The sequence below is a fragment of the Pleurodeles waltl genome, chromosome 2_2 (genome assembly GCF_031143425.1).
Source record: "Pleurodeles waltl isolate 20211129_DDA chromosome 2_2, aPleWal1.hap1.20221129, whole genome shotgun sequence".
In the NCBI taxonomy this organism is placed as follows: Eukaryota; Metazoa; Chordata; class Amphibia; order Caudata; family Salamandridae; genus Pleurodeles; species Pleurodeles waltl.
The window spans coordinates 156,828,826-157,117,183 of record NC_090439.1 but is presented as its reverse complement, the minus strand read 5'-3'; the positions used below and the strand labels follow the sequence as shown (position 1 = coordinate 157,117,183).

Genomic DNA, 288,358 nt, shown 5'->3' with positions numbered 1-288,358 from the left:
TACCAGGTACTGGTGCAACAAATCAGACACACAATTATTAAGTATATGCTCTCTCAGGATTGTGTTATACAGGCTTTCATAATCAGTAACTTTACTGCCATGTAACCACCCCTCCAAGGCCTTCACTGCCTGGTCAATGAAATCAACCCAGTCTTGTGAAGACTCCTTTTTGGTCTCTCTGAACTTTATCCTGTACTGTTCAGTGGTTAAGCCATAACCATCCAGGAGTGCATTCTTAAGAACTTGGAAATTATTAGCATCATTTTCTTTTACAGTAAGGAGCCTATCCCTACCTTTTCCAGTGAATGATAGCCATAGGATAGCAGCCCACTGCCTTTGAGGGACATCCTGTACAGCACAGGCCCTCTCAAGTGCAGCAAACCACTTGTTAATGTCATCCCCCTCCTTGTAAGGGGGAACTATCTTGTGCAGATTCCTGGAATCATGCTCTTTTGCAGGATGACTATGGGGAATACTGCTGCTGCCACCATGGGTATCTAAACCCAACTTCTGTCTTTCCTTCTCTAATTCTAAAGACTGTCTATCCAAATCCAGCTGTTGCTTCTTGAGCTTCAGTCTGGTTTGTTCCACTCTCAATCTATTGAGCTCCCTTTCTAACAATCTGTCATCAGGGTGGGTGGGAGGGACATTTCTAGATACAGAGGTATGATGGGAATGAACAGAAGGAGACCTGTCCCTTACAGAGGGCACCCTAACAGCTTGGCTACCAGTATAATGTGAGAGCACACCATTAGTATGGTGTGATTCAACCTCTGTACCAACTATGCTAGACTGTCTAGTAATGGGCAGGCTGAGAAGTTTCTTTCCTGAACCTTTTCCTGGGGGAGTCCCTGGATCAGATTGAGAACCATTAGCTACTTTTTCTACAGATTGGGCACTTATGGCCTTATCCTGTACTCTAAGCATATTAATTAACAGTTCTAAGGAAGGATTCTTCCCTACACTCAAACCTCTCTCTATGCAGAGACTCCTTGCTCCTTTCCAGCTAAGGTGATCATATGCAAGTTTGGACAGTTCAACATTTTGGCCTGTGCCAGACATTTTTTTGAGAGAGTTAAAGTGATAGAAAAAGAGAAAAAAGTTTTCAGAACTTTTTGGAAAGACAGAAAAAAAACTTTTTAAACTTTTAAGAACTTTTTGAAAGTTTAGAAGTACTTTTCAGCACTTAGAAAAGAGTGAAAAGAGGAAATGCAAAACTTTTTGGCTATGTGTATATACACTGACCTTGTTTTGTATATTTTTCTCTTATGAAAAGTACAATGACAAGAGTGGTAAGTAGTCTCAAGCACTTATCCCACCGCTGCACAATCAATGTAGGAGGCTGGACTGGCTTGTAGTGAGTACCAAGGGGTACTTGCACCTTGCACCAGGCCCAGTTATGCCTTATTAGTGTATAGGGTGTCTAGCAGCTTAGGCTGATAGATAATGGTAGCTTAGAAGAGCAGCTTAGGCTGAACTAGGAGACGTGTGAAGCTACTACAGTACCACCTAGTGTCATATGCACAATATCATAAGAAAACACAATACACAGTTATACTAAAAATAAAGGTACTTTATTTTTATGACAATATGCCAAAGTATCTTAGAGTGTACCCTCAGTGAGAGGATAGGAAATATACACAAGATATATATACACAATAGCAAAAATATGCAGTATAGTCTTAGAAAACAGTGCAAACAATGTATAGTTACAATAGGATGCAATGGGGAAACATAGGGATAGGGGCAACACAAACCATATACTCCAAAAGTGGAATGCGAACCACGAATGGACCCCAAACCTATGTGACCTTGTAGAGGGTCGCTGGGACTATTAGAAAATAGTGAGAGTTAGAAAAATAACCCTCCCCCAGACCCTGAAAAGTGAGTGCAAAGTGCACTAAAGTTCCCCTAAGGACAAAATAGTCGTGTTAGAGGGAAAATGCAAGGAAAACACAAATCAGCAATGCAACAACGATGGATTCCTGACTGACGGTACCTGTGGAACAAGGGGACCAAGTCCAAAAGTCACAAGCAACTCGGAGATGGGCAGATGCCCAAGAAATGCCAGCGGTTGGTGCAAAGAAGCTCTTACTAGACTGAAGAACTATGAATACTGCAGGAACGACAAGGGCTAGAGACTTCCCCTTTAGAGGATGGATCCCCCACGCCTTGGAGAGTCGTGCAGAAGTGTTTTCCCACCGGATGGACGCCAACAAGCCTTGCTACACGCAAATCGTGCGTTTGGCATTTTTGGACGCTGCTGGGGCCCAGGAGGGACCAGGAGGTTGCAAATTGGACCTGCAGAGAGAGGGGACGTCGAGCAAGACAAAGAGCTCTCACTGAAGCAGGTAGCACCCGGAGAAGTGCCAGAAACAGGCACTATGAGGATGCGTGAAACGGTGCTCGCCGAAGTTGCACAAAGGAGTCCCACGTCGCCGGAGACCAACTTAGAAAGTCGTGCAATGCAGGTTAGAGTGCCGTGGACCCAGGCTTGGCTGTGCACGAAGGATTTCCGCCGGAAGTGCACAGGGGCCGGAGTAGCTTGCAAAGTCGCGGTTCCCAGCAATGCAGCCCAGCGAGGTGAGGCAAGGACTTACCTCCACCAAACTTGGGCTGAAGAGTCACTGGACTGTGGGGGTCACTTGGACGGTGTCGCTGGATTCGAGGGACCTCGCTCGTCGTGCTGAGAGGAGACCCAAGGGACCGGTAATGCAGCTTTTTGGTGCCTGCGGTTGCAGGGGGAAGATTCCGTCGACCCACGGGAGATTTCTTCGGAGCTTCTGGTGCAGAGAGGAGGCAGACTACCCCCACAGCATGCACAAGCAGGAAAACAGTCGAGAAGGCGGCAGGATCAGCGTTACAGAGTTGCAGTAGTCATCTTTGCTACTATGTTGCAGGTTTGCAGGCTTCCAGCGCGGTCAGCGGTCGATTCTTTATCAGAAGGTGAAGAGGGAGATGCAGAGGAACTCGGCTGAGCTCATGCATTCGTTATCAAAAGTTTCCCCAGAGACAGAGACCCTAAATAGCCAGAAAAGAGGGTTTGGCTACCTAGGAGAGAGGAAAGGCTACTAACACCTGAAGGAGCCTATCAGCAGGAGTCTCTGACGTCACCTGGTGGCACTGGCCACTCAGAGCAGTCCAGTGTGCCAGCAGCACCTCTGTTTCCAAGATGGCAGAGGTCTGGAGCACACTGGCGGAGCTCTGGACACCTCCCAGGGGAGGTGCAGGTCAGGGGAGTGGTCACTCCCCTTTCCTTTGTCCAGTTTCGCGCCAGAGCAGGGGCTAAGGGGTCCCTGAACCGGTGTAGACTGGCTTATGCAGAATTGGGCACATCTGTGCCCAACAAAGCATTTCCAGAGGCTGGGGGAGGCTACTCCTCCCCTGCCTTCACACCATTTTCCAAAGGGAGAGGGTGTCACACCCTCTCTCAGAGGAAGTTCTTTGTTCTGCCATCCTGGGCCAGGCCTGGCTGGACCCCAGGAGGGCAGCTGCCTGTCTGAGGGGTTGGCAGCAGCAGCAGCTGCAGAGAAACCCCAGGAAGGGCAGTCTGGCAGTACCAGGGTCTGTGCTACAGACCACTGGGATCATGGAATTGTACCAACAATGCCAGGATGGCATAGAGGGGGCAATTCCATGATCATAGACATGTTACATGGCCATATTCGGAGTTACCATGGTGAAGCTACATATAGGTAGTGACCTATATGTAGTGCACGTGTGTAATGGTGTCCCCGCACTCACAAAGTTCAGTGAATTGGCTCTGAACAATGTGGGGGCACCTTGGCTAGTGCCAGGGTGCCCTCACACTAAGTAACTTTGCACCTAACCTTTACCAGGTAAAGGTTAGACATATAGGTGACTTATAAGTTACTTAAGTGCAGTGTAAAATGGCTGTGAAATAACGTGGACGTTATTTCACTCAGGCTGCAGTTGGATGCCTGTGTAAGAATTGTCAGAGCTCCCTATGGGTGGCAAAAGAAATGCTGCAGCCCATAGGGATCTCCTGGAACCCCAATACCCTGGGTACCTCAGTACCATATACTAGGGAATTATAAGGGTGTTCCAGTAAGCCAATGTAAATTGGTAAAATTGGTCACTAGCCTGTTAGTGACAATTTGAAAGTAATGAGAGAGCATAACCACTGAGGTTCTGGTTAGCAGAGCCTCAGTGAGACAGTTAGGCACCACACAGGGAACATATACATGCACACCTATGAGCACTGGGGCCCTGTGTGACAGGGTCCCAGTGACACATACATATAGGCCACAAACCTATGAGCACTGGGGTCCTGACCAGCAGGATCCCAGTGACACATAACAACCATACTGAAAACATAGTGTTTTCACTATGAGCACTGAGGCCTGGCTATCAGGATCCCAGTGAGACAGTGAAAACAGTGACAAACACCCTGACATACACTCACAAACAGGCCAAAAGTGGGGGTAACAAGGCTAGAAAGAGGCTACCTTCTCACACCTGGCCTGAGGGGGAAGGACTGGGGGGAGGAAGGGGTAGGGAACAGGTCAAAGTTTGCCAGAAAAAGTTGTTTAGACACACTGGGGCGGGAAGAGGGAGAGGGTTTTGGAGTTGAGGAAGAGGCAGTGGTTGTAGGAGGTGTCTGTCTGCTGAGTTTAGGTGAAGGTGCATGGGCTGGATGCTGTTGTGAGGTGGATGGCTGTTGGATGGGTGGGTGCTTGCGTTTATGTACTTTGGGAGGAGGGGTCACAGACACACTGGGAGAGGACACAGGGGACGTGTGTATGGTTGTGGGGTGGTGACTACTCGTGAGTGGTGTGTTGTGATGGGCGTCCTGGTGATGGAGGTAGTGGATGAGGATGTAGAGCATGCAGGTGTGAGAGGAGATGCTAATGGGAGGGAGGAGGAAGAGGAGGAGGAGGGGGACACAGTGGAGGCAGTGGATTTTGGTGTGTCTGCATGGGTATGGTGCTTGTGTGCCTGTGGGATGATGTGTGGTGCTTGTGTTTGCCTGAGCCACTTCTGTGTGTTTATTTGGGTGATTGTTGGTCTGAAGGTGTGCTTGGGATAGGATGGGGTACAGGGGATTGGGACTGGGTAGAGGAAGTTGGTGGGGGGAGGTTAGACACAGGGACAATGGCTGCCATCAGTGCTGAGGCCAGAGCCTGAAATGCTCTCTGTTGGGCTACCATGCCAGAGTGAATGCCCTCCAGGTATGCATTTGTTTGTTGCAAATGCCTCTCGACACCCTGGATGGCTTTCAGAATGGTTGACTGCCCAACAGAGAGGGATCTCAGGAGGTCAATAGCCTCCTCACTGAGGGCAGCAGGGCTGACTGGGGCAGGGCCTGAGGTGCCTGGGGTGAAGGAGATGCCCACCTTCCTGGGTGAGCGGGCACAGGAAACACGCTGAGGGGCTGCTGGGAGGGCGGTGCTGGTGAGGGGGTGGCGGCTGTACCTCTTGATGGGGTGGGCACAGAGGTTTAGGGAGCTTCCATCGGAGGAGTAGCCACTGTCTGTGGTCTCCCCTCCTGTCCCCATTGTGGTGCTCTCCTCGCCCTCCGTCCCACTGGTGCCCTCACCCTCGGTGGATTTAGCCTCCAGGTCATGTGGGATGCAGCTCCCTCCGTCACCGGTGCCTCTGCTCCTCTGCCAGATGATGCTAATGCACATAAGGACAGGGTGACAAAACAAAAAGGGGTGGAAGAGACAGAGGATACACTTGGGCAATGCCAGCAACACCACTACCACTGGTGTACACAACACACAGGGAGCAGCCCTATGCACTAGGGCATGCCCAACCAGTTACTAAGATAGTCACCAGCCCATGGGGTACAATGCCTAATGCCATCAGCTGCACCCCAGAAACCCTGCCCAGTAGTAGATGCCCACCAAAACTATTGGGGTAGGTGTGCTTCAGAGTCTGCTCAACAAGTGACCCACCCTGCAATCCTCGCCCAGGCCTAGGGGGACCATAGCCCCCACCCCCTACCAGGGTAACGCTTAACGTGCGAGTCAGATTCAGTACTCACCCCCTTGTCGCTGCTGTGATGCCTTCTAGCGCCCATCCAACTCAGGATAGGCCACCGCCAGGATGCAGAACATCAGGGGGTTCATGGTGCGACCGGCACCCCTTCCTCATTGGGAGGCCAGCCCCAGCTGGACCTCCGCCGTCTTCTTTGCCCAGCAGCACAGTCCTCCCACCTCTTGTGGCAGTGGGTGCTCCACTTGTCAAAGACCCCCAGGGTCTGCACCTCCTTGCCGATGGCACACCAAATACCATTTTTCTGGTGGGCACTGACCTGCAGGAAAAAGATAGCAGAAAAGGGAATTGGTCACCCGTCAGACCGTCACACATGGCCCACAAGATCCACCCCATCCCCTGACGAACATACATTGACCACCTTACATACAGCACTCTGGTCAGGACACCTCTGCCCCCCCTACATGTGGCTTACACACACAGCACAACAGACATTCATGGGCCATGAGTCATGCTCACAGTGTAGTCACCTTTTTGTCTGGAGGACCGTAGAGTAACGTGTACTGGGGTAGAACCCCATCCACCAGTTTCTCCAACTCCTCTGCAGCGAAGGCAGGGGCCATTTCCCCAGACACATGCGCCATTGTCACTTCCAGACACAGGTCACTGCAGCACTTGCAGTGTACGTCCTCTCCTTTTGATGGCCAGGTAGCATGTGAGTGGAAAGATAGAAAATGGTGGTGACGTCCGCAGCGGGGTATACCGTCACTGCCAGCGTACATCCCCATTGGTTCCTGAAACCCATAGGGCCCAATGATAACCAATGCGAAGTTGCACTGCGGTCATCGACTGCCTACCCCGACGGCACACAAAGCCAGCACAATTACCTTATTACCACTCGTCACTCCTCATAGGTCAGGCATCCACCATTTCAGGAGGCCACAGGGCCTGGCACCTACCTGTGTCACAGCAGACATTGGCAGAGCAACTGATTTTCGGATTCACATTTTGTTTCTGTAAAGTAAATAAATCAGAATTAGTGCAATAGATGTGGGAATAAGACCCTCTGTTCACCGTTCTCTTCCATAGGCTTTAACCGCTGAGGCTGAATATGAGATGGCGGCATCCTCCGGTTTACAGACCCCTGGTGGGCCTTGCAACAATGGAGGACAGACACATTATCATTACCAATCAATAATAGGGGGGTAGGGAGGAATAATGGTCCAGTGTATGACCTCCTTCAGCTAATACTATGCAACAATAATGAAGATACACTGTTCCAAAAAGAAAGTGACAGGAGAAAGAACACAAAGAAGTCCTAATTCTAGGAGCAAGAGTACTCACACACCCAAATGGGTGTCATGCTTCATCATCGGAATCGCTTCTCGTCAGACCGGCGCTGCAATGTCTGACGGACACCCTCCGTAGGGGGGCTCTTTGCTGGAGATCTTTTCTCAATGACGCCAAGACCCCAAGAGTGAGTTTGGAAGAAAAATAAGAAAAGGAGAGAGACACTAAAGGTTAAAATTGGCTCAAGACCCAAACCTAGGGCTAATCATTTTATTAATCACCGGTGGGTGCTGGCCAAGATTAAAAACGATGAGGAGAGTGAAATTGATATAATGATCAAACACTCTCGACCACACTTATTAGAAAAAGGGAGGTGAGGAACTACCAAAACATCCCTGGAAAAGGGTCAACATGTTTCGCGTCTCTATGGTCCACCGGATCCCGTGATGCTTCTTCAGGACCAAATGGATGTATACTTCTCCTATAACAAAACTGCAAAGATTCCTATGACCTGCAACTGTCAGTCATAATGTCTCCAGTCACTTACACTCGTCCGGTATCACTCGAACGTACTATTGATTCTGGAGCACGGCCAGGGGGAGGTGACCTTTCATGGTTCAGGAGCGAGACAAATTTTTTGTGACTGGCCATTGGCCTAAGCTGTCCCATGTAGCACGTTCCTCAATTAGGAGGGGCGACATTTAGGAATAGTACGTTCGAGTGATACCGGACAAGTGTAAGTGACTGGAGACATTATGACTGACAGTTGCAGGTCATAGGAGTCTTTGCAGTGTTCCCCCAGGTGGAGGATTTGGCCACAGTGAAAGCTGACTTTTATGCTCCAGGACATATCCCCAACATCATCGGTGTCATTGATGGTACACATGTGGCATTTGTCCCCCCCCCCCAGCAGAAATGAGCAAGTTTTCAGGAATAGGAAAAGCTACCACTCTATGAATGTGCAGATGGTGTGTTTGCGGACCAGTACATCTCCCATGTGAATGCCAAATACCCTGGCTCTGTGCATGACGCCTTTATCTTGAGGAATAGCAGCATCACATATGTGATGGGCCAACTCCAGAGGCACAGGGTGTGGCTAATAGGTGAGCCCAAGGTCCCCACGCAGTATATATATGTGTATGGGTATGAGGTTGTCCCTAAGGGAGAGTGTGTGTCTAACAGGTATCCCTCGATATTTGCAGGTGACACTGGTCACCCCAACCTCTCATGGCTACTGACCCCATTGAGGAATGCCAGGACAATGGCAGAGGAACGTTACAATGAGGCACATGGGCATACAAGGAGGATTATCAAAAGGACCTTTGGCTTCCTGAAGGCCAGATTCCGGTGCCTCCATCTGACAGGTGGATCCCTGTACTACTCATCCAAGAAGGTGTGCCAGATCATCATTGCATGTTGCACAACCTGGCCTTGAGACGCCAGGTGCCTTTTCTGCAGGAAGATGATCCTGGAAATGGTCTTGTGGCAACGGTGGAGCCTGTGGACAGTGAGGAAGAGGAGGCAGAGGAAGAAGATGTTGACAACAGGAGCAACATAATTCAGCAATACTTCCAGTGACACACAGGTAAGACATTGTACGGTCAATTTACATTTCAATTATCTGTTGGACCTTGTACGAGGCTGCTTCTTACCCTATGTCTCTTGCCACTGACTGTACCCTTTGCCATCTCTATTTTCAGATCCCTGTGCCCCACTCTGGCTCCTGCTATGTGTACTGATACCCATCCAAATGTCATTAAAAAGTATATTTCACTGTACATTTGAGTTGCAATGCTTTGATTATGTTTTACTAATACATTTGTGAATCATTTGACAGACTTCAGATTTGTATTTGTTCCAAGGGTGTTTATTTAAGTGCTCATAAGTAGAGGGGAATGTGCAATGGGCTGGGATGATGGTGGAGGAAGGTCCAGTTAGAGTCCAGTCTCTTGGTATCACAGGTGCATTGTCCAAGGGGGCATGGGAAGTGGAGCAATGGCAGTTCAAGGTGGACAGGGTGACAGAGTGGGACAGAAGGGGGACAATCAGGAGACTCTTATTTCCTGGCGGGGTCTTGGCAATGTTCTCTTGCTTCTACCTGGATCGCAGGGACCGTTTGTGGGGTGGTTCTCCTTCTGCAGGGCGTGGGGTTCTGGTGGCCTGTTGTTCCTGTGGCGCTGCCTCCTGTCCACTAGCGCCGGAGGAGGTGGAAGGCTGTTCATAGGTTTGGCTAGTGTCAGGGGTCCGTTGTTGTGCCACTGCCTCCCTCATGGTCTTGGCCATGTCAGCCAGCACCCCTGCAATGGTGACCAGGATGGTGTAGATGTTTGTTAAGTCATCCCTGATCCCCAGGTACTGTCCCTCCTGCAGCCGCTTAGTCTCCTGCAGCTTGGCCAGTATCTGGCCCATGGTCTCCTGGGAATGGTGGTATGCTCCCAGGATGTTGGAGAGTGCCTCATGGAGAGTAGGTTCCCTGGGCCTGTCCTCCCCCTGTCGCACACCAGTCCTCCCAGCTTCCCTGTTGTCCTGTGCCTCTGTCGCCTGAACCGTGTGCCCACTGCCACTGACCCCAGGTCCCGGTTCGTCCTCTGTTTGTGGGGTTGCCTGGGGTCCCTGTAGTGGTGGACACACTGCTGATTGACGTGTCCTGGGGACAGTGGCTTGTGCTGGTGTCTCCTGAGGGGGAGGCTCTGTGGTGGTTTGGGACTGTGGCAGGGGAACCGACTGTCCAGAGGTCTCTGATGGGCCAGGTTGGTCATCCTGATCCAGGCGTGCAAAGCTGCTGTCAACACTGTGGGCCTCTTTGGGGGGGGCTGGATGTAGCTGGCACCTCCTCTCTGGTGACGTGGAGTAGGGGTCCTGTGGGGATGCAAATGTAGTGTTAATGTATCTGCGTGTGCCATTTTGTGCATGGGTGTGTTTCCCTGTATGATTGTGATTTCCCTGTCAGCTTGGCCTTGTGTTCGTGGTGGTTTTGTGGGCTGGGTGACTGTCTGTGATGGGCATGCTGTGGTGATGGGTGTCCATGCAGGTCTGTGATGGGTGTCCATGCACTGGTGTAACATGCAGGGCTTGGTTTTGGGATGGGTGGGTTGTGATAGTGGGGTATATGTGAGCTGGTGGGGTGATGGGGGTGAGGGTAGGGGTAGGAGTTTGTGATGGCATGCAGGTAGGGTGGGGGGATAAAGTAGTTAAGATTTGACTTACCAGAGTCCAGTTCTCCTGCTACTCCTGCAAGGCCCTCAGGATGCATGATCGCCATGACTTGCTCCTCCCATGTTGTTAGTTGTGGGGGAGAAGGTGGGGGTCCACCGCCAGTCCTCTGTACAGCTACCTGGTGTCTAGCAACCACAGAATGCACCTTCCCCTGTAGGTCGTTCCACCTCTTCCTGATGTCATCCCTTGTTCTTGGGTGCTGTCCCACGGCGTTGACCCTGTCCACGATTCTCCGCCATAGCTCCATATTCCTCGCAATGGACATCCGCTGCACCTGTGATCCGAATATCTGTGGCTCTACCCGGATGATTTCCTCTACCATGACCCTTAGCTCCTCCTCTGAAAACCTGGGGTGCTTTGGGGTGCCATGGTTGTGGTGTGAGTATATGTTTGAGGGTGTGTGGGGGTGATGTGTTGGGATGTGTGGTGTGAGGTGCGTAGATGGTGTACGGGTGATGGTGTTCTGTGCCTCTGATTGAGTGGGTGCTCCTGCCTTGTGTCTCTGTCAGTTAGCAAAACCTTTTTTGTCGTGCAAGGGGTTGTGGGTAATGTGGGTATGTTTTTTATATTGGTGTGTGTGTGTGGGTGTGGTATGTGTGTCAGGTGTGTGTAGTTTGAATTGTCCAATGTGGTGGTGCTTTGTAACGGTGTGTGGATTTTGAGCGCCGCAGAGAGTACCACCAAGGGTTTACCGCGTGTGAAAGACCACTGCGGTGATTCGTGGGTCGTGATACTGTGGCTGTATTCCTGATGGTGTAACGGTGTGGCTTTGGATATCGCCAGTTTATCACTGACCTTTGGTGTGGCGGGCTTGTGTGGGTGTCTCTTTAGTGGCGGATTTCTCAGTGGGTCATAATGCGCGTGGCGGAATACCGCTGCAGGCACGGTATCTTGGTGGCCGTCAGCACGGTGGTAGGCGGCATTTACCGCCAGGGTTGTAATGAGGGCCTAAATGTTTCTTTTTATTATTGGGTCTGCTCGCAGACTTCGGTGGAATAACAATCCAGATATTTTTACTCTTTTTTAACTCTTTCAAGCCCACCAACATGTGTTTGAAGTGCTAATTACCTGAACATTACTGAACAACTTTAAACCAAGCCGGGGCACTTCTTTGACTAAAGTTCCACTTTCAAGCCAAGTTTTGTGTAAATCTGTTTAGCATTTTTTTCGATATCAAGTGCAAAGTATCCCTTGGGAATTACATTTTTTCACCTCATTTTTCTGGCCCCACCTTGATAGATCTTCATGAAACTTGCCATGCTGGTCCGAACATCAGATGCACTTCATTAATGGAAAAATGTGTGCAGATTCATTAAACGGCACTAAAGTTCTAAATTGAGAATATCTTTCAAATGAAACACTGACCCAACCTCGATATTATGTTAGTACAACAGAGCAAGATTTGCTCTTAGTTTATTCCAGAGAAGGCTTACATAGAAATAACTATAGTTTTTAGTTAGGTGTGTGTACTTTATGCTAATCTACGTGAACCTCTAGTTAATAAACTTGACTTTGATGTACTTGGTAGGATGCAGACAATGATCTTCACATCCTATGTTTAGCTGATAGTTGAATATCTCTACCAATTCTATCTGCTGCATTTGTCCACTCATTTATTCCCTCTTAAACCGGTGTGTGCCCCTTTGACTATAATGTTGTCGTCTTCCCAACCTCAATCTCCCATTTTTCTTTTTTTCCTACAAAATGTGCACCAAAGTACTAAACTTTGGTCTTATGATTTACTACCATTCTCCTATACTACTAAGTGAGTTCTGAAACATCATCCACACATTAGCCACCGAGAATCAGATTAGCTCCCAGATATAGTCCCCTGGGTTGAAAACAGGCGTGTGCACCCTCTTCTTACTTCGCTGGGGCACTATGATATTACAGAATGGGCCGCAGATACCTGTGCAACCTTTTCTGTAATATGGATTATCCTGGAGCAATCCTGACAGAGGCCCTAATTTGCAGAGGGATGTGTCTCTATGCAAATGAAGGAATCCTTTGCCTTTGCAAACATGCCATATTACAGAAGTGGGCACATAGCCAAAAAGGCCATCAAGAAATGCATTCAACGTGTGCCACTTAATGGCGACAGGCAGAAGTGGGCCCTCTGTGGGTGCTCCTTGGGAAGAGGATACGGGGCTTCCAGGGACTCACCAGGCATCCTCCTGCAGGCAAGTGCAGTCAATCACTGCTCCTTCTTCAGGGACTTCCCTGCCCCCATTTTATGTGGGACTGTGTTGCTGCCTTCAGTGAAACTCAGACAGGTAGCTTCAAACAGTGTGCCTGCCTTTCGTTGATATGCTCTTCTGAGAGCAGGCTCGAGTTCATATCTGAACTCTGAACAGTATATTTATTGTATTAGGGTGCACTGTCCCAATCTGCACCCAATGCACACACTTTAAGGTGTGCCCCACAGTAGAGTGAGACTACGCACATTATTAGTAATGCTTCCCAAATTGTGTTTGATGTCCTAATTAGAAGTCATTGCTGGTTAAGTGATTCTAGATGGTTTACTAAAGTGTTTTGATACGGACGTACAGAATGAGGTGTTCGCAATGAGTCTTCGTGGTGTTGGTAATTTAGTGCAGTTTACACGACGCAACTGTTATATTATGGTCTTTCGAATTGCTGAAAAGTTATTTTCCCAGTATAGTAAAAGATGATTAGTATCCAAGAGCTGAGTAGTGGTGAGCGAAAATGCTGGACCACATTCTTACATCTCTTAAATCTAGGAATTTTCAGTCGGAAAAGATTGTGCACACGAGGGTACCACTGGAGACCCAGCACATGACAAGTTTGAATAAATGAGACACTCCTGACCGAGGATGATTTTGTGGAACAGGCACAGAGCTCTGTGTTTTATTTGGTTCACACCTTGGAGCTCGTGTAAGCAGGCCAATGCTGGAACAATTGGGTTGCATATTTTTGTAGTTTCAGTATTGCTCTGGAATAGCATTCAGACCCAGCTGCAACTTGTATAATGAGGTGTGAGGCTGACATTGGCATACTCTATTACAATAGTAGAGCAGAAATGTAATTAAGGCATTGCCAGATGAAGCCTATTGGGAAGCGCAATCAAGTGCAGAAACGATCAGGTAGTAAAGACAACATGTAATAGAACTGATCTGGGCAGTCACGGATTGTGAGACCTACATTTATATGTTGAGGTTTTTAACAGTGTTAACTGGAGTTGGTGATGGAAACGACGAGCTGTACCAAAAATGGACGGACCATAAGTGTAGGAAAGTACCGTCTTGCCTGGCATGTTACCCCCATATTTCACTGTATATATGTTGTTTTGGTTTATGTGTCAGGGTCCCAGTGCTCATAAGTAGGTGCCCTGTATGTGTTCCCTGTGGGATGCCTAACTGTCTCACTGAGGCTCTGCTAACCAGAACCTCAGTGGTTATGCTCTCTCTGCTTTCCAAATTTGTCACTTAGAGGCTAGTGACTAAATTTACCAATTCACATTGGCATACTGCTACACCCATATAATTCCCTTGTATATGGTACTGAGGTACCCAGGGTATTGGGGTTCCAGGAGATCCCTTTGGCTGCAGCATTTCTTTTGCCACCCATAGGGAGCTCTGACAATTCTTACACAGGCCTGCCAGTGCAGCCTGAGTGAAATAACGTCCACGTTATTTCACAGCCATTTACCACTGCACTTAAGTAACTTAAAAGTCACCTATATGTCTAACCTTCACCTGGTGAAGGTTGGGTGCAAATTTACTTAGTGTGTGGGCACCCTGGCACTAGCCAAGGTGCCCCCACATCGTTCAGGGCAAAATCCCCAGACTTTGTGAGTGCGGGGACACCTTTACACCCGTGCACTGTACATAGGTCACTAACTATGTACAGCGTCACAATGGTAACTCCGAACATGGCCATGTAACATGTCTAAGATCATGGAATTGTCACCCCAATGCCATTCTGGCATTAGGGGGACAATTCCATGATCCCCTGGGTCTCTAGCACAGAACCCGGGTACTGCCAAACTGCCTTTCCGGGGTCTTCACTGCAGCTGCTGCTGCTGCCAACCCCTCAGACAGGTTTCTGCCCTCCTAGGGTCCAGGCAGCCCTGGCCCGGGAAGGCAGAACAAAGGACTTCCTCTGAGAGAGGGTGTAACACCCTCTCCCTTTGGAAATAGGTGTGAAGGCTGGGGAGGAGTAGCCTCCCCAGCCTCTGGAAATGCTTTGATGGGCACAGATGGTGCCCATCTCTGCATAAGCCAGTCTACACCGGTTCAGGGATCTACCAGCCCTGCTCTGGCGTGAAACTGGACAAAGGAAAGGGAAGTGACCACTCCCCTGACCTGCACCTCCCAGGGGAGATGCCTAGAGCTCCTCCAGTGTGTCCCAGACCTCTGCCATCTTGGAAACAGAGGTGTTTGTGGCACACTGGACTGCTCTGAGTGGCCAGTGCCAGCAGGTGACGTCAGAGGCTCCTTCTGATAGGCTCTTAACTCTCTTGGTAGCCAATCCTCCTTCCTAGGTAGCCAAACCTCCTTTTCTGGCTATTTAGGGTCTCTGCTTTGGGGATCTCATCAGATAACGAATGCAAGAGCTCACCAGAGTTCCTCTGCATCTCACTCTTCACCTTCTGCCAATGGATCGACCGCTGATTGCTCAGGACGCCTGCAAAACCGCAACAAAATAGCAAGATGACTACTAGCAACCTTGTATCGCTTCATCCTGTCGGCTTTCTCGACTGTTTCCAGGTGGTGCATGCTCTGGGGGTAGCCTGCCTCCTCTCTGCACCAGGAGCTCTGAAGAAATCTCCTGTGGGTCGACGGAATCTTCCCCCTGCAACCGCAGGCAACAAAAGACTGCATCACCGGTCCTCTGGGTTCCCTCTCAGTACGACGAGCGTGGTCCCTGGAACTCAGCAACTCTGTCCAAGTGACTCACACTGTCCAGTGACTCTTCAGTCCAAGTTTGGTGGAGGTAAGTCCTTGCCTCCCCACGCTAGACTGCATTGCTGTGTACCGCGTGATTTGCAGCTACTCCGGCTCCTGTGCACTCTTCCAGGATTTCCTTTGTGCACAGCCAAGCCTGGGTCCCCAACACCCTAACCTGCAGTGCACAACCTTCTGAGTTGTCCTCCGGCGTCGTGGGACTCCCTTTTGTGACTTCGGGTGGACTCCGGTTCACTTTTCTTCTAAGTCCCTGTTCAGGTACTTCTACGGGTGCTGCCTGCTTTTGTGAGGGCTCCCTACATTGCTGGGTGCCCCCTCTGTCTCCTCATCCAAGTGGCGACATCCTGGTCCCTCCTGGGCCACAGCAGCACCCAAAAACCCTAACCGTGACCCTTGCAGCTAGCAAGGCTTGTTTGCTGTCTTTCTGCGGGGGAACACCTCTGCAAGCTTCTTCACGACGTGGGACATCCATCCTTCAAAGGGGAAGTTCCTAGTCCTCTTCGTTCTTGCAGAACACTAAGCTTCTTCCAACAGGTGGCAGCTTCCTTGCACCCTCAGCTGGCATTTCTTGGGCTCCTGCCCACTCTCTACACTGTTGCGACTCTTGGACTTGGTCCCCTTGTCTTACAGGTACTCAGGTCTGGAAATCCACTGTTGTTGCATTGCTGGTGTTTGTTCTCCTTGCAGAATCCCCCTATCACAACTTCTGTGCTCTCTGGTGGTAGTAGGTGTACTTTACACCTACCTTTCAGGGTCTTGGGGTTGGCTATTTTTCTAACCCTCACTGTTTTCTTACAGTCCCAGCGACAAGTTCAAATAGGTTTGGGGTCCATTCATGGTTCGCATTCCACTTTTGGAGTATATGGTTTGTGTTGCCCCTATACCCATGTGCTCCTATTGCAATCTACTGTAATTTTACATTGCTTGCATTGCTTCCTTTTGCTATTATCTGCATAATTTTGGTTTGTGTACATATATCTTGTGTATATAACTTATCCTCATTCTGAGGGTACTCACTGAGATACTTTTGGCATATTGTCATAAAAATAAAGTACCTTTATTTTTAGTATATCTGTGTATTGTGTTTTCTTATGATATTGTGCATATGACACCAGTGGTGTAGTAGGAGCTTTACATGTCTCCTAGTTCAGCCTAAGCTGCTTTGCCATAGCTACCTTCTATCAGCCTAATCTACTAGAAACACCTCTTCTACTCTAATAAGGGATAACTGGACCTGGCACAAGGTGTAAGTACCTCTGATACCCACTACAAGCCTGGCCAGCCTCCTACAATAAGGAAGCAGAAAGTAGAGGAAGCAGACTTTCTGTTCTCTGAGGTTCAGTTTTAAGTGCTTATGAGACAGCTATGACCTGAGTGAAAGCACATGATTCCTGGGGGCTTATTTACAAACCCCATGGCACAGGGCAGCACAGCAAATGACCTTGCTGTCCTGCCCTGCGCCACAGGTAAAGGACAGAAATGGGTTGTATCTGCAAGATACTGTGCATTTCTGTCCTCTCCCCCTGCGCTGGTGCACAATGGGCTGCCTAGTGCTGATGCAGGCACTCTTGCATCATGGTGGATTGTATCTACCTGCACAAAAAGAATACATGGAGGCTTTTCTCTATTTTTATGTGTGCTGCAGAATGCAAAACAAATGGAAAAAGGAAAAAACAAGGAGAAATGAAGATATTTCTCCTCATTGCACCTCCCCTAGAGAGGTGTAAGATTTTGACTCATTTCCAGGTTTATATATTCTTGTAAATCTGTGAATGCGTCAAAACTCATGGGTGTTGCATGGTAACAACCTCCGCAACTTCCATAAAACACCTCCCTGACACAGTGTGTGGCAACGTAGTCGCTTGCTTTGCGTTGCCTTACACCATATATACAAGGCTATGAAAAGCCAGCCAGTGACTCGCAGTGGCCTTGTAGATATTGGCTTGGAACAATGCGCCGTCAGAGTGTCACAAAACATGTCGCACCAGTAGCGCAGGGTGCTAGTTAATAAGCCCCTAAGTCTGCATTGGTGGAGTACCAGTCCTTTCTTACTTTGAATAAAATGTATCTGTTGTTTGTACAGCTAAACAAGCATTGGTAAAGACAACAGGTCTGGGTTTAATGTGTTAATGCATGCACCATAAGATTAAAGCCACTCAAATTTGAGAAACGAACATCTCTCAAAATTGACGGGTGCCTTACCTTTAATATAGTCCTTTTTTGGTTTCTATGTCAAATAAGGGCCAAAGGACAAGAGAGACATCATTATGGTCCTTCTTTAGTTCCTGTGACACAGAAAGAATGGAAGTATAGGCATAGCTTTGCTCTCAGTTATCTGATGTTGCAATATTTCTCTGAAAAGAGTGATAGTTATGGTATGATGGGCCTGCACCTATAAGATATATGTGGTCTTAAGGGTAACTCTGCTGCCAGAATGTGAACCTGTAAAATGTCTGCAACTGAGGAAAACAAAAGGCAATTGGGGTATATTGGAATTGATCTCAGCAACTGGGAGTTACTCTTGGCCACATTCCAGTTCATTGCTTCGTGCTGTGCCACTACAGACAGGGGCCAGCCCTATGGAAGTGAACCCTATTGGTGCACCAACAGAAGCAAACTAGCTCAAACTTCTAGGTTATGATAACTCTGAATGGAAACACAAGTAACATCAGACTGTATTCAGCCTTTTGGAGACTCGTTAGTAAAGTGCTGCTTGACTCATATCACACAAAGAACTAAAGGCCCCACATTTCAACATACCTGTTGCACTTAAAATGTCTAACTGGGGTCAAAATGATGGACTGGCATGAGATCCAGAGTACCAGTGGTGGTGGTTAATTTAAGCATTCTGTCAATCAGTAGGTCTTATAATTCATTATTTTAATGCATTCTTTGCCTAAGGGTGGGGAGTGGGGGTGCATTCTCCCCCTGAGGTCAATTACATTCCTAGTTCTTAACTTTCGTTCCAATTACTACAGGGTCTCAAAGATACGGTCGCTGGGTGAATGTTCAATATGACCATATGGCCTTCAGGCCAATAAAGAACAATTTTCTCTAGGTTTCATTTAGTTTTAAGAAGCTGAGAGAGCGTAGTTTAAATATTACATATACTAGACGTGAAATGCTTATATTAATGATTAATAATGCTGCGTAGAAATGACAATAATTAGAGTAATGTTTGAACATGCATTTAAAATTCAACCATAATGTGTGAGGTCACAATTATATAAGTGAGCTAATAACGATAAGCAAAACTGTTCATGCTATGATTTATATTAACATTCACGATATTGCATTTGTATTAAAATCTCATAGGCCTTAAGTTAGCATGAGTTGTAGATTCGGCTGCCTAGCTCTCATATTAAAACATTTTTCTCTGTTTTTCAGTGCGCTGACTTGCAAAGGGCCATGACTCTGCATTTGTTCTTTTCCTTCGTTTTATGTAACAAACTCTATTCCATTTCTCATCCGCATGCTAGCTGCCTCCGTATGAATTTTATACAAAATTTTGAAACAAAAGTAGATAAAAGAATGTACAAGGACATTTGACAATGGATAAAGGAACTCATGACACGAGAAACATGCCAAGCGGTGACGAAAACCCCCCGGATGTGCCACCTCCGAAGACGTCAATTATGAAGACCAATCAAAGTGTTATAAATTATCGTGGGGTGACAATTGGGATTACCTAATGTATAATTTGATAGGTTAAAGATAGTGGGGTATAGTGGATGTCCAACAGAATTTTGAGGGTAGGTATTACGAAAAAGGGATAAAAACTCATGTCACAGAAGGGACGTTAGCACTAGGTAGGGAATGCTATTGACTTTATCCAGAAACTCTGTCACTCTGTTTGGTGACTTTGAGAATTATTGAACCATCCTCACCCATAGACTGCCCCTTTACATTTCTCCTCATGAGGGAAGTGTCCCCTGTCCTTTAGACGAGTTTAGACTGATGGCGATTTGACTGATGTCCTGAAGACGAAGACTGATCCTGTGTGCTGATCTAATCTTTGGAGGGTAATTATGACAATGTGATTTGTAATTTGTCTGTTTGCTTTTTCTTTCTAGGTACCAACTGCTCTTTTGTTAGAGACCGTAGCTAGATATTTTCTAAATTGATGTTCTAAATTGTTTTGCATGAAGCCCAACATGCCAATGCTAATTAGTGGATAGGAAAGGGAATTCACTCTGACTGACACAAATAGACAAATGACTGACGTTACACTATGCTGAACTGAGACCTACGTGATATTTGCTGTATTCTGATCTATGTTCACGCCATGCTTTGTTCTTATGTTTGTGATTCTTGCATTAATGAAATCTTATCACAGTTGCCATATTGTGACTATGCTCTTATGCTTCTTGGCTTTGAGATTACCACTTCTGCTGGTAGATTGTAAACAATAGGGAATAAAATCATAAAATTCTATCAAAAAGGTGTGGTTATTCATGACTGAAAGGTCATGGTTGCGTCGACAGTTTGATTAATGTCTTTATCCAAAGTAAAGTACATTGTGGTGATAAATATTGGTGACATTATTGATATATTGCTTGACATATTGATCAGTTATCTCGTCCTACGGTGTCTGACCACTGGGTCACAAGATTCATTGGCCTAAAACGAGTCCTAATGTGTGTAAAATTAACATAGAAGGACGCGTTAACAGTTCTGGTAGCAGAGCGACGGTTTGGCCCTTGTGGGCCCTAGGATGGAGAATCATTGTTTGATTTGTTTTTTCTGTGATAATGCAAATTGGAGGTATGATGGGTTTCTAAGTTCACCATGACTTTCCCGGGATCTCGGAGCCTGCCTAAGTGAGTTGGGGATGTTCTCAGCGCCATAATATGTGTGGTTTAGTGTTTTATTTTTGCGCTTGCTAGCTTATGCCTTTTTGCAGATGATTGTGAAATTTGCGTGTGTTTAGGCCAAAATTGTGTTGTTTAGTAGGAGTGGGCGTACTCCACAGTATGAAAGTAGGGAAGTCGGCGTACTTCACATGAGTGTGGCGCTTGATGCTCAAAATTATCCACGTGGTTGGTTGTTTATGTACGGACCTGTCGTGGTCTAAGACTCCGGAGTATGTTGACAAGTGTAGGAGACACTTGGATTTATGTTGTAATCTGTGCGGTTTAATAGGTCAATCGGGCGTGGTTGACAAGTCAAGTTTGAGTTGAAATGTATGTGTGAAACCTTCGATGGAGATTTGGCAAGTTCGAAAGTGCACTAGGATGAGCCATTGACAAGTCGAGAGTAGAATTTGCGGGTCGAATTCTGCTTGCGTATGCGGGAACCGATAAGGAGAAAGTAGCGGCCGAGGCTTCAAGTGAAACCTCTGTAAAGTTCTGAAGCGAATGTGTTACCCTTCCTGTAGTAAACCGGCAGATTTGTATTGTCATTTAAGGTGCTCTCTATAATTTGCATTAGTTTGTGTGGGTTTGTGTGGGTTCAGTGAGGAGCGGACGAGCCGCAAGACTTTGTCAGCTGCAGTGTGTGTGAGTATGACGTCAGTGGTGCCGCGCTGAGATAGGTCAAGTTGTCGAGAGGGGTCGCGCACGGATTGGCTGCCGTCCGTGAGAGGCAATAGGTTGAGAAAGGTGGGTGAAGAGTGTCCTGGGAACTAAATCACTTCTGATTAAATACAAAACAAGAGAAAATCGCAAAAATGAATTTCGTTAAAGCATTCAAGAGCGCTCTGAAGGGAGACAAATATATTATAGCAACTGATGGGGAGCCTACACCACCCGAGGGTACTCCAGCTTATATAGTCATGGAAGAAAAAGGTGTTGCTCCATGTTTATGGATGAAACAGTGGCGCAAACTAACAGAGACGGAGGGATGTTTAGCGTTTCCGGAATACGGAACGTTTAATACGAGGATTCTTGCAAGATTAAGGAGGATGCTAAGTGAACAAAAACCACCTCCGAGGCCAGCTCAGTATGAGGCGTTAGCAGTTTGGGATCTAATGGCCCTTAAACAGAGACAAGAAAAGTTTCAGAGAAGGCTGAGAAGGGCAGAAAAATCTTATGCAGAAGCTAGATGGGATGATGAGAGCAAAATGTGGAAAAGGGGAATTGTTGATGGATTAAAATTATTCCCAGCAATAACACAGGGAGAAGAAACACAAGGAAAGAAAGCCACCTGTAAAACGGATAAAGACTCAGACAAATCTAAAGAGAATAAAAGACCTTGGGAAGAGGAAGATGATTCAGACGATGAGGAATTTATGGACAGGTTGTTGCACGATCACCCACCACCTTATGCGGTGTGCGACAGTGTTCCGAAAACTAGCACAGATCCTGGGAACCAGACGCAGAATAAGGGAGTTGCTGATACGGTACAGACTAGTGATACGGCTTTGATACAGAGTGGTGTCAGTGTACCCACTGCTCCAGACATACCGATACAGTTGAAACCTCCACCGCAGATACAGAGAATCTACCCAGACGTTCCAGTACTTGAGACTACTACAAATTTGATAGTGCCGCCAGACCCGATATACACGAAACCAAAATTAATACAGATTGAGTCAACTCCGAAATTACTATCCCAACCACAGCCACAACTGAAACCAGGGTATAACCCAGTAACTGGTCCGCCATTTGTGTCTGGTACGGGTACTTTGGAACAGACCTATGGAGTTACTGCTTCACAGAGTCTGGGTCCAGGTCAGACACCTGCTGCCATATCATTGCTGATTACTGTCGGTCCACCAGTGCCATTGTATGCTCAGGGTAAGACTGGTGTATGTGATCTGGGGGTAATGACCCAAGATGTGATAAGAGGAGGGTCTATGGGGACTCCCCAGATAATGGCCCCCAGTGAGCAAGCAGTCGAACAGCCGAGGCCTTTAATAGACCTTAGCCCAGTAGGAGCACTCATATAAGCAATGCATCAAGCAGGGCTAGGAGTTTTGACTCCACAGACAATGAGTACAAACACCTCACAGTCACTCATGATACATGCAGCGAACATCTCATTGCAGGGTTTTACAGCACAGCAGCTGAGTGAATGGCTAGAGAGGACTTATACTTCACAAAGGGCTGCAGTGGTTACAGTCGAACCAGAAAAGGAAAAACAAGATGAATACCTGAACCTTGTAAGGTTAGGAGCAGAAGCTACTGAATTAATAGAAGGTACGATGGGGGTACATAGATTAGAATCATACACGGAAGCAGAATTAAGATACCTATGTCCTAAGATTACCAAAGAAGTGGGCAAGGTGCACCAGAGATTAGCAAACTTAGCAGACAAATACAATATCAACATCGGAAACACTAAACACCTGAAAAGAAGATACAGATTGGATTTTGATTCTAAAGATTTTGAGCACATGAGGTCTGCGGGAATGAAAGCACATTTGAAAGAATTATTGCAGAGTGCGCAAGTTTGGGGTGTGCTAGAGAAATGGGAAGGCAGATGGGCAAAGAAAAGGGATAAGGAGAATGGTGACAGTCCAGGGTCAAACCAAGCTAAAGCCTCACCCGATCTAGAATCAGTAAAAATATTACCTATGAGAGAAACAGCTGGTGGTGTCTTAGTTCATGTTCCGTGGTCCAGAGGAGACATCCTATCCTTTACCAATGATTATCCCAGATTGAGAGAGAAAGCAATCGAGTGGTACCAACAGACAGACAGGTTTGTGAAACTTGCGAAGTGTCTCTGGGAAGACTTGAATACCTTGTTTGAGATCATTGTTCCGCCTGACCTGTGGCTCGAGTGCAAGAGAGGGGTAGATTGGCCGACAAAGGAGCCCGCAAGAGATAAGGTGACCGGGGCACCCTCTGAAGAGGTGATGAAGTATTATCATAAGGTGATTGAGTTTTTGAAACAAAAGGTGTCGCCGAAAGTGACTGATTGGCAGAAAATCGACCGGACCTCTCAAGAGGTTAAAGAATCAATACGCGCTTACTATGAAAGACTGTTAAAGGCATTCAAACACTATAGCGGTACTGAGACCATCGAGCCGAAAGATATGAACTATCTCGTGTTTAGGTTTGTCGAAGGGCTGAGACCAGAAGTTATCCAGATGATTAAGAATCATTTGATTTGTTGGCAGGCAAAGCCGATTGATGAAGTGTTGCAGTATGCAAAATACTGTAGTGATGAGATTGAGCTGAAACAGAAAAAGCTGAAACAGAAAGTGATGGTGATGCAGATAAGGGCTGCACAGGCAGGAATACAGGGAAACGGGGTTCAACAAATGATACAGCAACAACCGCAAATGAATGGTGAGTTTCAGACCCAGCCGAGGGGTCGAGGTCGACGGTTTGTGAATCGCGGTCCAGACTTGAATATTGTTGTGGTCCAAAACGATGTACAAGGGGCGAAAAAGATGTCACCATGTCATGCGTGCGGGGGCGTGGGACATTGGAAACGGGAGTGCCCGAATATGGTGCAGGATGGTGTTGTTCAGCAAAGTGCAAATGTCGGTACATTACAAAATGTACGAGGACCGAGAATGAGACATCAAAACCCAAATTTACAGAAAAACTTAGTACAAATACAGGGGGCACAGCCCACGCAACAGATGCAAATGCCGCGTTTTCAGTCAGTGCAAATGCAACCAGTACAACAGCAGACTCATATGGTACCTAGACAGCAAATGCAATTACCGATGGCTCCGATGGGACAGCAACAGGTGATGCTTCCTCCACAGGTCACAAGTCAGGTAACGAATCAAAATAATACAGTGCAACAGTTCCCATTTCGACGAGAAAATGGAATGAATGAGGAATGGTCAGATGATAGCTCAGATAGTGAGGAATGCAGGCTTGCAGCATCCTTAGAGGTAGATCAGAGAGGCCCATATGTGGAAGGAAATGTGATGGGATACAAGGTCTCGTTCCTGGTTGACACAGGAGCCATACGCTCAACCGTTAAAAGTGCAGAGGTTCCAAGATTGCCTCTTTCAGGGCGTACATAAGAGTGGTTGGAGTAGCAAATCAGTATCTGACAAACCCGATTACAGATCCAGTGCAAGTTGAGATTGGCAAATTTCAGGGGATGCATAGGTTTGTAGTCTGTGATTCGAGTCCGGTATCCCTACTGGGAAGGGACTTACTGTTTAAGACAAAATGCTCAATTACCTGTTCCAATGATGGAATTGAAGTACAGACAAATAGTGATGATAAGGGAGATGAAGGACAGTTTTTAGAGGAAGACACAGGAACAACTAATGAAGATTATCCTTTGATTACTCTGTTCCCGATGCGTACTTTGATTGATTTACCTGTCGAATTACAGGGAACGGCAACAGAGAAGGTATGGGACCTGACCGGAAAGGAAGTAGGACTAATAAAAGGGGTAGAACCAGTTAAAGTCCAGATAAAGCCAAATGCAGTGTTCCCTCAGGTGCCACAATACCATATGACACAAGACGTTCTCATCGAAGTGTCACAAATAATTGCAGATTTTCTCAGACAGGGAGTCCTGAAAGAAGTTTTGAGCAGTCCGTGTAACTCTCCCATAATGGGTTTGAAGAAGCCTTGTGGGAAAGTTCGAATTGTGCAGGATTTGAGAAAAATAAATGAAATTGTGATAAAATGTTGTCCTGTGGTGCCCAATCCAGCAGTAATAATGTTTCAGGTTCCCTGCGATGCTGAATGGTTTACTGTGGTAGACCTATTGCAAGCTTTCTTTTCGATACCTCTTCATGAGGACAGCCAATTTTTGTTCAGTTTCAAATTCCTGGATAAGGTGTACAGTTGGTGCAGAATTCCACAAGGGTTTTCTGATTTGCCATCCATCTTCAATCAGATACTGAAAAAGGATTTGGAATCCCTGGTGCTGCCTTTTAATTCAACTCTTGTGCAGTACATTGACGACTTGCTAATTGCGTCCAAAACTAGAGACAGTTGTAAATACGATACCATTGCATTGCTGAATCATCTGGGAAAAAATGGGCATAAGGTATCACCCAGAAAGTTACAATACTGTCAGAAGGAAGTGAAATACTTAGGGCATTTGATCGAAAAGAGTTTCCAGGAGAATATCGAAGGAAAGGATAATCTGCCATTTTGCAAATGCACCCTCCAACGACAAAAAGAGATGTCAGAATGTTTTTAGGAATTGTGGGCTACTGCCGCCAATGGATACCCAACTTCTCGATCATTTCAAAACCATTGATAAAGCTGACAGGCAAAGAGATGAAGGATGAGCCATATACCATAGCTTTGTCTAAAGAAGAGCTTGAATCATTTATGGAATGAAGAGAATGCTTGTGCAGGGCACCAGCATTAGGGATGCCTGATTATACAAAATCTTTTCTGTTGTTTTGTCATGAACGTGATGCTTGTTCTTTGTCTGTCTTAACACAGGTCCATGGAGATGCAAATCGCCCTGTAGCATATTTTTCAGCTACCTTGGACCCTGTCGCAGCAGCCTTACCGGGTTGTTTGCGTGCAGTCACAGCAGTTGGTCAGAGCCTTACACAATGTGAAGGCATAGTCATGGGATACCCCCTAACAGTAATGGTTCCACATTCAGTTGAAATTTTGTTGACTCGAACTAAAACTCAGCACATGACAAATGCTCATCTCACTAGGTATGAGACGATCATACTGGGGTCACCAAATGTTTCTCTTAAACGTTGTAATGTATTGAACCCGGCAACTTTACTTCCTGTCAAAAACACTGAAATCAAAAATGAGGAAGAATTTGAACATGACTGTCTTGAGGTAACCGAGTTATGTACCAAACCTCGTCCAGACATTCAGGACACACAATTGAAGGAAAATGACTGTATCATGTTTGTCGAAGGGTCCTGTCTAAGAGACTCCGCTGGAACATTAAGAGCTGGTTATGCGGTATGCACTATAACTGGCATAGTTGAAGCCTCCTGGCTCGAGAGAGTGTTTTCTGCTCAAGAGGCAGAATTAATTGCCCTTACTAAGGCATGACACGCAGCTGTGAATCTGAGTGTCACTATCTATAATTGGGATTGTACACGATTTCGGCCAACTCTGGTCACAGAGAGGTTTCATGACCTCATCTGGTTCTCCTGTGAAAAATGGTGAGCAAATAAAGGATTTGTTACGTGCAATTCAGTTACCTCTTGAAATTGCCGTGGTGAAATGCAGTGCTCATATTAGATCACAAGACTCTGTGTCCATGGGAAACGGCTATGCAGATCAAGTCGCAAGGTTTTGCGCATTGAACTGTATATCGTTCAAGGAGCAATGGGAATTATTACCACAAACTGAAAATGATACATGTCTGAACCTTGCATTGCGGGTAGTTGACACATTAGATGAGTTAAAAACATTACAAAGTCGTGCAAGCAAAGAGGAGAAACGCTCTTGGCAAAGAATGCAATGTGTACAAAGGGCTGATGATTTGTGAGTATCAGAGGAAGGGAAACTAGTCTTGCCAAACAGTCTTTTATCTCAATTCGCCAGACTTAATCATGGACAGGCACACCTTGAAAGAGATGCAATGATTAGGTCATTTAAAATCGATTGGTTTAATCCAAAATTCAGACTTGCCGCAGAAGTTACCTGTCACAGGTGCATCATCTGTCAATAGATGAATGCCGGAAAAGGAACCGTGGTAACTTTGAGCCACATTTGGAGAGCTGGCAGTCCATTCAACAAGATGCAAATGGACTTCTTTGAAATGCCTGTCTGTGGAGGATTGAAGTACGTGTTGGTGATTGTGTGTGTTTTCAGTCACTGGATTGAGGCATATCCCACACGCAGGAATGACAGTCTGACAGTTGCAAAATTACTACTTAGGGAACTGAAACCAAGGTTCGGGCTTCAGGTCTCTATAGAGTCAGATAGGGGCAGACACTTCGACAATGAGGTGATTAAACTACTGTGTGCCGCACTTAACATCGAACAAAAGCTGTATTGTAGCTACCGCCCAGAAGCATCAGGACTAGTAGAACAAATGAACGGTACTTTGAAATCGAGAATGGCAAAAATGTGCGCAGCTACTAATATGAAATGGCCAGATGCCTTACTGTACCTCTAGTGCTGATGTCAATGAGAAACACCCCAGACAAGAAAACGGGATTATCCCCCCATGAAATCCTCATGGGTAGAGCCATGAGATTACCAGCAGTACCTGCAAATGCGCTAGTAAATATTACAGATGATATGGTGTTGGATTACTGCAAGGGTTTGGCTTATGTGATTCGCTCTTTCTCTCACCAGGTGGAAGCTATCACATTGCCACCGATTGGCGATCCAGGCCACTCTCTACAAGCTGGTGACTGGGTGGTTGTCAAGAAGCATGTGAGAAAATCGTGTCTAGAACCACGTTGGAAAGGGCCATATCAAGTAATTTTGAGAACTACTACTGCTGTAAAGTGTGCCGGGGTTCCCAATTGGATACATGCCAGTCACACAAAAAGGGTAACGTGTCCTGTTGAAGAGGAACTTGAAGTTTCCGGCACAACAGCTTCAGGAAGAGAAGTGTCAGGGTCAGAAAACAGTCAAGAAGAAACCGAGACTGTCGGAGAGCCCACTGAGAACAGCCTCATCCCTCAAGCAGTTAATGAATTCGAGAGAGGTGACAGAGTGCCTATCTCCGTAGAGGTGGCCGGAGAACTAAATCAAGAGAGGTTCTCCCAGAAGTAGACAAATACGGGTTAGAACTTGAACCCGGTACAGACCCAGAAGAAGAAGAAGAAGAAGAAGAAGAAGGAGAAATAGTAGAGAGAAATCAGAGCGAGCCAGAGCCTTCTGAACCAGTTGCAGGTCCATCAAGTGAGAACGCCATATCACAAGAGGAGGGTGCTGTCCAGCGTCCAGAAAAAACACATTGAAAGAAGACGCATAAAGGTGATAACTGGCCAGATAAACCACTCTTCAATATAAAAGACATACCTAGAGACACAATAATAGAAGAGAACGATACATCTCGAGTGGAAGACCTAAGTGAAGGAGAACAACAGAGTGAACGAAGGCTGAAAAGGAAAAGAGTCGCAAACAGAAGATATACAGGTCCTGAATGGGCATATGCTACAACATCTGAATGGCAGCAGGAATTCCTAGCATTCTGTTTTGATCGAGAAGTACCAGGCCAATACTACGGTATATGAACGAATCTGAGGAAAGTTTGGTTAAAGATTTGAAAATTTGAAAACTGAAAGAGAGACTTTATAACTTACAGAAAGTGACATTAGAACCGGATTGACTTTTAAGAAACATGATTACGACAAGCTGCTAACCTGATTTGACAAAAGGGGATCCTGGAGTGAGTGAAGACGCTGTAAATATACGCAGAGGGCAAGAGAATATTCTAGATCATCCTTAAGTTGATTGTCGATCTACTATCTGATTCTATACTGACACAGCTTATAATAGAAATAGTAGCAAGAAAAGTAAGGTGTGTGGTTGGTTCAGACTTATAATAGGTGTTGACTGTGCAATAATAATTGTGGGAGTGATTGTAGGAATGCCGTGGATAGAGAAAAAGACTATTAATGGTACTTCAAAGCCTGAAACTACCACACTAACACCGTGGGAGAAATTTGAGCAGGATGCAAGACACATGCATGAGGGAACTAACTCAAAAGGGGAACTTTTTACTAATGTCTTCTATCGCTTGCTAAATGAGTATGTGGAAACCATGGATGCGAAAGACTGTTATGTATGCACTAAGATTCCTTCATCTGTGCAGGAGGGAGTTACTTATCATAGCCTCCCTCTTACTTACGGGATTAGTTGCAGCTTGCTACTAACAAGATTTTATAATCAAGAGCATGTGCAATACTTTTATTCAAATCTGGATGTTGTGTTTTCTTTTGTGCCTGTGATTGAATTTTTAAATAAATTAGCTAAGGAACATGATATAAAAATAGTTAGAGGATTCTTCGAGCCGACGCTTACATTTTGAACCGCGTATGCACATCGCAATAATTTGACTTGCTTGCTGTCACCTGTAGAGAAAAGCTTCTTAGATCATACTGACGATAGAGGCAAAGCATTGAAAGAAAGATTAGAAAAAGGATTAGAGAAACGCACATATGCAGATGATTATGCTTATACTGCAATCAAGACACAAGGCAAGTTATCTATAGACGCATTACATGTAGGTAGGCTTTGTATATATAGGCCAAAATCTGAGCAGGATAATCTGTTTGTGGGAACGAGTGAGTGCAGGCATGTGTTTTTGTTTCAGAGTAAATGGACTTTTATGCTGAATGGACAAGATCCAGCGATCCCTGGAATCTATTACATCTGTGGGCTTAATGCTTATTACCGTCTCCCTTGGGGATGGTATGGGACATGCTATTTGGGAATAGTATTCCCAAAGATTTACCAGATTGATGACTTAAAACAATTACCTAAAACGTCTGAATTACAACATCCTAGACAAAAACGAGAATCAGTGGCGGCTGTCATTGGTGATACATTCGGAGCTATAATCCCTTCAGTGGGGGTTATCTTGAATTCTATGAAGATTCAAAAGTCATCTACTATCGTGGATAACATGCTGACAAATTTCACTGGGGCTATACTCCTGATGGATACTGAACTTGCTGCAGAAAGAGCTATGACTCTTCAAAATCGGCTTGCTTTAGACATTTTTTTAGCAAAGAGTGGAGGGGTCTGCAAGATGCTCAACGAGCGTCATTGTTGCTCGTTCATTCTGGATAACAGCAAAAAGATTAGAAGTATGTTTACTAACCTTACTAGAGATAGTACATATCTGAAGGATTTGAAAGAACTTGGAGTCTGAAAGAAATTTGGAAAAGGAATTGCCAGAGTTGGGAGCTGGTTTACCAACATTTGGAATGGGGTACTTGCAAAAATATTGATGGGTTTATTAATTGTTCTGGCCTGTCTATTAGGATTATGGGGGACATGCAAAAATAATGACAAAATAAAGAAAAATTGGACTAAAAGAACCAGGAGAAACGAAGAAAGTGAAAGAGAGAAAATGTTTAATGAAATTTGGGAAAGCTCACATAAAGGGCAAGATGTTGAAATGCGCATTATGCGCAAGGTGAAAAATTAAAAGTGAAAGGTCAAGGAAAAGGTTGGTGTGATGACGAGCGTCATCAGAGGAGGGACTGAGAGAGCGTAGTTTAAATATTACATATACTAGACGTGAAATGCTTATATTAATGATTAATAATGCTGCGTAGAAACGACAATAATTAGAGTAATGTTTGAACATGCATTTAAAATTCAACCATAATGTGTGTGGTCACAATTATATAAGTGAGCTAATAACGATAAGCAAAACTGTTCATGCTATGATTTATATTAACATTCACGATATTGCATTTGTATTAAAATCTCATAGGCCTTAAGTTAGCATGAGTTGTAGATTTGGCTGCCTAGCTCTCCTATTAAAGCATTTTTCTCTGTTTTTCAGTGCGCTGACTTGCAAAGGGCCATGACCCTCCCATTTGTTCTTTTCCTTCGTTTTATGTAACAAACTCTATTCCATTTCTCATCCGCATGCTAGCTGCCTCAGTATGAATTTTATACAAAATTTTGAAACAAAAGTAGATGAAAGAATGTACAAGGACATTTGACCATGGATAAAGGAACTCATGACCCAAATGTGCCAAGCGGTGACGAAAACCCCTGGATGTGCCACCTCCGAAGACGTCAATTATGAAGACCAATCAAAGTGTTATAAATTTTCGTGGGGTGACAATTGGGATTACCTAATGTATAATTTGATAGGTTAAAGATAGTGGGGTATAGTGGATGTCCAATAGAATTTTGAGGGAAGGTATTAAAAAAAAAAGGGATAAAAACTCATGTCACAGAAGGGACGTTAGCACTAGGTAGGGAATGCTATTGACTTTATCCAGAAACTCTGTCACTCTGTTTGGTGACTTTGAGAATTATTGAACCATCCTTACCCATAGACTGCCCCTTTACATTTCTCCTCCTTATGAGAGAAGTGTCCCCTGTCCTTTAGACGAGTTTAGACTGATGGCGATTCGACTGATGTCCTGAAGACGAAGACTGATCCTGTGTGCTGATCTAATCTTTGGAGGGTAATTATGACAATGTGATTTGTAATTTGTCTGTTTGCTTTTTCTTTCTAGGTACCAACTGCTCTTTTGTTAGAGACCATAGCTAGATATTTTCTAAATTGATGTTCTAAATTGTTTTGCATGAAGCCCAACATGCCAATGCTAATTAGTGGACAGGAAAGGGAATTCACTCTGACTGACACAAATAGACAAATGACTGACGTTACGCTATGCTGAACTGAGACCTACGTGATATTTGCTGTATTCTGATCTATGTTCACGCCGTGCTATGTTCTTATGTTTGTGATTCTTGCATTAATGAAATCTTATCACAATTGCCATATTGTGACTATGCTATTATGCTTCTTGGCTTTAAGATTAACACTTCTGCTGGTAGATTGTAAACAATAGGGAATAAAATCATAAAATTCTATCAAAAAGGTGTGGTTATTCATGACTGAAAGGTCATGGTTGCGTCGACAGTTTGATTAATGTCTTTATCCAAAGTAAAGTACATTGTGGTGATAAATATTGGTGACATTATTGATATACTGCTTGACATATTGATCAGTTATCTCGTCCTACGGTGTCTCACCACTGGGTCACAAGATTCATTGGCCTAAAACGAGTCCTAATGTGTATAAAATGAACATAGAAGGATGCGTTAACAAAGCTATTGGTTGTCCAATGTTGTGCCCTGTGTGTATGGGCTCCCGAGGGCTGGACGTCCTCTGTGTCAGAGGAACAGTTGCTTATTCAGCACAGCCTGATCAACATTAAATTGAGCTGGCTAAAATATTGAGCCCTGAAGAACACCACATCTGACCTCAAATGTGAGGAAGACAATGATCGAATTGGAGGCTTTGTGGTCACGATTAAGAAAGGAACGAAACCAGGAAAATGAAGGAGCTGGAAGTGTTTGAACTGGAGCTGATTTTTTCAAACAAATGCCAACAAAAGGCGAAGTTCGTGAATAAAAGAACACATGCTCCTTCATTGACCTTCTTCTAGTTTTTGTGCAACACCCCCAGTAGGTCTCTTTACAAAGTTTCAAATCCAATGAATTGTTGTGAGCAGTTTGAAATTGGTTAAGAGATTTTCTTTTTTGTGCCTCTTATAAGTAGACAAATTTAGGTGTGGATGCTGGGTGCCTGGAATACATAATATTTCAGCCAATATCATCCCAAATAAATATGCCTATTACAAGTTTTTCCCCACAAATGGGAATGACCATCTGTGCCGAACAGGTTAAATAAGAGTGGGTAATGGTGTGGGGCATGGGGTGAGATGATGGCAGAGGAAAGGGGAGGATGTGGGTCTGGAAGGGGGTAGACGAGTCCCCTGTGGCTTAGAAGGCAGTCAGGTGGGGGCTAGGGACCAGGGCTGGGCTTCATTTCCAACCCAATCGCAAAGAGATTATACTGACCAGATTTTACCCCTGTTAAAATGGGGTCCACTGTTCTAGTACTCTGGAAATATAGATCCATGAACCCTGGGCCAGTTACTCTTGGGCACAGCAGTATCCCATATTGTTGCACTGCTCTGCTCAAATTATAAGGTGGCCCATCGTGGGCGAATTCTCAACAATTCTGTGGGCTGAAAAATTGCACATATGACAATCTGAAATGCAACACATGGAATTGAAGGCTTCAAGTAAATCAATAAAGTGTAGTTTGATCTTTGGGTGCAGAAATTGTATCTTTCTCTATTCCATATGAATAGATGGAGACAAGCTACCATGGGGCAAAAGTAAACACTACACACAAAAAAATATTCATATGATATACAGTCTGACTTCTAGTCTAATGTTAATGGTATGTGAGGCGTACAAACAATGTTCACAGTGTGAATAGACATGTGAAAAGAAGAAGAAATTAAACCAATGGGAATCATATAAACTAAGGACATGGAGAACCGCTCAGTTATGGTGTCTGGCAAGACTTCTATACAAATGTTCAGCTTGCCTAGTGAAGTAAAGGATTGGCCATTAGCCGCAAATCAATCTATGAGATGAATGATGTAGTCAATATAACTCTCCTATATTTTTTATTGAAAATCACGTTGCAGGCAGCATTTGCGGGGTGGGGTGGGGGTGAATTTGCAAGGCATTTTCATCCCTTCATTGTAATATCAAAAGAGGGAACCATTGTCAATTAAAATGATAACTACATCCTGCCACGCCACTCCCACATGGTATGTCTTTTCAGAAAGCTCTAGCTCTGCTGGACACAAGTAGATAGCAGTGGAGCATCCTCTAGTCCCAGATTCAGATACATTTCTGCCACACCAAGAACATCTAGGTTTTCATTAGAGATCAGATAATGTAGCTTAAATTGGTTCTTAATGACCGATTTAGCATACGAGGGGTGCATTAAAATGGAGATTAGATACTTCTGCCACTGACTCGCCCAGTAAAATGAGCCTACCTCAGGGCCATTGGGAGGTGTGCAAGGTATAAAGAGAATAAAGTTGGTGCCAGACACACCCTTGTCCAAGGCCATTCTCTGTTGGCCTTAGGGGCATATTTACACTATGTTTGCACCGATTTAGCATCATTTTTTAAAACTTAAATTCGGTGCAGAACTAAGGGGGTGATTCTGAGACTGGCGGGCGGCGGAGGCCGCCCGCCAGTCTTCCCCTGACAAAATACCGCTCCGCGGTCGCAAGACCGCTGAGGGTATTTTGAGATTTGCCCTGGGCTGGCGGGCGGCCGCCAAAAAGCCGCCCGCCAGCCCAGGGCAAATCTACCTTCCCACGAGGATGCCGGCTCAGAATTGAGCCGGCGTAGTGGGAAGGTGCGACGGGTGCAGACACTGAAATACTTTGTGGGGCCCTCTTACGGGGGCCCCGCGGCACCCCCTACCGCCATCCTGTTCCTGGCGGGAGACCCGCCAGGAACAGGATGGCGGTAGGGGGTGTCAGAATCCCCATGGCGGCGCCGCCATGGAGGATTCTCCCGAGCAGCGGAAAGTCGGCGGGAGACCGCCGACTTTCCGTTTCTGACCGCGGCTGAACCGCCGCGGTCAGAATGCTCGAGGGAGCACCGCCAGCCTGTTGGCGGTGCTCCCGTGGTCGGTGACCCTGGCGGTCACCGACCGCCAGGGTCAGAATGACCCCCTAAGTCCATATTTATACTTTGGCGCTAGACCAGTCTAATGTCAAATTTATGGAGTAAAAGTCATTTTTTGGAGATGAAAACCTACCTTGCCTTAATGAGATGCACGGTAAGCGTTCCCATGCAAAAAATGATTCTATGGCCTTAACGCCATATTTATACTCCTGTGCAAAAATGGTGCACGGGGGAGCAGGGGGTCAAACAATGGTGCAAAGCTTGCTTTGCCCCATTTGTTAACACCTGGGTCAGGACAGGCTTTAGGGGACCTATGGGCCTATTTCCATGGTGGAACACCATGGAATAAGCCCACCGGTGCCATCCCCAGGCTTCAGGGACACATTCACACACACCAGAGAGACAGTGGAGGATGGGGACCCATCCCAGGTAAGAACAGGTAAGTACAGGTAAGTATTTTATTTTATTTTTTAAGGTGCCATGGGGGGCCCTGGAAGGGGGCCCCATACATGGCACAGGGTGCAATGGCCATGCCCAGGGGACCCTGGTCCCCTGTGCTGGCCATTGGAGTGGCGGGGCATGACTCCTGTCTTTTCTAAGACAGGAGTCATGTTGTATGGATGGTTTTGCGTCAGAAAATGACTCTAGGCAGATTAGAGTCATTTTTTTTACTCTAACCTGCCTAACGTCATTTTTTGGTGCAAAACGCCCTTCTTTCATACCCCCAGCCCCACCTGACTAACGTTATATTTTTGTTAACACTAGCCTACCCTTTGCACCGGCTTGCACCATTCCATAAATATGGTGTCCGGCTGGTGCACAGAAATGGCACAAGCCGGTGCTAAGCATTTTGGTGCAAAACTGCGTTTGTGCAGTTTTGCCCCAAAACGTAAATCAGGGCCTTAGTGTCACAGGCTAGTGAGCTAATTTCAATCTGTGAGCTTCCATAACTGGATAGCCTGCTTGTCAGCCTGCTACAAGCTTGCAGACTTAAAAAACATAGCAATAAAATATTTTTGGTTTAAATGTATGTTATTTTTTTAGTTAAGGCTTTGCTCTTTTGGAAAACCACTGCACAGCAGGGTTTAGGCACAGGACCTGGCCCAGGGTCATAACCTCCATAAATCCTCCTTGAGGTGGCCCATAACCCATCACCTGTGACCAATCCTCACTGCCTTTGTGCCTACAACTATGCTCTGCAGCCAACCTGCTATAGACAATCAACCTCCGCTGCATAGATGCACACACCAAAAGCCCTGTTGTCAACCTGACAGAGACAACCGACCAGCAGGCAGCAATGAACCGCCAGTGTATGCTACCAAAGGTTGTGTGCTTATCCCACCACATGTGACCAAAACTCTGCTGCACACAGACTTCCACAGTACACAGTAGGGACTCGTGTAAAGCCAGCGATCAACCTTCTGCGGGTGACCAACCCTCACTTTGCATGGCTAAAGCTTTATGCTCAGCCTGTGAGAGATGACCAACACCAATGCACACATTGCACTCCCTGCAGCGAAATAGTGAGAGGCCAATACTTCCTTCAATCTGCCTGATGGCCATGAGTGCAGGGTTGGTCACATAGTCTGACCTTCAGCCATGTCCTGGAACCAACCCACTACCCACCATCACCGAGACGTTTTGTGCAGTGCCGGACCACTGTTATATAGGTTTGTGTGTGTTGGCCCACATTTGTGAAGTCTACGAAGACCAAAGTGGACCCAGTATCTCAGCCTATCAATTGCCATTTTATTTTTTCACTTTTACATTTTTGGGTAGTCTATATGAGGACTTCCCCCAGGGGCCTGTGGGAGGGGGATGGTCCTCATGCCCCTTACATGCCAGTTAGTTATTTTTCAAAGATGAGGGCAGCAAGCCAATTGTCCTGTAATAGCAACCACAAAAAACCTTACTGTAGCAGCTAGTCAGTCAAGGATCTCGAGTTTGTGAGACTGTGTTTGAATACGCAAATGTGTATTGGATGACAGAAAAATGCTCCTTCTTCCAATGGGTTTTGTCTATTCATTTAATTTTCAAGCATGTCAGCGGCTTGTGACCTTGGATTTGTGAACTGTCCAGCAATTAATGGTCAAGATATATAAAATGCATTCTCAGCTAAACCTTCAAAGCTCATTCGGCATACATATTTTCATAACACTCATTTCTCCAAAATGATTGAATGGATTTATATCAAACTAATTAAAGAATCTCATGTGAGTAATGTCCTATGGGCCTATTTACAAGCACCTTGCACCACAGTGTAGGAGGCTGGCCTAGTTTGTAGTGATACCAAGGGGTACTTACACTCTGCACCAGGTCCAGTTATCCCTTATTAGTGTAGAAGAGGTGTCTAGCAGCTTAGGCTGATAAAGGTAGCTTAGCAGAGCAGCTTAGGCTGAACTAGGAGACATGTAAAGCTCCTACCATACCACTGGTGTCATATGCACAATATCATAAGAAAACACAATACACAGATATACTAAAAATAAAGGTACTTTATTTTTATGACAATATGCCAAAAGTATCTCGGTGAGTACCCTCAGTATGAGGATAGCAAATATACACAAGATATGTGTACACAATGCCAAAAATATTCAGAAATAGCAATAGAAAGCAATGCAAGCAATGTACAGTCACAATAGATTGCAATGAGAGCACATAGGTATAGGGGCAACACAAACTATATACTCCAAAAGTGGAATGCTAACTACGAATGGACCCCAAACCTATGTGAGCTTGTAGAGGGTCGCTGGGACTGTAAGAAAACAGTGAGGGTTAGAAAAATAGCCCACCCCAAGACCCTGAAAAATAGGTGTAAAGTGCACCTAAGTTCCCCAGAGAGCACAGAAGTCGTGTTAGGGGAATTCTGCAAGGAAGACCAACACCAGCAATGCAACAACAATGGATTTCCGGACGAGAGTACCTGTGGAACAAGGGGACCAAGTCCAAGAGTCGCGACAAAGTCGAGATTGGGCAGATGCCCAGGAAATGCCAGATGAGGGTGCAAAGAAGCTGCCACCGGGTGGTAGAAGCTGTGGATTCTGCAAGAACAAAGAGGACTAGGAACTTCCCCTTTGGAGGTTGGATGTCCCACGTCGTGAAGAAGCTTGCAGAGGTGTTCCCACGCAGAAAGACCGCAAACAAGCCTTGCTAGCTGCAAGGGTCGCAGTTAGGGTTTTTGGATGCTGCTGTGGCTCAGGAGGGACCAGGATGTCGCCAGTTGCGTGAGGAGACAGAGGGGGCGCCCAGCAAGACAAGGAGCCCTCTCAGAAGCAGGCAGCACCTGCAGAAGTGCTGGAACAGGCACTACAAAGAAGAGTGAACCGGAGCTCACCCGAAGTCACAAAAGAAGGTCCCAAAACGCCGGAGGACAACTCAGGAAGTCGTGCACTGCAGGTTAGAGTGTCGGGACCCAGGCTTGGCTGTGCACAAAGGAAATCCTGGTAGAGTGCACAGGAGCCGGAGCAGCTGCAAATCACGCGGTACCCAGCAATGCAGTCTAGCGTGGTGAGGCAAGGACTTACCTCCACCAAACCTGGACTGAAGAGTCACTGGACTGTGGGAGTCACTTGGACAGAGTTGCTGAGTTCCAGGGATCACGCTCGTCGTGCTGACAGGGGACCCATAGGACCGGTGATGCAGTCTTTTGGTGCCTGCGGTTGCAGGGGGAAGATTCCATCGACCCACGGGAGATTTCTTCGGAGCTTCTAGTGCAGAGAGGAGGCAGACTACCGCCACAGCATGCACCACAAGGAAAACAGTCGAGAAGGCGGCTGGATCAGTGTTACAAGGTTGCAGTAGTCGTCTTTGCTACTTTGTTGCGGTTTTGCAGGCGTCCAGAGCAGTCAGCGGTCGATTCCTTGGCAGAAGGTGAAGAGAGAGATGCAGAGGAACGCTGATGAGCTCTTGCATTCGTTATCTAAATAATTCCCCAAAGCAGAGACCCTAAATAGCCAGAAAAGGAGGTTTGGCTACTTAGGCAGGAGGATAGGCTAGCAACACAGGTAAGAGCCTATCAGAAGGAGTCTCTGATGTCACCTGCTGGCACTGGCCACTCAGAGCAGTCCAGTGTGCCAGCAGCACCTCTGTTTCCAAGATGGCAGAGGTCTGGAGCACACTGGAGGAGCTCTGGGCACCTCCCAGGAGAGGTGCAGGTCAGGGGAGTGGTCACTCCCCTTTCCTTTGTCCAGTTTCGCGCCAGAGCAGGGCTGGGGGATCCCTGAACCGGTGTAGACTGGCTTATGCAGAGATGGGCACCATCTGTGCCCATCAAAGCATTTCCAGAGGCTGGGGGAGGCTACTCCTCCCCAGCCCTGACACCTTTTTACAAAGGGAGAGGGTGTAACACCCTCTCTCTGAGGAAGTCTTTTGTTCTTCCTTCCTAGGCCAAGCCTGGCTGGACCCCAGGAGGGCAGAAACCTGTCTGAGGGGTTGGCAGCAGCCGCAGCTGCAGTGAAACCCCGGGAAAGGTAGTTTGGCAGTACCCGGGTCTGTGCTAGAGACTCGGGGATCATGGAATTGTCTCCCCAATGCCAGAATGGCATTGGGGAGACAATTCCATGATCTTAGACATGTTACATGGCCATGTTCGGAGTTACAATTGTGACGCTATACATAGGTAGTGACCTATGTATAGTGCACACGTGTAATGGTGTCCCCGCACTCACAAAGTCCTGGGAGGTGCAGGTCAGGGGAGTGGTCACTCCCCTTTCCTTTGTCCAGTTTCACGCCAGAGCAGGGCTGGTAGATCCCTGAACCGGTGTAGACTGGCTTATGCAGAGATGGGCACCATCTGTGCCCATCAAAGCATTTCCAGAGGTTGGGGAGGCTACTCCTCCCCAGCCTTCACACCTATTTCCAAAGGGAGAGGGTGTTACACCCTCTCTCAGAGGAAGTCCTTTGTTCTGCCTTCCCGGGCCAGGGCTGCCTGGACCCTAGGAGGGCAGAAACCTGTCTGAGGGGTTGGCAGCAGCAGCAGCTGCAGTGGAGACCCCGGAAAGGCAGTTTGGCAGTACCCGGGTTCTGTGCTACAGACCCAGGGGATCATGGAATTGTCCCCCTAATGCCAGAATGGCATTGGGGTGACAATTCCATGATCTTAGACATGTTACATGGCCATGTTCGGAGTTACCATTGTGACGCTGTACATAGTTAGTGACCTATGTACAGTGCACGGGTGTAATGGTGTCCCCGCACTCACAAAGTCTGGGGAATTTGCCCTGAACGATGTGGGGGCACCTTGGCTAGTGCCAGGGTGCCCACACACTAAGTAACTTAGCACCCAACCTTTACCAGGTAAAGGTTAGACATATAGGTGACTTATAAGTTACTTAAGTGCAGTGGTAAATGGCAGTGAAATAACGTGGACGTTATTTTACTCAGGTTGCAGTGGCAGGCCTGTGTAAGAATTGTCAGAGCTCCCTATGGGTGGCAAAAGAAATGCTGCAGCCCATAGGGATCTCCTGGAACCCCAATACCCTGGGTACCTCAGTACCATATACTAGGGAATTATAAGGGTGTTCCAGTATGCCAATGTGAATTGGTGAAATTGGTCACTAGCCTGTTAGTGACAATTTGGAAAGCAAAGAGAGAGCATAACCACTGAGGTTCTGGTTAGCAGAGCCTCAGTGAGACAGTTAGTCATCACACAGGGAACACATACAGGGCACACTTATGAGCACTGGGGCCCTGGCTGGCAGGGTCCCAGTGACACATGCAACTAAAACAACATATATACAGTGAAATATGGGGGTAACATGACAGGCAAGATGGTACTTTCCTACACAACCCCCCCCCAAACGAAGGACAATAAGACTAGCCATGACCTAATGAGTCTTCATTGTGTAAGTGGAAATATCTGGAGAGTCCATCTGCATTGGAGTGGGTACTCCCAGGTCTATGTTCCACTGTATAGTCCATTCCCTGTAGAGATATGGACCACATCAACAATTTAGGGTTTTCACCTTTCATTTGTTTTAGCCAAAGTAGAGGTTTGTGGTCTGTCTGAACAATGAAGTGAGTGCCAAACAGGTATGGCCTCAACTTCTTCAGTGCCCAGACCACAGCAAAGGCCTCCCTCTCTATGGCAGACCAACGCTTTTCTCTAGGGGTCAACCTCCTACTGATAAAAGCAACAGGTTGATCCTGGCCCTCAGAATTAAGTTGTGATAAGACTGCCCCTACCCCTAATTCAGATTCATCAGTTTGGACAATGAATTTTTTGGAGTACCAGGGGCTTTTTAGGACAGGTGCAGAGCACATGGCCTGTTTCAGCTCCTCAAAAGCTTTCTGACAGTTAGCTGTCCACAATACCTTTTTAGGCATTTTCTTTGAAGTCAGGTCATTAAGAGGGGCTGCTACGGAGCCATAGTTCTTTATGAACCTCCTGTAGTACCCAGTGAGGCCTAAGAAGGCTCTCACCTGAGTCTGAGTTGTAGGGGGAACCCAATCTATGATAGTTTGGATTTTCCCCTGAAGTGGTGCAATCTGTTCTCCACCTACAAGGTGTCCCAGATAAACCACTGTCCCCTGCCCTATCTGGCACTTTGAAGCCTTGATAGTGAGGCCTGTCTTTTGCAGGGCCTCCAAAACTTTCCATAGGTGGACCAGATGATCATCCCAGGTGGAGCTAAAGACAGCTATATCATCTAGATATGCTGCACTAAAAGCCTCCAACCCTTGCAGGACTGTATTCACCAACCTCTGAAAAGTGGCAAGTGCATTTTTCAAACCAAAAGGCATTACTGTGAATTGGTAGTGCCCTCCAATGGTTGAAAATGCAGTTTTTGCTTTAGCATCCTCTGATAACTTGATCTGCCAATACCCTGCAGTCAAATCAAAGGTGCTTAGATACTTGGCAGATGCCAGTGTATCTATTAGCTCATCTGCCCTGGGTATAGGGTGAGCATCAGTTTTAGTTACCTGGTTGAGACCTCTGTAATCCACACAAAATCTCATTTCCTTGTTCCCATCTTTGGAATGAGGTTTTGGTACAAGTACCACAGGAGAGGCCCATGGACTTTCAGAGTGCTCAACCACTCCCAGTTCAAGCATTTTCTGAACCTCTTGTTTTACGCAATCCCTGACATGGTCAGGCTGCCTATAGATCTTACTTTTGACAGGCATGCTGTCTCCAGTATCTATAGTGTGCTCACACCAAGAAGTGGTGCCTGGCACAGTAGAAAAGAGTTCAGAAAACTGACCCAGGAGATTTATGCAGTTGTCTTTCTGCTCAGCAGCAAGACAATCTGCTAAAACTACACCTTCCACTAGAGCATCTTGTTCTGTGGAAGAGAAGAGATCAGGGAGAGGGTCACTCTCTTCTTCCTGTCCTTCATCTGTTGCCATGAGCAGGGTGAGATCAGCCCTGTCATAGTAGGGTTTCAGGCGATTGACATGGAGCACCCTAAGGGGACTCCTGGCAGTGCCCAAGTCAACCACGTAGGTGACTTCTCCCTTTTTCTCAACAATAATGTGGGGACCACTCCATTTGTCTTGGAGTGCTCTTGGGGCCACAGGCTCCAAGACCCACACCTTCTGTCCTGGTTGGTACTGAATCAGAACAGCCTTCTGGTCATGCCATTGCTTTTGGAGCTCTTGGCTGGCCTGAAGGTTTTTGCTGGCCTTTTTCATATACTCAGCCATTCTGGATCTTAGGCCAAGTACATAGTCCACTATGTCTTGCTTAGGAGCTTTTAAAGGTTGTTCCCACCCCTCCTTTACAAGTGTTAGAGGACCTCTTACAGGGTGCCCAAATAGGAGTTCGAAGGGGCTGAAGCCCACTCCTTTCTGGGGTACCTCCCTGTAAGCAAATAGGAGGCAAGGTAACAGGACATCCCATCTCCTCCTTAGTTTTTCAGGGAGTTCCAATATCATTCCTTTGAGAGTTTTGTTAAATCTCTCAACCAGTCCATTTGTTTGTGGATGATCAGGTGTGGTGAATTTGTATGTTACACCACATTCCTTCCACATGGCCTTTAAGTAAGCAGACATAAAGTTGCTACCCCTGTCTGATACCACTTCTTTTGGGAAGCCCACCCTGGAAAATATTCCCAGGAGGGCCTTTGCCACTGCAGGAGCTGTAGTGGTCCTTAGAGGAATTGCTTCAGGTTATCTGGTGGCATGGTCCACTACCACCAAAATAAACCTATTGCCTGAACCTGTAGGAGGGTCAAGGGGGCCATCTATGTCAACCCCTACCCTTTCAAAGGGAACCCCAACCACAGGTAGTGGAATAAGGGGAGCCTTTGGGGTGCCACCTGTTTTGCCACTGGCTTGACAGGTGACACAGGACTTACAAAATTCCTTTGTGTCCTCTGACATTCTAGGCCAATGAAACAAGGGAACAAGCCTGTCCCATGTTTTCATCTGCCCCAAATGTCCAGCCAAGGGAATGTCGTGGGCTAGAGTTAGGAGGAACTCTCTGTATTGCAGGGGAATAACCAATCTCCTGGCTGCTCCAGGTTTTGGGTCCCTTGCCTCTGTATACAAGAGGTTGTCCTCCCAGTAAACTTTGTGAGAGTCACTGACATCCCCATTTTGCTGTTTGACAGCTTGCTGTCTTAGAACCTCTAGTGTGGGACAGGTCTGTTGTGCCACACTCAGCTCCTCCCTGGCAGGCCCCTCTCCACCCAAAAGCTCAGCATTGTCTGCTTCCAGCTCCTCTGGTGAAGGTTCTGCACAGGGGGGAAATTCTTCTTCCTCAGAAGTTGAATCCACTGTAGAGGGAGGGATAGTAGGTAGTGTTTTACCTTTACTAACCCTAGCTTTAGGGAGCACTTGGTCCATTGTTCCAGGATCCAAGTCACCCTGTCCTTTTTGCTTTTTGGCCTGACCCCTTGTCAAAGCAAAAATATGCCCAGGAATGCCCAGCATTGCTGCATGAGCCTCCAACTCCACTTCTGCCCAAGCTGATGTCTCTAAATCGTTCCCTAGTAGACAGTCTACAGGTAAATCTGAGGCAACCACAACTTTCTTTGGACCAATAACCCCCCCCCCAGTTGAGATTCACAACAGCCATGGGGTGGCTAAGAGTGTTGTTATGAGCATCAGTCACTTGGTACTGGTGACCAAGTAGGTGTTGTTCAGGATGGACCAGTTTCTCTATTACCATGGTAACACTGGCACCTGTGTCCCTGTAGGCCTGAACCTCAACACCATTTATTAGGGAAAGTTGCTTGTACTTATCCATATTAAGGGGACAAGCAACCAAGGTGGCCAGATCAATGGCACCTTCAGAGACTAACACAGCCTCTGTGGTCTCCCTAACAAGACCAACTCCAACTAAATTACCAAAAGTGAGCCCAGCTACTCCCTTGGTTTGGCTATTAGTATGTTTGCTCTCACCACCACTGATATTACTAGGGGCACTAGGTGTAGCAGCAGGGGTTGTAGTGGTGGGAGGCTTGGTGCTTTTCTTTGGACAACTGGCATCAGTTGTCCAATGGCCTTTTACTTTACATAAATAGCACCATGGTTTCTTTACTTGATTAGAAGAGGATTTGGGCCCACCACCCCCACCAGAGTGTTTTTGTGGGCCTGATGAAGACTCATTTTTAGATTTGTCCCCACCCTTGTCTGAAGACTTACCATCCTTCTTCTTGCCATCCTTGTCACCCCCTGTATGAACTTTTCTGTTCACTCTTGTTCTAACCCATTTGTCTGCCTTATTTCCCAATTCTTGGGGAGAGGTCAGATCTGAGTCCACTAGAGATTGGTGTAACAAATCAGACACACAGTTATTAAGAATATGCTCTCTCAGGATTAAGTTATACAGGCTTTCATAGTCAGAAACTTTACTGCCATGTAACCACCCCTCCAAGGCCTTCACTGAATGGTCAACAAAGTCTACCCAGTCTTGTGAAGACTCCTTTTGGGTTTCTCTGAACTTGATCCTGTACTGCTCAGTGGTTAAACCATAACCATCTAGGAGTGCATTCTTTAAAACTGTAAAATTATTGGAATCACTTTCCTTCACAGTAAGGAGCCTATCCCTACCCTTTCCACTGAAAGATAGCCATGGGATAGCAGCCCACTGCCTTTGAGGGACCCACTGTACAACACAGGCCCTCTCAAGTGCAGCAAACCACTTGTTAATGTCATCCCCCTCCTTATAAGGGGGAACTATCTTGTGCAGATTCCTAGAATCATGCTCTTTTACAGGATTACTATCTGTAATACTGCTGCTGCCACCATGGGGTCCAAACCCCAACCTCTGCCTTTCTTTTTCTAAGACAAAAGTTTCCCTGTCTAGAGCCAGCTGTTGCTGTTTAAGCTTCAGTCTGGACTCTTCCACTCTCAATCTATTGAGTTCCCTTTCTAACATTCTGTCATTAGGGTGGGTGGGTTGGGCATGCTTAGACACAGAAGAATGGTGTGAATGAACAGAGGGAGACCTGTCCCTAACAGATTGCACTCTAACAACCTGGCCTAAAGGAATGACATCCCTACTGTGATGAGAGCTCACATTAGTACCAGCCATGCTAGGTGGCCTGCTAAGGGGCAGGTTGGTAAGATTCTCATCTAACACTTTTGCTGGGGCTACCCCAGAATCAGCGTGTGAACCATCTGCTAATCTCTCACCTGATGTGCCAGCTAAGGCCTTATCATTTTCAATGAGCATATTAACCAACAATTCTCTAGAAGGATTCTTCCCTACCCCTAAACCTCTATCAATGCAGAGACTCCTTACACCTTTCCAGTTAAGGTGGTCATAAGCGGTGCTGGTCAGATCCAGAGTTTGACCTGTACCAGACATGATAGGAAAAAGGTTTAAGGGACAGAAAAAGAAAGAAAAAGTTTCAGAACTTTTTAAGGAAACAGAAAAAAAACTTTTTCAACTTTTAAGAAACTTTTTGAAAGTTTTAGAGGTACTTTTCAGCACTTAGCAATAGAGTAAGAGAAGAAAAGCAAAACTTTTTGGTTAGGTGTACATACACTGAACTTGTTTTGTATATTTTTCTCTTATGAAAAGTACAAAATGACAAAGTGGTAAGTAGTTGCAAGTACTTATCCCACCGCTGCACAACCAATGTATGAGGCTGGCCTGGTTTGTAGTGGTACCAAGGGGTACTTACACTCTGCACCAGGTCCAGTTATCCCTTATTAGTGTAGAAGAAGTGTCTAGCAGCTTAGGCTGATAGAAAAGGTAGCTTAGCAGAGCAGCTTAGGCTGAACTAGGAGACATGTAAAGCTCCTACCATACCACTGGTGTCACATGCACAATATCATAAGAAAACACAATACACAGATATACTAAAAATAAAGGTACTTTATTTTTATGACAATAGGCCAAAAGTATCTCAGTGAGTACCCTCAGTATGAGGATAGCAAATATACACATGATATATGTACACAATACCAAAAATATGCAGTAATAGCAATAGAAAGCAATGCAAGCAATGTACAGTCACAATAGATTGCAATGAGAGCACATAGGTATAGGGGCAACACAAACTATATACTCCAAAAGTGGAATGCGAACCACGAATGGACCCCAAACCTATGTGAGCTTGTAGAGGGTCGCTGGGACTGTAAGAAAACAGTGAGGGTTAGAAAAATAGCCCACCCCAAGACCCTGAAAAGTAGGTGTAAAGTGCACCTAAGGTCCCCAGAGAGCACAGAAGTCGTGAGAGGGGAATTCTGCAAGGAAGACCAACACCAGCAATGCAACAACAATGGATTTCCGGACAAGAGTACCTGTGGAACAATGGGACCAAGTCCAAGAGTCGCGACAAAGTCGAGATTGGGCAGATGCCCAGGAAATGCCAGCTGAGGGTGCAAAGAAGCTGCCACCGGATGGTAGAAGCTGTGGATTCTGCAAGAACGAAGAGGACTAGGAACTTCCCCTTTAGAGGATGGATGTCCCACGTCGTGAAGAAGCTTGCAAAGGTGTTCCCACGCAGAAAGACCGCAAACAAGCCTTGCTACCTGCAAGGGTCGCGGTTAGGGTTTTTGGATGCTGCTGTGGCCCAGGAGGGACCAGGATGTCGCCAGTTGTGTGAGGAGACAAAAGAGGCACCCAGCAAGACAAGGAGCCCTCTCAGACGCAGGCAGCACCCGCAGAAGTGCCGGAACAGGCACTACGAAGAAGAGTGAACCGGAGCTCACCCGAAGTCACAAAAGAAGGTCCCACGACGCCGGAGGACAACTCAGGAGGTCGTGCACTGCAGATTAGAGTGTCGGGGACCCAGGCTTGGCTGTGTACAAAGGAAATCCTGGAAGAGTGCACAGGAGCCGGAGCAGCTGCAAATCACGCAGTACCCAGCAATGCAGTCTAGCATGGTGAGGCAAGGACTTACCTCCACCAAACTTGGACTGAAGAGTCACTGGACAGAGTTGCTGAGTTCCAGGGACCACGCTTGTTGTGCTGAGAGGGGACCCAGAGGACCGGTGATGCAGTCTTTTGGTGCCTGTGGTTGCAGGGGGAAGATTCCGTCGATCCACTGGAGATTTCTTCGGAGCTTCTATTGCAGAGAGGAGGCAGACTACCCTCACAGCATGCACCACCAGGAAAACAGTTGAGAAGACGGCTGGATCAGCGTTACAAGGTTGCAGTAGTCGTCTTTGCTACTTTGTTGCGGTTTTGCAGGCGCCCAGAGCAGTCAGCGGTCGATTCCTTGGCAGAAGGTGAAGAGAGAGATGCAGAGGAACTCTGATGAGCACTTGCATTCGTTATCTAAAGAATTCCCCAAAGCAGAGACCCTAAATAGCCAGAAAAGGAGGTTTGGCTACTTAGGCAGGAGGATAGGCTAGCAACACAGGTAAGAGCCTATCAGAAGGAGTCTCTGACGTCACCTGCTGGCACTGGCCACTCAGAGCAGTCCAGTGTGCCAGCAGCACCTCTGTTTCCAAGATGGCAGATGTCTGGAGCACACTGGAGGAGCTATGGGCACCTCCCAGGGGAGGTGCAGGTCAGGGGAGTGGTCACTCCCCTTTCCTTTGTCCAGTTTCGTGCCAGAGCAGGGCTGGGGGATCCCTGAACTGGTGTAGACTGGCTTATGCAGAGATGGGCAGCATCTGTGCCCATCAAATCATTTCCAGAGGCTGGGGGAGGTTACTCCTCCCCAGCCCTGACACCTTTTTCCAAAGGGAGAGGGTGTAACACCCTCTCTCTGAGGAAGTCTTTTGTTCTGCCTTCCTGGGCCAAGCCTGGCTGGACCCCAGGAGGGCATAAACCTGTCTGAGGGGTTGGCAGCAGCAGCAGCTGCAGTGAAACCCCGGGAAAGGTAGTTTGGCAGTTCCCGGGTCTGTGCTAGAGACTCGGGGGATCATGGAATTGTCTCCCCAATGCCAGAATGGCATTGGGGTAACAATTCCATGATCTTAGACATGTTACATGGCCATGTTCGGAGTTACCATTGTGACGCTATACATAGGTAGTGACCTATGTATAGTGCACACGTGTAATGGTGTCCCCGCACTCACAAAGTCCGGGGAATTTGCCCTGAACAATGTGGAGGCACCTTGGCTAGTGCCAGGGTGCCAACACACTAAGTAACTTAGCACCCAACCTTTACCAGGTAAAGGTTAGACATTTAGGTGACTTATAAGTTACTTAAGTGCAGTGGTAAATGGCTGTGAAATAAGGTGGACGTTATTTCACTCAGGCTGCAGTGGCAGGCATGTGTAAGAATTGTCAGAGCTCCCTATGGGTGGCAAAAGAAATGCTGCAGCCCATAGGGATCTCCTGGAACCCCAATACCCTGGGTACCTCAGTACCATATACTAGGGAATTATAAGGGTGTTCCAGTATGCCAATGTGAATTGGTGAAATTGGTCACTGGCTGTTAGTGACAATTTGGAAAGCAAAGAGAGAGCATTACCACTGAGGTTCTGGTTAGCAGAGCCTCAGTGAGACAGTTAGTCATCACACAGGGAACACATACAGAGCACACTTATGAGCACTGGGGCCCTGGTTGGCAGGGTCCCAGTGACACATACAACTAAAACAACATATATACAGTGAAATATGGGGGTAACATGCCAGGCAAGATGGTACTTTCCTACACACAGGTACATCACTTTTTGTGTTGCACCAGCGGCGCATATTGCAGACCCATATTTACAAGGCCACGCAAAGTCACTTTGCGTGGCTTTTCATGGCCTTGTAGAAAAGGTGTAAGGCAATGCAGCGCAAGTCGCTGCTTTACCTTACACTGCATCGGGGAGGCGTACCTTGGGCATTGAAGTAGGTGTTCCCACGCAACACCCATGGATTTTGATGCATTCCCAGATTTACAAGAATCTGTAAACCTGGGAATGTGTCCAAACTATACATTTCCCCAGTGTAGGTGCAACAAGGAGAAATATCCTCATTTCACCCTGTTGTTTCCTCTTTCCAGGTGTGCTGCATTCTGCAGCACACATAGAAAGAGGAAAATGCCTCTCTTCATTATTTTTGTGCAGGAAGATGTCCCTTCCTGCACAAAAAAAATCCTGCTGACAATGCAGACACCATTGCACCATGGTGCAAGGGTGCCTGTTTTGGCACTAGGCAGCAATTTGCGCACCAACCTAGGAGGAAAGGACAGAAATGCATGGAATCTTATGAATATGGTGCATTTCTGCCCATTCCTTATGGTGCAGGACAGTGCAGCAAGCTCACTTGCTGCGTGCCGTCCTGCACCACGGGGCTTGTAAATATGCCCCTTAATTTACAATAAATTTGGTGCAAAACCATTCAGTGTTTTTTTCTGTTGCCTAGAGCGATGTATCCTAGTGAAACTGCATGTTTTTTGGCTCCAGCTAGATGGACCTATATTAAATTTGTTATGCCGAAACGTTGTGATCTGTACTTTTTTGGATTGGAAAGATTTGTTCAGATTCATCAGTTCTAAGCAAACCAAAAAATGGCTTTTCGATAGAACTGAATCTTAACCTCAAGTAGACTGTGGTTAGTACCACTATGTAATATAAATATATATTACACAGAGGCAGTAGCCACTGTATGGTTACAGTTAGGACAGTCTTTCCATAGGGAAGGTGCTTTTTATGTCACTATGAACTTTAGCAGTGTTTGACGAATCTTCATGAATCTTTCCAAAAAACATAAGTTCATACATTGTGGCTCCTCCATGGAAAGTTCTGTGCCGATCCATCAAGCGGTCAAGCGGGGGACAAGAAAAATAGAGGCTACCCAAAGCATTGATATCCTATGTTAATTCTGTAGGAAAAGTTGCTCTTGGAGATAAAAAAAAACAGCTAAATTAAATACACAAAATTTAGCAGATGGTTAGAATTTACTCAGGAAGTGTGTTTTTTATGATTTGGCGTACATTCTTTTAGTAGTTTTCAAAACAATGAGCTTCTAAAGAGGTGTTCAAGGTAGACATGAAGGGGTTCAAAAGTTAGACATATCTGGACGGTTCTTCCCATGGGAGTCCTGTGTTACTGAAAATTAAGAATAGTAGGGCCTTCTGATTGGCCAAGGAAGCTTTTTCACCTGTCAGCCACTTTAGTACTTCAGACTGGTCCCAGTCCTGCCATGCAGAGATCCGATTGTCCAGCCGCAATTCAGAAGAACAAGTTGCAGCTGCCATTACACGATTCAGGGACTCTGTCCCCATGTGCTGAAAAGGTTTTAAGAAAATTATATAAAGGGGCAGAGTGGGGACAGCTTGGACCCCAGGCTCTTAGAGGAACCCCATCCCAGAGCTGAAAATTAAACAAAAACATTTAAAAAAGTGTGTTTGGGGTACTGCCGTATTCTCACAGAGCCCAGCGTAACCCACCTTGTGAGGTATTGCAGTGCTCACCTGGCAGCAATTGTATAAGTGTCAACCCCATAAACTGGCAGTACTGTACAAGCATCCCCGACAAAGCTTGCCTGTTATCGTGCTACCATTTGGTGGAAGCTTCCGTGGCAGGCACCATGTTGCCCAAAGGATAATATTTAAAAAACAAAAAAAGAAAGGAGAATGCAGGTTGGGCGCCAGTGGAGGTTGGGCACCCTTGGGGCACTGGGTCAGAGCCTGGCCAGAGGCGAGGCCTGCACCCAGACCCACACTGAGCACACCCAAAGGCCATGCGCAGCAGAGGACTTGGCTGCCTGCTTATACAGTAGGTTGGGTACCTTAGCCGGACCCTGCATACTTGGGGTTTGGTTGGCAGCACAAAGGCTGGGGCCTGAACCAATCCCCCCTTGAAGCATGTCTGTGTGTGGGGAGGGGGTATGGCCAGACACAGCAAGGGTGGTCACAGGGCCGTGCAACCTACCTCCAATGAGCAAGGCCGAAGGGGGCATTGGCTAAATATGATAAAAAACCCTCACAAATTCACTGAAAAAAATAAAGGTTAAAATTAAGTTATAGTTAAGTGTTGGATTGAGATAAAATCTAATGTTTAAAACCAAAAAAATACTGAATTTCACATAATATAGTTTAATGAGCTAACTATAACTTGTGCCTCCACCAGGCACTGCTTATGACCTCACATATTACATTGCTCTTGACATGTTAACTGACATCATTGATGACATTACTGAAGACATCTCAAATGAAATCATTAAAAACATAATTGATAACATTATAGTCATATACAGCATAGTGTTACTTTGTGCAGATGTGTGGGTCCATAGAATGGAAATGGCGGCCTCCTTAGGCAGGATGTAATTCATTCTTTTATTTATTGAAACTTTTTTCAGGCTTCTAAATTTGCTGGCTAAGTTCTGTGCTTGTCTGAAGGTGTAAAAATACTTTATATTACCTCTTCCTTTTTCCATCTATGTGCAACCCTTTTATAGTTGACACATTTCTCTTCTCCATATATAAATATCAGAATAGCAACTCACTTTCAGCTTGTTAATAATGTCCTATGCATTATAACGGAAGTTATTTTGCACATGGTCTTTGCCATGTGCACACTCCCTTATGGAGAGCCCGCTTCCCCCCAAACACTCAAGTGTCTTTAGGTGGACAAACGCCTACTATGCATGATTTTTACTCTTTTCCAAACCCTTTGCAGACAACCCACCCCTTGTGGGCAACCAAATGCACAAAGGTGATCAAGTCCCTGCTGTGCACAATCTTCGCTCACAACTACTCAAGGACCATTCACTTCCTCCAGACACTTAAGCCTCCTAAGGAGGTCAATCCCCTACTATGCATGGCTTCCACCTTGTTCCAAATCCTTAGTAGACAGCCAACTCCCAGTGCTCAACCAACTGTACATGGTTGGGTGAGCTCCTGCTGTGCACAATCTTCGCAATGTGCACAGTCCTTATGGACAGCCGAATCCCTCCAGCCACCCAATACCCGTTTGGTGGCCAAGTTGCTACTACGCATAGCCTTCACCCTCTACCAAACCCTTAGTTGTGGATAGCTGATCACTTGTGGGCAACCAACCAGACATGGGTGGAAAGCCCCTGCTAGGCAATGTATTTGCCCTGTGCACAAGCTGCTATGGAGAGCCACTTCCTTCAGGCATCCATATCCCCTTAGGTGGTCAAGCTCCTACTATGCCTTCACCTTGTGCTGAACCATATGCGGATAGATGACCTCTTGTAGGCAACCAACTAGACACAGGTGGGCAAACCCATACTGCACAGGATTTTTACCCTGTGCATAACCCCTCACAGAGACCCCACTACCTTCTGACACTCCAGCCCCCTTAGGAGGACAAACCCTGTGAACAATTGATGTATTGGTTGACTGGGGTGTGGCAGTAACCACAAATCCTTGTCAGGGTAAGGCACTCAGGCTTAATTTAGAGGAATTTGTGTAAAGTATATGTGTATACACAGTGCATAAATACTTTACACATTGCCTCTATGCGTGTATGTTATAAATTGTGTTCCTGGTTGATAGTCATGCACCCTGTCAAAGCAGAAACCACAATCCTAGTCAGGGTATTTCAAGTCTCAAACACACCCTAGGATTATCTGTGCTCACCCCAAGGCAGCTTCGCACCGAGCAGCAAGGCTTCACTGAAGAGGCAATGCGTAAATTATTTGTGCAAAACATCAAACAATAAAACAGTGTAAACACCACACAAATAGACACCACACCTGGTTAGAAAACTAGAGATTAATTGTATGAACAAAACAAGATAAAAGGAATACAAATCCAATAAGTAGAAGTCAATATATGAATTTTTAAAGATTAAAATGCAAATCCTGACTTCTAGTTATTGGATATTTGTCTTTTTTGTGGTGTTTCCATGTTTTACTGTGTAAATTGATGCACAAATACTTTACACATTGCCTCTTAGGCTCCTGACTGCTTTGTGCCAAACTACCAAACGGTGAGCACAGGCTAACCTAGGATGTGTTTTTGACTTACCCTGTCTGGGATGGTGGTTCCTGCGTGAAAAAGGTACGTACCCCTGCCAACCAGAATCCCAATTTCTAACACTGGCGATCAGAGGTGAGGATAGGAATTGTGTTTGTGCAGTGCCAGACAGTAGCTTGGTGTACACTACCTATCCACATCTAAGTCCATTTTGCATTGTAAATTCTCCCTGATTGGCACTTTTGAATTTTTCCTCAAAATCATGTCTCTTGCTGCTGGTTCTATAAATGGAATCATGGAATTTGAGCTTGCCAACTTGAAAACCTGCACAGTGGCTCAGCCTAAAGACTTTTGCAAGGAGAGGAAAGTTCCTGCCAAGGGTGCTACCAAGAAGGTGGAATTTCAAAGAAATGAGCAGAATCCCACTTCAAGGAACATGATGGTTTGGGGGAGCCTGAGAATGGCTCTTTTGAGGAAACACCTACAGCAGCTGAGAGTGAAATCCTTGAATTTGAGCTCCCTGTGGGAGCAGGAAACAGTGTTTCATTCCATGGCCTGTCCCCAGAGGAGCAGAGGGAGAGGAGGGAGGAGAGAGAATTCAAGGTGCAGATGGCCAAATTAAAATTGGAGGTTGAGAAGAAAACAGCTGAAAGGGCTTTAGCAGAGAAGAAACTTCTACTGAGTCATGAACTGAGTCGGAAAGAGTTGGATATCAAGAGCAGGCAGGCAGATTCTAGCAGTAATGGTGGCAGCATACATGGAGTACCTGACGGAGACAAGAGGATTTGTATACCCAAGGATTTGATGAAAAGTTATGTGGTGGGAGATGACATTGATACATGGTTTTCTACTTATGAAGTTCCACTGAAGGTTACAAGGTTCCTGAGGAGCACTGGGGGGGAGTGGAGGTGATCTGTGGATACACATGCCTACTTTGGGGTGGGATTCACTTCTGACATCAAAAGTTGGGTTCCAAACAAACTATGCCCCCATGAAAACCATCTTACTTGCCAAATTTGGGTGCGCCTCTAAGAAGTATCGCCAAAGATTGAGGGACAGCCAGAAGCTCACCAACCAATTCTGGGTAGATTTTGCTAGTAGGGTAAGGTGCAGCAAAGTTAATTATTATGTTGGCCTGTACAGTTTAATCATGAGAGAGCACATGCTCAGTATCTGTTTTACAGAATTGAACCAGCGCCTACTTGACAGTAAGTTGACTGACCCCAGAAGCTTGCTGAGTAGGTGCACCTCTGGGCTGTCACCAGAGTGTCAAAAAAGGTATCTGGAGGGCGGGGGACAACCAAAAATGTAATTAGGGTTCCCAACAGAAGAAGGGGTGAGGTAAAAACTTAAAAACAAGGAGTTCTCAAATGGCCCCCAAAATAATTCCCAAGGGAGTAATGATAACCAGTACCAGTCTGATCCTAAGAAGAAGGGGATCTTTAATCATAAGAGAGTGCGCTTTGTACCCCAATGTACTAAGTGCTACAAGTATGGGCACCCCAAGGGTGACTCCAAATGTCCCAAGAGGGCACAGCCCCCCACTGATGGGCAGACACCAGGTTTGGCAAGTCTAGCTCTTTGGGAGGAGGTAGTCCCAGTTAGCTTGGGCAGACAGACAGATGTGACACTAGTTTCCCTGGGGTATAGGGAAAAGGTGCCAAAAAACACATGCCCTCCAATACTTCAACATATAGACAGTGGGTCATCATTAAAGGGTAATGCATGGAGGCTCTGCAAGACACAGGAGCCAGGAAGACAACAGTCAAGTGTCAGCTGGTGTCTGCAGAGCAGGTTCAACCGAACACATTCCACCAAGTCGTAGTCGCAGACAATTGCAAGAGACATCTACCTGTGACTCTGGTTCCCTTTGAGTGACAGGGGGTCTCAGGTTCTCTAAAAGTTGCTGTGAACCTTGGCATGCCTGTTGTTTCTTTGTTAGGCAACAACCTGGAGCACACTGCCTGGAAGGAGGTAGAGCTCGTGTCTCACTTGGAGAGGATGGGATTGCCTTAGTGGGTCGGTATGATGACACAGACCTTGGCTGCCAGGGAAGGTAGTCAAGGGCGTCTGAAGCCTGAAAGAATGGCCCAAAAAGCTGCGAAGGGAAGAGAGGCAAGAGGTGTGGGAAACCGGTCCCTGAAGTTACCAAGGTGGAGGTTCACGGGGCACCTGAGGAAGAGGTCCCTGAGACAACCAGGAAGGACATTGCCGCCCTAGGTGACCTACCTGAGCTTGCTAGCTGGTAGGTTGAGGATGGGCCCACCAGGTTGAAATTCTGCCAAGCACAGAGTGTCCCACTCTTGAGGACTTGAGGTGCCAGACCTCAGCCCATGCAGCAGGTGAAGCCTCTGGGGATCACCTAATCTACTGGGAGAATAATCTCATTTATAGTGAGCCTAAAGCTCCTGGTACTGGGGCAGCCCATGTGCTGGTGGTCCCCCAGTGTTACATGGCCTTCATACTGGGTTTTGCTCATTACATACCCCTCGCAGGACATTGGGGTCAAGGCAAGACCTTTGCTGGGCTTGTCTCCCACTTTTATTGGCCCAGATTGAAGACAGCTTCAGAGGCATTCTGTAGGTCCTGTCTTATCTTCCAGGCCAATTGGAGGAAAGGAGAAAAGGAACACAGCTCCCCTGATCCCAGTACCAGTTGTTGGCACCCAATTTGAAAGGGTGGGCATCGACATCAGTGGACCCTGTACCCAAAGACAGCCTCAGGAAACAGGTTTGTCCTGGTCTTGGTGAGCCACGCCATCCACTACCATGAGGCAATTCCTCTGAGGTCAGTGACTGCACTCGTGGTGGCTAGAACTCTGATGGAGATCCTAACCCTTGTGGGGTTCCCAGAGAAGGTAGTGTCTGAAACAGGGAATAACTTCATGTCTGTATACATGAAGGTCATGTGGGATGAGTGTGGTGTAACCTACAAGTTTACCACACCCTATCACCCTCAAACTCAACAACAAGACCTTGAAAGGCATGATTATGGGGCTACCTGAACACATGATGCATAAGTGGGGCATTCTCTTGCCATGCCTTCTCTTTGCCTACAATGAGGTGTCATAAAGGAGAAGGATCCGTCCCTTTGAACTCCTTTATGGACATCCTGTAAGGGGACCTTTGAGCCTTGTTAAGGAGGAGTGGGAGAAAGTTCCCACAAAACACCAACAGGATGTGGTCAGCTACATGCTGGCCCTCTGCAACCAGATGCATTGCATCTGGAAAAAGATGAAAAGCAATCTTGAGGCCAGCCAAAAAGTAATGAAGCTCTGGTATGACCAGAAGGCCACTCTCGGTGGAGTTTCAAACTGGACAAGATGTATGGGTCATAGAACCAATAGAGCCACGGGCTCTCTAGGACTGCTGGACTGGCCCATATGAGATCAAGGAGTGCAAGGGGAGACCATCTACTTGGTGGATGTCCAGACCCCTAGAAGCCCCCTAAGGATGCACCATGTAAAAAGACTTAAGTCTCACTTTGAGGAGTCCAAAGTAGTGGTAGAGGATAGTGAATCTCTCCCTGACCTCCTCTCTGCACAGGAACTGAAGGGTCAGTGAAGCATGTCAACCTCTCTACCACCCTGGCCCCAGAACAGCAGGATGACTGTTACCAGTTGCTGGGAACGCTTGCCTCCCTTTTCTCACACACCCATACACTCACACATTTGTGCATCCCTGATATTGACACAGGAGACAGTTGCCTTGTAAGGAACAAAATTCGTAAGTTGTCAGACAAGGCGACAGCGAGACTCAAGGAGGAAATCTCCAAAATTGTGTGGGTTCAAAGTGCATCGACAATAAAGAGCATAATCCAGAGCGCGCAAGTGCTAATTGGGTAAACCGTGAGAAATAAAAGTAAAGCTCCAGAAATATATTACCCCTGTGATGTTCCATTTGTATGACTCAGAATTTTTAGCCAACGGTCCAGGCTCTATAGTCAGGAGCTGTTAATGAACTGAGAATTATTCAAGCCCTGTTTTCCATATAGACCTTTTTCAGAACCTAGGTACCATTTTTATTAATGTAAATAAAGTGTGTTATTGTATATATGTGACTATTGTGTACCAAAAATGTTTTTTGTAGTGCCAATTAATCTAATTTGGGTTTCATAAAAACATTGCATATTGTTTGTCTGTCTTCTTGTGTATGGCATTTTGATGTACATATGTGATTTATTCTAATGACTTTTCATAATTAAACTGTGATAGTGTTAATTCATTTGTACATCCACATATACTTAAAGTAAATTGTTGTTTAAGTGATGTCAGCATTTGCACATATTTTTCTTGTTTGATTTTAAGAAAGTTGGCATTTTCTTACTTTAGCCATTTGGTGCCTACTGTCTGTCTCCAATACACATCTGGGATGGAATGACAACTGGCCTTGTGCATTCCCACTAGACAGTCACACATAAAGGGAGCTTAGGTGTGACTGATGGGCCCTCCACATCCTGATGGGCCATCGCCGGCAGGAAGGGAGGGAAGGGCGGACACTTACACCAGAATGGATGTCCTACCCCACACAAAGGGCTGCATACCCATGCCCCCCAAAAGTGAACATTCAACAGGCTGGTCTTCCAAGAGACTCAAACAGGATCCTCCTTTACTTGACAAATCATCCTTGTCTGTATCTATGAAACTTTTGCTATGAAATAATGGGATCTTCATCCTTTTGTGGAAGAAACACATGATGGATTCAGAATCTTGATACCATGTAGTCTTGTGCAGAATCCTGCTTTACATATGTTGAGCAACGAGAGAATGATATCTAAGACGAAGCATTTAACATACCAGCCATACAAAAGAAACTTCAGTTTCTAAAAAAAAAAGCAAACGGAAAACCTAAAAGATAGGAATGGGTGCAATAACCTTAATAGTACGACCTGTGTGAGGAACATTTAAATATTTCAGTAGTTTCTCAAGAAATTGTATGAAAGAAGATGGATTGTAAACAAGCTTCTTGCTAACAATGTTCCTATGACTGTTTTAAATGTTTATTGCCCTACCCAAAATGAGTTTATGTTTTAGTCAAACACTGAGAAAAAAATGTATTCATTTTGGTGATTTGTTTTTGTTTTTGGAGGGGACTGCAAACAAATTATGATGGACAATCTACTGTAAAGTTCCTTCCTCATGAAATACACACACAATTTTTATTCTTTCGTCCTGCACAGATCCCTAATAGACCCCTAGGGATTAAATAATTCTATTGCAAGAGAACAAAAATGTTTCTCTCCAGCTCATGGTTCCTTCACTAGAATAGATCTATATTTTTTAGCCAGGGCTTCGCTCAACAGCTTCTTGAGGTTGATATTGAACCAGTCTTGATTTCAGACCATGCCCCTGTCGTGGCCGACTTTGAATTATTTCCTGTTCATAAAGTACCTAATAAATGGAAATGTAATAATGCATTGCTAGCTAATACACAACCTACGTGCTCTTTCACTGACTTCACCTCTGATTTTTTTTGTTATTCAAAATGACCTAACTATCTCCTCCTACTTACTCTGGAACAATTTTAAAGCTACTGCACAGGGTTTTAATACTGATTATGCTTCCAAGAAAAAAAGAGCTCCCTCACACAACATAATACACTGTGTTCTTCTATTAAAAAATTGGAACATCAATACTACTCTTCTAAATCAAATGATGTGCTTCAGAACTTGATTGTGTCCAAATTGCATTTCAATCAGATTCCCAGAGATAATGCTTCTACTTTCCTGCTGAAAGGTAGTACCAGTTATTGTGGAAGATGTAACAAAACAGGTAAACTCTTAGCCAATTATCTTAAACTGAGAAAAGATTGTTCCAAAATAGAATATTTGCAGAGCAGTCTAGGTACCTCACTCTTTAAGGATGATGATGATAATGAATTTGTGAATTTTCCTAAGGCACTTTGGCCCATATTTATACTTTTTTAGCGCTGCGTTTGCGCCACTTTTTGTCGCAAAAACGGTGCAAACTTACAAAATACAATTGTATTCTGTAAGTTTGAGCCATTTTTTCGTTAAAAAGCAGCGCAAATGCGGCGCTAAAAAGGTATAAATATGGCCCTTTATATCCCATAAGCTGTCCCTTCGCAGTACAATATTGATTCTTTTTTCAAACTTATTTGCAAGCAGGCTAACTCCGGCATGGATTTCTCTAGATTAGAGCAGTAAATCTCCCTTCATGAATTGGTTTCTTCGCTCCAGTTAATAATAAGAGATAAAACACCTGGACCCAATGGTTTTTCTGTTGAATTTTATTCTCATTTCTCTTCTATATTACTACCGCACATGCTCACTTTGTTTTCATAATTTTCCTCTCCTAATTCAGGTAAAGGTACCTTAATAGAAGTGACCATTTGTCTTATTCATAAAGAGAGGAAATGCCCTACCATATGTAAAAATTACAGACCCATATCATTAGTTAATGTCAAACATAAAACTTTTGCTGAAATTCTTGCTTTACATTTAGAACCCTTTTTACCTTGGATTACTGGTCTGAAACAAGCTGGATTTATAAAGGGAAGACTTGGTTCTGATAATACAAGGCTATTTTTCTATATATTCGGCAAAGCTTGTACACTTGTATCTTTTGCGGCTATCACCATTGATGCAGAAAAGACATTTGATAGACTTGATTGGAACCTTATGCTTTAATCTTTGCACTGGCACAGTCATGAAATAATTTCCTTAATTTTATGACTGACCAAAGCTTCCATATTAGTGAATGGGAATATGGCTCTCAATTTCACGCTTTACGGAGGTGTTTGACAAGGCTGCCCTTTGTCTCCATTATTATTTATATTAGAATTGTAACCATATTTTCTAAGATCAGACAAAACCCGCTGTATTCAGGTTTTCAATATCACACATGCCATTTGAAACATGCGTCATACGCATATGTAGTGAAATATGTGTTTTTGACCACTGACTTTGTGTTGCACTACTTTGCACCTGGATTAGTTGTTCATTGTTCACCAATTGCAGATTACATTTTGTATTCAGTTTAGCTGCCTATTGACTTTATCGTAGCATCAGACACTGCCATGTTAAATGAGTTAGGAATATTTCACATTGTAAACTGTGCTTTTTTTCGTATTCTTTCTCACCAAAGAGCTGGGACATATTATGGAGGAGGTAGGCATCAGCACGATAAGAATGCACCAGACTAATGTTTTTTAGTGCAGGGAACGGTTTGGCCTGGAGAGAGACAATTTGAGAAACTGGCCAGTTCCAACCTGTTTCTTTCAACTCTGACCTATATTAACCAGCCTGTTTGAATATTTCTTTCTTATGGGAGGGTTTTTTCCAGAAATCCCTTCTCAGGTTCTTTAAGATATAGAAATGTGGCCCTGCTCAGTAGCAGTGAAATTTCTGAGACCTCAGTCAGGATTAGATGTCAAATGCCTGACATGTGTCACGTGAGGGTGGATATCTCTTTCTCGCAGTTGAACGGGGTCATCTTCTTGCTGGCATGAGAAAGATGAAAAGCTTGGCAGGCCCTATGGTGATGAATGTTTACTTCATTCTTTGCTTTGCATAATCATAACTACATATATTTGCAGTGTACATTGAAGTTGAGAATTATTTTGGTATATTTTTCTTTCATTGCTGTGACTATTTTTAAACGTGTGCTTTCAATCTACCAACCTCCTTTTTTAGGAACCTCATGGTGAAAAAATAATAAATGTCTTCTTTGAACTGAGAAGTGCATTCCAGAGATTTTTGTCAGTTCAGTCATAAGTGAAAGCAAAACAGCAGATGACATGGTTCTATTCATTTCCAATCCTGAAGTTTCCCTGCCGGCCCTCCCTCAGGACATTTTTACTTTTTCAAATGTTTCTGGCTATAAAATTAACTTAGATAAAACTGAAATTTTACCTTTCAATAAATATTGCAATAAACATATATTTGCTTCATCTGGCTTCACTTCAAACACTATGAAGATTAAATATCTAGAACTTGACTTACTAGTTCAATCAACATTACTGTTTCAATTAACCTTAAGGATCTTCTTCTTAAATCAGACTCTTTACTTTTGAAAGGGAATCTTCTTTTTTATATTGGTTGGGATGTTTAGATGAAAATAAGGTGAACATTTCTCCCATTATTGTCTATTTCTTACCTGTAAAACTGGTTTGTATTTCATAAACTAACTTTCAGAAAATTGATTCACTTTTTCTGAATTTTTATGGAATAACAACAAATCTCCTATCTCACTCTAACCTCAGAAAGGTTACGAGTGGGGTATTGTAATTTTCTTCGATTTTCAGCAATACCATAAGGGTTTCTGTCTCTGACATGCATCTTTTTGGGTAATGAACAGTTCGTCTTTTTATTGCTTTGGCTCATTATAGAGAGAGCTCTTATTGCTCCCTTTTCCTTTCAGGACTATCCTTCCCAATCTTCACATCCTCCTCCTTTTTATCCCCTATTTTTGAACAACTATGCAAATTCTTACCATCACTTGTCTCTCATAATCTTTGTGCCTACTACTTTTCTTCAAATGACCACTCGGTACAATAACTTTATCAAACTTAATAATAGTCCAATATTTGGAAACCATAGAGAAACAATGGTATAATTGAGACTGGTGACTTATTTGTTGATGGAGCTCCTATCTCCTTTCCAAATTTTCAACATAAATGTATTTGTCCTAATTACTTTCAATTTAAAGGGCCTCATTGTGAGTTTGTTTTGGCAGAGGGGATTACTCCCTCACAAATGTGCTGGATATCCGTCCCCCGTATTATAAGTTCCATCAGATACAGTGGAACTTGTATTATGGTGGACAGGATATCTGTCACGTTTGTGATGGAGTAATCCCCTCCGCCAAACTCGTAATGAGTCCCAAAGTTTCTATTTTAATTAATTTATTTCTGGATATCTTGCTTACCTTACATGACATTTCACATAACTCCCATACTCCCATTTACATTACCCTTTACTTCAAATATTATCTTATGATTCTAAGGCTTCTCTTATATGTACATTTTTAAATTTGTTTGGACACCCAAGAACAAAGACTTTGCTTGAATGTATGTGGGAAGTTGACTTAGGATGCTCCAGTTCAATTTTGCTTTGAGATAAATTATGGATTAAAATCCATAAAACCTCAAGAACAGCCTCTCTTACTCAGACTTTTTTTGTCATTTATAATTGAATACATTTAACACCTCTCTCCCTATCTAAACCTTCCACATTTGCCGACCCTCACTATTGGCTCTGCATTAACACAAATAGTGATAGGAAACACATGTTTTCTTCTGTCCAATTATTTTAATACTTTGAACAAAAAAAAATTATGGTGATGCCAAATTTTATTCCAAACAGGTATTCCATTCATTATTGCTTCCTTTTTGTTGAGTAGTTTGGCTGAAAATTGGCATTCAAATGTTTCAACTAATAAATTAGTAAATCTCTTCATTGCCATAAACTTCTAACAGAGTACTACCAATTGGAAATGTATTTCCAATATTTCCTTTAAGGCCTGGTTGTATGTAGTATGTCATCATTAGTGGCTTCATAGTGCAAACCTTGACTATTATGTGTATTAATAGAGATTTATTAGGGCTGTCCCTTGCAACATTTCTACTTTGCACTAGTAAACCCTCTATGACTAAACAGATTTTCAGAGCTGACACTTTCAAACCTCCCTGAATGTTTGAATTCTCTAGTAGGCTTATTCATATGTATTCATTATTATACTTTTTATGTTTATACCACTTTTCACATGCTCATATATAAGCTGTGTTGTAAGTTTTTGTTGATCACCTCTGGTTAATGTACATAACATTGTACCCATAACTCTCTCCTTTTTTGTCCTTCTCCCTTTCTACCCCTCCTTTTCCAAAAAAACTCTCAACAAATAAGTTTATATTTAGTCTTTCATATGAAATGTATTGTATTGTTCAACCCATTATTACCACGTTTTGAATATTCACCATATACGTTATTATTTAACATTTTGCGTTCTCAGTTCCAGTTCTAATGTTAAGATATTCTTGACTATGATTAACAGATTGTATGGTGATTCCTAATTTGTCGTAATATAGCTTTTAAACTTAAAAAAGTATAAGTTCTATGTGTGTCCCAAATATTTTGACTTCTAATTTCCATGTACAACGCCCTGGGAAAAAAGTTATTGAATCAGTGCAGAAATATTGATTACTCATATTATTCTGAAACAGCCCGTTTTTTTTGCGCCTCAGAATTACTAGGACCCTCTATAATGGTAATTCCAGAGTGGGAAAAAACTGGGCTTTTAACTTTTGCTTTAGTATATAAAGCAGTGCTGCAATACAAGCCAAAAACTAAAATGACCCTGAAATACAAACAACTGTACCAGTATTGGTCTTCCTACCACATTTGTGTTGATGCATTCACTCTAATTGTCGTTCTCATAGCTGTTACAAACCACATGCCACCAATTAGTGGTGTATACTTTGCATCCCTCCAGATTCAGTTAGGGAAGTGACACAGGACATTTTCAGACTGCCGTTATTTAGGTCGCAGCCTACCGGACAGCTCAGCTGTCTGGTTTGCTAAAGACATTTTGAGGACTTTCAGAAAGTTGATCTAGGAATGCTTTCTGCTTGTTGATTACCATTGGCTTTGTGGTTTGTAAAACACACTTCCTAGCTTTCCACTTGCTGGCTTTCCACTTGCTGGCTTTATTTTCTTTAGGCTCTCAAGATTCAGTTAGTTCCTCCTGTTGCCTAAATCATGTTTATGGTATTCTTCCATGAGCTCACTTTCTTTTAACAGGCCTCTAAATCTTGTTCTTTTCGCGTCACATTTGCTGTGCATTCAAAGACTTAGGTCAAATGCCAAGTGCTGTCTTCCAAGGGCGCTTGTTAACTTTTCTTTTTCTGACCTTAAAGAAAGAGGATTTATGAGACAATCTTGCTGGATAATGGGGGCAGGAAAGAGTTTTTTTTCTATCACATGACAACATTTAAACGAACTGTGTAAGTATTTCAAAATATAGTAGGATTATGAACGCAAAAATGAAGCACATTTTTGTTATTTCTTAAGTGTGTTGGAGAGGTGAGAGGGGTCACTACTTTCCATCAAATGAAGGCTGGGGGGACCCAGCTTAAACACTGATGGGCATATTTATACTCTGTTTGTGCCGAATGTGCGTGAAACATTTTGACACACATTCGGCGCAAACCGTGCACCATATTTAAACTTTGACACCCGAGCCCGCGGATGTAAAAATTCCTCTGTGTGCGTAATTTTTTGGATGCGGGAAACTGCCTTGCGTTAATGACATGCAAGGTAGGCGTTCCCGCCCAAAAAATGACTCTAAGGCCTGTGTGCCTTATTGATACTCCTGCGTCATTTTGATGCACAGGAGGGGGCGGGCCTTAAAAAACGGCGCACAGCCTGATGTGTGCCGTTTTTTAACACCTGGGTGAGGGCAGGCGTTGAGGGACCTTTGGGCCCACTTCCATGGTCTCTGACCATGGAAGGAGTCCAGAGGTGCCCTTCCCTGTCCCCAGGGACACCCTCTGCCACCCTCGCCCACCCCTGGAGGACACCCATGCATGGGGGGACCCATCCCAGGTAAGTACAGGTACGTTTTTTTAAAGTGGCATAGGGGGTCTAATTTGGGCCCCCCTACATGCCATTCTGCCCAATGACCATGCCCAGGGGACAAAAGTCCCCTGGGCATAGCCACTGGGCATGGGGGCATGACTCCTGTCTTTGCTAAGATGGGAGTCATTTCAATGGGGGTTGTGCGTCCAAAAATGGCACAAGTCCGGTTTGAGTCATGATTTTTGCCTCAAACCTGACTTGCACCATTTTTTGACGCACAACCCCCATTTTCTGGCTAACGTCATTCCTTAAATAAGGCGCCCGCATGGTGCTTAGGAATGGCGTTAGCCGGCGGTAAAATGTTTGACGCAAACCAGCGCCGGCACTAGTTTGCGTCAAAAAGTATAAATATGGACCTGAGTGTTTAAGACTGTTCACAGTTTCAGAATCTGCACATGGCTACACAGTGACCTGTGAGAGGGTCTTAATGTCCACATGAGGTTGAGTGTAGTATGTATGTTCCTCACTCAGTAGGGCTTTCTAGGCCACCTCACAGAAACATAGAGTTCAAATGAACCACTCCAATGTGTTTCTATAGTGATCTGTCTCCAGATCAAGCACTGATTTGATTTAGCACCTGTGCTAAAGATGGTTCCTTTATACTCGTAAAAGTGAGCATGGTCTTAGTTTGATTTGGCGCACAAAAATGTGGTTGCACACAGGCACCAACTGGGGCTGTGCAATTCCATCTGTAATCCTTTTACCTCAGAATGTTTATTAATTTCGGAGTGCAGTAATAACTAAGATTTTTATGACACCTACAACATACTTCAACAGATCCATTACTCCATTGACAAACTCACTAACAATTAAATTGCGTGCATGTATGTACCGGTAGTGTAGCAAGGATGCCATAGGCTTTAAAGCAAGCAAGGTAAATGGTCCCTTGGCCGCCTTTAGGGGTAGTAAAATACTGCATTGTCAGGGGTTGAACAGCCCCTCAGGGCTCTGAACCCCAGTGTCACTGCACATGCTGTACCAATGGTACTTACGGCCCGGTATGTACTGATGAAATATGTAAATATATTTAATGTTGTGATAACTTAGGTGGATACAAGTTTATGTGGAGCAGAGTTTACATCTTTTCTGTTTACTGCACAAATCACCCAAAAATGCACATCATAACTACAATAAGTCGTTATCCAACTGAGCTGTATGTAATGCAGTAACATAGAAAAGAAAGACTTTTGAAGAGTTTGACAAATGATTATACCTTCCTGTTCCCCTTAAACGTAAGCAGAATCTGGTCTATTTTTTGGGGGATGGCGGGAGTGTAAAAAGAAATACGTTTGGCAGCCAGCAAAATGGCATTGTACTTTTTTAATGCTTTGTGTTTGAAAAACAAATACAGCAACTTTCATAGAACCCTCATTGCCCACTTCTCTAGGTGAATGGATAAGTCCCTTTCCACTAGTCATATGTTTTGGCTTTTAGGAGTAGCCCGGCCTGTAGTGTGTGGAATAAAAAGACACACTCAGACCACGTAAGTCGGGTAATCACCCCTTGGCGCCCAAACGCCGGTCACTTTATTGCCTCCGCTCCTTACGTCACGAGCAAACCATAACCGCCCGAACGCAAGGGGGTTTAAATCATTATTTATGCAGTACAAAAAGACACCCCTGCGAAATGAAACAAATGGTCAAACATAACATTCCTCCTCAACCTTAAAGAAAAATTAAATTAAATTCAGACGCACCTAACTTGTATATGAAAACAGCATCATCACCCTATGAGGAATGCAAAACATTGCTAAAATAACTCCTCAAACATTTATCTACTTTCACACATAGGGGGTCATTCTGACCCTGGCGGTAAATACCGCCAGGGCGGGGGTTGGCGGTAGCACCGCCAACAGGCTGGCGGTGCTCCGCCGGGCATTCTGACCGCGGCGGTACAGCCGTGGCCAGAAGCGGAAAGGCGGCGGTGTACCGCCGACTTTCCGCTGCCCATGGGAATCCGCCATGGCGGCACAGCTTGCTGCGCCGCCATGGGGATTCTGACACCCCATACCGCCATCCTGTTCCTGGTGGGTCGCCCACCAGGAACAGGATGGCGTATGGGGTGTCGTGGGGCCCCTGGGGGCCCCTGCAGTGCCCATGCCAATGGCATGGGCACTGCAGGGGCCCCCGTAAGAGGGCCCCACAAAGAATTTCAGTGTCTGCTTTGCAGACACTGAAATTCGCGACGGGTGCAACTGCACCCGTCGCACCTTCCCACTCCGCCGGCTCCATTCGGAGCCGGCTTCCTCGTGGGAAGGGTGTTTCCCACTGGGCTGGCGGGCGGACTTTTGGCGGTCGCCCGCCAGCCCAGTGGGAAACCCAGAATGACCGCCGCGGTCTTTTGACCGCGGAACGGTCTTCTGGCGGTTCCCGCTTGGCGGGCGGTTCCCGCCGCCCGCCAAGCTTAGAATCAGGCCCATAGTCTTTCAGCTTCAGAATGGCAGAGGGTCGAGGACACAGATTGTATCGGTCCAAACCTCTCCTCATCACAGTGTCAGTTACGGGGCTACCTGAGGGGAGATTATGAGTCACCAGTTCTTCATCGCCCACCCCATCTATTCTGAAAGGTGTTCCCGATGGCACCTGTGAATCACCTGGGTACCATACTGGCTAAGAGAGCATATCTCCATTTACGGAGGGTACCCTCTCAGACTCCTCCTCCTCAGTTAACTGCAGGCATGTTGTAATGCTTAAAGAAGGACATATTCCTAGTCAATATCTCAGCACCTTTTTTGGCAGTCACCAACGTGCCCTTTACCTTGACAATTGTCCACGGAGTAGACTCAAAAGGGAGAATGAATTTTCCCCCAGAATGCTGGTTCTTCACCAACACCATTTCTCCCTCTCGTAGGTCTCAGATGTGGGCTCACCTCTTCTGGGACATTCAGTCATTCTGCCTGTGGCGGTGATGTAGTCGGTAGCTACTTGGTCATGGACCCAAGTGGATGCATTCACTTGGGGAATTATGTCTCCCACACCACGTAGCACACACACTCCACTGGGAGCAACACCTGTAGTGACATGAGGAGTTAAACGATATTCCCTAAAAAATTCAAACAGGGCACAGACCAGGTTCTTGCCCTGAGATACCGCAATTCACAGCGCTTTATTTAAAGTCCTCATAAAAAGGTTTGGCTTCCCCGTTGGCTTGAAGCCAACGAGGGGTGATTTTTCGATGAAGGATGGCATGGGAAGCCAGATAGGAGGCAAACTCGTGACTCGAAAAAGGGGGACCATTGTCTGTTCTCAGTTCCTGAATTATCCCATGAGTAGCCATCATTTTCTCCATGCAAGGTACGATCCGCTTAGTGGTGGTGGAATCCAGAACCTCCACCTCAGGGTATTTTGAAAAATCATCTATGATAACCAGCATATGTCGACCTTCAGGTAAACTGCCTAAATCTGCACTAGCTCGATGCCAAGGATTAAAAGGAATGGGCTCCATGATGATGGGCGCAGGAGGATCGGCAGGACGTAGTGTTTGACAAATATGACTGTGTTGTATTGTCTGTTCAACACGGACATCCAGACCTAGGAACCATACCTTGCTTCACAATCTTGCCTTAGTTTTCACTACACCCTGATGAGCGGCATGAGCCAAGTCAATTGTCCTCTGTTGCAGTGCCTCAGTTAGGACCAAACGATTGTCCCGCAACAGACATTCCTCTGAGGATACAGCCAGCTCCTGTCGAGCACAGTACAACGAGGACAAAGTTGCACTCGCCTCCGCAGTTCTGCGAGATAGATTTTGTTTGAACAAATGCCACTTCCCATTATGGACACACGATATCACCAGCTGTAGATAGCTTGGGTAGCTTCTTGAATTTCTTTAATGGATATAGGAAGTGGTCTCGATCTCTCCACCACTAGCCTCACGTACTTCTCAACACCATCCACCTCATCTTCTTCCTGGGCCGTGACTGGTCTAGCATGCCTTGAGAGGTAGTCTGCTGGATTTTGTGCGCCAGGTCTGTACACCACGATAACTGGTATTCCTGCAATTGGAGAATCCACTTCTCTATCCAGGGTGGTGGTTGAGAAGCAGATTTGTTAAAGAGTGGTATAAGTGGCTTATGGTCCGTGTGTACGACAAATGGATGACCATATATGTACAGGTGAAAATGACGACAGCCCAAGTGTATGGCTATCGCCACTTTTCTATGTGTGAATAGTACAGCTCCATTGCTGTTAAATCCCTGCTGGCATAAGCCACCAGGGCCCACTCTCCATCATCTCCTTTTTGAGATAGAATGGCTCCAAGTCCTACTGGGCTGGCGCCTACAGATATCTCAGTGTCTTTGGATGAGTTGAAGTATACTAGTGTGGTATCAGCTGACAATGCTTGTTTTGGTGCATGGAAGGCAGCATCATGAGTGGAATTCCACTCCCACATGTTGTGGGCCTTCATGAGTTCCCTCAAAGGAGCCGTGAGGGATGTCAGATTGGGAATGAACCTTCTGCAGTAGGTAACCATCCCCAAAAAGTGGCAGACACCTGTAACTGATGTAGGAGCTGCTGCTGATCGAATGTCTGCCACCTTTTCAGGATCAGGCCGAACCCCTTTCTCCGAAAAATTATATCCAAAAAACGCAATGTCCTGTTTAAGAAATTCACATTTCTCCCGGTGTAGTGTCAGCCTATTTTGGTGAAGTGTGTGGAAAGTGGCGCGGAGTCTCTTGAGTTGCCCCTCAACCGTGGGAGCATGCATCAGTATGTCGTCGCTCACGTTGATGACACCTTCAAGTCCAGCCAATACCCCCCATATAGTGTACTGGAATACCCCAGCAGCGCTAGCAATACCAAAACTAAGACGCTAATATTGTCTCAGCCCCACATGTGTGGAATAAATTGTTATCGCTCTGGATTCTGGCACCAGCATCAGTTGTTGATATCCTGCACGAAGATCCATCTTGGAAAACCACCTCGATCCGCTGACTTCCGCTACAATATCGTCCACAGTGGGGGGTGAGATGACGCTCCCTCCGAATGTCCACATTTAGTAACCGCATGTCATCACAAATGCGCACCTCCTCCGGTTGCTTTGGCTTGCAAGTGACGACAATAGGTGAAACCCAGGGGGTTGGCCCTTCGACCCGCTCAATAATGTCTGCCTCTTCCAACTTTTTTAGTTCAACTTCCACTTGAGGGCGGAGGTAAAATGCTATGCGTCTGTGTTTCAGTGTCACTGGTTCAATGGACTTGTCAATGTGTAACTTCACCTGGCTTTCCTTTATGCAGCCAATGCCCTTGAAGAGATCTGAGTATTCCTCTTCAGAGTTCTCCAGAGCCCCCAGGTCCACCAGTTTAAGTTCTTCTGCTGTGCGACAAATTAGTAGCATTCCGGTGCCTACTTTTGTGACATATATCTTGGCGCGGGTGGTTACATCTTCATTTGCTATGTCTGTTGTGAACACCCCTACTAATGGAATCGGGGTCGCCGACCTGAATGCAAATACTTGTACTGTGGTTGGGCGAAGAGGGGGGCGAGTCGGTAGCTGCCTGAACACCGACTGAGCTAAAATGTTTATTGATGCTCCAGTATCAACGAGGGCTGGTACCTGGTGACCTGCGACCTTTACTCACCAGTTTGGAATTCTCTTTCTGAATAGACTGCCTGGTTGGGTGGTATGAATGACCTACACCGTCCCCTCTGGTTTGTCATCATCATCCATATCTTGTGAATCTTCCTGGTAATGGATTGCTTGCGCGGCATGTGCTGTCATTGGTCCATTGGACTTTGGTCTAGGAATCAAACGGCAAACTTTGGCAAAATGGTTGAGTCGTTGACAGTTGGTGCATTGTTTTCCTACCGCTGGACATTTGCCTTGGTGTGGGTACACCCCTCCACACATATAACTGGTACGACTAGTGCTTGCTGACTTAGGCCCTCATTCTGACCCTGGCGGTTCTCTACCGCCAGGGCCAACGGGGGCGGGAGCACCGCCGACAGGCCGGCGGTGCTCCCTTGGTCATTCTGACCGCGGCGCTTTGGCCGCGGTCAGAACGGGAAAAACGGCGGTCTCCCGCCGGTTTTCCACTGCCCCTTAGAATCCTCCAAGGATTCTGACCCCCCCTACCGCCATCCTGTTCATGGCGGGAAAGCCGCCATGAACAGGATGGCGGTAGGGGGGGTCGCGGGGCCCCTGGGGGCCCCTGGGGGCCCCTGCCGTGCCCATGCCCATGGCATGGGCACGGCAGGGGCCCCCTAACAGGGCCCAACTAGGCTTTTCAGTGTCTGCGATGCAGACACTGAAAAGCGCGACGGGTGCTGCTGCACCCGTCGCACGCCTTCCACTCCGCCGGCTCGATTCCGAGCCGGCTTCCTTGTGGAAGGCGCTTTCCCCGCTGGGCCGGCGGGCGATCTGAATCAGATCGCCCGCCGGCCCAGCGGGAAAGTCAGAATACCCCTCGCGGTCTATTGACCGCGGGGCGGTATTCAGGCGGCTTCCGACGGGCGGGCGGCAACCGCCGCCCGCCTAGGTCGGAATGACCACCTTAGTTTTGTCTCTCCGTTTTGCTGTTGCCCCTGCCGAGATAGCATTGACAGGTTCTGCCTTTATTGGTTTTGTGAGCGCCGATTCCATGTGTGCCACCTGCACACGGGACAGTTCCTTGGATCGGCCCATGTCCTGTTTAAGAAATTCACATTTCTCCCGGTGTAGTGTCAGTTCCTTGGATCGGGCCATTGTTAACATGTCTGCCATTGACATGCCAGGGATTTCCAAATGTGTTTCCGCAGTTTTGTGGAGTGACACCCTTCAATGAACTGTGCACATATTTCATCCCCTGGGTCTGGCAGTGTGTGCGAACTGGACAGGTCCCTAAGTCTAGCATAAAAAGCATCCACTGACTCCTCAGGGAATTGCCTGGCTTGCCTGAGAAGGAAACGTTCATAGTCCGGATTTGCCAATGGTTCAAAGTAGGCTGTGATTGTGCGTTTCAGAGTTTAGTATGAAAAAGGAGGGCCCTCTTCGACCACCTACTTGCTGATTTTATGGATTGCAGCCCCACCCAAGTGTAAAAGCATGGGTTGTTTCCTGTCTGGGTCTAGCACCATTGCTGCAAAATAATTTTTAAGACGCTCCACCCACATTTTCCATTTGCCCGCTTGGGCTGACGGGGGCCCATCCACCAGGAAAGGTTCCAGCGCAGGGAAAGAGGCCATACTGCAGCAGTGAGAGTGTATGCCAGTGAAAGATGCGCCAATTCAGATGGAGCTCCACACTTCAATGCCTGATGCAACTGTAAGTTACGGGTCTTTATTCGTTGTGTTCCTTTTGTGTTGTATTTATTATTATTTTTTTATTTCACCTCAAGTTAGTGTCAGTGTGTTGTTCCTGCAGACCTCCAGTGATTTTGCCTCCCACTGCACTGTTGGAACGTTCAGGACTCCTATGCAGTGTCTTGATAAATTTTCTTTTCTTCCGCCGCTGACCTCCGACTCACTGTGTGTCAGAAGTTTGTGTTGCCTGGCAGCAGTTGTCTGCGCTCCACGCGCTGTTGAGAACGATGGGGGCATAGCTACCGCCAAGAAAAGCTGACTCTGCGCGCTGAGTGCTTGGAGAGCGATGCGTCTCCAGATACCGGGCAGCCGTGTGTGTTGTGCACATCAGTCTCCAGCCGCACGAGAGGGGGAGGGGCCGCAGTGGGAGATTCCCCTCAGTGCCGCCATCACAGCGCACCACCGGTCAGAGTTCCATCCACTCCGAAAGCCGACACAGCTGCTCATTGGACTCAGCAGCGTCACGCTGGTTCCCGCGGCAGCCTGCACCGACATCACAGCATCACCGTCTCCCCGTCTTCGTGACCAGTTTTGTTGTGGCTTTTAGAAGTAGCCCGGCTTGTAGTGTGCGGAACGAAAAGACACACTCAGACCACGTAAATCGGGTAATCAGCCTTTGGCGCCCAAACGCAGGTCACTTTATTGCCTCCGCTCCTTAAGTCAGGAGCAAACCAAAACCCCCTGAACACATGGGAGTTTAAATCATTATTTAAGCAGTACAAAAAGACACCCCTGCCAAAATGAAACAAATGTTCAAACATAACAGTCATATAGCATATGTTTTTTCCTAAATTTGGAACATTTCAAAGAGCGCGTCTGGCATACCTTCACAAACTGCTCACAGTATTCCGAAACTGCAGTCAGAGCTCTGAGCTGGTCCAATGATGCATCTTTGTAAGTGATGTTCCTAGTATAACAGCCGGCATTTTCACATGGAGAAACACGCTCTTGTGCTTCTGCATTATGGCCAACTATAGTTATACCTACCGATGGGGAAAACAAAAAAATACACAAAGCTGTTAGTTCCAAAGACACAGGCAGAGCAAAATGCAGAATCCCAGTATATTTTACAGACTAGTGAAAAGCACAAAACATAATACAAGGTGCCTCAAGCAAGTGGCCAGTTCAACAAAGCTTTTAGCAAACTGACCAATCAGGGAATATTTGACTTCCGTCACCTCACAACATTGCAAGTTTCTAATCTAATTCTTCAAATTGAAAGTTACAAAAATAAAAGAAGTCACCATAGATAATATTGTGCTCTCCTCATAACTCTTGAACCCTCCTTGCCCTGCTGAATCCGTCCTCATGTCTTTCAGAGAGGATTTACTTCATCCAACAGGGGAGTAAGCCTCTGATTTGTAGTGCTATATTTGTTACAGGCCCCTTCTTATGAGCATCTGTAATAAGAATCAATAAAATGTCTTTCTTCCCCATCTGCAAGGAATTATTCATTAATTAATATGTGCTTAAACTGATTGGAACAACCTTGAATAACATCACACTTGCCGCAATCCATCATCTTGCCTAATTCGCAATTGTGTCCAGATACAAGTTGTGCTCCCAACTAGTTCTCCTCAGACGAAGACCTTGAAAAATATTACCAGGGTCGAAATGTCATTGACAAGAAAAAACACAGACTGTGGCCCTCTTTATGCGTTCTGCGGTCTATAACGTACACCGCCGAACTCACACCCGCCAATACTGGGCGCCGTATTATGAATGCTGGCTGCTCTCCGCCACAATTTGGGTGGAAAGCCACCAGCAGCCATACTGGTGATCGGCGGTCTAGTGAAGGTTGTTCTACCGCCACCGCCACATCACCACAAAACCACGCGCGTATTACAAAACTGTAAAAGGTGTGGAGGTGTTGTGTTTGCGGGGTGCTGGCAGTGGAGCAAGCGGCATGGACCCCGTTCCCTCCCGGACAACCAACACAACCACCAGGTAAGGTGATCATCCAACAGGGGAGGGGGGTGTTGAGTGTTGTGTGTGTGAATGGAGGGAGTGTGGGGGGTGTTGTGTATGTTTGTGTGTGTGTGTGTGCAAGTGTCTGTGTGCTTGTGTGAATGCGTGTATGCGGGGGTGGGGGGTATCATGGCTGTGTGTGTGTATGTGTATGAATGAGTGAGCATGGATGTGTGGATGTGCGTGGATGTATGTAAGTGTGGTGTGTTCATGCGTGGTTCGGGGAGGGGGTTGCAGTGGATCAGTACGGGGACCGGGGGAGGGTGCTTCGCTGCTTCAGGGGGTGGGGGGCTGTGATGGGGTTGGGGGGAGTCCTGTTGTGGCGACAGGAATTTGAATTCCTGTCACCAGTATCCTTTCCTCCAGGGATTTCATGGCAGTGCTGCTGCCACAGAATCCCTGGTGGAAAGGATACTTGTAATACAGCGGGCAGTGTTAGGCAGACCGCCGGATCGAAGGTGTTCAACTTTCGAGCAGGTAGTTCCACCGCCTTGGCGGTACAGGTGGTGAACTGGCTGTGATGCAGCCAGTTCAGTACCGCAATCATAATTTGGCGGTCCTGCCCTGCCGCGCTGTCGGCGGTCTGACCGCCACTGCTGGCGTGGCAGTACTGCCAAACTCATAATGAGGGCCTATGTGTCTGGACTCATTGTCTGAGGATTGTAGCAATGTGATTGATAATGACATATGCTGCTCGAATCTTAAGATGATAGTCTTTTGTTCTTCTATATACGCACTCCCGCTTTTTGTTTACTTGTATAATGTGGGACCACTATGGACACTGAGCTCCTTTTGGGGCATATTTATGATACCTCTAGTGCCACCTTGCACCACATTAGTGTATTTTTTTTTTTACGCAAATGTGGCTTTAGGGTGGCAATTTCCACGCACCATATTTCAAAGTGGCACATTGCAAGCACTGCGCCACTTTGTAAATCCTTGCACCACATTATGCCTGCGCCAGGCATAATGTATGCAAGGGGAGGGTTCCCACATAGGGAGGCCCCGCAAAATGGCACAGTGAAATTTACTAGATTTCACTGCGCCATTTTTTGCGTCATCATTAATGCCTGTCTAAGGCAGGAGTTAAGATGACGCTCCCATTGAAAACAATGGGCCTCCCTGTGCTTTGCTGCATTAGCACCATAATTTATGGCGCTAATCCAGCAAAGCATCACATTAGCCCCACAAATTATGACGCTAATGTGGACACAGGCACCATGGTGCGCCATATGGTAAATACGGCGCAGACATGGTGTTGTTTGGTGGACGCAATGGGATGCTAGAAAAGTGGCACATCATGAATGATGAGCCACTTTTCCATAGATATGTCTTTTGCCTTATTACCTTGTAGATTACATATTGGAGCTGTAGGTTGGCGCTTTGTATTACTAAAAACATATTGATTGTATTAATTGTACATATTTTAAGCCACATTGATTGTAATGAATCAGATTTCCCTTGCTTAAACGCTAAGAGGCATATTTATACTCTGTTTGCGCCGGAATTGCGTCGTTTTTTTTTACGCAAATCCGACGCAAAGCTAACTCCATATTTATACTTTGGCGTTAGACCCGTCTAGCGCCAAAGATCTTGGAGTTAGCGTCATTTTTTAGCGTGGACACCTACCTTGCGTCAATGATATGCAAGGTAGGCGTTCCCGTCTAAAAAATGACTCCAAGGCATGTGCGCCTTATTTAAACTCCCGTGCAAAAATGGCGCTCGGGAGTGGGCGGGCCCAAAAAAATGACGTCCAGCCGCTTTTGCGTCATTTTTTAGCGCCTGGTCAGGGCAGGCGTTAAGGGACCTGTGGGCTCGGAAGGAGCCCAGAGGTACCCTCCCAGACCCCCAGGGACACCCCCTGCCACCCTTGCCCACCCCAGGAGGACACCCAAGGATGGAGGGACCCATCCCAGGGAACTTAAGGTAAGTTCAGGTAAGTAATTGTTTTTAAAAAAAATTGTGGCATAGGGGGGCCTGATTTGTGCCCCCCTACATGCCACTATGCCCAATGACCATTGCCCAGGGGACATAAGTCCCCTGGGCATGGCCATTGGGCAAGGGGGCATGACTCCTGTCTGTGCTAAGACAGGAGTCATTTCAATGGGGGTTGGGAGTCCAAAAAAATGGCGCAAATCGGGTTGAGGCCAATATTTTGCCTCAGCCCTGACTTTCCCCATTTTTTGACGCCCAAGCTCCATTTTCCCCTACGCCGGCGCTGCCTGGTGTGGGTCATTTTTTTTGACGCACACCAGTCAGCTGCGCCGGCTAACGTCATTCCATAAATAAGGCGCCAGCATGGCGCTTTGGAATGGCGTTAGCCGGCGTTAACTTTTTTGACGCACAACTGCGTTGGCGCAGTTGTGCGTCAAAAAGTATAAATATGGCCCTAACTGCATATATGTTAAATTAGACCATAGTCAACCACTACTGCATATATGTAGAAGATGTTATTGATGACAGTCACCTTGGTCAGGAGGATGAAAGGCTTGGGTACTCTTGTGCAGAAATCTTCTTATTTATTTAAGGGTACCTCCAAAGAGGCTGGTATTCCTTCTCAAACCAATTCTTCCATAAGTGGATTTTCGTTTCCAACGGGTGCAAGGGTTCAAGATTCAAAGAATAAACTGATGCCCCCACTTTCACACTGAGTTGATATCTGAAACCTTTGACTGCCAGGTTGCCTGGCCATTCCATTACTACACACTGTCAAGTCAAACGTTTGCACAGGACTTGTACAATCATTGCATAAACAATTCTACTTAACATCTATGAGAATCGGAGTGGGTCCTGCCGATGTTGGTCACAGTAGGACAAAAAGGATTGGCAAAACCAATAGGTCTCGCCTTTACAAGATCTATTAGCTTTGGCAATGGGTTTTGCCGTGTTGTACACCACTGTGGCTCCTGTTCAGCATGGCTAAAGTTTAGTGGTGTGGAGTGTCATAGAGTGGAGTGGGGAAGTAGAGTGTCGTAGATGGGATTTGTTTGAATGCCGTAGAGTGGAGTAGAAGGAGTAGAGTGTCGTAGAGTTGAGTAGAGGGGAGTAGAGTTCAGTGGTTCAGTGGCAGAGAGTGTCATTAAGTGCAGTGGAGTGGGATGGAATAGGGTGGACTGGTTTGGAGTGGATTGAGGTAGTGGGATGGATTGTATTGGAGGAGGAATGGGTGGACTGGAATGGGGTAGAGTGGGGTGGATTGAGGGGAGTGGTTTGAATTAGAGTGGGGTGGATTGAAATGTGGTGAGGTGGATAGGATGGGGTAGATTAGATTGGATTGGGTTGGGTGGTTTGGATTGGAGTGATAGTGGTGAGGTGGGGTGAATTGGATTGGGGTGGGGTGGGGTGAATTGGAATGGGGTGGGTGTATTAGCTTGGACTGGAGTTGGGTTGATTTGATTGGTCTGCAGTGGGGTGGATTGGTTTGGAGTTGGGTGGACTTAATTAGAGTGGGTGGATTGGAGTGGGGTGGACTAGTTTGGATGGATTAGAGTGGGTGGACTGAACTGGGATGGTTCATGTGGATTGGATTGGGATAGAGTGGATAAACTGGAGTAGAGTGTGGTAGATTGGAATGAGTGGGGTGGGCTGCAGTGGGATGGTTTGGATTGGAGTGGGGTGGGGTAGATTGGATGGGGTGGGGTATGTTGGATTGGGGTGGACTGTAGCGGGGTGCATTGCATGGAGGTGGGGTGGATTGGAGGATAGTGGGGTCAATGGATTGTACTGGAGTGGGCTGGGTAGACTGAACAGAGAGAGGGTCGGATTGGATTTGGCTGGGGTGGAATGTAGTGAGGTAGATTGGAGTGGATTGAATTGGAGTGGGTGGATTGGGGTGGATCAATCAATCAATCAATGAGGGATTTCTAAAATGCGGCTACTCACCCTTGAGTAGGCTGGATGATTTGGATTGGAGTGTAGTGAACTGAACTGGGTTAGGGTGGGGTGGATTGGGGTACAGTGAGGTGGACTGGAGTGAAGTGGAGTGGGGTGGATTAGAGTGAGGTGTGGTTGATTGAAATGGGGTGGGGTGAACTGTAGGGGGTGCATTGGATTGGGGTGGGGTGGATAGGATTGTGTGGGGTGGATTGATTAGAGAGGGGTGTACTGGATTGAAGTGGGATAGATTAAGGTGGTTTGGGGTGGGGTGAGTGGATTTTACTGGAGTAGGGTGGATTAATGTGGACTGGATTGGACTTGAGTGGGTGGATTAACGTGTATTGTATTGGAGTGAGGTAGATTGGATTGGCGTGAGGTGGATTTGATAGGGGTAGACTTTATTGGACAGGGATGGATTGGATTGAAGTGGGGTGGGTTGGATTGAAGTAGGGTGGGTGACATTGGAGTGGGATAGGTTGGGTTGGTTATATTGGAATGGTGGGGTGGTGATTAGATTGGAGTGAGGTGGATCAGACTGGAGTAGGGTGGATTGGACTGGAGTGGGTTGAGTTGGACTGGAGTGGATTTGGGTTAGGTGGATTGGATTGGGTTGAGTGGTATTGTATTGGACTGGAGTAGATTGGACTGGACTGTATTGGGGTAGATTGGTTTGCTGTGGGGTGGATTGGTGTGGGGTGGACTGGAGTGTAGTGGGGTGGATTGTGGTGGATTGGAGTGGGGTAAATTCGAATGGAGTGGGTTGGATTGGGGTGAGGTGAGGGGGATTGAATTGTAGTGGGGAAGATTGTTTTGGATTAGAATTGTTGGTTGTTTTGGATTGTAGTGGGGTAGGTTGGAGTGGGGCAGGTTGTTTTGGCCTAAAGTGGGGGCAGATTGGAGTGGGACAGATTGTTATGATTTGGAGTGGGGCAGATTTTATTGGAGTGAGGCAGATTGGAGTGGGGCAGATTGTATTAGGGTGGACTGGAGTGGGGTGATTTGGATGGGAGTGGGGTGGATTGGAGTGGAATGAACTGGGATGGAGAGGGGTGGATTGGATTGGGGTGAGGTGGATTGGATTGGAGTGGTGCAGATTGGAATGTGGCGGATTGCAGTGCGGCAGGCTGTTTTGGATTGGAGTGGGCAGATTCGAGTGGGCGGATTCGATTGGGACAGATTGTTTTGGATTGAAGTGGGGCAGATGGGAGTGGTGTGGATTGGAGTGGGGCAGATTGATTAGATTAAAGTGGGGCAGATTGTTTAGATTAAAGTAGGGCCGATTGGAGTCAGGTGGACTGCAGTGGGGCAGACTGTTTTGGTTTGGAGTGGGGCAGATTTTTTTGGATTGCAGTGGGGCAGATTGTTTTGGATTGGAGTGGGGCATATTGTTTTGGACTGGAGTGGGGCAGATTAGAGAGGGACATATTGTTCTGGATTAGTGTGAGACAGATTGTTTTGGAGTGGTGCAGATTGTTTTTTATTAGAGTGGGATGAATTGGAGTGTGGCAGATTAGATTGGGGTGGGTCGGAGTGGATTGGATTGTTGTGGGATGAACTGGTGTTACGTAATGTGAAGTGAATTGGAGTGGATTGTAGTGGGGGGAATTGAAGTGAGGTGGATTAGGTTGTACTGCACAATTATATGTTAAAGCATAATTTCAGAAATTACATATAATAAACAAACAATGTCACTTTGCAATATTTCAAACAGGTTAATAGTCATCTTTTGCGAAGAGCTCCAACAAGCAAAAACAAAATAAAACATAAGTGGAAGACAACTTGGCAAAATAAAAGAAAGTTAGCTCTAAAATATTAAACTTTGCAATTTTGTTTGTCCTGCTGGGCATGTTTTTGCCAGTCACAAGCCTTCTGTTTGCAGGGCGCTAGAAGTTAAAAAGAACAAAATAGTACTTCGGGGGCAGCGGTCGGGCACTAATTAAGTTAAATCAATCAGTGCTTGGTCTCTGCTCCACACAGAGGAATTGAAATGATGCCGGGGGGGTGCCTTGAAGAGTTAGGAACCTGTAACGAAAAGTGCCATGCAGACCAACAAATTGTAAGCGACAGGCGGGCTCCAAGCTCTTTACTGTACATAACAGAGTCTTGCAAGAGAGATGCATGCGTAGCGCATGCACTTGCAGGCGTGACCCTACTAGGAAGTATTTCGACTTATTGAGCAGAGGATGAAGGTTCATCTCTTGCCACATCTACAAAATTTCACCTGAGTAGCCTCACAACATTTGTCATCTCACAAATGGAGGTTGAGATGGATGAGAAGGATGTCTTGGAGTTTGGAACCAGGATATTCCCTTCAGGATTTGTTGTTTCCATCTAGTGTAGTGTGCTGTAGAGTAGATGTGTTACCCTTCAGCTGAATTTGGGGGGTGTTCTTGTGGTGTTGATTCGTAGGATCAAGATGAGGACATGCCACCACAGCACATCCTCTTTAAAATGAGGACTGAGACAAAGAAGGGGAGGAATAGATAATGCTGTGAATGTTCTCTTTCTTTATTACTCTGGTTCCTCCATCCTCTGCTATTAAACCTAGACCTGGTTTGGTAGGGTTAAATATAGATTTTGCTTCCTCTTGTGGCAAAAATGGTTTGAAGTAATTTAATGGGTTGCGCAAGTTTAATGCACAGTTTATTCCTGATTATGCATCATGGTTGACACTTTTGATTGTTTTGCTAAAGAAGAAAGTCCCATTTGTGTGGGACTAAGGGGGTCATTCTGACCCTGGCGGTCATGGACCGCCAGGGCCAATGACCGCGGAAGCACCGCCAACAGGCTGGCGGTGCTTCTGGGGCCATTCTGACCGCGGCGGTACAGCCGCGGTCAGAAAAGGGAAACCAACGGTTTCCCGCGGCCCCAGGGAATCCTCCACGGCGGCGCTGCAAGCAGCGCCGCCATGGGGATTCTGACCCCCTTCCCGCCATCCTGTTTCTGGCGGTTTTTGCCGCCAGAAACAGGATGGCGGGAACGGGTGTCGTGGGGCCCCTGGGGGCCCCTGCAGTGCCATGCCGCTGGCATGGGCACTGCAGGGGCCCCCTTACAGGGCCCCACATTGATTTTCAGTGTCTACTTGGCAGACACTGAAAATCGCGACGGGTGCAACTGCACCCGTCGCACACCAGCAACTCCGCCGGCTCCATTCGGAGCCGGCATCCTCGTTGCTGGTGCTTTCCCGCTGGGCGGGCGGGCGGCCTTTTGGCGGTCGCCCGCCAGCCCAGCGGGAAAGCCAGAATGACCGCTGCGGTCTTTTGACCGCGGTGCGGTCTTCTGGCGGCAGAACTTTGGCGGGCGGCCTCCGGGGGTTGGAATGACCCCCTAAATGTCTCAGGAGGCCTTTGAGTGGCTCAAGAGTCAGCTTGTTAGTTCAAGGGCTCTCAATATTATGATCCCAGTTTGCAATGCTGCATCACAGTGGATGCTAGTAATTTAGGTTTGGGGTGGTTTGGGGAAGCTGAGTACACAATTAGTGAGACTTCACTCATTTTGATCGACACAGAGCTGTATTTTTCTGTAAAAGTGAACAAGTGCTGGCTTGCTGGTGGGCTATATATATATTTCATCCCTACATTTCAGTAGGAAAGTTCTTGTAGAAACTGATCATAAACCTTTGGTTTCTATACATTGCAAAGAAAGGGTTAATGATCATACCCTGTTATTATCAATGTTGCTGACCAGATTCTTGCAGTACAAATCTGATATGATTCACATTCTAGGAGGTAAGAATATCAGAGCAGATTACCTTTCTTGGTTTCTGTCAGACAGTGGGATAGGAAAGTGGTGGAAGATGAGGATACTTAGAGGGGAAGCGGCCTTAACCACGACTCCGTAACAATGAAGTCGTGGACAACGAAAGCGGAACAACGATTTTGTTAACCACAACTTTGTTGTTTGGTGCCTCAACCATGCATGTGCTGAACCACACACATACGTGGTTAAGGCACAGAAGAAGGGAGTCCGCTGAGGAAGACGACGTGATCAGTCAGGTAAGTGGGGCTGTTTTAGGGGTGGAGAGTTGGAGTATTTTTTGTTTTAGGGGCGGGGTGGTGGGTCGGGTATTTTAAATTTTGGGTTCGGGTGGTTTAGGGGAGGGGTTCTGGTTATTTTTAGTTTTAGGGGCGTTTTAGGGGCAGGGAAGAGGTGTCGGGGTATTTTTAATTTTAGGGGCGGGGTGAGGGGGGTCGAGGTCTTTTTAGTTTTAGGGGTGGGGGTCGGGCGGTTTAGGTTTAGAGGCGGGGAGGGAGGGGTATTTTTAGTTTTAGGGGCGGGGTGGTTGAGGTATTTTTAGTTTTAGGTGTGGGGGTCAGGCGATTTAGATTTGGGGGAGGGGTATTTTTAGTTTTATGGCCGGGGGTGGGGTCAAGGTATTTTTAGTTTTAGAGGTGGGGGTCGGGGTGGTTTAGGTTTAGGGGCGGGGAGGGGGGTCGGGTTATTTTTAGTTTTTGGGCAGGGGTGTGGGTTTGGGGTATTTTTAGTTTTTGGGGCGGGGTGAGGGGTCGGGTATTTCTAATATTTGGGGGTGGGTGGTGAGGGTGGTGTAGGTTTTAGGGGTGGGGGTTGGGGTGGTTTTAGGGGTGGGGTGAGGGGTTGCGGTAATTTTAAGGATGGGGCTGGGGTGGTTTTAGGTTTTATGGGCGGGTGGGGGGGTCGGGGACGTTTTAGATGGTGGGGGTGTTGGGGTGGTTTTAGGCTTTTGAGGTGGGGGCTCGTAGTAATTTTAGGGGAGGGGGTGGGGGTTGGGGTAGTTTAGGTTTTAGGGATGGGGTGAGGGGTTGGTGTTGTTTTAGGGGTGGGGGGTTGGGGTGGTTTTAGGGTCAGGGTGGTGGTCGTAGTAATTTTAGGGGCGAGGTGGGGGTTGGGGTAGTTTTAGGGGCAGAGGTGGGGGGTTTGCGTGGTTTTAGAGGTGGGGGGTTGCCGTAATTTTTAGGGGTGGGGGGCCAGGGGGAACTGCATCCTGGAACCATGCATGCCGTTCACTAATGCCTTTACCAGGGATGCCTTTACACTGAAAAATCGTTGTTAAGGCATTTGTGGTAAAAGCATTAGTGGTAACAACGCGGTCGTTGTTCTGACCTCGTTGTTCATGCATGCGTTGTTCCAACATGTGTTGTTCCGACATACATTCACTTAGAGTTGTCTGATTGCTTAGGGAGATTTAGAATCCACAAGCAATTTCTGAATCAAAGTGGAAGATGGGGGTGGTAGAGTATTCTGCATTGGTTCAGGGTGTGTCCTTTATGAAGAATAGATGACCTAAAGAAAGAATTGTTGTATGTGAGTATCAGCCTTTTGTGCAAGTGGCAATGGAACTGATGGTGGAGGAAGGGGTTTTCACAGCTGATGAAAGGTTTGTGCCTATGGTGTGCCTAAGGGCAAGGTTGACTGATTATGACCACAAGCATTTGGATAACATTCACCCATCCCGTAATTCCTGCCCTTGAGAGTTAAAAATACTACAAATAAAATTACAAGCATATTGCTTCAAAGTAGCAGGGATAAAATACCTCCAACACGTTCACTTTTCTCAAAGTTTTTAAAACAATAATTCTATTTCTGTCTCACTATTTTACTTTTTACATTACTTTTTTAAGATGCATTCTTACAGGGGCTAGTTTTGGATAGATGCTGGCAGCCTGGGAGATATATCTCCCACAAAAAGCGATGGCATGTGCAAGCTCTAAGCTATGAAGTTGATTGTGTATCTGCACCGTTTCCTGACGAAGGGCTTTGTTGTGCTGAATAGTGAAGCTGAAAGTAGTCATATGCATGACCGCTTTCATGGCATTCCATACTATAGATAAAAAGGTCGAACCAGTGTTTTCTTTAAAAAGGTTATGGAACGTTTAGGACATATATTCCTCATATTGAGATTTATTTAAAGGGGGCTGATCAAATGCCCAATGCCTACCTACCGGCTCTATCCATGAATGTTCCTGTTAAACATGCCATGCAATTAGATTGTAACCAGAAAAAAACATGCGAGGGAATACCTAAATAGAAATATATGGGATAAGATGATAATTTGATCAGCCCAAATCATATCCAGCCGAGAGCAGTATCTATGAGCAAATTCATAAAATCTATATATGGGGGAAAGTTGTTGTTAATGGGGCTAAACATCTACCATGCCATGAGAATTCATCAGATGTAAGGTTGTTGCATGTGTTTGCCTCACACATCGTCCACTACTGAAATTAAAGTAGTCAATAAGGAGATATGATGTAACATTCATATCTCTACATATAATAATTGGACCCTCTTAACTAGATAATTACATAAGTAATTTATGAAACATTAAAGGGTCATCCTGATTAGGGTAAAAAACTGAACATAAAGTGAATGCACCGCCATCTTTGCCTACTAATGCAATGAGCCAGTAACCCTGGTTATCAGAGCAGCTTTTAAGTTGGATTCAGCTATTATTTTTGGCCACTATCATAGACCCTAGAGAAGGGTTGAAACATATTGTAGTTTTATTCCCAAGTGCATTTAGTTGTTTCATTTGGACTCTAACCAGATAAGTGCCTTCATATAGAAGAGTTTTGACTTAACCCCTTCCCTGCTAGGTCCTTTCCCCATGCTAAGCCTTTTTTTGGCTATTTGGGGTAGGTCACTCTTAGGCCTCCATCACTTTTTGTCCATAATAGCTATCCACGCCAAATTTGTGTTCTTTTTTTCAATCATTGTACGGATTCTAAATGCACCCAGTGTTTGTGAATTCCCCTGAAGAGGACCAAGAAATGTGCCAAACTATAGCTCACTTTTGCTTTTTTTAGAGGGATGTGAAAAAAGTGCTGTTGGATAAAGTGTCTGTTTTTTTCCTGTAAACTGCATACAATAGGATTGCGGCAAAAAAAATCACCATCTTCCCAGCTTTCAGGGATAGGTAGACTTGATTCAACAAACCAAATTTTTTAGCACAGTTTTGGCATTTTACTGGGAGATAGCCCATTTTTCCTATTTCTTGTGCTATCAACCTCCTTTCCCGTTTGGGGTGGAAACAGATGTGAAACCCATGGTGGATCCTGGAAAGCTATAAATTTCTGAAAATTCGACAACATTCTAAATTCTGCAAGGGGCATTTGTGTAGATCCTTCATTCTCCATTTCCAAACTGGCCATCCACCTAGTGGCTGTCCAGGGAGATGCATCTGGGAGATCTGACCAGACCATTTCCTGAGCCATCAAGGTGTGTTTAAGTTGTATGTGTGAGCTAACATTGTGTGCTAGTTAGCTCATTGTCCCCCTGCTAGTTCTCAAAGCGCTTCACCGCCCCCCTCCAATCACAACCCCAAAGGTGGAGATGCTAATCAGTTCTCTTCAGGCAAAGCCCTGTAGTTTTGCATAGCATCCCACCTTTCTGATGAGTTGTGGCCTTGGTCATCCTTCCTTTCCAACACACATGCACCATAGCCCTGTTCCAAGCCACCAATACTGCCTGTGCTAGGGCCCATAGACCAGAAATGCCTGTTCCATTATTTAAAATGTGCCTACAAGAAGGGTCCTTCATGGAGCATCTCTCAAAGCATACTGTGGGGTCACCTGTTGGGGCGTGAGCCCAGTTGTTGACTACTTGAAGGCCCAATAGTACACCCAAATATTGGGGAAGGCAATCCTACCATTATACACCAAGAGGCAGAGCATTCCTAACACAATCCTAGAGGGCCTCTCCATTCCATAGTAGCCACCGGAGTTCCGTATCTAACCAGACAAAAAAAGGATTCTAAAATCGGAAAAGGAGTGTTTTGCATAGCATATAGCAGGTTTGGGAGACATATCTTTTTGAGGATGGCTCCCCTTCCTAGGATTGTCAAAGGTAGTTTCCTCCATCTGGCCACGTCCCCCTGCAAATTCACCATTTGAAGTTCCAAGTTCCACTCCCAGACGTATTCAGGGTCCAGCATAACGTATATGCCTAGGTAAATAAAGCTCTCTGTTGTCATCTTTACTGAGACAGGGACAGTGATTCTTTTGTCCCATCTACCTATTTTGCAAAGTATTGATTTTTCCTAATTTAACCTGTGGCCAGAGTAGTCCTCACAAGCCTCCACCATCTCAAGTAGTGGTCACACAGTTGCGCCTGGATCATGACATAAAGGAGGACATCTTCCACATATAAGGAAATCTTGCCCTTCTGCCACTGCGTCCCTCATAGCCCTAATCCTGCTTGCCAAGGGCTCTATGCAAAGGGCAGGGGGAAAGTGGGCATCTCTGTTTGGTCCAGTGTCCCAGTGGGGGCAAGGCTGATTTTGCCATGTTCATGTGCACCACCGATGTGGGTTCAGCATAGAGATGGGTCATCAAATTACACAAATGAAGACAAAGCCAAAACTCTTCAAGACTGTGAAAAAATAGGGCCAGTCGATTGAATCAAATGCCTTCTCTGCACTGAGGGTAACAATTGCCAGTGGGCAGAGGGTATCCCTCACTGCGTGTAACCAATTATGAAGTCTACAGAGACATTCTTGTTTTGATCAGCCCCGCATTAAGACCATCTGAACCCTGTGAATCAGTGAGGTTATCACCCCGTTGGGCTCTCTCGACTTCTGGGGGAGTCACCTCCATCCACAAGACTTATCAAGGAGTCCAAACAACTTATCATATCCTCCTTGTTTTTCTGTGGTGTAGGGGTGTAAAAAAGCAATAAAAGAGGGTAAATTCCTTTGCAATTTCAGTCACCTTGGTGATCTCCCCATTGGTGGTGGCGATTCCCCCCACCCATGTTACCTTGCAATCTCTTCAACTGAACCACTTCAGTAGGCATCTAACCTTGTCCCCTACATCATACAGTTTTCGCTGCACCAAGAGGTATTGTTGACATGCAGCCCCCTCTGCAGCATTCTGGCATTCAGCCCTCACCAGTTCCAGGAGGCGAAAAGTATCCTCCCCATATGGGGAACCATCTGGCACTCTAGGCATAAGACATGAAGTTGAATTAGAATCTGAGTCTGCCCTCATTCGAGTCACTGTGTCAGGGTCTTGCAGTTCCCAGGCACTAAGGTGCCGTTAGTGGGGAGTAGCAGGAAATGGTGAGACATTCCCCTTGCCAAGCATCCTGTCCCTTCTTTCATTAGGGCTGTCTAGTGGGTGAGATTGAATAGTCCAGTCTGGAGAAAGATTTGTGGGCACCTGAGTGAAAAGAGTACACCACTTCAGTAGGGTGTTTCACTCTTTATATGTTCACGAGCTGCAGTGCTCTGGTAAATTGTGCTAGCAGTGTGAGATGGGGCAACTAGTTTTTCCGCAACCTGGATTTATCCAGTGCTGGTGTGAGGATGTCAACCGAGCCTCCCATCCCACCAGTGGTGGGACAGTATTCCCATCTTCTGGTAGCGTTGGGCCCACCTTTTCCAGCACCTCCTTCTGCAGTCATGGGGGCATAGACATTAATGAACATGAAGGCTTAGGTTTTCTTAGTCCCCTGTGTCTCAAGCACCATGCCATCTGGATGGTGCTCCATTCATTTATGTGTGCCCTAAAAGGGGGATTGTTCTTAACTAGTATCACCACCCCTCTGCAACTCCTGGAGAACCCAGTGTGGCCCAGCAATTAATATCTGCTCCTGCCCAGAAATCTGTAGTCAGTGGCTAAGAGATGAGTCTCCTGTAGGAAGATGAGATCCAGGGCTATGTGTTGAATGTACCCTGTTTAATCTTATTACGTAAGCCATTTACTTTGCAGGATAAGAGTCTGACGTGGTATGTCCTACAGTTCTACACCACCATAGTGTATCCTCGACCTCCGACCCAACCTTCACCCGATCCCCATACCCCAGCCCTGTCGAGTCATTGAAGTCTCCATTTTAGTGTTCATGTGTCTGCTCAAAAACCAAATACTATTCAGATTTTCTTTCGGTCCCTCAGCCCCTTTTTTCTAAACCTAAGACAAAACATTCTTGTCCCCAACTTGGCCCACCCCAAAAAACAAGAAAATCAACAACTGATGAGTATGGTGTTCTGAACCACAGCAGGCGGCCGAGCAGACATTTCACTCCTCACCTTTGTTCAGGCAGGGAGGGCGGACTTGAGCAGGTATACCTACCAATGAGGTTACGTCTGGCCCCATGTCCATTCCAGTCCACTCATGGTAGAGCTGGCTCAATGTTCCCCCTATTCAACGTCCAGGTATACTTGCCTATCAGGCCGCCTGCGAGCCCCCCCATTCCAGTGGCAAGAACAGATTGTTCATATCAGCCCTTCTGCAATTATTGGGGGGTCACCTCCATGCCTAAGGGGCCCATTGCAGAGTTCACCTCAAACTTAGAGGTAGCACAGGAAGCCCCCGGGCTGGGCAACACCATTGAGTCCTAGGTATCATGGAAAGTCATCATTGCCACCACCACCTTGGTGCTATCTGACCTCGTCTGTGATGATGAGGGTCAGATGTTCACCAGTGAGGCCACTCATCAATACTGACTACATATCTTCCTGCCAGCCATCTCTTCTAATGTCATCTCCCTACTGCCCTCCAGCCAGTGCCAAGCCTATTCTAGCGTCATGTTCTCTTTGATTACCTGTAGCTTAGTAAGGTAGAGGAGTGCGTTCTGCAGGTCCTTTTACCTACAGGAAGGAGCTCCTCTGTCTTTGCACCTGTAGTCTAAAGTCTGGGAGGAGGTGGACAACGTTACCTTCCACAGTCTGTAGAATCTGGTCTTGATCCCGAAAGTTCAACAGTTTGGCTACCATCAGGGCCCCAGGGCAATAGGGCCCGATCACCTGGTGTGTCTCTCCACAGAAAACAGAGGAGAGGTGTTACCATTGTGAATGTTGATGATGAGCTATTGCATCAGGAAGAGCTTTGCCGGTTGACCCTCAATTATGTTGGGGAGGCACATTATTGAGATATTGTTGCAGTGTGAACAACCATCCACATCCTCCACCCTCTCTTGGAGCCTTTCCACCAAAGTGGCCAGGCCCCAGAGTCTGTGCTTCATTTGCCCCAGGTCTGGTGTCAGATGACCCATGGTGTCCTCCACCTCGACAACCTTTGCCGTCAGTTTCCTATGGTCCACCCTAAGGAGCCCCAGGTCAAGTGCCACACCAGCAATCTTTGTCTCCTGAAGTTGTTTAGGTCCGCAATTATGCCCAGGAGGTTTCCTAGTTGGTCACTTGGTTCAGGAGGGTGTACTCAATAGATATAGCAAGGGTTCCTCTCTATCATATTCCCTCGCAAACAGGTAGTGCTGGGGTCTTTGACCACCAACGCCTTATCCTGTTCGGGCTTAATCATTGCCCAGTCCTGACCACTGGGGCCAAGCCTCCTCTAGTCATTCTCAAATAGGTGCCAGGCCCAGCATCACCTGATCCACAGGTGAGGTGCACACAGCCCCTCTCTAACTTTTTAGGGGTGGCAGGTCTCCTCTGGGGTCAACAACCACCACCAATACAGCTCAAGTCCTCCAATGGCCCATGACTCAAAGGCTCCTGGTGGTTGGGTCTCCTGCCACAAATCTGGCAAGTTCCCCCATCCTCCTCCTGTCTCCCTTGTTGTTCCCTGTCTCACACCTTCTCTCCCAAGCCTGCTCCCCTCAGGGTAAATAAGAAGAAGGGGAGGGCTAATGTCACCAGTCTTCCAGGGCTTCCAGCTGTCACCAGCAGTCATCCCCTGGCTTACAAGGGCTCTGCTGTTTTGGGTGGGGCCGTGCTGTTCTCCGCAAGCTATGGTGGCTATTCCTCTGCTCCTGTCCAGCTGCTGTCTCTCCATGCCAGTTGAAGAAGGCCTTCCTATTTGTGTCAGTTCCCCATGGGAGACTGAGTACCCACTCGCTCACCACCTTGAGTGGCGCGACTGGCCCACTGTGCCTTCATTTTCCCAGAGGGGACGCTCCCACTTGCCCCTTCCCATACCCGATCTGCTTCTGTGCTTGTATCCTTGACACATTCCAGGGGTGGGAGGTGATAAAGGGGGAGAGGGTCTTCTCCAGTGACTTGGGGGGGGCATGGCAGGATTATTGCTGGAGGGGCACGGCTGGCAGAGCTCCAGAGTGAGTGGCTTCCGCCATCTTGAGCTTGGCCACACTCCCCACAATGGTGACTTTTAAGAATGTATGGTGAGTATTTTCAGTAGACATGTTCCCAGCCACGCTACTGGCTAAGAAGGAATTAGATGGTATATTGTATTGGCCAAGTCACTTGTTGAAGTTTTACTTGGAAGATCAGGTTCCTGTATTATGGATTGAAAGTGGAGGTGGAGTAAAATAATCGTCATTTGGAAGCAGTTCTGCACTGACTTTTGCAAAGTATTTGAAGTATCAGGTCTATCTTTAGAAGCAGAAACAACAGTTTCCATAGACTTTAAATGAGTTTACCTGTCACTTTTCAGTTTCTTTGCCACACTCCCTTTTGTTGCACTTCCATCCTTCAGTGTGGCTAAGAGATTCCCTGAAGTGCAATTTTTGCTTACAGCAACACTACCACAACCTGAGGGTTCTCCTGTTTGCTTGCTCATTTCAAGACCACAGAATAGGCTTTTGTCAAACATAACTAGTTCCACCTTGTGAGTGTGCCAATGATAGCATCATGGGATTCCAAGTAGCAAAGGGGCATAAACAGCCAACAGCTTTTTGGCCTACCCCACTCCCTGTGTCGACACTAAAAGCTTTACTAGAAAGGGGCTTGGTGACCCTGAACCTTAGTAAGGTTAGGGAGTCAGTGGTTGATTTTAAGGCAGCCATCCTAACCTGAGGTGCAGTCCACACAGCAGGCTGAAGAAGCTCAGAATCAAGCTGCCAGAAACACCCCACTGATCAGTAGTACAGGAGAAATGGTGGCTTACTAGGTAGGCTACGAGGAGGGACCTGATGCAGCAAATAGCAATACAATACGACCATCTCTCCTGGTGAGTAGAAACCTAAATCAAGGATTAGCTGAGGAAAGGGAGGGCAATTCATTCCGTGTTACCTTTAGTTAATATCAGCATGCATTTGTGGAGGACCGTGGAGAGCACTTTCAGCCTAAACCTGAACTTGAAATGACTGCGTCTTGCCTACACAGCTCCCAAGTTATTTTTTTTAGTAGAGATTTTTCCCAACGGAAGAATATTTGAGGACCTTTTCCTGCCTTTAATGTGCTGGTAAATTTTTCAAGAGTTCCAAAGAAAGAGGGAGGGACATGAATACCTGGGCTGAAGTTATGTCCATAGCACATGTAGGCTTTGGGATTGATGAGTGATGGGGCTTGCAAGAGACTGGTTGTTTGAGAGACCACAGAGGATTGGCTACAGGTTTAAAAGTGAGAATAGTCGGTTAGGTTTGTCAGTTTGCAGTTTATTATTCTTATTTTCAAATCAATGTGAGGGACCACCAAGCAGAAGCGTCCCACTGTGTGAGGTTCTAGAGATGGGATCCACTAGATGTTGGACTGCACCCAAGGGTTGGAAAGGTCATCCGATGGCTGACTGGAGCCACCAAAGTGCAGCTTCCTCTGGGCATTCCATCACTGTAGCCACATGCAAGACTCAAGATAGCAGGGAGACTCCAAACGAAACACCAACTGGACAACAGATGATTTGTCACCACTGTAGAGCTATTCATCTGGTGGGTGAGGGCGGGGTAAGTGTGCCTCCTCCCACATTGATAGGTGTTGTCACAGCCTCGGCTCTGGTGCCGACCTAGAACAAATCAACAACTCCTCAAAGAGTACAGATTAGACTGGGCATTGGGGAAGCTTTTAAGGCACATTGGGGGTGATTCTAACCCTGGCGGTTGGTGATAAAGCGGCGGCCAAACCGCCAACAGGCCGGCGGTCCAAAAAATGGAATTCTGACCCTGGCGGGAACCGCCAACACAGCCCGCCACATTAACACTCCGACCGCCACGGCGGGACCGACAAACAGCGCAGCGGTCACCGCCAACAGCCAGGCGGCAGACAATGTACCGCCCACACTATCATGACCCACCAATCCGCCACCTTTTCCGGGGCGGGAGCCCCGCCGATAAAAACACGGCGGAAACAGACTACGAATGTTAAAACGCTCACCTCTACGCACTCCACGAGTACGGAGGACAGCATGGAACCCGAATTGAACATCATACCTGCTCTCGTCTACCTGCTCATCTACCACGAGTACGAACTCCGGCGCAGACGTCAAATGTGAGTACAGCACCTACGACACACGGGAGGGGGGAGGACGAAAGGTTACGGGCACACACATATGCAACCCCCCCCCAATATGTACACACCAATGCAGAGCAACAAGTCACAGTGACACCAACCAAACCCCCGTAAAAAATGCAATGACATTTCAAAATTGTCAATAAATATTTATGTCCAAAATAGCCTCCGATAAGTATTGGTCAACTCGCCAGAATATTTACATTTATAAAGTCAATATACACAGCAGTGGACAACTGCAGAAATCAGTCCTGCACATTTTACGTAGTAACGATTTGTCCGTGGGCCAAAGTGTAGGAACACAAGGGCAAAGCCCACACACGAGACCTGAGTCCTTTGGAGAGAACACTGCAGGGGCATCTGATGACAAAACTACAGGCACCTCAGGGGGAAGGGAAGGGGGGGCACCTCAGCCACATGAGTCCACGACGCCAGACCCACGAAGGGGCCACCATGCCCACTGCCATATCCTGGGGAGTGCTTGACAGGAAGGGCCCAGTGGAGCGGTGCTTGAGAAGGCAGGGCCCAGCGGAGCGGTGCTTGACAGGAAGGGCCCAGCGGAGCGGTGCTTGAGACGGCGGGGCCCAGCGGAGCGGTGCTTGACAGGAAGGGCCCAGCGGAGCGGTGCTTGAGACGGCGGGGCCCAGCGGAGCGGTGCTTGACAGGAGGGGCCCAGCGGAGCGGTGCTTGAGACGGCGGGGCCCAGCGGAGCGGTGCTTGACAGGAAGGGCCCAGCGGAGCAGTGCTTGAGACGGCGGGGCCCAGCGGAGCGGTGCTTGACAGGAGGGGCCCAGCGGAGCGGTGCTTGAGATGGCGGTGCCCAGCGGAGCGGTGCTTGACAGGAAGGGCCCAGCGGAGCGGTGCTTGAGACGGCGGGGCCCAGCGGAGCGGTGCTTGACAGGAAGGGCCCAGCGGAGCGGTGCTTGAGACGGCGGGGCCCAGCGGAGCGGTGCTTGACAGGAGGGGCCCAGCGGAGCGGTGCTTGAGACGGCAGGGCCCAGCGGAGCGGTGCTTGACAGGAAGGGCCCAGCGGAGCGGTGCTTGAGACGGCGGGGCCAGCGGAGCGGTGCTTGACAGGAAGGGCCCAGCGGAGCGGTGCTTGAGACGGCGGGGCCCAGCGGAGCGGTGCTTGACAGGAAGGGCCCAGCGGAGCGGTGCTTGACAGGAAGGGCCCAGCGGAGCGGTGCTTGAGACGGCGGGGCCCAGCGGAGCGGTGCTTGACAGGAGGGGCCCAGCGGAGCGGTGCTTGAGACGGCGGGGCCCAGCGGAGCGGTGCTTGACAGGAAGGGCCCAGCGGAGCAGTGCTTGAGACGGCGGGGCCCAGCGGAGCGGTGCTTGACAGGAAGGGCCCAGCGGAGCGGTGCTTGAGACGGCAGGGCCCAGCGGAGCGGTGCTTGACAGGAAGGGCCCAGCGGAGCGGTGCTTGAGACGGCGGGGCCCAGCGGAGCGGTGCTTGACAGGAAGGGCCCAGCGGAGCGGTGCTTGACAGGAAGGGCCCAGCGGAGCGGTGCTTGTGACGGCGGGGCCCAGCGGAGCGGTTCTTGACAGGAAGGGCCCAGCGGAGCGGTGCTTGAGACGGCGGGGCCCAGCGGAGCGGTGCTTGACAGGAGGGGCCCAGCGGAGCGGTGCTTGAGACGGCGGGGCCCAGCGGAGCGGTGCTTGACAGGAAGGGCCCAGCGGAGCGGTGCTTGAGACGGCGGGGCCCAGCGGAGCGGTGCTTGACAGGAGGGGCCCAGCGGAGCGGTGCTTGAGACGGCGGGCCCCAGCGGAGCGGTGCTTGACAGGAAGGGCCCAGCGGAGCGGTGCTTGAGACGGCGGGGCCCAGCGGAGCGGTGCTTGACAGGAGGGGCCCAGCGGAGCGGTGCTTGACAGGAAGGGCCCAGCAGAGCGGTGCTTGACAGGAGGGGCCCAGCGGAGCGGTGCTTGACAGGAAGGGCCCTGTTCAGGGGTGCTCTTCTGCACGGCGGGGCCCTGTTCAGCGGTGCCTGTCTTCACGGCGGGGCCCTGTTCAGCGGTGCCTGTCTTCACGGCGGGGCCCTGTTCAGCGGTGCCTGTCTTCACGACGGGGCCCTGTTCAGCGGTGCTCTTCTGCACGGCGGGGCCCTGTTCAGCAGTGCCTGTCTTCACGGCGGCGCCCTGTTCAGCGGTGCCTGTCTTCACGGCGGGGCCCTCTTCAGCGGTGTCTGTCTTCACGGCGGGGCCCTGTTCAGAGGTGCTCTTCTGCACGGCGGGGCCCTGTTCAGCTGTGCTCTTCTGCACGGCGGGGCCCTCTTCAGCGGTGCCTGTCTTCACGGCGGGGCCCTGTTCAGCGGTGCCTGTCTTCACGGCGGGGCCCTGTTCAGCGGTGCTCTTCTGCACGGCAGGGCCCTGTTCAGCGGTGCCTGTCTTCACGGCGGGGCCCTGTTCAGTGGTGCCTGTCTTCACGGCGGGGCCCTGTTCAGCGGTGCCTGTCTTCACGGCGGGCCCTGTTCAGCGGTGCCTGTCTTCACGGCGGGCCCTGTTCAGCGGTGCTCTTCTGGACGGCGGGGCCCTGTTCAGCGGTGCCTGTCTTCACGGCGGGGCCCTGTTCAGCGGTGCTCTTCTGCACGGCGGGGCCCTGTTCAGCGGTGCCTGTCTTCACGGCGGGGCCCTGTTCAGCGGTGCCTGTCTTCACGGCGGGCCCTGTTCAGCGGTGCTCTTCTGCGCGGCGGGGCCCTCTTCAGCGGTGCCTGTCTTCACGGCGGGGCCCTGTTCAGCGGTGCTCTTCTGCACGGCGGGGCCCTGTTCAGAGGTGCCTGTCTTCACGGCGGGGCCCTGTTCAGCGGTGCTCTTCTGCACGGCGGGGCCCTGTTCAGCGGTGCCTGTCTTCACGGTGGGGCCCTGTTCAGCGGTGCCTGTCTTCACGGCGGGGCCCTGTTCAGCGGGGCCTGTCTTCACGGCGGGGCCCTGTTCAGCGGTGCTCTTCTGCACGGCGGGGCCCTCTTCAGCGGTGCCTGTCTTCACGGCGGGGCCCTGTTCAGCGGTGCTCTTCTGCGCGGCGGTGCCCTCTTCAGCGGTCCTCTTCCAGGAAGTCTAGGGAGCCAGACCTGGGCTGGACACCCTGATCACTCGCCCTCCGAATGTGCAGTGGCAGGCCCCTTTGGGGACGGAGTCCTGGGCCCTTTGCTGTCGTCCCTTGCAGGCGGGATGGGGCTTGCGGGGCCCTCCAGCTCCGCGCTCCTGATGGATGACCTCTCCACCCTGCTGCCCTTTCGCTCCTTAGATGGGGCTCTCGGGCCCTTGCCTCCCCTGGCTGTTGTGGCAGGTGAAGTGGCCATTGTTGGCTCCTTGGGGGCAGCCGTCTCAGTCCTCTCACGGCAGCCCTTCACTTTACGTGTCCTCTTGCCTGGGGGTGGGCTGGATGTCCCCTTGCTGCTCAGTGAAGTGTCACTGCCGCCAAAGGGTGGACTCCAGAAGCCATGCACCACTTGGATCCTCGAAGCTGGGCTGGTGGTGGCTGAGGTGCTCTTGGGACTGTTAACCGCTGGAGCGCTGGGTGGCGGCTGTACCTGTGGAGGCGGGGGGCCCGGATGTTGCCGCCCCCGCTAGGGAGCTCCCAAACGAGGACGTGTCCGTGTCGCTGGTGTCTTCACCGGTCCCCGTTGTGGTGCTCCCCTCGCCCTCCGGATCACTGGTGCCCTCGGTGTCTGTTCCAGTGCCCACCGGGGCATTGTGACTTGCAGCTCCCTCGTGCTCCGACGCCAATTCTCCGCCGCCTGATGATGCTGATGCACAAGAAGACAAAGAATAAGGGTGGGGGGAGAAATAATACAAAGTTGAGTGTATGCCTTGTCAATACCGTTGGCGGAGAGGACAGACACAGGTGCCTCATGCACTAAGCCGCGAAATTGGGGTACACTACTCAGTACTTCTGACTAGGCCAACAGGTCTAGGGACAACAGACACGCACATGGGTGATGCAGGACCATGGATAGCTGTACTTGGCACCCTACAGAGGTGGGGGGCAGGGCACAGGGCCATGTCTAAGGGAGGGGACTACACTACAGAAAGCGCCCTGGCCTAGTGTCACCCACGGCCCTCCTCCCCCACCCAGACGCCTCAACTGCGCTTAAGGATAGCAGAATGTGCAGGTACTCACCCCCTTGTGTCTGCTGTGATGTCCTCAAGCGCCCATCCAAATCAGGGTAGGCCACCGCCAGGATCCTGGACATCAGGGGGGTCAGGGTACGACTGGCACCCCTCATAGGTCGGGAGGCCATCCCCAGCAGTGACTCGGCGGTCTTTTGGGTTCCGCGGCGGATGTCCTCCCACCTCTTGCGGCAGTGGGTGCCCCGTCTGGTGTAGACCCCCAGGGCCCGGACTTCCTTGGCGATGGCACGCCAAATGTCAATTTTCTGATGGGCGCTCACCTGTTAGACATGTACAGGGTGGGAAAGAGAAAACGTGAATTTTCGGCATGTTTGGAGTACATGCCCCCCTCTCCCCAACCTTGCCATGTGGCCCATTCTCTCATCTGTCGTGCGTTGCAGTCCTCATTTTCTCCCCACCCCAACAACTTACATCCACCCCACTCCACACAGCCATAACCCATTCAATGTGCACTCAGTGTACTCACCTGTTGGTCTGGAGGACCGTAGAGTAGCGCATACTGGGGGAGGACCCCATCCACTAGTTTCTCCAACTCTTCAGACGTGAAGGCAGGGGCCCTTTCCCCAGTCGCAGCAGCCATTGTCACTTCCAGACCGAGGTCACAGAAGCACTTGCAGTATAGGTCCTCTCCTGTGGATGATCAGGTATCGAGTGATTAGGCAGATAGAAAATGGCGGTCACGGCCGCGGCGGTGCGTACCGCTGCAGTGCGTACCGCGACCGCCGGCGCACATCGTCATTGGCTCCTGAATCCCATAGGGTTCAATGTTAACCAATGCGGGTTCGTATAGCGGTCTTCGACCGCCTACCGCCACGGTGTGCCACGCCAGCGCATTGACCTCACATCCCATTGTCCCACTTCACCGGTCAGGCAGCCGCCATTTCAAGGGCCCACATGGCTTCATTTCAACTTGCATTGCCACACATCCAAACATAGCCATCCATACCTTATCGTGTACTGTGCATGCAGTGGTGAACGTACCTGTGACTTGCTTGACTCTGTGCTCCATGTTGTCCTTCCTAGGCACCATCCGCTGGGACTTGCGAGGAGAAGGATGAATCCTCGCGTGTACCGCCCGCTGGTGGACCTGTCGACAATGGAAGAACGCCACATCATACTACGATACCGGCTTGACCGAGCCACTATACATGAACTGTGTGCCCAGCTGGAGCCAGACCTGATGTCCCCCATCCGCCAACCCACAGGAATTCCCCCTCTAGTGCAGGTTCTGTCAGTCCTCCATTTTTTGGCAAGTGGCTCATTCCAGACAACAGTGGCCATGTCATCTGGAATGTCTCAGCCTATGTTTTCAAAAATCTTGTCTAGAGTGTTGTCTGCCTTGACGAAACACATGCGGCGCTACATTGTATTCCCTGAGGAGGTTGATTTGGCCACTGTGAAGGGTGATTTTTATGCCCTTGGACATATCCCCAACATAATTGGTGCCATTGATGGGACCCATGTGGCTTTAGTACCCCCAAAAGACGATGAGCAGGTGTACAGAAACAGGAAAAGTTACCATTCTATGAACGTCCAGGTGGTCTGTTTGGCTGACCAGTACATCTCCCATGTGAATGCCAAGTTCCCTGGGTCAGTGCATGACGCGTATGTGATGCGAAATAGCAGCATCCCTTATGTGATGGAACAGCTACAGAGACAACGTGCGTGGCTAATTGGTGACTCTGGTTACCCCAACCTGCCTTGGCTATTGACCCCAGTGAGGAATCCCCGGACCAGGGCAGAGGAACGGTACAATGAGGCCCATGGGTGAACTAGGAGGGTCATTAAAAGAACCTTTGGCCTCCTGAAGGCCAGGTTTAGGTGCCTACATATGACAGGGGGATCCCTAATGTACTCACCAAAGAAGGTGTGCCAGATCATCGTGGCCTGCTGTATGCTTCACAATCTGGCATTGCGACGTCAGGTGCCCTTCCTGCAGGAGGATGGTCCAGATGGTGGTGTTGAAGCAGCTGTGGAGCCTGCGGAGAGTGAAGAGGAGGAAGACGAAGAGGACGACCCAGACAACAGGGACAGAGTTATCCTACAGTATTTTCAGTAGCACACAGGTAGGAATCTCCCACGCCATTTACCATTTAGTGAATGCCCCCTGCATCTTTACTTTGTGTATTGCCCCCCAGTTCTTTTAAGCTGAAGTTTACTTTTCCCTTCCCTTTTCAGTGCTGTATGACCCACTGCGTGACTTCTGCCTGGTTAGCCCATGGACTAATGCTTATTGACATCGGTATGTTGTCCACACATAGATGACAGAACATTATTGATAAGTAATGTGTTATACATTTGTAAATAATACAGGCTGACTCCAGAATGATTTATGTGCAATGAGTGATTTATTTTTAGTGCTATATTTTGGTACATGATATTAAACGGTGAAGGGTGAGGGTGGAGTTATGTCCATGGCAGAGTCCAGTTCTCGGTCGCACAGGTGCATTGTTCATATGGCAGTGGAAGGATGGAGCAGGGGCAGTTCAAGGTTGGACAGGGTGACACTGTGGGACAGTGGAATGACATCCGGGGGGATATTAGACTGGCGGGGGTCCTGGCATCCTACTCTGTCTTCCTTTGAGATCTCAGGTTCCTCTTGCGGGGTGGTTGTTCTTCAGCAGGAGGTGGGGTTCTTGTGGCCCGTCGTTCTGTGGGGGCCTCCTGACCACTAGCGCCGGCGGAGGTGGTAGGCTGTTCCTGGCTAGTGGCAGGGGCCCTTTGCGGTGCCACATGGTCCCGCAATGTGGTTTCAATGCGGTTTAGGGCCTGGACTATGGTCCCCATTGCGGTAGCGATGGCCCGGAGTTCATTGCTGAACCCCATGTACCGTTCCTCCTGCTGTGCCTGGATCTCGGTGAACCTGGCCAGTACCGTCGCCATCGTATCCTGGGAGTGATGATACACTCCCATTATGGTGGTGAGGGCCTCTTGGAGAGACGGTTCCCTGGGCCTGTCCTCCCCCCCCTGTTGCACAGCAGCCCTCCCAGTTGCCCTGTTTCCCCGGGCCTCTGTCCCCTGGACGGTGTGCCCACTACCACTGCCCCCAGGTCCCTGTTGTTGTTGGGGTGTTGGGTCAGCCTGGGTGCCCTGTAGTGGCGGACACACCGCTGATTGACGCGTCCATGGGACAGAGGCATGGGCCCGCTGGGTGGGAGCTGTGCTGGTGTTCCCAGGGGGGTTTGGGTCTGCTGTGGCCTGTGTGTGGGGAACCGACTGTCCAGAGGTCCCCGATGGTCTGGGCTGGTCGTCAGGTTCTAGGTCGACAGAGCTGCTGTCCTCGCTGGGGGCCTGTTCTGGGGGTGGGATGGACATCTCTGGACCCTCCGTGGCGGTGTGTTGTCGTTCGGGCCCTGCAGGGGTAAAGGAGTATGGTTATTGTTTCTGTGTGTGCCATGGTGTGTATTTTGGGTGCCCTTGTCCCCCAGTGCTGGGATTCCCTTGTGGGAGGTGTTGTGAGGGTTTGGGGGGGGTGTATGGGTATGTGCAATGGTCATGCTTTGGTGGTGGCTGTCTATGGTTTGTGTTGGCATTCAGGGGTTGGTGTTGTTTAGGGTGGGTTGTGCTGGTGAGACATTGGCAGGGAGGTTATGTGCTGGGGGTGAGATTGGGGATGGGGGGGGGTTGGCATGCTGGTGTTTGGGGGGGGGTGAAGTAGTTGAGATTCTACTTACCAGAGTCCATTCCTCCGCCTACTCCAGCGAGGCCATCAGGATGCAGGATGTTTACCACCTCTTGCTCCCATGCTGTGAATTGCGGTGGGGTGGGTGGGGGTCCGCCGCCAGTCTTCTGCACAGCGATGTTGTGCCTGGAGATCATTGAGCGCACCTTCCCCAGTAGGTCGTTCCATCGCTTTCTTATATCTTCCCGATTTCTGGGATGCTGTCCCACAGCGTTGACCCTGTCTACGATCCTTTGCCATAGTTCAGCCTTCCTTGCTATGGTGGTGTGCTGCACCTGTGTGCCGAAGAGCTGGGGCTCAACCCTCATGATTTCCTCAACCATGACCCGGAGTTCTTGGTCGGAAAACCTTGGGTGTCTTTGGGGTGCCATGGGGTGGTGTGGATGAGGTGTGGGGTGGTGTTTGTGGTGATGTGCGTGGTGATATGTGGTGATGTGTGCGTAGATGTGGTGTGGGTGATGAAGTTGTGTTCCTGTGTGTGTTGGGATTTTCTAATGCTGTGCTTGCTATCGCTATCTCTCGCTCTCGCCTTCGCTCTGATTTCCAACTAGTGGGGGTTTGTGGGTGATGTGGGTGTGTGTTTTATAGTTGATTGGATGTGTGGGAGCGTTGTTTGTATGTGTGTCAGGTGTGCGTATTTCAAAATGTCCAATGTGGCAGTGTTTTGGAGCTGTGTGTGTATTTTGAGCGCGGCGGTGGGTACTGCCAATGGAATACCGCGGTTGAAAGACCGCCGCGTGGATTCGTGGGTCAGAATGGCATGGGCGTGTTTGTGTTGGCGTGACGGTGGAGGTTTGGTCATCTCCAGTTTTCCGCGGCCCGCTGATGTGGCGGCCTTCCTTGGATGTCGGATTTTCGGCGGTTTCACAGTTGGTGGTCAGAATGACCGTGGCGGTCGACCGCGTCCGCGGCGGTAGTATGGCGGACTTCTGACCGGCGGTAAGGGCCTTTTACCGCTGAGGTCAGAATGACCCCCATAGTCCCCACAATGACTCACAAGACCTTACTTTTTTACTTAACAACCATCCTGCTGCTCACCTGCCAGTGTGGTAGGTGGTCGAGTTCCCTACTATCTACCAGGACAGTATGACTGAACATCCATGTGTGTGTTTTACTGAATGGCTCCATCTGGAGCCAAATTCCTGAGTGTCAGTTAGGTTAGGCTGAAAATGGTCACCGTGGTTTCTCCTGTGTGAGTGCTGTATGTTTTCTTGACTAAGTTATGCAGAAGGAAGTGGCATTCCTGTCGAATATGTTGTGAAATCCCAGTAGCCAGTGTTTACTTTGTAAAATGTGCCGGTGTCAATGCTCTGCTCAGAAACCCGCGGCCAGTGCAAGTCCAGCTCATGCCTCCTTAATCCACTACCAGACACTCCCTGCCCCTTCATCTCAATCTTGCAGGTTCCTGGTCTCACATTTTGTGACGGTTTGCAGTCTTTCTCTTCTTCTGTCTTTACGGTTTATATATTTATAAGTAAAGATGTAATTGTGTGCTGTGCGGGAATTTGTAAAATCCACACTGACCAACCTGGGCTTTAAACCACATCATTTTAGGAATTTGCTGTAAAGGTCGAGCAAGTAGTCCCAGGCAATCCAAGAGGGTGTGAGTGTATTTAAAGACAGTGAAAGAAAGGTTTATATTATCAATTACCTGTTGCCTGTTCAGATTGCATGTCACACTCAACTGGAAAAGGTTCTTCACCATGGTCCAATCCATCAGGGTCTATGGTGTAGACGCCAGATTCCAAAACTCCTGCGCTCTTGAGGGCGGCACATGAATTCAATACTACAGAAAAAGAAAATAGACATTGACTGCTAAACGTATATTTTATGTACGTGCTTTTGTTTAGCAGAAACCTAGCGGACCTCGGTATGTTTCCTCCAAGGGACTTAGACAAGTGATTAGGTTTTGCGCTTGAACCAAAATGCACATTATTCATGAAAGAAAAAGGAAAATGCCATTTCTAGGGGTCTCTAACAGAGAGACACTATGACGGGTGTGATTTAAATCAACCTCGGACCCTGTTCTTGGTACCACTTAATGCTCTCACTTCCCTGGAGTAACACAGCCTGTCTTTAACAGATCAGCGAGCTTTTCTGTTTGAAGAAAGCACAGTGAGCAGCTTGTTTAGATTTTGTCAGTCTTTTAGAGTATGACTGGAAGATAGGGCGGCCATGCTGATTATGGGAGCAATTATACGTCCTATGTAAGAACTCCTTCCAATACAAAGCAAATTAGGACAAATACATAAAGGATATACCATACCTAGACTTCTCTCATTGCACAGTTTACTGATTCGCTCTTTATGCAAAATCACCATTCTGGGAATATTTTATAATAATATTAAAACTGCCCTGTGCTTTGCTGTGTTCAGTTCACTACATAGTGCACTGCACAAAGAGCCTGGTTCAGAAGTCAAATGTCAGAACCAGGATCTAAATATAGCATGAAATGTTCTCTAGAAACCTCCAACCAATCCAAGGTCTAATATAAGTCATTTTGCAGAAAATAAACGATTACTTGTGTGGAAAACTCTCTACTTATGTTTAATACTTCAGAAGGTTTTCTTGCACTTTTTCTGACTTTTCAAGCGTATAATAAAGAATGCTTTTTATTCCTCACAAAAGTGCAGGTGGAACCTTAGCTAGATAAATGTGTTTCAAGGGAGGCATTTTTATCTTTCGGGTATTATAAAAAAAAACGTTATTTATCCCACCTGCAAGCAAGACAGCCTTGATTAATTGGTTATTAACATGGAAGTTACAACTTAATTCTTGAAAGACAATCATCACAAAATGTACATATTTTTTATTCTCTTTAAAGCTGGTTCTCCTGTCTCCTTGCAGACATGGGCCAGCACCCTATGTGTACTTCCAAAAGCCCTTATTTTACTCTCAGACTCATCTACATTCAAGAAGTGTTTTCTTGAGTAATGATCAACCCCACTGAACTCCACTGGTACCCCACAGGTATTATTAAGTCCAAGAAAATTACCCCGCATGCATACAAGAGTACAGAAAAGTTTAATTTCCCACTCAATATGTGTGGGGGTGGTGCGGAAGATCAGCATGATATACATTAGGGGTGCAAGGCAAGTACGCACCCCGTTAAAGCACACTCTTAATTGGCAGCTACCTAGGTAAACCTATCTGCCCACATTAAAATCTATTTCAATGTTTCCTAGTGGAGGGACACTAGGAGGGAAAGAACCCCAATCAGCTGTTGAATAATTAATAAAAGCTGTGTTGACCAGCTGTCCTTTTATTATAACATATCTATCTAAGATTGTATGACACATAAGTACATTATCTTAACCTGCCCTTTTGCATACGTACCTGTCTCCTCAATAGGTAACATGACAGATTCTTCTTCTCTTCTCATAGTTGAAAGTAGATCAATACATGTTTGCCAAAGATTTCACATGCAAAACGTAAGAGTAAAATTGAAAGGAACTGTTAAGGTACTTTTTTAAAAATTTAACATGACTAAAATGCGCCCCTTCAATAGCCATAGAATTCGGCCTATTTTAATGTATTATGAATACAAAGAAGCAAATACTTCATTCCATACTTCTACATCATTCTTGCTAATTGTAGTTGGCATGCTGTCTTAAATTTAAGACATCCTTTGACAGAGCAACTTCCCTATATCAGTGACCAGGCTCTGTATTTTTCTGAATATTTACAGAATGCACCTCTCGAAAATTTTCTAAGTCTGAAATAGAAATGGAGGTTCATCTGACCCTAGATGAAACTTATTTGGCAATAATATTCCAATATTTTTGGACTGCTTTTCATTTGTTGTAAATGATTAAAGTCATACTTCCCTTTGAGGCTTTAGTTCATTTCTAATTTGTTATATTTTTTCCGAAATCGCATAACCTACATTCCTCAGCAAGAAAAGGAGACCTCAGGAGATAGGGTTATTTGGCATGTATCATGTATGTTACCATTTGGTCAGTTGGGAAGCTAAGAATGTTCATGAGCAGTGAATGAATTATAGCAAACGTGAAGCTTTACAGAAGTGTTTTGGACAAATTGGTGGCCATGTTTCCTTTCATTGTTTTTGCTTAGCACTGCCATCTTTATTTACAGCAAGTAGCACTGTTTGTTGACACAAAGAACAGGAAGTAAACAAATCAGGCCCTCGCTGAGGCAGCACATAGATGGTGAATATACTTCTCAACAAAGATCATTGCAGATCACTCCTAATTGCTTTTTAAGGACTTTTGTGTATATAGCAGGGATCCTACTGTAGTGTGCAGTTGACCCAACAATGTATAAGAAGGAGCATGGAAATCTAAAGGATAACACTTGAAATCTAGAGTACTATGAAGCAACAAAACTCAGATTGCAAGGGTTATATAAAGTAGATGATTAATAGGGGTTCCGTTACAAGATGTAGAGGTTCTGAAGTCTGGCAAGGTGTTAATCAATTAGACACTGAGGCCCATATTTATACTTTTTTTGCGCTGCAATTGCACCACTTTTTGATGCAAAAGTGGCGCAAACTTACAAAACACAATTGTATTTTGTAAGTTTGCTCCGGTTATGTGTCAAAAAATTACGCCATTGCGGCGCTAAAAAAAGTATAAATATGGGCCTGAGTATCCTAAAAGAGGAAGTTGAGGCCGCCAAGTTCAAGGTTGAGCAAGTGTGTGGTAGGACAATGAAAGCAGATAAAAAATTGTGCATGTGGTGTGTTAGTCATAATATACATTCAACAACTAGAAGAGAAGCTTATCCAGTGATACTTGTGAGTGGCAATTTAGATAGAAAGGGCTAGGAGGAATACGATTCGATTAATAGGCCTTTCAGAGAGGATCAACAAGGATTTTAGGCTTTTTAGTGGACTCCAAGATTGTATTTATAAAATCACTTCCATCACAGTTTTTAATTGAAGGAGCAGACCAGTTATTAGGGATTAACGAGCTCGCTCAGGCCCATTTTTTATACTTTTTGACGCAAATCAGCGCCAGGGCAGATTTGCGTCAAAAGGTTTACTGCTGGCTAACGCCATTCCAACGCACCAGCTGGGAGCCTTATTTATGGAATGACGTTAGCCAGCACTGCGGCCTGGTTTGCGTCAAAATAAATGACTCAAACTGGGCAGTGAAGGCAAAGGGAAGACTGGGGGTTGTGCGTCAAAGAATGGTGCAAGTCAGGTTAGAGTCAAAAATATTAGCTCCCACCTGACCTGCACCATTTTTTGATGCACAGCCCCCATAGAAATGACTCCTGTCTTAGCAAAGACAGGAGTCATGCCCCCCTGCCCAATGGCCATGCCCAGGGGACTTCTGTCCCCTGGGCATGGCCATTGGGCCCAGTGGCATGTAGGGGGGCCCAAGTTTGCCCCCCCCCCCCCCCATGCCACTCTAAAAAAAAAAATTATACTTACCTGCACTCACCATGGATGGGTCCCCCCATCCATGGGTGTCTTCCAGGGGTGGGCTAGGGTGGCAGGGGGTGTCCCTGGGTGCAGGGAAGGGCACCTGTGGACTGCCTCTATGTTCTCCCACAATGGAAAAGAGACCACAGGTCCCTTAATGCATGCCCTGACCCAGGCGTTAATTTTTGACGCAAATCAGGGTTTTATGTCATTTTCCAGCTCTGGCTCCGCCTCCAAGCCGTGCGCCATTTTTGCCCTGTTGAATAATTATGGCGCACGGGTGTTTAAGTCATTTTTTGGACAGGAACGCCTACCTTGCATGTCAATAAAGCAAGGCGGTTTCACACATCCAGAAAATGATGCACTCTGAGAAGTTTTGACATTAGCGGGGTCTAACGTCAAAGTATAAATATGGTCTAAGTTTCGTGCCGAATTTGCATTAAAAAAAAATGATGCAAATCCGGCGCACAGTATAAATATGCCCCTTTGAGTGTGATTACTCACCAAAGCCATAGTTCCCTCTAAAGGAACTGCAAGGTTTATGATGGCACGGCTAAAGCTGGCTAGAAATCCTTGACCTCAGTCCTATCCCACCAATGGGCGGCCAGTATCCAGTGATGGTCATCTCATCCTGTGTAGGGTGCGGTGACCATCTCTCATTTTCCATGTCTGAGGCACCATGTGAGTCATTGTGACCTGGGCAGGGAAAACGTACAATAGCCCCCAGAGGCAGGGAGAAAACTCACTGTGCAGAAGGGCCATTACTTTTTTATTTTAATGAAACAAATTCCATTTTTTTTAAGTTTAACTGAAACAAAATGTACACCAAGTGGGCCAAGAAAACATGGCACCAATGCAGCATACTGCACAAAGACCAGGACCTCTGCTGACCTGATGGGGGGATAGACAACCTGCTATGGTTTAAATGATGCCCCAAGTCTATTGCTTTTCGATCTCTCACTTCCATCATTTTCAGGCTCCTTAATTTCAGGGACAGAGACGTGGTATTACGTGAAGCAAGATTTTTCAGGGTAACTTTAGGAGTTTTTCACTGGGTGACAGGGGGGCAATGGGTTTCATAATCTCACAAACAGAACTGCAAAAATATTCCCGGTGGAGGGGCCCACAGCTTGATGTATGAAAGGATTTTGTGGCCACAAACCCTGCAATTCGCAAAATGACAGGCTTTGCATCCATAAAAAACTACTCGCAGTGCGCTAAAGGTACATTACCAGTCACAGATGCCTTCGCACTGTGTCCTGTCCATATTGCTACTATGTATAAATGAATACAAAAACATTTGCTGCAAATACAAGTGCTGGAATGGATCCGTACTTTCCCTTGCAGGACTTCATCACTATATGTGCAGCCATTTAGTGGGAGCTGTTCACAGGCATTACCTCCCGTCCCTCCCTCGCCTTCCTTTTAACCAATGAGGCCTCCTGCCTCCCCCCTAGACCCTCCCTTCCCCTTTCAAAACCCCCCCCACCCTTATCCCCTCCTGTTCTTTTGTCTAGCCCACGCTAGACGGTTTTCTTTCCCTTTCTTACCTGCACGGCGGGGCCTGGAGGTCGTCGATGGAGGCACTCCTCGGGACGCGGTGCTCCGCGAGGAGTGCTACGGCTGGGTCACGTCTTGAGCGAATGGCATGGCTGCTCGAGAGGCGTGTACTGGGGGCCGGCTGACGGGGTCATCCGGCCCTCTGTGGCTGGGGCGTTAGTTTCCGGGTTTCCGCGCCGCGGAGCCGCGAGGACCGAGGAACTTCAATTTTTGGATGCTGGTCAGGTAGGACGGGCGTTCTGCCCGTGGTTTTTTGGATTTTTACAAGGATTGTGACCTTTTTAGGGTTTGGTGGAGCCCTGTTAGGGAGGACCAGGGTCCTATATGTAGGGTAGTGTTTTGGAATGAAAGGCAGTGTTATTTTGGTTACCATGCCTAAAGCTCCAGCAAAGAGACGTGGTTGTCTCTTCTTCCTCCTCGGAGGTGGGAGGGGAGGGTAGCATTGCTCTTCCTGAGAACCCACAGGTACCTGGCAGGGGTACTCCCCTCATGTCTAGTGAGGAAGTGCAGGATATGGGTGAAATGGCTGTCACCAGGGCACTGCAAGCTGGCGTGGCCAGGACTGATCAGTCTAAGCGTGCGCACTCATCGGTAGCAGCTAGGAAATCCTCATCGGAGAGTGAGGATGAGGCCCCATCAACGTCATCTGGGGGGAAATAGGTTTCCAGAAGAGGTAATGTGGGAAGTGATGACACATGTTCGGGACAGTTTAGGTTTCCCTGTGTTTCAACCTACAAACTCAGAGTCTCATTTATTTCCTCAAATATCTGACGCCTTTTATGTTTGCCATGCCTTTCCAGGGACCTGTGAAGGATATGGTGTTTCGTGAGTGGAAGGATGTGGAGAAGGCTCAGGTTCCACGATTCCTTCAGAAACTTTACTTACTTGAGGGTGAGGGGGTTTTTCCTCCTTCAATACGCCTGGACTCTATTCTGGCTACTCTAATTGGCAAAACGGCAGTCAATCCGGAGGATTGTGTGCCTACGTATGCCACAGACCGTAAAGTGGATTCAGGTCTTAAGAGGGCTTTTGCGGCGGAGAATCTGGCGCTGAAGGCAGGGATTTATTCTGCTTATGCGTCACAATCATTGGTTCAAGGCTTTGATAAACTGGCGGTGGCTGTACAGGAAGGGGCGGAGTGTTCGGAGCTCCTGGCTGGTATGGAACAGCTGGCCAGATTATTGGCGGATGTGTCTTCAGATATAGTCCGTACTTCGGCTCTGGCATCTAGGTCTTTGATTGGGGCTCGTAGGTCCCTCTGGTGGCGTTCATGGAAGGCTGATCCAGGGGAAACGGCGGCCTTGTTGAGACTGCCGTTTGAGGGTTGTAACTTGTTTGGAGAACTATTACCATCCATACTTTCCAAGGCGTTTAAGGAGCGGAAGCATGCCTTACCTTATAAAGGGGTTTCTTCTTCGGGTAAAGGGTGGAAGAAGCATTCCAGATCTTCTCCTACTAGGGTTGCTAAATCCTTTTCGTTTAGGAGGCGGCGTTTTCATCCGCGTTTTTTACCTAAGAAGTCTACTCCTGCGACCCGGGGTGGTTTCAAGAAGGGGTCCTGGCATTCGCTGTGGGCCTGGCAGAGGGCCGGTTGGGGGATGACTGTGTCACTTTCTTTCAGCTTGGGAGGACAGTGTAACCGATCATTGGGTACTAGACATGGTGACCAATGGTTATGTCATAGATTTTGTGGCGGTTCCTCCAGATTCCGGGGTGCATCCCACACCTCTGCCTTCAGAGGGGTCTTGGAGTGGAGCATTATTGGACGGAGTGCGGGACTTACTGGTCATGGGGGCCATTTCCCATGTTCCGCTAGACGACCGAGGTCAGGGCACTTATGCGGTCTTGTTTCTTGTGCGGAAAGTTTCAGGGGGATTTTCAACCGGTGCTCAATCTGAAGGAGGTGAATACCTGGATCAGGACAGTGCATTTCCGCATGCTGTCCATTCGGACTATTTTTCCATTGGTCAGGCAAGGGGATTTTCTGGTGTCACTGGATCTGCCGGATGCTTACCCACACGTACCGGGGGCATGGTCCTCTCAAAAGTTCCTGAGGTTTGCTGTGGGGCAGGATCATTTCCAGTTTTGCGTTCTGCCTTTCGGTCTGAAATCTTCTCCCCGAATTTTCACGAATATGCTGGCTCCTCTAGTGGCTTTGCTTCATTCAGAAGGGGTGTTTCTGCACCCTTATCTAGTCGACATTTTGATTCATGCCCATTCACGAGACCTTTTGCAGAGGCAGGTGGCCCAAGTTCTGGGGGTCCTGCAATAACACGGGTTTTTGATCAATTGGGTGTAATCAGACTTTGTGCCGTCCCAGGATCTGGTTTTTCTAGGGGCTCGGTTTCAGCCTATTCCAGGGTTGGTGACTGTGTCCGAAATAAGGTTGGATGCTCTCCAGGCTTTGGTAAAGAAGGTATGGTTACTGTCTGCTCCCCGAGCTCTTCTATGGTTGCGACTGCACATTTGGCGTCAGTGATATTTTGGGTTCTTGGGCACGTTTCCATCCCCTGTGCTTGATGACGTGGTTCTTGAGTAGGTGGGATCCAGGGTCCGGTTCTCTGAAGGACGGGGTTCCAGGGTCCGGATTGATTCACAGAGAGTTGCAATGGTGGTTGGATGCAGACCACCTGAGGGTAGGGGTGTCTTTGTCACCTCTGAGACCCGTGGTGGTGACGACGGATGCCAGCCTCTCCAGTTGGGGGGCATGGATGGGGTCAGCTCAGATTCGGGGGTTTTGGTCCCCTCGGGATGCGTGTCGGTCATCTAATTGGCGAGAATTGCGGGCTATATTCCTGGCTCTGGTCCATTTCCAGGATTCCCTGAGGGGGTTGGCGGTTCTGGTTCGCACAGACGACTTAGTGGCCGAGGCTTATGTCATTCGGCGAGAGTGGTAAATGTTCGGGCGGATCTACTGAGCAGAGTGATTCCTTCCTCTCAACTTTTCTCTCTCCGGAGGTCTCTGTTTCGGCATCTGGTTCGGCTTTGGGGTCTTCCAGTGCTGGATGTGTTTGCGTCAGTAGAGAATGCGATAGTGGAGTGCTTCTGCTCCCGGTTTCGGTGTCCCCAAGCATGGGAGGTGGACGGGATGTCATGTCCTTGGCCGCAGGGCCTTTTATATGCGTTCCCTCCGTTTCAACTATTCAGGGCGTTTCTGTTAGGTGCCAGTGGCTTTGAGTTCTACCTTGCTGGCTTCATGGAGACGTTCAACTTTGCTTTCTTATGGTAGACAGTGGAAGGTGTTTTCGTCTTGGTGCTTAAGTCGTGAGTTGGATCCTTCCTGCGCTTCTCTCTTTGAGGTGATGCAGTTCCTGCAGGACGGTGCTCGTTTAGGGTTGTCAGTGGCTTCTCTTCGGGTACAGTGGGCGGCTATTCAGGCATTTAGGGACCATGGCGTAATCTTCAAGTTGAAGGGCGATTGATGCCTGGATTTTTTTCAGGGGCTTATTAATTTATTTCCTCGCCCGGTACGTTCTTTTCCCTCATGGGATCTGTCCTTGGTTTTGGATGTGTTGACGGGGGCCCCTTTTGACCCATTGGGGGACTATGATTTGCGACGTCTATCTTTGAAGACGTTCTTTTTGGTCGCCATTACTTCGGCTCGTCGGTTGGGGGAATTGGGGGCATTGGCATGTTCCTTTCCTTTTTTGTAAGATTTTTCCCGATAGGGTGGTTCTGGTTCCGGTGCCTTCCTTTATTCCAAAAGTCAATTCTTCGTTCCATTCCAGGCAGGCGGTCATCCTTCCTTCATTTTGTCCGGATCCCTCATCAGGGGAGGAGGTCCGTTTGCATTTGTTGGATGTACGTAGGGTTTTGTTGGAGTATCTGCGGGTGGTGGCTCCTTTTCGTACAGGGGATTCACTGTTTGTTACTTTTGGTCCGGCGCGCTAAGGTGAGAAACCTTCCACGGCTTCCTTGAGTCGGTGGGTTCGATCTTTGATTCTGTTGGCCTATTCCTTGAAAGAGGTGGTTCCTCCTCTAGGGATTCAGGGGAGGTCTTCCAGAGGCATGGCGGCGACGGTGGCAGAGCTTCAGGGGACTTCAGTGGTGGAGATTTGCAGGGCCGCCACTTGGGCTTCTCCTTCGGCGTTTGTGCGTCATTATAGGCTGTCGGACTTGGGTGGTTTGGAGTCGGTGTTTGGTCACCGGGTCTTATCCTCTATGAGATAATGTTTGGGATGTTCTTGGTGCAGGATATTAACTAAGGGTCTTGCAACTCGATGTCCGTCTCCTGTGTGTTTTTCTTGCTATGTCTCATTGGTTAAAAGGAAGGCGAGGGAGGGACGGGAGGTAATGCTTCCATTTTCTTACGATAATGGCATTACTCCTAGTCCTACTCCCTCGCCTTCCTTTTCCGTTCCCTCCCACCCTCCCGGTACGGACTGTCCGAGTTGCGGCTTGGGCTTGGTTTTTGTACAGGAGGGGATAAGGGTGGGGGGGGTTTTTGAAAGGGGAAGGGAGGGTCTAGGGGGGAGGCAGGAGGCCTCATTGGTTAAAAGGAAGGCGAGGGAGTAGGACTAGGAGTAATGCCATTATGGTAAGAAAATGGAAGCATGAGGTGGGATTTATTTAATCCATGTCAATGTGACAGATTAGTACTTTCTTCGTAGCAGGAAATAATTCTACGTCGAATCCCACTCGCTATGTAAATCAGTAACTGTTTTGCAACCGAAAATAATAATTAGTTCACCCACTTATGCGCAGTTTTTGTCATAAAGTGTTGTTGGTGACTGAAGATTTGTTAACTTAAAATAAATAATTTATATAAGTGCATGTTGTTTTAGGAAAACTTTGAAAGTTTGACTCTGCGGCTACACACACAACTTTTCTCTTCACCATGTGTATACCCTTATTCTGTGTGCCATTAATTCATAGTTGTAGACACTGAATCAACTGAACGGGACCATCAGCTTGCATTGCGAGTAGACTCACCTTGGCAGATGAGGCCCGCTCTCTCCTGTGTTCCACATCGCCCAGAATGCGTGAGATTGCAGTGCTCAAGGGTAGACTCATGTCCTGTGCACTTCACATAGGAGACTGAAACGCGATCATCGCTATTCCTAGATATTCTCCTTTTAAAGCAAAAATATATGTCAATGCCAAAAACCGCTGCAGTCCTTACACCCACTTTTCGATATCCCACCAGGTACCAAAGTAAGTACTAGTAAACTGAAATAGGCTAAGGTGGGAAATATGATTTATTTCACTGGAGTGGGAATCAAATGTGGAGCGTAGAATACCGTGTCCAAAATTCTTAACTTTTTCACTGTTGCTGGGAGAATAACAGGATAAAATCTGCATTCGTTTACCACCTGCTTCGAGCAGGCGACAAATGGGCAAATGCGTCCAAAGGGTGTTTTATGGGCAGAGGGCAGGATGGGCAGAGGCGTATCTTAGCTAGTGAGGTTCGTGGAGACTGGTGAGCGAGATTCTAGGAAATATGTCATGTTGGCGTGATGCCTCAATTTCACTGTGTGAATACGGAAGTGTTGGGAAGTTACCATGTTAGTGAATGTCAGTCTTGAAAAACAGTGAGTAAGAAGCAAACGAAATAAACCAAAAGTGGGTACTTTATCAATCATTAATACCGGTAATTATATGGCTCAAATAATAAAAATGCTTCTAAACATTGGCACGATTCAAAAAGGTTTTTCTGTGACTTACACCTGTAGAATTTCTAACTTGCTGCTGAATTGCAGGAGTAAACCAGAGGTGCCCCAGGTTAATCCTAGAATTCAAGTATGCGCGCCGGGAGTAATACAAGAGTAGGTTTCACTTGCTCATAGCTATGTCTTTCTGAAGGTGGCACAGGGCACTGTGTTGTGTTTTATATCTGATGTGGTCACCTAAATAAGAAAAGTACCTGGTTGCAATTGCTGATCCCGCGTAGCCCAATTGACGGCACACCACTTGCGCTTCCTCTTGCTCCCAATGTTTGAGACATATTCCACCCCATATGCCTCGATGTTTAATTTCCACCAATCCCTCTAGCAAGTTCCTTCCCCCAACAAGACGAATGCTTTCTGCAGAAAAAAATAGTTTATGTAGACTTAAGTTTACTTTTCTTCAGGCAATTCTGCTGAAAGAGTCTTCTAATAATTATTTTGGGCCTCGATGGACCCATCCATTGATAGGGACATCGCTGTAACACTTATAAGCCCCTTTGCGATAAACCATGAACATGTTTCGGCAAGTTATGACGAAATATTATTTACCTTCCTCTAAAGCATACTGACTTCCAGTTGTACTGTATTCTCGCATTCTTTATATTTTAGTTATCAATTATGTAAGAGTGAAAAGGTATTTACACACAGAACTTTTGACAAAGAGCAATGATACAAAAGTAGTATTTTCTAAGATCGCTGCATAAATATGCATCTGCCAGATCCCGGTTAAAATTGTTCTTGCATTTACAAACGCGGACCTGTGTTCAAGCTTGGAGTACATTCACTTCATCTATTTTATATTAATTTAAAAGTAGAGTTATTTTAAGGGTGCTATTTCAGTTCATGCATTTCTGAGAAGGTGACAGGTGGAGCTGACGGCAGAAAGAAAATCTCTTTTGAAATATATTAGCTTCCCAGAATTTTGTAGTCTTTCCTAATTTGAATCAATTACTCATTTACAACCATATGATATAATTGTAAGAAGTGTTCTATTTTATCTTATTTTTTTGAGGTGGCTAGGACTGGTTTTCAGCAGCAAAAATCATTGTCCAAATTGTGGACAAAGGGGCATATTTATCAAAAAAATGACGCAGCGCAGCTCAGCCAGCCATCTTGCTGCGCTGCCCTTTGTGATATGGACAGGGCAGTAATACACCGTACTTAACATTGTACAGCGCATTCTTGTATTTTTCCTACACTGGTGCACGTCTTCCTAGTGCCACAGCAGGCACCCTTGCACTATGGTGCAAGGGTGCCTTTGTTGTAAGCAGAATAGTTTTTGGCAGGAAGGGGCACCGTTCCTGCACAAAAACAATCCTGAGAGGCCTTTTCCTCCATGTGAGCTGCAGAATGCAGCACACATCGAAAGAGGAAGTAACAAGAAGAAATAAAAGTATTTCCCACTATGCCTCACCTGGGGATGCATTCCCAGGTCTACCAGTAATGGTAAATCTGTGAATGAGCCAAAATCCATGGATGGATGCGTGGGGACACCCATGCATCACCAATGGATTGCCATCCTAGGGCAGAGTAACACAACAGTTATTTGTGCTGCTTTACGCTTACTCTAGATGTATCAAGCCAGGCAAGACCATGCAAGGTAGTCTTTCGTGGCTTGATAAATCTAACTTAAGAGTTGCGTTGCTCTTGTGCACCGTTGTGCAGCACCAGAGCAACACAACTCCTTGTTAAATATGCTCCAGACTGCCCATTTAAGCTCAGGCCCTCTTTAGTTTTTTCAGTCAGTCTAGCTTGTAATGGGAATTCCCAACAGCACTAGTCGCGTTCAAGGGTGCTGAATAGAACAAAACATTTAGCTCAGCAAACTCTGAGCTGCAGTGAAGATATCATCTCATGACATCAATGGTGATGTAATATTTAATATCATATAGCCTGTCATCCCTGACATCATGTGCAAGAGTGGCACATTCCAGTACTTTCCAGGATTTGGATCATGACCATTACATCTCTGCAAACTCAGATTTTCTATGGATACTTCCATGGTTTTTCAAAACACATTTTTTAGTGATTTGTTATTATTTTGTTTCTGGTAGATTTTACAGTAGCTGTGAACAAATAATCCCAATAGAGTTTAACTTTGAAATTGCTAATTTTAGGTTACTCCACTTAACTCCATCTCCTCTTTAAGCAATGTGCACGAAATTTAAGCTGAGCTGGATGAGTGAAGCAGATGCCTCCTTTTGTGCAGATTTGTCACATGATGCCAAAGTAATTAGCAAAAACATGAACTCCAAGTTTTTGCTGATTCTGATTTTATTTAACTGTATGCATGCTTGTAATGAGAACGCAAAGCACATAGACACATACAACTTAAAGTGAAAGCTTATTGAAATCCGGACGCAGACCGTTTCAGCCAGGTATTTTTGCAGAGTGGTTATAGCTTTGCTTAAAAATCTGAAGCTCACATGTCAGAGAGGTCTATACAACATACCCATTAGTATTATTTACATCTTTGTAGGGCTGAGTGCACAAATGCACAACAATATTCTGTTGATAGCAGGCACATTTATGCATGCTCAACTATTTTGATTGTAGGCAACTGGGTCACTTTTTAAACTGCAAGCCATCAATGTGCAGAGTATGCGTCACAGATAAGCAGCAGGCACTGCATTAAAATCTTGTTTCTTGGAAACCAGATCAGAAGCTTAAATGGTTGAGTGAAAGGAGAAGCTAGGCGGTAGAACGCAGAAAATGGGTGAAAAAGGCAAGGTCTTGAGATGCATTCAAAGAGCCACTCTGGCTAAATAATGGGATTTAGATTTTGGTGGACGGGATATCCATCACCGTTGTTATGGAGTAACTCGTTCACCAATATCTAATTCAGGCCCCTAGTTGATTATAATTATCCGAGTGCCACCTGATTCGTAGAGATATAAAAAATGCCAATGAGGGATGGGCCCAGAACCTGCAATGCTGTTGAGCTGCTGCAACTTGCCACTACTGTTCTCCAGTCTGAAGGCTGTAAGCAGACTAGCTCATTAAATTGTTGCCTAGGGGTACCACAAGCAGTGCTGCCACCTATCAACATCCTGTATTTACTACTCATCACTGCATCTGTCTAATACTTGAATTTTGTGGTGAAATTTGATAACATGTTGGTGAGACGAACTTTTACGGTTGAAACAAATGAGCACAAGCTATTTACCTTCCTGTTTTATTGCTTTGCCTGTCACCTGTCACATGTGTGACACTTGTTCTACAATTCTGGGTCAGACAGTGTGCAATCAGAATCTGCTGTCACATCTCAATGCATAAAAGTCACACATTGGTGATCAAGAATCACTGACTTACTGAAGCCTGTTTATACTCTTGCCTGTGTCTCGCAAGGCTACAAAGTCTTGGGCGCCATCTTGAAGTCAGACAGGTTTATGTCTTGTTTATGGCAGCCTGTGCAGGTGTGCCCATTTTTAAGTTAACTAGAGACAAACTGCAATGCAATATGAATATCCCAAAGCAGACTGAAGTACATCATTAAAAAAGTCTGCATGAAAATTGAGTTTAGCGAACATCCAATTGCATAAGCACTATCAATTCAGGAATGCAACATCATGCATAACTGAGCTTGAGGTACAGTGTGCACATTGCTTTTGTGTGTTTAAGTTCACCTCAAGAAATAACTGTAACGGTGAACAGCTTGCAATGTGGCTTCTGGTCAAAGGGGTAGACATGTCCTGGCTAACTGTCACTCTCTCGAGGAAACCTCTTACTAATTAGTTGAAAAAGACACAGTTCTGACTTTCAGGGTGAATAGTAATGAGACCACACCTGCTGACCCAGTTCTGTCATTTAGCCAGGGTACCACAATTCACATGTACAAAGACCACAATACAGATGTAGCAACCAATTCAGCGCCTCTCAGATCTCCTTCTGCAAAAATGTCCAAAGATAAGGACTAGTTTCATCTTCCGTTTACCTCCACCATTTGGCATGTATGAACAGCAGAAGTTAGGGCCCAGGTGGGAGACATGCATAAACATTTTGAACACTGACTATGTGCCATGTGTAAGAAGCATTCTGATGACGAGGTGTATGATCTTTTGTGCAATCTCATGGAGGAAGATGTGGAGGGCTTGATTATGACTTTTCCTTGAGGGAAGACTAAAATGTAAAAAGGCTTACTTAAGTGGTTGAAGGAAATATTTAACCCCCACAATGTAACACAGAATTTGAAAGATATACTTTGAATACATTATGTCAGGGTGTAGCCCATTCACTGGACATTTTTGCTACTTATCTTTGAAAATTAGTCACACAAAGCGAGTTTCATGATTTTGACAATGAATACAAATGTGAGTTTGCATGCTTCCATACTACTGCATGTCCAGCTATGTACCAGATATGTTGCTCATGTAATTGTGAGAATGATTTTGCAGATGTGTGGAAGATGGAAGTAACCCCACTCAAGTGAGTAGAACCAATGGAGATTTTTCACAAGGAGAGAAGATCCTCAAGTCGGTACACAGTCATGAAGACAACAGGTCTGTAGACATATGCTGGCTTTGAAGCATGAAAGAAAGACTACATATAATGGAAGGAGTGTCATTGGAGGTTGTCAAATTTTAATTAAAAAAAAGTTCAAGAAGGCAGACTCTTTTCGAGTTGAAAGTGTAAGTGTAATGTTTGTCCCTGATAATAGAGTGACTTGTAATATAAAGCATGCCTTTGAGACAAAACCTGTTCTTTCACTAACACATGTTGATATTTTTCAGTGGGGGCTAGCAAACGTATCACCTGTTTGGGAAAGCCTCCAGAAACACCTGTGTAGGGCACCACAAACTTGCAAGAATAGATGCATGTGCTGCCGGGAGAGGTTCACGCTCCATGTTTGCTCAGCAATGCCAATGTCCAGTTAAAGGGAACAGTAGCTGTGACATTCCCCTTGATGATGCAACAACTGATTCCGAAGATATTTCCATCACTCTTCAGAGGACCCAGGAAATTAAGAGACTCAAGTGACCTTACATATACGTGAAGTAGTACACCCTTCATCACATAATCATGGAATACCAGTGCATCTTCAGAAACAAGTGCAGGAAGAGCTACACAGTTTGTTGAGTCAAGAAATCACCAGTGTCAGGTTACACTCTCTGGGTATCCCTAATTGTAGCTGTAACTAAGAAAGGCAGCATGGAAATTCACATTTGTCTAAACATTCGTCTGCCCAACATGGCAATAGAAAGTAAGAGACAGTCAGGGCTGTATCTCAATGAGATAATTAGTTGTCTCAATGGAGTCACTCTTTTCTGAAAACTCCCTATATACAGGGGTTACATCAACTAGATATAGAGAATCCATCAGTTTTACATAACATAAATAATAATTGAGAATGCTCTCACAAACTAATGCACACAGCAAAGTCACATATCTATAGCCGAATAGGCTTAAGTCCAGATTCAATCAGTATGATGAACCCCAATATTCAAAGTCCACTCTGATATGTATTCACTTGACTTGATGATTCTTTATTTACATGTATCCTTACAAAAAAACTCACAACACAATCTCTGCCAACATTTTTCATTCCATTAAATCAGGAACTTATTCTCCAATGGGGGCCTGGAAACACATCAAGAGAAAATAGCTACACTTTACGTGTCCCACAGACTTGTTGCAGTATACCTTGTACCATTTTTTATGTTTCTGTATGCCCACTAGCATAAATTCTTGCATAGTTCTCTTATTTACAAATATAGATAAACTAAGACTATTAGGAACTGAAAGCAAGTGAGATCCAGCAGGCTCAATTATTATGCAACATTTCTGCATGATGCAACACCATATACTGTATGTAATCCCCAGGTCTGTCTTTGCTCGCATGCCATGATTACATTTTAGCTTTTATATAAATACCAATTACTATGTATTGAAGATAACCAAGAACCACCTACTGCAAACAGTTTGCCCATTTTCCTTCTACTGTCATAACATATATAATAATTGCAGCCTCATTACGAATTCCACTGCATCGTTAACATCTGAAGCAAATGATGAAGGTCGGGTGGCACGTCCTGCCCAGCTTGACCTCAGCACCATGTACGTTTTAGTTAAATCCCTGTAGAAATAATTTTTCCTTCTGGGGACTCTCTGAGCCCATAGTTACAAGTGGGCCTGCTGACCAACTGCAGACAGGCCAAGCCAACACCAGTCTCTCCCTACACAGTGTGATTTATTGCTCCATTATCCTTTTTAATAGCAGGACCATACCCAAGCGGTGAAAGTTAATCTTGTAAATATTGCTTACTGTCGCTGACACCATGGGCAAAAAAGTCAGACGTTTACAATCAGGACCTGCCACCCTCAGGTGAATTCACACAGTGCAATACCTGGTCTATGTAACTAAGGGACTGCTGTGTGACCCATCCCTTCCAGCATTTTAAATGCACTGCATGCTATACTGATTGGTTTAGTGATACTATGTGAGGGCCAGATGTGTTGTCTTGCCAGAATCCATGCTAAACCATTCAGATTCCCACTTACCACTGCTTCACAAGGTCCACCTTGTTCAAGATATGAGGCACATTCACTCGACACTGTCACATCCTTTACTGGGGATGCCTGTTTGTAGCGGCACCATGATTCTTTGCATGGCTATCTCTGAAGAATAGTTTAGGTCACTTAACCCTTTCTGGGTCCATCAGGCCCAGAAAGGACAAGCAGAGTTGTTTATACCTATGTCACCAACATGAGGCTCTATAATAGATTAGGGAGCTTTGATGACAATTTTCAATATGATAAGTGTTATAGTATATAATAATAAAAGACACCCATTATATGTTTCATTATTTGTATCACAGCAGACCATCTTTGTGTTCTTTAATTGCATGTTCAATATCTCTCTTTGTATATGGCTGTAACCTCGGTTGAAATGTTTTTGCATATGGAAGAAACAGTCTTATTCTCTGTGTTCATCAGTGAACATCTGGTGCAAATTACTAACAGTTTGTGTGGCTAATATGGAAACTGTAGCCATACAGGTACCACATTCTGATGATGCAGTGGCTGACAAATACCTACAATGCCCACCCAATATTATGTATCGGGAGTTGGGTTCTCATACTGTTCAGGGTGGACATTTTCAAGGAGAAAAATAATACAATGAATGAAACTCTGCAAGAATGTTAGGAGAAGCTGCCTCATACATACCGGAAGTGGATTTCAGTGAACTGAAATTAGCAAAAAATCCATCCAGTTCCAATGAGGAGTCAGTTCTCATCACTAGTGTCATCACATTGGACGTTGACCGTAACTGTGGTGTCAACTGAGACCCACAAAACCTAAAAGAAATAAAGAACATTTACAGATATCTTATTTAAAAAAAAACTAAAATGTTTTATTGGCTGTTTCCACACACGGACAAACAATAGTTGACAGTGGTTTAACAGTCTGACCTTGCATGTTACCGTGGCGTCTATCCCTCTCGGCATATTGCTCAGTTCCCCCCAGACCCCATTTTCTCTTGCCTAACCATTGTCTCAGAATTAAGCACCACATGTTTCTTCCTGTAAAGGGCAAAATATGTGTCTAAGCTGTTAATACATTTTCTTTTTAGATTTTTTTGGCAAAACGGCTAGCAGTCAGATTGCAAGTGAAAGACTGTGTAAGCATCTGTTACTCTCTGCTATGGACCCCAGTGCACCCTTACAGTGAACATTTAATTTATAGATGTAAAGGATCACCACATGTGGGAAGAGATGGCAGGACTGCCCCACAGTTAAGATACAGATTGCCAAACTTTAAGATTATCTGATGCGGAAACTGGCAAATTATTAGGTGTGTTGACAATTCTGTAATCATGAATCTGAACCATGAATTATGCAAGGTTCTTTTAGCTGTGGAGCAAGATCTGTGCCCCTCAAAGTCCCTCAGTGGATTACTCAGATCATTCTCCCAAGTGGAAGCCAAACCTTACATAATTAATCTGCTGGCACCATCCATTACTGCTTACAGTATCCGATTAATCACAGGGACTTCAGAACTTTGGTAAACTGTAGTAATGGAGCCCGAACCCTGGTGACTATTCCAGCCGTATTCATGAGAAATGCTTCTTTTGAATCCCTGCTGCTTTCAAACCACATCAAAGCCTCAACGGTGATCTTCTTATAGCTGAGCAAGAGTGACTTTGCCCAGTGCACTGTGATGGTGGTTGTAAAGAAGAATAGGCCTAACATTCTTTCCTAGCTTGTAACATGTTTGCTTGCTTTATAGATAGTTTGGTCATGTGTTGCAGTTGTGGTGATGGTAATATATTTTAGGTCAGACCCTCTGATCCTTTCCATCCCCAAGTTTATACAGCATCTTCAATGTGACCATGTCTATCTTCGTTTGGCAACTGTGAAAAATATGACAAGGAAGCCTATCCCAACCTGCCCTGTTTGACATTTTTCAGCCTACTCCTTGTATTTAACCCCAGTGATCTTGTCAATATGCTAATCGACTGGAAATGTTTGATGTTTTGTGGACATCCCCCTGCATAGCAATAGACTTAGGGCCATATTTATACTTTTTGACGCAAAACTGCGCTAACGCAGTTTTGCGCCAAAAAAATTAGCGCCGGCTAACGCCATTCTGAAGCGCCATGCGGGCGCCGTATTTATTCAATGACGTTAGCCGGCGTTAGCCGCCGGCGCTGTCTGGTGTGCGTTAAAAAAAACGACGTACACCAGGCAGCGCCGGCGTAGGGGGAAAATGGTGTATGGGCGTCCACAAATGGTGCAAGTCAGGCTGAGGCAAAAAAATCGCCACAACCCGATTTGCGCCATTTTTTTACGACGCCCATCCCCCATTGAAATGACTCCTCTCTTAGCAAAGACAGGAGTCATGCCCCCTTGCCCAATGGCCATGCCCAGGGGACTTTTGTCCCCTGGGCATGGTCATTGGGCATAGTGGCATGTAGGGGGGCACAAATCAGGCCCCCCTATGCCACAAAAAAAAAAAAAATAATACTTACCTGGACTTACCTTAATGTCCCTGGGGTGGGTCCCTCCATCCTTGGGTGTCCTCCTGGGATGGGCAAGGGTGGCAGGGGGTGTCCCTGGGGGCAGGGGAGGGCACCTCTGGGCTCATTCTGAGCCCACAGGTCCCTTAACGCCTGCCCTGACCCAGGCGCTAAAATCCGGCGCTAATGCGGGTTTTTTAGACCCGCCCACTCCCGGGCATCATTTTTACCCAGGGGTATAAATACGACGCATATGCATCGGAGTCATTTTTTAAGACGGGAACGCCTACCTTGCATATCATTAACGCAAGGAAGGTGTTCACGCAAAAAAATGACGCTAACTCCATGAACTTTGGTGCTAGACGCGTCTAACGCCAAAGTATAAATATGGAGTTAGTTTTGCGTCAAATTTGCGTTGAAAAAAACAACGCAAATTCGGCGCAAACGGAGTATAAATATGCCCCTAAGCATGCTGTGAATTGCGTAGGTCATGTTGCACAACATGGTGGCTCTACCCATTCTTGTCAATGGAGTCTACGGAATGTATATCCTTTCCTTGTCAAGACCTATACCTCATTCCACAGTAATACTTAAGTTCATGTTTCCCCTGTGTTGGTAGTCAGCTTATAAGAAAGTGTCTGGTAAGATTCTTCATGGTATGCAAAGACTAACCAATTGAGGCGCACCCAGCAAACACCTGAGAAGAAAGCTCATGCAGGCAAGAGTTTAACATTTAAAGTTACTTTGGACTTTGGCTGATACTTCTCTTCTCTTCATTATCCCCATAGCTCAGACGTCTTCAATCTTTGGGGCATGACCCCCAGGGGCGGTGTGGAGTCCTGGGCAGGGGGTCACGCATTTCCCCCTCACTTCGTCCGATTGTGAAAACAAAGCTGCACCGACAGCTAAAGACTTCTTTGTGCCAGGTGCCTGCTTCCTGAATGAAATGCAAATGTGCAATGCAAGTTAATCTGCAGGATGCTTGGGAGCCGGTTCCTGCCACAATTGACCTAATCTCTCGAAGCTTTGTTATGATAACCATTTATTCTTTTTGAGTGGTAGTGCAAAGAGTTAACAACCGCGCCTTGAATTGTGTGCTTTTAATTGTAATCCTTTACATAGAGCTTACTTCACCTGGAGGTGTTGAATAGACAGCTATTTAAAAAATGGCCTTGCACATGCTCTGGCATTATTTAAATCTACATTTCGAAAGCACCATTTTATGTTAAACCATTTTGTAGTGGCCTGTCTTATACTATATCAAATGCAAGTATAAAATGATGCCTTACATATTCACAGTGCTTTCTGTCACAGGTTGTGACCTTGTGGCACTAAAAATAAACAAGTCACTATTCTCCACTGCACCAACCAAGATTTAGTTCTGTTGCTCTTCGGTTACATACAGACCTCTGTGGTGCATTAATTGATAGAGGTTTCATAATGCACTAAAGTTAATTTCCCAGTGAGTAACAACTTTCTTTTATTTATTTTTCATTTAAGATGACTGCTATTTTATATGTAGCTAGCTGATGGTGAAAAACCTAAAAAAAACAGACAGAATATTTTGGGGCTTATTTAGGAGGTGCTTGCGCTGGCAGAGCATCAGTTTTTGATGCTTCAGTGGCAAAAGCCTCTCAATCATACCTATGAGGTGACACAACACCACCCTGTGTGGCTTAGCATGGCCTCATAGATATGGAGTAAGGACTAAACAGCGCAAGCTGCTGTGTTGCCTTACTCTACATCAAGGAGGTGTTCCATGGGCATTGTGGTGGGTGTTCCCCGCATCCCATGGATTTGGATGCTCCACCAGATTTACAAACTCATGTAATCTGGAGCACTGCCAAAAACGTACGCCTCCCCAGAGCAGGCGTCATGAGGAAAAATGTCTTAATTTATCCTCATTTTTTCCTCTTTCCATGTGTGTTGCATTCTACAGAACGTATAGAAAGAGGAAAATGCCTCTCAGTATTGTTTTGTGCAAAGAGTTGCCCCTTCCTACACAAAAAACAATCTGTCCTATGTTGGCACTAGGCAGCAACTTGTGAGCCAGGGCAGGGGGAAAGGACAGGAATGCACTGTATTTCATAAATACAGTCCATTCCTGCCCTTTTATATTGACGTCGGGCACTGTAGCATTGTCCTACGCCAGTTCCTCATAAATTATGACCTTTGTTTTAGCTATACCTTTTACCAGGCCCCCACACTCACTGACCTTGGTTTGCTAAATGCTGGTTAATATTATTTCCTCACTGTAAAAATGATTTGCTGTGGGAATTCGAGATGTTTATGATTGTCGATGAGGAGGACTACCACTTTCTAGAAATGTTTGTCAGGAGGGGGTTCTTATACCTACACATTTTTCAGAGGCGTTCCTGGCATCAAAAAGCTTGAAGACCTCTGCCACAGCTGGATACATGGTGCTGCTTTGAGACTTGCATATATAAAATCCAAAGCTGTGTTGCACAAGCACAAAGGTATGTTTGCCAGGAACAAATCTCTGTGCTATTGTTTCCACTTGAGAAAATTATCAGGAGAAGCCATGCTTCTGAAACCTGTTGTGGAAGAAGTGTCAGCTGAACTGCCCAGTGCACAGAAGAGAGTGGGCGCCAGTCATCAAGGCAAATGGAAAATCTGCACCTCGCAAGGAGGTTATGTCAGAAGTCAACCATGTTGACTTCAAAGCCTCTGCAACATCAAGAGTTTGGAGGATCTAAGGAAGCTATTCGAGGATTGTACTATGGTTATCTAGTTCACCACAGACTCATCCTCTACCATACCTGATTTTTTTAGTGCTATTGTGTCCCGAGTGCTAACCTGCGTTGAACGTGTTAGGATTACATTTGCTGGAAGTAGTTGCTCTGACTCTGGGGCCATTTGGACCAACTCTGTAGCCATTATGGGTAAACAGATGATATGGTTTAAAGTCATAGTTGGGCCCCAACTCTAAATTCCAATACTTACCACTGTTACAACTGGTAACCCAGTTGACCCTGTGGGAGCTCCAGGATCAAAAAATGTCCCTGCCTATTGAAAATCCGGACCAACTATTTTTGAGATACTTTCCATGGTATTTAGGTACCCTTTGATTTGCCCCTGAAGTGTTTCCTGTGAACCCCAACTCATGCAGGCAGAGCACTGATAATTGCACAAAAATGACATGGGTAACAAGAGTGACATCAATAACTTCATATAAAGTGATATTATATGACCTTTGACCTTAAGTCCAAGGAAGAGATGGCACAGGTCCTTGATCCTGATGAAATCATGATAATCGACATAACTGATGCCTAGTATATACCTCAAAAAGAAAATATATTGATATATCACACAGACACGCACAAAAAGAGATTTTATTTTAGCAAAATCACAGTAGTGGTCTTGCCTGTAGTATTAATTTGTCTGACTTTATATTGGTTCAGCTCTTTCTTACTGGTGTGATTTCCACCTATGAATGTTAATAAGGATTGAATTAAGATCACTTCTGTCAGAACCCCTTTGAGAGGGCCATGGGGCATGCAGTGGCTTCTGGGCCCAATAGTGGTGGTTAGGCCTTTTACTCCTGATGTCCCTGGGCCCACTCTACAATGGATCCTGAGCAGTAGGGCAAATACCCCTTCTGCACCTTACTTTGGATGAGCAGTCAGGGGTGAGGGGGATTGTAGACCTTGAGGTTGGGGGTCTAGTGATTATCAGGCAAATTCCTGTTCCACCCTCTTCCTTGTAATGTGGCCGGGGTTACTCCCCATTCACTGGTGGCCAGCATCCAGACAATACTCTCTAGTAGGCCGTGCTCAAGAGTTCCCCTATGACTCTTAGTAATTAGTAAAAAATGTCCATGGTACAGCAGCACCTTCAGCACTGAGTCCACCGGAGCCCAACAGGTCTGATTCAAGTCCTACTTGCTCCTGCAGCATGGAAGCTTTCAGCGTGTTCATGGAGGCCCATGAACGTGGACTCTCGCAAGCTCTGATCCTATTAGGTGAAGTTGGGTACATGCAGCAACAGCCCCCAGGTGCAGGTTCTCTCCTGAGCGGTGCTGCCAACTTTCCCCCATAAATGGAGATACTCCTAGTCTGTCTGGATGTAAAGGATCTGTCTTTCCCACATGTGGGGGATTAGTCTTCCATGTCCCAGCCAGAGCCCACCAAGGGTGCAACACCTTACTTGGCATCCTCCAAGGTCCTCAGGTGTTGATCAACGGCAGATCTCAATGCGCAGGGGTCAATCTGCCGGTGGCAGCCTCACTCCTATATCAAGTAATGACCTGTACTCTCTGGCAACTTCGTACTGGGTGCCCCTCTTGGCTAAGGGGGTTGCTGTGGTACCCCCGGACACAATGCAGACTCCTCTGGTGCAATAACCCACATCACCGCAGTACTTCCTGGCATACACAGTTACCGCTAAGGTGTTCATGAGTCCTGGCATGCTAGTCACACAATTACTTCAAAGGGGGTCCCATCAGGCATACAGGGGTCACTGTAACAAGGAAGTATGGGCTTGGTGCCCTTAGTCCATGGCAGCTCTCTCCTGGCATACAGGGGTCACCAAATCAATCCTGCACACGGGCAATGGCCCGATCAGTGCACATCTGTATCCTCACTACTCGCACAGGGAGCACTCTTGCTAGGGCTCCCAACTGATCCTTGTTCCTTCTAATGCTTTTCTCTTCTTCAAAGGGCACACTGGTCTTGGCAAGCTGGCAGGTGTTAGTGTTCCAGGCTCCAGGGCAGGTGGTGTTGATTTCCCTGAATAAGAAACTGCAAAAAAGACTCCAGAGAATACAGAATGCTGTGGCAAGACTCATTCTGACATCCTGCGCCACAGCCACATCTCCGCACACCTGAGAGACCTACACTGGCTCCCCGTCAACAAACACATCACTTTCAAACTCCTGACTCGCGCTTACAAGGCCTTTCACAATATTGGACCTGCCTACCTCAACCACCGTCTCTCCTTCTATGCGCCCCAAGGTAACTCCACTCTGCTCAAGTAGCCCGTGCCACCATCCCTAGGATCTGGAAAAACACGGCTGGAGGAAGATCCTTCTCCTACCTCACCACACAGACCTGGAACATGCTACTGCTTCACCTCAGGCTATCCCCCTCGTTAGCACAGTTCAGGAAGGATCTCAAGGCCTGGCTCATCGACTGACCTGCCTCCCACAAGCAGCGCCTTGAGACCACCCGGGTTATAAGTTGCGTTATACAAATATCTGAATGATTAATTGATTGATTGATGCTCCCTCACCCAGCAGGGAGACTATCAGGCCTTGGCCCCCAGTTCTGGTCGCAGGCAGTCGTCTTTCAGAGCTTCCCCTTCTCGTACTGGCTGGCTGGCAGATGACTAATGTTATGGGTCTCATCCTTCCCTTCCTATAGTCATTTTCAGACACCAAATGTGATGTAGGGCTGGGGACTTTGAAGTTTTTTTTATGGCGGTTCCTTATTTTGGAGTGTACACTATTCTCTCTTTTCTTTCTTCTTGAAAGATTATCTGCCACAACAGAAGAGACTCAAAAGCTGATAGACCCACAAAGCAGGTCATTGGAGTGACTAGAGTTCATACCTGGATGTCAGCCCCAGTGATATGTGCACAAATGGTTAATCCTGGGCTCCCGCCCCCCTCTTTATGATTCCTTTATCAGTCCCATCTTCTTCCCATCTTCTTCTGTCTAGGCCTCTTCCTAGTGATGCATCACTGAATCAAAGAGCACCATTTGAAGTATGGCTCACAGGAATGCAGCAATACACACATTTGTCTGAGGGGATTACTCTACTCCTCATGACTTCCCAAAATGGAACTGAGGGTCCTCCATGTAATGTACCTTGCAGGTCCACTTGCACTCAATGTACACAGATAGTGCACACACTGTTCAGCACTATTACCTTTATGTATTGTGATACCACAAGTACACCTACATTCAGCACACACATCCAAAATGTGCACACTATTGAGCACTGTAACTTCTCTGTATTGTACTGTGGTATGCTATTTGCAAATACACACACTACCAGCGCACAAACTCAGTGTGTACACACTACACAACACTTCACCATTCATGTTTTGCACTTCTCGCAGAAGATATACACCCAGTACATGCTTTCATTGTGCATACGCTGCACAGCACTACACCTCCCATGCAATATATTCCTTGCATGCACAGATATAATCAGGACATGCACTAACCATACATGAATTGCAAAGCCCGGCTCTATCCCTTTAATACTTTAATATACCCTTCCCAAGCCCACATACACCTAGCACAAAGTCACTAATTATGCGCTGCATAGCTCCCTATATCTACCTGATGTAGACCAAGAGTGAGTTAAGCACACAACAGCAGAACTTTAAAAAGGTGAGTAAGCCTGCAGGCCTCTTTGTAGTGACACAGGGTAAAAAGGACCTATGCACTCCTATTGGTCACTACATGGTATGCTGCCACCACCACACTCATGCTACTTAACTCTTTCATGAAGGCACCTTCCACCACTATGATGTAGTGCTTTGGACACCCCTCCCGGTCCAACAAGACTGCAATCCGTGAGGAAGGCCTATGTCATGACACACATAACCAATCCGTGTTTGCCTTTGACAACAAAAATCAGTGTTAGGGATCAAGATAACTGTACAGTTGGGCACTCAGGGCAGGGGTACACATCTTTTACCAGACAGAGGACTTTTTTGTTCTGACAACCTGTAAAGCACTATCACCCATGCAATGTACAGAGGAGAAGGCTATGTCTAACCACATCATTTGTTATGTACTCACAATAAAGAAAAGAAGCAACAAGTAGTTTATAAAGTGTATTTTGTAAATTTATTTTATGTTATGATGTGTTCTAAAACGTACACATTACACTGCTAAAGCATTTATTTTACAGAACTAGAAGCTGCAGAAGGTAATCAGTGGTCATAACAGCCCCTTTGCTTTCTGTTTTTGGTACAGATTTTGCAACTTCTGAGGCCAGGGGTCTAAATGGCAATGCTCGTGTTTGAAAGGGGAATGCCACTGGTAGTGGCTACTACCTTTGATGCCTCCTAAATAATGTCCTTGCACCTTAGGAAGGATCAGGGTTTAGGCAGGGAAAATGTAAGAGAGGGAATAGGGGAGGGAGTTGGGAAAGCAATCAAGAGAATCCAGACTAACAGGAGAAAGAAAGCATGAAAGAAGCCCTAAAAGACATTCACCATCATCTCCCTATCATTAGATTGTGATATTGAATGAATTCAGCTATTAAGATGACCAACCTCATTCTCCTAGGACAGATATAGCATCTTCCACATTGGAAAAAATATAAATCTTCTCTTTGTCAGTCACCTGGAGTCTACACCATGTTGCAGCCTGGCATCTCAATTTCAGTCACTCCTTCTGCGCTACCAGGAGCTACCTTACTATCTGAGTCACCAAATTAACATCAGGGAAGAGCTGAATTATCCTATGTTCCTGCATCAGATCTTGTTTTAGTGGAGCTACATACTTCCGTATAAGATGGCACCAATCTTTGTCCTGCAAGACTACAGTGAATGTTCCACTTAATGCACCAACCAGTGACTTAGAGGATAGGTTCTAGGCCATTGTAGATATTGAACAGTGAGAGTAACTCAGATGGGTCCAGTAGTTGGCAAAGAAAGTTGGCAGCACCTCAGCCCGAAGAAATTAATGTTATGTTCCCATCTCACAATTTCCAGACCCCTTGCACCAACCATGCCTGCCTGCCACTGACCAAAAATGGGGGAAACTGCCCTCATGAGTCAGTGCGAGTCTACATGCCAGCCTTCCATAGTCCCAGATATGCTCTTCACACTATCCACACTCACACCTCACTCGTGTTGCACCAGCCATGTTGTTTTCTTCATCTCTGATGAGGCATTCACTCATCTCCAAAAGTACTTTCGAAATAGCATGAATTTATCTACTCAGCTTTTGTGGCATGCCATTGGTTCTCAAGCTGATCAAGCCCTTCCTGGGAAGCTACAAGCCAATTGTGCAGCCTCAGTAGACAGAGAATCAGGGACGATCTTCCATTTGCCCAGCAATAAGACTTTTGGAAAACAGTTTATTGGCACCCCAAATACATCTTTTAACCTGTTTATTTTGAGCACTGATCGGTTCGGTTCAAAAGCAATTCTTAAAATTCTGTGACATTTTAGCATATTCTAAGCTACCCAGGCTAAAAAAATGTCATTTCCTTGCATCCAGGACAAATAAGCAACTTGAAACTTTGGAGCATTTTGGGGGTTATTACAACTTTGGAGGAGGTGTTAATCCGTCCCAAATGTGACGGATATACCACCAGCCGTATTACGAGTTCCATAGGATATAATGGACTCGTAATACGGCTGGTGGTATATCCGTCACTTTACTGTCACTTTTGGGACGGATTAACACCTCCTCCAAAGTTGTAATAACCCCCTTTGTCTCGTACAATTGCCCCTTCTTTTAAACCTTGTGCGCACTGCTGCTGTAACAGCCTTGTGTTGCAGGCACAGACAAGCATGCCTGAACGTTTCTCCGTTATACCATGGGCGTTGGGGCCCTATGCTATTTTTACTTAGCACCTTACTACGTAAATGCTATCTAATGAGCACAGTGCTGTACGGAAGAGCAAGAAGATTGCAGGACTTTGTTTTTGTGGTGTTTTGTATTTTAAGTGCCATACTTTTCTGTGTGTACCCTGTGTATATGTTTTTAATTAAAGGTGGTAATTTAGCAATGGGTGGTAATGGGGCCTCCTCAGAAAAAATAGATGCTCTGATCTTATCATGTCGCCACTCACCTTAGAGTCGTAACCTGCAGGAGTTAAGATTGCTCCCCCAATACCTTCAAGGAACGATCCCCAACACCCAAAATACTTCAATAGGTGTCAGTGGATTATGACCGAGGGCACCACGGGGATGGAAGGGGACTGGAGAAGACAAAACTTCTGGCCTTGGCACCTCCGTGTACACGGATCTCAGGCTGAAGACCCCAATATCCTTGTGACTGTGATTCCTATGCAAACACAGAAACATAATCATAAGTTTGATAGAATGCATGTATTGATCGTTTGTGGACACGAATCCCCCCCTTTAGAATCACTCACGCAGTAATTAAAAGGAGTACGACCAATAGTTGTTTTCTTTATTCTTTGAATGGGGACCACTAGCCACAGGCAGGAGTCCTGATGGTTTTTAATTCACTTTGCAGCTTTGATAAAAGACAGTTGCAAACAGAAAAAAGCAACAATGTCCCCGATAGACTAGAAGAACTCTCCCATATTGTCGGGGACATTGGTTTTTCTTTTTCAGAAACAAAACCCCTACTTTAGCCATTTCTTTCTGAAAAACAAAAAAATCCCGTCAGTCCACATAAGGTTGCATTTTCAACAAAATAGCATCTGCTTTGTTCCAAGGAGCACCTTAGGTGAAACGTTCCCATCAGGAATATGGCAGAAACATTATTAGAATCAGATATTTTCTCTTCTTGGTATCCCATCTCGAATTATTTATGCTGTTTATTTAGGTGTAAGCATTTATTTTTTCTGTTATTCATTGCAACATTATAATCAAGTCTGCATGAATAGAATCATATTTTTCTGTGTGGATTGAATTTTCTTTTCTAGTAATTGTTTTTAAATAATGAACAAGATTTCATAGAAACTGATAATTGTCAAAAACTTTTCAGATACAAGATATAAAATAAGAACAGAGTGTAATAGGATAGAGAGGAACTTGATACCAGGAGCTAGAGACAGAAGGGCAGAACTCGGGACAGAAGGGCAATACGGAGCTCTAATAGTCTTCCTTTGCTGAGGGCTACAGGGAGGCACACCGAACATTTTCTCAGCGGGCCTATCTGTCTGCCTATTAATTCAGCTGAGAATAGCAAATGTTGCTACTTTTCTGAATATTGGTTTGATTGTTCAAAAGAGGTATGTTGGTGTGAACTATTTCTGAAACTCTAATTAGGCTGCCTTGGGTGCTCAGTTTAGCTTAGTTAGATGAAACTAAGGTGAGGTCTGAAATACACATTTAAATGAGCTTAGTGATATAATCACAACGTTACATTATTTTTTATTATTCACCCTCCTGATCATTGACGCTATTCTGCTTGTTTTTATAATAGTTACCATTCACATTGTATGCACTACGGTAGGATTTAGATTTTAAATAAACCTTGAAAATGTATGCCTTGTTTTCTCGTGTCATTGAGTGCGCCCTTCTGTGAAATAAGGGTGGTATCTCACAGGATTGATTGTAACCTAGAACACATCTCACTCAATAGATGCTCCCTGGGTTGAGGGGTGGTTGCAGTCCATCTCAGGTTGGCACATTGACAAATTCCTTAAAATCAGAGGGTCCAAAAAGCCCAGAACCAGGCCATGTTCTGAAAAGAAATCCAGAAAGCTTTTCAGTGGCTTCCCTTGGCTACATGATGACCATAATCTTTACTGGACAAGTTAGTGTAATTCAATATCTAGGTTTTGAGCACTCTATCACCTCCTGGAGCTGTGACTGCTCAACCTCTCTACCCACTAAACTCAAGTGTACAGGAGAGTAACTTAGTTACCCAATAGTGGTGCAATAGTACCTGAAGACAGAGACACCAATGTTTTGACAAATTAACCACCACTGACACTGCTCAGTAACTACTAACTGCCCTAGGATAAAGAGAAAAGGTCTCATAACTATGGCTCTAAATAAAGTATAACAACAAGTTCAGTCACTGGTACATGCTAACATACATATGCATTGTACACTTGAAACACACGTTATTTGGGAAAACAATCATATTTGTGTGGGGAACTCCTACAAATAAAGAATTTGAAAAAACGTCACTGCCCTTTGCATCTCATAGGCAATACCTCCGTGATGGAAGATGTTGTCATATTCATAGTGGAGCGATGCGAGCCCGGGAGCTTCTTGGTGGTCTGCACTTGCACACACCCCCCAGCACAAGGTGCTGTTACTATCCAGCTAGATACATTATGTTTTTATGTTTATGCATTAAGCTATCTTGTTTCTCTTCTCAGGTTTGGGTGGCCCAGATACTTATCAAATCATGGCCAGGTAAGGCAGTTAAATTGGACCAATTGACTGTGGGAACAGTGGGGCTACGTATTTGTGATGGCTGCCAAAGAAAGAGGACGATTTGGAGAGTTTATTCATGTGCCCCAGGTATTGATGGTAGAGCCGCACCCTCCATTGTGGGGATGTCAGACTCCAGCACTCACCAACAGGTTATCTGGTCTACTACACTAATGGAAGTTGTTATATGTTTCGAGGGGATATCACCCGGATAGTAAGGAGTTTTCATTTTACTCTCCCATGCATTCTGTTGACACCCAACTGGATCTATTTTTGGGGGATAGGGAAACACCTTGTTAATTGATGAAGCAGAGTATTTGGAGCAGGGGGTGTCACACCATATTGTGTGTTCATTGGTGCAGACTCAATCTTGTCTCTAGATTCCCACATGGCGGCTCTCTATAGAGGCGCAACGTGATATACCTTTCCACACATTGATAGGGGTCCATACATATTTGTATTCTAATGAAAACAACAGCTCTATATAACCATGAGGGATGAATGAGATGTTTTGAAGGGGATTGTCTGGGAACATTGTAATCAGATTTTGTACAGGGCCAAAAAGGTACTGCGGGATGAGATCAGGTCCCTGGAACTGGGAATGCATGACTGTGAAAAATGAGTCATTGATCATTTCACTCTCCTGTCAGATTTGGGAAATATGATGAAACTAGATGATGAGAACTTTGCCCGACTGTGCCTTGTCAATTTTCAGGAATATATTGCAAAGCAACACAAGACATGAGACAGGGTGGGTAGCTTTTGGCCTTGTTGTTGAAATTGGAGATCACCATGACCCCAATCTGCATGATTCAAGATCACACGGGTGTGCTTCGACACACCCAAGTGGATATTAATTAAGCTTTTGCCCATTATTACTGGCCCCCTCTATGCCCGCAGATAGCTATTGATTTTACAGTAGTACATTGATGAGATCCCACTCATTAACAACTCACTCTGGACCTGGTAACAACATTGGTTGGAGACTCCCACTAGCCTCGAGGAAATTGTGTCTGTAAATGAACAGCTACCAACGAGTAAGACATCTGGGTCAGATGGCCTACCCTCAGAGTTTTACGTGACATACAAAACACACCTGAGTCATGCTGCTCACCATGTATTCCGAAGTGTTTGACGGGGTGCCGCACAAACAGGGTTTGATCCCACCAATGTGAGGTTATTAATTAACAGAAAAGGGAAGATAGTTAAGCAAGTATTAGCAACGAGAATACAACAACTAATGCTGATTTTGATGTACACAGATCAATGTGGATTTATTCAAGGATGAAACATCTCCCTCGGTTTTCAGAGATTGGCTCACATGATGGATCAGGTACAGCGGGATCAGTGGTTAATTTGGAAAAGAATAAATGCCAGGACCCAAAGTATGCTCAGAAGCCTGTGGCTGGTGCTATCGAAAGTTGGGGTACCAAATACCAAGGTTGCATAGTCTTGATTCCACCTCATTCCTCTTTTATCCACGACCAGACACTCCCTGTTTCTTTATCTCATTCTTCCAATTACTTTTTCATCCCTGCTTTCTTTCTTTGTCATTCTTCTTCTGTCTTTATCTTCCCCCTACCTTCCAACCTTTGTGTTTTTCTCTTCACTGCTATGGATCAAAGTATGTTGAGAAAAAATAAGTGTCAGTTCCCACAAATGAGTGCTGATGGGCCCACCTGCAACTATTGGCTCGAGTTAAGCACTGTGTGGGATATAGTGAATACTGTCCTTCTTTCTACAGGTAGCAAAAAAAATGTTGACACCAGCTTGTGGCCCTACCCTGCAGATCCTGGAATCCACTCTCCCGGTGGTAATGCTGACAACCTTTGGCCAGTTATCCAGGATAAGGGCCAATTGGAATAAGTCTTGCTTGTACCCACTGAACTCCATGCTTAGAACTGGCTGAATGGAGACGTGACATCCCTGGCTTCATGGTATGATGACATATTTAAAAACTTAGAGGTACAGATATCTAGAGATAAAGTGCTCTTATATTGTGGCAATATTGGATGGGTCCTAGCACTCCCTTAATTGCTGTAGTTATCTGCTGTTATTGCACATAGCACTGGTAGCAATAGTTGGGATGTTGCTGCTCCCACTGGTCGTCTATTATTTCACAGCCCTGATGAAATGGTTGCCTATTTGATTTTTTGGAGACATCAATACTCTTCTCGGACAATTGATGAGGCAAAGAGTAGCTATTTGCCAGCTTCAACGACCTCTTGATAGGGGTGGCCTTGATGCTCCAAATTTTGAGGCTAATTACCTAGTAGCTCAGCTTCAGTGGCCAATGCAATGGCTAGCTTTAGGGCAGGACTCCATTACATGCACAGCTTCCCTGGGCCACAGATCCCATCTCACACTCTGAGGCAGTTCTTGGTACTGTACCTTTGCGAGGAGGATGCCCACAAGCGGTGCATGCTGCTAGACAGTGTTGGTAGTGCTTAAGAATGCGTCTGGGGCCCCAGAGACCCTTCTTTGGCTCTTCCTGGGTTTTAAGCCACTGATGAGTCATCATAAACACCAGATGTGGACTGAGGCAGGGATACTAATGGTGGAAGATTTATCTTCTAATGGAACCTGGCATTCAAATGAAACTCTCAAACTCTTAGGGATGTCTGGGAGTTGGGCACTGGCCATTTCCTCACATACAATGCCTTCATGGGAGTAATTAGAGACATGTGGGGGGAAGGGGGATTGCGCTTCCTATTAATGACAATCTAGTCACAATACTTACTGATGGAGTGGAGGTACATAACATAACTAGATTGTATGTTAGTCTCAGCAGCACTGCACTATTACCTCAGAGCCATTAAAACCAAATAAGACGGTTCTCTGGAGAGGAATTATGTGGACTGAGAGCAGGAAAAGATTTTACAGTACACTAAGACAGTGACTAGTGATGTAGTCTAAATTTTAGAAAAGTCCCCTTGTTGTCGCAACAGTTGTTGTTATGAAAGAAGTGAACTTCTTTGTTATACCTATTGAAATGCATTGACAGAGCTTTCCCCGTTTAAAATGAAATGTATTACAAGTATTAATGAAGTATTACTAATATTGAATTAATTAGTTTGCATATTAAATTGTGTTTATTAAATGGTACTAATTAAATGTATTGCTATAATTCTTTTGTGTTAGCATGAGTGAGGCTCTTAAAGTTCTATTTCGTGACTGTGCAGGAAATGTTAATTCATTTCCTAATGTGAGTTTTCTTTCAAACTACATTCAAATGAAAAGACTAGAATACAATAATAGACCATATTGTTTAGACATAGATAGAATTAATTTTATCACCCTTGAGTGCTGAACATTGTGGAACATGGACTGACTTCGTATACAATTGTTTCAAACTTGCGTGGAGTCAAACAGATGGAAGATGTTCTCATGGAAGACTTGGGAAAGACTGTGTATATTTCAATTTGGAGTTGTGTGATTGATTTCTATTGGATGATACGCCTTCATCGTAAATTGGAACGATACCTGAGGCATATCAGAATGTTTCATGAACTTTGATATGTCAATGCTTAGTTGAACTTTGGTCAGAAGATGAAGATGATCCCCAGATGCTAACACATGCTTTGCAGATTCCTGATGCTTTGCTAAGTAAGAACCCTTCTGCTGTGTCCCTTGGAGAAGTATCTTACTCTCTGCCTTGCCTTTTGAGATGTCCCTTTGACTTAGAAATCTTTTCCAGTTCCCTTTCAGAAGACTATGATCAAGCTTCAGACATGCTGACGCTTTCCCTTTTTACCCATCTTTTGCTCACCTTAGCTAACAACCTGTAGTCGGAGATTATTTGTTTCCAGATTATTTTTTCCTTTTTTGTATTTTTTTGTCTTTTGCCCGCATGTGTCAACTTAATGTGAAAGTGCATGTCTTTTGTTAATCAAATTACTAATGGTTAAAAATAGAAACTACACTGACACCAATTGAAATGTGCATTTGTTTGCATTGCAGAGTTCGACTAAGGTGGTATTAGGATTAAATCATATGTTAGAAGGATTAAATTGATGTTATAATGTATTTTAGACTCTAGACCAACAGAATATGTTGAAATGATATGGAATTTCTAATGATTAATGAGCTAAAAATGTGTGCAAAAATGAAAGAAGGTAACTTCTTTGTTATACCTATTGAAATGCATTGACAAAGCTTTCCCTGTTTAAAATTAAATGTATTACTCGAAATAATGAAGTATTACTAATATTGAATTAATTAGTTTGCATATTAAAGGGTGTTTATTAAATGGTACTAATTAAATGTATTGCTATAATTCTTTTGTGTTAGCATGAGTGAGGCTCTTAAAGTTGTATTTTGTGATTGTGCAGACAATGTTGATTCATTCCCTAACGTGAGTTTTCTTTCAGACTACATTTCAATGAAAAGACTAGAACATGATAATAGACCCTCGTGTTTAGACATAGATAGAATTAATTTTATCACCCTTGAGAGCGGAACATTGTGGAACATGGGCTGACATCGTATACAGTTGTTTCAAACTTGCGTGGAGTCAAACAGATGGAAGATGTTCTCATGGAAGACTTGGGGAAAGACTGTGTATGTTTCAATTTGAAGTTGTGTGATTGATTTCTATTGGATGATACCCCTTCATCGTACATTTCATTAGTTGTAGGGTTTCTCATTGCCCAGCCAAATTATGATTCTTCTAAATTGAATTGAATGATGATTGCTAACCCTGAGTAATATTTAATTTCTGTGTCTCAGATGTTCTTGCTGATATTATGTTTTATTCTTCCTGAATGTTTAATTTTTTTAATGTTAATTTGTTAGAATTTATTTTGCCACCTTGGGACACCTTTAGTTATTATGCATTTCTATAACGTGGTTCTGCCAATAGTCTACATGGCTTTGAGCTTGTGTGTGTTATAAATCCCTACATTTTATTTCCAACTGGAGCTTTTGTTCTGTAGCCACATTGGTCATGGTGTTTAAATTAATTGAGTTTGTATTGAAATTGTATTAGTGGTTCTACGACACCACTTACTGGGTCCAAAGATTCATCCATCTCAAAGAACATTGATTCCTGCAAAGGATGCAAATGGTACAACTTTATGAACCCATGACTTAAAACGTACCTGACTACAGATGTATTCGGGGTCTGCGAACAGCTGTCCTTGTTGGCGAGCATCTTGTGCAGATTTTTTACATATGATCTTGACATGCATCATAATTACATCAAATTGAGCCCAAATTATATTGACCCTCACAGAACTATCTAGCAGATCAGTAACTTGAGATATATTGACATGCATATTGGGTCAGAAGCTACATATAAGTTCCTTGACTTGAGACTAATATTGACTAAGTGAGCGACAGCAATGTCATGGAAAGCTAGGCAATCACCAGACATTAAAGTACAGCTCATGGATGTACAGAATGGACTACGACGGAGATAACTATCCTGAAGGAGATATATGGCAGATGAAGCAGGGATACTGGCCTAGTGCAATAAGAGTCCATGTTGTTAGTGTTTCAGTCCAAAAGTTACTACAGGTCCCCTTAGACACTATGGATAAATGATCTGATTTGCGTCTAATTGAAATTAGTACTGAATAACATGGTCTTAGTGGGCAATGTCTATATATGTGATGGTATTACATGGGTCATCCCACACATTACCCAACCAATTACATTTGAAATGTTGCCCCCCAAATGACCCTGTTTACAAGCCAAAGATACCCCTACCTATCCCACTGGCAGATCAGTCGACTGACCCACATTGATAGTGTTACTCCTTAATTTACTGCTCTCTTGGGTCCGGAAAATTGTTGTTTACATATATTTTTAGAAACGTATTGACAACTCTTGCATACTGATCTAAATATGAAGGCGATTAAACACCTTGCTACTGACCTATTGAAAACATAACAAACCATTTGTTGATGCCACAATACTTCGGTACTATATTGCATTGGTAATTTATTGTATTCGTTATACTTAGGAAAAAGACATGTAAAGAAACATTTTTCTTTAAAAAACTGCTATCTGTTTTATCTGCAGATTGGCTGCCCAGGTAGACAGTGATTTAATGTCTAAGTATTTTTTAAATTTGCTTTTATAAAATGTATAAAGCCGTTGCAGTAGCTTGCGAAGGGAGACATTTTGACTTTGCCAGTGCTTATTTAATTTGTCCAAACATTTTCCAATTAATCTTGCTCTTTAGGACGATTTAGATTTTAAGCTGACGTGGTAATTTGCTTGGATTCGAGCACTGTTTTCATCAAGTTTCATCCAGGCTGAATCACATAGGATCCCACTTCGGATTAGCTCTTGTCACCAACAGTGAGACTGTTTGGGGTCAAATAAAATTGTTTCTTTCCAGGAGGATCACGTGTTCAAAAGCACATCGAACCATGAATTATCAGGTGATTACTCCACCAAGAATTGGAGGATTCCATATTATTTATTTCGTATTGCAGAGAAGCTGCCTTGTGTGTAGCAAAATATGAATAATCTCTTGGAAGCTTGAAACTTCTAAAGTAATGGTTAGATTGCAAACGAAGAAAGGATAGGTAAAATTGGCCCGCACTGATTAGTTCCAGCTTAACTGTGCTGGGCAGGCTGATTCTTTCAGGGTTCATGGCAAGGAGCTATGCCACTGGAGTAGCTGCAGTACAAATCGTTTTGGAATGTTTACCGTCCTATATCAGTTAAATGAACTTTGTTGGACTTCCGGGTTCAGTTCCATACTGGATAGATCGTAAATTTGTTTAGCTGGGGTTATTTCTGGTGATAGTTAGGGTTGTCTCAGTATGGACTGGCCGAGCTTCTAACTCCATCCTTTCTCAGAAGACCAAACGTCATCAGGGCCATCCCGGTTTCTCTTGGTGACACTGGGGCCCATAATAATACTTTTTGACGCAAACCAGCGCAAATCAGCACCAAAACTTTTCCGCCGGCTAATGCCATTCCAACGCACCAGGCGGGTGCCTTATTTATGGATTGACGTCAGCCGGCGCTGCGGGCTGGTTTGAGTAAAAAAATGGCTCTAACCGGGCAGCGCAGGCGTAGGAAAGAATGGGGATTGTGTGTCAAAAAATGGTGCAAGTCAGGTTAGAGTAAAAAATCATGGGTCTAACCGGAATTGCGCCATTTTCTTACACACAACCCCCATTGCAAAGACAGGGTTCATGCCCCCCCTGCCCAATGGACTATTGTCCCCTGGGCATGGTCATTGGGCACAGTGGCATGTAGGGGGGCCTAAGTTAGGCCCCCCTATGCCACTTAAAAAAATAATTTTAAATGACTTACCTCTACTTACCTGGGATGGGTCTCCCCATCCATGGGTGTCCTGCAGTCGTGGGCGAGGGTGGCAGGGGGTGTCCCTGGGGGCAGGGAAGGGCACCTGTGGACTCCTTCCATGGTCAGAGGCCATGGAAATGAGCCCACAGGTCCCTTAACGCCTGCCCTCACCCAGGTGTTAAAATATGGTGCAAATCAGGCTGTGCGCCATGTTTTAAGGCCCGCCCCCTCCTGTGCATGAAAATGACGCAGGAGTATAAATAAGGTGCACAGGCCTTAAAGCCATTTTTTGGATGGGAACGCTTACCTTGCATGTCATTAACGCAAGGCGGTTTCCTACATCCAGAAAATGACTCACACTGAGAAATTTTGACGTTCGCGAGGTCGGGCGTCAAAGTATAACTATGGTGTTGGCTTTGCGCCGAATGTGCGTAAAAACTTTTTGACGCAAATTCGGCGCATTCAGAGTATAAATATGCCCCTGGGTTCTCATTATCGCAGTTTAGCTCTTTCTCTAAATAAAGCCTCCTTCTACTCATGCTCAAGCCTTTGATCAACGCAATGGAGCTTGTGAGTGGTGTTATTGCAGGCCATTTATTGGTTTCTGCGGTCATTGTCATAGCTGCTCCTGCTATCAAGGATGGGTGAAAAGAGGATTCTCTTGGGGTGTTTTTGAAATTGATGCCTGTACTGGTTTCTCAAACTCCAGCAGGATCCTTTGCTTTGCTTGGTGGATCAGCACAATATAAACCATGTCCGGCCTTACCACAGTGGCTACTGTCTGGCCTATTCCTGGGTCTGCCATCTTTAGTTATTTAAAAGAAACATGTCCCTTAGCCCTCCTGGTGCGTGCTTTTCCAGTCACTGCTACTTGCTTTTTCCACTCTGTACAGGTTAAGTGGATTTCCTAGGTCGAATAATTTGATTAGGTCTGAAGAAAGTGACCAACTTGCAGCTTTGTTCTAAATAGTCCTTGTTCTTCCTGTGTCCTAATATTGATACTGAGGCCACTTTTTTTATACAGTCATGATGAAAAAGATGGGGACAAAAGAGGGGTGGGAGTGGGAAGTGGTAACTGATGGCACAGAAGTAGGTCGAGACTGCGTGGTTCAGTAGACCCGGGGAGATTTAATCATTGGGTGATATGGGGAAAAGTTATGGGATAGGCTAGGGCGACAAATAAAGAAGTGAGTTGCATGTGAGTGAACATCAAAACTGATTGTTAGAGGAGCAACCAGGTAAGAAGCCCATCTGAGTTTGATGTATCAAGACAGGTTTGCCTTACTCAGCCTGGAGGCAAGAATCTTGGCCAGGATCTTTATATTTACATTAATCAAGTATATCGGACAGTAACTGCCACACTTGGGAAGGCCTTTACTTTCTTTGGGAATGAGTGCTATGAAGCCTTATTGAAGATGAGTCAAGCAGGACCTTGGATTCAGCCTATTTGTAGGCAGCATACAGCATTGGCACCAAAAGTATAACAGTTGTTTTATAAAATTGTCTGGGTAAAGCGTCCTCCAAGAGATTTACAGGTGGGAAGTTTGCTGATGTTCTCCGTTATTTCTTGCAGCCTAGTTTCCCCTTTCAGGAGTAATCTCCCACTCCTGCAATAAGGATGATATATTGGATAGTCTTCAAAAGACTTCTTCAGCAGCCAATGTGTTAAGGCAATCAGACTTGTGTACAAACTCACCAGTAGAGGCAAGGGTTTGCCTGTGTCATCAGGGTATGTAAGGAAACGTTTGCCATTGTCACAAATTGCAGGATTGGCCATTTGGGAAATTCTCTGATGTAACTGAAAAGCTAACAATCTTTCTCACCCCACCTGTGGTGATGTCTATTTAACTTTCAGAAGCACCTATTGCGCCTTAGTTGAGAAAAAGGAATTAAGGGTAAACTGTAAACTTTTCAGATTCTAGCTATTTCCTCAGGGTGGGTTTTAGGCAGTCTGTATGCAGCGCTGCTAGGGATTTGATCAATACTTCCAATCTACTCTGTTTAGAATGAGGGACAATGATGGCTGTTGGAGTGCACAGTGGTGGAATCCCACATCATTGCCCAATCTGCATAGGTTTCCCTGATGCCTACAATATTTGGGCTGATATGAACAGTGTCAGACCCCATTCAAGGGAAGAGAGGACAGACAGGGACTACTGAGCCCCAACCATTATGGTTAAGATAATTTGTCACTTTTTATACAACCACTCTCAAGTGTGCCATTCAGAACATGGACCGCAAGAACCATATACAAGGCCAGTTTGAGAAAAGGTCTATTTTTGACATGGTTTGCCCCACTTTTTGCCTGATGTTTGATGTAGCATAGACATTTTATTACCCAGGGCCACTGCTAACCAGGTTCCCTGGGACAGAGTTATTTCTCTAAAACTGTTGTGATGCATTGGCACAATTGGAGACACCTTTAGCTGCCAACATAAGTCCCTAATAAATAGCATTTAGGTGCCCAGGGCAGGAGGTACTATGGGTAGGCACCTGAAGGCAGCAGCACTGATTGTGGCACCCTCTAGGGCCATGCATTCAAGAGCACCCAGCACTGCCATTGCAGGCTGGGTACAATGATGCGAACCTAAATTGCAAACTCGACATGGCACACTGCCTGCGTGCCCTGCCCACTACATACAGCATACAATATGGGTAAGTCACCCCTCTGGCAGGCCTTCCAGCCCTACGTTAGGGTGCACCATACAGTATGTGATGGCATAGATGCTTGAGCGCTATTACCCCACTGTGTCCTTGCCAAACCTTCGGCATACTGAGTAGACAGAGCAGCCTTTTTAATACATGTGCTGGACACTGGTCAACACGGGTTTCACAGCTACATGATGGCCACTCTGAGCCCTGGGTTGTTTGGTATCAAACAACTTAGAATTATAAATCCAAACTGGTGCCAGTTTTGGATTTATTACTAAATGTATTGAGGGGTCATCTTAGAGGTGCCCCCTGCAAAAGCTAATTACCCTGGCATGGTTGCTGACTGTTTCTATCCAGCCTGCCACTGCCAGACATCCAATCTACAACCTTGGGGTGAGAGGAACTTCTCTCTGGGTTGCAAAATAAAGCCCTTCCTGGTTGGAGGTGCTAACACCCTCTCCCTCAGGAAAGTGCATTACTCTGGTGGTGAGCTACAAACGGCTTGCAGATATTGAAACTCAACTCCTAGGCCTGCTGCTAGCAGCAGGTGGATGCTCCCATTGCAAACCCCCACTTTTGGTGGGAGCAAAGGCTTGAAAATACACAAAGGGTGGGAGGAGGGGCCCCACCTGGCATGCACCACCCCTAAGGTTTTTACTGCGAGGTGGGCACTCCATTTTATTTTCCTCCATCTTGGATGGAAGGAAAATAGCCAATCAGGTATAGGGAAGTGACCCCTCCCCACAGGAAGTGGTGACCAAGTGAGTGTAGCCACCCTAAGGTGGATGACTCATTGGTCACTACTAGGTTCCCCCTAAAACACCCACTAAATTCAGTATTTAGTGGGCATGCCTAGACCAGGAAATCAGATTTGAAGGACAAAAGAAGACCAGTACCAAGAAGATCCAAAGCACAAGAACTGTGGACCTCCTGCACCAAAGAAAAGGTGCCAAACCCTGCCTGCTGCACCCAGGACCCAACAATTGCTGCTGAGGGGCTGCTGGACAACTGGACAACTCTCCAAAACCCTAGAGGACCCCCAGGCTTCACAAATTGCCAAAGAACTCCCTCCAGAGCGGAGGTACTACTATAAAACTACAAGAAATCAACAAGCCACTGAGGGTCTCTTCACTGACCAGCCATTAGTTCCCAAACTGGATGCCACAGCTAGACCAAACTGCAACTTGATGACTTTGAGGACAAACCCTGTCAGTGTGACAAGTTTGGTGGCACTGTAGCCTCCAGTGACCAAACCGTGCCAATACCAGAGGTATTGGTCAGCCCACTTCGGACATCAAGAACAACAGCCCACTCAGGGCTGCAAAAGGACCAGGAGGAAGCACCAGTCAGGGGACTTCAGGAACACCCTGGACCTCCTGACAGAGTGCCTCTGAAAATGATTGTTGAACCAACTTACCTCCTTCTCCTGAGGGCATACTTGAGCACAGCTCCTGGCTCACTGATTCGCCCTGCACCCAGCCGCCCTGTGCCCTGCACCAAAGAACCTGCTGTGCCCTAAGGGTCCCTCACCCCTTGAGACCTCGACACTCCAAGAGGACCCATAGGATCATCTTTAACCTTATCTGTTCACTGCTTTTCCAAGTGGTCCCCCGCAGTGGCTCTACACGAGCTCCAGAGACCTTCTCTAGCTGCGCCAGCCGGAACCGGGAATGGCCTGAACTTCTGCAGCTGGCACAGCTGCACCAACCTGCAAACGAAGAACTTGGTAAACCAACTTTGCAATTTTATATGTATTTTTAACGGTGATCCTCCATTGATTCCTGTGGTGCGTATGTACGGATAAAAAGACTATTTTCATTACATTTCAAAAATTCATATCTCAAAAAGTACTTACCCAATTCTGATGATCTTGGTCTTACAATTTATATAAAAATGTGAAGTATTTTATAAATTTCTCTAAGGTATTCCTTTGAGTGTGTGAGTTTCAAGCTTGATGCTGTGAGGACAACAAATGCTTTGCACTTCTCTAAGATTGGATCAACTGCTTGTCCAAGCTACTATAAAAATTAGAACATTAGGTGATCTAGTTTTATCCCTGTAAACCAATGTGAGGTTGCCTGGACACCCTGCATAGTGTGTCTAGCTTTGCATGCTACACAGAGGGCCAGCCTCCTACAACTGTCAAGACAGCCCAAGTGGCAGCGGAGATAAAAAAAAATACAACCTTCCGCTGCTTGGCATCATCAAGACCAGACGGACACAGTCTGGACAGAAAAGACAGGCTTGAGGAGGAATGCTGGTGTATTCTGGACATGAGGAAGAAAACACCGTACATACTCAGGGAGTAGCGCTGGTGGTAACGCCAACAGCCAATAGAGCTCTGATTGAATGGGAAGTCCACGGTCCCAGAATCATTGCTGCAAACTTCAACACAAAGAAAAAGAGGATCAAAATAAATATGAGCCAGAGCTCTACACCTACAATGATAGCAAAGAAGAGGAAAAAGGACATTTTTACAACAGATTCCAGTCCATCCGAAAGAAATGCCGAGAGAGAGACATCACCATACTGATTGGGGACCTCAATGCCAAAATTGGAACCAACAAAATTGGATACTATGGGCAATTATGTTCTTGGCGACATAAATGAGAGTGGTGAAAGGCTTGCAGATTTCTGTGCCCTGAACAGTCTGGTGATAGGCGGTAGTGTATGCCGACATAAGTAAATACGCAAGGCACCGTGGGCGTCACCAAACCATTCAGCAGATAATCAAATCAGCCATGTCTGCATTGCCAAGAAAGAGTGAGGGTACCCTTCCAGATCTCTATTAATATAACAGAGCAGAAGCCACAGCGGGTGTAAATCTCAGAAAAAACAGGTTCCGATGAAATTTTTCATTTAGAGGTGATGAAAAAAATCAATATATTGGGATATCTCCTAACGCTTGATAGCTAGAGGCACTTAAGAAACTATGCATCAAGGTTCTTATTGAAATTCTTAAAACACAATGCTGTATTTTAGGATTCCAACGCTAAACAGCTCACCTATGTCTTATACTGCTAGAACAGGGCCCACTGCAGGATTGTGATCATGTTCCCGACTAAGCTGCTTCATTGTGTGGAATGATGATTGTCATAAATATTGTTGGCCTGTCTTATATCTTACAATGGGTGGAGGTTGGGTTCTGACTCTGGGGGACTGGCACGATAGAGTTAAACTCTGAATAAATAAATACATACATCAATCAATCAATAAATAAATAAACCAATCATTCAATCCCAGGCCCATGGTAAAATCTGCCATTTGCTTCATTTTTTTAGATTGAAAGGCAGGGGTGAATGTGGCAGAATATTTCGATTAAACTTTGATCTGTAATCCTACAAGAACAGACATCAAAATGTGCCCCAAATGTGATGATGTGGAAATGCAGATTAAATCACATTCTTTATATAGAATTGATGGACTCTGATAAATAAGAAGAAACTAAAGGGTATTACTTTATAGACTATAAATATGTGTATCCTGATTGGGCTATTTAGATAAAGTAACTATGGATGTATGATGAAAATGGAGAGGACTATAATATGATAATGTTGTTGTTTATTTTAAATAAGTAAAAATGTCATTGTGAAAGCAAAATAAAGAACTAGGGGCCAGAGGCACATACCTTATGGTTGCAAATACTGGTTGCATTTTGCTATCAGTACAAATTTTATGTGAACTGACAAGTTCGAAGAGGTCAGTTCTCAACAAAAGGATTTAGATTGGATCACAATCTGATATTCACAAAGGAAGTCACACATTGATGCTCACTCCAATTGAAGCCCATCACTGGATCGCCATATCTGTGATTGCCTCTCAATAAATTTAAGATAATTGAAGATTTTTGAAGGGGATTCCTTCAGGTTTACAAATGTATCAATGCAACAACTGGGAGTAGTAATTGAAGGGGATTCCTTCAGGTTTATAAATGTATCAACGCAACAACTGGGAGTGGTAATTTTCAATATTGTGCAACTGGATTTCAGTCACAAAACACTGATTCCTCACATACCAATTCTCAGTTTGGAAAGGATGCCTACAACATGCCTTTTCCAAATCGTGAATCGGTATACATTCACAAAGCCATTCTAGGAGTCTTTTTTTTTTTCATTCATATAAATTCTTTATTTGGCTTAAAACCTTAAAAGTATAAAATATGGGTATCTATACAATAATTCATAGAGTTAGGACCTCATTACAACCCTGGCGGTCGGTGATAAAGCAGCGGTAACACCTCCAACAGGCCGGCAGAAAAAAATTGGAATCATGACCACGGCGGAAACCGCCAACAAAAACAGCTACTTTAACACACTGACCGCCACGGCGGTAGCAACAAACACCGTGGCGGTAACCGCCAACAGCCAGGCGGAAGACAATGTACGACCCACTGCATTTCAACACGCCTATCTGCCACCTTTTCCGGGGCGGTACCAACGCCATCAAAAGCACGGCGGGAACAGTACTCTGAAGGGAAATGACTCACCTCTCAACACTCAAGGAAGAACCACAACGCCATGGAGCCGAGCTGCATTTTTCCCCAATGTTGGTGTACCTTCTCATCCACCAGGAACACGACCGCCGGCGAAAGCCACCACAGTGAGTACCTCACCTAGCACACAAGGGAGGGGCAGAGGAAAAAGAGAGCAAAACACACACATGCAACACCCCGCGTCCACCCCAAACACCATACACACAAACAGATGCAACAATATTACATACACATCCCATAACCCTCAGGAATGATGCAAGGACAAAAGGAATGGAGTAAAATGAGTGTAATAGTACAGTTTTAGAAAAATATGTACTTAAATCAATAAACAGTATGTACGATATATACAATATATACAAAAGGAGGGACAATGCCCACTCCAAAATGTCCTTGGCCCACTGGGTCAAAACACATAGGCCAAGGCCACACTTGACTCCTGCCTCAATACGGAGAGAACACTGCAGGGGCATCAGGTCGAAAATACACAGGCACCTCAGGGGGACAGGGAATGGGGGGCACCTCAGCAGGAAGATGGTAAAACGCCACTGGCCTGGAGGGGGCTCCAGGCCCACTGCTTGGTCTTGGGGAGTGCAAAGCCACAGTCTCTCAAGTGGGTGGTTTGCCCACTGCTTGGTCCTGGGGAGTGCAAGGCCACAGTCTCTCAAGTGGGTGGTTTTCCCACTGCTTGGTCCTGGGGAGTGCAAAGCCACAGTCTCTCAAGTGGATAGTTTACTTACTGATTGGTCCTGGGGAGTACAAGACCACAGTCTCTCAAGTGGGTGGTTTGCCCACTGCTTGGTCCTGGGGAGTGCAAAGCCACAGTCTCTCGAGTGGATGGCTTCTCCACTGGTTCTGGAGGTGGCCTTGTGCCCAGTGTGCTTCATCTTGGCAAGGAGGAGGCGAGTGAATGCCTTCTTCCACTGGTTCTGGAGGGGGCCTTGTGCCCAGAGTGCTTCATCCTGGCAAGGAGGGGCTGAGTGGATGCCTTTTTCCACTGGTTCTGGAGGGGGCCTTTTGCCCAGTGTGCTTCATCCTGGCAAGGAGGAGGTGAGTAGATGCCTTCTTCCACTGGTTCTGGAGGAGGCCTTGTGCCCAGTGTGCTTCATCCTGGCAAGGAGGAGGTTAGTGGATTCCTTCTTCCACTGGTTCTGCAGGGGGCCTTGTGCCCAGTGTGCTTCATCCTGGCAAGGAGGAGGTGAGTGGATGCCTTCTTCCACTGGTTCTGGAGGGGGCCTTGTGCCCAGTGTGCTATATCCTGGATGGGGCAAGGTCACAGTCTCTCACCTGTGTGTCACACCGACAGGTGTTGCAGGGGCCAGGACACACTGCAGCCCATATAGTCACTACTACACACTGTTCGCCGGTGGTGACGGCTGCTCAGTGGATGCCAGTTGCGCTGCAGGTGGCGGTGCTCGCAGTGGTGGTGGTAGCCTCCAGTCCTTCACCTGCAGCCTCGGACGGCTGCCTAATGGGCTGCTGCTGCTGGCAGTGGTGCAGCTGGCAGCGGTGCATTTGACGGTGCTGGCCGTGGTGCAGGTGGCGGTGCTGCCAGTGATGGTGGTAGCCTCCAGGCCTTCACCTGCAGCCTCGGACAGCTGAAATGCCATGGCTGGTGTTTTGTGCACCTTTCTGCCCTTGGCAGATGGTGGTGCCTCCTTGCTTCTGCCAGCTGGTGTATTTTTCTTGCCCTTGCTGGCTGGTGGTGCCTCCTTCCCCTTCCTGGCTGGGGTCCCCTTCTTGCCCGTGCTAGGTGGCGGACCCTTCTTGGCCTTTGCAGGTGGTGCTGACACATTTCCTGGGCTGACGGGTGCCGCCTTGGAGCCTCTCATATCTGCAGTTGCTGCAGAAAGCACAGTGGCCGTGGACTGGGTGGCTGAGGTGCTGGGCTGGGTTCTGGCCACCCTGGCCTGAAGTGAAGGACAGGGGAAGGGGTAGGGAATAGGTCAAGGGTGGTGAGGAAAAGCTTCTTAGGGACACTGGGACGGGAAGAGGGTGAAGGTTTGGCAGTGGAGGAAGAGGGAGTGGTTGTAGGAGGTGTCAGTCTGCTGTGTTTGGGTGCAGGTGCATGGGCTGGATGCTGTTGTGAGGTGGATGGCTGTTGGGTGTCTGTGTGCTTGCGTTTGTGTACTTTGGGAGGAGGGGGCACAGACACAGTGGGAGAGGACACAGGGGATGTGTGCATGGATGCGGGGAGGTGACTGCCAGTGAGGGGTGTGTAGTGGTAGGCATGCTGGTGATGGAGGTAGTGGATGAGGATGTGGTGCATGCAGGTATGAGTGGAGACACTACTGAGAGGGAGGTGGACGACGAGGAGGAGGGGGACACAGTGGAAGCAGTAAATGTTGGTGTGTCTGCATGTGGATGGTGCTTGTGTGAGTGCTTGAGAGATGAAGTGTGGTGCTTGTGTTTGCCTGAGCCACTTCTGTGTGTTGATTTGGGTGGTTGCTGGTCTGAAGGTGTGCTTGGGATAGGCTGGGGTTGAGGGGATTGGGAATGGGTAGAGGAAGTTGGAGGGGCGAGGCTGGAGACAGGGACAATGGCTGCCATCAGTGTGTTGGCCAGAGCTTGGAATGCTTTCTGTTGGGCCGCCACGCCAGAGTGAATGCCCTCCAGGTATGCATTTGTTTGTTGCAAATGTCCTGCTACACCCTGGATGGCATTCAGTGTGGTGACTGCCCAACAGAGAGGGATCTCAGGAGGTTAATAGCCTCCTCACTGAGGGCAGCAGGGCTGACTGGGACAGGGCCTGAGGTGCCTGGGGTGAAGGAAATGCCCACCCTCCTGGGTGAGTGGGCACGGGAAACACGCTGAGGGGCTGCTGGGTGGGCGGTGCTGGTATGGGGGGTGGCGGCTGTACCTGTAGTTGGGGCAGCCACAGAGGTGTCCACCACCACCAGGGAGCTGTCATCGGAGGAGGTGTCGCTGTCGGTAGTGTCCCCTCCTGTCTCCATCGTGGTGCTCCCCTCGCCCTCCGTCCCACTGGTGCCCTCACCGTCGGTGGATTCGGCCTCCAGTCCCATGTGGGATGCAGCTCCCTCCGTCACTAGTGCCTCTGCTCCTCCGCCAGATGATGCTAATGAACACAAGGACAGGGTGACAAAACAAAAAGGGGGGAGAGACAGAGGATACACTTGGTCATTTGCAGCACCAACACTACCGTTGGCGTACACCACTCACAGGGAACAGCCCTATGCACTAGGCCATGCACTACCAGTTACAATGCTAGTCGCCAGCCCATGGGGTTCAATGCCTAACGCCATTAGCTGCACACCTGAAACCCACAGGACCCTGCCCAGTAGTAGATGCCCACTAACATTATTGGGGTTGGAGTGCATCTGAGCTTGCCCATCATTGAACATACCCTGCCATGTTCGGCCTGGCCTATGCGCACCCACATCCCACCCCCCCCACCCAGGTAATACCTTAACGCGCGCAAAGTCATGATTCAGGATCTGTACTCACATCCTTGTGGCTGCCTTGATGCCTTCAAGCACCCATCCAACTCCGGATGGGCCACTGCCAGGATGCAGAACATCAGGGGGGTCAGGGTACGACGGGCACCCCTTCCTCATTGGGACGCCAACCCCAGCTGAGCCTCCGCCCTCTTCCTTTCCCAGAGGAGCTGGTCTGACCACCGTTTTCAGCAGTGGATGCTCTGCCTGTTAAAGGCCCCCAGGGTCCGTACCACCTTGGCGATGGCAGCGCCAAATACCCTTTTTCTGATGGGTGCTGACCTACAGAAAAAATACAGCAGAAAAGGTATTAGTCATACCATCCGGACTGTTATACTCATGGCCTAACATATCCCCCATCCCCTTATGCACATACATTGACCACCATACATGCAGGACTCTTCCAGGACCCCTCAGACCCACTCCTACAAAAGGCTTACACACACAGCAATCCATACATTCATGGCCCACGCATCATGCTCACAGTGAACTCACCTGTTTGTCTGGAGGACCATAGAGTAAAGTGTACTGGGGTAGGACCCCATCCACCAGTCTCTCCAACTCCTCCGAAGTGAAGGCAGGAGCCCTTTCCCCAGACACTCGATCCATTGTTGCTCAGACACAGGTCACAGCAGCACTTGCAGTGTAGGTCCTCTCCTGTTGAAGGTCAGGTAGCAAGTGAGTGCACAGACAGAAAATGGCACTCACATCTGCGGCGGTACATCACCATTGGCTCCTGGAACCCATAGGGCCCAATGATAACCAATGCGGTGTTGCGCGGTGGTCATCAACCGCCGACCGCAACAGCACACAACCGAGCGGAATTACCTCATTTCCACTTGTCCCTCCTCACAGGTCAGGCAGCCGCCATTTCAGGGGGGCACAGGCCATGGCACCTAAATGCATCACAGCAGATATTGGCACATCAACTGACTTACGAGTTCACATACTGTTTCTGTAAAGCAAAAATTGCATATTAATGTTGAAATATGTGTGAATATGACCTTCTGCTCACATTTTTCACCCTAGAGTTCAACCACTGAGGATGAATAGGAGATGGAGACATCCCCCGAGAACGGACCCGTGATGGACCTGGTGACAATGGAGGAAAGGCACATTATCCTGACCTACAGACTTGATAGGGCCACAATCAAGAACTGTGTGCCCAATTGGAGCCAGACCTGATCTAGGCTATCCTCCACCCCACAGGTATCCCCCCTCTAGTGCAGGTCCTGTCAGTGCTCCATTTCCTGGCAAGTTGTTCCTTCCATGCGCCAGTGGCCATGGCATCAGGGATGTCACAGCCTATGTTCTCAAACGTGCTGACAGAGTGTTGTCTGCCCTGCTGAAACTTATGCGCAGCTACATCCTATTCCCCCAGGTGGAGGATTTTGCCACAGTGAAGGCTGACTTCTATGCACTGGGACATATCCCCAACATCATTGGTGCCATTGATGGTACACATATTGCATTTGTCCCCCCCCCCCCGGAGAAATGAACAAGTGTTCAGAAATAGAAAAAGCTTTCACTCTCTGAATGTGCAAATGTTGTGTTTGGCGGACCAGTACATCTCCTATGTCAATGCTGAGTATCTTGGCTCTGTGCATGATGGCTATATCCTGAGGAATAGCACCATCCCATATGTGATGGCTCAACTCTGGCGGCACCAGGTTTGGCTAATAGGTCAGCCCATGGTCCCCACCCAGTTGATGTAGGTATATGGGTGTGGGTTTGGCCCTAAGGGTGAGTGTGTGGCTAACAGGTATCTCTCGATATTTGCAGGTGGCTCTGGTTACCCCAACCTCTCATGGCTACTGACCCCAGTGAGGAATGCCAGGACAAGGGCAGAGAAACATTACAATGAGGCACATGGGAGAACAAAAAGGATCATTGAGCGAACCTTTGGCCTCCTGAAGGCCAGATTCCGGTGCCTCCATCTGGCAGGTGGATCCCTGTACTACTTACCCAAGAAGGTGTGCCAGATCATCGTTGCATTTTGCATGTTGCACAACCTGGCCTTGAGACGCCAGGAGCCTTTTCTGCAGGAGGATGAGCCTGGGGATGGTCGTGTGGCAGCGGTGGAGCCTGTGGACAGTGACGAAGAGGATGCAGAGGAAGAAGATGTGGACAACAGAACTACACTAATTCAACAGTACTTCCAGTGACACACAGGTAAGACACTGTAACTTCGCCTTCCATTGCAGTTTTGTGTTTGACATTGAACATGGCAGCCTGAATTCCCTATTTCTAGGGCCACTTACTGTACCCTTTGGCATCTCTATTTTCAGATCGCTGTGCCCCACTCTGGCTCCGGGTGTGTTTACTGCTGCCCACTACAGGTCATACCTATGTGAATATTACTGTGCATTTGAAGTGCAATGTTTACAGTTTGTGAAACTAATACATTTGCCAAACAATTGACAGACTCCATATGAGATTTTGTTCCAAGGGTGTTTATTTTGGTGCTAATAAGTGGAGGGGGTATTGCAATAGGCTGGGTTGCTGATGGAGGAAAGTCCAGGGTGGAGTCCAGTCTATTTGTATCACAGGTGCATTGTTCAAAGGGGCATAGGAAGGGGAGCAATGGTAGTTCAAGGTGAACAGGGTAACAGAGTGGGACACAAGGGTGACAATCAGGAGAGTCTAATTTCCTGGCTGGGGTCTTGGCAATGTTCTCTGGCTTCTGCCTGAATCGCAGGGACCGTTTGCATGGTGGTTCTCCTTCTGCAGGGGGTGGGGTGCTGGTGGCCTGTTGTGCCTGTGGCGGGGCCTCCTGTCCATTAGTGTCGGTTGAGGTGGAGGGCTGTTCATCGGTTTGGCTAGTGTCAGAGGCCCGTTGGTGTGCCACTGCCTCCCTCATGGTGTTGGCCATGTCTGCCAGCACCCCTGCAATGGTGTCCATGGTGGTGAGGATGTCTCTCAGGTCCTCCCTGATCCCCAGATACTGTCTCCCATGTTGTTAGTTGTAGGGGACGAGGTGGGTGTCCACCGCCAGTCATCTGTACAGCTATCTGGTGTCTTGCAACCACGGAACGCACCTTCCCCTGTAGGTCATTCCACCTCTTCCTCATGTCATCCCTTGTTCTGGGGTGCTGTCCCACGGGGTTGACCCTGTCCACGACTCTCCTCCATAGCCCCATCTTCCTTGCAATAGATGTCTGCTGCACCTGTGATCCGAATAGCTGTGGCTCTACCCGGATGATTTCCTCCACTATGACCCCTAGCTCCTCCTCTGAGAACCTCAGGTGTCTTTGTGGTGCCATGGGTGTAGTGTGAGTGGTATGTGTGAGGGTGTGTGGGGCGATGTGTTGGGGTGTGTGCTGTGAGGTGCGTGGATGTTGTATGGGTGATGGTGTTTTGTGGCTCAGATTCAGTGGGTGCTCCTGGCCTGTCTCTCTCTCACTTGCAAAAATCTTTGGGTCATAAAGGGTTGTGGGTACTGTGGGTGTGTGTTTTATAGTGTTGTGGGTGTGTGGGTGTGGTGTGTGTATCTGTGTCAGGTGTGTGTATTTTGAATTGTCCAATGTGGTGGTGTTTTGTTAGTGAGTGTGTATTTTTAGTTTGGCGGTGTGTACCGCCAATGGTTTACCGCGTTTGAATGACCGCTGCGGTGATTCGTGGGTCATGATGCTGTGGGCATAGTTCTGTTGACGTAACGGTGTGGGTTTTGGTACCGCCAGTTTATCGCTGATCTTTGGGCTGGCGGACTTGTGTGTGTGTCTGTATAGTGGTGGATTTCTATGTGTGGGTCATAATACGGGTAGTGGTATACCGCTGCGGTCACGGTATGTTGGCGGCAGTCAGCATGCTTACCGCCAATGTTGTAATGAGGGCCCTAGTCTGTTACATAATGTATCCCACACAGTATTCTTAATTCATAGTATTTCATATTTACAATGCCCTCCCAACCAGGATCAGTATATTTTCCTAACACCGCATACTAATTTTATTTCCATGCTGATTTACAAGTAGATGGTGCATACCCACTTAATCCATTTATGTTTCTAATAAAACCATAATACCTATGATTTACATATGGCGCAACGCTAAATAAAGTGGCAGTGTTTTTACTTTAAACCAACATATTATAAAATACCTATATTCTATATTACAATCATTCAAAATAACTTACAAAATATCAGTTCATAAGCTTCACATACTATATTTTACATTCTAAGAGTCAATAAAATTTGCCCTCTCCTAAAATGGCTTCAGCACATTAACAAAAGAATTCTAAAAAACACGTTTGTGATCATTAAAAATACTTAGCACAGTTGGTCTATCATCTGTTGGTATCGGATGTTACCTAAAGATAATTCAGATGAAAGAAAACATGCTGAAGCAAGGAGTTTGTAATTTTTGATGTGTAAACTGAACCAAGATCTACTTTTTCAATTACTTTGCTGTGAAATTCATGGGAAATTACAATTTAAGGGACACTTTACCTGCCTATCTCTTGCAGCTTGTCATCTGTCCCATCATATACCAGCACATAGTCGTATTGACATGTCCTATGCTCTTCTAACACCAGTTTGAGAAAATCCAGGACAACACGATGGCCAACAGGTGATTCGATTACCCACTTGCATTTCATATCACTCTGATAGGACAAGGGGAAACCAGGTGACTGGAACTGGCCTGCTTTTCCTCGAAGAACACCCCCGCAGGTATCTAACAAAATACAAATGCTGGTCATAGAAACAGACAATAAACAAAGAGATTCATGGTACTTTTGGTGCAATCAAAATTACATGATATATAAACGCACTCAGGCCAAGAGATCAGTTTTCATGCATTTGACTTGAAAGTTTGGATAATATATGGTTATATGTTATGTTGGAGCAAAAAGTTTAGTAAAGTTTAATGGCACCGAAATCAGCACAAGGTGACTTTTATATTTAAAAGTCTAAAGGTAGACAGCTGCACTCACATGTATTTTAAAAGTGTACACATTTATCTTTGTGGTGGACATTGTGCCTACTGTGGTGGACAGCGTGCCTACTGTAGTGGACATTGTGCATCCTGTGGTGGATATTGTGCCTACCAGAACTAACAATGTGTTAACATGATTAAACAATGTTGAACTATATTTTAATTTTTAGAGTGACAGTCAGACAAAGTAACTTTATTCAGCAGTAGGACCAAGTTAAAAGAGCATCAGCTCGTTCTGTTTCCTTATATAAAAGGCACATCTAATAAAATAAAAAATTGCACAACATAAATCAAATGAAGCAAGTTTCTGTAAAAATACCATAGCAATTGATAATTGCTGAGATCAGCCTTTTGCAGAAGGGGTACTAAAAATGCTCTTCTTGGAGCTGAACATAGAGGACAAAAAAGAGTAAAGTGGTTTGTGTTTCGTTTTGTAGAGTAATTGCAATGACACGGGGAAGCTTATGTATCTAAATTCCCTGGCTAGGAATGCAACTTGAAAGCGTGTCATATTCAACCTAAAACATGTTAAAAGTGCACAGTGATTTGAGTTGGGGAACCAAAGTAAATATGGCTTTATATGAATTACTGTTACAATGGATATATAAGATTCCCGTGATTTGAATTTTAATACACTATGTAATCTTTAATTCTTTGAGAATTCAGCATAGCAATTTTTTTACCAAGGCCTTAGCATCATGTTGCATTGACCATGAATCTAAAACATTTCCGGCAGTCCTAGTTCAGCCAATAATCACTTTATGTAACTAAGCTATGGTATCCTCCCTATGTTTTGTAGAGCTAGGCAACCTGCGATGCATTCTCTTACAAAATCCCCTTTGGGGTTCAACTAACATTTAATCCATAATAAATGAGGAGCTATTTTGGTCTGATCCTCAATAAAAGTTAAACCAACTCCTTGTGGGAGATAAAATTTGCGGAATTTTTGGGGACAGCCAGCAAGTGACGCGCAAAACCATTTTCAACACACTGCAGAGTGGTCACATCTTGATAAACCCCAATTGCCAGCCCCGTAATTGGCCGCCAAGATGCATTTCGCTTTAAACAATGTGAACATTTCTGACAATGGTTTTTTGTTTTAAATTCCTTGCAAAATGGAATATCGCTTCTGAATTTCTTTGCCTGGATTTCACTGTGATATGGGTTTTCCAGGAAGTATTGGAACTGAAGGTTATACCTAAGTAATTAAAAACATGAACTCATTGTAAGACCGTAACCCCCATCCTCTGCACCATTGTTTTTATATTTTTTGGGACACGTGATATAAATGATTTGGACTGACTTATCTTTAAATCCAGCACCTCCATATGTTCTGCAAAAAATTAATCTACACTTGCAGGCTGTTTGAGGTTCGAGCTAAGAAAACTGCATCATCAGCATAAAGGAGTATAAGGAGTGTGGTTCCCCCCTCATCCTAGGCACATCCACACCAGTGTTTCAAGGTAGTCAAAAATGCCATTAATGTAAACCAAAAATAAAAATGGGGCTAAAATACACACCTATCTTACCCATCTCCCTGAGCCCCATAATGAACAGCCCCCTTCAAAGCATAATGGAGACGCTTAATCAGGGTAAGAAGGTCAGGTTCAAAGCCCATTTCCTCCATTATGGCTAAAGGTTTATCCCAATTTACTAAATCAAAACCGCTGGATAAATCTTTGAAGGCCATGTGGATGGACCCCCTTTTTTTCAGTTACGTATTTACTAATGATAAGATGGAGGTTTAGAATTTGTTCAGTAGTACCGACCACTGGCCTATGTCGGGCTAAGACAGGCTAAGATGGGCCGGTCTTGGACCGGTCTTTGCCCAGGCACGTGCCCAGGCATGTCCTACATGCTTCCCACACTGTGGGAAACCCAAGATAATTTAGTGCGTTCCTCTGGACGCACTGATGTAGTCAGCGGCCCTCCTGCTGAAATCCCAGTTGGGAGATGTGGTCCTTACAGTGCGCTGCAAAGTGCTGTGCCCTCATTCACAAACTGCTTTCTGCCCTGTGGGAAACCTGGGCTGATTTCAGATGTGCCTCCGGGTGCACTGATGTCATCGGCAGCCCTCCTGCTGCAATCGCAGGTGGGAGATGTGGTCCATACAGTGCCCTGCAAACCGCTATACTCCAGTCACAAACTCTGCTTATAGTGAATTATTAATATTAGAAATGAAAATATTTTATAATGATTTATGATTTGTTAGTTTGTTACATGTGTGCAGAAAAATAAATGCACGTCTTTATCATATTTGATGTATTGTTTTAATAAAGTTTGCAATAATTCATGAATTGCTTTCACATATATTGATGAGGTATTATTCATGATGAATTCATAAGTTTGCATATTCTGCGTGTTTTACTAAAGACAATACTAATGCATTGTGTTTCTTGTGTTAGCATAACTATTCTTGAAGTCTTTACATTTGCAACAGCAGTCAAATACCAAGTTATTTCTTTTTCTCTAACATGAATTTTTCCACTCGGTTGCTTCACATGAATAGTAAAGAGTCCTACTGTAAGTTTCATTCACAGCGACCTTGGATATTGCAACATTAGAACATGAGTACTGGAAAGTAAAGCAGTACCATTGTTTAACTGCTTATTCTCATGTGAAAAGGAAATTTGTTATGTATCAGCTAAGGAACATGGATTGCAACAAGTATTGTATAAATTGTTAAATTACTGGAGTCACATGGAAAAGAGAAATGACCTCACACTAAACCTTGGAACTTTCATGGATGTTGCCAATTTGATTTTTGTCATAATTTTGATTGGACATTGCCCCTTTTTCGTAATGTGGACTCTTCGAACTAACCAATCAAACTGTTTGGAGTATTTCTAATTAGGGAGGGACATGGGTCCCGGAAAGGATAAAAACTTGTTCACAATAATAATATTGAAATTATGTAGTTGCAAATATGCACACTTTAAGTAGTCACCATGTGTAGTTAATTAGTCACCATGTATTTATTATGAACCAAATTTCAACGAAATCACTAATTAAAAATCACCCTCTTTTTTGCATTAAACACATTTTGTACTACTTCATTAAATTAACAAATTAGCAAAGAATTATATCTTTATAGTTTTGCTACATTGTGTTTTGCAAAGCGATGTAGCGCCAAAAAGGAATAGAACACTATGCATTAAAAGTAGAAAAAAAGAGATAGCAGAAAAAGACAAATGAGTCTTCAGGAGCAGTCTTAGGCCCATATTTATACTTTTTTAGCACCGCATTTGCGCCTCTTTTTGATGCAAAAACAGCGCAAACTTACAAAATACAATTGTATTTTGCAAGTTTTTGCCGCTTTTGCGTTAAAAAATGCCGCAAATGCAGTGCTAAAAAAGTATAAATATGGGCCCTAATCTGTTAGGAGAAGACATATCCCCATGTGTTAGGAGAAGACATATCCACTTCCCCGGGAGACCCACAGAATGGGCCTCCTGGGGAAGTGATTCCTAAAAGAGGGGCAGCAAATAGAGAAAGCCTAACCACCACATCTAGTCATGTAACAAATAATGCGCTTAAAAATTACATTGAGCAACAGAGCTTGGGCGGGCTTTGTGGATGACGCAAAGAGTTGGAAACGTAATCCTGGTCAAGTAAGATATAATTTTTCATAGTTTGCAAATATGAAATGTGAAAGCAGATCTGACCAAAGAGCTCTGGGAAGACACTTGAAATTTGTGTCATCAAGTTTGATTCCCAGACTTTTGACTAAAGTAGACTGGGACTGCAGCCAGATTCCATGAGCAAAAGAGAAGGTGACTGGAGAAAGGGTTTGTTGTTTTTGATGAGAAATATTTCTGTTTTGTCTGTGTTGAGTTTTAATCATCCAGTATCTATCCTGTCCTTCACAGTGGACGCTTTTTGGTGGATGAGCTGGAAAGGGTAAACCAAATATAGGTATTGTGGGCATACAAATGAAAATCTCAACTGAGAGGGGGAATATATGTGTCAAGGGGTGTTAAACCCGATAAAGGGACAATGTAGAACCTTGACTAACCCCATATGTTTAGGCAATGGGGCAGAAGAACCCAGTGACAAGTTTAGATAGAAAAGAGTGGTACTACGCTATCAATGAGTCACCCATGCAAGTATTTTGAGATCATGCAGTAGTAGTGAGGTGTTGACAGTGTCAAACACTCCTGACAAATCAAGGAATTTTAGGGCATTAGCACTATCTTATTAGAGGCAAGGTGGAGGTCGCTGACAATGGCTGTGAGGGAAAGTTTGATGCTTTTCCTGGAGCAGGAACCGCCTTTCTATCTTCAAATAGGCGGTGTGTGTCCAGAAAAGGAAAGTTGTTTTGCTGTATAAGATTTTAACATTTTAGCTGCTTCAAGTGGAAGGTTGAGGAGGCATGAGTTAGCTGGGTACTTTGAATCAGATGAGGGATTCTTTCAAGAAAGGTATAACTGTGCCATGTTTAAAAGAAATGGGAGCTTAGCCAACACCAGTTATGATGAAATATCTGAAGAATAGAGAGATTTAGGCTGCTCTGGTAGACCAGGTGGAAGGATTTAGACTTAGTAGAAATTTCAGCAACAATCGTACATGATTTTTAAACCTATGTAACCAAATTCCAAAGTGTATTGTTACGTTTGTTTCAAAGTTTATAAAAATATCCACATTTTTATCACATTTTCTGCAAAATATTTTGTTTATTTTCGGTACTTCATATAGTGTGCAACTATAACCCTGAAGCGGCAGAGTGCATTACAGAGATTCAAATTGCAAGAGGAGCATTCCAAATAACTAGTGCTAAATGTCAAGCCAGTTCTGTGAAGTCTGAGTAACTGAGAAGTATCGATTAGTCATCGTAGCAAGTATTGTCGGCTTTCCTTGAAACCTCGGGAACCAGTCTGTACTGCGTGCTACTGAATCCGACCAAGTACCTATTTTTGGCTTTGATTTTCAGGGAGTCGTAAATCTTAAGTCAAACCTTACTTTTGGGGAGCGATGCAGGTTTAGAAATCAGATTCCAATCAGATACCAAAGTGAGAGCGCTGGATTACTGCATTGGCCATCCAGCGTTACATCTCTTTTAAATGAGATAAATCGTTATTCTTATTAGATTGAATAAGTTAGTAGCAGTAGGATAGCCTCATAGTTTCACAGCAGAATGGCACAGTCAGTGTCCTGGGCTGGCATCTGCGTGCTCTTGCAGACTATAATGGCATATGTGCTGCATGTCAAGTTTATATTAAAACGTTAAGAGTATTCTGCCAGTGTTCTTGAGTCAGTCTCCTATAGTGGCTGGAGCAGGTCCTGATTGTCGGAGTCTGAGTGCTCTATGGCTCCAGAGTTGGGGAATTGCAGCTCACAAATCAGGACAGGCTGCTGAAGCCGTATAACGCCCCAAAAAATGGGCACATCAGGCACTGAAGGATTCTTAGCCTCGGAAGAACACACATGGCATAGTAGGAAGGCGGGGCTTTCTAGCAGGCAGGAAATTAATTCTTCAATGTGGGTCAGGTTGTACAATCTTCACTGTCAAACTGGTAATAAGTGTCCAAGCAGCAGAATGCAGAGGAGGGAAAGCATGTGCCATCTTGATTGGTCAGACAACAAAGATGGGTCAGTAGAGGCCAGTGATGAAGAATGCCTCATGCAACATGTTGGACAAACTCTGATCACTCCAGTGGCTCTTGAGCTCTTTCCTCACACAGTGCAAGTGTAATGGGGGTCATTCTCACATGGAATCATAAAGACAGGCAATAAAGAAGATCTTGGTTACAATACACTTCTTCTTGAGACGGTCTTGGTAGGTATGCCAGCAACGTAATCAAAGATAGGCTCCTTGTCTTGAGAGACAGGATCCTCACAGCAGCACTAGTGATTGGTACTGTCTAAGTTATAAAGTAGAAGGTGTGAAATATCATCAAATCTAAATCATCATCATCATCAATAGCTTTATTGCGGTACAAAAATATACCATAACAACACATTTTACAAAACACTTTGATAAAGCTAAAAAAACAAGAGTGGCATCCTCTAAGTAATATTCCCAAACATCCATTTAGCACTATGTACCATAAACGACATCTAATACAAAGCTAAAAATACAGAGATAAGAGTACAATATAATATAAATAAGTTAAAATTTAGACCGAATCTTAAAAACGTCACCTTACAAAGGAAGCAGAGATCTTATTCTCATTTCAATGCTAAACGTTCATAAATTATCCGTAAGAATGCTAAACTATTAGGCTAGGACTCCACACTCAAATCAACTTTGATACAATACATTATAAAATGTTCCCAGGGGATTTTGCTCTAATGTGCCAAATAGCCTCTAAGAATTTTGCCAATGCGCTTGCCACAATCCCATAAGGCTTAGTTTTGCAATACTAAGGTCTAGGGACCGATTCGTAAAACCCATGGATCTGCAGAGTGGTAAAATCCAACGGGTCCTCTGCCTTGTGTATGCAGGGCAGTGAAATAAAACGTGGGCAATACATTCAGCATTCCACATGGAATTCCACAATTCCAATATTGAACATATGTCTGAGCGTGTTTCATTTTAGGTCCATCTACAGGTGAAAGTGCCTAGAGGTAAAGATCCTAATCTGTGTCTAATATAAAATGCACATGCTAAAGGAGATAAAATCAAGTCCATGTAATACTCAAATATATAGTGGCATTTGACTGATATAAAGCTATCCATCATACTAAGCGAAGGCACCTCTGCAACTTTTCTACTTGTAATTTTAGCCAATACGCATCCTTTACAACCTGTGTGGCGTTTTTTGGAAGATGGGAAGAGCCTGACTAGTAAACACCCAACCCAAGTTTAATGAAAGTATTTTCAACATAATTACACTACAGGATTTTTTGGGTTGCTTGCGTATTCAACAAGGCACTCAGCCATATTTTATATGGGCTAAAAATGTCCAAAGCCCAAATCCTGATCCAATACAATAAAGGCCTTAGGGCAGCTATACGAGAGATGGAATATACATTTAAATCTATCCGAATGGGTAGTGTGGGGGAGCTTCCAGGTATTTTTAATAAAGCTTTCATGAAAAAATGTTCAGCTCTCTCTAAATCCTTCAAGTTGCTATGTCCCCATAGCTCTGCATCATATAATACCCCCCCTCTAGCTTCGGCTTTATATATTTCTATTGCAGGAGTCATGGCAAATCTGGGGGATCTGGCAGCGAATCTCAAAATACACCCAGACTTTTGTTTCAGACTCATGAAGGACCTCAATAGATGCGCCTGCCATTTATGTGAGTCCTCCAATCTAACTCCCAAATAGTCAAAGTCTGGCACTCTTTCTAAAGCTTCCACATCCAGCAATATCTGTTTCCTCATTTTATGTTTTTTGTCACCAAAAAATATGTATTGGTTTTTGGTCGTATTAATTTCCAAACCATAGTCCTTGCAAAAGCCCATAAACTTCTCAAGTAGGTTAGCAAGTCCAGAAGCAATGTGCAACAATAACAAAGTATCATCAGCAAACAGCAGGCACGGGTCTTCACCCCACCTAGTTTGGGAGCATCATTAGTGAATTCCAATAAGTAAGAAATGCAGGCATTAAGAAACAGTAGAAAAAAAGTGGGGGCCAACACACAACCCTGTCTCACCCGTCTACGTATTGGGATCTCTCTTGTTAGTTCCCCTTTTGTTCCCCATCGAATTTTAGCATAATTCTCAGTGTACAAATCTTTAATTAGGTCTAATATGGGTCCCGGAACTCGGTCTCTGTCCATAACCTTCTACAATTTCCAGCGCAGGACCAAATTGAAAGCAGACTTGAGATCTACAAAAGCAACAAAGAGTTTCCCTTCATCTAGGTCCACCGTCTTTCATTTGATTGTAAGGAAGCGAAATACCCGGCAAACTGTGCTTATTCTCTGCCTAAAGCCCGGCTGAAAATGGCTAAAGGCTTGGCCTTCTTCTATCCATTCCTTAAGCCTACTCAGGACCTGGTAAGAGAATATTTTTGGAGGTTATCCAGGTGACTAATTGGCCTGTAATTCCCCGGGGCACCCCTATCCCCTTTTTTATGAATGGGAATGATGATAGCTCCTTCCAAGACCGGGGGTAAATACCACTTACCAAAGCAGCATTTGACACCCTGTTGACATAGGGGCCCCAATAATCGAGATCAGATTTAAACAAATCGGAGGGTATGCCATGCAGCCCAGGTGCCTTTCCTGATTTTTGGGCCTTAATGGCTATCTCACTTTCCTTAAGAGTAAAAGGCACACAACTGTCTGCAGAGGAAAAAGAAGAAATCAATTTGCTATCATTTGTAATAGGTGAAAAAAGGCTCATGGCTATACAACTTAGTAAAATAACCAATCCAATTTTCAGGGAGAATATGGCAGTCAGGTCTAATATTCTCATTTTGTCCATTTTTGGCCACCAAGGACAAAAATTGTTTTGAGTTTCTATCCTTAGCAGCTGATAATAGTTCCTGCCATGATGACTCTTCTCAGTGGTTTTTGCTGGACTTCAGTACAAATGCATACTCACTCCATGCAAAGCTTATCATAGAGCTATCTTTTGATTTAATTGCTTTTAAAAGACTATTCTTAGCCTCTTTACATGCCTTACCAAATCACCTGTGGTGGGATCATGCTTCCGGATGATTGTTCTCCTCAGAAGTTCTGAGAAATAACTCTTTCAAAGAGGAAAAAAGGGCCACATGCAAGGCCATAACCTCATTCGGGGTATATGAACAAAAGTCATCAGATAGTTGATGGGTTGAAACTATGGCACACATTTATACCCACAATTACCCAGAGCTTCCAAAGGAGTCCCATTTCAGGGCACGCTTATTAGAAGACACCTCTAGGTAAGGGGTGGCTTCATGATTTTGTTGAACATCTGCTTTGGCAAAAAAATGTCCATCACATGTTACCAAAAGTGGAGTGTAATCACTGTTATATTGGTTACCCACCCTAATATGTTTAACGATATGCCTTATCCTCACATCGATAACCTCAAGGTCAAGTATACTCAGTGCTTTAAATGGAAAAATAGAAGTGCAGGTACTCTGTACCAGAGTACCTGCTTGTTTCTGAGAAGTGGCGGTACTCTCCAATTAAAAGTATTACGTTTTTCTTGATATATGCCGGTACTCTCCATCTCAAAATAAAAAAGTGCTGGTACTCAGTACCGGAGAGTACCAGCCCATTTAAAGCACTTAGTATACTACTATAAGAACCTCTAAAAAATGAGGGTTTTGCAGGTGTGTCTGAAGGAAAACACCCACTTCCTGGGCGAAGACCATGCGTCATCATCAAATCTATGACCTGAAGAGCCGTGATGCTGGATTTGGGCTGCATGTGATAAGACCCCCCCGCTGCTCTCCCAGCCGGAGACGGGCTAGCTTTCTTACAAAAGGAGCTATACCCCTGTCTATAGACATTCGGGTAGCCCAAGTTTCCTGGAACAGACAGATATTAAATTTGCTCAGAGGATGCCCTGGGCGAAAAGAAATTGGCTCCCCTTCTTATTTGTCCTTGTAATAGTCTTAGTTTTGAAAACAGTGAGAGGGTTGGGGGTACAGACAGGAAAATTGTGAGTCAGGAGAAGAAAAGCAGTCAAAATTCAGACCCATGCACCAGCAGTCTCCAGTAACAGTGTTTAAATGTACTTTTCTTTGGAGCCACATCAGAAAAAGCCTGCTGCAGGCAGATACTACGCCCTTTAAAGGTCTGCGCACTGGGCGTGGGCCCAGCTTGCACATGCTAAAAGCTGGCTCCTTAGAGCAGAGCCTCACAGTAACCTAGGAGGGCTAATTCGCAATGACGACGGTGCGCTGCCCCCCTGGCCAAGCCATGAGCGCATTCAGAGAGGTGCAGGGCTGGGCCACAGGAGGGGGGTGAGGGAGTGGAGTGGAGTCTGTGCACTTAAGTGTGCTTGTGTGTTTGGCCAGCCATCTCAGGCCAGCCAAACACACATGCACACTTAGGTTTCTCCTGGAGAAACTCCACAGACTCCCACATAGTGTCTGAGCGGCAGAACAAGCCGCACAGATCAATCCTGGTGCTGCTTTCATGCTAAGTTTCCCATGAGAGCAGTGCCAGGATTGCTGGGCAGCCTGTGCTGGTGTCCCAGTGAATGCTGAGACACTAGAAGAAGCACAGAGGAGCAAAACATCAGGCAAAGGCAGCGACAGGAACAGTTTTTTTTTAGTATTTATTTTTATTTATCTCCCCCTTTCCCTCCCTACACCCTTCACCTTGAGAATTGTGGCAGCTGCCACTGCAGTAGCCATGTTGACAAGATAGTAATCCAAACATGTGAATTCAGGTGCCCTATGCAACTACTGTAGGAGACTGTGGTTCCCACACTGTAATAGAATGTGGGAGAATACAGAGATGGGGAACGCTCACCATCACTGAGTTGCCAGGTCAGATAGTAGCATCAATCAAATGCCAAATATTCCATCTGTATTGCTGTGTCATGTGCCCTTAAACCTGTAACTTGTTGGACACTTCTCTCACTGCTAAGGTGATGAGCTTTACCCATTTGCCAGTGTCATTGGTGAACGCAAGTACATTAAAGATGAGGAAGATGGTGCCTTGGGTTGTCTCCATAGCCCTTGGAATGCTTCAGTTTTTGGCCTTCTGTTTAATGCCAGAGTGTCTGAAAACCTTGTGACAGTGTTGTAGAAGAAGTCTAATTTGAGAACAGGAGTATTTCAGACCAGAGAAATGGAGCCACTTAATCTTGTAATGTGAGAACACTGCAAAATGCCATGAGGTTCGTTTTTTCAGCTTCAGGGCTGTTGATCAGGGACAACCCCTCCGTTAGAGTGAAGGAGCGTTCCCCCACTGAAAAAATGCCCCTAGGCACTGTCTATTTTTTATTTTTTATCCTCCGTCCTGAACCGAGTGTCAGGATGGGGTGGGGCTACCTAAGTGCCAGCAGCAGGCAGGAGGGTGGGCTGCCTGTGCACTTGTTAAAGTGCGCGTGTCCCATTGGCCGGCCATCTTGTGATGGCCAGCCAAACATGCACACTTTAAACTTCTCTAACCCAGCTGTTGTCAGACAGCTGGGTTATAGAAAGCCAAGGCCTCCAAAGCCCTCGGGAGAGGTGAGAGAGGCCACTCCTTCCAGTCCTCGTGCTACTTATATGCTGTTTACCAGCATGAGAGCAGTGCCAGGATTGGTTAAGGGAGTGGGATGGGGCCTGAGATGGAGGCTTGAGTGAAGAAGGAAATCGGAGCGAGGAGGACTCTTTAAAAGAGCAACTTTAAAAAAAGGTACGTTATTTTTTTAATTTTATGGCCCCTCTTCTTTCATATAGCGCATGTGTGGATTCACCCACCCCACCTACTTGCATGCCCCACTACTCTCAGTAGCTGCAAGCTGCCCCTGCCATTGACTTTGTAGACTGCAATACTGCCTGTGGCATTTACACTCGTCAAGAAGGACCGCAGTAAGGGAGAGATGGGTGAGTGAATGTGTGGAATAGGTCTGTGTTTATTTGCACGAAAAGGAGCATATGTGAGACAAAGTAAAAGCCAAAAACGTGGGTGAGAATATGACTGAGAATGAAACGCAGTAGGGTGTGAGAATCAACGCTTAATTTGAACCGGTGGTTGCCAGTGGCGGCACCGGCACTTATTTTTGAGGGCCGGCACTTATTTTTCTGCGTCAGGCATATACTACAAGAAAAAGACACATATGGGAAAGTCGGGCATAGAAAAGACAGAAAGCGTCACAAAGAGAGAAAGCAGAAAGCTGCAAAATTGAGCTAATGGGGCAGGGAGCGTCTCTAAATGGACTGAAGAGGCCTGAGTTGAAGTTAGGATTATGCTGCCTCAGTATTCTGTGTGTGCACATTTAAATGCAGCAGCTGTGTGTTTCAGAGAAGGGCTTTGGGCACTGGCATGTTTTTATATACAAATTAACCACTGGTGAAAATTGCATGTGCAAGTGACACAATGTGCCTGAAAGAGTATGAAACGGGAATTTAAGTGTGTAACACTGTGTTTGAAAGATGGAGGCTGTATTTTGACATATAAGAGTGAGTACACAAGTCTTTAACAGTCCATCTATTAAAGTTACAACCTAGTTCAAATCTTTGGGGCATATTTATACTTTTTGGTGCAAAACTGCACTAACGCAGTTTTGCACCAAAAAGTTTAGCACCGCCTTGCACCATTTCTGAGCACCAGCCGGGCACCATATTTATGGAATGGTGCAAGCCGGTACAAAGGATAGGCTAGCGTAAAAAAAAAAAATGACGTTAGCCGGGTGGGGCTGGCGGTACGGGAGAAAGGGGTTTTGTACTAAAACATTACGTTAGGCAAGTTAGAGTAAAAACAAATGACTCTGACCAGCCTAGCATTATTTTCTGACGCAAAACCATCCATACCACATGACTCCTGTCTTAGAAAAGACAGGAATCATGCCCACCATTCCAATGGCCAGCACAGGGAACAAGGGACCCCTGGGCATGGCCACTGCACCCAGTGCCACGTAGGGGGTCCCATTTCAGGGGCCCCAATGGCACTGTAAACAAACATACTTACCTGTACTTACCTATACTTACCTGGGTGGGGTCCCCTATCCTGTGCTGTCCCTCTGGTGTGGGTGGGAGTGTCCCTGGGGAGGGCATCTGTGGGCTTATTCCATGGTGTTCCACCATGGAAATAGGCCCACAGGTCCCCTAATGCCTGCCCTGACCCAGGCATTAAATAATGGTGCAAAGCAAGCTTTGCACCATTATTTGATCCCTCCTTCCGCATGTGCCTGATTGTAGCATGGGGGAATAAATATGGGCCCTGATTTATACTTTTTGGTGCAAAACTGCACTAACGCAGTTTTGCACCAAAAAGCTTAGCACTGGCTTGCACCATTTCTGTGCACCAGCAGAGCACCATATTCATGGAATGGTGCAAGCCGGTGCAAAGTGTAGGCTAGCGTAAAAAAAAATAACGTTAGTCGGGTGGGGCTGGCAGTATGGAAGAAGGGGGTTTTGCACCAAAACATGACGTTAGGCAGATTAGAGTAAAAGAAAATGCCTCTAACCTGCCTAGAGTCATTTTCTGATGCAAAACCATCCATACCACATGACTCCTGTCTTATAAAAGACAGGAGTCATGCCTACCACCCCAATGGCCAGCACAGGGGACCAGGGTGGTCTCCTGGGCATTGCCATTGCACCCAGTGCCATATATGGGGCCCATTTCAGGGGCCCCAATGGCACTTAAAAAAAATACTTACCTGTACTTATCTATACTTAGCTGGGATTGGGTTCCCCATCCTCTGCTGTCCCTCTGGTGTGGGTGGGGCTGTTACTGGGGCTTGGGGAGGGCACCCGTGGGCTTATTCCATGGTGTTCCACCATGGAAATAAGCCCACAGGTCCCCTAATGCCTGCCCTGACCCAGGCATTAAGAAATGGTGCAAAGCAAGCTTTGCACCATTTTTTGACACCTCCTCCCCCGTGCGTGATTTTTGCACGGGAGGATAAATATGGAGCTAGGGCTTTAGGGCCAGATGTAGCAAAGGGTTTGCGCCTCGCAAACGGCGAAAATCGCCGTTTGCGAGGCGCAAAAGCCTCTTTACTATTCAAAAATGCATATTGCGAGTCGGGACCGACTCGCAATATGCATTTCAGAATCGCAAATAGGAAGGGGTGTTCCCTTCCTATTTGCGATTCGGAGTGGAATGCAATTCCATTTGCGATCGCATATGCGGTCGCAAATGGAGTCGCAGTTACCATCCACTTGAAGTGGATGGTAACCCACTCGCAAATTGGAAGGGGTCCCCATGGGACCCCTTCCACTTTGTGAATGGACCCACAAATATTTTTGCAGGGCAGGGAGTGGTCCAAGGGACCACTCCCTGCCCTGAAAAAATACCGAAACTAAAGGTTTCGTTTTTTTTTTTAAGTGCAGCTCGTTTTCCTTTAAGGAAAACAGGCTACACTTAAAAAAAAAAAACTGCTTTATTGAAAGCAGTCACGAACATGGAGGTCTGCTGACGACAGCAGGCCTCCATGTTTGCGAGTGCCTAGACTCGCTATGGGGCCGCAATTAGCGACCCACCTCATGAATATTAATGAGGTGGATCATTGCGACCCCATAGCGAGTCGCAGTCGGTGTCTGAGACACCGTACTGCATTCCAATTTGCGAGTTGCAAATTGCAAGTCGCAGGGACTCGTAATTTGCAAGTTGCAAATTAGCATTTTGCTACATCTGGCCCTTAGAGTAATTTTTTGCATGGGAACGCCTACTTTGCATCTCATTGATTCAAAGTAGGTTTCCATGTCCAAAAATGACTTTAACTCCATAAATTTGGCGCTAGACTGGTCTATTGCCAAAGTACAAATATGGAGTTAGTTTTGCACCGAATTTACGTAAACAAAATTACGTAAATTCAGCTCAAAACATGTATAAATATGCCCCATTGTACTTAGACTACAGAGTCATTTTTTGCACAGGAACACCTACCTTTCATCTCATTAACGCAAGGTAGGTTTCCACATCCAAAAAATGACTTTAACTCCATAAATTTGGCACTAGACGGGTCTAAAAAATGATGCAAATTTGGCGCAAAACATGTTTAAATATGCCCCTTTATGTATTCGCCAGGAGCAATTACCTCAGCAGTGTAGGTTGGAAATGAGATGTTTGCAGCTGCATTTCAGACTCAAAGCCTGGGTGCAGAAAGAGCATTTTTGTTTCTTGGCCAGGAAATTGTATCAACTGTTGCGAAATTGCCGACATTTTATGCCAATTTCATTAACAAAATATCTTCAGCTTTGTGATAAAATGATGCAGCAGGTTAACCTTAGTGGAATCAAATGTGTTTTAAAAGTGGGCACTTGTGAGGCCAACACCAGTTTAATTAATCAGAAAGGCCCAAAATGAGTGCTGGAAATGGGAAAAGTACTTTGTAATCCCATAAATTAGGGCCAGCTGTTGGCAGTAGAAAGTAGACAGGGGCCCGAAGAGCAGAGTCTAACAGTCAACTTATGAAATATTTTTTTTAAAACACTGCCCCAAAAACCCAAACGGCATCAAGGACAAATGTGATAGTAAGTACTCAAATAGATGTTGCCATCTACTTAATTCAGGAATTTGGTAACTCTCAAATACCAGCACAATAATGGGATAGTCAAATCTCTTTCTGAAGTTTCAGTTAACACTGGTAGCCCCAAGGAGCACAGGTTTTGACTTTGTGTGGCTCTGAATATAAGGAGTCAACCATACTGAGGCCCTCATTTTGACATTGGCAGTAAATCCGTTTACTGCCATGCCGTCTGCTGCCAACATGCCGCCCCAGTGGATAACCGCCAAGCATATTATGACACACATCAATCCGTCACAGCCACACACACAAGTCCGCCAGCCCAAAGGTCAGTGATAAACTGGCGGTATCCAAACCCACACCATTACGCCAACAGAACTACGCCCACAGCATTATGACCCACGAATCACTGCAGCAGACATTCAATGGCGGTAAACCAATAGTGGTACATACCGCTGCGCTCAAAATACATACAATCAAACAAAACTACACCACATTGGACAATTCAAACTACACACACCTGACACTCATACTCACACCACACCACACCACTATAAAGCACACACCCACACTACCCCCAACCCTTTACGACTAGAAAGAATTGCCACCAGAGAGAGACAGCAAGAGCACACACACAATCAGAGCCACATAACATCATCACCTATACACCATCCACGCACCTTACATCACACAGCCCAACACATCAGCCCACACACCCTCACCCACACCACTCACACTACACCCATGGCACCACAACGACACCCCAGATTCTCTGAGGAGAAGCTGAGGGTCATAGAGGAGGAAATCATCAGGGTAGAGCCACAGCTATTTGGAGCACAGGTGCAGTAGACATCCATTGCTAGGAAGATGGAGCTATGACGGAGAATTGTGGACAGGGTCAACCCCGTGGGACAGCACCCCAGAACAAGGGATGACATCAGGAAGAGGTGGAACGACCTACAGGGGAAGGTACATTCCACAGCAGCAAGACACTAACTAGCTGTACAGAGGACTGGCGGTGGACCCCCAACTCCTCCCCCACAACTAACAACATGGGAGGAGCAAGTCTTGGCAATCATGCATCCTGAGGGCCCGGCAGGAGTAGGAGAGGACTTGACTCTGGTAAGTCACATCTCTATTACTATCACTCCCCCTACCTGCATGCCACCACAAACGCCCACCCTCACCCTCACTCCCATCACTTCAACCCACCCACAAACCCCACCATCACAACCTACTCATCCCAATACCAAGCCCTGCATGTAACACCAATGCATGGACACCACTCACAGACCTGCATGGACACCTATCACTACTGCATGAACACTGGAGAGAATCACCTAGCCCCCAAATAGCTACTCACTCAAAGGCAAATCTGCCAGGGCAACAACAACCATAAAGGGCAACACACCCATGGAAATGTCACACGCAGAAACAATGACACTGCATTTACATCCCCACAGGTCCCCCAGCCAATGTCACTGGAGAAGAGGTGCCAACAACATCCAGTACCCACACAGAAGAGGTCCACAGTGATGACAGCAGCTCTGCTCGTCTGGATCTGGATGACAAAACCTGGCCCATCAGGGACCTCTGGACAGTCGGTTTCCCAGGCACACACCACAGCACCCACCCAGAGGGCCCATACCTCTGTCCCCAGGACACGTCAATCAGCAGTGTGTCCACCACTACAAGGATCCCAGGCCACCCCACAACAAAGGACGATCTGGGACCTGGGGTCAGTGGCAGTGGGCACAGGGTTCAGGTGACAGAGGCACAGGACAACAGGGAAGCTGGGAGGACTGCTGTGCGACAGGAGGAGGATAGGCTTAGGGAACTGACTCTCCAGGAGGCACACACCGCAATCCTGAGAGCATACCACCATTCCCAGGAGGCATTGGGCCAGATACTGGACAAGTTGCAGGAGAACATGCGGCTGCAGGAGGGACAGTACCTGGGGATCGGGGAGGACTTGAAGGACATCAACACCACCCTGGTCTCCATTGCGGGGGTGCTGGCAGACATGGGCAACACTACGAGGGAGTCAGTGGCACCCCACCGGGCCTATGCCACTAGCAAACCGATGAACAGCCCTCCACCTTCACTGCAGCTAGTGAACAGGAGACCCCGCCGCAGAAACAACAGGCCACCAGCACCCCTCCCCCTGCAGAAGGTGAACCACCCCGCAAACGTTCCCTGCGATCCAGGCAGAAGCCAGAGAATATTGCCAAGACCCCCGCCAGGAAATAAGACGATCCTGATTGTCACCCTCATGTCCCACTCTGTCACCCTCTCCACCTATAACTGCCATTGCTCCCTTTCCTATGCCCCCTTGGACAATGCACCTGTGATACAAATAGACTGGACTCTAACCTGGACTTTTCTCCATCATCCCCCAGCCCATTGGATATCCACCTCTACCCCTTAGCACTTAAATAAACACCCTTTGAAAAAATACAAGTATGGAGTATGTCAAATGATTTAAGTATGTATTCATTAAACAAGGGTTAAACATTGAAAATCAACTGTACAGGAATGTATACATAGGAATGACCTGTAGTTGGCTGCAGTCAACACACCAAGAGCGATAGTGCAGCACAAATATCTGCAAATAGACATGCCAAAGGCTACAGTGAGTGGCCATAGAAGTGGGAAAATCAGCCTGCCAGTGACAATGTCAAACACAAAACTGTCAATTAAATGTGAAGTTACACTGTCTTACCTGTGTGTCATTGGAAGTATTGACAAATTATTGCACTTTTGTTGTCCTCATCCTCATCCTCTGCCTCCTCATCTTCCCTGTCCACAGGGTCCACTGCTTCCACACGGCCATCTCCAGCCTCATCCTCCTGCAGAAAAGGCACCTGGAGACGTAAGGCAAGGTTGTGCAACATACAGCATGCCACGATGATCTGGCAGACCTTCTTGGGTGAGTAGCACAGGGATCCACCTGTTAGATGGAGGCAACAAAACCTGGCCTTTTGCAGGCCAAAGGTACTCTCTATAATTCTTCTTGTTCGCCCATGGGCCTCATTGACACATTTCTCTTCCCTTGTCCTGGGATTCCTCACAGGGGTCAGTAGCTATGAGAGGTTGGGGTAACCAGAGTCACCTGCAAATATTGAGGGACAACTGTTAGGCACACACCAACCCTTAGGGCCCACACCATACCCATACACCAACATCTACTGGGTGGGAACAAGGGCTCACCTATTAGCCACACCCGGTGCCTCTGGAGTTGAGCCATCACATATGGGATGCTGCTATTCCTCATGATAAAGGCATCATGCACAGACCCAGGATATTTTGCATTGACGTGGGAGATGTACTGGTCCGCCAGGCACACCATCCGCACATTCATCGAGTGAAAGCTCTTTCGATTTCTGAACACATGTTCATTGCGTCAGAGTGGAGACAAATGCTATATGTGTACCATCATTTGCCCCAATTATGTTGGGGATATGTCCCATTTCATAGAAATCAGCTTTCACTGTGGCCAAATCCTCCACCTGGGGGAAAATTATGTAGCTGTGCATGTGATTAATCAGGGCAGACAACACTCTTTTCAGCACTATTGAGAACATTGGCTGAGACATTCCTGCTGCCAAGCCCGCTGTCACTTGGTAGGAGCCAGTTGCTAGGAAATGGAGCACTGATAGCTATTACACAAGAGGGAGGATTGACGGTGGGGTGACGGATAGCAGATAGTAGGTCAGCTCCAATTGGGCACACAGCCTGTGATTGTGGCCCTATCCAGTCTATAGGTGAGGATTATGTGTCTGTCTTCCATTGTTGCCAAGTCCACCAGGGGTCTGTACACGGGGGTATGGCTCCATCTCCTATTCATCCACAGCGGTTGAAATCTATGGGGCAAAATGGAGAGCAGCTGGTCAGTATCTCTTATTTCCAACCACTACACTTAAATGCATATCATGATTGTAACAGTATTTTGTTGGAGAGGTCCAAATGGTGCATATGTGTTCTGTGACGCAGTTAGGAGACATGGCCTGCACCCCCCTAAAATGGCGTCCGCCTGGCCTGTTTGGAGGGACAGGTGGAAATAAGGTAATTCCACTGACGTTGTGCGCTGTTGCGGGAGGCAGGTTGAAAACCACCATGCAACTCCTCATTGGTTAACATTGGGCCCTATGGGGTGCAGTGGCCAATGGGGATGTAAGCCGGCAGTGACGGTATGCGCCACCAAGGACGTCACCGCCATTTTCTATCTGTTCACTCACTTGCTACTTGACCTTCAACAGGAGAGGACCTACACTGCAAGTGCTGCTGTGACCTGTGTCTGGAACTGACCATGGCTCGTGTCACTGGGGAAACGGCCCCTGCCTTCACCTTTTCAGAGTTGGAGCAACTGGTTGATGGGGTCCTACCCCAGTACCGAATGCTGTATGGGTCTCCAGACCATCAGGTGAGCACACCGTGAGTACGATTCATGGGGCATGAATGCATGGAGTGCTGTGTGTGAAGTCCTCATGTAGAGGGGGTTGGTGGATGTGCCCTAGGCAGCGAGCTGCATGTATGGTGGGTCATGTCTGTGCTAATGGGGATGGGAAGGAGCATGGTGGGCCATGACTGTAACAGGTCGGACTAATATCTTTTCCTGTGTCCATTTCCCTGCAGGTCAGCGCCCATCAGAAAAAGGGTATATGGCGGTCCATCGCCAAGGACGTGCGGACCATGGGGGTCTATGGCAGGCGGAGCACCCACTGTCGCAAACAGTGGGAAGTCCTGAGATGTTGGGCACGGAAGACGGCGGAGGGCCAGCTGGGGATGGCATCCCAACAAGGGAGGGGTGCACGTCGAACCATGACCCCCCTGATGGCCCGCATACTGTCAGTGGCCTATCCAGAGCTGGATGGGCGCTTGGGGGCATCACAGCAGCCACAAGGGGGTGAGTACAGTGCCCCAATATACAACTTGCACCTGGTGGGGTGTGATCGAGGTGGGGGATGTGGGCCTGTGGGTGCCCCTAGGCCAGGCCTGACATTGCAGAGTACGTCCCATGTTGGGCAGGGTTCTGATGAAAAATACCTCCAACCAAGCTAGTAGGCATCCACTACTGGGCAGAGGTCTGTGGGTCTCAGGTATGCTGCAATTGGCGGTTAGGTGTTCCTATCCATGGGCTGGTTATTAGCATTGTGACTGGTAGTGCATTGCCTAGTGCATAGGGATGTTCCCTGTGTGTGTGTGTGTCGTGTACGTCAACAGTGGTGTTGTTGCCGCCATTGACCAAGTGTATTCTTTGTCTCTTCCTCCCCATTTTTTGTTTTGTCACCCTGTCCTTATGTGCATTAGCATCATCTGGCAGAGGAGCTGAGGCACCAGTGATGGAACGAGCTGTATCCCACAGGGCCTAGGAGGTTGAATCCACCAACGGTGAGGGCACCAGTGGGATGGAGGGCGAGGGGAGCACCACAGCGGAGACAGGAGGGGACAGTTCGGACACGGATTTCTCATCCGATGGAATCTCCCTGGTGCCCACCCCAGCTACAGGTACATCTGCCACTCCCCGGACCAGCACCGCCCTCCCAGCAGCCCCTCAGCGAGTTGCCCTTGCCCCCTCACCCAGGAGGGTGGGCATCTCCTTCACCCCAGGCACCTCAGGCCCTGCCCCAGTGAGCCCTGTTACCCTTATTGAGGAAGCTATTGACCTCCTGTGATCCATCTCTGTTGGGCAGTCAACCATTGTGAATGCCATCCAGGGGCTGGCAGCCCAAATGCAACAGACAAATGCGCTCCTGGAGGGCATTCACACTGGCATGGCGGCCCAATAGAGATAAATCCAGACTCTGGCATCCTCTGTGATGGCAGCCATTGTCCCTGTTTCTAGCCTCCCCCCTCCAACTTCCTCTACCCAATCCCATTCCCCTCAACCCCAACCTATACCAAGCACACAGTCAGACGAACAGGGACCCAGGAAAACACACAAGAGTGGACATGGCAAACACAAGCACCACACTTCATCCCACAGGCACTCACACAAACACCATCCAGATGCAGACACACCAACATTCACTGCCTCCACTGTGGCCCCCTCCTCCTCCTCGTCCACCTCCCTCCCAGTTGCGTCTACACACACCAGCATGCACTACATCCTCATCCACTACACCCATCACCAGCACACCTATCAGCACACACCCCTCACTGGCAGTCAACACCCCCACTTCCATGCACACGTCCCCTGTGTCCTCTCCCACTGTGTCTGTGCCCCCTCCTCCCAAAGTACACAAACGCAAGCACACAGGCACCCAACAGCCATCCACCTCACAACAGCATCCAGCCCATGCACCTGCACCCAAGCACAGCAGACACCTCCTACAACCACTCAGTCTACCTCCACTCCCTAACCATCTCCCTCTTCCCGCACCAATGTCCCTAAGAATCTTTTCCTCTCCACCTTTGACCTCTTCCCTAGCCCTCCCCCCATCCCTCATGTCAGGCCAGGGTGGTCAGAACCCAGCCCAGCACCTCAGCCACCCACTCTAGGGGCATAGTAGTGTGCACAGCTACACCAAGTGGGAGAGGATCCCGGGCACCAGGCAGCCACACTGATAGGGTGCTTGCACCAAGTGCTGCAAGGAAGGGCAAGGAGGCACCCCCAGCTGCTGCAAAGAAGGGCAAGGAGGCACCCCCAGCTGGTAAAAGGAAGGGCATGGAACAATTCCCGGCTGCTGAAAGGAAGGGCAAGAAGCAGTCTACAGCTGCTGCCAAAAGGAGCAAGGAGCCATCCCCAGCTGCTGGCAGGAGGGGCAAGGGGCCTGGCCCAGCAGGCAAAAAGGACAAGAGGCCTGGTGCTGGGACTCAGTCGGAGTACCCACCACCAACCATGGTGGTTCAGCCGTCCGAGGCTGCAGGGGATGGGCTGGAGCCTCCCCCCACCACTTCTAGCACCGCCACCAGCACCACTGCCAGAAGAAGCAGCAGTCCAAGTGGGCAGCCATCCGAGGCTGCAGGGTAAGGGCTGGAGCCTCCCCCCACCACTGCTAGCACCGACACCTGCATCGCCACTGCCACCACTGAGCAGCTGTCACTGCCGGCAGACAGTGTGTAGTCCTGCGTCCATGGGCTGTTGTGGGGCCTGGCCCCTGCAAATCCTGTGGGTCTGACACCCAGCTGAGAGACTGTGACCTTGCACTACCCAAGACCTGCATCACAGGGCACGATGCCCCCTCTAGAACCAGTGGAGAAGCCATCCACTCACCTCTCCTTCCCATGAAGAAGCACACTGGGCACAATGCCCCCTCCAGAACTAGTGAAGAAGCCATCCACTCACCCCATCCTTCCCAGGAAGAAGCACACTGGTCACAATGCCCCCTCCAGAACCAGTGGAGAAGCCATACACTCACCCCATCCTTCCCAGGAAGAAGCACATTTGGCACAATGCCCCCTCCAGAAGCAGTGGAGAAGCCATCCACTCACCCCATCTTTCCAAGGGAGAAGCACACTGGGCACAATGCCCCCTCCAGAACCAGTGGAAGTAGTCTTGCACTCCCCAGGACTGTGGCCTTGCACTCCCCAGGACCAAGCACAGGGCATGTTGCCCCCTCCAGAGCATGTGGGCAAGTCACCCACTTGAGAGACTGTGGCCTTGCACTCCACAGGACCAAGCACAGGGCATGTTGCCCCCTCCAGAGCATGTGGGCAAGTCACCCACTTGAGAGACTGTGGCCTTGCAGTCCCCAGGCCAGAGTGATGGGCATGTTGCCCCCTCCAGAGCATGTGGGCAAGTCACCCACTTGAGAGGCTGTGGCCTTGCACTTCCCAGGACAGAGTGATTGGCATGGTGCCCCCTCCAAAGCATGTGGGCAAGTCACCCACTCGCTAGACTGTGGCCTTGCACTCCCCAAGACCAAGCACAGGGCATGTTGCCCCCTCCAGAACATGTTGGCAGTCACCCACTTGAGAGACTGTGGCCTTGCACTCCCCAGGACAGAGTGATGGGCATGTTGCCCCCTCCAGAGCATGTGGGCAAGTCACCCACTTGAGAGACTGTGGCCTTGCACTCCCCAGGACCAAGCACAGGGCATGTTGCCCCCTCCAGAGCATGTGGGTATGTCACCCACTTGAGGGACTGTGGCCTTGCACTCCCCAGGACAGAGTGATGGGCATGTTGCCCCCTCCAGGACCAGTGGCTTTGTACCATCTTCCGGATGAGGTACCCCCTTTCCCCATCCCCCTGAGGTGCCTGTCTATTTTCGACTTGATGCCCCTGCAGTGTTCTCTCAGTGTTGCTGCAGGAGTGAGGTTGAACCTTGGACTTTGTGATGTGGCCCTTTGACCCACGGACATTGAGGACTGGGCAGTGTCCCTTGCATTGTAAATGTGTATATACTTTTTGATTTGGATGCACACATTTCACCTACAATGATCTTATTACAGCCTTTTTACACTATAGTAGTTGTCCTTGCATTATTCCTGAGGGGTACGGGGTGAATATGTAATGTTAATGCATCTGCTTGTGTGTTTGGTGTTGGAGGTGGGGGTGTTACATGTTGCGTGTGTGTGTGTCACTCTCTTTTTCCTCCCCTCATCCCCTGTGTGCTATGTGCAGTACTCACCGTGGTCGTCTTCGATGGCATTGGTGTTCATAATGAAGCAGAAGGTAGAAGAGCATGCAACTCGGGCTCCATGGCGGCGTGGTTCTTCCTTGAGTGTCCAGAGGTGAGTTGTTTCCCTTCTGTGCAGTGTTTCCGCCAGGCTTTTGATGTCTTTGGTACCGCCCCGGAAAAGGTGGCAGATAGGTTTTCCATATTACTGTGGGCAGAACATTGTCTTCCACCGGGCTGTTGGCGGTTACCGCCGTGGTGTCTGTTGATTTCACCCTGGCTCAGCACATGCACACTGCCTCACAGCTTGTGTGTGCTGGTGGGGAGAAAAATGACTAAGTCGACATGGCACTCCACTCAGAGTGCCATGCCAACCTCAGACTGCCTGTGGCATAGGTAAGTCACCCCTCTAGCAGGCCTTACAGCCCTAAGGCAGGGTGCACTATACCACAGGTGAGGGCATAAGTGCATGAGCACTATGCCCCTATAGTGCCTAAGCAAAACCTTAGGCATTGTAAGTGCAGGGTAGCCATAAGAGTATATAATCTGGGAGTTTGTCAAACACGAACTCCACAGTTCCATAATGGCTACACTGAAAACTGGGAAGTTTGGTAACAAACTTCTCAGCACAATAAATGCACACTGATACAATTTATTGTAGATATGCCCCCTGAATAGATACCTGACTTCTAGTGTAGGCTGACCAGTTCCTGCCAGCCTGCCACACACCAGACATGTTGCTGGCCACATGGGGAGAGTGCCTTTGTCACTCTGTGGCCAGGAACAAAGCCTGTACTGGGTGGAGGTGCTTCTCACCTCCCCCTACAGGAACTGTGACACCTGGTGGTGAGCCTCAAAGGCTCACCCCTTTTGTTACAGCATCCCAGGGCATCCCAGCTAGTGGAGATGCCCGCCCCTCCGACCACTGCCCCTACTTTTGGTGGCAAGGCTGGAGGAGATAATTAGAAAAACAAGAAGGAGTCACCCGCCAGCCAGGACAGCCCCTAAGGTGTCCTGAGCTGAGGTGACCACTGCCTTGAGAAATCCTCCATCTTGTGTTTGGAGGATTCCCCCAATAGGATTAGGGATGTGCCCCCCTCCCCACAGGGAGGAGGCACAGAGAGGGTGTAGCCACTCTCAAGGACAGTAGCCATTGGCTACTGCCCTGCCGGACCTAAACACACCCCTAAATTCAGTATTTAGGGGCTCCCCAGATCCCAGGAAATCAGATTCCTGCAACCTGAAAAAAGAAGAAGGACTGCTGAATTACAAGCCTGCAGAGAAGTAGGAAGACGACAACTGATTTGGCCCCAGCCCTACCGGCATGTACCAAACTTCGAAAACCTGCTCCAGCGACGCATCCGACAGGGACCAGCGACCTCTGAAGCCTCAGAGGACTGCCCTGGACTACTGGACCAAGAAACTCCCATGAACAGCGGCCCTGTTCAAAACCAGCTACTTCTTTGCAACAAAGGAGCAACTTCCAAGAACTTCACGTTTCCCGCCGGAAGTGTGAGACTCTACACTCTGCACCCGACACCCCCGACTCAACCTGCAGAAAACCAATACCTCAGGGAGGACTCCCTGGCGACTACGAGCCTGTGAGTGACCAGAGATGACCCCCCTGAGCCCCCACAGTGAGGCCTGCAGAGAGAATCCAAAGGCTCCCCCTGAATGCGACTGCCTGTAACAAGGGACCCGACGCCTGGAACCAACACTGCACCCGCAGCCCCCTGGACCTGAAGGAACCGAACTTCAATGCAGGAGTGACCCCCAGGCGACCCTCTGCCTAGCCCAGGTGGTGGCGGTCCCGAGAAACCCCCCCTGTGCCTGCCTTCACCGCTAGAGTGACCCTAGGGTTCCTCCATTAACCCGACGCCTGCTGTGCACACTGCACCTGGCCACCCCTGTGCCGCTGAGGGTGTGTTTTGTGTGCCTGCCTATGTCCCTCCCCAGTGCTCTAAAAAAAAACCCTGGTTTGCCCCCGAGGACGCAGGTACTTACCTGCTGGCAGACTGGAACCGGAGCACCCCTGTTCTCCAGAGGCGCCTATATGTTTTGGGCACCTCTTTGACCTCTGCACCAGACCGGCCCTGAGCTGCTGGTGTGGTAACTTTGGGGATGCCTTGAACCCCCAACGGTGGGCTGCCTATGCCCCGAAACTGAGACTTGTAAGTGTTTTACTTACCTCCTAAGCTAACCTTTACTTACCTCCCCAGGAACTGTTGATTTTTACACTGTGTCCACTTTGAAAATAGCTTATTGCCATTTTTACAAAGACTGTACATGATATTGTTTTCATTCAAAGTTCCTAAAGTATCTAAGTGAAGCACCTTACATTTAAAGGGTTTACTGTAAATCTGGAACCTTGGTTCTTAAAATAAACTAAGAAAAGATATTTTTCAATATAAAAACCTATTGGCCTGGAGTAAGTCTTTGAGTGTGTGTTCCTCATTTATTGCCTGTGTGTGTACCACAAATGCTTAACACTACCCTCTGATAAGCCTACTGCTCGACCATACTACCACGAAATAGAGCATTAGGATTATCTACTTTTGTCACTATCTTACCTCTAAGTGGTACCCTTGGACTCTGTGCACACTATTTCTTACTTTGGAGTAGTATATACAGAGCCAACTTCCTACATTGGTGGATCAGCTGTGGGGTCTAAGACTTTGCATTTGCTGGACTACTCAGCCAATACCTAATCACATGACTAAATTCCAAAAATTGTCATTATAAACTGATGTTTGCAATTTGGGCTATTTTTCTAAATTTTTAAAAGTCCTGGTAGGGCCTTGTGTAAGTCCCTATTAGCATTTCTTTTAGAGTTTAAAAGTTTTGTAAAAGTTTGGATTCAGTTCTAGAGATAGTTTTAGACTTTTAAAAAGTATCCCAACGTTTAGAGAAATAATGTCTAGCACAGAAGAGTTGGTGGTGGAACTCAACCTCACCCCTTACCTGCATCTAAGGATGTCAGAGTTAAGGACTCTCTGTAAAATAAAAAATATAAAAACCGGATCAAACCCTACCAAAGTACAGCTCCTGCAGCTTTTGGCAGAGTTTGCTAGAGACCACCCCTCTGAAGACAACCTTACAGAGGGGGAAACTACTGACCTAGAGGATATCTCCCTCCCTCCTGTCCTAGTTTGGGAGACCAGGGTCCCTCAAACCCTGACTCCACAAGTGATAGTCAGAGATGCTGGTTCTACCACAGGGGAGTCCAGCAACTCTGGAAGCATAGAGGGCAGCCTCAATGAAGATGACCTGCTGTTAGCCAGGATGGCCAAAAAATTGGCTTTGGAGAGACAGCTCCTAGCCATAGAGAGGGAAAGACAAGAGATGGGTTTAGCTCCCATCAATATTGGCAACAACTTAAATAGGGTCAGAGAGAATACTGACATGCTAAAAATCCCCAAAGGGATTGTAACAAAATATGAAGATGGTGATGACATCACCAAATGATTCACAGCTTTTGAGAGGGCTTGTGCAACCAGAATAGTAAACAAATCTCACTGGGGTGCTCTCCTTTGGGAAATGTTCACTGGAAAGTGTAGGGATAGACTCCTCACACTCTCTGGATAAGATGCAGAATCCTATGACCTCATGAAGGCTACCCTGATTGAGGGCTTTGGATTCTCAACTGACGAGTACAGTATTAGGTTCAGAGGTGCTAAAAAATCCTCGAGGCTCACCTGGGTTGATTTTGTTGACTTCTCAGTCAAAACACTAAATGGTTGGATTAATGGCAGTGGTGTAAATGATTATGAAGGGCTGTATAATTTGTTTATGAAGGAACACCTTTTAAGTAATTCTTTCAATAATAAACTGCATCAGCATCTGGTAGACCTAGATCCAATTTCTCCCCAAGAATTTGGAAAGAAGGCAGACCACTGGGTCAAGACAAGGGTGACCAAGACTTCCACAGCGGGTGACTAAAAGAAAGGGGTCACAAAGCCTCCCCATGGAAAGAGTTTTGAGACATCCAAGCGAAAAAGTAGAGTTTTCTACAGGGCCCCAAAAACCTGCACAGGAGGGTGGGTCCAAAGCCTCTTCACAATCCTCATTTGGGTACAAGGGTAAAAACTTTGATCCCAAAAAGGCCTGGTGTCGCAGCTGTAGTCAGCATGGACATCAAACTGAAGACAAGGCCTGTCCCAAGAAAGGTTCCACTTCAACTACTACTCCAGTTAACACTGGAATAGCCAGTCTCCAGGTGGGATCAACAGTGTGCCCAGAGCAAACCAGGGTCCACACTGAAGCTACATTAGTCTCTGAGGGTGGGGTGGACTTAGTCACACTAGCTGCCTGGCCGCCTAACATGCAAAAACACAGGCAGCAGCTCTTTATTAATGGGACTAGAGTAGAGGCCCTGAGGGATACATGTGCCAGTGTCACTATGGTGACAGACAAACTGGTTTCCCCAGGACAATACCTGACTGGACAAACTTATCCAGTCACCAATGCTGACAATCAGACTAAAGTATACCCCATGGCTATGTTAACTTTAGAATGGGGAGGGGTCACTGGCCTGAAACAGGTGGTAGTCTCTTCTGCTATACCAGTTGAATGTCTGCTTGGAAGTGATCTGGAGTCCTCAGCATGGGCTGAGGTAGAACTCATAACCCATGCAGCCATGCTGGGTATCCCTGAACTGCTGTGTGTCAAGACTAGGGCACAGTGCAGAGCTCAGGGTGAAAAAGAGGTGTTGGAGTCTGGAATAATGGTCCAACCCTCCAGGAGAAAAGGAAAGAAGACTGGGGAACCAGCTTCAGCACAGAAAAAGAAACAGAACCTCTTGTCTCAGGAAGAAGTTCTATCCCCTGAGGGAACTGAGCCTATAGAGCTAGAACCTTATCAGGTTGAGCTCTTGGACCCAGGGGGACCCTCAAGGGAACAGCTGTGCAAGGGACAAGAAACCTGTCCCTCTCTTGAAGGCCTAAGGCATCAAGCTGCTGAACAAGAACAAGGAAATGTCAGTGGGACCCACAGGGTCTATTGGGAAGATTGACTCCTTTACACTGAGGCAAGAGATCCCAAACCTGGTGCCACTAGGAGAGTGGTAGTGCCTCAGGAGTTTAGGGAGTTCATTCTGACCTTAGCCCATGACATTCCCCTTGCTGGGCATTTGGGACACACCAAGACATGGGAGAGGTTAGTCAACCATTTCTATTGGCCCAATATGTCCCAGAAGGTAAAGGAGTTTTGTGCCTCCTGTGCCACCTGTCAAGCCAGTGGTAAGGCAGGTGGCCACCCAAAGGCCCCCCTCATTCCACTTCCAGTGGTGGGGGTCCCCTTTGAAAGAATGGGAGTGGATATAGTGGGTTCACTTGAACCTCCCACAGCATCAGGGAATCAGTATATCCTAGTAGTAGTGGATCATGCTACTATGTACCCTGAAGCAATTCCCCTTAGGTCCACTACTGCCCCTGCAGTAGCCAAAGCACTCATTGGTATTTTTACCAGAGTGGGATTTCCTAAGGAGGTGGTTTCTGACAGAGGTACCAACTTCATGTCAGCTTACCTGAAACATATGTGGAATGAGTGTGGGGTGACTTACAAATTCACCATACCATACTATCCACAAACCAATGGTCTTTTTGAGAGCTTTAACAAGACATTGAAGGGCATGATCATGGGGCTCCCTGAAAAACTCAAAAGGAGATGGGATGTCCTCTTGCCATGCCTGCTTTTCGCCTACAAAGAGGTGCCTCAGAAGGGAGTAGTGTTTTCCCCCTGTTTGGCCATCCTGTTAGGGGACCACTAGCTCTTGTGAAAGAAGGCTGGGAGAGACCTCTCCATGTGCCTAAGCAAGATATAGTGGACTATGTACTAGGCCTACGTTCCAGGATGGCAGAGTACATGGAAAAGGCAAGTAAAAACCTTGAGGCCAGCCAACAACTCCAGAAGATGTGGTATGACCAAAAAGCTGCTATGGTTGAGTTTCAGCCAGGACAGAAAGTCTGGGTTCTGGAGCCTGTGGCTTCCAGGGCACTCCAGGACAAATGGAGTGGCCCTTACCCAGTGCTAGAGAAAAAGAGTGAGGTCACCTACCTGGTGGACTTAGGCACTAGCAGGACTCCCAAGAGGGTGATCCATGTTAACCGCTTAAAACTCTTCCATGACAGGGCAGATGTAAGCATGTTGATGGTTACAGATTAGGACCAGGAAGCAGAGAGTGAACATCTCCCTGATCTCCTCTCCACTGACCCTAAAGATGGCACAGTAGATGGAGTGGTCTACTCAGATACCCTCTCTGGCCAACAGCAAGCTGACTGCAGGCAAGTCCTCCAGCAGTTTGCTGAGCTCTTTTCCCTAACTCCTGGTCAGACACACCTGTGTACCCATGATGTGGACACAGGAGACAGCATGCCTGTCAAAAACAAAATATTCAGACAGTCTGACCAAGTTAAGGAAAGCATCAAAGTGGAAGTCCACAAGAGTGATTTAGCTCTCTGATGGTCCCTGGGCTAGCCCAGTGGTCTTGGTCCCCAAACCTCACACAAAAGATGGCCAGAGAGGAATGAGGTTCTGTGTGGACTACAGAGGTCTTAATTATGTCACCAAGACAGATGCTCACCCCATTCCAAGGGCAGATGAGCTGATTGATAATTTGGGTGCTGCCAAATACCTGAGTACCTTTGAGTTGACAGCAGGGTACTGGCAAATAAGAAGGGCACCAGGAGCAAAAGAGAAAACAGCATTCTCTACACCTGATGGGCACTACAAGTTTACTGTGATGCCCTTTGGCTTAAAGAATGCCCCTGCCACCTTCTAAAGGTTGGTGAATCAAGTCCTTGCTGGCTTAGAGTCCTTTACTGCAAATTATCTTGATGATATTGCTATCTTTAGCTCCAGCTGGCAGGATCACCTGGTCTACCTGAAGAAGGTTTTGCAGGCCCTGCAAGCAGCAGGCCTCTCTATCAAGGCATCTAAATGTCAGATAGGGCAGGGTACTGTGGTTTACTTGGGACACCTTGTAGGTGGATGTCAAGTTCAGCGACTCCAACCCAAGATCCAGACTAGACTATTCTGGACTGGGTAGCTCCAAAAACTCAGACTCAAGTGAGGGCATTCCTTGTCTTGACTGGTTACTATAGGAGGTTTGTGAAGGATTATGGATCATTAGTGACCCCTCTCACAGAACTTACCTCCAAGAAAATGCCCAAGAAAGTTAACTGGACCTTGGACTGTCAAAAGGCCTTTGACACCCTGAAGCAAGCAATGTGCACAGTACCAGTTTTGAAAGCTCCAGATTACTCTAAGCAGTTCATAGTGCAGACAGATGCCTCTGAACATGGGATAGGAGCAGTCCTGTCCCAAACAAATTATGATGGCCTTGACCAGCCTGTTGCTTTTATTAGCAGGAGGTTACTCCCCAGGGAGCATCATTGGATTGCCATTGAGAGGGAGGCCTTTGCTGTGGTCTGGTCCCTGAAGAAGTTGAGACCATCCATATACCACTGGAAGTGTGGGGTGATCAAATGAGGGTAAAACTGGATTAGTGGACCCTCGACTAGTGATGCTGACTCAGCATGTAATTTATATAAGGTCTGGGAATACCCAACTAATCGTGATAGGTTACGTGTATGGTAATTTTATTCCCACCTCATCTGGATCCCTGTGAAATATCCTGTTAGATTTATTTCAGCACTCCCTCTGTCGTTCCTTTAATAACGAGGTTGAGTCCGCCCAGGTAGTACTATCTTACCTGGTTGGGGCTAGGTGGTCGAATGATGAAGCATGACACTATTATGTGTATGAGACCACCTAGTCCGTAAAAGGAACTTCCTCTTGTAGACACAGCCACTACCATAGACACTCTCTACACACAGCCCCTTATATAAATTACGCACTGAGTCAGCATCACTAGTCGAGGGTCCACTAATCCAGTTTTACCCTCATTTGATCACTCCACTCTTCCAGTGGTATATGGATGTGCTCATTTCTTTCGGGAGTACGTGTGTGGTTGTATTACTCCTGCCACTCTCCCTTTGTCTTTCAATTTTTTTAGAGGTTGAGACCATACCTTTTTGGTACTCACTTCATAGTTCAAACTGACCACAGACCTCTCAGATGGCTCATGCAAATGAAAGGAGAAAACCCTAAACTGTTGAGGTGGTCCTTATCCCTACAGGGAATGGACTTTATAGTGGAACACAGACCTGGGACTGCCCATGCCAATGCAGATGGCCTTTCCAGGTTCTTCCACTTAGAAAATGAAGACTCTCTTGGGAAAGGTTAGTCTCATCCTCTTTCGTTTTGGGGGGGTTTGTAAGGAAATGCTTCCTTGGCATGGTTACCCCCTAACTTTTTGCCTTTGCTGATGCTAGGTTATGATTTGAAAGTGTGCTGGGACCCTGCTAACCAGGCCCCGGTACCAGTGTTCTTTCCCTAAACTGTACCTTTGTCTCCACAATTGGCACAACCCTGGCACTCAGGTAAGTCCCTTGTAACTGGTACCCCAGGTACCAAGGGCCCTGATGCCAGGAAAGGTCTCTAAGGGCTGCAGCATGTCTTATGCCACCCTGGGGACCCTATACTCAGCACACTGCCTCAGAGCTTGTGTGTGCTGGTGGGGAGAAAAATTACTAAGTTGACATGGCACTCCCCTCAGAGTGCCATGCCAACCTCAGACTGCCTGTGGCATAGGTAAGTCACCCCTCCAGCAGGCCTTACAGCCCTAAGGCAGGGTGCACTATACCACAGGTGAGGGCATAGGTGCATGAGCACTATGCCCCTATAGTGCCTAAGCAAAACCTTAGACATTGTAAGTGCAGGGTAGCCATAAGAGTATATGGTCTGGGAGTTTGTCAAACACGGACTCCACAGTTCTATAATGGCTGCACTGAAAACTGGGATGTTTGGTATCAAACTTCTCAGCACAATAAATGCACACTGATGCCAGTGTACAATTTATTGTAACATACACCCAGAGGGCATCTTAGAGATGCCCCCTGAACACATACTCGACTTCTAGTGTAGGCTGACCAGTTCCTGCCAGCCTGCCACACACCAGACATGTTGCTGGCCACATGGGGAGAGTGCCTTTGTCACTCTGTGGCCAGGAACAAAGCCTGTACTGGGTGGAGGTGCTTCTCACCTCCCCCTACAGGAACTGTAACACCTGGCGGTGAGCCTCAAAGGCTCACCCCTTTTTTTACAACGCCCCAGGGCATCTCAGCTAGTGGAGATGCCCGCCCCTCTGGCCACTGCCCCCACTTTTGCAGCAAGGCTGGAGGAGATAATTAGAAAAACAAGGAGGAGTCACCCACCAGTCAGGACAGCCCCTAAGGTGTCCTGAGCTGAGGTGACCACTGCCTTGAGAAATCCTCCATCTTGAGTTTGGAGGATTCCCCCAATAGGATTAGGGATGTGCCCCCCTCCCCACAGGGAGGAGGCGAAAAGAGGTTGTAGCCAACCTCAAGGACATTAGCCATTGGCTACTGCCCTGCCGGACCTAAACACACCCCTAAATTCAGAATTAGGGGCTCCCCAGATCCCAGGAAATCAGATTCCTGCAACCTGAAGAAAGAAAAAGGACTGCTGAACTACAAGCCTGCAGAGAAGGAGGAAGACGACAACTGATTTGGCCCCAGCCCTACCGGCATGTACCAAACTTCGAAAACCTGCTCCAGCGACGCATCCGACAGGGACCAGCGACCTCTGAAGCCTCAGAGGACTGCCCTGGACTACTGGACCAAGAAACTCCCATGAACAGCGGCCCTGTTCAAAACCAGCTACTTCTTTGCAACAAAGGAGCAACTTCCAAGAACTTCACGTTTCCCGCCGGAAGTGTGAGACTCTACACTCTGCACCCGACACCCCCGACTCAACCTGCAGAAAACCAATACCTCAGGGAGGTCTCCCTGGCGACTACGAGCCTGTGAGTGACCAGAGACGACCCCCCTGAGCTCCCACAGCGATGCCTGCAGAGTGAATCCAAAGGCTCCCCCTGACCGTGACTGCCTGTAACAAGGGACCCGACGCCTGGAACCAACACTGCACCTGCAGCCCCCAGGACCTGAAGGAACCTAACTTCGATGCAGGAGTGACCCCCAGACGACCCTCTCCCTAGCCCAGGTGGTAGCTGTCCCGAGAAGCCCCCCCTGTGCCTGCCTGCACTGCTAGAGTGACCCCCGGGTCCCTCCTTTGAAACCTATACAAAACCCAATGCCTGCTTTGCACACTGCACCCAGCCACCCCTTTGACGCTGAGGGTGTGTTTTGTGTGCCTACTTGTGTCCCCCCAAGTGCTCTACAAAACCCCCCTGGTCTCCCCCCCGAGGACGCAGGTACTTACCTACTGGCAGACTGGAACTGGAGCACCCCTGTTCTCCATAGGTGCCTATGTGTTTTGGGCACCTCTTTGACCTTTGCACCTCACCGGCCCTGAGCTGCTGGTGTGATAACTTTGGGGTTGCCTTGAACACCCAATGGTGGGCTGCCTATGCCCCAGAACTGAGACTTGTAAGTGTTTTACTTACCTTCTAATCTAACCTTTACTTACCTCCCTCAGGAACTGTTGATTTTTGCAGTGTCCACTTTGAAAATAGCTTATTGGCATTTTTACAAAGACTGGACATGATATTGTTTTCATTCAAAGTTCCTAAAGTATCTAAGTGAAGTACCATGCATTTAAAGGGTTTACTGTAAATCTGGAACCTGTGGTTCTTAAAAACAACTAAGAAAATATATTTTTCAATATAAAAACCTATTGGCCTGGAGTAAGTCTTTGAGTGTGTGTTCCTCATTTATTGCCTGTGTGTGTACCACAAATGCTTAACGCTACCCTCTGATAAGCCTACTGCTCGACTACACTACCACAAAATAGAGCATTAGGATTATTTACTTTTGCTACTATCTTACCTCTAAGGGGAACCCTTGGACTCTGTGCACACTATTTCTTACTTTGAAATAGTATATACAGAGCCAACTTCCTACAGCCAGAATCTGTTTTTATTGTCTTTTTTGTCTACTTATTTTGTCGAAGGGCAGTGTGCAACAGAGGTTTGAGGTTGGGGTACTGTATAGTGCATTGCATGGACAGTGGACATTGTTTCTGCATTAGTCCAACTAGAGATGCCCTTTTGAAAGACAGCACTCTAATCTTTCTTCATTGTATTAGTTGGTAAGCCCACAGACTATAAGAATAGGGACATGGACGCACTCAGCGGGCTTGCCGCTGGAGCGCTGAAGGTGCGCCAAAGGCAAGCCCATCTGAGCGCATCTGCATCCCTCCCACAGCCACCACCAGGGATGCAAGGTTCCTTGAGACAGGGAGGGCCTCGGCTTAGCTAGTCAGCCACTGAGATTCTCAGAATCTTCAGGAATCAGATGGAAGGGGATTGTGTCACCACACTGTCAAACTATATAGGACCAGAAACTAGCAGTTCTCTCTTTCAGGATATGGCGACAGAGTGGAAGAGAGGAAATATGGATTCAGCCCCAGATATAATGCGTTTTTCTGGAGAATTATGTTTGTACACATCTAGATAGGGAGGATAAATGGGGAGGGGGGCTGGACATTGCCTTTAGGAAGATTTTGAAATGCTCTACCTTCCAGTTGGAGAATCTCAAAGAGGCAGAATCATTGGGATTTTGTATTTTTTAATTCTTCACAATCCTTCTTTTCAGAAGCATTAATCAGGTGCCGTCTTGATATGGGGGTAAACATACTAGCTCTTTGGATAAAGCACCAGCCTATAAGATACTGCAATATGCCAACTTTACGGTATTGGGATTTTAAAATTTGTATATGGACGATGCAGGTGATCAAGTAGCTGGATCATTGGTTGAAATACTAGCTTCCTTTAATCTGTCTTTGAGCTCCACAAGACTTACTCATGTCGTGGGACATGTTATTCATCTGATTTTTCCCAACACTACATTGTGGTTGGAAGTCCGTTTGAGGTTTTATGGTCAGATCATCGTCTGATCCTTTTTTCTTGACTTAACAATCTTAAAGATGGGCAGGAATTTCATGTAACAGCAAATACATTTTGAGCCTGGAATAAAGTCAAGATCTCAGAGCTGATGGATGCTATAGATACTACTTTGGCTATTCTGTTGGCAGAAGGTAATAATTATGCCTTAGTAGACAAACAATGACTCCTGGCGCGACGGATCAGGTGGCCCTGAAAAAAAACGTGTTCACGACAAAGGTGAGGGCTTTCGGCCCCATGGTTCTCTGCCATCTTTGCAGAGGAGAGAACACACTGTAAAAAGTTGGAAAGGACATGGAGAAGAAATTACTCCATAGCAGTTAAGATGAATTATAAGGAGGCATTGAACAAATATCATAAGAACTTAAAACAAGCCCAGAGTAACTATTATACTATGAAGATGAACGTGGTTGATAATAAGCCAAGGAAGATATTAAGGATGGTTTCTAGTTTTTTGCACCCTAAAGTGTATTTTCCTCTCATTTTAGCTAATTTATACTTATGTAGAAAGCTTGGAGATCTCCTTGAGGAAAATAAACTGTAAAAATCAGTTGAACCTTCGCTCCAAGGGAACGTCTAAGGCTGAGCTGCTGCCCCTAACAGTCGCTGACATCGGCTTGTGAATTCTTGCAATTGAAGCTATTTAAGCAGGAGGAGTTAAAAACGGGTATCTTGAGTTGTGGATCAGACTGTCCAGTAGATCCATGTCCACCTTTATTTTGAGACAGGATGAGGATATTATTAAAGTGGTATATGCCAAATTATTTAATACTTCGCTGCTGATGGGTTAAGTTCCTAAGATTTGGAAACATGCAGATGTAGTCCCTCTTTTGAAAAGACCTACAGCAGGCAGGTCAATGTTATCTAATTTCAGACCAATTTCACTTTTTCCTGTGGCCCCAAACATCTTGCAAACATTGTCAGCACACAGCTATTGGAGTATTTCGAGACACATAAGCTGCTACATCACTCACAGTCTGGATTCCACTCATGACACAGTCCAGAACGGGCACTGTTAAAAATAGCCGATTCCATTAAACTGATCCTGGATCAGGGTCATAACACCGCATTTGTTTTATTAGAGCTCTCTGTGGCATTCAACACTTTCTTGCATGCAATCCTCCTTCAAATCTTGTCAGTTTTTGGGGGTGGGAGGGTTGACCTGGAATTGGATCCGCTTGTTTCTGGACCAAAGAGAGAGGGCAGTATGGATGGACCCTTACTGCTCTGATACAAAGATTCTTAAGCAGGGCATACCACAAGTTTCCCCACTGAGTCCAACATTCTTTAATATTTATTTGTCCCCTCTTGCTCCTTTAGTGGAATCATTTGATATTAGGATTATATCATGTGCGAACGATTCTCAGCATCTGTAATCTTATGAGAGTAGCTCTGCAACAGCAAAGGAGGCTTTCTCAGTCTGCTTGGGGGCAGTAATGAACTGGATGACAAAAATAATCTGCAGTACACCCCAGGCAAAACAGAAGTTTTGTTATTGGTCCAGCCAATATGTTTTATCTTAACCTTCCTGACTAGTGGTTGCAAGTTGTGCAAACTATGGGGCGGTCATCTTCTATTTAAACATTCATAGTGGGCCCACATCTCCTTGTATTTGAAGGAGTTACACTGGTTGCCAGGTAGAAGGACAATTTTGATCAAGAATTTGGTGTAAGCCCATCTGACTTTTTATGGAAAGGTCCCGGAGTATCTTGCTGCCAGGCTGCTGCAATATAGTCTGACAAGAGCACTGCATTCTACCAATGCCCATTTGATGGTGGTCAGGCGCTTTAAATGGGCAAGGAGAGGTAGGTCCTCTTTTATGGCTTTGATGGTGCAGCTTGGAATTGTTTACCATTTAAGATCAGGGACACACAGAACAAATTGTGCCTCCGGAAAATGTTGAAGTATATTGGATTAGGCTACATTGATCAAGTAACTGGGGACGTTTACCTGTTTGTTCAGTGCCAGGACACCTCTGAGTAGCCATGCATTCTATACGTTCTTTCATTTGTTTTTTCATTCATTCATTCATCCATAACAATATCACAGTTGGGCTACAGCATTCCATTTGCCACAAGAAACATATTGGAGAGAATTTCAAACTTGACTATTGAGCAGATCATGTAGGACCATTAACATTAAAAGCATGGAAGGTCGGTGACAGGTCAAATAGATCCTTGACTCATTGATGTGATTGTAACTCTCTAACTGAAATGGATAGATTCTTTAATAAAACAAGGGGTGTCCATATTAATGTCAGCTTTCACTGACATGATACTTAACGTGTATTAATTTAAAAACAATTAAAATTCTCTTAACCATACAAAGCCAGTCTGAGTCTTCAGAATCCTACAGATAAAGTATTACAAAGTGCTGAAGGCCTTTCCTTTCCACTGGGAAAGAAATTATGCCTTACTGGGATGGTGAAGTGAGAATATAATTCTGCCCAGTAACATGGTGGGAGATGTCATTATTGTTAGGATACCCACGTGTATTTATCTCAGTTGTTGCCTGTTAGAAATGGGATCTTTGGTTGGCAGTCAGGTGAACCCCTTACAAGTAAGGACCCTCACTCTAGTCAGGGTAAAGTAGAATCACCCTCATTAAACCCCCACTCACCCCCTTGGAAGCTTGGCACAAGCAGGCAGACTTAACTTCAGAGTCTAGGTTTAAGGTATCAGTACAAACACATACAGTAACTCAGTGTAAACACTACAAAATGACACAACACAGGTCTAGAAAAATAGGCAATATTTATCTAAACAAAACAAGACCAGTGTCAAAATAACACGCATAGGTGAGTGTGCGTCAAAAAAGGCTACTGATGGCTTGATTTCTCACTCGCAAGTGAGAACGTGTGTCGTTCTCCTCCTCGGGTCAGGTCGGCGTGCGTCATTTTTCCTCCCCGCAGGAGAGCGAGGCAGCGATCCGGGCAAGCATTCAGGTCCGGGCAGGCTTTACATTGTTTTTCACGTCCAGCAAGGTTTGCGTCGAAAATCCTGCCACACGGTATCAGCAAAACTGCGCTATGTGAGTTGCAACGTTATCAGCCTCCGTCAGCAGGTGTTGCACATCGTTTCTCGAACTGCAAGGGTCGATCTTCCAGCCGCGATGCCAGTGGTGCATCGATTTTTGCTGCAAAGCCGGCGTGCGTAGTTTTTCTACCACGACTCGAAAGGTACGTCTATATTTTCCCTGCACGGCGGTCTGTGCGTGGATTTTCAGTCTTGGTCTGCCAGCTTCACCTTCAAAGGCCCCAGGAACTGGATAGGGCACCACTTTGCAGTGCAGGAGTCTCAGCAGAGAGTCCAGGTGCTGGCAGAAGAACTGTTTGATGGCCCTGAGACTTCAACAACAGGAGGCAAGCTCAGGACAAGCCCTTGGAGATTTCTTCACAAGAAGGAATGCACAACAAAGTCCAGTCTTTGTCCCCTTGCACAGGCAGAAGCAGCTCCACAAAAAACAGTCACGGGCAGGGCAGCACTCCTCCTCAGCTTTTCAGCCCTTCTCCAGGCAGAGGTTCCTCTTGATGTCCAGAAGTGATCTAAAGTCTGTGGTTTTGGGTGCTCTTCTTATACCCATTTTGGCCTTTGAAGTAGGCTTACTTCAAAGGAAAGTCTCTCTTGTTTGTGAAATCCTGCCTTACCCAGGCCAGGCCCCAGACACACATAAGGGGGTTGGAGACTGCATTGTATGAGGGCAGACACAGCCCTTTCAGGTGTAAGTGACCACGCCTCCCCTCCCTCCTAGCACAGATGGCTCATCAGGATATGCAGGCTACACCACAGCTCCCTTTGTGTCACTGTCTAGAGAGAGGTGAAAACAGCCCAACTGTCAAACTAACCCAGACAGGGAATCCACAAACAGGCAGAGTCACAGTATGGTTGAGCAAGAAAATGCCCACTTTCTAAAAGTGGCATTTTCAAACACACAATCTCAAAACCAACTTTACTAAAAGATGTATTGTTTAATTGTGAGTTCAGAGACTCCAAACTCCACATGTCTATCCGCTCCCAAAGGGAATCTGTGCTTTAATCATATTTAAAGGCAGCCCCATGGTAACCTATGAGAGAGATAGGCCTTGCAACAGTGAAACCCAAATTCGGCAGTATTTCACTGTCAGGACATATAAAACACATTAGTATATGTCCTACCTTAAACATATACTGCACCCTGCCCATAGGGCTACCTAGGGCCTACCTTAGGGGTGTCTTACATATAAGAAAGGGAAGGTTTAGGCCTGGCAAGTGGATACAGTTGCTATGTCGAATTGGCAGTTAAAATCTGCACTGCATTGGTAGGTCTGATCCATGTTTACAGGGCTTCTAATGTGAGTGACACAATTAGTGCTGCAGGCCCACTAGTATCATTTGATTTACAGGCCCTGGGCACCTCTAGTGCACTGTACTAGGGACTTACCAGTAAATCAAATATGCCAATCATGGAATTCCAATTACACATACAGTCTACATAGGAGCACTTACACTTTAGCACTGGATAGCAGTGGTAAATTGCCCAGGGTAACAAAAACAGCAAAACCAGAGTCCAGCACACATCAACAACCTGGGAAACAGAGGCACAAAGTTAGGGGAGACCATGCCAAGGATGCCAAGTCTAACATTGTCATATTAGGAAGTTCAAATGCTCCAACTGGTAACGCTTATGAAAACAATGTGTTTATTGACAAAAAGGTTGCATCTGTACTGAAATGAGTATCCTCAGCTATCAGTTATGATAGGCCTTTACGTTTAGTGCCTACTACCATAGGGATCAGTATGCATAGTAGCTTGGAGTATAATAACAAATTAATAAATTATTGTGTGTTCCACACTCAAACCTGAGAGGGCCATGTGGGTTACTTTATTAGTACTTTCTCACACCTGACAGACCAGTTAGGTTCCCTGCGTGAATGAGATCGACAAAGGAACATGCAAGTGGAATGTTGATTCCTAAAAACGTCATACCTACGAACAACTGAATGAAGGATTCCTAGAGTTCACGTGTGCCTTAGACCAAAGACATCATGGTGCTGTAACTACGAAGGAAGAAACTGAAAGTAGTAAATGGCCAAAAAGTACCAACAACTATTAAATAGCCAGGTTTGATCTTTCTCCTAAACATAAACTCATTGAAGGTATTGCATATGTCAAAAGGGAGAGAGTTCCAATACTTGGGAGTGAGGTAGTCAAATAATTGACCACCCATGCAGTTATGGTTGATATGTGGATTTCAGAGAAGTTTAGCAGGAGAAGATCTCATACAATAAGTGGGCATGTAGGATAACATGAGGTTTTTAATATAAAGCGGGGCTACGTTTTGAATGAGCCCTTAGAGTCATGCAAAGATTTTTAAACAGTGCCCTCTTGTGAATCTAAAGACTCTTCAGTTCTTTCAGCAGTGCTGAGATGGAATGTTTATGTGGTAAATTCAGAGTTAAGCAGAAAGCATATATCGCAGCCATCTGGCTTGTAAAAGTTAGGAAGATCCAAGTTCAAACAAGCATTTGTAATGCAATGGGTCTCGCATTTGCTTGAGTTAGAGCTATTAGTGTTGTAAATTCCTAACTGGACTTTTCTTGCCACTTAAATTGAAAATGAAAAGTAAAACAGTTGGAATAAACAAGCCGATTCAAAGCACCATTGCCCCCATGAGCACGAAGGAATGACACAAAAAGAAAAAGAAGTTCTCTCACGGTCAAACGTATCACAAACCTGCAATTATCCATGTAACAGGGTGGGTGTCCAAGGCGGTAACAAAGCCACCCTAAGGAAGGACAAATGTAAAGCATTTACCAATGATAACAAAGGATTTTTGAAAGGCAAGCCCATGAACGAGTGATAGGGACGGGCGTGTGTTGGGCATGGTTAAAAGCCTTTTCTTTGAAGTAAGCCTACTTCAAAGGGCAAAATGGGTATAAGAAGGGCACCCAAAACAACAGACTTTAGAGCACTTCTGGAAACCAAGAGGAACCTCTGCCTGGAGAAAAACCCAAGAGCTGAGGAAGAAGAGCTGCCCTGCCTGTGACTGTGCTTTGTGGAGCTATCCTACAGTTGCTGCTTCTGTCTGTGCAAGGGGACAAAGACTGGACTTTGTTATGCATTCCTGCTTGTGAAGAAATCTCCATGGGCTTGGGGAGCTATTGTGCAGTTGCTGCTTCTGCCTGTGCTAACGGACAAAGACTGGACTTTGTGTGCCTTTCTCCTTGTGAAGAACTCTCCAAGGGCTTGATTTAGAGCTTGCCTCCTGTTGTTTGAAGTCTCAGAGACAGCAAAGACTTCTCTCTGTCAGCACCTGGAGCCTCTGCTGAGACTCCTACTCTGCCAAGTGGTGCCCATCCAGTTCCTGGGACCCTGAAAGGAAAACCTGTCAGCCCTCATTATGACATTGGCGGTAACTGTTAAAGTGGCTGTAATACCGCCAACAGCCTGGCAGTAATTACCACCAAATTATGACCATGGTGGTGATACCTCCCATAGACAGCCAATGTACCAGACCAACCGCCAGGGCATAAACACCACTGACGGAAACACAGTACCGAAAACAAAAGACTCACTATCAGGGACACAGAGGACTCTGCCGTCCCCATGGAACTGGAACTACAAGTCTTCCCGATGCTCTACCATGCCATGGCTGTCCTGGAACACCAACGCCCACGAAGATGACGACGGCTGAGTACAGCCGCCTAGCACACAAGGGAGGGAGGGAGGAAAAAGAGAGTGACACACACAGGCACAACACACACCATTCACACACACACACCATACACAGAACCAGCTGCAGAGTAAAACGAATGTCACAGGACCCACATGAAAATAATGCAAGGACAACAATTCTGATGTACGAACACTGTAATTTGCTGCCAACAGCCACCATAATCAAACATAAAATGTGAATGCAGCTGTCAATGTCCAGATTGTGCCAATGGCCAGTTCAAAGTAACAAAGGGCCACATGGCCACAGGGCACAGTCCAAGGCCCAACTTGACTCCTGAAATAATCCGGAATCCAATGTTCAGGGACATCATGTTGGAAATGGGCAGGCACCTCAGGGGGGAGGGCTGGTGGGGGTGCACCTCAGATGAAGAGGGTAACATGCCCACTGGTTCTGGAGGGGGCTTCTTGTCCAACTGTCTCTGGAGGGGAGTGAAAGGCCACAGTCTCTGGAGTGGGTAACATGCCCACTGGTTCTGGAGGGGGCTCCTTGCCCAACAGTCTCTGGAGGGGGGTGAAAGGCTACAGTCTCTGGAGTGGGTAACTTACCCACTGGTTCTGGAGGGAGTTCCTTGCCTACCAGTCTCTGGAGGGTGGCCTACATGCCCTCAGCCAGTGGAGGGGGCTCCTTGGGTGCCTCTGCTGGTGGAGAGGACTCCTTGCCCTCTGCTGGTGGAGGGGGCTCCTTGGGTGCTTCTGCTGGTGGAGAGGGCTCCTTTCCCTCTGCTGGTGGACAGGGCTCCTTGCCCTCTGTTAGTGGAGGGAGCTCATTGGGTCCCTCTGCTAGTGGAGGGGGCTCCTTGGCTTTCTTTGGTGGTGGAGGGGGATCCTTGGCTTTCTTTGGTGGTGGAGGGGGAACCTTGTCTTTCTTTGGTGGTGGACAGGGATCCATGTGTTCCCTCTTGTGACGGGTCCCATTGGCCTTTGACATGTGACTGGTGTCCTTGCTTCCAGATCTAGGGGGTGCCTCCACTGACCCCATCCTCTGTCCCTTGGGTTTCGCCACCCTAGGCCTCACTTTCTGAGGAGGAGGTGGGCACTTACTAGGAGTGGCTGCCATCACACTCAGGGGCCCCTTTGTGCCAGCAGCTTATTTTTTGGTGGGAGCAGTGGCAGACTGTTTGGCTGGGGTGCTGGGCTGGGTGGTTGGGACCCTGCTCTTACGGGCAGGATGGGGGGGAGGGGGAGGAAAGAGGTCAAGTTGGGCAAGGAAAAGCTTCTTAGGGACGTTGGGGTGGGCTGTGGGAGGAGGGATGGGAGTGGAGGTAGAGGGAGTGGCTGTAGGAGGTGTACATCTGGTGGACTTGGGTGCACGTGCATGGACAGTGTGCATGTGTGAGGTGGATGGCTGTTGGGTGTCTGCGTCGGAGCGTTTGTGTCTCTTGGGGAGCAGACAGGGTGGGAGAGGACAAACAGTATGTGTGGATGGATGTTGTGGAGGTGTCTGCAAGTGAGGTGTGTGTGCTGCATGATGTGGTGATGATGGTGTTGGCTGTTGATGCAGTGCATGCAGATGTGAGTGCTGATGTGACTGTGAGGGAGGAGGAGGAGGGGGAGACAGTGGAGGCAGTGGATCTTGTTGTGTGTGAAACTGTCTGTTGTTTGTGTGAGTGCTTGTGGCTTGACATGTGCTGCCTGTGTTTGTCTGTGACACTCTTGTGTGATGTTTTGTGTGCATGCTTGCCTGTATGTGTGCATGGGATGGGTTGGGGTTGAGGAGACTGGGACTGGGAAGTGGTATTTGGAGGGGGAGGTTAGGACCAGGGACACTGGCCGGCATCAGAGAGGAGGCCAGAGCCTGAAATGATCTCTGTAGGGCCGCCAAGCCACTGTGGATGCCCTCCAGGTAGGCATTGCATTGCTGCATCTGGGATACCAGCCCTGGATGGCATTCACTATGGTTGACTGCTCTACAGAGACAGATCTCAAGAGGTCAATAGCCTCCTCACTGAGGGCAGCAGGGTTGACTGGGGCAGGGCCTGAGGTGCTTGAGACGAATGAGATGCCCACCCTCCTGGGTGAGTGTGCACGGGCAACTGAGTGGGTGCTACTGGGAGGGCGGTACTGGTACAGGGATGGTGGCTGTACCTGTAGCTGGGGTGGTTCCAGAGGTGTCCACCAACACCAGGGAGTTTCCATCAGAGAAGGAATCAGAGTCAATGTTGTCATCTCCTGTCCCCGCCGTGGTGCTCCCCTCGCCCTCCGTCCCACTGGTCCCCTCAGCGTCGGTGGACTCTGCCTCCTGGGTCCTGTGGGCGACAGCTCCATCCGTAGCTAGTGCCCCTGCTCCTCTGCCAGATGATGCTAATGCACTTATGGACAGGATGACAGAAGAAAATAGGGGGAGAGAAAGGGAGCACTGGGTCAATCACAGCACCAACACCACAGATGGCATACACATTACCATCACACACAGGGATCAAGATTGATCACTATGCACCACACTGGCATTCCATTGGCTAGGTACCACAGCAAGATGAGAGCCAATCACTGCCATCTGCACCCCTCTTGGGACCTACTAAGCCCTGTCTGACATGGAATGCCACCTAGCTAGTTAACAAGATTTTGCCATTCACCCATTTACCCTGAGCTGGACCATGCAGCAATGTCTGAGCTGGCATTAAGGGGCACCGACGAACTGAAACCCACCACCAGGATCCAATGCCAGGCAACAAAGATGGTTGTTACACACACTGTGTACTCACCCCCTTGTGGCTGCTGTGCTGCCCTCAAGCACCCATCTAACTCTGGGTAGGCCACCGCCAGTATGCGGGCCATCAGGGGGTCAGGTTCCGACGGGCACCCCTCCTTTGTTGGGAGGCCATCTCCAGCTGGGCCTCCAAGGTCTTCCGGGGCCAGCATCTCAGGTCCTCCCGCCATTTCCTGCATTGGGTGCTCTGCCTGCTATAGAACCCTAGGGTACACACGTCCTTGGCGATAGCACGCCACAATCCCTTCTTCTGATGGGTGCTGACCTGTAGGGAAAATACATACAGGAGGACACCATTAACCATGCAATCCAGACTGTCACACATATGGCCCACAAATACCATTCTCCTTCAAATGACACACACATCACCCGGAGCCCTGCATTTACACTACCACCAGCCATACACCACAGCCAAATGACACACTGCCATCACACACACACATCTCCATGTAACCTTGTCGCATGCATCATCCCCATGGTGTACTCACCTGTTGGTCTGGAGGCCCATGCAGCTGTCCATACCGGGGTAGGACACCATCCACCAGGTGCTCCAACACCTCTGAAGTAAAGGCAGGGGCCCTTCCCCTGTCACATGGGCCGTGGCAGGTTCCAGACTCAGGTCACAGCAGGACAGACAGTGGATGTGTTGTCCTGTGGAAAGTCTAATGCTGCTGCTGTCTCAAGGAGTAAAAAGCAACCTGAACTGCTGGCCACACATAATTTTGAGTGTATTTGCCCTGTACCCAAATCAGTGAAATAGCTCAGGTTAGATGGCAGTGTTTTGAGACACCGGGGAAGTCTGTTAGCAGGGTGTGGGCAGTGAAGGATGTAGCACCTCAAAATCATAAGAAAATTTTCAACCCTGTGTTGCATTCCTATTAGATCTATGTATCATTTAGTAATTTTATGTGATTAAAGTTTTTTTTACTTTTATTGAAAAGGTAAGCACTGGCTTAAACAATACATTATTGTGTCTGTTACTTGACTGTTGAGTCCTGAGCTCTAGTCTCCCACACTACCTCCCTCATAAGCCTTTAACTGCTCCCCCTCACTACTCTGACAGTCAGTTGTGAAAAAGGGTGTACTTGGCCCAGTTTGCAGATCCATAGTAGGGTGAACCCTAGGACACCTGTGGCAATCCCCCTCAACCCACAGGAGCCCCTTCCTGCCTTGTGGCACCCTAAGTGCGGTCTTAAACATGGTTATCCCTAAATGTATTGTGAGTAATATGTAAAGTTGATTTATGTTATCAAAAGTTAATAAAGAAGGAGCCACCAAAGCATTAGACATAACTTATTTCCTCAACAGGTCAGTTGGATAACAATATGCAAGGACTGTTATGGGATACTATGAATAGATGTATCATGTAAGCTATTCTTGAATCTGCACACATGTTCTACGTCTAATCTTAATCCAAAAACAGTGACTCTCAAAACAGGGACATACTGATATTGCAAAATAAAGGGACGAATCTTCTTCAATAGATGTACCTTGTTCAAGATCGCAAAGGCACAGATTTACTAAGGTCTTTCATTACCACTGCGTCACGCTAGGTGATGCAAAGCATTGCAAGCCCTTAAGTCAGATTTGCTATGCCATGCAGAGCCACCTTGCATGGCTTTATGTGGCATAGTAAATCTGGAGTAATGCAAGGCAGCGCACTTCACTACCTCGCATTACTCTGTGTTGAAAAGGAAATTCCATGGGTGAACATGGGTATTCCCACACAATCACCCATGGTTTTTTGGGACATTCCTAGATTTACAAAGACTGGTAAATCTAGGAATGTGTCAAAATGCTACGCTTTCCCAGGTGAGACGTAACATGGAGAAATATGTTTATTTCTCCTTGTTTTTCCTCCTTCTATGTGTGTTGTATTATGCAGCACACATAGAAAGAGGAAAAACTGAGGAGGAGTGTTTTTGTGCAGAAGGATGCACCTTCATGCACAAAACAATCCTACCTGTAACACAAGTACCCTTGCACCATGGCTCAAGGGTACCTGCATTGGCGCTTCACTGTCACAAATGTGCTAGCTCAGAAAGAGAACAGGAAAACATCACATGTAAATAAATATGGCACATTCCTGCCCTCTCCATGTAACACAGCACATCAAGTTGTCTTGCTGTGCTGTGTTCAATTGCTTTGCACCAAATATTATTAAAGCTGGCCGAAATCATCTGTGGTGCGATCACAGAGAAGGACCAGGGAGCAGCACTCAAAAGGACCAGAGAGAGAAGTTGCCAATCAGTGCCTGCTAGAACTATGAAGTCACAATGCAACATATAGTCATCACATTAGGTATCCCACATATTTGGAGCTGGGCCCAATTTTATCATTTCTACTGAGAGTTTTTCCAAACTTCCAAAAGCCCAGGCCCATCACCCAAACCCAAATTCTGACTGATCCCAGACTCATCTCATGGTCATACGTCTTGTCCAGAGATGTCACCTATTCCTCATTCATATATAGGGTGCATGTCAGGTCATGGTATACTCATCTCTCTGTTCAAGGGCTACCAAATTCTGGTTTTGCAAGTTGGTCATTTGTCAAGTTCCAGATATGTACCGCCCCTGGGTTATGCAGTCCTCTCTGCTCAACTGTAGCTCTAGGTACCCTGCTGCTCCAAGTCTAGAAACCCAACTACAGCAACAGAGAAGACACATCACACCACTCAGTGTTCAGTCTCAGTGACATTTAGTCAAATCTGGAGGAACAAAGATGTGAGACAATCACTTGCTCTTTCCAGAAGAGACGTCAGGTGGTTTTTCACAGCCAGAGACTGCCAAGAGGTTTATCGTGCTGTTAGATTAAACCTTTGGGTGAAAAGGGGAAGATGGTCAACCACACCCTGAACATTTTCTTATGATGGTGTCTTGAGATAAGCTTAACATTACTGATCTTTTCAAATATATGATTTCATTAGAAAATGTCACTAAGATATTTGAATAAAACATTTGACACTTTTTCTCTCTGTGCTTATTTTCCATTTAACAATATTTAAAAGGTTAAATTTGGACAGAAAAAAAGTATTTTTGATGGAGAATTCAATACATGGTATTGTTATTCATCCAACTCTTTCTGGGTCATGTGGAAACCAAAAGAGACATTTGAGTAACAAAGCGAGCCAGAAACAAGATCTGCATAGATTTGTCACCTTTTTCCTCTATAGTGCAAAACTTTCCTCTTTTCATTGTAGATAATTAGTAGGCCTAGGGAGGAGACCTAATCAGAAGAGATTGATTCTTAGCTCTTCTGTAATCATGGAGAAGTCAGCTCAGAGGGGGGTTGTAGAAATGTCTTAATTCAATGGACCTTTGATCCTGCCAATATAGAATCACACCCCCCATGAGTGCTCACCCTCGCGAAGGATCTCTGAAGCCATTTATAACTTAACAGGAAGTCACAAATGAGATTTCTATTGCCTACCACTAATCTTTGGAGTGAAGCTGTAGAGCAGTAATATGTGCTTAGATATACAAACACCACTGGCCATATTTTGACTTGAAAGGTGGCCTATCAGAGCTGTAAATGTCTGTGCAACTCCAATTCTATACCATCCGGGATCTATCTTGCTTATATACAAAAGAACTCAGCCTGATGTAGCAAGTGTACAGAGGATACAGAAGACACCTCTACCTTTTCTTTGGTACAAGGGGAGCTTTGTTGCCTTAATCCTTGAGGTAGGCTGCAAGCATTGTGCACTATGGCCCTAATTTATACTTTTTTTGCGCTGCATTACTGTTTTTTTTGTGTGCAAAAACTGTGCAAATTTACGAAATACAATTGTATTTTGAATATTTGCGCCGCTTTTGCATCAATAAATGACTGTAATGCAGTGCAAAAAAAGTATAAATCGGGGCCTAATGCCTGGAAGTTGCTCTACACCTAGTATGAGAGAAGGGAAGGTAGAAGGGTCTAACATCTGCCCCATAATGGAAAGATGTATCTAAAGTCCAAGAATTTCAAATTCGAAAGTCCAAACCACATCTGGATGCAGTAAAGAACTCCTAAGAACAAATAATGTAATCCGTTGTGGGCCTACACTAAGGACCCTGGGACAAAGTGGTGTCCTTGATCAGAAGAAGATGTGATCTGCCAATCTTCATTTCCTCATTTATTCTATTCTGGAATTTGATTGACCCAGCCCACCTGGGAAATACAAAGTCAGATAACTACCACTGAATTGGACTGAGATCCATGAAACTAACTGTAAATTTACCTCTAGCAATGGGGTCCCCCTTATGAAATTCCAGTTCTACTCACAGCTTTCCTGTCTTGGGATCTTCTTCCAACTGAACAGACCCATAATGTGAATTGGTAATTTTCCAAACTATTAGACACACTTCATATACTTTAATGATAAACGGACTTCCATGTAGGCTTTAAATAAAATGGACAAAGTACTTTTTCAATCATCTTCTCTGATCTAAGTTGCCCTTGTGATTTGTGCTTCCCCAACATATCTGACGATGTTACACCTTCAGCCTTTTGACTTCCCATGAATCATCATTTGAGAGCTCAAGGGATTTTTGATGGGGCGTACTTTCTGGCACTTGATTGAAATTCTCTGCATCTGGCAATTCTGGTTTCCAACTAATTCATTTTAAACTTCTCGTCATTCTCCCACTCCTGCCTTGCCATCATTTTATTATAAGTCATTTTAAAAATCTTTAGAGTATTCGCCGGAATAGCTTTAAAATGCTGTCAGCTAAAACAAGTTGTGTTTAATAATCGCCATACCCAGCCATTTCAGTTTCTTTTGAGACTGTGTGGTTAGATGTGTGATTAGACATTCAGGAAAAGAAACTTTTTTGGTCAGATTATGTTCATCTATACATATTCATCACTTTCCCCTCTACAAATCAATCAACTGTAGAAATTCCTGATAAACCTTTCAATATTTCTGCATAGTTTGTCAAAGCTAACCATTTTGGAAACTAGCTAGTAAAAGATGGCCTTACCTAAAGGCTCATGTAAGGATGAGAGCTGTTGAAAGGACGGCGTCACTTCCATTTTAATGACTGGCGATGCAAGTGGTTTTCCTGTGTATGCAGTAGGTTTGAGTTTCTGAATTGTAGAAGAAGTCACAAGAACACCACTTGAACTTCCTTGTTCTTGGCCTGCTTTGCTAGTAGGCTGCAAATATCCATCGGAGACGGTGGGTAATGGGGAGAGATGTCTGGCTGGCTCATGGTTGAAGTCGTTAACTCTGGCTGGTTTGTACTTTTCCAAATAAGTGGTTGTTTGGCTTTTGAGAACATTGCGCATGCTTGTAGTGCTTGCACTGGTTCTGTCTGTGGCCTTCAAGTCAATTTCCTGCCTTGTGATTGGTCCAAACCTTGTTCCAATTCCCCTTATAAATGAAGAAGCATTTGGAAAGTCTGAAGTATCTTCTTTAGTTGGGTTGAAAGGAAAGGGGATTGCTGTAATTTCCTTATCTGGTTGCAGGTTCTGTGACTGGGTAGCATAAACTGTAACCTGACTTGTGTGACTGGCTGTTATTGAGGATTTTTTAGGTTTGTCAAGCCTTTGGGCTCTTTGGGCCAGAAACGCCAACTTAGTTTCCACTTCTATACTGATGCTATGATCTCCATTTTTTGCACCAAAAGTCTGAACATTACCTCGCCTAGAGATGGCCTCCCAACCTTCATCACTTGGAGTAACTGAAACTAACTTTTGCCTATTGCCCCTGGTCCATGCTGTTGGATTCAATGGAGTCATGTGTGAATTGCTGCTGTCTGAAGAGCTGCCAATATTGAGATCTCCGTCACTAAAAGTTGTTTTGGACAGTGGAGGTTTGCTGCTGTTGTGTCCAGACCAATGTATTTTAGAACTCACAGTTTCAGCCAATATTCTAGCTACTCTAGTAGGTAACATGAATCCCAAAAGCCCAACTGTAGCATCTTTTAAAGCAGTTTTGGAAACTGTAGTGCTGTTTCTGGGCAATAGAACTGAAATCTGACTCTCACTCCCAGCACTTGTGGATAAATCATTATTAACCAGTGACATACTCTCTTGAACTATCTCGGTTACCAGCTCTTTGTGTGAAATTTTTTCATCAGTGGGAAATGTGGGCCTAAGATTATCTGCATTAAAGTGTTTAGCTACTGGTGGTAAATCTGTGACAAATATACTAATTGACAAATTATGATCAGCAGAAGAGCTATTGTGTTCATTTAGCTGGGGTGGCCCGGTCCCTAGTGTTTCCCCATGACTAATGACTTGTTTTATAGTGGTTTGACTTAGTTCAGCTCTAGAAGTTGAGCTCATTAATTGTCTCTCCACTGGATGTGGTGGAATGCTTGAATTATGCAGATTTCCTTCCAAATGGCTTAGCAGAGAGTTCAGATATGGCCCATTGTACATTGAGCAGTCATCATCAAGCTTGTAGCAAAACACATCCCATTTTTCCCAATGGTTCTTTCTAATGCCATATGAGATTATGCCAGTTTTGTTTTCACCACACTTCCAATTTCTCTGTACCCTTGGGTAAGCAACTTCTCCTGATATGAGCCAGCCTGCCCGACACTCCTCTAGTCCAGATGTGTATGCGAGAAGGAGCTGGTCCCGATTTGCCATTTCAGCACCAAAATCCAATTTACATGACATGAGGGCATCATCAAATGTCAGCTGGTATCTTGTGTGACGATCATAGTGGAATACTCCTTCTACCCGACCTGGCAAACAAAAATATATTTTAGTATACCTTGCATTACTTCAAGAGAAAACGTTAATTGTTTTTTCTGTTCTTAGCCATTACACTGTCACCTGGGATTTTATTGATAAAAATAACTGTAGCTCACATCTCAGAAAATGAATTGAAGGAAGCAAAGAGATGCATGTGAGCAACTTAGATTTACCCCAGCTTCCCAAGTAAATATGGCAATGTTTTGCATGGCAGAATAAATCATGTGCACATGAAATTTTATTTGCTCAAGTGCATCTTGAAGATGCCCCTGGCTTCCCCAATTTAATTCAATGAAGTGTTTAAATATGTAGTTTAAGAAGACTGATGTCAATTAGAGATGTTCAAATAGATTTTTTAATTTACCCGAAAACCTTTTTTGAATCTTTGTGAACCCATAATGTACAACATTCAATAGCTCTCCATTTCAGAGTCCATCTGTCTAAGAACTCTAAATAAAGAGATTTTACTCTCATTACTTCCCATGTCAGCATTACGTCCAAAGTAATACTTTTATGCAAGAAAAGCAAATTCCATTTTGGTACTTTATGCATGGTACAAAAATCCAAAATATTTCTGACTACCTCAGTCTAATTATAAGTGTTCAATTAAAAAAGATAAACAATAGAGGGCCTGATGTAGTGTTTGGAGGTAATAACACAAGAAAAAATGCTACATTTGGAGGAGAATTCACAAGCAACATTTACTCCACCATTGTCACAGTGTACACATTACAGGCAGATTTAGCATTCTTTCATGCAGCACAATGCAGCAAGCCACCTTGCTGCGCTGCATGAAGGGGGTAAGGGCAGGAATGTGCTGTATTTATTATTATACGGTGCATTCCTGTCCTTTCCTAGCAATGGCACACTTTTGTCTCCCTAGCGTCAATGCAGCCACCCTTGCGACATGTGCAAGCGTGCCTGCACTGTAGGCAGAATTCTTTTTATGCAGTAAAAAAACCTTCCTACACGAAATCAATCATCTTTCTAAGTGTGCTGCAGAATGCACCACACTTAGAAATAGGAAAAATATATTTCCCCTTGTCATGCCTCACCTAGGGAGGTGCAGCATTTTGATGCATTCCCAGGTCTACCACTAATGGTAAATCTGGGTATGCACTAAAATCCATGGGTGGCTTCGTGGGAACACCCAAGCTCCAGCCATGGAATGCCTCCCTGCTCCAGAGTAACGCAAGGCAGCGATTTGCACCTGCCTTGTGTTGCTCCACATTTATCAAGCCATGCGGGGTGGCCTTGTGTGACTTGAAAAATCTCACTTAGGGTTTTCGTCACCCTTTTCCACCCCCATGCGTGGTGCATGATTAACACAAAATCTTGATTAATACGGGACTGCATTTCAATGTTTAAGTTACATGTCGGTGGAAACCTATAACTAAATACATAACTGATAGAATATATCTTAATCTACATAAGTTTTCTTTGCCTGCTCTCAGGCTCACAAAATAAAACTGTGACCAACAAGCCAAACAAAAAAAATCTCCCATACATACTCCTGTGCAACAAAATAGAAAAGTGACCTAACATTGAGCGACACAAACTACTATTTGGAGGACATAATAATTGGCTAGTAGGAAAAAAAACAATAATCTCAATTTTTATAACAATGGTTTCCTTTCATTCACTTTGGCCTTCATATGTCGAACAATCCTAGTAAAAGTAGCAAGGAAGCCCAAAGAATAAACTAGACTCCAAAGTAAAGTTTTGGATTTACTACACCAACAATTGAAAGACCTATTTATGGTGACATGCTAATGGAAATCTATATTCAAATACTTAACCAATAGACTATGGGGGTCATTACGACCTCAGCGGTCTTTAAAGACCACCAGTACAGACGTTTTTCCACGCAGCAAATTATGACTGCGGGCAGCCCTCTGTCCTTTTTCGGATGGAGAGCCGCCAGCAGCCATACTGGCAGTCGGCGGGGAAGTGGAGGTTGCTCCACCTCCACCACCCCGTCATCAGAACACCGCCCACCAAATCAGGTTCCATGATTCGGTGTGGCGGTGTTCTGGTGAGGGGGTGCTGGCGGCGGAGCAGCCCCCATGGATCCGTCCCCTCCCGGAGGATCAACGGATAAGGTAAGTTGATCGTCCGTTAGGGGAGGGGCGTGGGGGGTGTTGTGTGTTATGTGCGTGCATGAGGGTGTGCGTGTGAGTATGTAGAGGAGGTGTGTGAGTGCGTGTATGCATGCGGGGTGTGTTGTGTGTATGGGAAATGTGTGCGGGTCGGTATGTGTGCATGTCTGTTTGTATGTGTGTGGGTATGTGTTGTGGCAGTGTATGTGTGCGTATAGGGGTGCATGTATGTGTATGTTGGGGTGTGGGTGTGTGTATGTGTATGATCAGGTGGGGTGGGGGTGTATATGTGTATGTTGGGGTGGAGGTGGGGAGGGGGGTCCTGCCACCTTTTGGGGTGGCAGGGGGATGGAGGTGTGGGGGGAGGACTCGGGGTGGGGGAGGGGGGTGGTGAAGACCCCTATCAGTACAAGGGAAGGAATTCCCTGGCACTGATAGTGCCTACCGCCATGGATTTCGTGGCGGTTCCAAACCACCCGAAATCCATGGCGGTATGCATGGTCGCGATACCGCCTGCGGTCTGGTGAAGGCCGCCGGGCTGGAGAACGAAGTCTCCAGCCCAGCGGTCGGAGTGGAGAAGTGGCGTATGACCATGGCGGTAACCGCCATGGTCATAATTCCATTATTTTTTCGCTGGCCTGTTGCCGGTATTACCGCCACTTCTCCCCCGTCCGCCAGGGTTGTAATGAGGGCCTATATCTTAATCTTCATAAGCTTTCTTTGCATGCTCTCTGGCTCACAAAATAAAACTGAGCCTAACAAGCCAAACAAAAACAATCTTCCTTATGTACTCCTTTGCAACAAAATGGAAAAGTGACCTACCAGTGAAGATCACAAACTATTATATGGAGGACATGATAATTGGCCATTAGAAAAATAATAATAACCTTAATTTTTATAGCAATAATGATTGACTTTCATTCACTTTGGGCTTCATATGTAGTTGCAAGCCTACTAAAAGTAGCAAGAAAGCCCAAAAAAGATAAGCTAGACCAAATAACAAACAAATAAGAAAATACATCACAAATATAATAGATTCAAACAAAGAAATCACATTAGGTCTGATTGCCATTGTTGCTGTTGTTGGTATTCCCAAAGATAGAAATTCCCTGTTTATTAGCTCCTTAATAGCTTCCCACCTGTTTGATGAATCATCACAAAACATTCCAGACCTACAGCATTTTCTACATTTCGAGATGATGTAAATGTTGTGGTGAATCTGTAAGGGAGTGGAAAGATAAAAGGGGGTCCCAAATGCATTTTTCCACCAATGCATTTTCCATAGACTGTTGTGTGCAAACCGCTGAATGGATTTACATCGCATTTTGCAGCCATTCCCACTTAGTGATGTCTGTCAATGCAGTACTTTCACAGAATTTCACAAAATCCCATAATGCACAGCCTGGTAGTCAGGAAAGCCTGGATTCTGTTTCCCATAGTTTTCTATGGGAGAAATCCAGTTGCTCCTTTTCAGTGGATCCTCTCCTCCAGGACTTGCGAGTGTCTGAAACTACACACACCTGAGACCTCTCCTGTACAGCCTAGTCTTGTGATTCCACCTGGGGTTTTCTGCAGCTTGGAACTGCTTATAGGCAGCCATTTCCTCAAGATCCTTGTCGTCCATTGGATTTCGATTCCTTTGTGTTACAGACCCCTGATCGGATGGTGTTCCAGTCTTGTTCCTGTTCTGTTCCAGCTTGAACCTGTTACCTGTTTCTCTGCCCTGTTTGTTCCAGCCAGAGTCTGCTCCTTATCTCTTAGCCTGGTACCTGTTTGTTTCTTACAAAGCCTGCTCCCTATTTCTATGTCCTGTTCCTGCCTTGTTTCAGTCTGAACCTGCTCTCTGTTTCCCAGTCCTGTTCACTGCTTATTCCTACTCCTGGTATTCCAGCCCTGTCCTTGCTTGTTCCATCCAGACCCTGCTCTCTGTTTCCCAGTCCTGTCTCTGTTTGTTCCAGCCAGAAGTTTGCGCCCTGTTTTCCAGTCCTAGTCCTGCCTTTGCTGCGGCCTGAGCCTGTTCCCAGTTCTTGCCTCTGTCTCTTAGTTTGTTCCTTCTGTTTCCGTTTCCTCTTGGGTATTTGCGTCTGGTAAGTGTTCTATCAGGCTTCACCAGTGTATAAGTGTCCTCCTTAGTACTGGGGTTGGATCCTGGTCTCCAGGAGGCAATTCCAGCCCCCATCCTTGTCTCATGTTATACGTTGTCTTTCGTGCCTAACAGTGACAGTGTGCTAGTGCTGTTTTTCCAGGAATCGCCACTGTGTTTCCAGCTGGACCCACAAGAGCTTGTCTTGTGTATGTAAGTACTATCCTTGTTTGCGCTCTAGGGTCCAGAGACAGAATCACTTCTGCTGCCTCCACTCTACTCTACGCTATTTCACTGTACACAACTCCACTCTATGCCAGTCCACTGTTTGACATTACACTGTATGCAACTCCACTCCACCACTCCTCAGTGTACGGTACACCGTTGTATGCCATTTTGGTATACACTACTCTTGTATGTGCTATTCTACTCCACGCCATTCAACTGAATGCCACTCCACTCTAACCTAATCCACTGTATGCCACTTCACTCTACGCTACTCAACTGTAGAGCACTAATGAGTATGGCACTCCACTCTACGCCACTTCTTTCTACGCTATTGGATTGGATCCCACTACAATGTATGCCACTCTGTTGTATGTTTTTACACTCTACCTCACGCCACTGTATGCCACTCCAGGCTAAACCACTCCATTATAGGCAACTCAACTGTACCCTACTGTACCCTACTCCACTATACACTATTACGCTCTACACCACTCCAATGTGCAACACTCTGCTCTATGACACTCAAGTCTATGCTATTACACTGTGCACAACTCCATTCTGAGCTAGTCCAGTCTACGTTATTACACTGTATGCAACTCCACTGTAGGCCTCTACAGTGGACACCATTTCACTGTATGCCACACAACTATATGCTACTCCAGTATTTGTTATTCCTCTCTACCCAGTTCCTCTGTATGCTACTCCACTGTTTGCTGCATGCTATTCCACTGTATGCCACTCCACTGTATGCTATTACACTCTAATCCATTCCATTCCAATGTATGCCACTCCAGTCTACACCACTTCCCTGTATTCCACTGTACTGTACACTACTCCAGTATATGCTGATCCAATCTACACCACCCTACTGTACACTATTCCATTCTAGACTAGCCCATTTGATGCCACTCCACTCTACACAACTTCTCCATATGCTACTCCACTATATGTTACTTCACTCTACCTCACTCCACTGTACACTACTCCTTTCTACACCATTCCACTCTACACCACTCCATTCTATCCTATTCTACTCTACGCTATTCCACTCTTCACTGTTCTAATCTACAACACTCCTCTGAACTCTACTGTATGCTATTCTACTGTACTCCACTTCACCTATGCTAATACACTGTATGCAACTGTAATCTCCACTGTATGATATAGCACTCTGCCCCACCCCACAATACACCACTCCAGTCTAACCCATTTCTCTGTATGACCCTCCACTCTATGCAGGTACACCAGATGATATTACACTTTAAGACACTCCACTGTACGCTACTACACTATATGCTATTACACTCTATGCCATTCCACTGTATGCCACTCTAGTCTGCACTACTTCATTCTAGGCTATACTACTTTATGCCAGTCCACTGTACGCTACTTCCCTCTCTGCCACTCCATTGTACTCTCTTCCACTCTATGTAACTCCACTCTGCACTCTACTACACCGTGTGCCCCTCTACTACACTCCACCCCACTCTATCCCCATACAAACCACTGTCCAAATTTGCACTCAACTCTGAGCCTGCACACTCTAATGTACAGCAGGCTACTCCACTCTACGACAGTTTCCAACACTATACGACACAGCACTCCACTCTACTGTATGAGAAGCCACTCCAATTTATAACAGTTTCCTCAACTCTATACTCACCGTCAAGGTATGCCAACTCACTGTACTCTAATCGCTGTACCCAATCCACTCTACACAACTCTACTATACACCATTGCACTCTACGCTATCCCACTTGTTGCAACTTCACTGTTAAACAATTCACTGTACAGTATACCACAGTACACTATTCCACTGTATACTGCTTCACTTTACAGCAATCCACTGTACACCACTACAGTGTACACAATTCCACTCTACGCCGCTCCATTGTGTGACACTCTCCTACACTCTATATAACTCAACTCTGTAGAAGTCTATCACACTTAATGGCACTCTACTAAATTCTATCCCACTCTATCACTGTAAACTCCACTGTTCAACTCTATACTCTACTCTATGACTGTGCACTTCAATGTACAACACTCTTCCACTATACAACATTTTTCTATATGGCACAGCACTCCACTCTACTGTATAAGACCTTACTCCAATTTACAACAGTTTACTACCTACACTATGCTGGTACACTCCACCCCATGACACTCTACTCTACAACACACCAACACACTCTATTGTACTTTACTCCTCACTATGTTACTCTACGCCACTGTACAATACTTTACTTCTCTCAACGCTACTGTATACCAATCTACTCTACACAGCTCCACTATTTTACACACTACTGTACTCTATGCAGCTCCACTCTGCAATGCTCTACTACACTGTATGCCACTCTCTGACACTTTACTCCTGTCTATACCCTTTTAGACCACTGTGAAACACTGTACTATACTGTGTGTCACTGTAGAACACTCTACTCTACGATACTGTAGCCCACTATACAACATTGTACGCAGCTCTTTGCATGCCACTGCACCACACTTTAGTTCACTCTACTGTGGCACAGTAGTCCACTCTATTCCACTTCTCCACTGTATACCGCTCTACTCTATGCCACTCAGTGCCATTGTAGTCTATAACACTATTTGCCAATCCACTCTACAACACTGTACTGTACACCATTCCACTCTACAAATATCAACAACTGTATGCCACTCTACTGTAGTCTACATCACTTTCCAATACTGTATGACACCCCCCTGCATTGTACTGTACAACAACATACTACAATTTATGGCACTTTACTTGACTATATGCTATGCCACTTTCTCTATTGCACTCCACAAACTATAGTGTACAACATTCCACCCTACTCTATGGCATTTTACTCCACTCTAGACTACCTCACTCCAGTGTACTCAACTCCACTATACTCCAATCTACTACACTTTATCCCACTCTATGCCACTGCACTATACTCACCCTACCCCACTTTACTGTCCGACAATCTACTCCACTCTTTGGAACTCAACTCTACAACACTCTACTGCACTCTATGACACTTTACTCCACACTATGCCCATCCACTCTACGCCACTATAATATACTTTATGACACTCAACGACACGTATTTCAACTTTTCTCTATGGAACACCACTCCACTATATGAACCGGCATACAACTTTACGACCCTCTCCTCCACTGTACTCTACAATACTCCACTTGATGACACTCCACTCTGACACTCTACTTCACCCTACTCCACTCTAAGACAGTCTACTCCACTCTATGACAGTCTAGAACACCTACTTTATTGTTCGACATACCATTCTACTATATAACTCACTGCTCTCACTTGATTCTACTATATGAGACACCATACCATTACACTATATAACACTTTATTACACTGTATGATATGCTACTACATTGTACACTACTACTCTCTATTCCAATCTACAATGCTCTGCTCTATGACAGTAGATTTTACAACACTCTAATCCACTGCACTGAACAACACTCCACATAACAACTGTCCACTTGTGACACTGGATTCTATGATTTGAAACACATTTTGTATTAAAAAAAAATCTTTAAAATGAAAATCAATGAAAAAAAGCAAAGGTTAATTCTTAGGTATAGTTACAAAAAGGTATTTTCCCTATACAAACTAAGTTTAAAATACACATACTTTAAAAAATTCTAAAGTTATAGTTATAACTTTCATTTACAATTTACCCACTGCCTTTATTTCATTATAATTAGGGGACCTTGTTACACACCCTTTTCAGCTTGCTAACCAGACAACAGTAACTAAAACTTGCCACTCTGCCATGCACTGTGTTCTCACAAATAATGATACCCCACTGTACTCCACTGAACTCCACTCTATGCCGCTACACTCTACAACACTCTGCGACACTCTACTCAATGACATTCTAATACACCACACTCCATTTAAAGACACTCTAGTCAACAAAATTCCACTATACAATACTCAGCTTTACTATTCAACACGCCACTACACTGTAAAACGCGATGCTCCACTCTACTATACCCCAGTCCATGAAACGACACACAACGCCACTCCATTGTATTACACTTTACTCCACTGTACACTACGTCACTCCACTCTACTCGACTCCATTCTATTCCACTCCACAATATTCCACTCTATGACACTAGACTCTATGGCCCATATGTATGAACACATTTTCCCATAGACACAGAATGAGTAAAACCCTTTGATACATATGGCCCTATATTACTCTCCTTCACTGTGCTGTACTACACTCCACTTCATGACACGCCAATCAATGACACTGCATACTGCGATTTGAAAAACACTTTTGTAAAAAATGGTAACCATTAACATACAATGGAAAAAACAAAGGTTAAGGATAATTTATACTTAGAAATACGTTATGTGGTCTTTTTATACAAACCCAACTTAAAATACAGAAACGTTAAAAATTGTAAAGTTATAATTATAACTTCAATTTATAATTTATGCACCACCTGCAAATTATTGTGTCACACACCTCTGAACACTGTCTTGTTACCTCAGTCGCCACACTACATTTAACTATGACTCATGCCTTTTCCATGCACTGTGTATGCCTTTGCATTCTACATCACCAATAGCATGTGAAATCATAGCATTCATAGCAACACTTATAACTTCTTATATCACAATATTTGTTCAGTTCAGCTTAAGTTCTTTATTTGGTTAGGTAAAAACCATAAAAGTTACATTAAAAACATTCAATACAATAAAAACAGGCATTACCTTGTTTGAAGTAATATATAGAATACGAAAATCTTAAAGTCATTACTTCAGGCAGTAAATAACAATGTGCCAGGTAATTGGCAGCAAGATTAACATGGGATGCTTTAGTAGTAAATTGCTAGCAACGGCATTGCCTATGTCTAACTGCACCTGCTAAAAAGCTTGCCACATAACAACAAACATGTTCATTATTTGTCACAATACAGTGTATGGTAGAGTGGCGGGTTATAGTTAGTGTTGTCTGGTTACAGAACTGAAAAGAGTGCGTGACAAAGTCTACTATTTCTAATAATTTGAAAGTGGTGGATAAATTGTAAATGAAAGTATAGCTATAACTTTAGAATTTGTAAATGTTATGTAATTTGAACTTGGTTTTTCTAGGGCAAATAACTTTTCCTAACTATGGCTATAACCTAGATCTAACCTTATCTTATGTTTATTGAACACATATATATATATATATATATATATATATATATATATGTATTTATATGGGTGTGTATATGTGTGTATAATGAATGTCAACATAATTTAATTACTTTAAGGTTAGTACCCGTAGGTGTTATTTTATTTCCCCGTTTCTGTTATTTTCTATGGGAGTGTGTTGCAGTATCAGTGGTTGACCATGTGTGGGACTTGACTTACTACAAGGCTGTCATGGAGTACATTTCAGTCTGTTTTAACACATTTCGGAATGTAGTAACGTTAGAATTGCAGTTCATGACAGGCAATAGTCTTACTATTTTGTGGATGTGTTTGTAACAGCATGTCCCCCCGATCTGCCCTAAACCACTCCCATTTAGTAGTCAATATTCCTATTTTCCCATTACAGTCCCTGGACTCTCCCACATTTACTACTGAGTATTACATTTACATATGTGTCCGCATAGAAAAGATAGGACAGATAAAGGTGGAGATCTCCTCCCTTAGGTTTGTGAATTGCAGTTTGTAGTAAGTAAGTAGGACTACTATAATGCTAGTTTACATAATACAAAACACAGTTTGTGAATCAGGCTCTTTGTGTTGATGGATTTATTTTTTAAACAATCATGTTTATTTACTTTTATAAAAGATTTTGGCCCTCATTACAACCCTGGCGGTCAGTGTTAAAGCTGTGGTAATACTGCCAACAGGCCGGCAGTAAAAAAACATGGGATCACGACCACAGCGGAAACCGCAACACAGACAGCCACTTTAACACTCTGACCACCACGGCGGTAGCAAAAAACACCGCGGCGGTCACCGCCAACAGACAGGCGGAGGACAATGTACCACCCACCACATCACAATCCGCCTATTCACCAGCTTTTCCGGGGCGGTACTAACGCCATCAAAAGCACGGCGGAACCAGGACTTGGAAGGGAAACCACTTACCTCGTGACACTCAACAAAGAACCAGGACGCCATTGAGCCCGAACTGCAGGTCCTGCCCATGCTGGTCTACCTCCTCATCTACCAGGAATACGAAAGGCGCAGCAATGACCATGGTGAGTGCTGCAACTAGTAAACAGGGGAGGGGGGAGGAAAAAGAGAGTGACACACACACATGCAACATGCAACCCCCCCACCCTCACCCACAACACCATACTTACAAACACATGCATCAACATTACATTCACAACCGGTCACCCCCTGAAAGTACGCAAGGACAAAAGGAATTGAGTTAAATCATTGATATTTTAGAAATAGGCAGATTTACGTAACAATTTGAGAAACAGTATTTACAAAAATATACAATATCTACATAAGGCCGTACATTGTCCATGCTAAATGGCCGTGGGGCACTGGGCAAAAAGTCATGGGACAAGCCCACACTTGACGCCTGCCTCAATATGGAGAGAACACTGCAGGGGTATCAGGTCGTAAACATGTAGGCACCTCAGGGGGAAGGGGAAGGGGGGGCACCTCAGCCGGAAGATGGAATAACGCCACTGCTTCTGGAGGGGACTACATGCCCACAGCTATGTCCCGGGGAGTGCAAAGCCACAGTCTCTCAAGTCTCTCTAGTGGGTGGTTTGCCCACTGCTTGGTCCTGGGGAGTGCAAAGCCACAGTCTCTTAAGTCTCTCTGGTGGCTGGTTTGCCCACTGCTTGGTCCTGGGGAGTGCGAAGCCACAGTCTCTCTAGTGGGTGGTTTGCCCACTGCTTGGTCCTGGAGAGTGCAAGGCCACAGTCCCTCAAGTGGATGGCTACTTCCACTGCTTCTGGAGGGGGCCTTGTGCCCAGTGTGCTTCATCCTGCCAAGGATTGGGTGAGTGGATGCATTTCTCCACTGGTTCTGGGGGGGACTTTGTGCCCAGTGTGCTTCATCCTGCCAAGGATAGGGTGAGTGGATGCATTTCTCCACTGGTTCTGGAGGGGGCTTTGTGCCCATTGTGCTTCATCCTGCCAAGGATGGTGTGAGTGGATGCATTTCTCCACTGGTTCTGGAGGGGGCTTTGAGCCCAGTGTGCTTCATCTTTCCAAGGATAGAGTGAGTGGATGCATTTCTCCATTGATTCTAGAGGGGGTTTTGTGCCCAGTGTGCTTCATCCTGCCAAGGATAGGGTGAGTGGATGCATTTCTCCACTGGTTCTTTGTGCCCAGTGAAGAAACACTTGGGGTGTGGCATTTTACATTCCCTCACCTGGGTGTCTGAGGCACGAGATTTTCACAGAACAGGTGGCATGATAGTCCTTGTAGGCAAGGCTAAACTCCATCCTGCAGCGACTAAGGCTGCAAACTGGTGGTAGTGCCGGTGCTGGTGGGGGTGCTGCCAGTGGTGGTGGGAGGCTGCAGTCCTTCTCCTGCAGCTTCGGACTGCTGCCCACTGGGGCTGCTGCTGCTGACAGTCGTGGTGCTAGTGGTGGTGCAGGTGGTGGTGCTTGCAGCGGTGCTTGCGACGGGGCTGCTGGCGGTGCTGGCCGCGGTGCAGGTGGCAGGGCTGGCGGTTGTGCCAGTAGCCACCAGGCCTTCACCTGCGGCCTCCGACTGCTGAAGTGCCTTGCCTGGTGTTTTCTGCCCCTTCCTCACCTTGGCAGATGGTGGTGTGACCTTGGCTCTGGCAGCTGGAGTTTTTGAGGAGGCCTTGCTGGGTGGTTCGTGCTCCTTGCCCTTTCTGCATGCTGGCCCCTTCTTCACCTTGGCAGGTGGCGCAATGCTTTTGTCCTTTGCAGGGGTTGGTGGCACACTGGCTGAGCTGACGGGTGCCCCCTTTGAGCCTCTGTGAGTTGCAGGTACCACAGCAGATGGCAACTTGGTGGCTGAGGTGCTGGCCTGGGTTCTGGATACTCTGGCCCGAGGTGAAGGACGGGGGAGGAGGAGTAGGGAAGAGGTTGATGTTTGCCAGGACAAGATTTTTAGACACACTGGGGTGGGAAGAGGGTGAAGGTTTGGGAGTGGAGGAAGAGGGAGTGGTTGTAGGAGGTGTCTGTCTGCTGAGTTTGGGTGCAGGTGCATGGGCTGGATGCTGCTGTGAAGTGGATGGCTGTTGGGTGGGTGGGTGCTTGCATTTGTGTACTTTGGGACGAGAGGTCCCAGGCACACTGGGAGAGGACACGGGACCTGTGCATGGTTGTGGGGGTGGTGACTGCTCGTGAGGGGTGTGTTGTGATGGGCGTGCTGGTGATGGGGGTAGTGGATGAGGATGTAGTGCATGCAGGTGTGAGTGGAGATGCTACTGGGAGGGAGGTGGACGAAGAGGAGGAGGAGGACATAGTGGAGGCAGTGGATGTTGGTGTGTCTGCATGGGTATGGTGCTTGTGTGAGTGCCTGTGAGATGAAGTGTGGTGCTTGTGTTTGCCTGAGCCACTTCTATGTGTTGATTTGGGTGAATGCTGGTCTGAAGGTGTGCTTGGGATAGGCTAGGGGTGAGGGGATTGGGACTGGGTAGAGGAAGTTTGAGGGGGAGGCTAGAGGCAGGGACAATGGCTGCCATCAGGGAGGAGGCCAGAGCCTGAAATGCTCTCTATTGGACAGCCACTCCAGAGTGAATGCCCTCCAGGTATTCATTCATTTGTTTGTTGCAAATGCCTCTTTACACCCTGGATGGCATTCAGTATGGTTGACTGCCCAACAGTGAGGGATCTCAGGAGGTCAATAGCCTCCTCACTGAGGGCAGCAGGGCTGATTGGGGCAGGGCCTGAGGTGCCTGGGACGAAGGAGTTGCCCACCCTTCTGGGTTAGCGGGCACGGGAAACACGCTGAGGGGCTGCTGGGAGGACGATGCTGGTAGGGGGGTGGTGGCTGTACCTGTTGGTGTGGGCACAGAGGTGTCCACCACCGCCAGGGAGCTTCCATCGGAGGAGGAGTCCCTGTCTGTGGTCTCCCCTCTAGTCCCCGTCGTGGTGCTCCCTTTGCCCTCCGTCCCACTGGTGCCCTCACCCTTGGTGGATTCGGCCCCAAGGCCCATGTGGGATGCAGCTCCCTCTGTCGCCGGTGCCTCTGCTCCTCCTCCAGATGATGCAAATGCACACAAGGACAGGGTGACAAAACAAAAAGGGGAGGGAGGGACAGAGGATACACTCGGTCAATGCCAGCAACAACACCACCGTTGGTGTACACAACACACAGGGAGCTGCCCTAAGCACTAGGCCATGCACTACCAGTTACTAAGATAGTAACCAGCCCATGGGGTGCAATGCCTAAAGCCATTAGCTGCACACCTGAAACCCACAGCACCCTGCCCAGTAGTAGATGCCCACTAACACTATGGGGGTAGGAGTGCTTCAGAGCCTGCCCAACAAGGGACCTACCCTGCCATCTTTGCCCTAGCCTATGGCCACCCATAGCCCACATCCCCCACCCAGGTAACTCTTAACATGCACAAAGTCTGGATTCAGAATCTGTACTCACCCCCTTGTGGCTGCTGTGATGCCCTACATCCAACTCCGGATAGGCCAGCACCAGGATGTGGAACATCAGGGGTGTCATGGTGTGACGGGCACCCCTTCCTCATTGGGAGGCCAGCCCCAGCTGGGCCTCCGCCGTCTTCTTTGCCCAGCGACGCAGGTCCTCCGACCTTTTGCGGCAGTGGGTGCTCCGCCTGTCAAAGACCCCTAGGGTCCGCACCTCCTTGACGATAGCACACCCAATACCCTTTTTCTGATGGGCGCTGACCTGCATGGAAAAGACAGCAGAAAAGGGAATTTGTCAACCATCCGGACCGTCAGACTCATGGCCCACCAGATCCCTCCCATCCACTGATGCACATACATTGACCACCTTACATGCTGCACTGTGGCCAGGACGCCTCTGCCACCCCCAACATGTGGCTTACACACACAGCACTCCATACATTCATGGCCTACGCATCATGCTCACAGTGTACTCACATGTTTGTCTGGAGGACCGTAGAGTAACGTGTACTGGGGTAGGACCCCATCCACCAGTTTCTCCAAATCCTCCACAGTGAAGGCAGGGGCCCTTTCCCCAGACACATGAGCCATTGTCGCTTCCAGACACAGGTCACAGCAGCAATTGCAGTGTAGGTCCTCTCCTGTTGAAGGTCAGGTAGCAAGTGAGTGAACAGATAGAAAATGGCGGTGACGTCCGCGGCGGTGTGTACCATCACCACCGGTGTTAATCGCCATCGGCTCCTGGAACCCATAGGGCCCAATTCGAAGTTGTGCGGTAGTCATCGACCGCCTACTGCGACGGCGCACACCACCAGCAGAATTACCTCATTTCCACTTGTCCCTCTTCACAGGTCAGACAGCCGCCATTTCAGGGGGGCACAGGGCATGGCACCTAACGGCGTCACAGCAGACCTTGTCACAGAAACTGATTGTCGGATTCACATACTGGTTCTGTAAAGCAAAATAATCATCATTAGTGTTTGAATATGACCCTCTGCTCACCGTTTTCTTCCATAGGCTTCAACCGCTGAGGCTGAATATGAGATGGCAGCATCCTCCGGTGTACAGACCCCTGGTGGACATTGCGACAATGGAGGACAGACACATAATCATAACCTATACTTGATCGTGCCACAATACAAGAACTGTGTGCCCAATTGGAGCCAGACCTGATGTCAGCTATCTGCCAGCCCACAGGTATCCCCCCTCTCATACAGGTCCTGTCAGTGCTCCATTTTCTGGCAAGTGGTTGCTTCCAAACAACAGTGGCCATGGCATCAGGGATGTTTTCCAACTTGTTGACCAGAGGGTTGTCAGCCCTGCTGAAACACATGTGCAGCTACATCGTATTCCCCCAGGTGGAGGATTTGGCCACAGTGAAACTGGACTTTTATGCCCTGGGACATATCCACAACATCATTGGTGCCATTGATGGTACACATGTGGCATTTGCCCCCCCCCCCGGAGAAATTAACACGTTTTCAGGAATAGAAAAAGCTGTCACTCTATGAATGTGCAGATGGTGTGTTTGGCGGACCAGTACATCTCCCATGGGAATGCCAAATATCCTGGCTCTGTGCATGACGCCTTTATCTTGAAGAATAGCAGCATCCCATATGTGATGGACCAACTCCAGAGGCACCGGGTGTGGCTAATAGGTGAGCCCAAGGTTCCCACACAGTATAAGTAGGTGTCTGGGTATGGGGTTGTCCCTGAGGGGTAGTGTGTGCCTAACAGTTGTCCCTCGATATTTGCAGGTGACTCTGGTTACCCCAACCTCTCATGGCTAATGACCCCAGTGAGGAATGTCAGGATAAGGGCAGAGGAACGTTACAATGAGGCACATGGGCATACAAGGAGGATTATTGAAAGGACCTTCGGCCTCCTGAAGGCCAGGTTCCGGTGCCTCCATCTGACAGGTGGATCCCTGTACTACTCACCCAAAAGGTGTGCCAGATCATCATTGCATGTTGCATGTTGCACAACCTGGCCTTGAGATGCTACCTGCCTTTTCTGCAGGAGGATGTGCCTGGAGATGGTCTTGTGGCAGCTGTGGAGCCTGTAGACAGTGAGGAAGAGGAGGCAGAGAAAGAAGATGTTGACAACAGAAACAATATAATTCAGCAGTACTTCCAGTGACACACAGATAAGACACTGTAACTTCACTTACTCACTATGTCTATGGCCACTTACTGTATCCTTTGGCATCTCTATTTTCAGATCTATGTGTCCCATTCTGGCTCCTGCTATGTATACTGCTGCCCACCAAAGGTCATTCCAAAGTATATTTAACTGTACATTTGACTTGCAATGCTTTGATAATGTTGGACTAATACACATTTGAATAATTTGACAGACTCCAGAGTAGTATTTGTTCCCAGGGTGTTTATTTACGTGCTCATAAGTAGAGGGGGATGTGCAATGGGCTGGGGTGATGGTGCAGGAAAGTCCAGGGTAGAGTCCAGTCTCTGGGTATCACAGGTGCACTGTCCAATGGGGCATAGGAAGGGGAGTTATGGCAGTTCAAGGTGGACAATGTGACAGAATGGGACAGAAGGGTGACAATCAGGCGAGTCTTATTTCCTGGCGGGGTCTTGGCAATGTTCTCTGGCTTCTGACTGGATCGCAGGGACCGTATGCGGGGTGGTTCCCCTCCAGGGGGTGGGATGCTGGTGGCCTGTTGTTCCTGTGGCGGGGCCTCCTGTCCACAAGGGCCGGCAGAAGTGGAAGGCTGTTCATCTGTTTGGCTAGTGTCAGGGGCCGGTTGTTGTGCCACTGCCTCCCTCATGGTCTTGCCCATTTCACCCAGCACCCCTGCAATGGTGCCCAGGACGGTGTAGATGTGCTTGAGGCCCTCCCTGATCCCCAGGTACTGTCCCTCCAGCAGCCGCTGGGTCTCCTGTGACTTTGCCAGTATCTGGCCCATGGTCTCCTGGGAATGGTGGTATGCTCCCAGGATGTTGGCGAGTGCCTCGTGGAGAGTGGGTTCCCTGGTCCTGTCCTCCCTCTGTCGCACAGCATTCCTCCCAGCTTCCCTGTTGTACTGTGCTTCTGTCCCAACGCCACTGATCCCAGGTCCCTGCTCGTCCTGTGTTTGTGGGGTTGCCTGGGGTAGTGGGGGACACACTGCTGATTGACATGTCCTGGGACTGTGGCATGGGCCCGCTGGGTGGGTGCTGTGCTGATGTTTCCTGAGGGGGAGGCTCTATGGTGTGTTGGGACTGTGGCAGGGGAACCGACTGTCCAAAGGTCACGGATGGGCCAGGTTGGTCATCCTGATCCAGGCGTGCAGAGCTGCTGTCGTCACTGTGGGCCTCTTCAGGGGGGACTGGATGTAGCTGGCACCTCCTCTCCGGTGACGTTGAGTAGGGCCCTGTGGGGATGCAAATGCAGTGTTAGTGTATCTGTGTGTGCCATCTTGTGCATGGGTGTGTTTCCCTGTATGATTGTAATTTCCCTGTCAGCCTGGCCTTGTGTGAGTGGTGATTTTGTGGGCTGGGTGAGTCTCTCTATTGGGCATGCTGTGGTGATGGGTGTCCATGCAGGTCTGTGATGGGGGTCCATGCATTGGTGTTACATGCAGAACTTGGTATTAGGATGAGTGGGTTGTGATGGTGGATTATGTGTGAGGTGGTGGAGTGATGGGGGTGAGGGTAGGTGTAGGAGTTTGTGATGGCATGCAGGTAGGGTGGGGGGATAAAGTAGTAAAGATTCAACTTACCAGAGTCCAGTCCTCCTGCTACTCCCGCGAGGCCCTCAGGATGCATTATTGCCAAGACTTGCTCCTCCCACGTTGTTAGTTGTGGGGGAGGAGGTGGGTGTCCACCACCAGTCCTCTGTACTGCTACCTGGTGTCTTGCAACCACAGAACGCACCTTCCCCCGTAAGTCGTTCCACCTCTTCCTGTCATCCCTTGTTCTTGGATGCTATCCCACAGCGTTGACCCCGTCCACGATCCTCCGCCATAGCTCCATCTTCCTTGCAATGGACGTCTGCTGCATCTGTGATCTGAATAGCTGTGGCTCCACTCGGATGATTTCCTCCACCATGACCCTTAGTTCCTCCTCTGAAAACCTGTTGTGTCTTTGGGGTGCCATGGATGTGGTGTGAGTGGTATGTGTGAGGATGTGTGGGGTGATGTGTTGGGGTGTGTGCTGTGAAGTGCATGGATGGTGTATGGCTGATAGTGTTCAGTGGCTCAGATTGAGTGGGTGCTCCTGGCTTGTGTCTCTCTCTGTTGGCAATTTTGTTTTTCATTGAAAAGGTTGTGGGTAATGTAGGTTTGTGTTTGATAGTGTTGTGAGTGTGTGAGTGTGGTGTGTTTATGTGTGTCAGGTGTGTGTAGTTTGAATTGTCCAATCTGGTGGTGTTTTGTAAATGTGTGTGTATTTTGAGCGCGGCGGTGTGTACCGCCAATGGTTTACTGCAGTTGAAAGACCGCTGCAGTGATTCGTGGGTCGTGATACTGTGGGTGTATTCTTGTTGGCGAAACTGTGTGGGTTTTGCTATCGCCAGTTTATCACTGACCTTTGGTCTGGTGGACTTGTGTGGGTGTCTGTATTATGGCTGATTTCTCCGCCCCAGGCACCTCAGCCCTGCCCCTGCCACCCCTGCTGCCCTCAGTGAGGAGCCCATTGACCTCCTCAGGTCCCTCACTGTTGGGCAGTCTACCATTTTGAATGCCATCCAAGATGTAGAGACGCAGTTGCAACAAACCAATGCATTCCTGGAGGGCATTCATTCTGGTTAGGCAGCCCTTCAGCAAGCTTTTCAGACTCTGCCTCAGCACTGATGGCAGCCATTGCCCCTTTCGCCAGCCTCCCCCCACCAACTTCCTTCACCCAGACCCACACCCTTGTACCTCAGCCTATCCCAGGCACACCATCAGACCAGCATGCACACACCTCAACATACAAAGGAAGCTCAGGCAAACATAAGCACCACACACCCCACTGGCACTCACGCAAGCATCAGACCCATGCAGACATACCAACATCCACTGCCTCCACTGTGTCCCCCTCCTCCTCGTCTCCCTCATCCCTCCCTGTCTCGTCTCCACTCACACCTGCATGCACTACATCTTCAGCCACTACGTCCATCACCAGCACACCCACCACCACACCCGCTCATGTGCAGTCACCACCCCCACTACCATTCACACATCCCCTGTGTCCTCTCCCAGTGTGTCTGTCAGGCCCCCTCCCAAGGTACACAAATGCAGCCACACACCCACCCAACAGCCATCCACCTCACAACAGCCTCCAGCCCATGCACCTTCACGTCAGCAAACGTACACCTCCTACGACCACTACCTCTTCCTCCACTCCCAAACCCCCTCCATCTACCCGTCCCAGTGTTCCTAAGAAACTTTTCCTTTCCAACCTTGACCTCTTTCCCTCACCTCCCCCACCCCGTCAGTCTCCTAGGGCCTGACTCTCCAGGTCCCAACCTAGCACCTCAGCCACAACATCAGCAGGACCAGTGGTGCCAGTAGTCACTGGATTATGGAGTGCACCATACAGCAGGGCAGGCAGTGCGTCACAGCACATACAGTCCCCCACCTGTCAAGCATCAAAAGTTGGCCAGTGCCCGGCGGGAGAGGGGGAAGACACCACGCACCAAAGCCGCCCCCAGGGGTACAGTTGGGATTGTGGAGTCAGCTGCGACACCTTCCAAGGTGGGGAAGGGGCACAAGAAAACCGGCAAGTTTGGGAAGATCAGCACGGCAGAGAAGACCGCCATCAACCCCGCTGCCCAGGAGGCAACTGCCAGCTGCCACACTGCTCCAGAAAGGACTGCCAGCAGCAGCCCTGCTGCCCAGGAGGCGACCGCCAGCAGCCACACTGCCCCAGACAGGACCGCCAGCAGCAGCCCGCTGCCCAGGAGGCAACTGCCAGCAGTCCCACTGCCCCAGACAGGACCCCCAGCAGCAGCCCCGCTGCCCAGGAGCCGACCGCCAGCAGCCACACTGCCCCAGACAGGACAGCCAGCAGCCGCCCCGCTGCCCAGGAGGCGACCGCCAGCAGCAGCCCGCTGCCCAGAAGGAGACCGCCAGCAGCCCCACTGCCCCAGACAGGACTGCCAGAAGCAGCCCCGCTGTCCAGGAGGCAACTGCCAGCAGCCCCACAGCCCCAGACAGGACCGCTAGCAGCAGCCCCGCTACCCAGGAGGCGACCGCCAGCAGCCATACTGCCCCAGACAGGACCGCCAGCAGCAGCCCCGTTTCCCAGGAGGCGACCGCCAGCAGCCCCACTGCCACAGACAGGACCGCCAGCAGCTGAACCACTGCCAAGGACACCGCCGCCACAAGCACCGCTGCCAAGGACACCGCCGCCACAAGCACCGCTGCCAAAGACACCGCTGCCACAAGCATCGCTGCCAAAGACACCACTGCCACAAGCACCGCTGCCAAGGACACTGCCGCCACAAGCACCGCTGCCAAAGAGACCGACTCCACAAGCACCGCAGGCCCATGAGCGCCAAAAGCTCTGACGCTACTGAGGCCGCCACAAGCAGGATGAAGCACTCTGGGCACAAGGCCCCCTCCAGAACCAGTAGAGAATGTTATCCACTACCTCAGTCCTTAGCAGGATGAAGCACTCTGGGCACCAGGCCCCCTCCAGAACCAGTGGAGACTGTTATCCACTACCTCAGTCCTTGGCAGGATGAAGCACTCTGGGCACAATGCCCCCTCCAGAACCAGTGGAGATTGACATCCACTACCTCAGTCCTTGGCAGGATGAAGCACCCTAGGCACTAAGCCCCCTCCAGAACCAGTGGAGACTGTTATCCACTACCTCAGTCCTTGGCAGGATGAAGCACTCAGGGCACAAGGCCCCCTCCAGAACGAGTGGAGATTGACATCCACTACCTCAGTCCTTGGCAGGATGAAGCACTCTGGGCACTAAGCCCCCTCCAGAACCAGTGGAGACTGTTACCCACTACCTCAGTCCTTGGCAGAATGAAGCACTCTGGGCACAAGGCCCCCTCCAGAACCAGTGGAGATTGACATCCACTTGAGAGACTGTGGCTTTGCACTCCCCAGGATTGAACAGTGGGCAAACCACCCACTGTAGAGACTTGAGAGACTGTGGCTTTGCACTCCTCAGGATATAGCAGTGGGCAACCCATCCACTGTAGGAACTTGAGAGACAGTGGCTTTGCACTCCCCAGGATTGAACAGTGGGCAACCCACCCACTGTAGGAACTTGAGAGACTGTGGCTTTGCACTCCCCAGGATTGATCTGTGGGCAAACCACCCACTTTGGAGACTTGAGGGACTGTGGCTTTGCACTCCCCAGGATTGAACAGTGGGCAAACCACCCACTGTAGAGACTTGAGAGACTGTAGCTTTGCACTCCCCAGGATTGAACAGTGGGCAAAGCACCCACTGTAGAGACTTGAGAGACTGTGGCTTTGCACTCCCCAGGATTGCACAGTGGGCATGGGGGCCCCTCGTGGATTTGGCGCTGTGCACTCAACCGGCTGAGGTGCCCCCCGTTCCCTTCCCCCTGAGGTGCCTGTTTTATTTCCATCTGATGCCCCTGCAGTGTTCTCTCCGTCTTGTTCGGGTATCTTGTGTGGGCCTCGCCCATGCCTTTTGGGCCCAGTGATCCACGGACTATCATGGTGGACTCCCTTGGACTTGTGTTCTTGGTGTATTTAATTGTATATAGTTTAAATGTATATATTTGTAAATATTTTTGATGTATGTAATTGAATATATCACAATTATTCGACTAATTTCCTTTTGTCCTTACATTCTTCCGGGGGGGGTTGGGGGTGTAACTGTGATGTATCATGATGTATTAGCGTGTGTGTTGTAGTGGGTGAGGGTGGGGGTGGGAGTGTTGCGTGTGTGTGTCACTGTTTTTTCCCTCCTCCCTCCCCTGTGTCGTAGGTGCAGTACTCACCTTGGTCTTTGCCACCGGCGTTCGTGATCCTGGTAGAGGAGCAGGAAGATAAAGGCTGGAAAAATCTGGAGCTCTGGTTCCATGGCGTCCTGGTTCCTCGTGGGGTGTGCAGAGGTGAGCGTTTTCCCTTCGAAGTCCTGTTTCCTCCGTGTTTTTGTACGCGGTGAATCCGGCCCGGAAAAGGTGGCGGATTGGTGGGTTGTAATACTGTGGGCGGTACATTGTCCTGCGCCTGTCTGTTGGCGGTGACCGCCGCTGTGTTTGTTTGTACCGCTGTGGCGGTCGGAGTGTTAAAGTGGCTGTCTATGTTGGCGGTTTCCACCACGGCCGTAATTCCATTTTTTTTACCGCCGGCCTGTTGGCGGTCTTACCGCCGCTTTAACACCGACCCCCAGGCTTGTAATGACCACCTATATCTTGAAGTAAACATATTTTGTAGTGCTCTTCTCGTATTTTCCTACAATTTCCTATTCAATATGTTTATTCTCTCAGTAGTAGAACAATGATTATGGTGTCCAGTTTGTTAGGTGTTCAATTTCGTATAACATTCTACGTAGTTATCCCTCATTGAACAATATCAACGTTAATTTTTTATGCACCACAGATACAACCAACTATAGTGTAAAGAGTAATCTCCATTAACAAGCTTTAAGAAACAAGATCCATCATACAGTTCCAGTAGATGTTCCCCTTTCATGTGTTCGGAAGTAGTCTAAATTCAATTTTTAGCCGTACTTTGATCAGTCTGTGCTCTCTCATGATTCTGTTCTCTTGCTATTCTACAGTCTAAATTATAAACTTATATTCCTCTATATATTTGACTCTATCAACTTTGGTTATGTTCCAGAAGTGACTGAAAGGTTACCTCATTATTACTACTCATCATTTAGTAAATTCATTGTGAAAGTCTTTTAATACTAGTTTTCTTCAACATTTTCTTCCTCTCCCTCCCTTGTGTAAACTTCATTGAATAAAAGCGCTATCATGAATTTAATAAAGTAGACTCTACATCCTTTATGTTTACCTCTAGCAAAACTGCCAATTGGTCCATAGGAATTTTAAGGTGCATAGTTTTCTATGTGATCTATTGATTGCCATTGAATAAGTACATTCCCAAGAATTCTCACAAGATGTGCAGTTTGTTGCCCTTGACTACAGTTTCATCTTTATTTAATAGTACACATTGGTGATGAAAACTGTATTATTGTATTTGGGCTATAAGCCATATGTAGAGCATCATCTTCGGTTGGACGCTTTTTGGGGAGGAAGGCAGTTGATCCTATATGCATTTCCAAGTGGATTCCTCAATTCTTTTCCCAAAGTCCTTTACATGGCCCAAGAAATCAAACAATTACCTACATCATTCATCATATTTTAAATGGAAGAACTTAACACTGTTAAGTTGCCTAGTCTATGTACCATGGGTTTGTATGGGGTGGTTTTCATGTGAAGAACATCATATTTACCCTGGATATGGCCCACTGTCTGACATGCATGAAACTGACATTTTTTAACATATTCATCTTAAACTTAAAAGCCAACCTCATTGGTGGTAGAGGGTAGAGGTTCCTCTGGCAGCATGCACTGACTGGATGAGTTGCAACTCCTGAGATCACCCACCAGGCTCTGTGCTTCATGGAAACTGTACCTGGCTGTCTTCCACTCTTACGGTTGGGAAAGTACTTGTAGATAGGGGAACATCTCACCCATATATTAATTCCTCTATGACTTGAGGTTAGTGATGCAAAATCGAAAAAAGGATTCTGAGTCTGCCAGGGCATCAACATTTCAGCCATAGGCAATGCTAAGCACACATATATGCAGCAATAAGTAATGAACATTCTGTGGCTAGAGATACACAGTTCAAAGTGTTTCATTACAAAAAAGGATGAAGAGGCAGTGTGGGATGGCGGCCCTAAGAATAAGCTGACTATAGAACTCCCCTTTCCACGTTGACAGCCAGCTGTGTACCTGACTACCAAGGAACAAGGCATCAAGTACTACACTACTGTTTGGAGGTAGGAGGGAGGCCGCTACGCAGTGAATTACAGTTTCTCCAGAGGTGGAATAAGGCCTGCTTCTTGCAGCTATGGAGCTAGTTGAGGGGTTGAGCAGCTGCAGCCACACTTGTGGCTGCAGAGGATGTTTGCTGGGATCGGACATGATGTGGAAGACCTACTTCCTGAAATGAAAAATCAATGCTCATTTTAATTCAATGTATACCAGATAAATAACAACACTTACTGAAGAGATATTTTGGAGGACCACAATGTGATTGGAGTCCAACCTGCATTACAAAGAATGCAGACCAACATTTAGCTGTAAGTCAATTGGGAGATCATCACAAAAGAAACATGATGCATAAACTCCACATTTGGATGCAATAGCAAATTAGCAAATAGTAAAGCATATTGAGTCTCACAGTGCCATTCAGTGTAACCTAGGATAATAATTAATTTAAAAGTTCGTAATTATGCAATTAATAGATGATGAAAGTTATCTCTTGTGACTTATCTGTCTGGTTAATGAGATAACATTAGACATTCATGTGTATGAGTGAGATTCTGTAATGTGCTTACAAATTTTCCTTCCCCACATATTTTGCCATGGACAAAGGTATGATCAGAGTTTTCTTTTTATTTGAACAGATTTTCTTTCTATTGAAATAAATCATACATATTTACATATTCGTAGTTTCATGTTAATATAATAATACCTTATGGCTATAGAGGGACTTTCCTGCTGTAATAGCTAGTTGGGGTAAAACTGATTCTATTGCTATGTATTGGAGTTAATTAGGTGAAAACAAGAATAACTGATGTAATCATAATGTGTTGTTTAGAAGTCTTGTCACTTAAAGATGATGCCAGTGGCATACAAAAAATAAATTATAAATATTAATTCATATTTTGGATTTTAATGTCCCTAATATGAATATGTAACTTTATCATATGTTGTCTGTAGTAACACGTTTGGATTTTGAATCGTTTGCTCTAAAAATGCTAGTTTGTATAGTGACAGCTGTGAACAAAGTATGCAATTGAGGAAACAAGTATGCTACATCTGAAGCCCTTGAGCTGCAGTCCCCCACACTACTTTTCTTCACCCTCTCCTGTTTTTTCCAATTCAGGTTTGTTGGCTTTAGGACTTTACCACTTCTAACCAGTGATAAAGTGCTTCTGCTTTCTCCCTACATACATGGTACAAATGGCCTACACCTAGTTGGAGCATTTAATCTATTTTGAGTCCCTAGTAAATGGTACTGAATGTACACAGGGTCTGTAAAATAAATGCTGCTAGTGGGCCCCATTATCCCACCCACTAAAGTAGCTTTTTATAACATTTCCCAGGCCTGCCACTGCAGCCTGTAGTGCAGTTTTGAACTGCCATTTGACCTGGCTAAATAAACCTTTTTCCAGGCCTAAACCTTCCTTTTTAATACGTATAAGTAAAAGTCATGTGTGAGTCATCCCTAAGGTAGGTTCTAAAGGCTCATGGGCAGGGTGCTTTATATTTCAAATTTAGGACATGTTGGTTTAAATTTTACATGCCTTCAAAATTCCTGTAGTATCAAATCCGTTTGAGTGTGGAAACTGAATGTGAGGGCATCTATAATGTAAGCAATTTAGCAAGGGGAACTCTTCATATTGTTTGGTTGCTTAAACCCTGTCCCCTTTTTCTGAGGAGTTTCACCCTAGCTTTTACTCTGCTGGAGTGAATCCTAATCCCAAAGAGGTGCCCCCGAGGTCCTGGAGCCTTGGCTGGCATCAGAGTATACTCCTTCTTGTCCAACTGAGGTCTTCCTCAAAACTGATGCAACTTGACACAGGATCTTGCATCACAGTACTTCATGGCTCCTGATCGGCAGCCTCATCGGAACCAATGCAGAGTGACACAACTCGACGCCAGACCTCTCATCACAACCCTTTGCAGCCCCTAATCGGTGGCCTCATCGGAAAGATGCAGCATGACACAACTTTCCGTATGACCTCAGATCACAGCACCTGATCGGCAGCCTCAGCGTATCTGATACAGCATGATGCTGGATCTCGCATCTCAGCCCAAGTACAGCCAGGTACATTTTCCAGAGGGTTTAACTTGGTCCTGTACTTGGCCTGTGCTCCATTGCAGTTGGCCTGAACATGTGACTTTATTCCGGTCTGGCACCACCCGATAACCACAATTGACACATTGGGCCTGATTCTAACTTTGGAGGACGGTGTTAAACCGTCCCAAAAGTGGCGGATATACCACCTACCGTATTACGAGTTCCATAGGATATAATGGACTCGTAATACGGTAGGTGGTATATCCGCCACTTTTGGGACGGTTTAACACCGTCCTCCAAAGTTAGAATCAGGCCCATTGTGTCTTTTGGCGCTACTTGTGCTTAAGACTTTGAAACTGCACGTGTCCGTTTATACATATTGGATTTTATTTGGTTTGGTGTCATTTTATCTATTAAAATTAACTCTATTTTTAAACTGGCTACAGGTGTCACAAAGTGTAACATAGCACTGAAATGGGGGGCATCACAATCCCCGGAAGTGGCAGGATGGGAGTCAGATCTGGACTGGTGCCAGAGGGCGAAGCAAGGGATCTACAAGAGTAGAGGCTGCCCTAAGAAATGGGAAAAAGTCTGGGGGAACTGGTTGGAACACAGAGGGTATGATTAAGGTATATGGGTGAGTGGGATCTGGAAGGATCGTGGGGTTGGAGAGATGACTGTAACTGCAATACATGCTGGTAGGTTGTAAAAACGCCAATCCGAGTGCATGGAAATACACCTGCTCTATAATGCAATGTATTATTGTCCAATCAAAGTGTACTGAATGTATGCCTTTTTCCAATCGGGAAACAACCTGAACAACTACGTTGGAACTACTACTTGCCTTAACAATGAATCCTGAAGAACTACTAGGTCTTAACAACGAAGTTCAGAACAACTACTGCCTTAACAACGCTTTTGCCTTAACAACTAATGCCAGAACAACGAATTTTAAGGTAAGTGCATTTTTTTAATAACGAATTTTAAGGTAAGTTTTGTGTTTTGTTATTTATTTGTTTAGGGTTTAATTATTATATGTTTAATTTTATATACATGTATATTTAATAGTTGTATTATTGTATATGTTATGCTTATTTATGTTTGTGTTTGTATATGTTAATTTATATATGTGTAAATATATTATTTTTATGTATATATGTCTTTAGATATATATTTATATATATATAGTTTTATATATTTATCTATATGGGTAGTGATACTGAAGTTTTTATTTTAAACTGTTTTGATTTTGTCTAGTGTTTTTGGAGTTATGTAGCGCAATTATGAATTTGAATGTTTGAGTATTTTCTTTTTATTTTGTTAGGTATTAGGTAATAATGTATATACTTGGGTAGTTTTTTTTATTTATTTAAATTATTCTGTGGATTTAGGGGTGGTAAATGTGGGATGGAGGGGTCATGAGTAGGGTTGGGTATTATTACTCAGGTATTAAAATGTGTATTTGAGTATTTTTGTTATGGCGTGGCATGCTGTGGGTTAAGGGACGGGATATGTGGGATGTAGGGATTATGGGTGGGGAAGTGTATTAGTAATTGGGTATTAATTTATATACTTGGGTATTTTTTTTATTTTGTGAAATATGGGTGGGGGAGTGTATTAATACTTGGGTATTTTATTAGGACTTTGAGTATTTTTTTACATATTTTTTTAAGGGTATGTTGTGGATTGAGGGATGGAATGTATGGGTTGTGGATGTTATGGGTGGGGAAGTGTATTAATACTCAGGTATCAATTTATATACTTGTTTTTTTAACATTTGGGAATTTATGTTGTGGATTTAGAGGCGGGATATATGGGCTATAGGGGTTATCGGTGGGGAAGTGTATTAGTAATTGGGTATTAATTTATATACTTGTTTTTTTATATTGTGAAATATGGGTGGTGTAGTGTATTAATACTTGGGTAGTTTATTAGGAATTTGAGTATTTTTATTTATATTTTTTAAGGATATGTTGTGGATTAAGGGATGGAATGTATGGGTTGTGGTTGTTTTTGGTGGGTAAGTGTATTAATAGTCAGGTATTAATTCATACAATTGTTTTTGTAAAGTTTTGGACTTTATGTTGTGGATTTAGTGGTGGTATATATGGGACGTAGGGTGGGGAAGTGTATTAGTAATTGGGTATTCATTTTTATACTTGGGTATTTTTTGTGTGAAATCTGGGTGGGGCAGTGTATTAATACTTGGGTATTTTATTAGGGCTTTAAGTATATATTTTTATATTTTTTTAAGGATATGTTGTGGATCAAGGGATGGAATGTATGGTTTGTGTATGTTATGGGTGGGGAAGTGTATTAATACTTGGGTATTAATTTATACACTTGTTTTTTTAAAAGTTTGGAATTTATGTTGTGGATGTAGGGGTGGGATATCTGGCATGTAGGGGTTATGGGTGGGGGAGTGTATTAATACCCAGGTATTAATCTATAATGTGGGATATTTTTTTATTTGTAATTTCTATAATTTATGTGGGTAAGGGGTAGGATATATGGGATGCAGCTTTTTATGGGTGGTGAAGTGTATTAATATTTAGGTATTAATTTATGCTGTTGGTTAATTTTTAATTTGTTTTTTGGAAAATTAATTGTGGGATAAGGGATGGGATAGATGAGATGGAGGGGTTATGGGTGGGATAGTTTATCAATAGTTAGGTATTATTGTAAATAATTTGGTACATTTTTATTAAATAGTTACAAATATTGTATGGGGTAAGGTATGGGATACATTGGTTTTAAGGGTTCTGGCTTGGAAAGCTTACTAATACTGAGGTATTCATTTGTAGAATTTGGATTTTTTTTGTTTTTTTTAAAAACTTGCTGTGGACTTAGGTGTGGGATATATGGGATACAGGGGTTATGGGTGGTTAAGTCTATTAATACTGAAGTATTAATTGATATAGTTGAGTAATTTGTTATATATTTTGTATTATATGCTGTAAGATTCGGGGTGGGATATATGGGATGTAGGGGTTATGGGTGGGGAAGTGTACCAGTACTTTGGGTATTAGTTGGTACACTTGGGTAATATTTTATTTATTTAAAAAAAATAAGCTGTGGGATAATAGATGGGATATATGGGATGTAGGTGTTATGGATGGTAAGTATATTAATACTCGGGAATTTTTTTATACACTTGGGTAATTTTAAAATTATTTTTTTTAAATAAATTGTGGGATAAGGGATGGGATAGATTGAATGGAGGGGTCATGGGTGGTGAAGTGTTTTAGTACTTGGGTATTAATTTGTAGACTTGGGTTATTTTGTTATTTTTTTAAAAAAAACAAGTTGTGGTATAATGGATGGGATATTTGGGATCTAGGGGTTATGGGTGGGAAGTATATTACTACCCAGGTATTATTTAATGTATTTGGGTAATTTGTTTTATTTTTTTATTAAAAGTATGAGTAGAATTAGGGGTGGGATATAGGGGATGTAGGGGTTATGGGTGGGGAAGTGTTTTTATAATCAGGTATTTCTTTATACCTTTGGGTTTTTATATTGATGTACATTTTTCTTTTTAGGGATGGAATTTTGTTTATTTGTGGATAATGATTTGGGAATGTATTGAGACTGAATTTATTTTAGTACAGGTGATTTTATTTTATTTTAAATGTTTTTTTTTTTTTTTTTGTTTTGCTGTTAAAGATGTATATATTTTTTTGTTTGAAAATAGTTTTGTTTAAAAAATTATATTTGAATGTTTAATATAATAGTATTTGGTAGAGTAGAATTTTGATTATAAATATGTAAAAGTTTATTTTTTAAAATATTTTTTATTTTGTATTTATTGTAATTTGTTTTTGTCATTGTTAAGAATTTATAAAAGATATTTTTTTCAATTTATTTTGAAAGTGTGAATATTTTTTTCTGGTGTGATAAAATTAATATGATTTTTTTTTTTATTACTTTTGTGGATGTATAATTTTATATATATATTAAATTGTATTAATATTATTTTATTAAAATGTATTATTTAATTTTAAAAAAATTGAAAATACATAGATATTTTTATTTTAAAATTTTTAGGTGTTAGAATTTTTTTCATTAACAACAATAAATTTTTTAATGCAAATTTAATTTTTAAATAATAAAAACACCATTCATTTTTTAAAAATAATTTTTATTTTCAACATAATAAAGTTAAAAAAATGCAAACATTTGTTTTTTATTTATTATTTAATATTTACCGATTTTTGGAAATTTTTTACAAAATATTTTACGTTTATTTAACAATTTTTTGTGGTATGTTCTTCTTTTCCCTATTATAGTCTATGAGTGAAATAGTCAGTTTTCTATTTTTAGTGCTCTTCCATGTTTACGTTGTTTGACGTCTTCTGTTTTCAGTCAGAGGAGCGTCGCGGTCAAGATAGGACGGAAGCGGAGACCTCGTTCGGGTAAGTGGGATTTAATTTTTTTTACAGTATGTTTTAGGGTATTTTTATTACAGAAATAGTTGTCGGAGGTAGTTATAAGGCAGGTAGTAGATTTTTGATGTTTGGAATGTTATTTATGTTTAATCTTTTGTTTCCCTACAGTTTTGTATACAATAGTGGTATCGTAAAAAAAAGAAAAATAATGTTTAGCAGTTTTTTATCATTACAGTGATTGTACTGCTTTTCTAATAGTTACGAAAAATTGTATTTTTGCTTGTGATAATTTTGTTTTAGGGATTTATAAGGAAGGCAATTGTTCCGTTTATGAAAAAAATATTTGGTTCATTGTAACAGCCTTCGTAATTATTTTTTTCTTTTGTATTAGTAGTGTCCTTTTTTCGTTTTCATGTCTTTTTGTTGATTGTGAATATTTTATTTAATGATGTTGCTTTGGTAAGTATCTGATTAATTGTTTTACTTTTTTGGGGTCAAACATTTTTATGGGGTGTTTTTAATATTTGTTTTTTTTCTTCTAATTTCTGGTTTGATAAAGTGTTTTAGTTTTTTTAATACTTTTTATCGTATATAGAGTAGTTTTTTTTATCATCCATTTTGTATCACCAATTTTGTTTTTGGATGATTAATGTTTATTTATTTACTTTCTGCAGTATGAGATGCTTCTTCTATATTAATGAAGAAGATTTCTTCAGCAACACGTGTTTGGATAAAGACATGAAAACTTCAAAGGTAGGAACAATTTTGGTTGGATAAATTTAGTGTGAAACAAATTTCAAAAATGGCAATTTAATTGGTGGTCTATTTTTTTAAAACTGGCAAGTAATTTTTTAGTAGGTTAGTGGTTGTTAGTAATGTAGAATATATGCTAGACTGTCGAGGTAGTCTGATGCTGTTATTGTATCATATTCTTCTATTTTTGTCAAAATTCGTTCTTTCATTTCTTTGCTTTTTTGACTTGTGCGTGGGTTCAGGCTACCTGAGAGTGACTGAGCAAGTCTAATTTCTTGGAAACTTTGCTCATTTTAAAAAAAAAACATGAAATGATACAGGTTTGGGTGGGGTTTACCTATTGCTTTATTGAAAGGAGTTGTGCCATCCCTCTATGGCATTATTAGTCTTTGCACCACCTTCTAAGCAGGTCTGGTAGCAGTTCCACCATTCTATTGGAAATCTTGGCTTTCGTCTGCGACCAGATCTGTTTAGGTGTCCAATCCAGGTTTCTTCAAAGTAATTTAGTAAGGGTGCCAATTTGTCTTCATTTACTGTATAATAGTTAGAGTCTGTTATTGTTGTGTAATACTCATCTACTTTTGCAGGTGGTACAAAGCATAATGCTGTGAGTTTTTTTAATTCAAATTGTAGTATGCAGTCTGAGAAATATTCTCTAGTTAGGGATGATTTTTGTATTCTTCGCCAATATGCGTGTGAAAAGTGGTAAAAGCATCCTTGAATTTGAGTTTGTGGATGTATTTTCAGTATTGTGTTTATCATTGATAATTCGAAATCTAGTATCACTTTTCTAGGTGTTTTATTTAGTGTTTTGTTCTTGATTATTGATAAAAATTCAGTGTAAATAGAGGAATGTTTATCAGGCTAGAATGCATACACTAGGGCGACTGTAGTGTTATTTTTTGTGGAATGTATAGTGTAAATTTGAGTGAATGGATGGGGTGTAGATTTAAATGTTCCATCCATCAAACAAATTTCACTATTTTGTAGGATTAGTAAGTTGCGGGTTGTGCTAAATATTAAAATTCTTTTTTTAGGGTTTTCGTTGTAGTGCATGAGAAAAGTTTCTTTGGAGAAGGTAATTTTTAGTTCTGGGGGGATGTTAATGTCTTCATAGGATTGTGGTGTTATATGTTGGGGATTACTTGCCAGTTTTTCTCGTTGAAACATTTGCCTAAGGTTTGGTATAGAAGGCATGCTACCTGCAATCTGTACGGGAATATTTTGTACTACCTCCCTTACAGCCTGTCCGCAGGAGTCATTGGAGGAGTGTGCAATATGTTTTATTTTTTTTATTTTTTCTCTAATCTCAATTTCCATTGCAGAGGCAGAGTGGAAGTGATCTGTTGTCTTAACAATGGTGTCTTCCAGAGTAACAGCTCTGTCTCTGCAATGTGAAGAGTAGAATTGTACACACCTCTAATGACTCCTGAGGTTGACAATCTTGTCTCTGCAATAAAGATAACCTTCATACTTTAGTAGCCGGTGTCCGGTTCTTGAGGTCACGTAACTTGCTTCTCCTTGCGATGCCATTCGTGAAATATCTGTAAATAATATAAAAAAAATTGATTATAAGAACTTTTTAGTTTTTAGTTTTAAATCCGTGGTGGAATTACTTTATAAAATAGTAAGTTAGTTAATGTATACTGCGTGCTCTTTGTAAGTGTTTGGTGTAGCTGGCATGTTAAGTTGTACATTTGGTGATTGTGTATTATCTGTTGAGGTAAGTCATTTTTGCTTTTAGATTTGTAAACATGGGTCTACTGTGTGACTAATGTTTGTTCTGAGGTAAGTACTTGGTGAAGTTGTAATAGTATTTTTTTTGATAGCCGCTGTCCAGCACCTATGTTCATGTAAGTATGCAGTGAAGTTAGTATGGTTATTTTGGAATGTACTGAGTATTTGTAATGTGCTTTGAGGTAAGTACTTGGTGGAGTTGGAATAGTAATTTTAGTGCTATTTACTGTCCAGCACCTGCTGTGAGGTAAGTATTTGGTGGAGTTGTAATAGTCAATTATTTTAGTAGTCACTGTCCAGCACATACCCTAATGTAAGTATGTAGGGAATTTGCAATGATTAATTTGTAGTGTACTTAATGTGTGTAATCCCTTTTGAGGTAAGTAGTTGGTGGACTTGGAATAATAATTTTAGTTCTATATAGTGTCCAGCAACTGCTTTGAGTTTAGTATTTGGTGGAGTTGTAATAGTAAATTATTTTTGGAGTAATTATCCTGCACATACCATCACGTAATGATGTGGGGTATTTGCAATGGTTAATTTGCAATGTGCTGAATGAATATTTCTTATCTGGCCTGAAGTAAGTAGTTGGTGTAGTTGCAATAGTAATTTTAGTTCTATTTAGTGTGAAGCATGTGCTCTGAGGTAAGTATTTGGTGGATTTGCAATAGTAATTTTAGTTCTGTTTACTGTCCAGCACCTGCTTTGAGGTAAGTGTTTGGTGGAGTTGCAATAGTTAATTTTTTATATAATGAGTATGCTGCATGTACCCTCACATTAGTATGTGGGGAATTTGTAGTGGTTATATTGTAATGTGCAGAATATTTGCCATCTGCTCTGAGGTAAGTAGTTGGTGGAATTGGTATAAATATTATAATTCTATTCAGTGTCCAGCAGTTGCCTTGATGTATGTACTTGGTGGAGTTGTAATAGGTAATTTGTTTTTAGGTCACTGTCCTGTACGTACCTTCATGTAAGTCTGTGGGAAATTTGCAATGGTTTAATTAGATTTTAATAGTAATTTTGGTTCTATTTAGAGTGCAACATTTGTGCTTATGTAAGTAGTTTCTGGAGTTGTAACAGTTACATTATTGTATATTCAATGTGTAGTAGCTGTTATTACATAAGTATCTATAGTAGTTGTATTATTAATTTTGAGTGTATGTCTTGCGCAGTTTCTGTTTTAAGGTGAGTACTTGGCTAGAGGTTTAATAGTATATCTTAGCTTTTATATACAGTCTACATGTAGTTTGTGATATTTAAGGAGAAATAGAGCATCTTTTCTACCACTTTGTTGAATTGTGGTTAGTAAGCATGATATATGTGAGGAAGTGTTGGAAGAGTTAGTGGTAAAGCTAAGTTTATGAAAAGGTTTTGGGTAAGCCAGTTGGTTTCCTATTTTTAGGTGTATTGTTGATAGTGCATGTGCTGTGTGTTAGAGATATTTTATTTAGTGTTGGTGGATTTAAAGTGTTACATTAATTACTATTACTGGGCCTCAAAGTCACTCCTTATTTTTTGTTTCCTGATGCAGTAGTTTGGAGTGAGCACATTTCTTTTCTATTATGTTATAATGTTGTAGAGCATTTGTGAAGTGCTTGTGTGGGATAATTTTGTTTTTATTTTGGTACTCTATAGACTGCATGTTTTATAGGTTTGTTGTCTGTGTTTGGCTGTTTTCAATCATTGTCTCAGAATTTTGTGTTGTACATTTGTTTATTTAGCTTTCAATTATTTTTAACTGCATCTTGGCACTATATGTACTGTGTTTTTATGTATTTTTAATTTCACTGACTTTATTTGTGTTTGGCGTGAGGTTAAGTGCTATTTGCACATGAATGTTTGTTTAGTTTTATTTAATTAGAAAAACTGCTTGTATGTAATACTCAAAATGTTATACTTACTTAAAATTGTTTAGTTTTTTTGCTGAGCTTCTTTTTTTTTTAAATTGATTTTTTTCTATTTTTTACGTTTCCTGGTGTTTTTTTTTGTTCCTTGGAGTCTCAAAGAAATAATGACGAGTGTATTGTTTAGTTTATTATTTTGTATTATTAATGATTTACTTAACTTAATCTAGAAGTAATTTTTTTCAGTAGCCTTGAATTTTGAGGTGAGTAATGTTTGGTTTTTGATTAAATTTACTAGGTGAAGTCATTTCTTTTTACTATTTTTTAGTTGAAATATTTTATATATACATTTTATTTTTATTATAATTTACTTTTAGTAGTCTTATGATATTCATTAGTTAACAGTTATTTTAATACAATTGGTAATGGTTTAGTGAAATGGTTTTTGAATTATGGTAATCGTTTACCTTTGATGCTAAAGGTGTTGTGTTTATTTTTTGGTCACTTTCCTGAAATTTATGCCTGTGATACAAAAGTGAAAAACTAGATAAATTATTTTTTTAGCTGTGTTATAGGTTTGTATATTTCTTTATATTTATTTTAAGGATATTTTACCTTGTTATCTCAGTAGATGGTGGTGTTGGATAAATTATAGATTAATTTCTTTCCGTAGTGATAGGCACATCCTCTCTGTAAGCTGTTCGGTGTAATAATGAGTACAAAATGGAGGGCGTTGGTATTTATATGTGTTTTTGTAAGTAATGTTATAATTGTAAATGGAATATGTTTTGGACGTGTTTTTTTATTCTGAATTTGTTTGTGATTTTAGATATATATAACTTTCAATTATATTTATCGTGTAGTTTGTATTCTTTTTATATGTTAGTCATCGTATGTTTAGTAGTAGAAGTACTTCCTGGGTGATGTAGAAACTGTTGTAGGACTATCGTTTTATACAGTGTTTTTTTCTTTACTGTGATGTCCTTTTTATATTTGTTTTAAAATGATTTATTTTAAATTAAAACGGTGTTTATATGTTTTCGATTTTTGCTGATGTTTTCTTTGTTTTATGCAGGAAAAATATTGTTGTTGTCGATTTCGCAGTTTTTTTCACATAGTACTGTAGTGGTTCCCATATTTTATATATAAGTCGTCGTTGTTTAGGTGTAATGCAGATTAATCGTATTTTTCGTTGTTTAGAGTTCGTTGTAAAAAGATTAGTTGTTTAGGCGTTTTCGGTGTTGGGTAGTATTTGTTTGGGTATTCGTTGTTTGGTTAGTCATTTGTTTGGGTAGTAGTTATTTGGGGAGTTGTTGTTTAGGTAGTCGTTGTTTGGGTAGTCGTTGTTTGGGTAGTTGTTATTTGGGGAGTCGTTGTTTAGGTAGTCGTTGTTTGGGTAGTCGTTGTTTGGGTAGTAGTTATTTGGGGAGTCGTTGTTTAGGTAGTCGTTGTTTTGGCATTAGTGGTTCAGTGGAATATTCGTACTTTAGTGGTTCCTGTATTCGTTAAATAGGAGGTCGTTGTTTAGGAATAATTTAGCTTATGCTTTTTTTTCATTGTTTAGACTTCGTTGTAAAAAAAATAGTTTTTTAGGTATTTTCGGTGTTGGGCAGTCGTTGTTTAGGTAGTCGTTGTTTATGTAGTAGTGGTTCAGTGGCATATTCTTTCCAATCAATGCTTTATGAAGATTACTGGTTCAATAAAAAGATTTATTTTTAAAAAATGTAATCTATTTTTTTTAATGAAACTGTTTTTATTGACATTTTCCTTTAAGAAACAATGCCAATATACATCAGATCACACCAAATCGCTGACAAAAAGCCAACTTTGCTCAACCCCCTCCCACAAAAAAACAAAACAAATGTGGGGAAGCATCTCGATCCTCATGAGAAACAGAAGTACAATGTAATAACTGCTTACCCCCCCCCCTACATATCCCCCACATCAGCAATGGCCAACAGCCCCCTCAGGAGGAGAGAATACACATTTAACGATCTATAAAACAATGAACATATGAACTACCAAAGCATAAAAACTAACATTAACTCTATTTGTCCCATATACCTTCCCTGTATGCTATAGAAGCGGGGATTTGGGGTCCAGAAGGATAATCGAACTGAGGGCTCCAGGACATATCTCCCCCATGCCTCTACTGAAGAACCCCACCTGGACTGAACCCTCTACATGGAAAAGATGCAGTGCCCTCAGACGTGGACTACAAGTAGTGAGCGGAACACCCCTGGACAGAAATCTCACCAGGGGATCCCAAATATAGTCAAAGCTCCGTCGAGAATCATCCAACTTGTCTGCTAAGTGTTCCATAGCAAGCCCCGCCATAGTCTGGCATACCACAACTTCAAAGGGGTGGATCTTTTTTCTTCCAATATGAGGCATGGACAGTTTTAGCTGCCCCCATTGCCAACCAAAGGATGGAGCGATCCCCGTGTGTTTGATGTTGCAATTCAGGAGCACTCAGACCCAACAAAACATAGGCCGAGGAGGTAGGAATAGGGTACCCTAGAATCTCTTTTAGATATGACAGGACTTCTTTCCAGAAGGGCTTAATAACAGGACAATCCCACCATATGTGCCTGAAATCTCCTAACATCCCGCACCCATGCCAACATCTATCGGATGTCTGAGGAAAGAGTTTCTTAAGCTTCTCCGGGTACAGATACCAATTATAAAGAAGTTTATAATGGGCTGCCCTGGTCCCCATGGAGTGATTATATTTGACTATATTGTGAAATAATCGTGCCCAGAGACCCTCCTCAACAGGGGCATCCAGCGTCCGCTCCCAAAACACCACATGACATGGAACATACTGCCGCTGAGTGGATAACAATAACTTGAATAGTGTGGAAATGCTGTCCCGCCTCAATCCCACTCAATCTCTCAATAGGAAGAAGCTCCATGGTGGCTGCCACTCTCAGATGAAAGTCCCTAGAGCAATTTTCAAAGGTCCACACCTGATCCCCATGGAAGAGATCTGCAATCGTAAGACATCCCCCCTCTCTCCACCTATCAAAGGGTCCCATTGTGGCATCCATACCACATCCTAACATTGACATGCATAGGTAATGCCACGTTACATGTACAGATCATGCAATGTGAATAAAAAGTGTATGGGGCAGGGCCTGAGAGGCAAGTGTGCTGGCAGGGCAGTCACAACACCCACAGTCAGTCAAAGTGTAGTGTGGCAAGTGAAACGTATACTTTGCGCATTAGCCTCAGGCTGGAGGCCTTTGTGCATCTTACCCTGAATGTACTTATACTCATTTGCTCACATCTAAGTGCCTCAGAGCAATTTGCACTAAATGATTCTCATTGCCCTTCCTATCAGTTAATGTAGCAAATAGTCAGTCCTAAGGTGTTGTCAATTAGTCAAATCACACTGTTTTGCCTACTTCTGCACTGGAGTTTGCCAGAACATATTCACTCTGTGCCCCAGTCAAGGATACCGTCTGGTACGTTGCTGATAGATGTGGTAGGGGTCAAGGTTTGGCATTCCTGCGTAGGGAAACTTTGTCATCACCATGACATATGTCTTTTACATTCACTCCCTTGTCCCAAGACACGCATGGGGGAGTTTCCAAACAGAAAATAACAACTAGATGCTGCCTGCCTTGCTGCTGATGCACAACCAGATCCTAGCCCATTCCTCTGATATGAGGGATGATGTCTCCCCTGTGATTCTGACAGGCAACCTCCAAACTTAACAAGCTGTGCTATACATAGAACATGCAGGGGGAGAGTAGAAACAGTTAGGCACCATGAAAGCTGTGTACTAATGTATTACTCTCCTGCGGACTATTTCAATTCTAACAGTGTGTATTGTTTGTGTAATTGGGGCTCACACCTAAATTCCTACAAGTCAGTTGTACAATGAAACTTCATATCAAACTAATACTGTCTTTGTCATTTGTGTATGGGAACATACCGGAAAAGATACAAATGTGTAGGACCTGAGTGACCACCACTTCCCTGAGAAGTTCCAAAGATGTCATGCGCTCGGATGTCTAAACATTCCTTTGATGTGGGAGACCAGAGGCACTGCTAGTTAGTGTTAGCTAAATTGAATATCTGGGTGACAGAGTTATTTTCAAGTGGGTCAAACTTAGTCCCCCACACCATTAGCTATCCTGCTGCCTAGAAAGCCAAGAATCACATGTTGGATAATGAGAGCCCACCCTACAAAATGTCCCTCCATAACAATAGTGAAACACCGAGTGAGGAGTAGGAGAAAAAAACGCCTATTCCTAAATAATTACAAAGCAACACCTAGAGGCGACCTGGCAGACATGTCTGAAAGATCCATATCAAACATGTGACACACAGGTGGGCCATAGGCCTACAACAATGCCCTATGACGGACAGCAGATACCTAGACAAACACAGAGTACAATGTTAAGGCATCCAAAGGCTTGTATCTTACTGCAAAATTGTCACAACACAGACACACTAATTGTACCCTGTTTCATTGCAGAGGAACACGGATCTCCTGCTGATCTGCCTGTCCATGAGTTCCCTGATGACATGGATGACGAGACCATCAACCTCCCACAAGAGACCATTGACATGGTCCTTGAAAGCCTCCAAACCCCACCTTCAGTCACAAGGAGGAGCACAGAAGAAGCAGCCACCACAGTAGAACCACCCGCCACCCCAATTGTAAGACCTGCCAGCTCCAACACAGCTGAGGACTCTGACGACACTGGCACCAGCTTCGAAAGAACTGTCGTTGGGGTCCAGCGGGAGCTGGCCAAGGAGGTGCGGGTGGGGATGCAAAATATGGCAGCCAGCCTTGAGGGGGTGCGTTCGTGCATGTTGTCAACTGCTGATCAGGCAGCTGCAATGCAAGCCAGAAATTTTCTCTTGGAGGACATTTCAAAAAACTGAAGGAAATTGGCACAGCTGTCATCCAGTTGACACAACAACTCAAACTGCAAGCCACTCAACGTGTGCACGAATGCAACATAGAACCCCTCAGGGCCGACCTGGCTGCCTACCATCGGGATGTGGCTGCCATTCTGAAAAACCAGCAGGCCCTCCTTGCTGCAGTACTGCCCTTCCTTACTCAACAGGGATCAGCCCCCGGGATGTCTGCCTCCATGTCTTCTAACACTGAGGTGTGTGTTGCCCCTTCACAACCAACAACAACAAGGACACACCAGGCAACACACACATCAGAAGAAGAAGACATGGAACAGATAACATTCACACGCAAGAGTACCCAGAGGCCCTAGTCCCTGTACCATGCCCTACTCTGACCAAGGTCCTACGTTTTGACACATGCCAGTCTCACTACAACTAACCTCAATGACTGTTCGGCAATCCACTGTATGACTTGTCCACCTTGCCAGTGAATGTTTCTCTCCTACCATTTGGCATTTCATGTTCCTCTGCACTGTCTGTGACATCACCCGAGCATGTCAGGAGCATCATCCACACCCCTTCTGTAGGATCACCATGTAATAATGCACCAGAAAGGAGTCAGCAAACATGGTGAATGGACATTTTGCACAACACCACTTATAAATAAATATCACTTGCACACCTATTGTGTCTCTGTGTCATTTCAAAATTCAACTGTGCAGTAGATAACTCCAAAGTGGCTGTGTGGAAACCATGTCGATTCTCTATACTACTGTCCTGATTTCATGTATACTGAATCATCTGTGCAGTGGCCAGGATTGCATCATAGCTTTACTATACTGAGGAAAATAACTGATGAAGGGACTAAGCACACACAATCATGCTGTGTTGGACAGAATGATGCACCATCTATAGCTATTCTACACAACTAATGGTGGCTGAGAAATGTAGGCACCATGCAATACTAAAATTTGAAATTATGCTGTAGAATGAAAGGAATGATAAACAAATTACACTGCATCAATCACCCTTACGGCGTATACTTCCATGAAGGAAAGTCATACTGAATCAGTACACACATGATGTAGGTCAGCAATGATAGCAACAAGACAAGAGTGTGAACAAATCATCATCTATAAAGCTCTCCCTGAACTTCACAATGCTGTCCGACCTATCTATTTACCTAAAATAACAAGTCTGGAAGCACTCTTTGTGAAGTAGGATACATACCAACCCCAAACCTTGATGATCAATGCACACTACCAATGGTGGCTCTCCAACATGGTGGATACTTACCAAGTTAGCACACGGGTAGCTGGCATGTTAAACCTCATAAGCCTGGGGATAGGGAGCATGGAACACAAATGTCATACTTAACATTTTTGCTACACTGATGTCAAGGCCATGAAAAGGTAGCTAATAATGAAATACACTGTTCCTAAGAAACATGAAAAACAAACAACTAAACAGGGAGAGTGTTAGGAGAACCTACTCAATAGGGAGTCCTATTTAGTAGGAGCAAGAGTCCTCACACACCCAAATGGGTGTCATGCTTCATCATCGGACCAGCTCCTCGTCAGACTGGCGCTGCAATGTCTGACGGGCACCACCCTTTCGGGGTGCTCTTTGCCGGAGATCTTTTTTGATGATGCCGCAATATCCCGCAAATGAGTCGGGAGGAGAGAAAAGAAGAGAAAGGAGAGCGAGAAAAACTAGGGGTAAAATTGGCTCAATAAACTCTCTGTAAGGTTTATCTTTATTGGTGCAGGGAGCAGGCCAAGATTAAAACAATTACTGGGAGAGTTTGGTCAATGTGATGTTTGACCATTCTCACATGAAATGGGTGGTCAGGAACTACGAGACCTCCCTCAAAAATTGGGTCGACATGTTTCGCGTCTGTTCGGTCCAAACAGGATCCTATGACGCTTCCTCAGGACCTAATATAATAATGCTTCTCCACATGTAAACTCATAGTACTCAAACCTATAAATGATGATAAGCGAAAGCAAGGAAATTAGTATAGTCAGTCACTTACAAGAGTCCCTTTGGACCTAGTTTATCAGTCCTATCCGTCGCCCTGAAAATGTATGAAAATCATGTCAATAATTGATGCATAAATCAATGCAGAAAGAAACACATACAAATTGGTGTGTATTAATGTGGCACACAGTGATCGTGAAAAAAGTAGCACGTCATGCCAGTGTAAAAGTATTATGCTTACCCTCCCAACTAGAGACAGGGCTTCATGGGATCACGCAGACCGTGGGCCTGGTCCATATAACACACTGCATGTCATATAGAAGAAAGTAGGATAACATCACAGAACAAAGGTGAGAGTCAAAGTAACACACATTCCAATCTACTAAGGGGGGTAATAATGAATTTAGGTACCCCCCATCTTAAGTGCATGGTCAAAAAAAGAAGGGGGAGAGAGAATACAGGTCCCATTAAGCTACACATTCGCTTATCTGTTATAGTCTTTTCACTTACAATAAGAATAGATTGTTCGGACTATCTCTGTATAATAACATCAATACAGTCTATCCGTTAAAAGTGGCTGTATTCTCTTTAAAAAAAATCAGAAATACAGGAATATCTATGGGCAAGATATCAGCACCTCAACAAGTTGTCATTAGTCAGCGAGGACATTGACCAGATAGCGTGGTTTGACACTAGGCACGCTTTTATTCTGATATTCCTGTATTTCTGATTTTTTTTTAAAGAGAATACAGCCACTTTTAACGGATAGACTGTATTGATGTTATTATACAGAGATAGTCCGAACAATCTATTCTTATTGTAAGTGAAAAGACTATAACAGATAAGCGAATGTGTAGCTTAATGGGACCTGTATTCTCTCTCCCCCTTCTTTTTTTGACCATGCACTTAAGATGGGGGGTACCTAAATTCATTATTACCCCCCTTAGTAGATTGGAATGTGTGTTACTTTGACTCTCACCTTTGTTCTGTGATGTTATCCTACTTTCTTCTATATGACATGCAGTGTGTTATATGGACCAGGCCCACTGTCTGCGTGATCCCATGAAGCCCTGTCTCTAGTTGGGAGGGTAAGCATAATACTTTTACACTGGCATGACGTGCTACTTTTTTCACGATCACTGTGTGCCACATTAATACACACCAATTTGTATGTGTTTCTTTCTGCATTGATTTATGCATCAATTAGTGACATGATTTTCATACATTTTCAGGGCGACGGATAGGACTGATAAACTAGGTCCAAAGGGACTCTTGTAAGTGACTGACTATACTAATTTCCTTGCTTTCGCTTATCATCATTTATAGGTTTGAGTACTATGAGTTTACATGTGGAGAAGCATTATTATATTAGGTCCTGAGGAAGCGTCATAGGATCCTGTTTGGACCGAACAGACGCGAAACATGTCGACCCAATTTTTGAGGGAGGTCTCGTAGTTCCTGACCACCTATTTCATGTGAGAATGGTCAAACATCACATTGACCAAACTCTCCCAGTAATTGTTTTAATCTTGGCCTGCTCCCTGCACCAATAAAGATAAACCTTACAGAGAGTTTATTGAGCCAATTTTACCCCTAGTTTTTCTCGCTCTCCTTTCTCTTCTTTTCTCTCCTCCCGACTCATTTGCGGGATATAGCGGCATCATCAAAAAAGATCTCCGGCAAAGAGCCCCCCGAAAGGGTGGTGCCCATCAGACATTGCAGCGCCAGTCTGACGAGGAGCTGGTCCGATGATGAAGCATGACACCCATTTGGGTGTGTGAGGACTCTTGCTCCTACTAAATAGGACTCCCTATTGAGTAGGTTCTCCTAACACTCTCCCTGTTTAGTTGTTTGTTTTTCATGTTTCTTAGGAACAGTGTATTTCATTATTAGTAACAGTTATTGGAGGGTATGCACTGGACCTTTAATTCCTCCTAATCCCTATTGATTTTTTGATGTACATGAAAAGGTAGCACCTAACGCATCAGGTAAAGAGTTAACAAATTTTTTATTTAAAAGTAGTAATAAAAGAGGCAACTAAGGGAAAGGTAAACCTACACTAATCTAACCTGACTACTACTAACCCACAACTGTCCCTAACTAACCTAAGCTAAACTTACTCTACACATGTAACGAAACGATCTAAACATCAAGCCCCCACCCACCATTAAGAGACAAGACACATGCAGGACAACACTTACTAACCTACACACATACTATACTATCCTAAACAAACATATATTTTTTTGTATTTTTTTTTTTTTATATATATTTTTTTTTTTTTATTAAACAGGAATCCCAACATTGCCCCCCACCCACACAAAAATATTAGATAGAAAGTATAAGGACCCCCCACCCTCTTACCTAACACTAACTAAGCTAATTACCTATACTTATCCTATAACTAACCCCCCAAACCCAACTAACAGTATGAAAAGAGGAAAGAGGGGAGAGGGGAGGGGTAAAAGTTCAGGAGGGCAAAATAACTAAAGATTTGCCCTCTGAAGTGTGCGCCGGATGGAGCGCACCTTCTTTTTAACCTCCGCCATGTCCTCTGTCAGGTTGTCCACCTTTCGAATTAACCTGTCCAGTTTCCTAGACAATGCCTGGAAGGCTGCAGGGTCAATTGGAGGGTCACTGCTGGTCTGCGTGCCGGTGGAGGTGGAGATTGTCGCTGGAGTGGAGTGACCACGGGACAGCCCTGCTCCCAACACACGGCTGGGTCCAGGTATTGAAGCAGATGGCTGGTCCGTCGCTGGGTTCCCTTGGGTAGACCTGGTGGTTGTAGGTGGCACCGTTGGTGGAGCCTGTGGTGTGGCATACCACGCCCCGGAGGCCCGATCGGAATTGTATCTGCGGGCCATCCTCCGATACCCACACTGCACCTGCAGGATGTGCCTGTACCTCATTGCCCTGCGCTCAAAATGGTTGAGCTCTGCGACACTCAGGTTTGCAGCTGTGAAGAGAAAAGGGAAATATTGAGCATTGAATTTACAGTGGGTTGAATCCCACAATGGCTCATTTGTCCATTACTAGAAATATATTGTATGCAGCAATTGTTACAACATAGTTCACGGAAATGCTCAGAGGAAGTACATGTGAATCATGCATCCCTAAGGTCATATCACACCTAGCATATCCATGTCTCTACATGATGGATGACATCACCCTAAACTACTCATCCAAATCATACCTAAGGCATTTGACATTATGGCACCAGCTCTTCCGCATACTGACTTCAGTACATATGTCATTCTATGTGATTACACTCACACTCCTCACTCAATAGCATTTTTAATTAGTTGTGTGCTAAGATTGAACCCCTGGCCCAGAATCATGTGTCCACACTAGGTGTCAGATGTAGGAATTTAGGAAAATCAACTAGCAAATTGCAAAGCAGAACGGTGTCTCTGACACCGTCTGCGAGTCGCTATGGGGTCCCTAAAACCCACCTCATGAACATCAATGATGTGGGTTCCAAGTTGCCCCACCTTAGCAACATGGGCACTCACGGGGATGGTGGCCTGCTGGGACCAGCAGAACTCCATAGACGTGACTGTTTTTAAATTAAGCAAGTTATTTCTCCCCAAGTGTAGGCCGTTTACCGGAAAGAAAAATGAGCTGCAATTATTTTTAAATCACAACAATTGTACTTGGAAATTTTCACGGTAATTATTGGTCCCTTAGACCACTGGCTTTTTTGCGCAGGATTTTTTTAGTCCACTCACAAAGGCTGAAGCTTTACAATGAGGACCCCTTCCAGTCAGCAAGGTGGTTACCATCCACTTCAAGTGGATGATAACAGCTACTCACTTTGCAACCACGTACTCGGTTGCAAATGGGATTGCCTACCACTGTGATTTGCAAGTAGGTCTGGTAAAACCCTTCATTATATCAATTTTGAAAAGCATTTTACTCATATGTACATGACCACCAAAGACATTTTGGATTAGGAAACAGACGTTTGCAAATCCCACACAGATATTTATGCCATTTGCAACGTGTAGACATTTTTCTCACTCTGGCCCAAGGTACTAACTCAAGTCACAAAAGGTGTTAAGTACGTGTAACATACTGGTTGCTACAGTCCTAGGTACCCTGTTTCACAGTAACATCCCAGTCTTTGTGGGTGGTGTGGGAAGAACAACCAACAATCCCATGTTCAATGCACACCCAGGAGTGTACAGAAAGTTCAACAATTATGTGCCTTCACACACAACACCTATGAAGGGCTAGCAACACGTTGTAGTCAGCCCAACCTTGTCACATCCCAGGTCCACACATGTCAAAATGTTATGACTTAGCCCAACATAACATACTATTAGTGAGGCATGTTTAACAACACACACAGGGGAGGTAGTACACCCATTCACATGATTCAACTGAACACCTAGGGCATTGCACTCAAGTCACACACACTTCGAGCTCACCTTGTGGAAGTACATGCCCATGGAAGATCCAACCTACAGTGTACACAGTCCATCCTCAACTAGGAAGAAGCACTTGTCATCAATGCCATGTGCCTAAGCTATCTGGGAGACTGTCAGTCTGATATGCAGACTCAGTTCATGGCAAGTCCCTGACCAAGTCTAACATTGACCAGTCTATTCCAAATGAGTCATACCATTCCCAATTGCCGCCATAATTGAATGGGCTACAGCCCCTCAATCTGAGAGATGACTACGTATTGCTTTGCAGAAACATTATTCAAATTTGATATCACACTAAAAGAACAAAGCCAATGAACGGCCAGCACATCAAATCATGAATTCTCTTGAACACACAGTAATCCATCATGCGTCATTACCAAACAATGTAAATAGCACTCAGGCGACACTCACTGTAGGTATCGGGGTCGTCAAAATGGGCCACCTCTCCCACGGTGTACGGGGCTGGTCCACCTGTAAAGCATGAAACAAAGATTATACTCAGACTGGGTGAACGGACAAAAGATTTCTGTTACAATGACACTGTGTGAAAATGACATGGTAATGATAGACTTTCACACATGCTCATCCTGCATGGATCACTTTGTATTCAACATTAACATTGGATGAGTCTCCTGCTCCAGTGTCACACCCTACTACACTCATGCAGTGGTCAGGACAGTCATGTGTCGTCCAAGTTAATCCTCCATTAGTATGCCCCAACAATAATGTTATCCATACATCTCAGCATGTGCATCCCCGAGAGACATTCCAAAACTGGTTCCATGAGGACTGCATGACCACTCACAATTAAACAGGCTATTTGGACAGGGTCAACAGACAGCAAACAGACACACATGTGACATATGTGTGACAACATGACTAACTTCATGTGACGTGACGGCAACACACATGTATAGCATCATCATGTGTTTCCAATTTTCTGTCTAGCTATGGCATCTGCATATGTAGGTATGTTGTTTCTACATGACGTACTCACTGGCCATTATGACCAGTGGAGTACAAATAGAGCCGTTCACGTGTTGCTTTTCTGACACAAATGCAACACTACATTACATGAAGCTACAGGCATCTGGTATGTGTTGCAAAAATGATCCATCGGACTGGTAGCATAGGTCTTCATACACATTCTGCAACAAATACACATTAGGACACATATGTATACCTTTGTAGCGCAGCATTTGAAACATTTTGGGACGCAGAGAGGGGGCGATTTAGCATAATACAAATAGATGTTGAATTTATAAAGCTGTCATTGCGTGTACATGTGTTGCAAGAATGGGGATTAATGTGTATAACCATGGGCCTAGGTTTCCCTGGCATTACACACACTCAGCTACTTATTTTGCAGATTCGCTAACAATCATCACATGTTCACACACCGATTTCTGTCATTCCCATGTAATTGTTTTTTACTCACCAACATGGCCACCAATCTGGAGTCCCAGGTGGTCCAGCAGGTCCTGTTCCCTGGTGATCAGATCTGCCCAGCGGTGCTTGAGTTGGTGTACATTCCTGAGACTCCCATAGACCCGGACCAGGTGATGGCGCACCTTCTCCCACCGGATTTTCCTGGCCTCCGTGTGATACCCCTGTATCACACGGCCCCCAGCTTCCAGCATTAGTGGGAGGAAATGGCTTACGAGCCATATGAACCCCCCCAATTCGTCTTCCCCCATCCTGGACAGGCGAGGCCTACCTGACATATTGAGAGGGATAAGAATGTACCAACAAAATATAAAATATAAAGGGGGAAATGGGGAAAGGTAGAGGTGTGAAAGAAAAAGGAGAAGTAGAAAAATAGCCCAACTAACCCCCCAAACTATGCTACCCACAACAGACTCCCACAGACAATACAAACTATCACAGGTATAGACAAAATAACACTAAATAGACTGAGACAATGTGATACAACAATAATAGATTGACACTAAGACAAAATACAAGGCACACAGGACACTAGAGCAGTAAAACACAGGACAACACCTTTCACACAACCACACAGTCTAGAGAAATCTGAGACTGCAAAGTGAAAGTGAAAGTTACCTCCCAGTACAGATTTTGTAAACAGGATATCCTATTACATCACTTCCTGCATAAAATGGCCGCCGTTTTTATTTTCCCGTTATGCGTCATATTTTCACGCATACACAGTTGTGCGTCAATTTTTTATGACGCATTACAGTGCACATGATGCGGAGTGAAAAAATATGATATGAATATTAATAATTAATACTGTACATGAAACGACCAATATATTGTGCATGTAGCGTCAATTTCACCACGCATACATCATGGGCGTCGTTTTTTTTACACGTACAGTGGTGCACATGATGCGGAGTGAAAAAATATGTTATGAATATTAATAATTAATACTGTACATGAAATGACCAATATATTGTGCATGTAGCGTCAATTTCACCACGCATACATCATGGGCGTCGTTTTTTTTACACGTACAGTGGTGCACATGATGCAGAGTGAAAAAATATGTTATGAATATTAATAATTAATACTGTACATGAAATGACCAACATATTGTGCATGTAACGTCAATTTCACCACGCATACATCATGGGCGTCGTTTTTTTTACACGTACAGTGGTGCACATGATGCGGAGTGAAAAAATATGATATGAATATTAATAATTAATACTGTACATGAAATTACCAATATATTGTCCATGTAGCGTCAAATTCACCACGCATACATCATGGGCGTGTTTTTTTTTACACGTACAGTAGTGCACATGATGCAGAGTCAAAAATATTGTGGATGTAAATAATATTTTGAAGGTGAAATATCAAGACACTTTTGGATACATTTGTATCTGACTCTGCATTGTGTGCACTCATGTACGTGAACAAATTATGACGGCCATGCTGTATGCGTAGAATATGGAGCAAATTTATCCAAATGTCTTCATGTGTTTAGCTTTGGAAAGGTGATTTGTCATGGTCAAACGGTGCGATGTGAGACACATTTGTGTTTGTATATGACAAATGTCCGTACTTTTATGTATAGACGGCCTTCACACTGTGATGTTTGGGATACGTTAACTAATGTATTGACCATATTTGACAACATATTTGGTGTAATTGCTGATGGCTATTTTGAAATTATGTTTTTAATACCATTATGTATTCCGTCTCCAAAATGTGCCCACCTTTATGATGGGGATGCTTTTATCTGTAGTCCTAACAGGGAGTGGGAGAGTCACTTTCAGTTTTTATGGGGCTGACCATGTCCCATTATGATTTTGTGTTTCATATTTGTGTAGGACTTGTGACATGGAGGCCACACATGTGCCTTATGCATGTGTTTAGTTCACAAGTACATGATTCTTGTATGTTTTGGGGGTGGTAGAGGTGGACTTAGGCCCCCAGCACCCTAGGATTTGACCATCCAGAATAGCTACTGTATCCACGGAGTATTTTTATCATATCATGGCAAACCTGCAGCAGCGGGCTAATGTAAGGCCATATGGTATGAATGACTGTTGACCATTCATTCATCTCATTAGCCCATTTGACGTTTGCAGTAATGATGATTTGGAGCTAAGTTGCATACCATTTTCATATGACTAAGTTTGCAAGACTCTCAGCGTTCACGATGTGATAATGCGAATAATTTTTTGCTTGTCTGTGTCCCTTTCTGCATAAACTGGTTTAGTGTCATGTTACAATCTTCCTGCTAGGTTCAAACTGGGACACAACTGTGATGGTCTACTTTCAAATATTAGGTTGGTTGTATGACATATGTGTACATGTGTGTGGGAATGTGGATCCAGTATGACCTGTCTGTGTGTATGTTGTCACTGTAACTTCAAGGTCTCCTCCTGAGTTAGTGGCAGCTGATGTTGCTGCAATTGTGTATTGCTCACATCATACACTTGAGAGAAGCCATTGATGACATGTTCACGTACACATGGATGGTCCCACCCTGTCTCTGAACACGTGTGATGTGACTTTCAAATGATCTCCAATTTTTGGCTGGATGAGAGACTGTTTCAGTTGTTTGGATCCGGCATGTGTAATTGTCACATTTGTACTCTTGTTGGGCTCTGTGTATGGTAATGTAACATGTCACATCCTACCCTCTGTGCATACAGTTGTGATGTTTATTTTTGGTGTGATGAATTTTAATGGCATTCTTGATCAATGAGACGACATTCATCTTCAGCTATTTCAAACTAAAGGTGGTCAGAAATGAATAGGCCAAAGCATGATGTGGTGTTTGTTATCTGTGTTTATTTACAAGTGTGGAATACAAGTGATTATAATAACTTAAGTAAAAAAATTGTTCACAAGCTGTTGGCGCCTACGCACTCCTGCTGCGGTGTTAGGTTGTTCCCCCTCCTGTTGCAGGCCAGCATCCTCCTCATCATCATCCTCAGGCATGTCTGGGTCCGGTTCAAGGAGGGGAATGCTCCTTTTTACACAAATATTGTGTAATATGGCACAAGTGAGTATGATCTTGCAGACCATCTCTGGGGAGTATAGTAGGCTTCCGCCAGTGATGTCAAGGCAGCGGAACCTTGACTTTAGGATCCCAAAGGTCCTCTCCACAATGCTGCGTGTCCTCTTGTGGGCGTCATTGTATGCCCGCTCAGCAGCAGTATTTGGGTTCCCATATGGTGTCATTAGCCAAGGCTGGATGCCATACCCCTTATCAGCTGAAAGAGAAACACAGAATGGTATCAATTAGATGTAGGAGGCACTGTTGTACGTATCTTTGATGGCAGTAGTTGTGTTGTGTTGTCTGTGACTATTTTGTGTACTAATGTGACAACCTATGGTTGTTGGTGGAAACTTTGGCATTGTTTTTTTTCCTTGGCTGAGCAAGTGTTTGTTGTCTAACTGTTTGTCAGCAGGATGTATTGGTTTCTCAAGTACAGTGTGCCCTCCCTTGCATTGTGACTTGTGACACAGGTGTCCGTGTGTCCTCACTGGGGGTGTGATGATAGTTCCATGCAGAGTTGAAACATGAAAGGGTATTAGAAACGTTCATATGAACATAGCCAGGCCATCCCATCCCTTAAAAGTTATGCATTGTATTAGTGTACAGGTTATTGTGAGACTTCCAATTTGCAAGGTGACATTTAGGCAACCACAGTCATGAATGTCTTCACACTAAGCTGTGGAGTAAATTCAAATGTGTGAGAGGTTCAATGGTGACTTGTGACACATGGCTAGTGATGTGAGTACCTCAGTGTGTTCCTGTCTAGGTGTTGCTATTGTGGTGTATGTGTTGTTTATCCTAGAGGGTTTCTGTGCAGTGAGTATATAAGTAGATTTTTGTCCTTACCAACAAGTAGTCCATTGCCATACCGTCCATCCTGGAAGTGTTGGTTGATGGTGCAGTGATGGAAGATGAATGCGTCATGTACACTCCCAGGATATTTAGCCACAATGTTGCTGATCAGTCCTTGGTGATCGACTATGGCCTGCACGTTGATGGAATGTGTGTGCTTCCTGTTGCGGTAGAGGTGTTCACTCGCAGCAGGTGGCACAAGGCGTACGTGTGTGCAGTCGATTGCACCAAGGACGTGCGGAAAGCCACTGATGGCGTAGAACCCCTGTTTTGTTTCCTGCTGCTTCTGCACTGTGTTAGGGAAGCAGATGTGGCGGGGTGTCAGTCCAATGATGGCATCCAGTACTTTAGGCAGGAATGCGGAGAAAGATGGTTGTGAGATTCCACCAACCAGGGCACCAGTTGTCTGAAACGAGCCACTTTCCAGCAGGTGAAGTACGGCAAGCAGCTTTGTTTCGGTTGGGATAGTGCGTGGAGTCACTAAAGTGGGGGCCAATTGCTGTTCAATATTTGTCAGCAGCTGCTGAATGGCCTGCCAGTTCAACCGGTACCTCTGGATGATGTCTCGTTCCCTGAGGCCATGCAGGGTTGTTCTTGGGCGGAATATCCTCTCCTGCCTTCTGCGCTGTCTTTGGGGTCCCTGCTGTTGTTGTTGTGGCTGCTGTTGTTGCTGCAGGGCTCTGCGTCTACGTGCACGTTGAAGAAAAAGCACCTCCATGTCTCCATGTTGCTGCTCTGCTGCTCTGCTGCTCTGTTGTTTGTTCTGTGTGTTCTGATTAAGTACAGGTGTGTTTGCCCCATTTTAACGCCTGCCCTGACCCAGGCGTTAAAATTTCACGATATTCGTGCTTTGCGCCATTTTTTTGCGCCGCCTGCCGCGCGGGAGTGATTTTTGCCCTGGAGCATAAATACCACGCACCGCTATGTGCGTCTGTTTTTGGACGGGAACGCCTACCCTGCATGTCATTAACGCAGGGCGGGGTGCCGCTTCCAAAAACTGGCGCACATAGCGCCATTTTCCTGGTGCGCCGGATCGGGCAAAATTTTTGACGCACATTCGGCGCAAATGGAGTATAAATATGCCCCTAAATCCCTAAGAGGAACTCTATTGAGTCCAATCAGTATGAAAAATCACCTCACACCGTGTGGTAGATTCCAAGTCAGATAAGATTGAACCACTTTCGGAGACACTGACTTGATGCAATTCTCGAGGCCTCTTTTAGGGAGGCATGACTTAAGATCCATCGTAAAGCCTTTGGACCATGACACCTCCTTCAAGTTTTTTTTTTTAGAATTATAAGGGGAGTCGAAGTAATGAGGTCCGGGTCCAGCTCAAGAAGCTGGATAGCATGAGTATGATTTCTAAAAAAAACTGGATTTTCCTATCAAATTATTAAAGATTTCTTTAAAAGCCAGGTTTCTCAGTGTAGATTCCTCACTGTGGATGAGACAATGTACCCCCCAAATCACAGCCGCAAGGCCCTGCACACAAGTATTCTTAATGCCAAGTTCAAGCCTTAGAGCTGCCCCAGAGGCTGAATTATTACAGGAAGCCAAGCGTCTTAGAATCCGGCCTTCTGTGTTATCAAGGAAGCCCCTCTTATCTATATCTATGCATTCTATCGCATACAGAAGGTTAGCTGGAATCTTGACCTGATACACAGACAATAGATTTGAAAAAAGGGGTTTACTGTTAGCATTACAAAAAAGCCACTAAGCCTTGAGCATGTGAGAGAGGTTTACTAATATTATTGCAAATGTGGTCTTGATCATTTATTGTAGCCGATTTCTTTTTCCCCAGAAACCACTATGCACCCACTAGTTCCAACTTATGTTGCCCCAGGAACCAGGCGGAACAAATTTTTCTTCTGTTTTCTTTTTCCCTGTAAAGCATTCCACCTGAGACTTAGATGTATTAATTCTCAAGTAGTGCTTCACAGAGTAAGAATTTAGAGTGGCCATATGTTGATTTAGGCCCTTCAGGGTAAGATTAAAGACAACTATATCATCTGCATATAATAGGCAGGCAATGGGTCGGCCACCCACCACAGGTGCATAACCATTTGCACTCCTAAGGGTTTTGGGGAGGTCATAAATATATAGGGAAAATAGCAATGGAGCCAATAAGCAGCCCTGCTTCAGGCCACTTTTGGTAGAAAATGTTGAAGGCAAGCCCTGCTCTCCACCCATAAGGATTTTACACCAAGTTGAAGAGTGTGGGGCTATCACTAGGCGCAACAGGCAAGGCGGAACCCCAAGTTCATGAAGTTTCCACCACAAGATCTTCCTGTCCACCCTATCAAATGAGGTGGAGTAATCGATAAAAACAGAGTAGCCCACTCCCCCCAATCTTGACATATTTATCAATTAATGTTTGTATTATTAAGATGTTATCTAGAGTATTATGAGCCTTCCTAAAGCCTGTCTGTTTCCCCGAAAGAATGTCATTTTCCTCCACCCACTCAGTTAATAGCATTAGAATACTTTTGCAAATATCTTGCCCCTTGCATCTAACAAGGCAATTTGTCGATAGTTTGAAGGTACTGTTCTATCTCCCTTTTTATATATTGATACTACCTGTCCAAGAGTCGGGGATACTACCTTGAGAGTAGCAGGCACAAAATACTGGGTGGAGAAGTCTTGCCCAAAGCGAAGGCTCCATTTTAATTAATGTCATCCGGACCTCATCGGGACCCATGGCTCCCGATAAGCGCATTGAGTTTATAATCCCCTCTAGCTCAGACACATAGGGTGAGCAGGTATTGACCACTTCCCTATTACAGTTTGATGCTGTCATACTTTCCCGGGGTCCAAGACCCGATTTTCAGCATAAAGGGCCCAAATATACAGCCTCCAGTCATCCTCTGCTATCGGGGGCAAAAGGAGTTTTGCGATTTCCGCACCCCTCGGAAATAATAGCCCAGAATTTGCTAGGATTTCTTGTTGTAGCTACTTTCCTCAGTGTGATCCACCTAAGATCTGCTTCTTTCCTTTGGAAGGCCAGTTTCACCTGCGATCTTCTTCTCTTAAGGAGTGATATTTTCCTACTCCTTTCCATAGACTTACACTCAAGCTGTCGCCTTACCAATGTATTAATTTCTCTATTCAGGTTTACAATGGGTAACTGAGCTTTTTTTGTAAAGGAATGCTGCACTCAGGCTGGTTACACGCAATAATGTGTCTCCTTAGTTTAGGCAAAATAATTTAAGGAGTCCTTCCCCCAAACATCCATATTTCCTACAATATTTTCCAACAGTGGTTTCAACAATGTTATTTTAGCTGTAGACCAACACATTCTCCTATTTTTCCCATTAATGCTAGGGTTTACGCCTTTTATGGACCAAGGATCTACTGCAACTAGCTGAATTTTTAAGGTGAGTTTTAGAATCATATGATCACTGTACGTGGTATCAATAATTACCATATCCTCGACTACTTGAGCAATATTATATGAGGTGCAAATATACTCTATAATAGAACTACTCATAGGGGACTTATGAGTATAAGCTGCAGATGAATCTGAGCAGGAACACCCATTTAGTATAATACCGCTAAAGGATTTCAGACCTTTCAATAAAATGTGTCCCTTTTTGTCTGTCCTGACTCTGGGGGGTGAATAAGATGGGCGGGATATTCAACGCCTTGTCCCTTTCTGGGTCACAATAGATATGGAGGGAGGAATTCAAAATTTTGCAATTTAAATCCCCCAATTTCATTAACTCAGAGAAATTTCTTAAGGTAAAAATTTAGTTGAGCATCTGTTGAAGGATAATATCAGGTTCCTTTTCTGGAGGAATATATGCATTTATGATAAAGAGAATTTCCTACCCTTCTTCCCGCATACATGACCTCTCACTATTTGAAAATTGTGTGTAGTCGGGGGAAGACTAACAAATTCCTAATTGTATCTATTGCTTAAAAGCATAGCTATACTCCCTTTTGCATGCCCTTTTTTTAAGGTCTGTGCTTTTTTGCTAAGGACCGTGTAACCAGGGCATAAAAAATCATTTAAACACCAGGTATCTTGAATGCATATCAAATCAACCTTCAAGGAACAAATTACATTTAATTTTCCTAGATGTTTCCATAATCCTGCGGCATTCCAAGAGACCAATGAGAGGTCAGTGTTAGTAATTCAATTGGGTCAACTTACCCTTCGCCTGAGACCTATTCAAAGCCCCTGCCAACCAATTCCAATTTTCATGTTTGGGACTGGTAACCTGTTGAAGGGAACCTTCCATAACCTTCACCACCTTTGCACCCTGGAATAAAGAAACGTGCACAATTTCGCCAGAGGATGATGGACATTTTCCCCCCCTGTTCGAATGACTATTCGAGGATCCTTAATCATAAGAGAAATACTGCCCACCTTAATACATTAATTTATCCCAAACTGGGATAACATCTATACCTCTACGTTGTAGTTGAGCACAATTGCCAAGATTAATTTCAAAACAGTTTTAGAGGTAAACCAAACTTTTGCCTTGCACCCACCTATACTGTGATCAAGAAAGACCACCACAATATCCCTACTCTCAATTAATTTGAGTTCCTCTATTTCCAAAACAAAAGTCAGTATAAAGGATCAATTTAGACTGATATGAGTATCAAATATAGTCAAAAGCTCTAGGCTATCTGGTAACTCTGTATGTCTATTAAAGTCATTTTCCCTTTTGGATATTTCTCCAACATTCTGAATGTCTGATACAGAGCTGGAGACAGGAGCTCTTAATGAGGCATTACATGGCAAAATTGCATAATTTGTGTCAAACACGCCAAATGGCATCACCGGGTAATCAATCTGTAGGTGATCTTGCAACAAATCCATATCTGGCACTTGCTGTGAAACACGAAGCGCCTCCGCAGCCCTAGTTCTCCATTGTTGGGACTTGATCCTTAACATCCAGAGATCCTACGTACTCCCTCTCCTCAAACTTGACCTTCCTCACCATCTTTTTAGTGATTCACTGGTTCCTTTTTTTGCCCCGCCTTTTTTCCTCTTATCTTAACCATTTTACTGGCCTTTTTGATCTCATTTCCATTCAATTTGATCGACTGATGTCCTGAGGACGAAAACTGACTCTGCTTGCTGACCCACACTGAGGATAGGTATTATGAACTAGACTGTTGATTATTATGCACATTTGCTTTTCCTTTCTAGGTACCAACTGCACTGTTTTGATAAAGCCATAGTTAGATGTTTTTCCAAATTTGTGTTACTAAATTATTTTGCATGAAGCCCAACATGCTGATGCTAATCTAGTGTTAGTTAAGGATCCTCACTAATGAAGTTATGACATAGGCATATAATGCTTGATGAATTTCTCTGCTGAATTTAAATGTATGTAATCACTTTGACGCAGTTGACTTTGTTATTAATCTGCACTGTAACCTTAGAATGTGTGGTAGTTCAAGCTTTGATTAGATTACATTTCTTCTGCCATTTTTGAGAGCCAGTATTGTTTCTGTGTGTGTTTCAATTGATTTTGAGATATAGGGAAATAAATATTCAAACTTTTACTAAATGGTGTGGTTATTCATGACTGAAAGGTCATGGTTTGTGACACTTACTGACGCCATTGATTATTGATGTTATTGATTGTTGGTGATTATTGATATTGTGTATTGGTTATTGATTATTGATTTGCATGTACTGGAGTTACGGTAAGAACATCCTAATTGCAAGTCAAAAGGTTCATCGACCTATTGGCGTCCTCCTGTAAGTTTACTTATTAAGGTCAGACGCGTTAACAAGAGGAACCCTATATGCAATGGGTCCTTTCATTGGTACATAGACCAGCAGTAGGATGCAAGCTTGTCTTGACAGATGTGCGTGCAAGGATAGTTGTTTTTCCTCCTTGGGCAGCTAACTTCTGCAGAAAGCTTTTTCTGCACTTTTTTGTACTACATGTGTAATAATACGCACAAGACCTCTCTCCACAGCAGGGCTGCTCCTAGGTGCTTCTATCCAGTGCAGCAGCTAGTTGGACTCCCGCAGAAGCAGCTCTCTGGCTTCCTCAGCAGCAGTTTATTTCTCTCTACAGCAGTTCCGGCTATAGCATCTTGGGGCGCGCAGAGTAACTGGCCATATATTTTTGTGCGCCATTAAAGACTGACGTATGCAAGCCATGGTGACTGGGACTTTCGTTGTTTCTTGACGGATTGCAATTGTTTGAAGCAAGACGAGGAGTGGATTATATATATATATATATATATATATATATATATATATATATATATTTTTAGTCATTCCACACACACCTGGAGCTGTTTTTTCCTTCCCATCACCCTCAAGGTTTTAAGTGTCTACCGATGGAACCCTCTCTCTCAAGGCACATTCAATCACCATATCTAATCCCCTACTCAGGAAGATTCCTACATGAACAAGGTACACACACAGATACCACAGCCTTCCTAGAAACACAAGTGCACATGGGAAGGGAATACACTTTGCTCCACACCAAAATGCTGCACAGGCCCTTAACTAAAACCTCTTCATGTCATTGTTCACAGAGAAGAACTAGGTTAGGGAGCAAACAACAATATCAGGGTTGACGTCATCCATTTAGGATGCACTATCAATGGAGGCCCACAGTCAGTGATGTGCTATTTTTATTATCGGTACCAACATCATTTGAAGTCCACACAATTAATTCAAGAGAGGGCATAACTTCTTAGAAGTTGTGAGACATAAATCAGAGAGAATAACAGCAGGTTGGAGGGAACCACCTAGAACCCTAGAAAAATATTTATTACAAATCACATGAAATTTAGAAGAATTGTGTGATAGAGGAAGAGGAGTAGATTTAATAAAAGAGCAAACACATTAAATGAAACATGCAGACTCTACCAGTGCTTATTCCACTGATTTTATGTAGTGTAGGGTTTGTCATAAATTATGGTTTAGCATCTTGACTTTCTATTCTGTCTTAGGTTATCCAAGAAAGCCAATGTGCTATTGAGCATATAGTTATTAGAAATCGAGGAATTGCTGCCATGAGGTCTCTTTGTATAAAACCCAGGTGCCTGCAAACACTGTATAAAAATCTGCCTCTATTTCCTTATTAGAGGTGACCTGTGACACATGTAGTCGCCTGCAATAAAGAAATGTCACAGCTGTTCAGCTGTAATTACTTATTACAGTTGTGTTCTGATGTCACGATGTCTGCTGCCAGAGCTAGCAGCTAAAGTGAAAGGCAAGACAGAGCATAATTAAAGCTGTAGTTTAAAAAAAACATGACTTTTCAGTTGTAGATAAACAGTGATATGCAGAAAAGAGATACCTATGGCAACATGTTTTTTGCAAGCCTTACCTAATTATAGAGCAACAGTGAGTTTTTTTCCTTGACTCATATCAAACAGATTCTATCATCTTTTTCCTAAAAATAACTAACTGCTTTTTTGATATATTTAATTTTGCACTAGAGATTCTACTGTTATTTTCCTTTTTTTCAAACAGAGCTATATCTTTTATATGACAGAGCAACACACCATGGATTGGTGGGGTTTGTGGGAAAAGTTATGGTGTGACCATGGATTATAAGGAATAACGTACACTATATCATATCTTATAAGGATATTCCAGGTTGCTTTGGTGTTCCATAATCTTATAAAGCAACTCAGGCTTCAGCCTCATTCCTCTAAATGGTCATGGACCTTTTTGGTGACTTGTAATGGCCTTATAACTTTTGGCAGGGGGTACTTTATACCATATATTATTGGTCATAGAAGGAGATGATTTTAATCAGACATTATAATTGTCCATTCAGCTGAAATGTCAACATATCAAAAGGACCAGTGGGGATAGGGAAAGGTTAACTACTGGGCCAGATCCTCGACAAACAGCAGAAAATGCACATGTAGAGGAAAGAGGAAAATGGAGTATTATTTTGTTTCATTCTCCCTAATCTGTCCATTCAGATAAGCAATGACTTCCTGAGAATTTGAATTGTGCGACAGCTTTGAACTGTGAAGAAATAACCCAAGTCAGATTTTACAATTTTAGAATGTTATATGGTAATGTGAAGTATCATAAGTAAAGAGTATGTAAATGAATATGTTTTTGTGTGGAAGTAAAGAACTGTAGAATAAAATCGGTGTGGGTCAAAAGGTCAGATGACAGTCGCACTGTCAAGCCTGACCTAAAGATCTATGTAGGTTAATGATTGCCCTCCTCCCATCTGTGCTGCTTCCAGAGAAGGATATATACTATAAATGATCTAGTTATCTGAGAAACTGTTACACCAGTACAAAACCATGAGTGTGCCCCTAAAGGGTCAAGCTCAGCCAGCTGGATAAATAAACAAAAGGATCACAGATGCATGGAGGGCAAACCCTTTTTTTGAGGAAGCACACAATGGCTGTCAATCAAAACGTACTCCTGGGGGGGAGCGTGTCTAGGGATCGGATAAGAAAGAATTTCCCAGGTAATGGGATTCAGGGAGGAGAATATTGCGACTGGCTAAGTAGCGGGCCACAGGAGGGTCCAGCTGGGCTCGGCAAGGCTTGGACGCGCAGTGGCAGCAGAGTGCAGAGTGTGGAAGATGATGCAACAGCAGAAAAGTATGTTTTAGGCAGGACGATCTCCTACCTTGTTGCGGGTATATTGGCAGCAGAAGGGCGAGTCGCAGTGGAGGGGTCCCAGCGGGGAGAGTGTCTGGAGCGTGCTCTGCCCGTATTGTGGTCCTGAGCGGCGCTCGGGATCCAGCGTGGCAGGAAGGCAGCTGTGAGAATTCTCTGTGAGAAGAGGCAGCACTTGCGGCAGAGGGACGCCAGAGAACAGAGAGGGGGCGTGGCCCTTGCTGGCAATGGATCCTGAATTACAAAGGCAAGGTAATTTGCACCCCCCCCCACCGGTTATGTGGCAGTTCGACCTGAGTACATTACTGAAATAACAGGAATCAAAAATACCAAAATGCATGGCTCCAGGGGGCTGAATGCTAATGAAAGGAAAGGAGGGGCAGCAGGGGCGAATAAATCTGGACCAACTTACTCCTTAAGAAGCGGCAGGAGGATTTCAGGTCCCAAAGGAGAATCAGCTTCTGTTGGTGGAGTGGCCACCCATAAAAATACTTTATTTGGTAACTTTAGTAGCCAAGGTAATCAAGTCAGGGGTAATGATAGATGTAGTGGTAAAGCTACCTCTAGTTTGAAAAATGAGAGGTTACTGAGTAAGAGGCCTAGGATTACCCCTTCTCAAAAAATATACTTTAGAGTTCTACCCAGCACCTCAGACATGGAGGAGAGAGAGCTTGTGCAACAAGGCGCACATGTAGAAAAGGTTGATCCGAGTATCAGGAGGAGCTCAGGGGTAAACTGAGTTGCTCAAATTGAGCACAGCCACAATAGGTTTCAAGTCCTGCAAGATGCAGACTTGGGAGGGATGGAAGATGGGAGACCCTTCTGTCAAGACCCGTTAACTGACTCGTCAAACGGGACAATGAATAGGGATTCTCAGGGGCCTGAGATGGATGAGGTGTCAAGATCAGATGGGAGCATCCAACAGCAGGGTCAGGGAGCCCAGTCTATTATCCTGATGGGTGAGACCTCTTTTAGATGCCTATCTGGGGGTGAGAAAGGGTAGGTGTGTGACTTGGTAGACGAGCCCCTCAGCCAGTCCATAGAAGGATTGAGACCTCAAGCACTAATCAGGAGATAAGAGGCCTATGTGAGGTCCTTGGAAAAAAGACTGATGACCTGGCAGGGAGAACTGCTGCCCTTGAGGAGAGGTTGGGGATCTGAGGGTCGCAATGGAAAAAAATAGGGTGGAATTTCAAAGTTTGAAAATAGGAGAGGAAAGCATCCTGTCTAGGCTTGAATCTCTAGAGAACAATCAGAGAAGAAACAATTTGAGATTCTTAAAGGTCCCAGAAGGCGTGGAAGGAGGGGACTTGAAAGGATTGGTAGTCCACCTGATCAAGCAAGGGGTGCAGGTTGAAGACACAGAACAAGCCATTGCAAGGGACATCCAAAGGGTGCCTAGGGATCACTTTAGAAAACCCCCAAACAGAGACAAGCCTAGGAAAATATTTGTCAGTTTTCATACGTACACGATTAAGGAGTGTATCTTAGCAGTTGCATTGAAAAAGAGGTCACTAATGGTGAAGGGGACTAGTTCTGAGATTAGATCAGATCTATTAACTATGACACTAAATAAACAATGGGAGTTGGGGAAAAGAATCAATGTTTTGAACGGGTTGGGGCTATGGCCCAATTGAAATTCCCAGCATCCCCGAAAGTAATGGCTAACATAAAATGTATAACTTCAGAGATTGTAGAGAAGTAGATGATCTGATTAAAACTTTAGAAAAGGGTGATTAATACAGTTAATGCAAGAATGGACTCTTTATAGCCAGCAAGCACGGGCCCAGTGGGAGATCTCCTGAGGTGATTTCGCCTAGAGAAAGAAGACAGGGAGGGTTCTCCCAGGGAGTCAGGGGTTGAGGCTGGGGTTGGACTGGGGCTGGGCTGGGGTCAGGTGGGGGAGGGGGGAGTAATCACAGGGTGGGGAGCATGGGGGAAAATTTTGAAAAAAAGTGTCCTCATTCAGTGGAACATTGAGAGGTTTCTAGGGGGCTTCTTGAGTTCGGTGTGATAGTAGAATGTAGATGATGAGGGAAAATGAGTTGAGGCTCCTCTCTTGGAACATTAACGGTCTAAGAGTAAGGAACAGGCAAAGAAGGTTGTTGCAATACCTTAGAGATGCCTAAGCTAATGTGTTAGTTTTGCAAGAAACACATCTGTCTAATGAAGAATGTATTAAGCTATTTAAACCGTGTAGATGGTTACAGACGATTTCAAGCACTACCCAGGCTGGGGGAAGCAAAGGCGTGGCTATTTTAGTTAAAAACCATCCTAAAATCTCTTTTCAGAGTGGGCCAGTGGATAAGGCAGGTAGGTAGGTAATCAGAAAATTGTTGGCATTTGATTTTGCGTTCACTCTGGTAGGATATTATGGGCCTAATAAGGATGACGCCACACCTTTCGTGATCTATTTTGCCATTTGTTACAATTCCCCGATCCTATAATATGGATGGGAGACTTCAATGTAGTGTTGAACTACGAATTAGAGAGATCCTCAGGTTGCAGATCGAAAACTAATGAGAAGATGCTATCCCAAGTATTAACTATTATTTCTCAGTTGGGGCTGCACAATAAATGAAGTGATAGGATGGGGCTAAAACAGGGATACACATATACTAACAAAAAATACAGACATCAATCCAGGATTGATTACGTTCTAGTCGATGGGAGCTTGAGGGATTTGAGGAAATAGTGCATGTTGGGGCCCACCTCACTGATCACTCAGCAGTTAGTTTGAGTATTCGATTAAGGGGGAAAGTACTCCAGAGTAGGTGGACTGAGGATAGAACTCTGCTACTGGATGAGGATATTGAAGCAGAATTGAGAGCAACGGTAGAGGAGTTTTTTAACTTCAATGCAGGGTCATTGTCACCAGCTATGGTATGGGATGCCTTTTAGGGTTTTTTGAGAGGCAGACTGATAAGGGTGGCCTCCAGTAAAAGGAAGGTGTATAAAGAAGAGATCAGCCAATTGGAAGAGGGTATACAAGTGGAGCAAGAGTTGATATATCAGGATCGTGAAGAGGGGGAATTAAAAAAATTCATAAGTTACATCAAGATCTACGGTATGAGCTCACTGTGGTGATAGGTAAGAGAGTTAAGGCAAGATGTGAGGTGAATAGGATGGCGCATTTTGAGTATCGCGAAAATTGTGGTAAACTGTTGGCCTGGAAACCAAAGACGAACCTGGTTAGGAATAACATGGTAGAAATTCACAGTAGAAAATCGGGGGATATTTGTAGGAGTAATGAGGAGATCAGGGAGTCCTTCCGAAATTGTTTTAAGGAACTTTATACGGAGAATCTAGAGGTGTCACGAGGGATGGTTAAGACATGGTTAAAGTATCTTGGCCTAACTGCCCTCGGTGAGGAGGACAACAAAGCTCTGAATGAACCCATTGGGAAATTAGGGTAAGCGCCAGGTCCAGATGGATTAACCTTCAAAATATACAGAGTTCTAGGAGACAGTATAACAAAAATCTTAGCTGGCCTGTGCAATAATATCTGAGGAGACGGGGTATGCTTCCCACCTCTTGGAAGGAGGCCATCATCACACTAATTTTAAAACCAGGGAAAGACCCCAAGTGTTGTGACTCTTATAGGCCGATCTCTCTATTAAGCTGCGATTACAAAATGTTTGCAAAAGTTCTGTCAGACAGATTTGGGGGAGTCTTAGGTAAATTGATACAGGAAGATCAAAAAGGGCTTCTAAAAGGCAGATACATGCACAAGTTTATACAGAGTCTAATAGGCTCAATAGACCTAGCCAACTCTTGTCAATCAATCAATCAGGAATTTGTAAATCGCACCACTCACCCATGAGGGTCTCTGAGGAGGGGTAGGGAAGGGGAAAGGAACCTTTATCGTTGGTGATGTTAGATGCCACAAAGGCGTTTGATAGGGTTAACTGTAGATATTTGAGTACCCTCTGCGAAGTCTTTCATTTGGAAGGGAAGTTTATAAGGGCATTACAGACAATGGCCTTCATTACGATCTTGGTGGTTTGGCCCGCCATGCCGGCAGTGGTGGCTGAAGCCGCCAGTCGGCATTGCGGGCCAAACCGCCATATAATGGACATGGTGACAGCCACCAGTGGCAGCCGTCACCCACCGCCAGGCTCCCGCCTGCAGGCAGCCTGGCGGCGGGATGAAACACCATCCGCCAGGGTAGCTGCGCTAACCCTGCGGATAATGTTTCATTTCCCACCAGCCTTTTCCTGGCGGGATATCCCGCCAGGAAAAGGCTGGCTGAGGGGGTGCCCGGGGTACCCCTAGGGGCCCCTGCACTGCCCATGCACTTTGCATGGGCAGTGCAGGGGCCCCGGTGCAGATCCCCGTCGCGCAGGTCACTGCCTGCACGAGGGGTGCAACTGCACCTGCTGCAAAGAGGCATTGACCCGTCAATGTCCCGGCTGAGCCTTTCTGTGAGCTGGCGGGCAGAAACAAGGTTTCCGCCCGCCGGCTCACAGAACAGTTCATTATCTGGCCGGCGGGGTTCCGGGGTCGCTGGCGATCAGTGTTTTGACCGCCAGCATGAACACAGCAGTTGTTTCCGCTGTGTTCATAATGACCACCAATGTTTCCAAATTTGGATGCTAAAGTTTTAGTTAACTGTACCTTATTTTGTACTTTTAAAATTGGAAGGAGAACAAGGCGGGGGTGCCCATTATCCCCACTGTTATTTAACCTGTATATCGAGCCCCTGGCCTGCAAAATTAGAAGAGTGCAGAAGATAGCCCCGTTTAGATGTGGGAATTGGTGCAGGAAGTCTGCTTTGTATGCAGATGATCTGATGGTGTACACAACAAATCTAAAGCAAACCCTACCAGCCCAGGAAAAACTGACAACGAAGTTTGGGAAAGCTGCAGGGTATGCAGTTCATAAGGGAAAAACTGAAGTTATGATTTGGAATATGCATGAGCAGAGAGCTCCAATTAAGCAGGAGTTGAAATATCTGGGTATTACAATAACTCAAGGTATAAACAAAATAGCACAAATTAATTTCATGAATGTTATGAGGGACTCTTCCAAGCTGATGAAGATTTGGGGCAATTTACCTCTTCCTATCTTAGGGAGGGTTAACCTCGTTAAGAGGATAATATAACCCAAATTGTTATTTATTTTCAATGCAGTGCCTTTGAAGTATAATAAAGAATGGCTGGGTAAGCTACAGGGCAAAATCAGTAGTTTTATATGGGCCTCTAAGGGAGTGCGTATAGCACAGAAGAAATTGAGACGGAAGAAGGGGAATGGGGGACTAGCGCTGCCTGATCTTCAATACTCCGCTTGGGCGCTCTTCATTAGAAAAAAAGAGTGGGGCATTGAATGGGTCAGGGGTTTCAGAGCTGGGGCAGATCCTAAAAGTAATGATGGAATTTAATCATGGACTTCAGGTGGGATTCCTATATACATTTGGAGATCCTAAATACTTTAAGAAGGTGAGATTTTGAAATAATGCAGGATTCGTAAAAACTGTGGTATACGGTGAGGAGGACTAGTAACTTACCATAATATAGTAAATATGCCCCCCTCGGGATTCACCGGGTTCGCCAGAATGGACCAAAGTTGCTTTGGCTGTACCCCTGAGAGAGGCTGGGTTTGTGCAATAATGGGGACTTGATTTCGTATGAGGAACATAATATGGAGACAGACGGAAACCTCTCTAAATTCAAATATTTTCAAATAAGGAGTTGGGTGAAGAGTGTTAAAGAAGAGGTGGGTGGTTCAAATGAGGTGGAAGGGCTACTTCATCAGGATATTCCTTGGAAGAAAGAAGTGGCGGGATGGTATTGGACGTTGATGGAAACCCCAGATGGAGAATTCATCACGCCTGAAGAATTTTGGGGAGATTACAGATAGGAGAATTATAGCAAGTATCTATTACTTTGTTGTATTCTACAGTTCTATCTACAGTCAAACCCGCCTGTTTAAGAAGGAATCATCGGTTTTCAATCCACAGGCCCGTCTGGACCCCAGAGAAGCTATCCAAACTGAAACAAGGTAGTTTGGCTAGTTGTAAAAAATGTGGCCTGAAATCTGCGGCTGATATACACATGTTTTGGGAGTGCCCACAGCTCAGCCTGTTTTGGAAAGAGGTCGGTGAAACAGCTAACAAAATTAAAACCTACAAATTAGGTAAGGCCCCTATTAGTAATTTGTTGGATGTCTATTGGATTTAGCGAAGCTAAATAGAGACAGTGCCAAATTGCTTTTCTATATGATACTATTGACTAGGAGGGAGATATGCAAGAAATGGATTAGTGCCTCTCCCCCGACGGTGTTGGAGTGGAAAGATTTTTGAATTTATAACTTAACACTTGATGTAAGGGGGAATTAGGAGGCACATAAGAAATATAAATTATGGGATCCTGTAGAAAGGCAATAATTGGCCTGTCCTATGATTACAGTAATCATCTGTCCTGGAAAATGCTATGGAGGTGCTCTATTAAGCCTGTACCAATCAGAGATTTGGACAATTCCAGACAGGAGCCTCCAAGGGGAGATTGAATACGAATTAACTGACCCCCTAGATGAGGTCCCCAGGGAGATATTCTGTTGTCGGATAAGAGAATGAGGGCAACAACAAAAAACATGTACTCCTGGCTCTCAACGTGGGTGAAGTCAAAGCCCCTCTCTATTGATGCTCATGTAATTGTCTGGCAACAGATTCACTGTCAAGTCATACTATAAAAATGACACACTAAGGCTGATACTTATACTCGGTTTGCACTGAATTAGCGTCATTTTTATTTACGTTAATTCAGCACAAACCTAACTCCATATTTATACTTTGCCACTAGACACTTATAGCACCAAAGTTATGGAGTTAACGTTGTTTTCTGGATGTTAAAACCTACCTCGCGTCAATGAGATGCAAGATAGGCGTTCCCGTCTAGAAAAGGATGATATGGCCTTAGCGCCATATTTATCCCCCCTTCTAAAATCCAGCACGGGGCATGGGGGCCTTAAATAATGCACTAAGCTTGCTTAGCGCCATTATTTAATGCCTGGGTATGGGCAGGCGTTAGGGGACCTGTAGGCATATTTCCATGGTCAGAGACCGTGGAAAGAGCCCACAGGTGCCCTTCCCTGGCCCCAGGGACACCACAGGATGGGGGACCCATCCCATGTAAGTCTCAGTAAGTATCTTTTTTTTTTTTTTATGCTCGGGGTCCCTGACTTGGGGCCCCTGCATGGCGCTGGCCCCAATGCATGCCCAGGGGTGATGGACATGGCTCCTGTCTTTACTAAGTCAGGAGCCATGTCCATGGGGTTTGTGCGCCAGAAAGTGGCGCTACACCGCTTAGAGGCATTTTTTTGTCTCTAAACAGTATAGTGCCATAATTCAGCGCACAAGCTCTGGTTTTCCCTACGCCTCCCCCACCCTGTTAGCGTCCTTTACAGGACATTAGCACAGGTTAGCACCATTCCATAAATATGCCGCCCGGCCGGCATCTTGGAATGGCGCTAGCTGGCACTACACTTTTTCACGCAAAACTGCGCTAACGCAAGTAAAAGGATCATTCCGTCTGATAGGAACAAAGGATAAGCCTAACCTTAAAACTTCAATTTCAGTACAACTAAGATCATGTGATAAACTGGAAATGGGGACTGTTTCAGAATCTTTAATAGAAAACTGAGCCTTTATTATTTCAGAATCTTTAGTAGATGATTGGGCATCTACCATTCGTAATACTGGTTCTGTGTTTGGCGGAAGCCTGGAGTGTATTGATTCCTGTACAATCCTTGTCTTCTGTTCCTTACTCTGCCCCTTTGGGGTCTCTGGGCCCAGGGTAAAAAAGACTGATCAGATGTGGATAGACCCCAGCCAAATCAAAGGTTCGTAGCACCTCCCCAAAGTATTATCACTGTCAGAGCCTGACAAACTACTTTCAGAAAATGCAAGCCTTTTGTGTTGGACTTTGTTGATAGAAGTCTTTTGTCAAAAAAGGATAAGTACTTTCTTTATTGTACTTTATAATGTCTTTCTGAAGCTTGTCTGTCTTTTTTAATATATTTATTCTAAGGAATTCCGCATTTTTTCAAAAAAGCTTTAGCATCTGAAATCGTTTAATCCTCTAATAATTTTTTCTCCAATTCAGCAATCTCTTTTTTAATGAACTCAATATGCTTCAATGCAGTTTCAATATTTAAAACCATACAACTGCGGTAGCATTTATTGGATATAAATCTGAAACCAGTCTTAAATACATCGTCCTCAATAAAGATCACTGTGATATTTCATACCTGCAACCCCACTGGAATAATATTGGTGTTTATACAATCAGTCAAAAACTTTGCATGTAATTCTGTCCTTATTAACTTTTTACGCAGTCTCTCAAGACTAGCTTTAGTGGAATCCTGTGGTATACCTACAAAAGATAATACATGTTGACCCAGCAGAGAAGGACAACTGGCAATTTGAGCAATACACCCCACACTATAGGTGAGTGTTTCCTCTTCAGACATTTCTGTAACAATACTGGTGATTAAATATACATGAAAAACAACAGGGCTCAATCACACCTGAAAAATCAAACACATCAAGCAAATAAATATGTGAGCAAAAACAAATGTCAGAACAAAAATGTTACGTTAAACATAGACACCAACAAACAAAGAAAAAAAATCTAAGAGTTACTTTAAACAGAACCATTGCCGGTAGACACCTGCACTCATATTGTTACAAATAAACAGGGTAACCCAATATTCCCCACAGAACTGGGTAATCTAAACTGTAACGCACACAATGTTCATGGAGGAATCATTTGCATACAAATATTTCAGCGATAATAAATACTATTAATGTTGTAATTAACCATAGATTAAATTCCATAAATGAATACATCTTCAAACAGCATGTAATTTGTTTCTGGGAAAATTAAGAATTTTTATATATTCACTAATAATATATACATAACATAGCAAAGCAATAAAGAGATTTTTTAGGTTTTTATACAAATGCACTGGTGACCCCTCTTGTCCACAATCCCTTTACATCAAAGGGACAGAAGGAGAGCACCTACCCTCCTGACTCTGCAAACAAGTTCTATATGCAATCGTTCAAACGATCAGAAAATCACTCCTAAATGACTCCAGCAGCTCATGCGAAGAATTGCGTCAAGGAAAATATAAGGTCGACGTTTCGGTCTCCCATAGCTCAAACCATCCATGAGACCTTCCTCAGGACAATGTGTCAAAGTGGATTAAATCACAATAATTGTTGCTCTACAGCACAATAAATAACCCACATTAATAAAACGTTTAACAACACTAAAAGGCAGGAGAATACCAAACCACGCTGTCCGTGCAAGTGCATCGCCCACTTACAAGGCACCCCCAAAGATTGCCTACATAAACCTCAGTGTATAACATGCATTTTTCACATCTCATAACACGCAACACCAAATTTATATATATATATGGAGAGAGAGAGAGAGAGAGAGAGTGAGAGAGAGAGAGATAGATACATGCAAACGTACATACACAAATGCATATACACATACATAAAATAAAATAAAATCACCCACCAGTGCTCCTCAAATAACTGACAAAAGTTAAATACCTCCAAGCAAAGTGAACCAACTAATACTTGAAACCAATCGCAAGAATAAAGCAACACAGCATATTAATACTTGCTTCAACATCAACTTCCTAGAACAGCACTGCCTAATCCTTTTCATCTGGCACATACAACTAAACAAAAAACATACCAAGTCAAGATTAAAGTTCTAATATCTGATCTACGGTAGTAGGACTCCCACAGGACCATGCTTATCGCTAGTAAGTTGCTCCAGTATAAAGAAAGAACGATGTAATCTACATGAAGACAAAATAAATGCCAACCCATTAACCATATTCCCACAGACACACTCACCTTCAAGTCGCTAAGGAACACAAATGCATTAGACACAATTACTTATTTCACCACAGATATGTCAACTCCCACCAGGCTCAAATCTATCATAAAGCTCAGGCTCACAAACAGACAGTCCCTTTTGATCAAATGCTTGGAGGGCATGGCCCCTTAAAAATCACATGATCTATCCACACAACTCTGGGGGCCATCTTGGAACAGAATATCTTTCATCAAACCTATTGGATTCCTGATCAGTCCAAAATTTCAGACAAAAAATGGGTAACAATGTGATGCATTCAAACATCAAAGTGAATCCAGATCTTAATAAACATGTGTATACAGTCATAACTACCTTGGTGGTCAAATAGTCCCTCTTAACCCAATGCTTGGAAGGCATTACCCCTTAAAAATCACATGACCAGTTAACAAAACTGTGGTGGCCATCTTCGAACTAAGTATCTTTCAACATATCTTAATCAGGATAGACCGTCTAACACATTCCTATTCGGTCCAAAACATTCCATACAGTAAATGGCCAACAATATGCCATTTGTGAAATGTGAAAAATTCATGTTTTATACTGAGATTTATGTAGGCTAATTTTTTGGGGTGCCTTGTAAGTGGGCGATTCAACTGCTTATACAGCATGGTTTAGTATTCTGCTGCCTTTTAGTGTTGTTTAGCATTTTATTAATGTGGGTTATTTATTCTGTTGTAGAGCAACAATTATTGAGATTTAATCCACTTTGACACATTGGCCCTCATTACAACCCTGGCGGTCGGTGATAAAGAGGCAGTAATACCGCAAACAGGCCGGCGGTAAGAAATATGAAATTATGACCACAGCAGAAACCGCTCAGACAGACAGCCACTTTAACACACCGACCGCCAGGGCGAAACCAACAAGCACCACAGCGGTAACAGCCAACAGCCAGGTGGAAGACAAAGTACCGCCCACAGTAATATGACCCACCTATCTGCCACCTTTTCCGGGGCGGTACCAACGACATCAAAAGCATGGCAGAAACACTGCACAGAGGGGAAACGACTCACTTCTGGACTCTCAAGGAAGAACCACGCCACTATAGAGCCCAAGTTGCATGTCTTCCCCATGCTCTTCTACATTCTGCTCCACTATGAACACCAACGCCAGCGAAGACGACCATGGTGAGTACTGCCACCTAGCACACAGGGGAGGGGGGGAAGAGAGTGACACACACAGGCAGCACACAGCACCCCCACCCCCAACACCACACACACAACCAGATGCAATTTTGGAGTGCCTTGTGAGTGGGTGTTGGAAATGGCCTTTCTGCAGGGTCACCCCCACACTCTTTGCCTTCCTCCTTCTCTTTTTCTGACCTCATTTCGGCTGGCTTTAGGACTCTGCGCACTATACTACTCCTAATTAGGGCTAAAGTGCATATGCTCTCTCCTTAAAACATGGTGACATTGGCTTATTTAATTTACTTATAAGTCCCTAGTCAAGTGCACTAAATGTGCCCAGGGCCTGTAAATTAAATGCTACTAGTGGGCTGCAGCACTGGTTGTGCCACCCACATAAGTAGCCCCCTGACCATGTCTCAGGCCTGCCTCTGCAGTGCCTGTGTATACAGTTTCACTGCCACTTCGACTTGGGATTTAAAAGTTGTTGCCAGGCCTTAAATTCCCCTTTTTCTACGTATAAGTCACTCCTAAGGTAAGCTTTAGGTAGCCAATAGGGCAGGCTGCTATGTCGGTAAAAGGCAGGACATGAACTTGGGTGTTCTATATGTCCTGGTAATGTAAAACTCCTAAATTCATTTTTACACTGCTGTGAGGCCTGCTTCTTTCATAGCATAGCATTAGGGCTATCATCATATACTGTTTGTGTGGCAGGTCCTGATCTGAAAGGAGTAGCCAGTTTATATTTAGTATGGACAGAATGGTGATACAAAATCCTGCTGTGAAGTTGGATTTTATATTACAATTTTAGAAATGCTACTTTTAGAAAGTGAGCATTTTTCTACACTCAGATCCTTCTGTGCCTTCCAATGCACGTCTGGCTAGGTTTAGTTGACAGCTCCCTTGTGCATTCATTCAGACAACCCCAAACACAGGATGCACAGTCACACTTGCATACATCTGCATATTGAATGGGTCTTCCTGGGCTGGGAGGGTGGAGGGCCTGACACTTAAATGTCAAAGGACAGTAGCCTGCCCTCACACAAAGGACTGCCACATTCCCTACTGGGACCCTGGCAGACAGGGTGGAACTGAAAGGGGACCTTGTGCACTTCTAAGCCACTCTTTGAAGTCTCCCCCACTTCAAAGGCACATTTGGGTGCTTAAGCAGGGTCTCTGACCCTACCAGCTTAGACACTTCTCGACAAGACACTCTTGTCACAGACACTTCCTGGAGAAGAGAACCTGAACCAGAACCTGCATCCTGCCAAGAAGAACTGCCTGGCTGCCCAAAGGACTCACCTGACTGCGTTCTGTGAAAGACTGCTGCCTCGCTGTTGCCCTGCTACCTTGCTGCTCTCTGGCTGTGCTGAGAAGTGGTCTCCAAGGACTTGGATAGAGCTTGCCTCCTGTTCCCTGAAGTCTCAGGACCAAAAAGACTTCCTGCAAGAAGAACTCGGAAATCGACGCACAGCCTGCCAGAAACAACATACAGCTTGCATTGTGGTGAAAAATACACTGCACGCCAAACCGGAACAACGCAGCCTGATTTTGCAATGAGAAGATCGACGCAGCACCAAAGTTGCAACTGGAAATTTGATGCACTTCCCGCTGGATCAACACACAGCCGAGCCAGAACGATGCAGTCCGTCTTCCAGAGAGGAATCAACACAGCACCTGCTGTGCAGTAGAAATTTCCACCCAACGCCCACCGGATCGAGGCAGCCCTGTGACTTTGTCCTGTCAGCGCTGGAATTCAGCGCATCGTCACTGGGGGGTCTGAAAACCCTGCAACCCGAAGAGGATCCAAGACCGAGCGCCGGGAATCAACGCAAAGCCTTCCCTGCATGAAAAATAAATGACGCATCGCTGTGTGCGGCCCGAGAAATCGAGCACACCTCCCTGTTTCCACGCAGCTCGAATGCAAACCAGGTAGTTTGTGCTTGCAAGAGACATTTATTGCATTTAAGAGACTAAAGACACTTTATATCATTTTTACAGTGATATCTCAAAAGATACATATTGCATTTTAATCGTTTTTACCTGCATCTTATCAGATCAATATTACATATTTTTCTAAACACTGTGTGGTGTATTTTTGTGGTGTTCTACTGTGTTATTGCATGATTATTTACACAAATACTTTACACATTGCCTTCTAAGTTAAGCCTGACTGGTCAGTGCCAAGCTACTAGAGGGTGGGCACAGGATAATTTGGATTATGTGTGACTTACCCTGACTAGAGTGAGGGTCCTTGCTTGGACAGGGGGTAACCTGACTGCCAACCAAAGACCCCATTTCTAACAGTGGGCGATTCACATGCATGTAAAGCAGGTTTGGTATTCTGCTGCCTTTTAGTGTTGTTTAGAGTTTTATTAAAGTGGGTTATTTTTTGTGTTGTAGAGCAACAACTATTGTGATTTAATCCACTTTGACAAATTGACCTGAGGATGGTCTCAATGATGGTTTGAGCCTTGGGAGACCGAAACGGTTACCTTATACTCTCCATGACGCAATTCTTCGCATGGGTTGCTGGAGTCACTTAGGAGAGATTTGCTGATTGTTTGAAAGACTGCATAGAGGAATCAAACCTTTTGTGGTTGGAGAGTCAGGAGGGTTGGTGCTCTCCTTCTGTGCCTTGGATGTAAAGAGATTGTGGACAAGAGGGGTCACCAGTGCATTTGTATAAAAACACAAAAAATCTCTTTGTTAGTTTGCTATGTTGATGTATGTATTATTAGTGAATATAAAAAAATTCTTCATTTTCCCAGAAACAAATTACACGCTGTTTGAAGAATTATTAATTTATGGAATTTAATCTATGGTTAATTCCAACACTAATAGTATTTATCACCATTGAAATACTTGTATGCACATGATTCCTCCATGAACATTGTGTGCTTTACAGTTTAGATTACCCAGTTCTGTGGGGAATATTGGGTTAACCTGTATATCTGTAACTTTCTAAAAGTGGCATTTTCAGAATTGTAATCTAAAATCTGACTTAACCATAAATTAGGATTTTAAATTATTAGAGACACGAAATATGAACCGGTTAGCTCTTCTTATTTGGAAATTACACTCATAAAATAAAATAAGGCAACTCCAATGTTATCTATTGGGAGAACGGGCCTTGCAGAAGTGAAAACAAATGTATGAGTTTTTCACTGCCAAGACATGTAAAACGTAAAAGTACATGTCCTACTTTCTAAATACATTGTAACCTGCCCTGGGAGCTGTCCAGGGCCCACCCTAGGGGTGACTTATTAAAAAGGAAGGTTTGGGCCTCACAAAAGATTTATTTTGCCAGGTCGACATTGAAATTTAAACTGCACAAACAGGCTGTGCAATGGCAGGCCTTAGACATGTTTAAAGGGCTAATTAAGTGGGTGGCACAATCATAGCTGCAGTCCCACCAGTACCATTTAATTGACAGGTCCTGGGCACAGGTAGTGCCATTTTACTAGAGCCATAAAAGTACATTAAATCAACTAACTGTGGATAAGTCAATATTACCATGTTTTAAGGAGTGAGCACCTGCACTTTAGCACTCGTTAGCTGTGGTAAAATGTGTAGATTCCCATTGCAAGCAAAAACAAGATAAGAAAATATGGAAGAGGAAGGCAAATATTTGGGGGGAAGATCACTCTAAGGTTGACCAGTCTAACAGTGACAAAGATTTAATACGATCAGAACAAATCAAGACACTTAACAGGGTGATGCACAAATGGTAAATAGATGCAGAAACCCAATTCCCATGCATTATTGTCTGTGACTTTTATAGTTCTAGCAGTAGAACTGTATGTCTATGCAAAATTAGTGGCCATTTCAATGTAAGATGTGCTATCTGTAAATGACAGTGCACTACCACACCATGATTTAATATGGGACAGTGTGCTTTAAAATGCACAATTGCCTACATACCACACTTTTGTGCTGAATCGACATGGCTCTTTTGCTACACTTGTGTGACTGTTGGATTTTTCACAGTCTCAGTTACTTCAGTGATATAACATTGATTGCAGCACCCTACTCTGAAATTTGTTCCAGCACCAGTTCCTGAATATGTATTTACAGAGAGAAGGGGCAATTGAAGAGGAATGATATACAGGGGCTTGAAGAGAAGTCAGGTGAGTTGTATTTCCAGATGATTACAGTGATCTAATAAAGAAATCAAGGTGTTAGGCTGCATTGAAGCTATAGACCAAAACCACATGGCATAGATGTGATTCTTGACTCCAAGCACTAACACCATTTTCAGGTCTGGCTTATAGTAGCTTTAGCTGTCTTTTCAGCCTCATATAATTAAAAAACTATAAATAAAAAAATACATATATACGTGTAAAGAGGGGTGCTGGTTAGCCTTCGTCACCAATTGATCTGTTGAACAGTCCTTCACATTTTGCTTCCAGCCACAGCAGCATACAGCAAGGACAATGGGTCAGCTCCTTCATCCATTGTTTCTGTTGCACTGTGAGTGATGGCCTTTTGCCTAGTCATGTGAGCATATCTGCATAAAATGAAGTTAATTTCAGTGCCATGGCAGGTAAGTCAATACTTTACTCTGATAATGTCTTATTTTGTCCTTTAGGGACACATTTTTATTTATTTACAATCATTCTTTATATTTAACATCTTCAGGGTTACAGTAATTGAAAGTCATCACCTTTTCTTGGCAGCTGTAAGAATCATATTTTCCTACGACGTACATTAAAACTAAAATGGGTTTCTGTTCCTGTTCAAAGTACACCTGCCTGCTGGGAAGCACCCTTACATATTTATATTTAAATTATAAGAGATGGCTATTTGTTTTAATTTAAAAAATATTGTAAGCACATGGTTGTCACATTAAGGTGGTGCCATGTTTCTTTTTCTCTTTGTTTGTATCAAATAAGATTGCATATAAGTGCATATATTTAGAATGTAACTTGCATCAGCTGGCCAAAACCAGACCTATTGGCTTAGCCAATGCTTGCTTAAATTGCCTCGTCAGTCATTTCTCCATTACAGGTCAACTGTGTTGTACTATGAGAGGTTTATCAGGGAAGACTAGCCTTGCATTATGTTTACCTTTCATGAGAGAGTTTCCAGGGACTCAGGGGCATATTTAAACTTTTAGGTGCAAAACTGCATTAAAAAGTTTTGCATCGGACTGCACCATTTTTGAGCGGCAGTCGAGCACCATATTTATGGAACGTGCAAGCTGGCGCAAAGAGTAGGCTAGCGTAAAAAAAATTATGCTAGCCAGGTGGGGGTGGCGGTATGCGAGAATTGGGTTTTGCACCCAAAAATTACGTTAGGCATGTTAGAGTTAAAAAAAATGACTCTAACCAGCCTAGCATTATTTTCTGACGTAAAACCATCCATACCACATGACAGGAGTCATGCCCACCACCCCAATGGCCAGCACAGGGAGCAGGGTCCTCTGAACATGGTCAATTCACTCAGTGCCATGTAGGGGGGCCATTTCAGGGCCCCCAATGGCACTTTAGAAAAAGAAAATTACCTGTACTTACCTATACTTACCTGGGATGGGGTCCCCCATCCTCTGCTGTGGGTGGGGGTGTCCCTGGGGCCTGGGGAGGGTACCTGTGGGCTTATTCTATGGTGTTCCACCATGGAAATAGGCCCCTAGGTCCCCTAACGCCTGCCCTGACCCAGGCGTTAAATAATGGTGCAAAGCAATATTTGCACCATTATTTGACCCCTCTTCCCTGTGCGTGATTTTTGCACGAGGGGATGAATATGGCACTAAGGCCATAGAGTCATTTTTTGCACAGGAACGCCTCCCTTGCATCGCATTGATGGAAGTTAGGTTTCCATGTCCAAAAAATGACTTTAACTACATAACTTTGGCGCTAGACTGGTCTAGCGCCAAAACGTAAATATGGAATTAGTTTTGCACTGAATTTGTGTAAAAAAATGACACAAATTTGGTGCAAAACAAGTATAAATATGCCCCTCAGTTTGTCAATACACACTTCTTAATCTCACTTTGGATTGTTTTTAGTACTTTAAGTTCAATTAGGACCAAACGTGAAAGTAATAGCATACCAGCAAGAGCATTTATGTTTACTGATGCTGTTGGAAATTGGGTTACTGGTTTAGGGGGTTGAAGTAGGAACCACAGTATCTGTCAGGGTGAAACACAAGCAAACCCCAAATTAACCTGTGTTTAACCATCTGGTAGTTTGGCACAAAAGCAGCCAGGCTTAACATACAGACAATAAGTATTTATGCAGTACTAATACAGTACTTCAAGAAGTAAAAAAGTGAAAACACAGGACAAGAAAAATCCCACACTGATTTAGAAAAAAGATTACAGTGTAAAAAATTATTTGCCACCAAACTGACAAAAATCCATTTAGTAGTACCAGAGATATACGATTTGTCAAGATTTTAGGTAAGTAAAGTGCCTAAAAGCACAAAGCGGATTTCTGAATTTCTACAAAAATGTCATTTCTAGTTCTTATGCCTCAGTGTCCTGAGAAAACATAGCTGTCAGAATGGTCCAAGATTCTTCTATTTCTTCATCCCTGTATATTTCAAGGACAAGATTAGGACATTTGGCATTAAAATCAACGAGAATTAGTACCCAACTTGCTTGTTCCTTTCACAGAGGAAATGAACTCAAAAATAGACAGTAGTAGCACATTTTGGAGGAAACCTGTGGGCATATATACATTGAATAACAATAAAGGGTTGTTTTACTTCAAAAAGGACCGAGGTAAGTTAAGCCTTAAGTCTTGAAATGCGTTACTAGAATTGTTAAAAGCTTCATATGTCCACATATGGCTTATTGAAAGTAAAAATGGGATGCCTACACTTTTATGACCACTCTGAGAACTTCTGCAATGCCATTTGATATGTTAGGATCCCTGCATCATTCCCCAAAAGAAACATTATGTTGGTGTTAAAACATAGGAGGGGGTGGGTTGATGCCTTTCTATTTAATGGCCTCTCTGGGCCTCTTATGCTTACCTTTTGTTGTTCACCCATTCTTTGGCCAGTCAGTGCAGTATTCTCTGCCTCCTTACACCCTTGCTTCTCAAAAAGGTCGGACAACAAAGAACTATTTTTCATGAAATAGCTTTTCTAATGAAAAGGCAAAATCAAAAGGTTCTCATGTTTCATTATTGTTCCTTGTAAACAGTTTACTTTTTGACAACTGGTGATTTCCTCAGGATGCTCTTTTTTTCTCCAGGAAGTCCTGATAAAGAACCTGGAAGAATAGTATGTGTTGATGCCTTCTGAAAGCGAAGTTGGACTTTTTGTGTCTATCTTACTTTGCACAGACAATAGATCAGACTTTTTATAGGTAATCAAGGTACTTGTTAAATTACACATGCCAACAGTTAAGGTTTCTAAGGTGTGATCAGAGTTGAGGGATGTTTTTCTAACATGGTTAATATGGAAGATAAAATTCTGTGTAACACCTAGAGGGCTTCTGAGTATTGAACATAATTGTAGGGTAGATTTAAAGAGTAAGTCAGGAGTAACAAAGAGGTCATGCTCTGTCAGTGATCTGTCAGGGATTTGCAGTTCAAGACTCTATTAACCAAATTAAGAGTTCCTTTCTGTGCAGTTGAGGGCATCAGAACGGTGTGTCTACATCTATGTATCCTATGTCTACATCTGACAGTGTGAACTCCATTAGAGTTGAATTTCCAGTTTAGGATTTTCCTGTCAGCACTGTCGTTTGTAGGAGTGGTTACTTTGTCTCCTCTTACATATCTTTTTGATGCCCCAATGTATACCTTACTTCCCAAAACATAGGTCCCTGAGAGCATGCTTTTTGGGGGACTGGGAGTAAACCAGTGAGGTCTGTTTGTATGTTTTCAATTACAATGCATTTCTTTTTAGTATTATCCTCTTAGAAATAATTTTCTTACTCTCATGGAACCTATAGGCACGCGTAGCCCGGGTGCTTGGATTCAAATAAAACAAAAAACAACTTCTGTTTGCCTTATGGTAAGTACTTTTGTTTCTATTTTAAAATAGATTTTCCCCAAGGGCACAGTCCAATTCATGTCTTTGACACTTGCCATTGCTATGACCAGAAAGAAGAATGCCCTTGTTACTTCATGGAAATCTTCATTATCCATAGTCCTTAACATCCTTGCCATGGTCATTACTCTTGAGGTCTATCTCACCTCACAACAGGACCAAAACCAGGAAGTAGGGAACTAGGGGCCAGATGTAGCAAACGTTTGCGAGTCGCAAATGGCCCGAATCGCTATCGGAAAATCGGAAATGGGATGCAAAAATCCCATTTCCGACTCGCAAAAAGCGATGTGAGCCATTACCGACTCGCAAAATTTGCGACCCCATTTTGAGACCCGCAAATAGGAAGTCGCAATTTGCGAGTCGCAAACCATATGCAATAGCAACTCGCAAATTGCGACTAGTCGCAAAAAGCCCAGTTTGCATGTCCCATTTACCACTAACTCAGAGCAGGTGGTAATCATTACCAAAGTATAAAAGGAGACCCAGAAGGCATCTGGGTTACTCAAGATGGCGGAGATATACCTGATAGCAGTGAGGAGGAGAGCCCACGCAGCCCAGCAGAGGAGGAAGAGGAGCCAGAGACAGGAGAAGATTTACAGAACAAGGCAGACTCTTTTCCAGCAAACTGAGGAAGAAATATATGATAAATACAGACTTAGTAGCGCAGCCATACTAGATTTAATTGAATTACTCAAACCACAGCTAGAACGCCAGACTCTGCGTGGCTGGGCCATCCCTACGCATGTGCAAGTGCTATGCTCACTGCACCTCTTGGCCTCGGGGAGCTATCAGGGGGTCATTGCTGTGGCAGCTGGGGTATCCCAAAGTGCACTATCAAGGTTCCTCAGGGCATTCCTAGATGCCTTACTCACACACATGTCTCAATACATATACCTACCCAGGAACGAGGCAGAAATTAACAGCACCAAGGTGGACTTTTACCGGATTGCCAACTTTCCCCATGTTATAGGGTGTGTAGATGGGACACATATTCAAATATGCCCTCCTGCAAAACTGGAATATCTGTTCCGCAATAGAAAGTGTACCCACTCACTCAATATTCAGGTTGTTTGTGATGCCCATTATGTCATCACTGACATTGTAGCAAAATTTCCAGGCAGTACTCATGACTCCTACATTTTTAGGCACAGTGGGATACACCAACGCCTGGAACGTGGGGAGTTTGGAGACGGATACCTCCTAGGTAGAGCTGCATACACCTTGTAGACATGCACACAGATCAATGTGCACACCAACCAGGACTTTCTAACAGTGTACTTTTTGTGCCCAACAGGTGACAGTGCATATGCACTACGGCCATGGATAATGACTCCGTACTTAACACCCAGCAATGAATGTGAGAGGCGATACAACAGTGCACATAAGAGGACAAGGAACCTGATCGAACGAACCTTTGGATTGCTGAAAGCACGGTTCAGATGCCTCCACCGAAGTGGAGGTGCCCTCCAGTATACCCCCATAACGGCATTCAAAATAGTTGTCGCATGCGCTATCCTGCACAACATTGCCACCCGACGTGGGCTACCTCTCACCCCTGCAGACCCGGATTCTGAGGATGAAGAGCAAGAGCAACCACATCACCATCATGGGGATAGAAGCATCGCAAATCAAGGCAGACTGAGACGGGAACACATCGCAACACAATACTTTGGAAGGTACGTGCCAACTTCTACCATACTCACCAATTAAACAAACACTCCATTTGTTAAGTGGAGAATTTTTTTTTTTTAAATATGTGCAAAAACCAAACTATTTACAATGAAAAACTGTTCAGGGACTTCAAAAAGCCCACCTGGCTTGGGGCACCTTGCCATCATCTGCCCCAACATCAGGGACAGTGTTTAGTTTATTGCCTACGGCGGCCTCTGCCAGCCTGGCTGGTACCAGGTTGCTCAGCAGTGCTCTGCTTCGTACTCCCACTCCGGAGCACCCTGGTGTCACCAGCAGAGACACTGCTGACAGTGGAGCCCTCCTTGCTGTCTTGTGGGGTGTCCCCTGTACCCCTGGACACCTGCTGTGCCTCCATGAGGTCTATCACATGGGTGATCCGGCCCAGGCCCCTTGCCACATCACCCGCAAAGTGGCCCATTTCCACCTGGAGGCCGACTGTTCTTCTTGCCAGCCCAGTAGTGTTCACTGCCAGTCTGCAAATAGAGAAGGCCATCCTGTCCAGCATTTGGAGCAGCTGGCAGTCCCTGCGCCGCGCACCCTCGCTCTGTGTAAGCAGTCCAGCCATCAGTTCACGCATGGACAGGGCTAGGTCACCAGTGTTGTTGCCTATTACGTCCATTTGTGCATCAAGCTGCTGCATGCTGTTTTCATTGTTTCTTACAAAGCGGTGCAGAACCCCACTAATCCGCCCTAACATTTGATTCTGCAGGCGCTGACCACGTAGCAGTTGTGCCTCTGTCAGTGTGGTGGACGGACGCCCTGACTCTGCCTGCAGCCCTGCTCTCCTCATCCTGCGTCGCCTGCGCAGCGGTGGATGCCCTGTGATATGTGCTGTGGCACTCCTGGCTGTTGCTGGTGCAGGCTCCGAAACCACTGTTGCAGTGGGTGTTGTCATAGAGGGGATGGTGTTGGTGGTGGAGGTGGAAGTGGTGGCTGCTCCTGTTGTATCCTCATGGGACTGGCTGACCAGTGGCACCTGGCTGCTGTGGCTGGTGGTGGGGTCTTGTGGGAGACCTGTGAGACATGGGGAAAACACTGTCAGTGTTTACTATCTGTTGCACACTTCCTAATAAACATTTGCCTATTAACTGCCTACTTGACTACATTGCCCATAATGCATCATGCTGGTGTTTGCAACTCTGAAATGGAGCTATCTTGGTTGTGCATGCCCCTGTGTACATGGTGGGTGGGGGTATGGCACTGATGGGGGTACAGGCATATCACATGGTACTCACCGGTTGATGTTCTGGACTCAGAGGTGTCCAGTTCTCCGAATCCTGTTACAGACTCCGGCTCCAGGTTCTCCTCCACCCTTTCCTCCAGGGGTGTGGGTGGTGGTATGGAAGATGGTCCCCCTCCTGTGCCTCTCATCTCCCGGAGCCTTTCTGCCACCC

General features: G+C 45.5%; 1 protein-coding gene across 1 annotated transcript; it reads right to left on the bottom strand.

The window, feature by feature from the left end:
• Positions 1–70,714: 70,714 nt before the first annotated feature.
• Positions 70,715–238,658, bottom strand: LOC138275709 (uncharacterized). The gene is made up of 9 exons (XM_069219133.1): positions 238,607–238,658; positions 204,636–206,351; positions 154,242–154,467; positions 119,073–119,203; positions 112,106–112,265; positions 111,175–111,314; positions 100,945–101,079; positions 72,346–72,503; positions 70,715–70,867 (listed from the first exon to the last, which is right to left on the bottom strand). Exons 1-9 carry the CDS (start codon positions 238,656–238,658, stop codon positions 70,715–70,717), a joined length of 2,871 nt encoding a protein of 956 aa, XP_069075234.1.
• Between the last annotated feature and the right edge of the window lie 49,700 nt (positions 238,659–288,358).

What these genes read in the sequence shown, in the direction of transcription:
- LOC138275709 (XM_069219133.1), bottom strand. Translation starts at nt 238,658, where the DNA reads ATGCCTTCTATACCAAACCTTAGGCAAATGTTTCAACGAGAAAAACTG. An exon ending in GGATCAGCAATTGCAACCAG is followed by an intron (nt 111,315 to 112,105) that starts GTACTTTTCTTA and finishes TTGCTTTAAAAG; the next exon opens with GAGAATATCTAGGAATAGCG. An exon ending in GCAATCTGAACAGGCAACAG is followed by an intron (nt 72,504 to 100,944) that starts GTAATTGATAAT and finishes CCCCATCGGTAG; the next exon opens with GTATAACTATAGTTGGCCAT.